At 47.5% G+C, this 288,358-nt stretch overlaps 1 protein-coding gene across 2 annotated transcripts; it reads right to left on the reverse strand.

Annotated features, from left to right (window-relative positions):
* Positions 1-41,529: 41,529 nt before the first annotated feature.
* LOC138246677 (carcinoembryonic antigen-related cell adhesion molecule 4-like) lies at positions 41,530-226,037 on the reverse strand. Of its 2 annotated transcripts, XM_069201437.1 has the most exons (4): positions 225,761-226,037; positions 124,983-125,333; positions 81,625-81,704; positions 41,530-43,263 (listed from the first exon to the last, which is right to left on the reverse strand). In XM_069201437.1, the coding sequence occupies exons 1-3, from the start codon at positions 225,822-225,824 to the stop codon at positions 81,631-81,633; spliced, it is 489 nt and encodes a 162-aa protein (XP_069057538.1). In that variant the 5' UTR covers positions 225,825-226,037; the 3' UTR covers positions 41,530-43,263; positions 81,625-81,630. The 2 variants fall into 2 exon arrangements, with proteins under 2 accessions (XP_069057538.1, XP_069057537.1); XM_069201436.1 differs by lacking the exon at positions 81,625-81,704 and having other exon boundaries at positions 225,761-225,899.
* Positions 226,038-288,358: the final 62,321 nt, after the last annotated feature.

The following is a 288,358-nucleotide window of genomic DNA, read 5'->3' on the forward strand; positions in this document are numbered from 1 at the left end:
ATTTTTGTTAAGTTTCCCAATAACCGTTAATCTAGCTGGTGACCAATATACCCTATGTAATGTAAACAGATGGTTCTTCTTTAATTCCGCCGATTTAATAGTAAATCACAGCTTAGAACATGACTTTTGCCATAGGGAAGTAATATCTAAAGTAGGAAAAATCTTCCCCCATTTCAACACTGAGAGAGACAAAACATCTTCTGCTACATCCAACTGCGCATGATACCAAAAAGCAATCTCCTTCTTAATAAATGTCTGATTTAGTTTTCCCTCCCAAGAACTCCTCCCTATTTCTCCTACTTGGGGAGACTTGACCCAGCTAGATAATTGGAGATACTTAAACTTAGAAATTGTCTCACCTGTACACTCCTGGAATGCAGACCAAGATATTAATTCAGAATCTTCCATAATCTGTCCCCATCTTACCACACCATTAACTCTCAGTGGAATTGATAACTTATCCATAAGACAATCAGGAGTACCTGGTGAATCCCAAATGGGAGCAGAGCTACAATAATAAGCTATCCCTAACACCTTTCGAAATTGCATCCAGACCTTACAGGCATGTCTGGGGATCTTCAAGCGAACCTTCTTAAAGAACTTTGGATGCCCAAATTTATATAGAAAATTATCAGCTCCTTCCACAAGATGCGCCGTCAAGGCTCTCCAGACCGGCGAATAATCTGACTTCTTATTCAATAGAACTCTAATATTCTTTAGTTGGAAAGCCAGATAGTACCTATAAAAATCTGGAGATGCTATGCCCCCCCACTCCTTCTTTCTACATAGCTTCTTCCATGATATCCTTACTCCCTTAGAAGCCCAAACAAATGTAGATAGGTCCCCCTGTAGTTTTTGAAACCAGCACGACTTAAACTCCAAAGGGATAGTATTAAATAAGAAAGTAAACTTTGGAAGAATACACATCTTTAAAATTTTAGATCTACCAATTATAGAAAGAGGAAGAACGGCCCATACCTTTAGAAGTTTTTTAGTTTCCATATAAGCTCTTTCAAAATTAACCCTGGCCACATCACTAAGATCAGCCGTAAACATGATTCCCAAGTATTTAATCTCCTGTTTAACTAACGGAGAAACATAGACCATGTTCCAACACAAGATTTCCGTTTTCTCTGTATTTATACTGTAACCTGACATTCCTCCAAACTGCTCCATCAATGTATCAATAATAGGTAGGGAGCCCGCCACATCCCTAGTATAAAGCATCAGATCGTCCGCGTATAATGCTACTTTCTTTTCCCAACCCCCACTCAAAAAAGGCGGGATATCCCTGCAGGCCCGTAACAAAATCGCCAAAGGCTCAATATATAAATTAAAAAGCAAAGTTGACAAAGGACAACCCTGTCGAGTACCCCGACCAATCCTAAATTCTTGAGACAACAAACGGTTAACCAAGATTCTCGCAGTTGGGTACCTATACAGTTCCCTGATAGCCCTGATAAAAGAAATTCCCAGTCCACCTGATTCCATCACAACCTGCAAAAAGAGCCAATTAACACGATAAAATGCTTTAGCTGCATCGAAGGTCAAAACCGCCAAGGGAGCCTTTTCCTGTGACGCCAAATCTACTGCGGCAAGTAAATCATGAGTTAACTCATAGAGCTGTCTACCTTTCATAAAACCCTTCTGATCTGGATGAACCAAATTGCCTATAACTTTCCCTAATCTTCTGGAAAGGATCCCTGTATACAGCTTGTAATCTGAATTTAGCAATGAGATAGGTCTATACGATGAATATAACATTGGATCCTTGCCTGGTTTTAACAATAAACAAATTATAGCTTTGTTCCATGATTTAGGTACTTGCGCCCCCTCTAAAAGCATATAATTAAATAATTCCAGTAAAATTGGTATAAGTTCCTCCCCCAGTACCTTATATAACTCATTTGGTCAACTATCAGGCCCAACTGCCTTCCCTTTCTTCAACGCTTTTATAACTTTAACAAGCTCTCCCCCGCTTATCTCACTACCAAGCAACCGCCTTGCAGAGTCATCCAAAACAGGGAGATGGGCTTCTTTAAAAAATGCTCTGATCTGCTCCTCTGAGTTTTCAAGATTCTCCGTATATATTTCTTGAAAGAACGACACAAAGGCTTTCTCTATTTCTGACTGCTCCACACAAGGCTGACTTGCAGTGTCCAATTTGATCGATGAAATGTACCTATTTGAGTAGTCTGACTTGACCTTCCAAGCTAACAATTTGCTGCACCCTTCCCCATATTAATAATGCGCGTACCGGCTGCTTTCCCACTTTAATCTATTACGGTTCTCCAGAAAGAGATCTAACTCCAGCCGTGCTTTTTCCTCTTGACGCACCAATTCCTCTAATTGACCTTCCTTCCCTTCTCTTCGTGCATTATGCATTAATACCTGTAAAGCATTTATAGATGTTTCAATACTTCTCAACTTCTCTTTCTCTTCTCGTCGCCTATAGGCCGGCAAACTAATAAGTCTCCCTCTAATATATGACTTATAAGCATCCCATACACACGATAAACTTGCTGATCCACAATTCAAATCAAAATACTCTCTCGTATCTTTCTTTAACACCTCCTCTATTGAATCATCTAAAAATAAAGAACGATTTATCGTACACCTAGGACCAGGACTCTCTACCTTAATACTCAGATGTAGCCTTAAAGCTGAATGATCCGAAAGGTGTGCTGGGATATGAGCTACTTTCATCACATCTCTACACAAGCTCTTGTGTATTAAGAAGATATCTATTCTAGATTTATGGCCATATTTTGTATTATAGAATGTATATCTAGTTCCTTCACCCCCTTTCTAATGCCAGATATCTACCAATCCTAAATCTAGCATAGCCTGCTTCACCTGTGACCGGGTTTTAGGTGAGTTAACAGTAACCCAAGAGGTGGATTTATCTAGAACAGGATCCAACAGTATATTGAAATCACCTCCTAACACCTCCGGATACCTAGCTAAGAGTAGAATATTATATAATTCTTGAAATGGTGTCAGATCATCTAAACTTGGGCCATAATAACCCGCCACTGTGACCCAGTATCCATATAGACACACTTTCACCACTACCCATCTACCCCTAGAATCTACATGCACATTACCCACCTTAAACCTTATAGACTTTTTAAACCGAATTGCCACACCTTTGACTACACAAGATTGAGTAGAGCACGCACTATATAACACCCATTTCATTCGTTTAAGCCAATTCTCCCACTCTTCCCGTTGTAAATGCGTTTCCTGCAGTATAATTATCTCTTCCTCAGCCAATCTTAGATACTCAAAAATCTTCCTCCTTCTTTGCATCACCCTTAAACCATTAAAATTCCATGAGAGAATCTTCAACTGTGATCTTCCGTACTTAACCATCTCCAAAAAAAGAAATCTGAAACACTACCCTCCTCCCTCCTATCTAAACAAATTATGAGGACCCTCTTATTTTTATCCTTTTGTACCCACATGCCCCCACACCCGGTGCAAAGCCACCCCTTCACCCACCAAACAACCGCCCAGCCAAAACCCCACCCCAGGGGAACCCTCCTTACTTCTTTTACGATAACCATCATGTTACCCTTATTTGAGCTCTCCGTCGGGCATAATTTCCCATTTCCTACTGAGACACCTTAATCTGCTCTATAAAAGCCATAACCTCCCCCAGATCTCTCATATTATGCATTTTATTTCTCCACATGATACGTAAAGCAGCCGGAAGGCTTAACTGTACAGTGGCCCCAAGAGATCGAAGCTCTTGCATAAAGTTCCCCAGTTCCCACTGCCTATCCAACGTTGCTCTAGACACATCCGATCTCGCACGAAGAGACCAATCTCCTTTAGAGAAAATTCTGACTTTAAGGGCTTCAGACAGGATGTTCTCCTTAATTGTATATGTAGCAAAGTTTATCAAAATCCTCCTGGGGTTTTTCCTTCCTGGGTTCTTCCTAAATGGATCGCGATGAACTCTTTGGCTATCCTCCTTCAAATTCAAAAAAGCTAAGCTCGGAATAGCTTCCCTGATCAGTGAAATCACATTCCCTTTTATATCTTCCCCTTCCAAGCCCTCAGGAACTCCCAGCAGCCTAATATTGTTCTTTCTCATATTGTTCTCCAACGACTCCAGCTTATCCTTCAACATTTTTTCTCCGAGTTTTAGCTGTGAGATATCCTTAGTATGCACCAATAACCACTCTTCCTGAGCCTCCACCACAGCTTCCAGCTTACCCAGCCTATCAGTTAACAAATTAATTTTACTCTCCAACACTTCACAGGCTTCCCGAATTTTGGCTTGATTGTTTTCTGAGATCTCGAACTTCTCCCTAATCTCTTTAGTGAGAGAAATTAGCAATTCCTGCACGTCTAAGCTATTAGTCGCAGAAACAACTGAAGGGGTAAACTCTACTTCCGCCAAAGTTGATGTGGCAGAAGAGGCCTCCATTTGTCCTACTGAGTCCTCAACTGCCTGGTCTAGCATATTACTATCAGGGCCCGCAAGTTGTTGTGTTAACCCCAGACCACCTAAAGAAGATCGAATGTCAGCCGTGCCCTGCGGGGGAAGGGTTGTATTCTGAAAATATCTAGTAATCGGAAGCTCGCTAATGCTTTTCCCCGCCGGACCAGCCCGACCCTCCTTTGAGAGAAATTGAGAACCCTCCAGGGGTAGTTCTTCAGATTCAGCCCTCCTCCTCTCACCACCTTTGCTGCAAATCTCAAATACACTTTCACCCCTGTTCTTGTTTGTAGCCGTTACTAGTAAAAGGGGTGCAATGTTCGCTCCCAGGGGGCCAGGCTTGCCTTTCTTTACGCTCTCTATCTCACTGACCTCTGCCCGGGATCCCCTGGGGTGACGCTTAAGCGGTGACATGCACTGTGAAGCTCTTGTGCAGTCATCAACTCCTCTCCTCCAACTTCCGCTAAGGTTCTTCCTCAGAGAAAGCCCAGGACTTTCTGGTAATGCTCCACGAAGAGAGCAGCGAGAGGTATAGCGTCTCCCACGGCGCACACCCCTCGCAGCCTCTGCCCATATGGTGGACTCTGACGCGTGCTTCCAGCACTGCTCCACGGCTACCTTCGCCGGAGCGCACGTCTTCCCCGGCGCGTCTTTCTCACCCGCCGTTATTTATAAACGACCCGTCCAGGACCGAAAAATGCGCGGCTTGGAAACTCCTTGTGACTCCTTGCTCCGACACTCCGATGCTCCGATCCGGACTCTGTCTCCGACGCCGGCGCCGCAGCATCACAACGCCTCACCTCGCGCCCAACGGAGAGCTCGCGGAGCAGCTCTCTAACTGGCCGCCATGTTCCCCCGCTCTTTTGTTTCTTGTTGTGAGTCAATGCATGATAACCAGTTACGGTCAGTGGACGGCGGACGCAGTGGACACACGAGAGAGACGAGAGAGAGACGAGAGAGACGAGAGAGACGAGAGAGGAGCTCAGACGCACGGCGCTGGTGCCGGGTGGCTCGCGTCGCGGTTTGCTCACTGCGAGTGCAAGTGTGAGCGCGAGGTGCGCGGCGTCCGGCGTCCGGCGCACGGCACACGGTCTGGGGGCTGCCGCTGCTAGCCGCTCCCCTTGCTAGCAGGAGAAACAGCCGCGGGAAGCCGGGAAGCCGAGTGAGCACGGTCCGGGGGGCAGAAGCTGCTGGCAGGGGGGAGCAGCTTCTGCGAGCAGGCGGGTGCGACCAGGGCTGCTGCCTGTTTTCTCACCAGCGCCGTCACGCTGTCACGGTGCGGACTACGGCGTGGTCTGGACACTAAGTAAGCCAGTAAGCCAGAAGGAGCACCAGAGGAGTACCGGAGTCCCAGAGCACGAGAGGAGCACTAGAGGGGTACCAGAGGAGCTTGGAGTTGCTGCCCTGCCCTGCCCTGCCCTGCCCTGCCATCACATGGACTAGGTGAAGCCAAGGAGGTGAGCCAAGGAGGGTATTCGCTGTTTTTCAGCCACCACAGCGGTACCTAGCCATATCTAGTTTTCTCTGACCTGACCCAACCTAAGGATATTACCCCGACCTACGTAACTTAAGTGACTTAAGTGACTTGGGTGACTTAAGTGACCTAAGTGGTTCCTGTGGCTTGGCCGTGAGCGGATCAAGAGTGGGCCATACAAAGTAGCGCATCAAGTAATGCATAAGCAGTGCATAAACAACGCATAAGTAACGCAAGTAGGCGTAAGTAGCCTTCACAAACAGAGACAGAGACAGAGAGGATCTGAAGGGGCCAGATAGAGAGAACCAGAGAACCAGAGAACCAGAGGAGGCCATTAATCAACAAAGTAAACTGCGCTAGAGGGACAGATATCATTCGAACATCGCGCTTTTGTACGGCGTATTGTGCATATTGTGCATACATTGCGCGTCACCACACAGCAAGGCAAGCAAAGCCAAGCTCTATATATTCTAGAGAAGCATCCTACAGATCCTACAGATCCCGGAAATTGTTGAAGTTGCTGATCCCGATCTTCTCAAACAATAAAAAAAAAAAATGGTTGGAACAAGAGGGAAAACAAAGAAAGCCAGACAGGCCAACGAGGCACTCGGTAATCCAGTGAAACCCCAAAGATCAGAGCAGGAACCTAACAGCTTACAAGATCTGGGGTCAGACCAAGACCAAGACCTGGACCCTAGAGCCACTAAGTCATCCCGAGGGGGATTTATAAACCAAGGAGTGGTCGCAGCAGCTGAGGAAGCCCATAATGGGATTCCCAACGATGAAAGCAAACCAGGAGAAGAACCGGGTGGGACACCCGAAGCGGCACCAGGGCCTATGCTGTCTATGCTGCTAGTCCATACTGACTCTGACGACATGGGGCATGTATCACTGAATGCAGGTGAAATGGCGGGGGGCCCTGCAAGTCCTCCACTTAGGAGACAACAGTATATACCAACGCACCTGGACCCAAGGAAAATTAAATCAAAGATAAATACTATTACCAACTATTACAATCATATAAATCTAAATACTGATTGGCTGCAGATGCAAAGCTCTAAAGCTAGCAACCTCCCATCACAGCCATCCGGGGAAAAAGGTGACAATAATGTGGAGGGCGAGCTGGAGCTCTTAGAGACCGGGCATCAGGATTCCTGTCCATCCCAGCAGCGACCTGCCCGACCATCACGACTACCCTGTGGAACAAACAACTCCTTTGTGGGTAGTGAAGTGGGGTCAATTAGTTCCCCAGAATGGGGCAGTTTCTCAGAAGAACAAAGACAAAGAAAAAGAAAAAGAAAAAGAAAAGGTAATGAATCACCTCATTCGGAAGCCCTAATGGGACCACTACATTCTGGGAGCTCTCCACTGACATTCCCTTTACCTCATCTAAAAGTAGAACCTACAATCCTCCAAAACGTAAAGGGGCCTGAAATAGAACAATCACCACAGAAATGCTCACACAAGCTCTCTACGCCACAGCTTCATCATGGAAGCCAAATTGTAAAAACGAACCTAACGTTGAGTAGATTTGATCATAGTTCTTGTAGTCTGGAGCTCTCCTCGCCTGACATCTCCGTAATTGGTAGTATAGAGCCCCAATTAAACAGTATAACATCGGAAGACTTAAACCTCTTGGAAGGTAGTATAATGTTAGGTCATAGAGGAGAGGATGATAAGAACCTAGAAGGCCAGACAAATAATGAGCAAAGTGAGCAAACCTGGGGAAATAGAGACGATCCCCCATTAGATCAACCAATTCTAAGCATCATGAAAGTTATATGCACAACATTGGACTCAATTGCAACAACGATCATGGTCCAGTCTAAAAAATTTGATGATCAACTTGAGCTAACTAAACAATTTACTAACTCATTACAGACCATAGACCATAGGATGGCCTTAGTAGAGGGTGTAATAAGGGAAAATCTGTTACATCAGGCAGTGGCTGAAAAAATGGACAAGATGGACAGGCAAGCTTGTGGCCCACTGCTGGAAAAATTACTGGAAGTTCCGAAAGTAATTAAAGACATAATCGAAGATTGCAAATCTAGTCTCAAAAACACACAGGCGTGCAATCACGAGTCAGCAAAAATAGAACCGAGATTAACTGAAAGACCAATAGATAGCGAAGATAAAGAAGGGCCCTCTGGCACGGGACGAGACGAGCACCCAGACGTAAAAACCCACATAGACAAGACGGAGAGAATCAACAAAAGTCCTGTATCAGCAATCGAAATCACAAATATAGTAAAAAAAAAAGACTCTGAGTAAAGGGCATCAACAAACAGGTAGATGGAAATACACATGGAAAAAACCTAGAGGAAACAACAAAGTACCAGCAAAAAAGGCTCAAAATATGCTGAAACAGGCAAGCCCAACAGGGCAGACCAGGAACACAGGCGATGAGTCTACTCAACAGCAGCCTAAAGATCAGTGCATCAAGCCCGAGAGTCTCGAGAAACCAACTGACAAAGATATTAGTTTTATAAATAAAAATCCTGGATTATTGTGCGACAAAAGCTGCACCCACCATTCTCATATAAACCGAATTCCCATTGGTCCTAGGGGCTACCAAGTATCTGGGCACGACTTAGACAAAGGAAAGAGGCCAGAAAAAGACCCCGGTACAAATCACGGGATCAATGAGGCAAACGATCCCCTAGCCAATGGACAATACAAATGGAGCCCAGAGACAACAAATTCAAGCACCGGCATTGATAAGCACCTCCCAGCCATAAAAATAGAACACTCAATTCAGGCGCATTATCCAAATACAGTAGGAGTCCATAATGGAAAACGTCAGCAGCCTCTGAACTTTATTACCGAGGGGGTAGAACAAGAAAACAGCAAAAGTGAAAACGGAAGGGCAGAGAGCCCAGAATGCACAAGAAGCGAACAAAGCACAAGAAAAACCTTGTGCGTGGATAACACAATAGCCCCGGTTCCCGCACCTCGGTCAAAAGTAAAACACTGCTCTCAGGCAAGTCCGGGAAACCACAACTTTAGTAGCCAGCCAGGGTGGGTGACTGATCTACCTGCCCCACCGCGTCCGGTGCTTGACTTGGAAACTAAAGGAAAAAAGGATAATTGGCCTCCAAAAAGACAACCTCATGAGGAACATAGGAACAAGGAGTTGCAATTCGGGAGGGAAAAATGCCAGGTAGAACGAACATTGACTAGTCGGGCAGCTACTATTTACAATAAAGCAAAGGAAGATAATCAATCTCAAGGAAGATGGTCACAGGGAGGTAAAGGGCATACCGAGATTCGCACTGCAATAATTAAAGAGCCTGATGCCACAATCACGTTTATTCCTGAGTACTCCTCAAGAGGAAGTCATGACATTCTAAATAGGACTAACATCCTACATTTGGTCAATTCTCTGCCAGCTCTGCAGAATGTAACAACTAAAGACCTCCTCTCAGTAAGATTTATGCAAAGGAAAGAATTGGAGAACGGGGAATCAACAGAAACAGTCTGGGCTTCACCCTGGATAGTAGAACAGATTTTAAAATGTTCTAACATGATGAAGACATGGGGAATATCTACTGCTACTCCGCAAAAGGAACCGTATCCAATAATATTTCTTGAAAAAGCTCCAAAGCAAAATGTTTCGGGCAGGCAAGAGGTAGAAGGCAATTCTGGTTCGATACTACAGGGAGCAATTAGTTCCAAACAACAACTCCCTGAACGAATAAACCTGAGCAATATGAGGTTCTGCCTGCTTGTTAACTCCCCTAGAAACAGCAGGGGCCATCCCCCACAGTTGCAGAATGATGAAGACCAACCATCTAGAAATTTGTAGCAACAAATGGGCAGCTCAAACATAAAAAATAGTACTAGTCCTACATTAAAAATCTTAAGCTGGAATATTGCAGGCCTAAAAAGCAAAATGGAAGATAAGGATTGGGTTGAATTTATTAAACAGCAAGATATCAGCTGCTTCCAAGAAACTTGGTCTACCAACGCCATTGACCTAGACGGGTTTTCCACTTTTTACATACCTGCTATCAAACAAAAAAAAGGAAGACCATCGGGAGGTCTGATCATTTGGATCAGAACTTCGCTATTGGGAAATTCTGCTGTAACCCATGCCATACTAAGCAAGGAAATCCAGACGCTTGCAGTAAAACATGAGGAGTGGTCACTTGAAATAGTAAACGTGTACTTCCCTCCCATTAGCCGGACCCAAGTCACGCCTGGTGTGCGGCTCCTCGAAGAACATATTTTAAATAAAAGATCTAAGGGTTGGAGGAACCCAATACTAGGTTACGCGAACAACCGTCCCCCACAGTTTTGTAAAACCCTTCTACTAATATGGGGTGATTTTAACACTAAACCCCATTCTATCCTTTGGGATGAACAAGTAGTAGAGGAAGATCACGCTTGGAATATACCAACGCCCCTCATCCAACGTTGTCAAGATTCTAAAAAAGGGGAACTAATCTTTGAAGTACTAATAGAAGGCGGAATTCGCACAGTAAACGGAAGAACCAACTCAGATAGAACTTTTAAATCTACCTTTCGAACTGGAAAAAGACATAGTATAATTGACTATATGGCAATAAACATCGAAGCCTGGCATTATGTTATCGATATGGAAATAAGGGACAGGATCGAGAGTGACCACGACCCATTGCTAATGGAGATAATCCATCCGGACGCAAGCCTGGGGAAGGTTGAGTTTCCATTTAACGGAAATTGCTTAGCTATAACCATGAGACCAAATAGGAAAAACATACTAAGGTCAAACGTAGATGAACCCTATTTGAGCGTACCTAGTCAAACCTGGTTTCTATCACTTAGTACGTTTTTAAACCTACCAGTTAATGAAGCTTTACCCCTCCTGGATAATTTTAACAACTTGCTATTACAAACAACAAAGGAAAGAATTAAGCATCCCCAAACTAACCCTAATACGATGGAAGGCTGGTTCGATGAAGAGTGTTTGAAACTAAAAAATACCTTATCGCAAGCACTAAAGAATCGGCATTTGAATAACCATAATGAGCAATACTTTTATGAATGCAGGCAACAGTACAAAAAATTACTAAGATATAAAAGGAAGACATTTCCACATAAGCTCTGGAAATCCCTCCTGCAGGCAATATCGGCAGGAAACTGCAAAAAGTTTTGGGAGATAGTCAGATGGGGATGCGAAGGCCCCTCAAAAAACCTAGAACTGAATATCAACCCACAACTCTGGGTAGAGCATTTTACTGCCTTGTATCAGGATGAGGTCAAGACGGCATCCCGGAGTACAAATAACTCAACCAGCCTCATCCAAGGACTGGAAGGTAGTAATCAAAGATCAAACAAGGCAGTTCCACTTCAAACGACCTATGTAGCATTATCAAAAAGGTTTGTTAGATCGACAAATGGAACCCAGAATGAACTAGTCCCAAACGAACTCCCCGGTACAAATGCCATGCAAGTAACCCATGCCATCCCTTGCGCAATGGAGCTGATACCGGAATTCAGCGAGAAAGAGATTAAACAAGTTATTCTCCTTCAAAAGCCGTACAAGGCTGCAGGCCCAGATGGTATCCCTTCAGACGTCTATCGTAATCAGTTAACGCTATGGCTGCCTGCTCTAACACGCATATTCAACAGTATTTGGCACCACGAGGTAATTCCTACCTCCTGGAAGAAATCAATAATTGTCCCAATTCACAAAAAAGGACCTCGGGACATGGTGTGCAATTATAGGCCTAGCTCACTGCTTGACAGCGTTGGAAAAATCTTCGCCAAATTGATCCAGCTGCGTTTAGATCAATGGCTGGAGGATGGAGATTTAATATCGATACACCAAGCTGGTTTTAGGAGAGGCCAAAGTACAATAGACCAACTTTTTAAGCTAAATATGATCTGCGCGAAATACGCCACCCTAAAAGATTGTGCATTATATCTGGTCTTTGTGGATCTCCAAACAGCTTTTGATAGCGTCAACCGCCAAACATTATAGCAGTTATTGTCGGAAATGGGCATACAGGGAAAAATTCTAAGGCTGTTAATTCTACTGCATACAGGGAATACTGCTAGGGTTAGATATTCTATGAGAAATGATTATACAGCAGAAATTCCAATCCAGCGTGGTGTAAAACAAGGATGTGTTTTGGCCCCAACCTTGTTTAACTGTTATATAAATAAGGTAAGCCAAGATCTGAGGAAATTAAATCTGGATGTGCCAAAACCAGCCAACGAAAGTATACCTATCCTGCTTTTTGCTGACGACGCTGTACTACTGGCAAGAACAGAGATAGCAATGCATCGTCTACTTAGGGGTTTCGAATCATTTTGCACTTCAAGGAGCATGGTAATTAATGAGGGGAAAACAAAGTTTATGATTCTTAACCCAAAACAAACGATGCATTCGACTTTTAGGGTAAACAACAAGCCCTTGGCCCGAGTGACTACCTATGACTACCTGGGTTGCAGACTGGATGAAAAACAGACATGGAAATCACAAATCTACAAAAGTAACATCTCCTTGGCCCAGCACGCTGCAGCGGTACTTAGATTTGCTAAAGCCACAGGCAATCATTCTGTGAGCTCTGCACTGCTTGCTTATAAAACCAAAGCAAGGACTGCAGCACTTTACAGCGCAGAGATCTGGGGATTTAGAAAGACCCCATTAATACAAGTAACCGAGAATAATTTTCTACGCCGATTACTTTGCTTAGGCACTGCCGTACCAATGATTGCGTTGAGAACTGATCTACAAATGAGAAAGGTCGAGGATTACATTGCATTGGCCCCAATAAGATATTGGATCCGTATCTGGGCAAAAGAGGAACTCAAACCATACAGAGATACACTCATGGACATCATGAAGCTACAAAATCATCGAAAATTGCCTTGGTTTAAACACATCTCAACTACCCTGGCTGCTATTGGCCAAGAAGACCTCTGGTTTCATCCAGGGAAAATCAGAAGGCCAAGTTTATCTGTCATTAAAAAGGCATACTGGGACCAAAAGACCCAGAGTATGTGTGAGATACTTAGCCCTCTACTCAAGCGGTACATTTTGTTCAATCAAGAGCTTAAACCAGCATTTTTCATTGACTGCATTTATCTGGAAGAAAAAAGGGCTCTCTATTTTAAATTTCGTATAGGTACATTACCAGTGATGGCGGTGACTAACAGATGGCAAGCCGTCTCACAGTGCGGTTCAGACTGCTGTTCTTGCCTTCATGGTGGTCAAGAAACATTATCCCACTTCCTTTTATTATGTAATTTTACGCTTAAACTCCGCAAATTGTACTTACGTCCGCTTTTTAGATCATACGGAATCAGGAAATGTAATGAGGCGGAAGTGCTTTGTATGCGATCAGATGAGAAACATATTGTGGCGAAGGTTTCAACTTACATATTGGAAGCATGGAAGCTACGTTCATTAATGTACTCACAGTTGGCCTAAGTATAATTACCTGTGCTATCCTAGCTATCATTTATATGGGAAACCGTTGAAGGTTGCTGATCAAACCGGGCTAGGTCCTGGGTTATTATTATATTGCTGGCAGGTATCGTAAGAACCCAAATGATTAGTGCAAGAATAGGATATTTAAATTTTAGATCTATAATGCTTTTAGAATAATTAAAGAGTCTTATGCCAATCATGGCTAATTATCAAGTTTTATGATATTGCAGGGTATATTGGATTCACCTAGGGCCATGTAAAATCAAAAACTCAAGTATAGTCTTTCTTTTATTACAATGTTTTATTTAATGTAATTTTATTGCGTGTGATGGATTGATACTTATTGTGTACTATTGTTAAGGCCGGATAGGCTGACAACAATTAAATAAATGGTAAAATGGAGTCAATGCATGTGCATAAGTTGGTATTCATCATTTTTCTTTTGTACTTTATCCTGTTTTAGGTGGTCACAGCCATCTATACCTTATTCAAAAAATGTTGTGTGTGAATAAGTTGTTAATGATGGCATCCATTTGTTGTAAAGAGGGAGGTGTGTGGTATCCAGGTACCTACGAATACCTGGAATGTGAGGTAATGGAATTACGGTGCCTGAGGTTTTGAGAGCAGTGGTTGGGAGTTGCAGAATGGGGCTTGATGGTGGATGAGATATTGTCATCATATACTTCAATAAACACAATTTGATATATAAAGAGATCAAGTGACTTCTTTGCAGCTTATAGCATACATTTTTTTTAAAATGCATGACAATATCCATTAAGTTAATCAATGCGTAACAACATAAAACATGTTGGGCAATTTCAGCTGCATAGACCCACAATGTTAAAATCATTCAGAAAATTCCTGGAATTAATTTGAAAATAATATAAAATGTCTTATCCCTCTTCAGTGCATCAACTTTATTCCTTTGTGTTTGCATTCTCCTTAGTTGTATTATCATGTAATTTAAGTCTTCTGTAAGATATATCCAGATATCAGGTAAATTTCCTTATAAAAGCATTTAATTACAAATGAAAATAAGCTGTGCTGGCCTCCCCTAGAGTGCTCAGCAATTGCTTCCTGGAGCAGGTCAATAGATATATGACTTTGAATATCTCTCAACCTAGGGCAAACACAGATGTTGTATTCTAGAGTTTTGTTTTGATAATTACAGAGCCTACAGCCAGGAGAAATAGATGTGGATTTCTAGAAGCTTCTAATTATTTCAACCAAATACAAAGCAAGTGGAATGTCAAACACTTTTTGTTTTATTGATACCTTAGATTGTCTAGCTGGGCTAAAATTATGATTCCATGAATTGCTGTGTATGTTAGTAACATGATATTTTGAGTAGATCTCTTAGATGAAGAGACTCCTGCAAATTTATCCTGACATCTCTTTTGCGAGTAAACTGTTGCATCATCAAAAGATCTGTGATTTGAGGTAAATTATGATCTTGTAGAATAGAATTAATTTGATCAGGAGAGAGAGGCAAGCTGATCACAGTGTTCTTTGTCAGTTCATGTTATTTCAAACTTCTCAGGGAGGCAGGTTTTGTAGAGACACAATCAAAGAAATGATTGATTTCCTGCTCAAGCGGGCTACCTCAATTGATGGAAGACTTAATGTGAGTCTGATCATCGAATGAGGAGTGGATCTTCTTAAATTAATTAGAAGGCAAGCATTTTGAATAAAAAACAGTTCTAATTTTCTTTTTTGTTTTTTCATTTAATACTGTTGATCCATAGGACTGGAATACGTTTTGCCCTAAAAGCAGTTATGGCAAGCGGTAAACATAATTTACAACGTAGTCTGCTAACGCAAGCCTGTTTTAACGAAGCCAAAACAATGCAGTGCCTTTACAACGAAAGGCATAGAAAACACAGGTATGTTTTATCACGTTATAATAGCACGCACGCTTTTGCAACTTATTCTTTACCCCGCATCTCGTTTAAACAACATGCTTTTACAACGCGTGTTTTGATAACGCATCCAGTTACAATGGAAGTCTTTACAACGATTTACGAGTTTGAAAAAGAAGGTAGGTTGGTTATTTATCAATATGTGTTTTATGTATGTGTGTGTGTATATGTTTATATATATATGTATATATATATATATATATATTTGTATGTTTACTATGTGTATACATATATATATATATATATATATATATATATATATATGTGTGTGGGTGTATATATATGTAAAAAAGTATATATGAGTAAATTAATATTTATTTAAGAAAAAAAAATATGATTTTGGGTCTTGATGTAGAGGATTTGGTGGTTATATTTGGGGAGGCTTGTAAATGCTCTAGTATTTTTGATTTGTATCTTAATACCTGGGTATTTTAAATGTTATATACATACATTTTTATATGTATATTTTATTTATCGTTTATGTGAGTATGATAATACTCTAGTCTAAAAAATTATTACTGGAGTATTATGTTGCAGGGTACTATTTCTTATTTATTTATTAAGCTAAATAAAAAAATAAACTAGTTATTAAATGTTGCACATACCTTTTAGGGTTGGGATGTAAGGGTATTAGGGGTAAGGTTGGGGAAGTGTATGAGTACTCAGGTATTAAACTTTGATACCTAAGTAATAATATTTTCGTTAAAATGTGTACATATATATATATATATGTATATATATAGAGAGAGAGAGAGAGAGAGAGAGAGAGAGAGAGAAAGCGTGAGAGCGAGAGAGAGAATTTGAGAGATATATTCGGGGAGTTTACCTAATGCTATAGTACTGTAAAATTTTATTTTAATACTGAGTATTTACATTTTAAATTTTACCTGCTTTTATTTGTATCTATATATATATATATATATATATATATATATATATATATATATATATATATATATATATCACTTGAAGCAATTTCTCAATCCAGAAAAGGAATTCTCACAATTGTGAGAAAGGCTTCGGCCGAAACATGTCAATAAATGTAAAATTGCATGGCCATGGTGTCCGGTTTTCCTTTTCTGGATTGAGAAATTTCTTCAAGTGAGATTTTTGGGCTCCTGGAACCCGCACCGGACCGCTTAAGAATCCGCCTCGTCACTTTACCAGGACAGTGTTTGTACGTTTGAATATAAATATTTTTATATATATATATATATATATATATATAAAGTTAAATATACTTTCGTGGGATGGGTTGTCAATGAATTAGGGGTAACGGATGTGTAAGTATAATAATACTTTCTTTTTAAAAAATGTTACTAGAGTATTGATCTGTAGGATATTATTTTTATTTATTTATTGGGTTAAAAGCATATTAAAGTAATTATTATATATTGCACATACCTTTTAGGGTTGGGATGTAAGGGATTTAGGGATAATTGGTGGGAGAGTGTATAAGTACTCAGGTATTAAACTTTCAATTATCAACTTTCATACCTGAGTAATAATATTTATGTTAACATTTGTACATATTTGTATATATGTTTATATATTTTTTTGAGTATTTATCTATTATTTTAAATTTTATTTTAGATCAATAGTGATATATATATATAATTGTTAAATGTAATGCTTAATTTTAGGGGTGGGTTCCAAGGGATTTAGGGGTTTTGGGTGGGTAGTGTATTAATACTCAAGTATTAAAATGTAATACCTGGGTATTATTTTTTTATTTTCTTTAAATATTTAAATATATATAAAAGATATGCATGTGTAAATAATTGTCAGACGATATTTAAAATATCGTACATAGATAGTGGCATTATGGTGTGCAGCATAATTTTCATTAAATATGTTAGCAAGATTAGTGGTTGGCAGAATGCATTCATTTATTTTTTTAAATACTAATGTTTTGTTTTTACATACCTTATGTTTAATTATTAATTCATAAAGTATGGATATTGTTTTTAAAAAATATAGTTAAATCATTCAAAAAATATTTACATTTTTAATTTTAAAAAATCAACTACAGTTTCATATTTTTTTCATTTTTTTATTTTTTTCCAAAGCAAGATATTGAAAAAAATAAATAACACATTTTAATTAAATTGAAAAAACTTATTTAGCATTTCATTAAAATATATGTACAATATGTTAAAAAAATAAGTGTATTTTTTTAAACATTTCTATTTAATTTTAAATCTATTAGAACTATTTTAAACACATTTTAAAAGTATTTTGTATTCACTTCCTTTTAAAACAATGGATAAAATATGTTGTTTTTTGTTTCTACTATTTCCTTTGTAGTACATCGCTCTGCGTCTGTTTCCAAAGTTGATGGAGGTTCCGGTTGGGCTAGGCAGTGAAACCGAGCTCCGATCAGGTAAGCAACCTTTAAACATTGTTTTCTATTATATAGTGCATATATTTATTGCAACGAAAGGTGGAAGGGGGGTTAAATAATGTCTTATCATTTTTTCATGTAATTATTTTATCTGTACTCTCATTTTAATCCCTAAGCACGTTCCTCTTCATAACGCTACACGGGAGGGCCTTGCTAGTATAAAAACATATACAGTAAAAGGTATTTTTCTTTTTCAAAATAAAATGTTTCTATGTAGTGAACTGTTATTTTTGCTTTTTTTTTATGAAAAAAAATGTGTTTTATTTAGTTAAGCTAATGATTTACAATTTGAGATGGAGTTTTTATTCTAAATATTTATATATTTGGGAAACATATATTTTGAAACAGCATTTTCTTTATTGGTAGTGTTACAATGTGCCCATTAGTGGAAATTGTTGTAGTTTTGTCAATAGCTCTTCACTCATTTTTTTTTTTTTTTTTTGTTTAAACACGTGGGTTCAGAGCACCATTTCTTGGAAACTTTGTTCTTTTCTCAAAATTTCCAAAAAGTGATAGAAGTTAAGGTGACTTCTAACTATAGATTTATTAAAAGAGTTATGCCATCCCTCAACAGCAATATTTGTTTTTGTGCCCCCTTCTAAGCAAGTGGAGTAGCAGTTCCACCACTCTTTAGGAAACCTTGGCTTCCTCCTGCGACCCGACCGGCTTAGATTCCTAATCCAGGTTTTCTCAAAGTAATTTAAAATAGGTGCCAATCTTTCTACATTTTCGACAAAATAATTTGATTGTATAATTGATGTGTAGAATTCATCTACACATTCAAGGGAAACAAAACACAAAGCAGTAAGTTTTTTAAATTCATATTGAAGTTTACTATCTGACACACAATCCTCTGCTAAGGTTTTTCTTTTTTTTTTTTCTCCAATATGCCTTGGAAAAGTGAAAAAAAAACAACCTTGAATTTGGGTTTCTGGCTAAAGCTTTGTTATGGTGCTTATCGTTTGTATTTCAAAATCAATTATGACTTTCCGAGGACTCTTATTGTTAGTTTTAGATTTTATAATTGACAAAAAGTCAGTAAGAGGATTGTCTATCAGGTAACAAACCATATACTAATGGCACAGTGGATTTATTAATATTTCCATGAATGGTATAAATGTGAATGAATGGGAGGGGTGTAGATTTGAAGGTCCCACCCATCATCCAAATTTCTGTATTTTCAAGGGTGGCCAAATTATGAATTGAAGAGAATAGTAGTATACGTTTTAGAGGGTCTTGATACAAAGTAAAGGTTTGTTAGTATAAGTAATAGTAAGTTTAGCAGGAATGTTTATATCAGAGAATGTTTTTGGTGTTATTGCATGAGGATTACTTGCCTGTTTTGTTTGTTGTATCATGCGCCTTAGGTTAGGGATTGAAGGCATTTTAGTTGCAACATGCATCGAGATAGTTTGTGCAGTTTCACGTAGGACTGAGCCGCAGGGTTCATTGGAGGTGGATGCCAAATACTTTATTTGTTCTAAATTTTCCCTAACTTGTATATCCATTGCAGAGGCAGAGTCGTTGTGCTCTGTTGCCCTCTCTATCATGTCACCCAGAGTAACTGCGCTTCCTTTGCAATGAGTAGAATAGTATTCAACACACTTCCAATGACTCCTGGGCTCAGTCAACCTTTCTTTGCAGTAAATATATCCTCTATATTTCAGCAGTCTATTACCACATCTTCATCTTATATAATTAGCACAACGACTGCAGTCACTTACATTTGCAGCTGTGTAGAAGTAAAAAGAAATATACAAAAAATATATTAAAGTTTAATCAACTTTTTTTCATTTTCTTCTGCTTTTATTTACCACTGTTTCGGTGAAAAAATAATAACATGAATTCATTTTCCAGTTAACCTTTTTCTTTAATGTGCACTGTTTACTTTCATTTAAAAATTAAACATTTCAATATTATGATTACATTTTTATTTCTACCACTTAATATTTCCTATATGTTTTTATTTCATTTTTATCCCAATTAATTATGGGGCAAATTAGATGTTTGATGAAACAAAGGAAATCACATCCATTAGACTGATCACACGTGGCCACCATATTTGTTCAGAACACTTGTCAGCTCTTATTAATGTTTCCTGTCAGGCTGGCAAGCAGAAACGTTGCTTTCTGACTACTACCTTACTGGGAAACAGGTGGTAGCATTGTCTCTAACTTATAATTGAGACAGTGACAGTGTTATCACCAGAAGGGGGCATCAGTTCTTTAACTGTGTTCATTGTCTATACAATAGATAATGGACATCAAAATGGTGCTGGATAGCCTGACCATTCCACTGCCCATGTCCAGTGCATGGATAGTTCAAGGGTTGCCTCATGGTCCTCTGTACCTGTAGTCCAACAGCCTCTTCATAGTACTGAAAATGTTCGAAAACGCTTTGCTCTAAACAAAGTCATAATCCATTAGTTCGCACTTCATGCAATGTTGTTCTAGTGGATTATGATCTATACCACTATCAGTCCATTGGGTTTAGCAATCCCAGCTGAGATATTGAAACACTGACAGTATGACTACCATGGCCTTTATGTGACTGTCAAACTTTCAAAGCAGCAGCAGTCCTGTCCACAACCAGTAAGCCAGTGGTCTTTAGACACACATGTTTGAAATGGTCTATGTTCTCTTTGGCTGAACAAGGCAGGTTTTCCTTATTAAATTAAAAAAAATCCTTCAACAGTTTTATTCCTTTCACCTGTAAGGTAAATATTTAAAAGGTATAGTTTTTTTACCTGTAGGTTCCATACTTGATATGTTTCAACTTATTGCAGCTTGATTTAGTTGTTTTTATTCTTCTTTGTTATTTATACTTCAACAGTACAAGAGAAGAAATAGTTTCAAATACGTATCTGACATATGTGCTACTAAACAGTAAAGATGTTCTTTATCACTTCTTAATCTTCTACACCTGTGTTTCCCAAGCTGTAGTCCAGGGAACCCTAGGGGTCTGCGAAGCATCCTCGGGGGCTCCAAGACTTCTTAAAAAATTAAATAATGTTAACATGTTAGGTCCCCAGTTTTTAGTAATGACTTAGTGGGGTCCCCAGATTCCAATAATGATTCAATGATTGTTCTTTTGTTCATGTAACAATAAAGTGGGGGCCCATAGAAATCCAAAGGTTGGAAACCACTGTTCTACAGTATATGTTAATGATAAATAGCTAACTGGGCAGTTTCCTCGTTTTGATAGGAGAAATTTTGGGACAGATTTAAGAAGGCCCTAGTGCCACCTTATGCCACATTAGTGTCATTTGTTACGCTAATGTGGCGTTAGGTTGGCAAAAACGTTACACAATAGTTACTAAGTGGTGAAATGCATGCATTGCGCCACTTTGTAAACCCTTGTGTCACATTATATCTGCGCCACGCATGATGTATGCAAGGGGGGCATTCCGGCATTAGGAGAGCTATAAAAATGGTGCAGTGGAATCTATGAGATTCCAGTGCACAATTTTAGTGTCATTTTTAACACCTGCCCTATGCAGGCGTTAAAATGATACTTGTTTTCAGAGGGCCTACGGTCACTTTTCAGTATTTGCGTCAGTTTATGTGGCAAAGCGCCAAACTAGCATCAAAATTTATAACACTAGTTCCCTAACATGAGCCATGGTGCGCAGCATCATAAATAAGGCGCACATTTGGTGGCGTTAGGAGTGCGCAATGGGGTGCAAGAAAAGTGGCACATCATGACATGATGCGTCACTTTTCATAAATTTGCCCCTCAGTTTTTTTGTATGTAATTGCCTATGTCTGAGGTCTATAATGAAAAGAGAAGAGGAGATGAAACTCAGCCTTGCTTAATGCCATTAACAATGGTATTTTTGGAAGAGTGCCCTAGCCTATTTCAGGGCATTGGGTGTCTCAAAGTCAAACAGCTGTAGCTTCACATTGACCCCACTGGCTAACCAATGGCCCTGCTGCACAGGCGTGCCACCTCTACTCAAAAGTGGGAAAGCAATTAAGAAGATGATGACATCATACCAACTGTGGAAGGACCCAGCGCTTGGGTGTCCCCAATAGTAGCGACGCGTAAGCCCAAACAATTTGGGGAGGTAAGACTGTGTGTAGATATGCCCTACTGAAACATAGCCTTCAAGAACAAGCTTCATATTACACTAATAGTTGGTAACCTTATCGGGGAGCTCAGCAGCACCTGTTTGTTCCCAAAGATTGACCACCATTTCATGCTGTCCCTCCTAGTCTCTATATATCACCACCTTTTCCACCCAACTGGGGCTCTGCTACTACCAGCAGCTGAATTTTGTAATATCGAGTGCTGCTGATGTTTTCAAATATGTGGTATGGAAGGTGTTATTCCAGCTACAAGGTATTTCAAACATAAGCAATGACATCCTGATTCACACTTTAACCCTGGATGAGCACTACAAGCAATTAAGAAACGTTTTACAAAGTCCGTGAGACAGTAGGTTAACTCTCCACCAAGGTTGTAATCAGGCCCTTGGACTTTTGGAGGGGATTACTCTGTTCCAAATGTGACGAAGATCCCGCCCACCGTATTACAAGTTCCATTATATCCTATGTAACATGTAACACGGCGGACTGGATATCGGTCACATTTGGGACAGACTTATCACCTCCGCCAAGTTGTAATTAAGCCGTATGTGTGAATTCCTCAAAGAATCCATTAGTTTTTGGGGTACCGTTTCTCCTAAGGTGAAGTCACCCCAAACCCAGAAAAAATGAGAAACATCAAGATGCCAGCACTTCTACCTCCATCACTGAGGTGCAGAGTTTTTTGGGGGATAGTAAACTGCTGCAGATTGTTTATCCAAAACCTGACCTCCCTCAATGCTCTTTTGAAAGAATTTGTGAAGTCATCGACTCTGTGGTCATGGCAAGAGGTCCAAGAAGAAGGCTTTAAGAAGAAATAAAAATCATTGTTGGCAGACTCCACCTGGATGTATTTTTACCTAACAAAAATGACTAAAATTTCAGTATGCACTAGCTCCATGAGGCTAGGATCCATGTTTCCCAGAGGCAGGGATGTGAGGAATGAGCCTCATAGTGTATGCTTGTCCCGTCCTCATCCAGACAAAGCAATGCCTACTAACTCTGCAGGACTGTAAGTTCAATTTTTTGTGTTTGGTTAAAGGAACTGCGACCTCCGCTGGCTGACAACAGACACAACTGCCAACCTCAGGAATTCTCAGCCCCCCAACTTTCTGCATTACATCATAAATATACACATTCCTACACATCTTTCCCCCATTCAAAATTATAACATTTTGATTAGCAATTTACACACCACATATTAATTACTGAACATTAAATAATCTACATAACATTCAATATTTTAAATACCTAGAAATATATTTCTTTCCTATTCAGTAGGTCTCCCCACCTTGCTCAATCATTCAAAACTCCATTCCTTCCCATCTTCCAATACAAGATTTTTCTATACTTCTATTATTTTGCGAGGTTGATAGTATTTACTCTCTCCTTTCTTTATAGGAACAAACTTCCTCGTCACCACCCAGTCTCCCCATTGCCAATGTGCATCCTTCAAACCCTTTTTCTATCATACTCCAGTTCACTCATTTTCTGGTTCTCTTCCACCTCACTCTGCATGGCTTTCCTATCAACCCACACTTATTTCTTGTCCTGAAACCACATTGGTGATTCCTTGGTGGCTGGTTCCCTCCCTTTGAGAGCAATAAATGGTGATACTCCTGTTGTGGAATGTGGAGTAATTCTATGGCCCCAAATAATTTTATCCAACTGATTCTTCCACGACAATGCATTAGCTATTGAAAGCTGCATGTTCTCTATTATAATATGGTTCACTCTATCAACTAAACCATTAACCTGTGGCCTAAATACTGCTACCTTCTCATATTTGATGGATATTCCTTTTAAGAATTCCACCTTCATGGCAGAAATAAATTGCCCTCCATTGTCAGTAGTAATCACCCTAGGAATCCCTTCCTCCATAAACACTTCTTTAGAAACTTTGCCAAGTTTTCCATGTTTACATGCTCTATAACCAACAGAAACCACTTAATATGGTAATCAACAATGACAACCAAAAATCAATTCTGTCTCCCTAGCTTCTCCACTGGACCAATTAAATCCATTGCTAACTGTTCCCAAGGTTTCTCCGGTAATTTTCTATAACTCAAAGGTGGTTCTCTCCACAACTTACTATTATCACTGTTACCGCATGCTACACAGTCTTTCACTTTCTCTTCTACCTCTTTATCCACACCTGGCCATGATTGCCTTAACCTTCTTTTAATCCTGCTTCTTCCCAGATGTCCTTCATGACTGATTTCTGTTAATGTTGCCCTCCAATTTCCTGGTGGAACAATGTGATTACATCTCATCACTTTAGACCCATAAATGCTTAATTCATCCTTGATCACGCAATATGGTTGCATTATTTCACTCTCTCCAGTCTTTTGATTCCAACCCCACCTTATAAAACACTTTAATTCTGCATGAATTTCATCCTCTGGCACAGCTTGTTGCCAATCATTCTCTGTTAGTGTGGATTGACCCAAATCACACATACTCATTACTTCCAACTCTTCTTCTTTCTCAATATACAGATTCTCATCTAACGGCATATGGGATCAAGTCTGCCACAACATTTTTGTTACCTTAAGCTTAGTCTACTACAAAATTGCCACATTTAAATATGTGGAGCAGTAGTTTATGATAAGTTCAAACAGTAAAGGGTAACCCCCATAAGTATTATTTGAAATGATTTATTGCCCAGCAAACAGCTAAGACCTCCTTCTCAATAGCAGAATAAAATAATTAATCTTGTTGCAATCTCCTGGGCTCAAACCCCACTATTCTTTCCTGTCTGTCCAACCTTTGCGATAGAACCGCTCCTTCAATAATAATCACATAGGTTCCACCTTTTCAGTAAAATTACATATAAACTTAGAACAAGTCCCAAAAAAGTTTCAACTGTTCCTTATTTTGAGGTCTAGAAACTTTAGATATAGCTTTGATGGCACTTTTCTTTGGTTTAATCCCTGCTTGTGAAATTTCATGGCCTAACTAATCTACCTGGCATTTCTCCCTTTTTATAGTTAAACCTTGCATTTCGATTCCTGGCAAAACTTTCCCCAAGATCTCGTCATGCTCATTTTATGATTTTCCTACTACCAAGATGTCATCCTGGAAATATAGAACTGAAAAATACTCTGCATCATCCTCTGAAAAACAGCTGAGGCAGAGGCAAGGCCAAATGGCATCCTACGACTGAATGCCCCCAAGGGTGTTACAAATGATTTTAATGATCTTGAGTCTTTATATAAATTTACTTGGTGGTACACTGATAACATATCAAGCACAGTGAAGCATTTTCCTCCTCCCATCATACTTAACACTTCAGATATATTTGGTAAAGGTTATCTATCTGCCCACATATTCTTGTTCAGTTCTCATAAATCTATACATAGACAATTATTTCCTCCATCCTTCAGGGCCACCACCACTGGAGATAACCACTCAGATGCCTCTATAGGTTCTATGACTCCTTCTGCCATTAATTCATCCATTTCTTTTCTTAATGGCTCCCTCACCAAATACGGTACTGGCCTTACGAGCGCCACAGAACTGCTTTTTCTTTCAGAATTATTTTATGGGTAAAACCATTCAGTAATCCTATCTTTTCTGGGAAAACTTGAGGGAAATTCAGTATTATTTCTTCACCTTCATTACACTCCCTCTCCTCTTCATTCACAGAAACTATTGCCATAACCAGTACCTTCACATTAGGCTCCAGTGCAATGTTCATATTCTTCTGGTGCCACCACCCAAGAAGATCTGATCCCTCCTTTGTTCTGTACACCCTTCCTCTATCTTCACTAGTTTTTAATACATCCATTTAGGGGGTCATTCTGACCCTGGCGGTCGGTGACCGTCAGGGTCACCGACCACGGGAGCACCGCCAACAGGCTGGCGGTGCTCCGTCGAGCATTCTGACCGTGGCGTTTCAGCCGCAGTCAGAAATGGAAAGTCGGCGGTCTCCCGCCGACTTTCCGCTGCTCGGGAGAATCCTCCATGGCGGCGGAGCGCGCTCCGCCGCCATGGGGATTCTGACACCCCCTACCGCCATCCTGTTCCTGGCGGGTCTCCCGCCAGGAACAGGATGGCGGTAGGGGGTGCCGCAGGGGCCCCCGTAAGAGGGCCCCACAAAGTATTTCAGTGTCTGCAAAGCAGACACTGAAATACGCGACGGGTGCAACTGCACCCGTCGCACCTTCCCACTACGCCAGCTCCATTCGGAGCCGGCGTCCTCGTGGGAAGGTAGATTTGCCCTGGGCTGGCGGGCGGCCTTTTGGCGGCCGCCCGCCAGCCCAGGGCAAATCTCAAAATACCCTCAGCGGTCTTGCGACCGCGGAGCGGTATTTTGTCGGGGGAAGACTGGCGGGCGGCCTCCGCCGCCCGCCAGTCTCAGAATCACCCTCTTAATTCTCACAATCTCTATTCTCTTGCCACTATATCCAACCGCCTTAATGTCAGCTACTTCTACATTTCTTTAAACTGCTCCTCATAAGTATTCATTCCAATGAGTGTGCATAAACTACCTGAATGTACCAAAACAAAAATCTTCCTTCCATCAAGTCACGGCATAGTGTGGTTTCTCCAATTTACAATTACTCTTCATCTTAACTTTACCATCTCGTTTCCCAGCTTGCCGACCTACATTTTCATTTTGAATATATTCATCAACTTGGTCTCATGATAGTATCATTTCTTTTACATTTTCACGTCATCTACTGTCCTGGCTCCCTGTTTCTCCCTTCATCCTACATACTCTGGTTAAATGCCCTCTTTTGCCACAACTCCTGCAAATAACATCCTAGCTCCACTCTTGGTGCTAGAGCTAATATGCACCTGTAAATAACAATGTTTCTTCTTTCATTTCCTAATGCTTTGTTTGCTATGTACCCTTCTCCACTAGCCATTCCATTTTTTGTGTCTGTTAGAAATGGGGTCTTTGGTTCGTAGTCAGTTTGCACTCTGTCTGTAGGGACCCTCACTCTAGTCAGAGAAAGGGAGTTCCTAGGACAACTCCTGCTCAACCCCTTGGTAGGTTGGTACAAGCAGTCAGGCTTATCTCAAAGGCAATATGTATAGTATTTGTACCAAAACAGGCAGTAATGCACTGAAAGCACTGCAAAATGGACACCACACTGGTTTAGAAAAATAGCCAATATTTATTTCTGGACAGACACCGCTGGTCCATTCAGGTTCACATCAATTTCAACGCCCATTGTTGTTGCTTGTGAAATCCGGTTACACAAGGACGAGAATCCGCATTGCATTTCAGCAGCCACAACCGGATGTTGCGTTGTTTCTCCAGCAGCGATGCAGGTGATGCTTCAATTTCCCAGCTGCGATGCAGGTGGTGCGTTGATTTCAGCCATGATGCAGGTGGCGCATCGTTTTTACAACAGCATTGCAGGTGGTGCATCAAACATTTCCCGCACGCCTCCTGCGCATGGATTTGCACCTTGGTTCCACCAGCTTCACCTTTCAAGGGCCCAGGGACTGGATATGGCACCACTAGGCAGGGTAGGAGTTTCAGCAGAGAGTCCAGGTGCTAGCAAAGGAAGTCTTTGATGGCCCTGAGACTTCAGAACAGGAGGCAAGCTCAGTCCAAGCCCTTGAAGACACTTCAGAAGCAGACATATACCACAAAGTCGAGCCTTTGTCCTCTTTCGGGTAGAAGCAGCAACTGCAGGCCAACCCAGCAAAGCACAGTCACAGGCAAAGGGGCAGTACTCCTCCTCCAGCTCTTCTTCTTGGCAGAAGGTCCTCTTGGTTCCAGAAGTAATCTAAAAATCTGCGGTTTGGGTCTACTACTTATACTCGTTCTGCCTTTGAAGTAGGCAAACTTCAAAGGAAAGTGCCTGTTGTTCACAAGATTCTGCCTTGCCCAGGCCTGGATCCAGACACACACAAGTGGGTTGGAGACTCCTTTGCGTGAGGGAAGGCACAGCCATTTCAGGTGTGAGTGACCACTCCTCCCTCTTGCCTAGCCCAGCTGGCCTGTAGGAGGCTGGCCTGGCTTGTAGTGGGTACCAAGGGGTACTTACACTCTGTACCAGGTCCAGTTATCCCTTATTAGTGTAGAAGAGGTGTTTCTAGAAGCTTAGGCTGATAGAAGTTAGCTATAGCAGAGCAGCTTAGGCTGAACTAGGAGACATGCAAAGCTCCTACTATACCACTGGTGTCATATGCACAATATTATAAGAAAACACAATACACAGATATACTAAAAATAAAGGTATTTTTATGACAATATGCCAAAAGTATCTCAGTGAGTACCCTCAGTATGAGGATGCCACATATACACATGATATATGTACACAATACCAAAAATATGCAGTAATAGCAAAAGGAAGTAATGCAAGCAATGTCAAGTTACAGTAGATTGCAATAGGAGCACATAGGTATAGGGGCAACACAAACCATATACTCCAAAAGTGGAATGCGAACCACGAATGGACCCCAAACCTATGTGAGCTTGTAGAGGGTTGCTGGGACTGTAAGAAAACAGTGAGGGTTAGAAAAGTAGCCCACCCCAAGACCCTGAAAAGTAGGTGTAAAGTGCACCTATATTCCCCAGAGAGCACAGAAGTCGTGATAGGGGAATTCTGCAAGGAAGACCAACAATAGCAATGCAACCAAAGTGGGTTTCTGGACCTGAGTACCTGTGGAAAAAGGGGACCAAGTCCAAGAGTCGCTACAATGTCGAGAGTGGGCAGATGCCCAGGAAATGCCAGCTGAGGGTGCAAATAAGCTGCCACTGGATGGTAGAAGCTCTGGATTCTGCAAGAATAAAAAGGACTAGAAGCTTTCCCTTTGGAGGATGGGTGTCCTACGTCGTGCAGAAGCTTGCAGAGGTGTTCCCATGCAGAAAGACCGCAAACAAGCCTTGCCAGCTGCAAGGGTCGCGGTTAGGGTTTTTGGATGCTGCTGTGGCCCAGGAGGGACCAGGATGTCGCCACTTGGATGAGGAGACAGAGGGAGCGCCCAGCAAGTCAGGGAGCCCTCACAGAAGCAGGCAGTACCCGCAGAAGTACCGGAACAGGCACTTGGAAGAGGAGTGAACCGGAGTCCACCCAAAGACACAAAAGGGAGTCCCACGACGCCGGAGGGCAACTCAGAAGGTTGTGCACTGCAGGTTAGAGTGTCGGGGACCCAGGCTTGGCTGTGCACAAAGGAAATCCTGGAAGAGTGCACAGGAGTAGCTGCAAATAACGCGGTACCCAGCAATGCAGTCTAGCGTGGGGAGGCAAGGACTTACCTCCACCAAACTTGGACTGAAGAGTCACTGAACTGTGGGAGTCACTTGGACAGAGTTGCTGAGTTCCAGGGACTACGCTCGTCATGCTGAGAGGGGACCCAGAGGACCGATGATGCAGTCTTTTTGTTGCCTGCGGTTGCAGGGAGAGGATTCCGTCGTCCCACGGGAGATTTCTTCAGAGCTCCTGGTGCAGAGAGGAGGCAGGCTACCCCCAGAGCATGCACCACCAGGAAACAGGCGAGAAAGCGGCAGGATCAGCGATACAAGGTTGCAGTAGTCGTCTTTGCTACTTTGTTGCAGTTTTGCAGGCGTCCTGAGCAGTCAGCGGTCGATCCTTTGGCAGAAGGTGAAGAGAGAGATGCAGAGGAACTCGGATGAGCACTTGCATTCGTTATCTAAAGAATTCCCCAAAGCAGAGACCCTAAATAGGCAGAAAAGGAGGTTTGGCTACCTAGGAAGGAGGATAGGCTAGTAACACAGGTAAGAGCCTATCAGAAAGAGTCTCTGACGTCACCTGCTGGCACTGGCCACTCAGAGCAGTCCAGTGTGCCAGCAACACCTCTGTTTCCAAGATGGCAGAGGTCTGGAGCACACTGGAGGAGCTCTGGGCACCTCCCCTGGGAGGTGCAGGTCAGGGGAGTGGTCACTCCCCTTTCCTTTGTCCAGTTTCGTGCCAAAGCAGGGCTGGGAAATCCCTGAACCGGTGTTGACTGGCTTATGCAGAGATGGGCACCATCTGTGCCCATCAAAGCATTTCCAGAGGCTGGAGGAGGCTACTCCTCCACAGCTCTGACACCTTTTTCCAAAGGGAGAGGGTGTAACACCCTCTCTCTGAGGAAGTCCTTTGGTCTGCCTTCCTGGGCCAGGCCTGGCTGGACACCAGGAGGGCAGAAACCTGTCTGAGGGGTTGGCAGTGGCAGCAGCTGCAGTGAAACCCCAGGAAAGGCAGTTTGGCAGTACCCGGGTCTGTGCTAGAGACTCGGGGGATCATGGAATTGTCTCCCCAATGCCAGAATGGCATTGGGATGACAGTTCCATGATCTTAGACATGTTACATGGCCATGTTCGGAGTTACCATTGTGACACTATACATAGATAGTGACCTATGTATAGTGCACGTGTGAAATGGTGTCCCCGCACTCACAAAGTCCGGGGAATTTGCCCTGAATGATGTGGGGACACCTTGGCTAGTGCCAGGGTGCCCACACTCTAAGTAACTTAGCACCCAACCTTCACCAGGTGAAGGTTAGACATATAGGTGACTTATAAGTTACTTTAGTGCAGTGGTAAATGGCTGTGAAATAACATGGACGTTATTTCACTCAGGCTGCAGTGGCAGGCCTGTGTAAGAATTGTCAGAGCTCCCAATGGGTGGCAAAAGAAATGCTGCAGCCCATAGGGATCTCCTGGAACCCCAATACCCTGGGTACCTCAGTACCATATACTAGGGAATTATAAGGGTGTTCCAGTATGCCAATGTGAATTGGTGAAATTGGTCACTAGCCTGTTAGTGATAATTTAGAAAGCAGAGAGAGCATAACCACTGAGGTTCTGGTTATCAGAGCCTCAGTGAGACAGTCATCACACAGGGCACACATACAGGGCACACTTATGAGCACTGGGGCCCTGGCTGGCAGAGTCCCAGTGACACATAGACTAAAACAACATATATACAGTGAAATACGGAGGTAACATGCCAGTCAAGATGGTACTTTCCTACACAACCCCCCCAAACGAAGGACAATAGGACTAGCCATGACCTGATGAGTCTTCATTGTCTAAGTGGAAATATCTGGAGAGTCCATCTGCATTGGAGTGGGTACTCCCAGGTCTATGTTCCACTGTATAGTCCATTCCCTGTAGAGATATGGACCACCTAAACAATTTAGGGTTTTTACCTTTCAATTGTTTTAGCCAAAGTAGAGGTTTGTGGTCTTTCTGAACAATGAAGTGAGTGCCAAACAGGTATGGTCTCAACTTCTTCAGTGCCCAGACCACAGCAAAGGCCTCCCTCTCTATGGCAGACCAACGCTTTTTTCTAGGGGTCAACCTCCTGCTGATAAAAGCAACAGGTTGATCCTGGCCCTCAGAATTGAGTTGTGATAAGACTGCCCCTACCCCTAATTCAGATGCATCACTTTGAACAATGAATTTCTTGGAGTAACATGGGCTTTTTAGGACAGGTGCAGTGCACATGGCCTGTTTCAGCTCCTCAAAATCTTTCTGACAGCTAGCTGTCCACAATACCTTTTTAAGCATTTTCTTGGAGGTGAGGTCATTAAGTGGGGCTGCAATGGAGCCATAGTTCTTAATGAACCTCCTGTAATACCCAGTGAGGCCTAAGAAGGCTCTCACCTGGGTCTGAGTTGTAGGGGGAACCCAATCTATGATAGTTTGGATTTTCCCCTGAAGAGGTGCAATATGTTCTCCACCTACCAGGTGTCCCAGATAAACCACTTTCCCCTGCCCTATCTGGCACTTTGAAGCCTTGATAGTGAGGCCTGCCTTCTGCAGGGCCTCCAAAACTTCCTACAGGTGGACCAGGTGATCATCCCAGGTGGAGCTAAATACAGCTATATCGTCCAGATATGCTGCACTTAAAGCCTCCAACCCTTGCAGGACTGTTTTCACCAACCTCTGAAAAGTGTCAGTTGCATTTTTCAAACCAAAGGGCATTACTGTGAATTGGTAGTGCCCTCCAATAGTCGAAAATGCAGTTTTTGCTTTAGCATCCTCTGATAACTTGATGTGCCAATACCCTGCAGTCAAATCAAAGGTGCTTAGATACTTGGCAGATGCCAGTGTATCTATGAGCTCATCTGCCCTGGGTATAGGGTGAGCATCAGTTTTAGTTACCTGGTTGAGACTTCTGGAATCTACACAAAACCTAATTTCTCTTTTTCCATCCTTGGAGTGAGGCTTTGGTACAAGCACCACAGGAGAGGCCCATGGGCTTTCAGAATGTTCAACCACTCCCAGTTCAAGCATTTTCTGAACTTCTTGTTTTATGCAGTCTCTGACATGGTCAGGCTGCCTATAGATCTTACTTTTGACAGGCATGTTGTCTCAGTATCTATAGTGTGCTCACACCAAGAAGTGGTGCCTGGCACAGTAGAAAAGAGTTCAGAAAACTGACCCAGGAGATTTATGCAGTGGTCTTTCTGCTCAGCAGTAAGACAGTCTGCCAAAACTAAACCTTCCACTAGAGCATCTTGTTCTGTGGAAGAGAAGAGGAGATCAGGGAGAGGGTCACTCTCTTCCTCCTGTCCTTCATCTGTTGCCATGAGCAGGGTGAGATCAGCCCTGTCATAGTAGGGTTTTAGGCGATTGACATGGAGCACCCTAAGGGAACTCCTGGCAGTGCCCAAGTCACCCAAGTAGGTGACTTCTCCCTTCTTTTCAACAATGATGTGGGGTTCACCCCATTTGTCTTGGAGTGCTTTTGGGGCCACAGGCTCCAAGACCCACACCTTCTGTCCTGGTTGGTACTGAATCAGAACAGCCTTCTGGTCATGCCATTGCTTTTGGAGCTCTTGGCTGGCCTGAAGGTTTTTACTGCCCTTTTTCAGGCATTCAGTCATTCTGGATCTTAGGCTGAGTACATAGTCCACAATGTCTTGCTTAGGAGCTTTTAGAGGTTGTTCCCAACCCTCCTTTACAAGTGTTAGAGGACCTCTTACAGGGTGTCCAAATAGGAGTTCAAAGGGGCTGAAGCCCACTCCTTTTTGGGGTACCTCCCTGTAAGCAAAAAGGAGGCAAGGTAACAGGACATCCCATCCCCTCCTGAATTTTTCAGGGAGTCCCATTATCATTCCTTTGAGAGTTTTATTAAACCTCTCTACCAGTCCATTTGTTTGTGGATGATAAGGTGTGGTGAATTTGTATGTTACACCACATTCCTTCCACATGGCCTTTAAGTGTGCAGACATAAAGTTGCTACCCCTGTCTGATACCACCTCTTTTGGGAAACCCACCCTGGAAAAGATTCTCAGGAGGGCTTTTGCCACTGCAGGTGCTATAGTGGTCCTTAGAGGAATTGCTTCAGGATATCTTGTGGCATGGTCCACTACCACCAAGATAAACCTATTGCCTGAAGCAGGAGGGTCAAGGGGGCCAACTATGTCAACCCCTACCCTTTCAAAGGGAACCCCACCACAGGCAGTGAAATAAGGGGAGCCTTTGGGGTGCCACCAGTCTTGCCACTGGCTTGGCAGGTCACGCAGGACTTACAGAAAACCTTTGTGTCCTCTGAAATCCTAGGCCACTGAAACAGGGGGACAAGCCTTTCCCATGTTTTAATCTGACCCACATGTCCAGGCAAGGGAATGTTGTGTGCCAGAGTTAGGAGGAACTCTCTATATTGCAGGGGAATGCCAATCTCCTGGCTGCTCCAGGTTTTGGGTCCCTATCCTCTGTATACAAGAGGTTGTCCTCCCAGTAAACTCTGAGTCACTGACATCCCCATTTTGCTGTTTGACAGCTTGCTGTCTTAGACCCTCTAATGTGGGACAGGATTGCTGTGCCACACTCCGCTCCTCCCTGGCAGGCCCCCCTCCACCCAAAAGCTCAGCAGTGTCTGCTGCCAGCTCCTCTGGTGAAGGTTCTGCACAGGGGGGAAATTCTTCTTCCTCAGAAGTAGAATCATCTGTAGAGGGAGGGATAGTGGGTAGGGATTTACCCTTACTAACCCTAGCTTTAGGGAGTACTTGGTCCATTGTTCCAGGATCCAAGTCACCCTGTCCTTTTTGCTTTTTGGCCTGAGTCCTTGTCAAAGAAAATATATGCCCTGGAATGCCCAGCATTGCTGCATGAGCCTCCAACTCCACTTCTACACAAGCTGATGTCTCTAAATCATTTCCTAGTAGACAGTCTACAGGTAAATTTGAAGCAACCACAATTTTCTTTGGACCAGTAACCCCCCCCCCCTCCCAGTTGAGATTCACAACAGCCATGGGGTGGCTAAGAGTGTTGTTATGAGCGTCTGTCACTTGGTACTGGTGACCAAGTAGGTGTTGTTCAGGGTGTATAAGTTTCTCTATTACCATGGTAACACTGGCACCTGTGTCAGAGTGTGAGCTATCTCCTAACTTCTCAATTGAAGTGCCAGCTAAGACCTTATCATTTTCAATAAGCATGTTAGACAATAATTCTCTAGAGGGGTTCTTTCCTATCACTAAACCTCTATCAATGCAGAGACTCTTTAGGCCCTTAAAGTTAATGTGGTCATAAGCTGTGCTGACCAAATTAAGAGGAGTTCCTACATCAGACATGATAGAAAAGGTTTAGGGACAGATAAAAGAGAGAAAAAGTTTTAGGACTTTTTAAAGCACAGGAAAAAAAACTTTTTTCAACTTTTTGAAACTTTAAGAGTACGTTTCAGCACTTAGCAGATAGTGTAAGAGAAGAAAAGCAAAACGTTTTGGTTAGGTGTACATACACTGAACTTGTTTTGTATATTATTCTCTTATGAAAAGTACACCATGACAAAGTGGTAAGTAGTTGCAAGTACTTATCCCACCGCTGCACACCAATGTAGGAGGCTGGCCTGGCTTGTAGTGGGTACCAAGGGGTACTTACACTCTGTACCAGATCCAGTTATCCCTTATTAGTGTAGAAGAGGTGTTTCTAGCAGCTTAGGCTGATAGAAGGTAGCTATAGCAGAGCAGCTTAGGTTGAACTAGGAGACATGCAAAGCTCCTACTATACCACTGGTGTCATATGCACAATATCATAAGAAAACACAATACACAGATATACTAAAAATAAAGGTACTTTATTTTTATGACAATATGCCAAAGGTATCTCAGTGAATACCCTCAGTATGAGGATGCCAAATATACACAAGATATATGTACACAATACCAAAAATATGCAGTAATAGCAAAAGGAAGTAATGCAAGCAATGTAAAGTTACAGTAGATTGCAATAGGAGCACATATGTATAGGGGCAACACAAACCATATACTCCAAAAGTGGAATGCGAACCACGAATGGACCCCAAACCTATGTGAGCTTGTAGAGGGTCGCTGGGACTGTAAGAAAACAGTGAGGGTTAGAAAAGTAGCCCACCCCAAGACCCTGAAAAGTAGGTGTAAAGTGTACCTATATTCCCCAGAGAGCACAGAAGTCGTGATAGGGGAATTCTGCAAGGAAGACCAACACCAGCAATGCAACCAAAGTGGATTTCCGGACCGGAGTACCTGTGGAACAAGGGGACCAAGTCCAAGAGTCGCGACAATGTCGAGAGTGGGCAGATGCCCAGGAAATGCCATCTGAGGGTGCAAAGAAGCTGCCACCAGATGGTAGAAGCTCTGGATTCTGCAAGAACGAAGAGGGCTAGAAACTTCCCCTTTGGAGGATGGATGTCCCACGTCATGAAGAAGCTTGCAGAGGTGTTCCCACGCAGTAAGACAGCAAACAAGCCTTGCTAGCTGCAAGGGTCGCGGTTAGGGTTTTTGGATGCTGCTGTGGCCCAGGAGGGACCAGGATGTCGCCACTTAGATGAGGAGACAGAGGGGGCGCCCAGCAAGTCAGGGATCCCTCACAGAAGCAGGCAGCACCCACAGAAGTACCGAAACAGGCACTTGGAAGAGGAGTGAACCGGAGTCCACCCAAAGACACAAAAGGGAGTCCCACGACGCCGGAGGGCAACTCAGAAGGTTGTGCACTGCAGGTTAGAGTGTCGGGGACCCAGGCTTGGCTGCGCATGAAGGAAATCCTGGAAGAGTGCACAGGAGCCGGAGCATCTGCAAATCACGCGGTACCCAGCAATGCAGTCTAGCGTGGGGAGGCAAGGACTTACCTCCACCAAACTTGGACTGAAGAGTCACTGAACTGTGGGAGTCACTTGGACAGAGTTGCTGAATTCCAGGGACCACGCTCGCTGTGCTGAGAGGGGACCCAGAGGACTGGTGATGCAGTCTTTTTGTTGCCTGCGGTTGCAGGGGGAGGATTCCGTCGTCCCACAGGAGATTTCTTCAGAGCTCATGGTGCAGAGAGGAGGCATGCTACCCCCAGAGCATGCACCACCAGGAAACAGGCGAGAAAGCGTCAGGATCAGCGATACAAGGTTGCAGTAGTCGTCTTTGCTACTTTTTTTGCGTTTTTGCAGGCGTCCTGAGCAGTCAGCGGTCGATCCTTTGGCAGAAGGTGAAGAGAGAGATGCAGAGGAACTCGGATGAGCACTTGCATTCGTTATCTAAAGAATTCCCCAAAGCAGAGACCCTAAATAGCCAGAAAAGGAGGTTTGGCTACCTAGGAAGGAGGATAGGCTAGTAACACAGGTAAGAGCCTATCAGAAAGAGTCTCTGACGTCACCTGCTGGCACTGGCCACTCAGAGCAGTCCAGTGTGCCAGCAACACCTCTGTTTCCAAGATGGCAGAGGTCTGGAGCACACTGAAGGAGCTCTGGGCACCTCCCCTGGAAGGTGCAGGTCAGGGGAGTGGTCACTCCCCTTTCCTTTGTCCAGTTTCGCGCCAAAGCAGGGCTGGGGGATCCCTGAACCGGTGTAGACTGGCTTATGCAGAGATGGGCACCATCTGTGCCCATCAAAGCATTTCCAGAGGCTGGGGGAGGCTACTCCTCCCCAGCCCTGACACCTTTTTCCAAAGGGAGAGGGTGTAACACCCTCTCTCTGAGGAAGTCCGCTGTTTTGCCTTCCTTGGCCAGGCCTGGTTGGACCCCAGGAGGGCAGAAACCTGTCTGAGGGGTTGGCAGCAGCAGCAGCGAAACACCGGGAAAGGCAGTTTGGCAGTACCCGGGTCTGTGCTAGAGACTCGAGGGATCATGGAATTGTCTCCCCAATGCCAGGATGGCATTGAGGTGACAATTCCATGATCTTAGACATGTTACATGGCCATGTTCAGAGTTACCATTGTGACGCTATACATAGGTAGTGACCTATGTATAGTTCACACGTGAAATGGTGTCCCCGCACTCACAAAGTCCGGGGAATTTGCCCTGAACGATGTGGGGGCACCTTGGCTAGTGCCAGGGTGCCCACACACTAAGTAACTTAGCACCCAACCTTCACCAGGTGAAGGTTAGACATATAGGTGACTTATAAGTTACTTAAGTGCAGTGGTAAATGGCTGTGAAATAACGTGGACGTTATTTCACTCAGGCTGCTGTGGCAGGCCTGTGTAAGAATTGTCAGAGCTCCCAATGGGTGGCAAAAGAAATGCTGCAGCCCATAGGGATCTCCTGGAACCCCAATGCCCTGGGTACCTCAGTACCATATACTAGGGAATTATAAGGGTGTTCCAGTATGCCAATGTGAATTGGTGAAATTGGTCACTAGCCTGTTAGTGATAATTTAGTAAGCAGAGAGAGCATAACCTCTGAGGTTCTGGTTAGCAGAGCCTCAGTGAGACAGTTAGTCATCACACAGGGAACACATACAGGGCACATACTTATGAGCACTGGTGCCCTGGCTGGCAGGGTCCCAGTGACACATACACCAAAACAACATATATACAGTGAAATATGGGGGTAACATGCCAGGCAAGATGGTACTTTCCTACATGGCCCATCAGGATATGCAGGTTACAGCCCAGCACCCTTTGTTTCACTGTCTAGTGGAGATGCACAAACGGCCCAACTGTCAGTCCGACCCAGACAAGGAATGCACAAACAAGCAGTCACAGAATGGTTTAAGCAGGAAAATGACCACTTTCGAAAAGTGGCATTTTCAAAATAACCACCTTCACTAAAAGATTTATTTTTAAATCGTGAGTTCAGAGACCCAAATCTCTGATACTTCTATCCACTCTCAAAGAGAAACTGTACTTTAAGGATATTTAAAGGCAGCCCCCATGTTAATCTATGAGAGAAATAGGCCTTGCAACAGTGAAAACTGAATTTGGCAGTATTTCACAGCAGGACATTAAAAAACTCACCAGTACATGTCCTACCTCTAACATACACTGCACCCTGCCCAGGGGGCTACCTAGGGTCTACCTTAGGAGAGCCTTACATGTATAAAAAGTGAAGGTTTAGGCTTGGCAAGTGGGTACACTTGCCAAGTCGAATTGGCAGTTTAAAAACTGCACCTACAAACACTGCAGTGGCAAGTCTGAGACATGTTTTCAGGTTTGATCATGTGACTGCCACAATCAGTGCTGCAGGCCCAATAGTACCATTTGATGTACTGGCCCAAGGCACCTCCAGTGCTCTTTCATAGGGATTTACTAGTAAATCAAATATGCCAATCATGGAAAAGCAGATTACACATTTCATTTCACAAAGGGTAAAACGCAGAACAACCTGGGAAGCAGAGGCAAACAGTCAGGGGAAACCACGCCAAGGATACTAGGTTTAACATGTGTCTCCCCCAGATGAAAGTGGGGAAAACTACCCACTCTCCTGGGAGTTCTCTTCACTAAGGTGGAAGAATCTGGACAGATCATCAGCATTGGTCTGTTCTGTGCCAGGGCAGTGTTCCACTGTAAGATCCATTCCTTGTAGGGAGATGTACCACCTCAATAGTTTTGGATTGTTACCCCTCCTCTGCATTAACCATCTGAGGGGCCTGGGGTCAGTCTGAACCCGGAAGTGAGTCCCAAACAAGTAGGGTCTTGGCTTCTCCAGTGCTCAGACCACAGCAAAAGCTTCACACTTAATTGCACTCCACCTATGTACCTGGGGAAGTAATCTCCTACTGATGAAGGCTACAAGTTAATCTAAGCCCTCTTCATTTAGCTGTGACAGAACCGCTCCCACACCATGCTCTGAAGCATCAGTCTGTACGACAAATTCTTGAGAGAAGTCAGGTGCCTTCAGCATGGGTGCCATGCACATGGCTGCCTTCAGGGCATCAAAAGCTGTCTGGCAAGTTTCAGTCGAAATCACTTTCTTGGGTTGCTTTTTGGAAGTGAACTTAGTCAAGGGAGCAAATATGGTGCCATGTCCCTTGAAAAACCTCCCAGAGTAACCTGTGAGACCTAAAAAGGCTCTCACCTAAGTCTGGGTCTTGGGGGCTCCCAAGCCAGAATAGTGTCAATTTTGGGCTGCAGGGGTGCCGCCTGGCCCCTACCAGTGATGACTCAGCACACGGTGGTGAAGAGCTGTGCTGCATGGATGATACGTCAATTTTGGAAGGGTGGCGGGTGTAGCGTTGATTTTCCAGCCACAATGCAGGAAGTGCATTGATTTTTTAACTGCGGGGCAGGTGCTACCTCGGTTTTTCTCCCACACAGCTCCTTTTTCCTTGCAAGATAATATGTGTCAGTGTTAATCTGAATATGTCTAAATTCTTGGAGCATAACTCGTTCTTGACAGTGCTCTAGAAGAGTTCCGAAGAATGTACAGCACATAATCATTCCCACTCTCAGATGGCACTTGGCCAAGGTGGCAGGACAGCCTAAACTTTATTGGGCCTAGCTCCTGCTTCTGATTTGGTATGCCACACCATGCTGTTCCATTGTCTGAAGTCCGTGAGGTTCTAGGAGTCAATTTTGGCCTTGTTTGGCTTATTTCTCCAAATTGTCTTTCTCCATAATTTACAATCTATGACCTTATCATTCAGTGATGGCATCAATTATTCATTAAGTCCCAACCTGGCTAACGTTTATGGCTCATTGGCAGAGATGATTTGATCCTTTGGTTCCTATAAATATGTGAATGGCACCATCCTGGAGGAACGCTAATATTGCAAGTTTATTATCAAGAAAGTCGGCCAGCAATAGACACATTTACTAATCAGACTGCACTTAAATTGGACAAAGATTCTGATTGTTGCACACTTCACAGATAGGTGGTCTAGCGACTGATGGCTTTCACTATGGGTTCTCCCTTTAGCTTGGTCTTCTCTGCTGATAACTTCATCTCTGATAAGTCTTTAATCCTCAAATCCCGAATATCCAAAGTTACTTCCAGCTGCTTTTAATGCCTCAGATCGTTGATGAATGTTCTCTGCATTTTTCTGTTTGAACACTTGAAGAGTCATGAAGGCAGTTCTTAGTCCATTTCAACACCCTGCATCTGGGAGCACCTGAGGACACCTCTATCACAAGGCATCTTATTTAGAAGTGAGCCAGTGAGTTACATAATCAGGAGATATTCAGGGACCTGATGGTCTCAGGTTTGAATCATGGGAAAGGCCAATCGGTCTCCATCCTTACAGGCTGATGAATTGGGTAATAGTAACATATGTGATCCATTTTGCTTTGAAATAGTGGTAAGAAGCCTTATGTCTACAAAGATCTTATTGTTAATCCAGTGATCATTTAAGGGACTACAAATAACGGAGGCAGCCATATTGGATCAGTATTTCATCAAGTGTTATGAAAACTGAACACTACACCTGAAAATGAAAGCCCCTAAGAGAAAATAATGCTTTTTACTGTGATAGTTTTTATTTTCATTATTGGGGGTCCCCCGCCCCCCATCAGTAACACAGAGAAAAACAAACATATTACCTAATACTGACCTCCTTAAATCTTCCATAATCAGGGACGCCATGACGGAGGGAAGTCACATACAAAAAAAACCTAGGGAGGAATCTGTAATTGCTCCCACCCCATGCTCTTAAGGAAGGATCTGGGGTCATTACATGTATTGCTTGTCAAACATTACCTTATAGGGTTCCAATTGCGAGCATGTGACTCTCATCACAGCAGAGATTAGGGAATGATCCCTGTACCCCACTCACACACACACACACATATATCCAGACAAAGAGGACTGGATGTGGGGTCTGCCAAGGAGGTTAGAAAGTGAAGGACTGCTGATGGGAGTTCCAATGGCCCTCATCACTGTACAACAGACTTCATCGCTGACATTTTTGCGCACAGACAAAAACCTTCATCTCCTCCGATTCTGGTCCTCTAAAATCATACCGGGTAATGCAATCATGAGGAAAACTGGTTAGAGCACCACAGACTGTGATTGGTTGTACAATGTTAGGTTTTCGGCACATGTAGGACTTGCCCACGCAGTAGATATCACACCTAGATGGCTAAAAAGCATGTACATCAGGCTTCTCAAGAAGACACATAGTACCACTCGCAGAAGCTGGAGTCCATGTTTTGGCTCCCTACGACAATAAGTTCCCTTTAGGTCACTGTACGACTAACTCTTGGCCCACAGATACAGGTGTAACCTGAACTAACATCACAAACCCACTCGTAATCTCATATCAAGTGAGGGCAAAAATCACACAGGTGTCCTACCAGATGCCTTTCAACAGGACTGTCATGGAGGCAGCAACCTTGTCTAACTCAAAACAGAGGCTTGAAATAAACTATTCCTGGTATCAAGACAACATTTCCATGAAGGAATGAAAAGCTAGGATATTCTGACATGCATTAATGGACCAGGATCTAGGGCACTGCCAGTGATGGGGTTTTACTAGTGTTTTCATTCTTTCAGTAGCCTGGACTCCCTTATTTCTTGTACCCGACACTAACAGTTCTTAATCTTTTGACTTCTGTGAACTCCCACAAAATCACCTCAAAACAAAATGACAGAAACAAGTATGCATCATAGCAACACACAAATTATGAAAAAAATATATATGTAATTTAGAAAAAAAAAAAATTGTAATGGGCAGGTTGGATCTTTCCAAAATGTGATTTTATTTCTACAAGTGAAAGCTATATACCAGACTTGAGCCTGGCATTTTGCCTTTTTAGCTACTAATGTATGCTCTCTTTTTGTTGCTACACACCAGCACCTCAACTGAGACCACTGATCCTCCCTACTAGATTCTGTTTGCTGTACTTGCGCGGCTCCCACAAATCAGGCTACGGTTAGCAACTTAATTTTTAACATCCAATTTTAAATTCCACCAAATTAACAGAGCGTGTTAAAACTTGACATTTTACATTTTTATAAATACACACTTCATCAATCTGTTGATTTTGTTTAACAGTTGCAGATCCCCTGAGTAGTTGTGGTGGATCTCCAGGTGTCCATATGAAGAGCCACAGCTTTACGTCATATCCCCGATATTTATCGATCTGTATCCCTCTCGATGTGACATCCATCTTTCTGCAGGGAAGCTGGCTGCTTGCAGAATGTAGCGCCTAAATACATGAATAAAAAATGACGCAAACATAGTTTTACATGCATTTCTATAACATGGTGGGAATGAATTAATAAAAAATGAGGCCATTGGCTGCCTTTTGAAAGTTAAGAGGAAATACTGGTGAAATTTCCAGAAGTTTACGCTTTTTGTGAGGTTTATGTAGCTTGGTATACCACTGATGTGACTAACAAGGTGGTCACACAGGTAACATCACCTGGTTTTGTGCCGCTAGTGCTTTAGAATATAAAAGATGAACCAGTCTGGGCACTGATGGTACCTTCTGCGTCTCAGGCTGTACCACCTGTCCGGGCAGTACTTCAGAGACAGAAGAGGTACAGAAGACCTGGCTGCTGCCCTGAGGTGTGACCTGAGAGGACACTCACTCCAAGGGATTGGGGAGAGACACTGCTCCCTATAGCAGTGCTTAATTTGTATTAAAAAGTAAGGGCCAGGGCCTTCATCAGGAGGCCACCGCAGCTTGCACCACATATTGTCACTGTCAAGGCTGCCGATGGCAGCACCTACACAACTCCTTTCCATCACACTGTTACAAGTGGGACAATTCACACTGTTCAGGGATCCCAAAGCTATAAGAAAGGCTTGGGTGGCAGGTATTAGTTGTTTACAATGTATATTGTATTAGTAAACAATTGTTGCTCTACTCATCTTTAAATTATAAAGAACAGCACCACCATGTGGCAGCTGTCAAGTGCCGGTGTTGGCAACTTACTACTGGTGCCAAGCAGAGGAAACCAACAGCTCAAATTAAGCACTGCACACAAAACACTTGTTAGAAGACGTCTGCAGGAACCCAATCCCATAAAATGTGGTCTTGTGTGTTTAATAAATAGGTCTAAAAGTTCAATGCTTACAGCTCGGTCTGGGTTTGGGGGAGGGAAGTAGGGCAGGCACCTCGAATCACACACTGAAGTAATCTTTGTCAGTGCGAGTGAGCGCAACCTTACTCAACCTTAAAGGTAACAGTGAATAAAATGATAATTAATGTCAAAGCATCTCTTCAACAAGCAAATCAAATCTAACACATTGTGGGGATCATGCAGTCAATGGTACCCGATGATGACGTGCCATGGACAACATCTTTAAGCGTTTGTCTTCACCACAAGTAGCAGATACAGAACGAAGCACGGTCACAGGCCGCAGCTCAGAAACTAATGAGTAAAATTGAGATATGTTGGTAATTTAGGTCCATTGAAAGCACTTAGTGAGGCTCCAGGATATTTCACCACTTGCTTCAAACCTGGAAATCAGGAAACAGTAAAAGATCAAAAATCAGCAAAACATTTATTGGGAAGTGAATATTTCATCATTGAGCAGATTATATGAATTTGTAAAGTTTTTTTACACAATCACAGAGACCACCAGGGCGATCCCCTGGTTAACTTGCTTCCAACAAGTGTGTTTTCACTCTGTTTTCATAAAATATTCATGCTGAAGCACCCTCCTGGGCCAACCATTAGACTTTGATCTGCATTTTCATCCAGTGTTCTGCACAACCTGCACATCCTTCATCACCTGTGCCCCCATCCCTCAACCACCTTGTTTCACAAACCAAAATGCATATCCTACTCTTCTGCACTGCTCCAGCCTTACCTTCCCTTATCAACCTTTTAGAAGCCTTCCACCTCTTTCTCTCACAAAATCCAAATATCTCAGCTTCTCACCAACACTTACCACCATTTGGCCACTGCTTGTACTTTCAGGCCCTTCAGGGTCACCTTATATCTCCCCCATGTCTTAAACCCTTTCCAGCTCCCCTCATCTACATGTAACTTCTCTGTAAAGCTATATTATCTAATTGAAGAAAGTGCTTCATGTATGTTTGCTGGCAAACAAACTCTCCACAATGTACCGCTGGCAAACTCCACTTGAATCTTTCTGTGGTAGAAGGTCCAACTCTACATTACTACCACAGGGGATGTCATGGACAGAAGAGTGGATTAATGTTTCTGTTTTAGACACCTGAAGAGAAGTAGAATTGAAGGTAGATGCCAGGAAGCAAAATTAAGATGTGTACAAATGTGTAAAAGGTCTAAGTGTAAAGGTAATTCCTTTTGTTAAAATGTGGGCACCATTTCAAAGGAAAGAGTGGTCCAAGTTCACCGAACCTAGAGAGACTGTAAACATGTACAATAAAGACAAGTGTCTGTATTAGAAGAGGAGCAGAGCCTGGGTGGCTTGCAAGCTCTGTGATCTACAGAGAAATGAGAAAACTGGTGAAAGGTCTCAAGGGTCTTCTAAGCACAACCACATGTTTGTTGAAACTCAACAAAATAGTGGGAACTCTGGCACTGCTTCAGTTGACAAAACTCAAAATCAGGGTGACGGTTCTACTGTCGCTAGAGTTGGAAGAGACCCTGCTCCCTGAAAGACTATGTTGTATAACTTATGCCTTTATCATGATAGGCGTTGTTTAGTTTTAACTTATGTTGTGATTTCTTTTGGTGAAAAATAGGATTTCTCTTGGTTTTGTGTTTTTATTGGTTTGTTTGTGTGAAAAAGGGAAGAAGTATGATGTCTTGACCCTACATTCTATATTTAGTTACGGCTGTCCAGCAAGTGATGCATTCCAAGCCCCAACACCACAATACACAAGTTAATCACAAAACAATTGCCCAGTTTTGTTACATAACTAGCTATATACCAGGCTTCAGACAGCCACCAACAATGAACACCATGTTGCAGTGGTGGCTGGCACCAGTGTATAATAATAGTAATAACTTTAAAAAAAAAACAAAACAAAAAAAAAACAAAAAAAAAAAAAAACCTAACCTGCCTCTTCTGGTCACATTCAGTACTCCTCTCCTTCCAGCAGGTCACTGTGGCACAAAGCACAGCCTCACCTACCATTCCAGATGCTGTTCTCATGCTAAATAAAGCATGAGTGAAGCACCGCTCATGCACAGGGATCGTGTGCCATTTCTCTACTCAGTCCTGCAATACAGCTGGGTTGGAAAAATGTAAGTGTGCATGCCAGTTTGGCAGTGCTACTACGACCGGTCAAACCAACATGCGCACTGACTGTGCCCACCACTCCTCCCTGCCACGGCCCAGCTCGCCCTAGATTCCATGGCTTAATCAGTCAGCAGAAAACAAAATGATAATAAAATTGTTTTATCATAATCTTATTGTTCACTGTCTGACTAAAAGCAACGGGGGCAATGCTCCTCCAATGACAGAAGAGCCACACCAGCCACGTTGTCCTCCTAGGGCCACACAAGGGGTTCTCTATTGCTCTCAACATCAACATCTTCATGAAGCCATTCCCGCTTGCAGTAAACAAAACAAGGGGATACCGATGCAGGACAAAGAATATGTAGCCTCCCCAGGTAGACCTTCCTCGTCTATCAGACCCCTTTCGATGTGGCCTCACAGCCTGGGAAATGACAGGAGCACCAGGGCCCAGACATAGACTAGATCACAGCGATGGGTCAGTAGCGCAACTGTCCCAGTCCAGCCAGAGAACCTACCAGGGTAGATGGTCTATGTGGAGGTACACGCCTGTTTCACAATACATCTGACAAGGATACATTTACAAACCTTTAATATTCAGAAAGAAATTATAATAACGGTAAGCAAATCATAAGTACAGTAGACTGTTTGGAACGTAAACAAAAAGAATATTCCTAACATGTTACTGAGGAGCAATTGAGTTATGTATTATATTGTTTTTGAATTTGTAGTTATACGCTCAACGTCCATATTGGGATGGAAACGGCTCTAGAGAGTGCACCCCTGACTTTTGCTCCTCAGAGCGGGACTCTAGTGATGTTTGAGGCTCTGGCCTCATTATGCACGGCACCCATATATGTCCACCGAGGGTCCTCTATGGCATGGACTGCTACCCTGAGCCATGCTCTGTGTTACAGTCTGTGTCATTCCATTCCACAGAACTGGGGTCTGTGGACTGGAATGATACAAACTGCAACCCTGAGCTGGGGTCTGTAGACTGGAATGACACTAAGTGCAACCTTGAGCTGGGGTCTGTAGACTGGAATGACACAGACTGCAACCCTGAGCCAGGCTCTGTTGACTGGAGGGACACTGACTGCAACCCTGAGCTGGGGTCTGTAGACTGGAATGACACAGACTGCAACCTTGAGCCAGGGTCTGTAGACTGGAATGACACCGACTGCAACCCAGAACCAGGCACTGTGGAATGGAATAACACAAACTGCAAACCTGAGCTGGTATCTGTGGTCTGGAACGACAAAGACCTCAACCCTGAGCCAGGCTCTGTTGACTAGAGTGACACAGACTGCAACCCTGAGCGGGGCTCTGTAAACTGGAATGACACAGACTGCAACCCTGAGCTGGTGTCTGTAGACTGGAATGACACAGCCGGCAACCCTCAGCCGGGCGCTGTGGTTTAGAGTGACACAGACTGCAACCCTGAGCCGGGCTCTGTGGAATGGAATAACACAGACTGCAAACCTTAGCTGGTATCTGTGGTCTGGAATGACACAGACCTCAACCCTGAGCCAGGCTCTGTTGACTGGAGTGACACAGACTGCAACCCTGAGCCGGGCTCTGTAAACTTGAATGACACAGACTGCAACCCTGAGCCGGGCTCTGTGGTTTAGAGTGACGCAGACTGCAACCCTGAGCCGGGCTCTGTAAACTGGAACAACACAGAACTCAACCCTGAGCCAGGCACTGTAGACTGGAATGACACAGCCTGCAACCCCCAGCCGGGCGCTGTTGAATGGAGTGACACAGACTGCAACCCTGAGCCGGGCTCTGTAAACTGGAACAACACAGACCTCAACCCTGAGCCAGGCACTGTAGACTGGAATGACACAGCCTGCAACCCTCAGCCGGGCACTGTAGACTGGAATGACACAGACTTCAACCCTGAGCCGGGCTCTGTAAACTGGAATGACACAGACTGCAACCCTGAGCCGGGCTCTGTGGTTTAGAGTGACACAGACTGTAACCCAGAGCCGGGCACTGTGGAATGGAATAACACAGACTGCAAACCTAAGCCGGTATCTGTGGTCTGGAATGACACAGACCTCAACCCCGAGCCAGGCTCTGTGGAATGGAATGACAGACCTCAACCCTGAGCCAGGCTCTGTGGAATGGAATGACACAGACTGCAACCCTGAGCCGGGCACTGTAGACTGGAATGACACAGACTGCAACCCTGAGCCGGGCTCTGTAAACTGGAACGACACAGACCTCAACCCTGAGCTGGTGTCTGTAGACTGGAATGACACAGCCCGCAACCCTCAGCCGGGTGCTGTGGTTTAGAGTGACACAGACTGCAACCCTGAGCAGGGCTCTGTGGAATGGAATAACACAGACTGCAAACCTTAGCTGGTATCTGTGGTCTGGAATGACACAGACCTCAACCCTGAGCCAGGCTCTGTTGACTGGAGTGACACAGACTGCAACCCTGAGCGGGGCTCTATGGACTGGAGAGACAGACTGCAACCCTGAGCCGGGCTCTGTAAACTGGAATGACACAGACTGCAACCCTGAGCCAGGTTCTGTGGTTTAGAGTGACACAGACTGTAACCCTGAGCCAGGCTCTGTAAACTGGAATGACACAGACCGCAACCCTGAGCCGGGCTCTGTGGTTTAGAGTGACACAGACTGCAACCCTGAGCCGGGCTCTGTAAACTGGAACGACACAGACCTCAACCCTGAGCCAGACACTGTAGACTGGAATGACACAGCCCGCAACCCTCAGCCGGGCGCTGTTGACTGGAATGACACAGACTGCAACCCTGAGCCGGGCACTGTAGACTGGAATGACACAGCCCGCAACCCTCAGCCGGGTGCTGTTGAATGGAATGACACAGACTGCAACCCTGAGCCGGGCTCTGTAAACTGGAACGACACAGACCTCAACCCTGAGCCAGGCACTGTAGACTGGAATGACACAGCCCGCAACCCTCATCCGGGCGCTGTTGACTGGAATGACACAGACTGCAACCCTGAGCCGGGCACTGTAGACTGGAATGACACAGACTGCAACCCTGAGCCAGGCTCTGTAAACTGGAACGACACAGACCTCAACCCTGAGCCAGACACTGTAGACTGGAATGACACAGCCCGCACCCCTCAGCCGGGCACTGTAGACTGGAATGACACAGACTGCAACCCTGAGCCGGGCTCTGTAAACTGGAACGACACAGACCTCAACCCTGAGCCAGGCACTGTAGGCTGGAATGACACAGCCCGCAACCCTCAGCCGGGCGCTGTTGACTGGAATGACACAGACTGCAACCCTGAGCCGGGCTCTGTGGTTTAGAGTGACACAGACTGTAACCCTGATCTGGGCTCTGTGGAATGGAATAACACAGACTGCAAACCTAAGCTGGTATCTGTGGTCTGGAATGACACAGACCTCAACCCTGAGCCAGGCTCTGTGGAATGGAATGACACAGACCTCAACCTTGAGACAGGCTCTGTTGACTGGAATGACACAGACTGCAACCCTGAGCCGGGCACTGTAGAATGGAATGACACAGACTGCAACCCTGAGCCGGGCTCTGTAAACTGGAACAACACAGACCTCAACCCTGAGCTGGTGTCTGTAGACTGGAATGACACAGCCTGCAACCCTCAACCGGGTGCTGTGGTTTAGAGTGACACAGACTGCAACCCTGAGCCGGGCTCTGTGGAATGGAATAACACAGACTGCAAACCTTAGCTGGTATCTGTGGTCTGGAATGACACAGACCTCAACCCTTAGCCAGGCTCTGTTGACTGGAGTGACACAGACTGCAACCCTGAGCGGGGCTCTATGGACTGGAGAGACAGACTGCAACCCTGAGCCGGGCTCTGTAAATTGGAATGACACAGCCCGCAACCCTCAGCCGGGCGCTGTGGTTTAGAGTGACACAGACTGTAACCCTGAGCCAGGCTCTGTAAACTGGAATGACACAGACCACAACCCTGAGCCGGGCTCTGTGGTTTAGAGTGACACAGCCCGCAACCCTCAGCCGGGCTCTGTGGTTTAAAGTGACACAGACTGTAACCCAGAGCCGGGCTCTGTGGAATGGAATGACAGTCTGCAACACAGAGCTGGGCTCTGTCGACTGGGATGGGACAACACGTGCACTGCCATGAGCTCACTAGGCTGTGGAGGACTGACACAGTACCCGGCCCTGCCGAGGGGGGAAATGTCACAGTCTACCACACGCAGGGGCATATTTCAGGGGCTGCTTCCCGCTAAGGCGGAGGAGGGTTGCCCCACTGGATTGTGGGGAAAGGAAAGATAAAATGATAATTTTATGGTTCCTGGGAGTAATGGGCGGGTCTGGGCTGGGGGGGGGGCTTTTGCTGCACAAAGTGTGCATGTCTGTTTGGCCAGCTGTTTTGGGCCGGCAAGACATGCACACTTTGCATGTTCTCTACTCAGCTGTATTGCACAGCAGAGTGGAGAACGTGCTTAGGCTCCCACTCCCAATCTGATGGGCGAAGCAGGCCATTCAGACCAATCACAACGCTGCTGTCATGCTGGTGAGCCAGGAAGAGAAAGGGTATGAGGTTGGAGAGGAGACAAACATGTCGCCCCGCCGAAGATACGCTTTTTTGAAACATTTTTTTATTCCTCCTTCCCCCTTCCCACCCCGCCACCCCTACTGAGTGGCAGGCGCCACTGGCATATTTACAATGAATTGGCATAGGTCAGTGCCACAAGTCGTTTTGCTGGGCCACCCTATGCCAACTCAAAAGGGCACAAATGCACCGTATTTATGAAATACATTGCAATCCTGTCTTTTAAGGCAGCCTCTGGGCACAATCTGGGGCCAAGCGCCAACGCAGGCACATTGCACCCTGGTGCAAGGGTGTGAGCATTCTTGGCAGGATTGTTTTGGTGCAGGAAGTGACACCTTCCTGCAGAAAAACAATCCATGAATCCATGAATTTCTCTTAATATGTGTGCTTCAGAATACAGCACACAAAGATAGAGGAAAAAAATGAGGAGAAATGAAGATATTTCTCCTTGTTGGGCCTCCCCTGGGGAGGCGCAAGGTTTTGATGTATTCCCTGGTTTACAGATCCTTCTAAATCTGTAAATGCGTCAAAATCAATGGGTGTTGTGTGGGAAAACTCACCGCAATTCCCATGGAACGCACCCCTGACGCAGTGTAAGGCAATGCAGCGACTTGCCCTGCATTGCCTTACACCAAATCTACGAGCCCATGAAAAGCCACGCAGAGGGGCTTTGCATGGCCTTGTAGATATGGGTCTGCTCTATGCATCCCCTGTACATCATAAAAAGTGAACCACCGTCTGAGCAAGGGGTTTGTAAATAAACCCCACAGTACGTAATGGGACCTCGGAGTAACCTATTTAAATAGAACATGCACACCAATTGCAACACAGTCTGAATTTATACGATCAGCTGCCCATCTTCTTCTTGATATATAGGGAAGCCATTATGTCAAGTCAAAACACAAATGATCAAACACAGGAAAAACATTCACCTAGGGAAATGTACAACTAAATTGACCAGACACTACACAGAAGAAGAAAATTCATAACAGCAATCAATGGTTTGCATTCTACATGAAACAGAAGTGCCGGTGAGGTCTTAGCACCAAACGAAATGCAACAGCACCCAGCGGTGCTTCACCTTAGCAAGAGGACTGCTACAAATTGGGGTGGGCTTTTCATTTTATTGGCAGGTGTGCTTGAGCTTAGGACTGAGGAAGGTCCTACAGGAAAGATTTTCTTCCCTTCAGCTGGTGCAAGTGAGTGTGGGAGCCAGTAACCGGCATCCGCGACGCTCCTCATCTGATTCAGAGGCACACAAGTACACACCACTAAAGGGCAACACAGGAGACCAACACGTGTGGGCAGAGGAAAGCACTGTTGCTCCCAGGAAGAACTTGTGCTAGTGCATAGAGGAAAGGAGAAATGGCCAGCCCCAGCCGAGTATGCGTGGCAAGAAGTGCCGGCGTAGCAACAGACCGGTTAGAGTGCACAACCAGACCTGTGAGCTATCCATGTTAATACAGACACCAGGGGAGCTGAACTAGTGCAGCTTAAGGTGCTTTACTTTGACCACTTTTAATCTATGGCTACTGTCCACAGAGAAGTAAAAGGAATTTACACCCCCTGAGCCCTATTCCCCCGTAAGGTGTGTCTCCCTCTCGTCCTGTTGCGTTACATGGGCGTAATCTCAGAGCAGCATTAATTTTCCCGGAATTACAATGAAAATCATTTTTGTATTAAACTTCATGTTTAGCATTTAGGTAGGAGCCATGATAAAGCATTTTTCTAGTAAAAGTAGTTTCTGGGCTGTGATTTAATACCAGGTGTTATATAGCAGTTGTTATATGCCTCGTTGAGTTCTGAGTTTCACTCCGCCTCCCCGAGTAAGCTTATGTCCACAGTGAGGTCAAGAGTACAATAGGGCTTAGGACATCAGTGGTAAAAGGCTCTCATTGTTACAGTTTGAGTCCAATAACTCCAGATAATGCAGGGGCTCCTGAAGAAGTCCTCACAGCCTGTACACCTTTTTTTGGACATCTGGAGTACGAAAAGCAAATTTTATAATCACAGATCCAGTGCCATGAGACAAATTAGGCTCACACCATCCAGGAAGAGCAGACTATATCTGTGTGATTTAAAAGCTTTTCACTCATCGCAACAGAAGAGCGAAACATGTAAATCTTCGAGGAGCTTTTCATTTGTACTTGGTTGGCAGCAGTCAAGGTTTCATCCAACAGCACACGTCTCACTGCTACTTCTCTTGTATGAACGTGGCAGCTTCCTGCAGACTCCTTATAAGTTCATCTTTATCTTCTAAGAACTGCTGCCTGAGTATCTCAATATTGTGTTCTTCCCTCGCGACTCTAAAAAGCAACTGTCTGATAGCGTCAAAACCTCAAGGGTGCCTGATTGGTTTCCGCAGGGGCGATTGGCACGCTTTCTGGCCCAGAGCCATTATCTTCTCACGCAGGGTGGAAGTGGTTAATGACACTCTCTCTGTCTTCACAGTATCAGTCTTACCACTTCACAGATGCTTCACTTCTTCAGACTTAAACCAGACCACCCTCCGGCTAGGTGATGGTTTAAAGATTTGTAGAGTAGAGTCTGAGATGAGGGGAAGGATTTTTGTGATGGTGTTACTTTTGAGCTCCTCAAGCAGCAAGGATCACACTACTCATTGCCGTACATTTTTTATGTAAATTTCCTAGTATATGGGTTTGAGCATTAAGGTAAGAGTAGCAAATGTTTCATAATCAAGCGAATGCTTTTCCACCAGACATGTTATAGTTATACCCTACCTTTTGAGTAAAGATCCAAGATGTTCTGTTGCTTCTAGGGCATTGCATTCAATCCATAAATGTCTGGCTCATCCCTTACTCCAGGACTAATATTTTTAGTTCAGGTCACTCGGGCCTGGATGCTCTTCACCCCCCTCCAAGCGATGGTGACGCAAACTAGCTGATGACGTTTACCGGCTTGGACCAGGTCAGATAGGCTTACCTCATCACTAATAGTTCCACTAGAGCTAGCACATACCATACAATGGTATTGTCCCTTAATACTGGAGATGTATTATAGTCATTTATCTTTTTAAATTTGGAAATACATGAGAAAACTGAATAGTATGAAACTGGTCATCTACACTTTACCTGTGCTGAGAGCCCCCAGTGTTGAGAGCCACCATGAAGAAATTTACCAGCTGGCACCCATTTGCCTTACTTCAAAGAGCACACTTTCAGGACCATGTTTTCAGGACCATGTTTTCAGTGTATCCACGAGCACAGAAGGCCCACTGTGAAGATATCACTTTCTTCTCAGCGCTACAAAATGCTTCTGGCCACTTATAGCAGTCAGCGGTGGCACAAAGAGTAGGGCACGGTGCTAGTGAGTATTCTTTTCACAAAGTATCTTTCAGTCTCTGACTTTTATATCCACACGGCTGAAGTGGGCAATGTGATGGCATGACGGCAGTAGGAGTGGAACAATTTTAAATTTCTTCTCCAGGGGTAAAGATGGGACCGCATATATTGACAAAGGAGCTGGAACAAAGGAGCTTGGAAGGAGCTTAAATTAAGGAAGAACATTTGAGAACATAGGAATTACTAAAACTTAAGATAAACCATGATATTCAGTTTACAGCTGCTACTGCATCAAAGGGCTACATATTTGAATATTTTCAGAAATGGAAGGTTCACCTTTGGTCCCAGATTACAATGAATCTTTGCTCCTTAGTGATTTGGAGGATAGTAGTAAAATGAAAGAGGCCACAATAGGTCACTTCTACGTGGCATGGAATCAGTCTGAGCTCATGTGTTTCATGGCTCAGAATGAAAGAGCATTCTATCCAGGGAAGCCTACTGAAAGCACTGAGACTCCAAAACTACTGGCGTGTTAGGACGCTCTTTTCCTGGAAGCCTGGTCAAAACCAGCCGACCAAGGAGATGTGGAGAAGTCTGATGTGATTTGCTGGGTGGCGGGGGCAGCAGTGTTCTCCCCCTTACAAGGCTGATGTTTTCTTCTGTGCTGATCCAATCACTCCACTCTTCATGTCCTATTGCAGCTTGGATTTGAGGAGGTAGTAATGAAAGGGATTGCCTTATTTCTACATGTGAAGCCCTGCAAAGTTCATAACTTTTATGTACTTTGTCCAATTGGATACATTTCTTAGAAGCTACAAGTTCTAGATTTTCTTGACACAGCCTTTTTAGGTCTGGCCTCTTAGACTTCTTTTGCTGTTTTGTCAGACTTTTGTTTTAAAAACCAAACAAAAACCCCCAAAAATCATACATGAGCTTTGCAAGTCGTATGTAGAGAGGCATTTGGCCAGTGGGGTTCATGCACTTGCTTCCTCTGACCTCAGCATACGCTAAGGGGTCACTGGGTCACCTCGCTTTATCAATTGGTTCCATTCCGTCTGAAAATAGTTCCTTTGCCTTCAGTGACAAAGCTTACTTTTAATTTTATTTTTTGCAGTAACTTAAATACTGACTAAACGGGTGGAATTTTATTTGTCTTTTATTGCAACCATATACCACAAAAAAGTGCCACCACATTCTTGTAATCCAATTTAAACTTCAAAACATTCAACAAGCCTACGTACTGGCTTTGCAAATGCTTGTTATGCACTGATGCCTCAAGCAATGCAACTGTTCTCACCTTGAAGTCCTGTCTGTGAATGTGCTTTGATTTGTGCTGGAACTTGTAAAACATCTAGGAGCCAGGAAGGCTACCTTGTACATCCTTGACTATTCTACCCACTTGGGCATGCGACATCTGGTACCACTGTGTGAGGCACTTAAAACAACACTGTTCACTTCATCACAGATGCCAATTGCTGCCCACCAATCTTGTCCATTCTTGAACAGAGACACTGGCCCCTGTGGAATTGGGATAAACTTCAAGGCACACTCCATTCATCTATCAATGGCTTTCCAAATACATGTAGAAATGGAGCCCCTAGTTGGAAGTCAGTTTACACTCTGCCCATGTAGAGTCCTTCACTTCAGTCAGGGTAAGGGTGCCACACATTTAAGATGATCCCTGCTCACCCTCTTGGTAGCTTGGCACAAGCAGTCAGGCTTATCTCAGAGGCAATGTGCAAAGTATTTGTACCAACAAATATAGTGCCATAGTGAAAGCACCACAAAAGGACTCCACACCAGTTAAGAAACATAGCCAATATTTATCTAAGTTAAACAAGACCAAAACAACAAGAATCCAACACACACAAGAAGAGATATCACTTTTTAAAGGTTTAAAGAGTCTTAATCCTGAAGAATCAGTGATTGTATCCTTATCACACACATTGCCTTGGAGGCATCTAAACAAAGATGATGCTGGCCTCAAAGGAGGTGCTGCATCAGAAAAGCAAGTGATGGGTCTAGTACTTCACGCCGGATGGATGATGCATGGACTATTTTCCTGCAGGACTGGCGATGTGTTGATTCCTTCCCACGGTGTAGCATTGATGAGGAAAATGACATCCAGGGATGATGCATGGAAAGTCCAGACTCACAGCAATGATGGATCCATGCTGAAGCAGGCAATGTGTGAATTTCGCAGCCCCGAGACAGGCCCTGCATTAATTTTTCTGTTGCAACGGCTGCGGTGGATGGATTTTACTTTAGGTCTCCAGCTTCCACTTCCTATGGCCCAGGGACTGAATTTGGCAAGTCAGCACTCTCAGCAGAAGAGCCCAGGCACTGGCAGATTAAGTCTTTGATGTCCCTGGGACTTCACGACAGGAGGCAAGCTCAGGTCAAGCCCTTAGAGAACCTTGGAAAGCAGGATGTAGTAAGTCCAGTCCTTTCACTTCTAGGGCAGAAGTAGCAGCAGCAGACCAGCATAGCAAAGCAACAGGCAGAGTGGCAGGTCCTCCTCCGGCATTCAGCTCTTCTTCCTGGCAGAATGCCCTCAGTCCAGAAATGTTCTGAAGTTGTGGGGTCAGAACTCCAATACTTATACTGAATTCTGCCTTTGAAGTAGGAAACTTCAAAGGTAAGTCTTTGCAGTGTACAAGACCCTGCCCTGGGCCCAGACAAACTCCAGGGGTTTGGAGACTGCTTTGTGTAAGGATGGGCACAGCCCTATTCAAGTTTAAGTGTCAGCTCTTCCCACCACTCTAGCCCAGGAAGACCCATCAGGATATGCAAGTCACACCTTCACACCTTAGCACCCACTGAGTGACTGTCTAGAGTGCATTCACAAACAGCCCAACTGTCATCCTGACCCGACATGTATTCCACAGCCGGGTAGAGTCACAGAGTGGTTATGCAAGAAAATGCCCACTTTCTAAAAGTGGCATTTTCAATCTTACAATCTAAGAGCCAACTTCACCAATAGATGTATTTTTAAATTGTGAGTTCAGAGACCCCAAACTCCATTTCTCTTTCTGCACTCAATGGGAAATTATACTTAAAAGATATTTCAAGGCAATCCCCATGTTAACATATGAGAGAGGTAGTCTTTACAACAGTGAAACCAGCATTTAGCAGTATTTCACTATCTGGACATGTAAAACACATAAGCACATGTCCTACCTTTTAAATACACTGCACCCTGCCTGGGGGGCTTCCTTAGGCCTGGCGTAGGGGTGACTTACATGTAGTAAAAGGAACGTTTTGGCCACACTTGCCAGGTCAAACTGGCACTTTAAAACTCCCACACAAACATTGCAGTGGGAGGTCTGAGACATGTTTACAGGGCTACTCATGTGGGTGGCAACATCAGTGCTCTAGACCCACTAGTAACATTTTATTTACAGGCCCTGAGCACACATAGGGACTTATTAGTAAATTAAGTATGCAAATATTAGATAAACCAATCATCACCAATACAATTTAGACAGAGAGCCCTTGCACTTTAGCACTGGCCCATAGTGGCAAAGTGCCCAGATTCTTAAAACCAGCAAAAATGAAATTCAGCACAGGATGAAACACAGGAGGTTGGAAGCAAAAAGTACAGGGGGGGCCATGCCAAGAGCAGACAGGTCTAACACATGCCCTTCCCAGCTGAAAGTGAGGAGAACTACCCAACTTCATGGGAGTTTGCATCACTAAGGCAGAAGAACCTGGACAGACCATCAGCATTGTTCTGTGCCAGGGTGACGTTCCACTGTAAAGTCCATTCTCTGTAGGGAGATGGACCACCTCAACAGTTTAGGATTCTCACCCCTCATATACATTAGCCATCGGAGGGACCTGTGGTCTGTCTGAACCCGGAAATGAGTCCCACACAAGTAGGATCTTAGCTTCTTCAGTGCCCAGACAACATCAAAAGCCCCTTTTCAATTGCACTCTACCTCAGTTCTTGGGAAAGTAACCTCCTACTGATGAAGTCTATTAGTTGATCTAGGCCCTCTTTGTTCAGCTGTGAGAGCACGGCTCCTATGCCATGCTCTGAAGCATCTGTCTGCACCACAAATTCTTTAGAAAAGTCAGGAGCCTTGAGCACAGGTGCAGTACACATGGCCTCCTTCAGGGTGTCAAAAGCAGTCTCGCACACCTTTCTCCAGATAATCTGATGCGACTGCTTCTTGGAAGTCAGCTCTGTCAAGAGAGCAACAATGGTGCCATACCCCTTTACAAATATCTTGTGATTCCTGAAAAAAAGGCCCTCACATCAGTCTGGGTCTTTGGAGGTCCCAAGCCAGAATGGTGTCAATTTTATCTTGTAGGGGCCCCACCAGGCCACTCCCCACCTGGTGCCCCATGTACACCCCAGGCCCCTGCCCTAGCTGGCACTTACTGGCCTTGACAGTGAGGCCTGCACCCTGTAGGGCATTCAGCACTTCCTGGGGGTGGTGCAAGTGGTCATCCAAGCTAGAGCTGAAGACAGCAATGTCATCCAAATAGGCGGCACTGAAGCCCTTCAACCCCACAAGGATCTGGTTGACCAGTCTCTGGAAGGTGGCGGGGTGTTCTTCAACCCAAAGGGTATAACCTGGAACTGGTAGTGCTGCTCCGGTGTTAAGGCAGCAGCTCTCTCTCTGGCCCACTCAGTTAAGGCAATCTGCCAGTACCCAAACGTCAGATCAAACGTGCTGAGGAATTGGCACCTCCCAACCGGTCAATGTGCTCATCAGCTCGGGGGATAGGGTGTGCATCAGTCTTGGTGATGGCATTGAGCCCTGCTAGTCAATACAGAACCTCAGTTCAGGTGTGACACCAGGTGGAGCAGCCTTGTGGACCAGAACCACAGGACTGGACCAGGACTGTTGGAGTGCTCAATCACCCCTAACTCCAGCATCTTAGAGACCTCCTCCTTGATGCTGGTGTGGAAACTGGGTAATGAATCCTTTGTTTTAATCCTCCAGGCCTGACTTCATCCTGTGATACTCCATCATGAACAGGCCTGAAAAATATATGCAAAAGGTTTTATGACCTTTATTAAATTAACCCTGACAGCTTATAATGCAAGTCTTGCTTCAAAGAGACACCTCACACAACATACATTGCTTAGTTCACCCAGCAACAGACAGACATCTGAATGTCCACATAGGTCTGAGGAAAGGTTATGAAGAAACTGGTTTGGTGACGCTTGAAAAGTCCAAACCGTCTGAGAAATGTGCAGGCCACGCTTGCGATCATCTTATATCACGCTGCCATCATGAAATGTTGTTCTACTATGATAGCATAGATGCCTAATATATGTGTAACACCATGCATCATCTGATCAACATCACACCATGTACTTGATGAAGAAACTACCTCTCTGTTGTTCTGATTGGATGATTTATTTTCACATTTGTGTGGTCTTCATGCATAAAAGATTGTATTGGAGTTCCACAATTCGGACTGCTTGGACTTGGCCTCTCAAGCCATCAGTTCCCGTGCACGTATCAAATTGTCTTTCTTAATACTCTAAGGGCTGGCTGGTCTCTGGTGTTGTTCCTGCTCTGAAGGAGGCTTCAACACTGGTTCTCACTCTGTCAGTCACCTTGTAACACTTGTGCTTGATATGTAGGCTGTCCCCAGTATCAATGCCATTGGTGCACCAATGGGTGACCCCAGGAATTAGTGAAAACAGGGAGACAAATTGTTCAAACAACTGGCAACAGTCCCTCTGCTGTTCTAGGCTCAGAGTAGGGGAGAGGGTTACACCCTCCACTGACCCATCCTGCTCTTTGGCAGGCAGGATATCGGGGAGAGTTTCACTCTCTTCATTCATCCCATCATCCGTGACCAGAAGCATGGGCAACTCGGACCTCTCAAAGTGCAACTTGAGGTGGTTCACGTGCAGGACTCTCAAAGGGTTCCTAGGAGTCTGCATGTCCACCAGGTAGGAGACATCACTCTTGCACTCCTTCAACTCAACTGACCCAGACCGCTGGTCTTGGAGAGCATGGGGCTCTCCCTGGGCTACCATCCACACCTTCTGGCCAGGATGAAACTCAACCAGAGTGGTATTCTGGTTGTAAGAATGTTTCATGTCCTCCTGGCTAGCTTCCAGAGTGAGTTTCCGTAAGAGGGCTGTCTGGTTCTTGAAGGCCAGAATGTAACTGAAAACATCCTGGGGTGGACTCATGGGAGCTTGTTCTCAGCCCTCCTTCACCAAACTGAGAGGCTCTCTCACAGGGTGTCCATACAGAAGTTCAAAAGGAGTGAAGCCAACCCCCTTCGGCAGTACCTCCCTATACGCAAACAACACGCGTGGTAACAAGACATCCCACTTATGCCTCATAGGTTTAGAGAGACTCATTATCACATCCTTCAGGATACGGTTTGATCTCTCAACCAACTCATTGCTTTGAGAGTGTGGTGAAAGCCACGCGCCTTCCACATGCCCCACATATATAGTGACATGAAATTGGTACCCCAGTGAGATACCAGCTCCTTAGGGAAACGGGTAAGGATCCCCATCAGCACCCTGGCCACAGTGGCCACAGTCACCATCCTCAGAGGGATATCTTCTGGGTACCAGGTGGCACGGTCCACCAAGACCAGGATAAACCTGTTTCCCATGGCTGTCTTGGGATCCAGAGGCCCCACAATGTCAATGTCCTTCCGCTCGAAAGGGGTGTTTATGACACGGAATGGTTGAAGAGAAGTCTTGCACCTCTTCCCCCAGATTTGCCACTTGCCTGGCAGATTCGACAGGTCCTGCAGTACGCACCAGAGTTTTTCTTCATTTGGGGCCAATAAAAGTGGGTGACAAGCCTGTCAAAGGTTTTGTCCTGTCCCAAATGACCTGCCAGAGGCACATCATGAGCCGTACCCAGTAGGAAGGCTCTGAAACTCTGGGGTACCACCAGGACAAAGGCTACTTCAGGATCAGTAACCTTAGGCTCACAATACAGGTGATCATTCTCCCAGTAAATCAGGTGAGATCAGAGCTGTCACCAGCTGCTTGGGCCTTGGCCTGTTTCTGGAGACCCTCAAAGATGGGGCATGCTTTCTGTGCTGCACTGAACTCCTCTCTGGTGGCACCTCCTTCCCGCTGCCACTGGATCAGCTCAGGTAGGTCGCCCAGTTTGGCCACTTCTTTCCCAGTAGGTTCCAGGGCATCCCCCACAGGTTCAGCCTCCTCCCAGACCCAGGGAATCTCAGGAGTTAGATTCCCATGCTCCTTGCTCCTCCTCCTCCTGGCAGGCACCTGGGTCACTGTTTCAGGCTTCAGGTCCTTCGGATCACCCTCTCCGGAGGCCATGGTCATACACACCCACTCTGGCAATCCTAACATTTCCAAGTGTGACCTGAGCTCTACCTCATCCAGGCAGTATGCTCCAGGTCATTCGCAAGCAGAAAGTCAACAGGTATAGACAGACTCGCAGCTACCCTCAGGGAATCTGAAACCCCCCCTCATTCAAACGAAATGCGAGTTACCAATCATTGGCGCTCACTGTTGTCTATTGCTACAACTTGGTGCACCACATTAGGGATTACCTGCTCCTGAGACACCAGATGACAGCGGACTGTTTCCATATTAGCTCTTGTGTCTCCAAAGGCAACCACCAGCCTCCCATTGATGGTAACCCACTGCCTGTACTTTTTAGTGTTATCAGGCATGAGGCACTTTGGACATCCTCACACGGGGAAACTATGGTACCTCAGCTAGTTTGTCATCACTAACTGGGGCCAACTCCTCCCCAAGTGCTACACTGGCCATGTCAACTGACTTACCACCAGTGGGGGGCTGTGTCTGCTTAGGACACTTGGGACTCCCCCTGAAGTGCCCTTTCTGATTACAGGCAAAGCACTTGATGGGTTCCTTTCCTGCAGGCTTTCCTGAAGGGAACCAACTCTTTTTCTCAACAGGGGGATGGGAACCCTGTCAATCAAGTGTTGGCACAGCTCTGGAACACACAGACTAGACAAGTGTGACCATAAAAACAAATTGTACAGCCCCTGATAATATGTTACCTCACTGCCCTTCACCCATCCCAACCATCCAGTGCTCTGCATAAGAAATCCACACACTCATGCCAGGTCTGAGAATTAGGTTTCCTACTCTCCCTGGACTTCCTTCTGTAAATTGCTGGTGTCTGTGCATCCTTCATCTTGTTTAAGTAAGCTCAGTGGCTGACCCTAGTGCCAGTGTGAAGTAGTTCCACAGACCCACCCCTATTCTCTCTCAGGGATCCCGTGCAAGTGGAGTGCTGCCTCATAGCCCTGAAAACACCTGTGGATTTATCCACCTTAGTGTACTGTTAGACCGGACAGCCTTAGGGTGGTCACCCCTAATGTTTTGCCTGCCTCCCTCCACTTTTTGGACACGGTTTTTGCTGGCTTTTAGACTCTGCACACTTTACCACTGCTAACCAGTACTAAAGTGCATATGCTCTCTCCCTTTAAACATAGTAACCTTGTATCACACCAAATTGGACTATTTGATTTACTTGTAAACCCCTAGTAGAGTGCACTATATGTGCCCAGGGCCTGTAGATTAAATGCTACTAGTGGGCCTGCAGCACTGGTTGTGCCACCCACTTTAGTAGCCCCTTTACCTTGTCTCAGGCCTGCCATTGCAAGGCCTGTGTGTGCAGTTTCACGGTCACCTCGACTTGGCATTTAAAAGTACTTGCCAAGCCTAAACCTCCCCTTTCTCTACATATAAGTCACCTCTAATGTGTGCTCTAGGTAACCCCTAGAGCAGGGTGCTGTGTGGGTAAAAGGCAGGACATGTACCTGTGTAGTTTACATGCCCTGGTAGTGTAAAACTCCTAAAATCTGTTTTTACACTACTGTGAGGCCTGCTCCCTTCGTAGGCTAACACTGGGGCTGCCCTCATACATTGTTGAAGTGGTAGCTGCTGATCTGAAAGGAGTAAGAAGGTCATATTTAGTATGGTCAGAATGGTAATACAAAATCCTGCTGACTGGTGAAGTTGGATTTCATATTACTATTTTAGAAATGCCACTTTTAGAAAGTGAGCATATCTCTGCACTTAAATCTTTATGTGCCTTACAATCCACGTCTGGCTGGGTTTAGTTGACAGCTTCTTGTGCATTCACTCAGACACACCCCAAACACAGGGTACTCAGCCTCACTTGCATACATCTGCATTTTGAATGGGTCTTCCTGGGCTGGGAGGGTGGAGGACCTGCTCTCACACAAAGGACTGCCACACCCCCTACTGGGACCCTGGCAGACAGGATTGAACTGAAAGGGGGCCTGGTGCACTTCTAAGCCACTCTTTGAAGTCTCCCCCACTTCAAAGGCACATTTGGGTATAAAACAGGGCCTCTGCCCTACCTCATCAGACACTTGCTGGAGAAGAAACCTGAACCAGACCCTGCATCCTGCCAAGAAAAACTGCCTGGCTGCCTAAAGGACTCACCTGACTGCTTTCTACAAAGGACTGCTGCCTTGCTGTTGCCCTGCTGCCTTGTTGAACTCTTGCCTTGCTGCTGAAGTGCTCTCCAAGAGCTTGGATAGAGCTTGCCTCCTGTTCCCTGAAGTCTCAGGACCAAAAAGATTTCTCTCTTGCAACTGGACTCCTTGTGCGGCGAAAAATTCGACGCACAGCTTGTTCCACGGTGAAAAATTCACTGCATGCCGAACCAGAAAGACGCTGCTCGACTTTGCGAAGAAAAGATCGATGCGGCGCCTGCGGTGCGACCAGAACTTCGCCGCACGGGCTGCCTGGACAACGCCGTCTGACTTCCAGAGGGGAAATCGCCGCAGCGCCTGCCGTGAGGGAGAAAATTCCACGCATCGCCCACCGGAACGACGCGCAGCTGGACAACACACCCAGGATTCCACGCACAGACCCCGGGGCATCTGAAAACCCCGCAACCCGAAGAGGAGAACCGTCAGCGCGCCGGTAATCGATGCAACGTCTTCCCCGCGTGGAAAATAACGACGCAAGTCTGTGTGTGAAGGGGCGAAACCGACGCACACACCATTTTTCCACACATCTCCTCCTCTGCGGCCCTTTGCGGAGATTTTTCACTCCAACCAGGTACTCTGTGCTTGAGAGAGACTTTGTTTGCTTTCTAAAGACTTAAGACACTTTATATCACTTTCCAGTGATATCTTTGCATTTTCTTATTGCATCTCTTATCATTTTTGACCTGCAAATATCCAGATAAATATTGTATATTTTTCTGAACACTGTGTGGTGTATTTCTGTGGTGCTATGTTGTGTTAATGTATGATTTATTGCACAAATACTTTACACATTGCCTTCTATGTTAAGCCTGACTGCTCAGTGCCAAGCTACCAGAGGGTGGGCACAGGATAATTTGGATTGTGTGTGACTTACCCTGACTGGAGTGAGGGTCCTTGCTTGGACAGGGGGTAACTTGACTGCCAACCAAAGACCCCATTTTTAACATGTACGCTTTCCCTAGATTTTTGAGAAGATGCACTCTCCTCTCAGACTGCACTGATGAGACAGTGCCACCGACTGTGCTGGCCTTACTCTTCAAGTACAGCTCCTTTAAGCTCAGCTCCTGAGCTAAAAGCAATTTCCTTTCCACTATGGCAAGTTTCTCTTGTCTGCCTCCCTTTTGATCTTTGCCAGCTCCAGCTGAACTTCCCTCTCATGCTGCAGCTTAAGTTTCTCCATCTCCATCTGATGCCTCGGGGTCTCTATCTGTCCTCCAGCACCTCTGGGGCCAGAACTCTGGAGGAAACACTGCTACCTGCCCTGTAGAGCACCCCCTCCTAGCAGATCTCGGGTAACCACCTCATCCTGTAGGTTTTCCTCCTCTCCCTCCACAACACCTTTCTGCTCCTCCTTTGCTGCCAACCAGGCCCTCAGAGCCTTTTGCAGCTCCTCCTTTTTGTTGAGGCCTTAAATTGGACACTGGAGCTCTTTAGTAACGTTTTTGAACAGAGACACTGGGTATGTCTGCAACTTCTCCTCACACATCACATTTGCAGCAACTGATGATGGCTCCCCAGAGTGAGACATGCTTGTAGATAAGGCTCAAAAGTGGCAAAGTAAAAAAAAAAACAAGAGGAATCCAAAAAGGAAAAAAAAAATATTTGGTAGTGTAATGGTCTTGTATAAAACAGTAGCGTACACCAATCATTGTATGTAAAGTACAAATACAAGTCCTTTCCTCACCGCTGATCACCAGTGTGAGAAATGGGAATCACACACCTGAAATAACCCCTGCTCACCCCCTTGGTAGCTTGGCACAGCAGTGAGGCTTATCTCAGAGGCAATGTGTAAAGTAGTTGTATACACACACAGTAACACAGTGAAAACACCACAAAAGGGCTCCACACTCTGGTGCCCAGAGTCCTAAAACCAGCAAAACGAAATTTAGCACGGGTTAAAAACAGAAGATCAGAAGCAAAAAGCACAGAGGAAGTCACGCCAAGAGCTGACGGGTGTAACAGTTCAACATTTCCAACAAGTCTGAAGAGGGGGGTCAGGCGTTTGTGAGTGTTGATGCAGATAATGAAAAATGTGCGTACACAGGATCAAGGTTGGTGTTAAACTCAAGAAGATATGAGGCAATGTGTCCTTTGTGCACCCAAACATGAACAAAATAATTAGCATTTCAAGTAAATAAGGCCTCTAGAGTCAACAGAAAACCATGAAGGTTTATTAAAATATTGAAGAAATCTTAGAAGGTACAAATAGAGATCAGTCAATAATAAGAAATCAATATGGGGAATTTGCATAATGCTCAATAATATGCTGCAAAAAGTCAATTTTTAAAGTAAAATATTCTAATTCCTAGGCGAGAGACATACTAACAAGGGTATGCACTCGAGTCAGGTCAACCAGATATGGCTCACCTCCAAATGCAGGGGTTTTAAGGAAGATATAGGATACAAATAACAGCATAAAAATGGATTCCACCAATCATAGTATGGCAGTGTGCAACAATATTGAACCCTTATTTGATCTAATGTCAATGGATGTGACAATACAAATCTAGTGACACAGAAACAGTGACAAGTTTATTCATTAACTGTCCTACAGTGGCACAAGCTGGAAAAGTCTTAGGTTTATTACAAACGTTTCCTACTGAGTTATTCAAGATCAGCAAGTCACCAGAGAAATAACCATATAACCAAGAGTCCTACTTATAATGTCGAAATATCTCCAACACGGGACAAGCAGCCCCCTTCGGAACACTACTCCATCAGTAAAAGCAGAAGTTCTGGGTCTTACTCAGGCACATCTGGGTTACAGGATCCATTTACCATCTTTTTATGGAAGATTTAATTGAGAATGTCAATAGACTAATTCAGCACATTTGCATCAAGGGCCCCTTGGCTGCTGTGATGCATTAACATGTTCCCTGTACACCACTGGACGTTTGTTCTCCTTTTCTTTTAACAGAACAAAGAGGAACTCGACTGATCGAGACGAGTGACTAGTTTCCTGATAATAAGTATATCTGTCCCTTCTGGTATTACACACAGTCACGGAGGAAGGAACTATGTCGGACTGGCCGTCCTGGGCATTGGGTGTTTTCCCGGGAGGCTGGAAGGGTGGGAGCTGCTTTTGTTACTGGGGGCCTGTTTTGTAGCAGAGCAGCAGTTTTTAAAGCACTGCAGAGTTCCTTGTGTATCCAACAGTTTTCAGGCAATGTTAGAAGTGCCAAGATAACTCTGGTGGATCATGTAACTGCTGGAGAGAGGCCGGAGTTCTGCCTAGTGGAAGTTGTGACTCATCTAAGGTGGCGCAGAGGGCTAATGTGCCTGCTGCAAACAACGTGTACTATACAGGTCACAGAACATTATGTTATGTGCATAGCTCATTGGGAATCCACTTTCTCACGGAGCTGCTTTTGTTACTGTGCAGTTTATAAGTTACATTCATAATCTGACTCAGTGAGCTATGAACTGCCATTAAAGAGCTGCACGCAAACTGCACGGTACAGGTTAGAAAGTTATGGTTTTTCCCAGTCTTTGATTATCCTAATTTTGCTTAAAAGGGTTTATTGGGGGTAGAAACAAAATTGTTTTTAATAAATTCTCTCTGTATGTGTGTGATATAAAGTGCTCCAATACCCTGCACTGGTAAAACAGGCACAATAAAACAAACTAAATGCATGTGAGAGAGTGGCTATGGAGAGATTAGAGGCATTGTTAGGGGGTGATGGTGAGGGAATCACTGACAAGCCCCTATAAAATGTGCTGTGTCCTGGTGCAATGTAAGGTCATCATTTACTGTGCTTTACAAACTAATACAATTGAATATATAATGGACAATGTGCTGTAGAATGCACCATTTCACCATTGTTCCAAAGTTTTCTTGTGGGGGGAGAACCTCTCAAGGTCACTCATTATGCACCCTAAGGGGGCTGGTCTGAGACAATTTGGCAGGGCTGCTTTGGGTACCCAGTCTGGCCCTGGAAGGGAGGGAGAGCGCTGCAAAGATGCAAGCTTGTCATTAAGAGACAAGCTTAGGAGGCTGGCCATCCAGGTAGTGCAGGGGGCCAGGCAACCACGTTTGTTTACAGAGGCAAAAACTAGATCACCTAATGCTCTAATTTTTAAGGTAGCTTGGTCGAACAGTTAGGCCAGTCTTGGAGAAGTGCACAGCATTTGTTGTACTCACAGTATCAATCATGCATCTCACACATTTGAAGGAATAACTCAAGACAAATTCATAAAAATACTTCAGATTTTTATGTAATTTTTAAAGACCAAGATTATCAAAATTGGTTAAGTACTTTTTGAGATATGGGTTTTAGAATTTTAATTAAAAAATTCTTTTGTGCGTAATTACGCACCATAAGAATCAATGTAAAGTCACCTTTAAAAATACATATAAAATCATACAGTTGACTTACCAAGTTCTTAATTTGCATGTTGGTCTAGGTTGTGGGTGGGCACACTGTGCCAGCTTGAGACATTTGGGCAGCTCCCAGTTACGACAGGAGCAGCGATGAAAAAGTCTCTGGAGCTGGTGCAGGGCCACTGTGAGGGACCACCTGGAAAAGCACTGCACAGGTATGTTTAGAGGTGGTTTCTTGAAGTCCCCTTGGAGTGTTGAGGTTGCAAGGGGTGGGGGACCCTTCAGGCACAGCAGTTTCTTCATTACAAGAAACAGGGCGGCCAGGCACAGAGCAAATTAATGAGCCAGGAGCAGTATGCAAGGATGCCCCTTGAAGCTGGAGGTAGGTTGGTTCAAGTGTCATTTGCAGGATAACCGGGCACTCTGGAGGGAGGTCCAGGGCGTTCCTGAAGTCCCTCCACTAGGGCTTCCTCCTTGTCTTTTTTCAGCCCTGGGGGGGGGCTGGTTTTCCTGGTGTCCGACGTCAGCTGACCAGTACCCATTGTATTGGTACGGTTCGACCACTGGAGGGCACAGTGCAACCAAACTTGCCACACTTGCAGGGTTTTCCTGGTGGTCGTTGGTGTGTTGTCGGGTCTGGCTGCAGCTTCCAGGTCGGGAGTTAGCGGCAGTCAGTGAAGAGGACCTCTCTGGGCTGCAGGTTTCTTCTTTGTTGCAGTGTGGTACCTCCACTGTGGATGGAATTATTGTATGATTGGTGAAGTCTTGAGGTCCTCTGGGTTTCTTGAGGCCAGTCCAGTTGTCCAGCAGCTCCTCAGCGGCGATTGCCAGGCCCTGGGTGCAGCAGGAAGGGTTTGACGCCTTTTCTTGATGCAGCAGGTCCACAGTTCTCTTGCCTTGGATCTTCTTTGTGCTGGCCTTTGTGTCCTTCGAATCTGATTATCTGGTCTAGGGGTTCACACTAAATAATGAATTTAGTGGGTGTTTTAGGGGGAACCTGGTAGTTTCCAAATGGGACACTTACCTTTGGGTGGCCTCACCCACTATAATGACCACTTCCTGTGGGAAGGGTCACTTCCCTAAACCCCGTTTAGTTATTTTCCTTCCAACTAAGATGGAGGGAAATGAAATGTAGTGTCCATCTTGCAAGCAACACCTTAGGGGTGGTGCATGTCAGGCGGGGCCACTCCTACCTTTGTATGGTTTCCTGCCTTTGCTCCCACCGAAAGTGCGGGTTTGCAAAGGGGCTGACCAGCTGCTGATAGTAGCAGGCCTGGGGTCGAATTTCAAAGGCAGTAAGCTCTTTGAAGTTTACTGCCAGGGCAGTCACATTCCTGAGGGGGGGTGTTAGCTCCTCCACCCAGGAAGGGCATTGTTTCACAAACCAGAGAGACAGGGCTCTCCTTCAAGGTTTGTAGGTTGGGTGTCTGAAGGAGGCCGGCTGGATAGAACCAGTCAGCAACCATGCATTGTGGGCATATTGGTCATGCAGCTATGCCCTCACATATATTATGGTGCACCTTGCCTTAGGGTTGTAAGGCCTGCCAGAGGGGTAACTTACCCATAGTAAATGCAGTGTAAAGTGGCCAGGCACACAGGCAGTGTGCCATGTGGAGTTTGTGTTTTAGGTTTGCACCAGGACACTAAGCCTGTAATTACAGTGCTGGATGCATCTGGATGCAGGGTCCTAGAGGGTGGCACAACCAGTGCTGCTGCCCTTAGGGGCGTACCCATAGTACCCCATGCCCTGGGTACCTAAGTACCCACGTACTAGGGACTCATAGTGGTAGTTAAGGGTGTATCCAATTGTGCCAATGCACCACAACAGTTTTAGGGAAAGCGCTCTGGCCCAGGGAACCTGGTTAGCAGGGGCCCTGGCCAATACAACTTCTAGGCTACATCAACCATCAGACAAACCATGTCAAAAGAGGTCTTTCTCACAACGAGGAGTTTTCTTCAGGGGGTTTCCCTGTTTGACTCCCTGGTTATTGAGACGAGTGGCCACTGAAGTGAGGGTATGAGACCTGCTGTGTTTTCAGATGGTAGACGAGGGGATAAATGAGTGTTCAAGGGGTCATGATAGTGTCCTAGAGATATAGAGGTCACTGGCACCTTTAACCCTTGACCGAGCTATGGCTAGCTTCCCGGTAGTGCCAATGCAGGAAATTTTAAAAAATACTTTGGGATCACAACAGAAAGGGGGTGCAGTCTCAAGGGGCGGAGTTATTATTACTAAGAACTGCAGCAACAAGCTCAGAATCAACTGCAGATATAACAGTAAAACTCTTCTAGCTCACCTAATTGGTCACAAAGAGATTGCATTTTATAATATCTTATGGGGATAATGTGCCTGCCGCAGAGATTTTTGTGTGCGTAACAATTTTCAGGGAATAAAATTACTGTAAGATAGCTCCGGTGGTTAATGCACTTGCTGGTGAGATGTAGTTTGTCTAGTCATAGTTTTGACTCTTCATATATAGATCCCCTACTGCAAAGCACAACATGTCATGCAGATCTGTATTTTATGTAGATAGCTCAGTGGGTTACTACTTTTATTACTTACAGAGAATGAGCTGCAGCCCGTCTAATATAGCACAGTGAGCTAGGAACTGAAATCAAGCAGCTGCATGCAAAAAGTAAGGCATAACTTTAGTACCTTATTGTTAATTTCCTCAATCTTTTGTTATTCTAAGGAGGCAACAAAGGCTTCCCTTGGTAGTATTAAAGTGTCATTAGTACAGACAAGCAGAAACATAGTTATGTTTTAAATCCCGACTGTGTTTCTTTTGTATAAACACTCTATAATCATGTAAAGTACTCGGACACCTTACATCAGGATGAGCAGAATTATAAAAGAAATTCAATAAAAAATAGTGAGTAAGTGCTGCTTAAATCAATATTAGTGTAATTACTCACGCAGACACACCTTTCATGCCTACAGTGCATGCAGAGGTTGGACAAAGTCAAAACCCTGACTCAAAATCCCAGTTTTATTACAGACTTTTAAAGTGATAACTGCTGATGTCTTGGGAAATAATTTGGCAAATTTTAGCGTGGATCCTGCTGTTGGATTCAAAAATCTGGATGGGTCCCCTTGTGCCCCAACGATGCAGAGGAAGATTTTCGAATGCGTCCCAATTAGCACCCAGAAAACTCACGCACACCCGGGTCACAAGCACCCTTTCTGTCAGGATCAACAAAACAACTCTCCAGAAGGAACCATACTACAGAGAACTTGGCAGCCAAAATCACTCTCAATCTCACACAATGCACTCACATCACCCAGACTTGAAGGATCTCCCCTCGCTTCCCCTATAAAAACGAGGGGGAATTCAAGCTTCTCACCGACACTTTCAAGACACTCGATAACACTGGCCCAGCATACTTCAACAATTGCATCTGCTTTCATAAACCTTCCAGACGCCTCCGCTCACCCAGACTCCAGATCCGGCAGTCGAGCCCTGCATAACTCCTAGAGCGTGGAGCGTGGACCTGCCGCTCACATCTGAGCCTCCGGCAGCGAGCCCTACATCACTCCTAGAGCGTGGAGCGTGGACCTGCCGCTCACATCCGAGCCTCCGGCAGCGAGCCCTGCATCACTCCTAGAGCGTGGAGCGACCTGCCGCTCACATCTGAGCCTCCGGCAGCGAGCCCTGCATCACTCCTAGAGCGTGGAGCGTGGACCTGCCGCTCACATCCGAGCCTCCGGCAGCGAGCCCTACATCACTCCTAGAGCGTGGAGCGTGGACCTGCCGCTCACATCTGAGCCTCCGGCAGCGAGCCCTACATCACTCCTAGAGCTTGGACCTGCCGCTCACATCCGAGCCTCCGGCAGTCGAGCCCTACATCACTCCTAGAGCGTGGAGTGACCTGCCGCTCACATCCGAGCCTCCGGCAGCGAGCCCTGCATCACTCCTAGAGCGTGGAGCGTGGACCTGCCGCTCACATCGGAGCCTCCGCCTCACTTCTTGAGTTCTGTGAGAAGCTGAAGAGCTCTTTTATCTAGTGGCCCCCCTAGGCCCTAGGCGTGCGTAGACTCACACCTGCGCTCATGGGTGACAGTGCGCTCTACAAATCTGCATAACATAACACACACATGCTTACTGTACTGGCTGCAGGATAAAGCTCAGATCCCTAAAACAGACGAGCAGGTTTCACCTCTCACACCTTCTGCTCAATGAGAAGGTAAAAGCCCGCACCAAGGTGTAGAGAAGCAGCGGTGCTTGGTGACCCATTGAAGGTGGCGCTGCACCAAAGCCACGTCTAGCATCCCGCACCAGGAACAATGTGTGAGCCGTGTGTAAGTCACAATACTCTGGTTTTCGCGGATATTCCTGGTGCATTCCTTTACCTCTGCTTCCCTCTTGTGGCCACTACTGTGAATGTCCACTTTAAAATTCAAGCGGAGGAGCTGGTCAGGGCCTGGTAAGCCAGCCTGGTTGGTGTGTGGGACATCTCCTAGGTAGTGCATAGCTGCCAAGTTCAGCAGGTCCATGGGTCATGTGCTGATCCACCCCAGGTTTTTTCTTTGAAATCTGGGAGCTGTAGTCCTGTTTTATAATGAAAAAAACATGGCTACAAGTCCCAGAATTCAAAGAAAAGACCTGCAATGGATCCGAACATCACATGGACGCGTGGAAGTTGGCAGGGTTGGGTATATGGTGGGGTGAAGGAGCCCAGACTCTAAGTCTTGTCATCACCTGTTTTTTTCTGCAGCATCTTCTCTGAAAGGAGGTGGCTCTGGCGGAGATCTGCTAGTGGTCATGAGCAGTGTCTGCTGCGGGCTCAACTCAGCAAGTAACTGACGGAAACAAGTCAGGCTGCAATTTACCAAAAGTGGTGAATGTTATTTTACAATACCAGTCACTGTTACAGTAAGATGCAGATGGAAGATGATTAAAGTCGCAAACGACACTATGATCAGCTCGGGGTTGCTCTTTAAACCAAAGACGCGACAACTAGAGTCTGCAAGGTCACAGGTTATTTGTGTATCCACACCTGGGTGTCACAGGGGAGACATTCTGACCTAAGTGCCCGGCTCCGACCTTTGAAATGTAACCGCGGCGCACCAGTCAAAGTGCAGTAAATAAAAGTATGGGAACTGTGATCCTGAGTGCATTGTGGGCGGGGCCAGCGAGTGTGGGGTGTGGTTACAGACGTGGCTAAAAAGAACAAAATATTCTGTCCCTGATGTATCATGCCATCATACTGTCCATAAGGCTCTGGTTCGCACAATGAAAACGGCATTTTTAAATTCACCAAACCTAATTATTCTAGTCGTGAGTTACAGAATATTACTGAATCACTAATTAGGTTTGGGAATAGAAACCAAATCGGTATTTGAAGGGGCGTTTTAAGGTCGTCCTTTCCAAATACCAATCCCTTTCCCTGTGTATTAATATTTTGCACCTGAAATCCAGTTGCAAAACATTTCACCACCTCCTCAAAGGAGGTGGAAAGTCATTCCCAAACAGGAAGGACTCCTCAACGGACCCCTTCCCCTTTGTGAATGTTAACAAAAAGAAGATGTAATGAGAAGGCAGTGGTCCACGAGACCACTTCCTGCTCATAAAAAAGGCGTGTAATTTATTTTCAAGGCATCCCATTTTGTTTTAAGGAAAACGGGGTGCATTAAAAAAAAACGAAAAAAAAAAACATTGCTTTAGTTAAAATTAATTAGAAACATGGTGGTCTGCTGACCCCCGTAGGCCAACATGCCTGTCGGTGTGTCGTTGCAGACAATCCTAGTGGGCCTCAGTGTATGACGTACATCATGCATATTAATAAGGTAGGTGGACTTGAGTCCCACTACGGATTGGTATTTCGAGAACCAACCTAGTAATACATAGGTCGCTTCTGAAAAACCTATGGATTTGAAATCGAGAAAATTGCGGCGCCTTTCAACAAATCCGTTTCGTACATTCCGTTTAAGGAATCGCACATTAGGACTCTTTATTTGTAGGAAATAACAATTTGTTCAATGGAATCTTTGTTAGCGAGGGCCGCTGTATTTTGTTAGACTTTCACTTTCAGGTGACTGCATATAAAATAACCCACACACTTCAAATGAAGAGTAAATGCAGGTGACCCTAATCATTGGGAATGCACCATTACACCCAGTTTAAGCTAGGCTACTGCGAATTGAGGAAAAAGATTTTGGTTTAGGGTAAAACGTGTTTGTAAAATATACATTTTAGTAATACACACTCGAGCTGTACCTATTGCAACCATTTTAATATTTTTCTCATAAGTGTCCATTTAAAGGACGCACTTCAGAACTCACCTGGTGCCACCCTCACATGTGCCATCAGGAAGCTTAAAGTGGCTCCGCTCACTAAAGCCAATGCCACCTCCTAAGCAGCCTTTGCATTTGCTGATTAACCCTTTGTGTACATTTACATTTCTTTCAGGTAACACACACCCTGGCGAGGAGCCTCGGTTCTTCCTTAGCGGTCTCCCTCTCTCCTGGACCCACACCGCAGGAGACCCGCTCCCTTTCAGCGGAGGCATCTCGACTGTCAGCATTCATGGTCCGGGGCCTAGTAGGGGCGTGTCCTTCCCCAAACACCTGCCCACTGTGACCTCTGATGTTGGGTCTAGAGTTAAGTTTATAGGTTTTATCCTAGGTGCCAGGAGTGTAGTGTATTACTTTAAACAATGGACCACTCAGCTACAAAAAGAGAGCTTGTACTGCAAGGTATGGGTGGGCGTGGCTCATATGGTGTGAAAGAGGTGCGTTGAAACTATTAGGACTGGATTTTGAAAGCGCAGCTACCAGACTGACCTACTGCTAACAGTATGTGTACAGTTGGCTTTGGGTTAGCTTCTTTAAAGCACAGGCCTTCCTTGAGTACTCTAACACAGCCATTGGCTAGAGGGGCTGTCAATCACCTCTTGTTTCAACCCTGTGGCGTATTCATCTATGACCTAATGCTATTGACTATTTGGTTGTATCCTTCCTCCATGCTACTGCTTATACTCAACTGCATGAAGAACTACTTTATAAATTAGGATCCTTAGTCACTTCCTGCTAGCTCTCTCCATAGTGTCTCACTGCATATGGTAGCTCATTGTGCCATTATCTTTGCCTGTGATTGCTCTTCATTGGGAGTCTGAGCATCATGTGACAGGAAGTGTGGGAAGACACCCATGCAGCTCCAGTATATGTCACCATGTAAGGATTCTAGCCTTGCTACCTGCTGTGAATAAGCAGGTGTTAGAAACGGGCCCCTGGTTGGCAGTCAGTCTGCACTCTGCCCAAGCAGGGACCCTCACTCTAGTCAGGGCAGTGGAGATACACACTTCGATAACCCCTGCTCACCCTTTGGTACCTTGGCACAAACAGTCAGGCTTATCTCAAAGGCAATGTGTAAAGTATTTGTACCAACACACACAGTAGTACAGTGAAAACACTACAAAAAGGACACCACACCAGTTTAGAAAAATAGCCAATGTTTATCTAAATCAAATAAGAGCAAAAATACAAAAATCCAATGGCCACAAGTAAAGTTATGAATTTTTAAAATAATAGTCTTACTCCATAGAAAACAATGTCCTCTATGCCCTTGCTGCTCGCCAACCATGTACTGTGTCACTCACTCCTCACCCCATGTCAATGTCCCAGGTGCAACGAGGAGGAATATCTTGATTTCTTCTTATTGTTATCTCTTTCCATGTTAGCTGCATTCTGCAGCACACATAGAAAGAGGAAAAGCCTTGATGGATTGTTTTTGTGCAGGAAAGAGTCCCTTCCTGTTTGCGACGTAGGCGAGGGTGCCAGGGTCGGAACTAGGCAGCCCATTGTGCGCCAGCGCGGCGGGAGAGTACAGAAACGCAAAGTATCTTGTAGATGTGGTGCATATCTGCCCTTTCCCTGCGGCACAGGACAGGTCAGCAAGGCCACTTGCTAAGCTGCCCTGCACCACAGGCCTTGTACATAAGGCCAATAGTGTGCATATCAACAGGGACAAAAACAGCACAAGATATACTTGTGTATCTTGGAATCCATGAATTCATCGAGAGAGGACGGAAGGCAGTGAGGAATTTGTGGGAAGAGTATGTATGCAATAGAAATATCATTACCTTTCGACTAGGTTTGTGCTCCATAAACTCCAAATCCATACATACCTAAGTAATATTTTTTTGGGAATATGAAGAAAGATGTATCTAACATAATGAATGAGTCTTAACCCAATACCACCAAAAGGGGGACTGAGTAGTGCTGATTAATCACTAAATTCAAGCAGCACAGCCTCAGGTGAGCCGGGCCCCAACAGGAAAAGCGCCCCCTATCAGGAACATTGCCCTGCCCTCAGCGCATTCTTCCTTATAGGGGACAGCACATTCAAGAGAAATACATTTAAGAGCGGCTTGGTGTTTGTCACGCACCGCACGTGCAGAAGAGGCGGGGCTTTCTCGCACATCAGTCCTGGAGTGTGGCCCGACCCTCACCCACATTACAGCCGCCACATCCCTTCTTGAATCCGGCAAGAAGCAGACCAGCCTCTCGGAGCCCTCGAGGCCAGCACCACGCACCTGCTAAGCGCCAGGATACCCTCATAGGTGATTAGGCGCTATAACAACCTGCATGGCATATTTCCTGTGCTGGTAAACGGATAAAACTCGGATCTCTGGAACAGACCAGACACCTTCACCTCATTACGCGAGTAGAAGCCTGTGCCGAGGTGTGGACAAAGCAGCGCTGCTCGGAGTCTCCTGGAAGGAGGCGCTACACGGAAGCCACAGCATCCTCTACAGGAAGGATGCAGACCCGTGTGTGAGTCACAGTACTCTGGTACTCGCTGATCTCCCTGCAGCATTACTTCACCTCTGCTGCCCTCTAGCGGCCACCACGGTGAACATCAACTTTAGCAATATAAGGAATAGACGAGAGAGGCCGGTGCCAGAGGGGCTGGTCGGGGCCCCTCCCGATGAGCCACGCTCGGTGGTGAAGAACCTCCGGGGTTCGTGGTGGGTTGATTAGCTGCTACGGAAATCAATGTAACATAACTAAACAAAACATAACTAAACAAAACGTAAGTAGACAAACATAACAAAAAAAACTCGATGTAAGCATATCTAAACATAAACATACCTAAACATAAGTAAACATAACTAAACAAAACGTAAGTATACAAACATAACTAAACATAACAAACCAAACATAACTCAGCATAAGCATAACTAATCATAAACATAACTAAACAAAACATAAGTAGACAAACTTAACTAAACAAACATAAAAAAACTCGACGTAAGCATATGTAAACATACATAAACATAAGTAAACGTATCTAAACATACCTAAACATAACTAAACATAAACATACCTAAACATACGTAAACATAACTAAACATAACAAATCAAACATAACTCAGCATAAGCATAACTAAACATAAACATAACTAAACCTAACTAAACATAACTAACCATAAATGTAAGTAAATTTAACATAAACTAATCAAACTTAACAGCATACACATAACTAAACAAACCTAACTAAATATAACTAATCTTAACAAACCCTAAACATAACTAAACATAAACATAACTAAACATTAACATAACTAAATATACCATAACTAAACGAACATAACAGCATAAGCATAACATAAACATAAAATTCAGGAAACTATTAAAACTAGGCTGTTTGTTTGATCTGTAGCTAGATAGGGACCTGCGGCCCCTTTTGGGTAGCCGTGTGATTTAGAAGACCCAGAGAACCTAACAGAACAGAGTAGAATAAACAGAACTAATCAAACAACTCAACATGAGCATATAGCTAAGAAACATAAGGTAACATAACCATAACACAAAAGACCACCTTCAGCTCCTACTTCTCTGGCAGGAGCCACAGGCCCCAGGGGGCCCAGCCTCCAAGGAGGGCTGAAGGGAGGTCCTACCAGAGGCTGGAGTGGGGCATGTACCACTACATACATGGAGGAGTCCCTCCAAGGTCTGCAACGGAGCCGAGAGACTCCCTTGTTGAGGGAGACACCTTCTCATGCACCACTGAAGGGAGTCATCAGCCACCTGGCAGACGCAAGGATGCAGGAGACCAGGAGTCCCAGCAGGGCTGGAGTCAGGATAACATCCTCATCCTCTCACATGTACAATCCTCTGGGGAGGAAAGGCCTTCAGCTAGGCCACAGTCAGTACCACTCCTATGAAGTTTAGCCTCTACCTGGGAGTAGGGTGAGACCTTTGGACACTGATTGTAAGAAACCAGTTGTGTCGGAGAGACGCCGAGCAGAAGACGGTGTTTCACCGGCACCGTCGAGTCTGAATCACATGCTAGCCATGAAAGCATGAACAGACGTGGACTCGTGGCCTTCTCAGTGAAGCTCCCACAGCTGAGAGCACTTCAGTGGACAAGCCTGGTGCAGTCTCAGAATGGCAGGACCACCAACTGAATGTGCTGGGAACGCACCATGAACCTCAGGTAATGTCTGTGGGCGGGGGGCCCGCACATAGAAACAGGAATCCCGGGGATCCAGTGACAGCAGATCATGGCCACGGGATCACATGTTTAACTTCTCCGGCCGAATGAAGGAGATCAAGGGGTCCAGGCCCAGGGTAGACCCCCATAACCCTCTCTGCCACGGGTGCAACAGCCTCAATGGACCCTTTGTTCACTCGGGCAAGAACTTCCGCCTCTGAAATGGAGTTCTTTTCCAAAGAGTGCTTTCTAGTGAAGGGAGGGCTGCCCAATGGGGAGAGCAAGATTCATGCCCTACAGATTTGTTGATTGACCCATCACTCCATTGGGACTGTCTTCCAATTGGTGGAAATGTGGGAGATCCGCCCACCATCATGGGGCTCACGTGGTGAGTCAGAGAGGCTTTGAAGGAGCAGATCTAGAAGAGGGAAGGAGACCTGGTTCTATGTCACCTGGCTATGGGTCTGCGGACCACTGGGCCCAAACAGTTCAAGGAGTCGCTGTAGTAATGTCTCAGCGAAAGAGCGAGAAAGAAGGGAGCTGTCTCACAGAACCTAAGATTTCAGGCAAAATATTGGATTGCACCTCCTCCGAGGTCAACTCTAACGATTCTGCTGCTCTCAGTAGCTCGTGGTAAACAAAGACACTTCATCTGAAGGAGGGCCGAGAGCAGCCCGGAGACCTGAATCTTGGAGGGTCAAGTTAAACGCCTCAAGGGCGGAGGTTCTTAGCCACTGAATTATCATTTACTTTAGGGGGATAATCCTCATCAGGCATGACCAGGGCTCTGACTCACAGCCATACATCTTTTCCAACCAGACCGACCTATGGGCCATCAGAAAAGGCTGCACCAGGAGCTCATCGCCAAAACATGCTCTGAATTTCTCTTTTGGATTATTTCAGTTGACTTCACAGGTTTTGAGAATGGTGCTGATGTGGCTTCACTGTGGTGTTAATGGAGGAACATGACTTGTAAGGGAAGGCGCTATCAGCTGAGATTTATTTTTAGGTGCAGAGAACAGAATCTGAGGGGCACAAAGGCATGGGGGTTGGAGCCACCTGAGTTGGGAAACGTCTTTGATTGGGTCTACCTTTGGGGGTGGCTACAGGCCGCCACTCTGTATTTCAGTGAATGCACTGCTCCTAGGCCAGCAGACATTCACTGCTGCCCTGAGCACAGTACATTACTTGCAACAGGGTGCACTAACTCCGCCTGTGCCCGACGCACCACACCTGTGCATTGGAGGAAACCGGGACAGTGAACCCCGTCTATAATGCGGGGCCTGGAAGGATATTCATGAGATGAGCAATCTGTAGGATTCCGCTGTCCATCCAAAAGGTGAGGTTAGAATACCTAACCGCCCCAGGATTCCTTATATTAGGAGATGAGTTAGGAAGTGGACACACACTCCTTTACCCAGAGGGTAGATGCTACGTCAGTGGCTAGTTTAGGTCTCACTTTGATTTGGGTGATTGTTTTGTGTATTGATCAAGAGCTCAGAGGCACTGGACCCAGAAGACCCACCTCCCACCTTTCCCTTCCAAACTCAAGGAGATCACCTGCGGTGTTCCCCAGGGACCATCCCTCAGCCCCATGCTCTTCAGTGCATATATGCCCCCGCTAGCAAACATCGTCCGATCAAAGGGTCTCCACATAATGTCCTACCTAGACAACACCCAACTCATCCTCTACCTCACCGATGACTCTACCACCACCAAAACTAATTCCCACAGATGCATGACAAGCATCGCCGACTGGATAAAGAACAACTGCCTACAGCTGAACACAGACAAGATGGAAGTACTGCCCTTGGGCAACTGCAGTGACACATAGAATGAAAGAGGCAGGAATCAAATGAAGGAGAATGCCTTGAACTCTATTAAGGTCCCTTAAGCGGTGTACAGTAATGGTAATGTCAAGGTACGGAAAAGTTTCAATACCATAAATGCTGCCAATTCTGTTAAATCCATCACAGTATTTTAAGAAGGGATGTCATGCAAAGAGCTTTGAGTTTATTTGGCAACAGATCAGAGTCCAGGGAGTGAGTGATGTGGCCCTTGCCCTGTTGGCTGCTGAGAGATTCCAGAAGTTTAGGATTTCCATGAATATGCTTGCTGGATACTGGTCTACTGGTATTCCTGATGCATCACAGGTCTGGTGAGGTTGGTGATGTCTTCTGCAGAAGGAGTTGAAGGTGAATCACCTCTGTCATAGGATGGGTTGTGAGATCATAGAAAGGTCTGAGTTGAGTTGTATTTCCTCCTTCATTTTTCCAGATCGCCGGATTTCGAAATGATGTGGTCATCCAAGGAGGGAGATGGGTCTTGAGAGTGGGTGAGTTATGAAGCAGAATATTTTACATTCTGAAATACTGAAATTGTGCAGTTCCTCGGATCGACATGTTGTTTCAAAGGAGCAGCATGAATAAGGAAGTAATTCATCATCACCCAAACCATTGCGTGAGTACGAGTCTACGATCATTCCTTCACCATGGACTTGTGAGTAGATATTCATGGTCTTCTCTTCATAATGCCTTTGAGTGCACATTCACTATCACCTGTCAAGAATGCCTTTAGGTGAGTCGATATTCTCTTCATCATGCCTTCTTGTGAGTATCCATTCAGCATCCTCTCTTCACCATGCCTTCGTGTGAGTATCATTCAGCATCTTCTCTTCACCATGCCTTTCTGTGAGTATCCGGTCAGCATCTTCTCTTCGTCATGCCTTCATGTGAGTATCCATTCAGCATCTTCTCTCCGCCATGCCTTCGTGTGAGTATCATTCAGCATCTTCTCTTCGCTATGCCTTTCTGTGAGTATCCTTTCAGCATCTTCTCTTCGTCATGCCTTCATGTGAGTATCCATTCAGCATCTTCTCTTCACCATGTCTTTGTGTGAGTATCCATTCAGCATCTTCTCTTCGCCATGCCTTCATGTGAGTATCCGGTCAGCATCTTCTCTCCGCCATGCCTTCGTGTGAGTATCATTCAGCATCTTATCTTCACCATACCTTTGTGTGAGTATCCGTTCAGCATCTTCTCTTCGCCATGCCTTTGTGTGAGTATCATTCAGCACCTTCTATTCACCAGGCCTTCGTGTGATAGCCATTCAGCATCTTCTGTTCGCCATGCCTTCGTGTGAGTATCCATTCAGCATCTTCTCTTCACCATGCCTTCGTGTGAGTATCCATTCAGCATCTTCTCTTCACCATGCCTTCGTGTGAGTATCCATTCAGCATCTTCTGTTCGCCATGCCTCCATGTGAGTATCATTCAGCATCTTCTCTTCGCCATGCCTTCGTGTGAGTATCCCATCAGCATCTTCTCTTCGCCATGCCTTCGTGTGAGTATCCATTCAGCATCTTCTCTTCGCCATGCCTTCGTGCGAGTATCATTCAGCATCTTCTCTTCGCAATGCCTTCGTGTGAGTATCCATTCAGCATCTTCTGTTCGCCTTGCCTTCGTGCGAGTATCCATTCAGCATCTTCTCTTCGCCATGCCTTCGTGCGAGTATCATTCAGCATCTTCTCTTCGCCATGCCTTCGTGTGAGTATCCATTCAGCATCTTCTCTTCACCATGCCTTCGTGTGAGTATCATTCAGCACCATCTATTCACCAGGCCTTCGTGTGAGTATCATTCAGCACCTTCTATTGACCAGGCCTTCGTGTGAGTATAATTCAGCACCTTCTATTGACCAGGCCTTTATAAGAGTATAAATTTACTATTCAGTGTTCATCAAGAACCTGACTATAAGTTCACCATCCTCAGTCGCCCATCCTTCATGTGAGTATAAATTCACCCTCCACGATCACCCGGCCTTCATGTGAGTATACATTCACCATCCTCAGTCCACCACGTCTGCTTGTGAGTACGCATTATTGCTCCACGCTGCTCAGTTAAGTCTGCAGTTACTGGACTGCGTGCCTCGAGTCCCAGATTTTAAGCTCCTCTTCTGTTAGTGATGCAGATCTTCTAGTGGTGGTGCAGTACCACATGACCTGTTTGATAAGAATGCAGTGCTACAGTTTCTGTTGTGGTAAACTTCTGCACTATAGGCTTCTCAGCAGTGTCCGTGTTAATACCTACAGATTATTCCATGGAATCACTAACCTTTGACTATTTAGTCAATGTCTCTTCAGCCATGGGGTCTCAGCACATTGTTTTGTAAATAGAATCTAGATGTACTCTGATGGGATCCCCCCATCCAGTCACCCCCCACCACCCCTTGTACTAAGACTTTGTTCAGATACATTAAGCACCTAATTTCCCTAAGTCACATACAGCTCCCAGAGCCCACCGTGCACCACTTTCACCACTCATGTTACAAGTCACATACAGCTCCCAGAGCCAGCTGTGCACTACTTTCATCACAAGTCTTATACAGCTCCCCTAGAGCCCACTGTGCACCACTTTCACCACTCATGTTACCACAAGTCACATACAGCTCCCAGAGCCCACTGTGTACCTCTTTTACCACAAATCTCATATAGCCCAATATGCACCACTTTCACCACCCTCACATTGCTCACCACAAGTCACCTTTCAACAGCAACTCACCTCTCACTACAGAAAGATGCTGATTGGAATCAGGATTACTCCAAGTAGCAGCACCAGGGGAGGGTGTAGTGAAGCTCCACCTGGAAGCAGAAAGATATTCTGTTACAATGTGGAATGTTTGCAAACATTTGTCTACTTTACATTACAACACATCACATGCATCACAAGTAAAAAGGCATGGCACCTGTTTCTTGACAACATCTGGAACATTTACTTCATAGAAAAGTGAACATATACTTCACAAATTTTAAGTTCTTGTCCGGTCTGAGGAGAGACACCTGGTTTCGAGGGTCTGCGGATCAGCCCTTGATGGCTGCACTCCAGTCGACGCATCTCTTACTGTTAGTTACTGGATGGTCATTGAGCTGGTGCAGTGGTCCTGATAAGCTGTACTTGCATGGATCATACGGTGATTATCTGAACCATAATTAGTGTAACAGACGTAATTAGAATTCTGCACTCAAACTGCTAGTTAATATGTCTAGAAGGAAAAGGTAGCCACTTAAAGGATTAGTGAAAAGGCAGAGCCCGATGAGACCCCACTTCTAAGTAAGCAGTCTGAGCTGAAGGGTGCCTGGTTCCCACGTACCAGTGCACCCAGAAAAGAAGTCATGTTATTGAGGGCACTTGTTTAGATATCACATTTTAGAGAGAAGGGAGTCTGCTGCATCTGAGTATATTCAGGACAGCCAAGGACTGAGATCAGTCCATGATAGTCACTGAAAGGTTCAACCCCTCTGGATTGGTGAACACCTACAGCAGAAAGGTCCAGAGTGGCATGTCATATAAAGGGTTCAATTTGAGCCCCCAAAGCATGTTTTGGAAGTTTAGAAGCGTAGTGCAGATCAGAGAAGGGGTGAAAGTTGGCTTAACGGTTGACTAGCAGTTTTTTAGATCTCGGCTAGACAATGCTTGAACCGTCTCTTAGAGACATGTATATACTTTGTGGGCTTGAGCCCACTTATAGGCTTTCCATTTACTTGCTCCATTGTCGTTCTCCTATTCTTGCTCTCCATTTGTCCATGGCATGCATTTGTCATGCCTCTTGTTGTGTTTAGTTCTCCCTGGGAGCACAGACTAAGTACGATATCAATCCACTGGTCACCATTTTATCATCTGTTTCAAGAGCTACTTTTTTCATTCTTTTAAAAGAATGTACACAATCGGTCCTGTTTTCATTCGCTCTGAGTTCCACTCTGTTTCTGTAAACAGGCCTGAAAATCGTGTTCTTATCTCCTTGGATTGCTGTGCATTCAAAGAGAGAGGTCAAATGTCAGACACTAATTGCTGAGGGCATCTGTTTCTTTCTCGGACTTCAGTGAGAGGATCTGCAGCTCATGGACATTGTTTTTTGTTTTTGCCTCCCTTACTTTTTGCCTTTCCGAGGCTTGTTATTTTATCATTTAAATGACCTAACCTGGCGAAATGACAGAGAGCCCTGTACGGTTTAAAGTTGGTACAACAAGAGTTAAAAGAGTAACTTTATGACAGCACCCGGTGTAAACATCAGCGCTTTATGTTAAGAGAAGCTACGTGTGCAAAACAAATGAATAAAATGGTGCAGAGCAGCTGCTAATGACTCCCAGATAGATACTACATTGTTAATCATATTAGCATAAGAACCTCCCAGCCTGGAATAATGTAACCTTGATGTTAACGCTACTTGTAAATGCACTGGGTATTTTCCTTGCAGAATGATGGCCTGCCACTCTGCCCTGTCCTCGGCCATGCTCGAGTCTGCAGTGACCTCTCCTGACCTGAGGGGGGCGGTGGAGTCTGCTCTTGTACCACGGCTGACAACTGTGAACTGCCATCGAGATAAGCAGAGGGTGCAACATATGAAATGGCCACTAGATGGAGGCACAGTATAGGCCATACACCGAGATCAGCAACCAGCGTGATAATCATTATTCATTGTTTCTCAGAAAGCAATTAAGTTGTTCTAGGAAGAAATATATTAAACATGAATGTTGAAATACTAGTGGAACAATAAATAGAAGCAGAGTACGAGTGTTAACATGCCAAACTCTTTTAAATATTCATTTTACAGGAATGTTCTCAGACCAGAAATGCAGATGCTGTGGTTTTTATTGAGCCCAGGGGCTACCCCTCACATCCACCACAGGTTAGTGGGCACCTCGGAGCCTGGGGCAGTGGCAACCCTTTATGTAAAGAAGGGAATTAGGATCTCAGTCAAAACGTCTTGTTATACTTTGCTGACAAATGTTTTTAAAACGTTTAAACCCGGTGTTATTAGCAACAGGTTCCCAACACGTACGGGAGGCGTTGTTCTGTGTGATGCCCCCACCCGAATGTTAACAACTTTTATTTTTAATATATATATATATACAATTGTGTAATTTAAAATTGTTTTATAAATGTACATTTTTCTTTTATGGGTAAGGGTTTTCTTTCTTCCCTTGACGACCTGCAGTAAATAAACCCTAGGTCATGCACAATACTGATGCCGTCGGTGCCAAAAACCAGAATTGGCCGAAGTGGATTCTTTCTTAAATAATCAGGGTCAGGCTGGCCCCCGATGGGTGTTTTTGCAGACTACCTCCAGCAGTATCTGTTGCCATGGTAACTCAGGATCGATGAAATCAGAAGCCACGGGAGGCTTCACAGGACTACCCTAGTCCTCCATCTTTCCAGAACTTTCCTTTCAGTGGTCGGACTGCAGCAGCATGTGGGCTCTGTCCGAGGCCTCCACTGATCTCCTACTAGGAAAGACAGGTGGTAGGGCCCCCCACTGCATGGCTCCTGAAGGAGATGGGGGCTGCTCGTCATTTGGTTTTAGGTAAACGCCCGTGTGCTGCTGAGATAAAACCCCACAGGCTGCAGGTTTCATTTTCAGCAGACGAGGCGTCCCTAGCAGCGCTGCACACAGCAGTAGTCAAGCCAGAGCTGGGCTGTGAAAGAAGGCGCTGTACACGTCAATGCCCAGAACTTTAGCACAGGTGAGTACTGATGACTGACTTCCACGAGCACATAAAATACTCAAACTGGGCTTTTAGCGGAGCACATTGTAGATGTGACCATGTGGTCACACAGGCAGCCTATGTGCTGTTGCTGCCCCTTGGACACCCCCACAATCCCGCCAGTGCTTTAAATGAGCCGGTACTGTCTGGTGCCGAATACCGGCACTTTTTAACTTTGAGAGGGAGAGTACTGTAGTGTTGGGGGCCCTAGCCCCTCATGCTACTAAAATGAGGTGATACAGACACAGTGGCATGGTTCTGGTAACTGGCCACAGGCACGTGCGCCAGGCCCTTTTTATTGGCAGGGTCACCTGACCAGTGACGCCTCTGTTGGATGGGTGTGGGGTGTGAGTGTAAAGCCAGCCCTCAGCCGAGTGGCTGGTGGAACACTAGAACATGTTCAGCAGGACACTACATTCCTCCCAAACTTTATTGAGGAACAAAATAAAGTCCAACCTGTAAAAGAAAACACAATAACTAAAACACCACCATCAGTCTCTCAGCCTCGAAAAGGCAGGCCGCTGTATCGCAGTGGACAGGTGCATCAGGGAGCACCCAGACACCTCTGCACGAGTCCATAATTTAACCAGGTCCAGCTGGGCACGGACACTGTGTGGATGGAGTCCGGACTCTGTGACAGTCAGATGGTTGGTTAAGTGTCCATTCATGCACTGAGGGTCAGTCCTGCGGCATTTGTGACGAGGCTGTTAGTGTATACAGTTCACTTTATTCGAATTGGGTGCATCAGGAGCGTTGGTGGAGTTTTCACGAGGGCCAATCCCTCAAAGATTGACGACATCTGTGATTGTGTGAAGTCCTCCTCTGAAGCCTTGGCACATCCTGATACTTGTCGGTGGAGCAGCTTCCAGACCACCTCTCGTTTGTGGATTCTTCACTCTGGAATTTCCTAGAGGCCCTTTCAATGGGTTTGCCACAAGACCAGTGTGGACTGTGCTTGGCTGCATGTGGGCCATCTGCGGGCCACTTCAGGCTCTCCGACAGGAGCCACGGTCAAGTCATAGGTGCAACCGCAAGGAAGGATGTTTCGTAGTCAGTGCGCTTGCTAACATGGACCAGGTGTAGGTGGGCTCTCAAACGGTTGCAGGGCAATTGTCTCTCACGTTGCCAGGAGGGTGTCTAGTTGGTATCGTATGAACTCACTGAAGACAGTCTTGGTGTGATGTGACCTGTTGGGAGTATCCATTGCACACCCTTTCTCTCTCCTCGACTTCATCGTGGGGCAATGTCGAGTCCCTCTATTGCACTTGGGGAGGCCCCTTGTTTAGGTTACCACGGAACTGCTTGTGGTCTACTCTTGGGTTGCTTGTGTTCTGTGAGAGGAGTCCTCTTTTTGGATGGATATCCTCCACTTTCTGCCTGATGTAGGTGTGTTCTAGAAGTTGGTAGTCCCCAGGACCCCTGCTAAACAACTTCCCTGGGCCAGATCTCTTTCCCTAAAACTGATGTGATGCTTTGCACAATTGATTACACTCTTAAATACCCCTGTAAGTCCCTAGTAAATGGGTACCCCTGTACCCAGGGCAAGAGATATTTAGGGTAGGTGCCTGGGGGCAGCAGCACTGATTGTGTCACCCCCAAGGGCCCTGCACCCAGCACTGCCACTGCAGGCTGAGTGTACTGGGGCAAACCTAAAAAGATAACCTGGACAAGGCACACCCTGTGTGCCCTGCCCTCCATACACTGCATATGTTATGGATAAGTCACCTCTCTAGCAGGCCTTCCAGCCCTCAGGCAGGGTGCACCATACTGTATGCAAGGGCACAGCTGCATGAGCAACACGCCCCCACTTGTGACCTTGACAAACCCAAGGCATAGTGAGTGAACAGAGCAGCCATTTTAATGTATGTACTTGGCACTGGTCAAAAACGAGTTCCCCGGCTACATAATGGCCACTCTGCACCCTGGGTTGTTTGGTATCAAACAACTCAGAATACTAGCCCTAAACTGATACCAGTATTGGATTTAACCTGAAATGTACCCAGGTGCCACCTTAGAAGTGCCCCCTGCAAAAGCTAACCGTAACTGGCAGAGTTGCTGGCTGGTTCCATCCAGCTGCTACTCCAGGCAGCCAATATACAAACCTGGCGGAGAGCCCTGGCCCTCTGGTTTGTAAGACAATGCCCTTCCTGGGTGGAGGGGCTAACCCCCCCTCCCTCAGGAATGTGCAACACTCTGGCGGTGTGCTTCAAAGGGCTACTGCCCTGACACTCGAGCCTCCAGGCCTGCTGCTAGCAGCAGATGGCTTCCCCCTTTGAAAACCCCCACTCTTGGAGGGAGCAAAGGTGGGAAACCAGACAAAGATAGGAGGAGTAGTGCACCAAAAGAGGCACCAAGACCCCTGCTTGCTGCACCAGAGTCCCGACAATCGCGACAGCGGAGGAGCTGAACACTGGACTGACTCAGAGAAACCAAGGGGACCTCCAAGCTTCAAGGATCATCCCGGATCTCCCTCCTGAGTGGAGGCACCACTGAAGAAAAAACAGTGAAGGACACTTCACCGAATCTCCGATATCTCTGCGACCGGAAGTCACAGCTGGACCCGACGACACACCAGAGACTGCCCGGAAGTGCCCCCCCCCCACCCCCCCCCAACTGTACCAAGATTGGTGGCGCTGCGACCTCTAGTGGCCAAGATAGAGAAATACCCTGGGTCCTGGTCAGCTGACATAGGACCAGAAGAAAACCAGCTCCCCCGAGCTGAAACGAGATCAGGAGAAAGCTTCAGTCAAGGGACTTCAGGAACACCCCGGACCTCTGACCAGAGTGCCCCCGTTGTCCTGTGAGCAGCCCTCAAAGAGACTTACCGCCAGCTCCAGTGGACTCCGTTGTGCACAGCATCCAAGACCTCCAAAACGCCCTGCATCTGGCCACCCTGGGCCTTGCATAGCGAGATCTGCTGTGTGCCCCGGGTCCCCAACCCCTTGTGACCTTGACAGCCAAAGGGGACCCCCATGCACCACTGAGTTTACACACAAGCACTTTTTCCAAGTGGCCCATCTAGGTTGCCCTGTGCCTGTGCCAAGAACTTTTCCAAAGCTGCTTCCACCGAAACCGGGAGCTGCCTGAAGCTCCCCAGCTGGCACAAGGTGCCCACCGACTCCTGTGACCACCTGCAAAAGAAAAGACTAGTAACTCAAATGTGCGATTTTTAATGCATTTTTAAAAGTGACTGCAGGCGTGGTCTGGCCACGGAGGGTGATGGGCACCTTGACTGTGTGCTCCGCGAGGTGGCCGGGCCTGGGCCGGGAACGGGGGCACAGATCCTCTTCCTGTGGGCGCAGAGCTGCACGGAAGGCACCGTGGTGGCAAGGACGCTTCCGACGAACACCATGGGCTTGTGACCCCGGAGCGTTCGGCGCCGCTCTGGAGCAGCCTGGAGAGAGCCCAGAGCCGTGGCCTCCAGTACTCTCGGAGCCCGGCGCTTTGGAGGATGGTGGCCCAGGAGCAGAGCGGGCGCTCCTGGGCGCCTAAATTTCGTGAGTTTCATCGACTCCCTCCCACCGCCGCTGTGACCAGTGCGACCAGCTCCCCACTTTGCTGCTGATGCAGTCTGCGGTGGGTGCTCGAAACCTTGACCCCTTGTGGCCTGATTTTTACGCAGGGCCTGCCGCCGTCCTTCCAGCTGTAGAGGGATGCCGGGCGTCGCAGAGAGACTCTTGCTGTGTTGGGGGTCCTGTGCCCTGTGGGACCTTGCCCCCCCCCCCCACTGGGAGTTCATCTGCTCATTCCCCGCCTGCCTGTCCCCCATCCTGCTGCCAAGGTACGGGGCTGTGGACCACTGTAGACCGTGCCGGAGGACGGACGGACAGGCCGGTCACCTCTAAGTGCTGGGTGCCCTGCCATGCCTGCTGACCTTGGTACACCCCCCTTCGTTGCCTGCGACAACTGGGAACCCAGGAAAAGTCCTCCACAGCGCCGGGCGTAGTGCCGGGAGACGCAAGATGAAGCCTACTATCGCGGCTTTAATAGCACCCTCGCTTGGATGCTTTCTGGACTTTGTCTTTGCCCTGCTATCTTGGACCCGGCCTGGTAGATCCACTACAGTGACGGAGGGGCTGCGTAGGATGTAGGTATCACGGCTGCCCTCTTGGGAGTTTGCCGGGACCCTTGGGGATCTACCACCGAGTGACTGAGATGAAGAATAAAACCTGTGCTCATTGCTTCATTCCCCCCTCCCCCTTTCATCTTTGTGAAGGCCAGGTGTGGAGGGATGCACCGCCTGCCGCAGGGCCCTCCGGGAGATGACTAACGACACGACGCATATGGAACCAGTACTCCCTGCCTAGTGGAGTGCCCTTGCTCCTTCAAGCTGAGACTGAGGACCTCGCTCTGTTGTCACATTGATATCATGATGGACAGTTGCCTTCTCTCCCTGGGCTGCGACCCTCTTCCTTTACTAGAGCACGAACCGCACCGCAGACCCCACTGGGACTGAACCACACATCGGCCATGCTACTGTGGGATCCGGGGCCCTACAACCTATCCCCCCTCCCACCCATCTGCCTGGCCAGGCAGAGTGAGGCCAACTACAGCTTCAAGAGAGGACCTCCGGTACCCCCGATCCCCCACACCACCGCTACTAGGCTCTGCGACTGGCCGGAGATGCCAGAAGGCTGGTCGTCCCACAAGAACTCGGGCAAGCCGATGGGACAGTTCCTCTTTTCTGAGTCCTTACTCCACACGAAAGGCCCTCCTCCCACGCCGGTGACACAGCCACCTGCCACACACCACGATATGACAGACTCAGCCCAGAAATCCACTATGGATCGTATCATCCAGGAAATTTTGTCAGTTGGCCGCAGATTGGAGGGGATGGATAGTGCAATGGTCTCATTGACTGCGGAAATGAAATCCATCCGTATGGAAATTGCAAGCTTTCAGATCTGTGTCCTGGGGTTGGAACAACGGGTGTCAACACTGGAGGCCCGCGCCTCTTCCCTCCAGGATAGGGACCAGGAACTCCTCTTTCTTCGCAATAAGCTGACAGACCTGGGGGACAGGAGCCGGAGGGACAACGTCCGCTTCCTAGGATTTACTGAAAATATTGAGGGATGGGATCTTCATGGATTTCTGCAAGATACGCTGCCTAGGATGACTAGTACGACCTTTGATCCACCTTTGGAGTTCCAACAAGCTCACAGACTGGGCCCCAAGAGACCAGGCACGGACATACAAGCCCACCAACTTATACAGAAAGCATGCACACAGAGTCCCTGCCAGCTGGATGGACACACGATCCGAATATAGGCAGACTTCTCCAAGGAAACCAGTGAACGCCAAAGGGCATTCCTGGCGCTACGCCAGATGGAGATGAAATACGGCCTGTTCGACCTCGCGCGGATGTGGATAACAATAACTGGCACATCCAAAGACTTCTATGACCCAGAAGACCTACGCTCCTTCTTGGATGGCCTCTCGCTCATGGACTCTTCCACCCCAACTCCACACCGAGATGCAACGGTTACAGATCAGAATACTCTCTCTCCGGACCTTGCCCCAGGAGGGTCAGGGTCTGCCCACCATCCTCCCCTCTCCTACCCCAGGGGATGGGACTTGGAGACAACAGCCACGATGACAGAGGGCAGGTACTGCACGCAGTGGCACTTCATATGCAGGCGACGGACAGAGACAAATCCCGCTCCCTTTTGAAGCCCCCAGCAGAGTCCACTTGAATCCGCCATACTTTATTGGACTGCAGGAATCTAGCATCTGGCAATCACAGCCTCCCTCCGCCCTGGGGACGGTGGACCCTTCATTGACCCACCGGCAGGCTGAGTACAGTTTTTTTATTACTGCACAATGTTGGGTGTTTTGCTATTCCTTTGTTATCCTCCTCAAGCAAAGTTTTTTTATAGACATAGTGCGGGAGCCGAGTTGATCCATGAGGACTGTCCAGACCCCGCTGGGACTCAGGGTATGTGGGACAATACATGCTCCTTAGGCCTATTAGCCCCACGGTTGCCCTAATGTTATAGCTGTTAATATGATGACGATTGTTTGATTGTTCACCACTGTTGTATTCCCTTTTTGGGGTTCACGTGTTGCTCTTCGCATCCTCTCTTCTTCTACTATTTGCATTCTGCTCCGCCTCCAGCCCCCCCTTGATGTGCGTGCAGCATCACTGACACAATCGGGGCCTTCACTGCCCACCCTCCCCCTTCCCCTCCCCTCCCCATCTCCCACTCGTCCTCCCCTGGGGGTGTCTTGCGGACTCCACTATGGCATACCTCAGCCTCCCTTTCGACAGGCATGTTCTCCAGCTGTGTAATGCTGCACTGTTTTACCCCCGCTAAGGGATACCAGACCAAATTACATCTCACTGCGCCATACCCTCCTGGGGGAACCCGGCTCTGAGACCCTGGGAAGTTAGTACCAATGGACAATGGTGGGCCTGGCTGCGACCCCGTTCCTGGCCGTGGCCCCGCCAGCCTTGCGCTGGGACTAGTAAGGTCCAGGTATAGACCCTCAGATTAAAGTTTAGGTTCTCTGGGGCTTTAGTTTGCTCCATTTTTTTTCTTATTTCCCTTTTTCCGTCTCTCCCCTGCCTTGCCCCTTTCCTTTTCCCTTTCTCGACTCTTCTCTTCTTTGGTCCTCCTTCTTCTCTTTTTGCTCTTTGCTACCCTCCCTACCCTGATCGGGACTGGTTCTGCTCTGTTGTATCTGTCTCTATGCCTGTCCTTGCCAAGCTCCCCCCATACCCCTTCCTTATACCCTCTCTTTCTCCCTCCCCCCTCCTCCCTTTTCTTCTGCACTCCCTACCACATTTTATCCTTTATATTCTTGTCCTCTGCCTTTTGCTCCTCTCTCTTCTCCCCTCCCCTTGGTGTCTCTTTCTATTTCACCCTCCCCTCCTCCTATCTCCCATCACACCCCTTTCCCCCACTCACAGTTCTCTCGGTCTTATATTATGCAGTGCTCCATACCCCTTACCCTCTCTTCCCTACCTCCTAATCTCACCCCTCTGCATCTCTTGCCCTCGCCGCTCCTTCTAGCTTTTCCCCATGACTGCGCGTCTGTATGCCCCGCCTGCCCCGTTACAGGATGTCTCTTGGAACGTCAATGGCCTCACCCATTTCATTAAACGGAAGAAAATACTCTTGTACCTCAATACCAAGCGGGTGGATGTAGCTCTTTTTCAGGAAACCCACTTGACGAGGCTCGAATCTGATAAGCTACAAAGGGGCTGGGTGGGGACTGCGCTGTCCAGCTGTAGCACCCCCTCGTCGGACAACCAGAGTGGTGCTCTGCGGAAATGCAGGGTTACGATATTGCTGCGACAGAGCCTACCCTTTACAGTTACCAAATCATGGGCTGATCCGGAGGGGCGGTATATATTTGCCAAACTGAAGCTGGGAGGCACCTCGCTGTGTGTGGGATCTGTCTACGCCCCAATAGGCCCCAAAAGACCATTTTTTTCTGTGCATTAACCGCCTCTTGGAGCTTCCCAGTATATTATCGGAGGAGACTGGAATCTGGCCTGTGATGCCATATTAGACAGGACTGGGCCTCTGGACACCATCAATAATGCAGACTGAGCCCTTCAGTCTTCGGCCTGGTGGACTTCTGGAGACTACACACCCGGGTGATAGGGAATATACCTTCTTATCCCCAGTCCATGGTACCCAATCCCGACTGGATTACTTTCTCATCTCACACAACCTTGTGGCACACGCGCAGGACTCTCATATACTGAGTGGGGGCTTCCGGACCATTCCCCGATTCTTTTCGTCATTCAGGTAGGCATGGTGTCCCCTGGCCGTAAGCCATGGCGATTCGTTGTCCACAGCTAACAAACTCCTCAGGGGAAGGCACAGCTACAGGCACACACATCCAGATACGTCTGGGACAATCTTGGGTCAGTGGCGTCCAGGAGGATCACCTGGGCTGCGGCTAAGGCAACGATACGGGGCCATATGATGCGTGACGCTGCACTGGCAAACAAGGACAGAGCGGTGTGGCAATCGACTTTAGAAACTGACATCGAATGCCTGACGCTGTACTACACAGCCCACCCCTCCCTCTCCACCCGCAGGGACTTGGAGAGAGCCCACATGGCTTTGAATGAACTCTTTACCTCTGAGCCTGAGTGTGTGCTGCAACACCTGCAGGGACGGCATTACGAACAAGGGGAGAAGGCTGGTCGCTTACTGGCTGCACAACTTCGCCAGAGAGTGGCGACCCTAGCTATACCGGCCATCAAGGCTCAATCGGGGGAGATTCTCACACATCCGCAGGATATAGTGGGTGAATTTGCGACTTTTTACCACCGCCTTTATACCTCAGAGTCACAGTCCTTTCCTGCCCAGATAGAGGCTTTTCTCAGCACTGTCACCTTGCCCTCACTTTCTGATGAGGGCTGCGAGCTGCTGGGGGGGGGGGGGGGGGGGGTGGGATAGACATCACCCATCAGGAGGAAATTCTGCAGGTCGTCTCTGGTCTCCCGTATCACAAGTCACCTGGAGAAGATGGATTCCCAGCAGAATTCTACAAGTGGGCAGAGGAGGAAACGCTTGATGTTCTGCATGGGGCGTTGGACGAAGCTTGTCAGACTAGCTCGCTGGGTGGGATATCTAATGCCGCCGTAATCACTGTAATACAGAAGCCTGGCAGAGACCCTCTGCTTTGCGGCAGTTACTGGCCCATATCTCTCTTGAACGGCGATATTAAGATATTGGCCAGTGTTTTGGCGAACCGTCTCCGCAAGGTCATACCGTCCCTTATACACCAGTCGCAGGTCGGTTTCGTGCTAGGTCGCAGCTCACGGAATCATCTTCGTACCCTATGCCACGCCCTTTTGAGGGTTCGGGCCATCCCTGAGGCCACCTTAGCATTGTCCCTTGACGCTGAAAAATCATTTGACCGTATAGAATGGCCATACCTCTTCGCAACGCTAACAAAATTCGGCCTGGGAGACCAATTTATTTCCGCACTACAACTGCTATACGACCATCCTACGTGGGTTAATTGTGGGGGCTTCCTCTCAGATCCTTTTCCTAGTTGCAGGGGAACAAGGCAGGGCTGCCCTCTCTCCCTTCTTTTGTTTTTGCTGGCGTTGGAACTGCTGGTGGCCGCGATCCACGCATCCGCAGACATTCCCCTTCCGGGTGGTGTCACCTCTAAACTTTACTTGTATGCTGACGACATCCTACCCACCCTAAATGACCCGGACCGCTCATTGCCTGCCCATATGGAGATTATAGATGGATTTACCCCTCTCTCTGGATATCGGGTAAACTGGGACAAGAGTGAAGCTCTTCCTTTGTCAAAAGGGACGACGAAATCATTGATCCTGGGCTTCCCATTCCGTTGGACCCCGAAGCGCCTTAAATACTTGGGGGTCCTTATTAACCATGGCCTGGAACGAATGATGGAGGACAACCTGGATCCTCTCATTGCACGCATGAAGTTAGACTTTGACAAATGGGCCCAACTAGGCCTCTCCATGTGGGGCAGGTTGCAGGCGGTGCAAATGGTCACGGTACCGCGCTTCACATATGTACTAGGTCTTCTCCCCCTCCAGATACCCCTCTCCACGTTGAGGTCAGTTGATGCTGCAATCAGGGCCGTTGTGTGGGGATCTACGCGCCCCAGTCTAGCATCGGCCAAGCTAATAGCACGCAGGTCACACTGAGGAATGGGACTCCCCTCGGTGGAACATTACGCTCTAGCCCTCCATCTATCGCTGCTGGCTGCCACATTGTCTAGCCCTGCAGAGTCACCACAGTGGGTATCAGTGGAGAGAGAGTTGCTCTCCCACAGAGGACGCCTTAACGGGCTTTACCGCATGACCTCTGTCCCACCTGGCGACCCGAATCTGATTCTGAAGGCGTCGGGCATGGCTTGGCAGAGGGCCCACCGTCTCCTGGCGGTTCACCCCTTTCTCCATACCCAGGCTCCCTTCTGGCACGAAGACAGTATACGCATAGGGGGAATAGCCCTCAATTGGCGGCAATAGAGGGACGCCGGTATAGCTCGTCTAGATCAGGTGCTGGAGACCGATAGGCTCAAACCCTTCCCCAGTCTGAGGGAGGAATTCTGTCTCCATTCTACACAGAAGTGGAAGTACCTACAGCTCCAGCATTGTATGCGTCAAAACCCTCATACTGTATGTCGGGGACTACAACCCTCACCTATAATAGCTTACCTGACGACATGGGGGAATAATAAGGGAGTTACGGCTGGCCTGTATGAAGTACTTATTAGTCAACTATTCTCCCGACCGGTCCTGGATAAGTTGCGTCTGCAGTGGCAAACCCGCCTTCAGCAGACCTTTGAAGAGGAGGACTGGGCAGACACGGTGGAAGCGTTAGACAGAGGAACACGCGAGGCTTGCTTTAAGTTCTGCCTCTTCAAGATCCTCCACGACTGGTACTGGACCCCGGTGAAATTACATAAGGCTGGCCTTCTCCTGCATGCGTCATGTTGGCGCTGCACAGACCCACACTGTGATTTACTTCACGTACTCAGTAGCTGTCCGTCGGTACAACCTCTATGGAAGGCGGTGGAGCATGTCCTGGTGGTCCCCATGTTGCTTCCAACCCCCTTACCTTCTTCACTTCTCATGCTGCACGACACTGCCTCCCGCCCGGATCTATCACAACCGCAAAAAATACTCTTGCACACAGCCTTGGCAACTGCGAAAATATGTATTTTACAACACTGGAGATCTGTGACTCCCCCTACGCCCGAGGAATGGATTGTGCCTGTTACTAGCATCGCCGCACATGAGTCATTTACAACCTTCAGGATCAGACTGCCATTTTTGCTCAGGTATGGGCTCCTTTCCTTACTGACTTCTTGTCACTGCTACTGCTCCCAAGCTCACCTCATGCACCTCCTATTTCCCTTTTCTTTTTCCTTTCTTTCTTTCTTCTCCTTCCCCCCTTTTTCTCACCCATCCCCCTCCTCCCCCTACCCTCTCCCTTTCCATGCCTTCCCCCCTTTGTTCTCCTAGGCCTGGGCTCACTGTACTTGACCGTTCTCACCCCTCCCCCGCCACCCTCCCTTCCCGCCCATCAATTTCTAATTTGATGTTCCCCCCCTTTTTCTCCTTTCTTTTTCTTTGACACCAGACCCGCTCTCCTTCCTTTTTACCCTGCCCTCCTCTTCTCTCCTCTATCTCCATCTCCCGATTAACCCTGCAGGACCTGGGACATCCCACCTTTCTACCACTCCTGCCTCCGCAACCCTTGCTCTCGAACTGCTCAGCTATCATGAACAGCTTCCCCTGTCCCCCTACATACCCTGTCCGATAGCCTCTGCTGAGAGACGGACCCTGCTTGCGACAAATACATGCTTATTTGCTCACGTCAATGAGGGAGAAGATGATATACAGAGACGTGGAAACATGTGCGACGGATACCCTTCGGAACGCTGCCTACATCGGATAGCCCATCTACCCCCCTCTTTTGTCAGCAGATTTCTGAAAGGTTTGCATCCCCCGTCCACCTCCCTCTTCCTCTTGTTTCCTCCTCCCTCCCTTTCCTTGGTATTGGCCGATTAGTTCCCTGGTCACCCCATTATTATTATTTACTACTATTGTTTCCGTTTGATCTTCTTTCATTTCTCTCTCCCCAACACTGTTTGGTTCTATAGACGCTGATATACATGCCTTGTTCTCACAGCCGTACCGCAGGAAATATTTTTATGTTTCTTTTTTTGGACCATATTGTGCATGGATTGATGTATAGTAGCCTTACGCAAATGACTTATTTACTTGCCCTGTGAGGCTGTGTTATACTGTACTTTATAATGTATGTTACCTGCTGATATACGTAATAAAAAATTACAACACAAAAGAAAAAAAAAGAAAAGCGACGGCCTATTGATTCCTATGGTGTGTAATTACGCACAGAAAGACTAACTTTGGTAAAACTTTAAAAAGTCATAACAAGAAAAGAACTTAACGTATGCTAAAGCTTTTGCTCTTAAAAATGATATAGAAGTCTGAAGTATTTTTATAAATTCTGGTCTTGAGTTACTCTTTGAGTGTGTGTGGTGCATGATTGGATTTGTGAGTACAGCAAATACCTAGCACTTCTCCTGGATTAGCCTAACTGCTCGACCAGCTACCTTAAAAATCAGAGCATTAGGTGGTCTGATTTTTACCCCTGAAAAGTAACATGTAGTTGTTTGGACCCTGTGCATAGCGTACTTGGTTTTGTACACTACATAGATGGCCAGCCTCCAAAATGTTCCACATCAGGGCAGCCACAAGACCTCGGAGGAGCCACTGCCTAGTCGCTTGTGCAATCACAGGGGTAGATGTGTCCAGGTCACAACTTGCTCTTGCCACCAAGAGAACAGGATACAGGCAGGGTGAGCAGGTGGTCATTGGTTGACTGGTTCCTCAGAGCATCAGAGCAATGGTGTAGGACACCAGTCTGGTTGTTTAACTGCTTCTTTGATGGATACCATGATGCACATGGCAATGATGGTGCTTGCCATTCGGAGACCTAGACGACAAGTGATTGATGCTAGAGTGAGTGTGACTGAAGGGACTTAGCCGTAGCTAGTGCAGTATTTCTTTTCCTCATGTGCAGATGCAAGCAGTGATGCTATCTGCTTCACGCAGCCAGTGACAGGTGTCTTGGACGGTCGCACTGTGCAGCGAGGGGCAAGTACGCGATTCAGGCTGCAGACAGCTTACATTTGGTACTCGAGCTGAGCCGTCGCCAGTGGCGTCGCTGCACCCCGGTGGTTGTCTTGTTTGTGGGTGCATTCTTCCTTTGTGGCATGAGTCATCCATCTCTCCACCCTTTTGTCTTGTGCTTCTGTGGTCATCTGGTGTTGCCGTGTGACAGTTGTTGTCACACAATCTCCTCTCTTCTTTTTCCTTCCTTACTCCGTGGTGTCGCACCACGCTCTCTTCTCTGTCGCTATGGCATCTGGCCACCTATCTCCCTTTTGTATGGGTCTTTCGAAGGTCCTGTCCTGTCGAAGGACTAAGGGTCTTCTCAGTGTTGCGTGGTGGCGTCGTGCGACTCGGGGTGTGCTACTCGGCTCTTGCCTGTTAAGTCACTGCCGACTCTGTCTTGAGGCAGTGTGAGGGAGGACACTCCTTTATCGGTCTCTGGCCCGTTGCAGGGCAGTGGGTCACTTCCTTTCCTGCCTCTTCTTCACTTGAGGGCAGTGTTTGTGCCTCAAGGCAGCGCTGTCGCAGCACTAGGTCCTGCTTGAACCTCTACGTGCTTTGCAGGGTTGGTCGCTTCTCTCGACCTACTGTATGATGGGCAACGGTGGCCATCTTGTGTCGCGGTAACGACTGGCACGGCCTCATCTCCCGGGCATTCCGTCATCCTCACAGGAGCTCTGTGTATCTTCTCGGGCTCCTGCCCGTGTTGTCAGCTTCGGTGGCGCAGCTCTCTGTGCACCTCTGACATTGTCTTTTTTCCTTCTGAGTGTCCTTTGTTGACGCCTTGCATCTCCCTCTCTTATCTTGCGGTGATGTCCATCACTGCTGGGGCATGTGGTACTTTGGCCGTGGTAGCGGATGGCCGCCAGGTGCTGGGCAGGCTATGTGTGCTCTCCTAGTGCATCACGTGGCACTTGTGTCCATTTCTTACTGTTGCAGGCTGGCTGGGACAGCTGCAGTCTTCTCCGCTGTGCAGTGGTTGCACACGTCGCTCTCTGCCCTCTGCGCTGTTTCTGTCTGTGGACACACTGCTGGTCTTGCACAGTCACTGTCTGGGAGTGTTGGTGTCAACTTGCCTTTGCCAGTGCTTGTTTCCTGTTAAAACAGAAACTAGGGTCCAGTACCTTTCCTTGGCCACTAGATGCCACTGTGGCGCTTCTTTTCAGCTTGAGAAACAGTCTTTCCTGCTACAGGGCCTCATTTGTCCAAACAGATGCCAGTGAGGAGCTTGTCGGGCTGGTGTGGGTCCCGTAGCTACAGGTAAGTACCATTTGTTTTCCTTTCTTCTCTCTTGCGCAAAGCCTTGTGGGGTGGAGGCAGGAGATTTAATGGTCGGGATGGCTCTGGGGGGGCTCCCGGCCCTGGGCATTGCTTTAAAATATTTTCTCGGTGCGCGACAGCAGCATCGCGGATCCCTTGTAGCGGCCGCAGCAGACTTCTCTTGGCAGTGCTGTGGGCCGCCTTGCTCCATGCTGTGGTGGGGTTCGCCAGTCTTGAGGCAGTTTGGGAGCCCTTAATATTTTTGCCATGCGCCGGTGGGGCTGCGTCACACCTTCCTCCTCCCGGCCATTTATGTGGATGGGGGTGCAGAACGCTGGAGGGTGCTTTCCTTATACCCCCGGGCTCACCTCATGCTCAGAGGGGTATTGCACCGTGCTCCTGTTCCCCTGCGACCTTTCAGAGGTGGAGGCTGGCTGCTGCTGTGGGCGCTGAACTCCGGACCGGGTGACTGCCCTGGTGCACCGGTGATCCCCCTGCTTGCCGTGGGTGCCTTTCTGCACAGGCATCACTTTCCCCTCACACATGGGGTTGTACCCACTCATTGCCAATGTAGTGTTGGAGGCGCCAGGCCCTCATGCTATTAAAATGAGGTGGCGCAGACTCAGTGGTATGGTTCTGGTGACTGCCACGGGCACGTGCGCCTGGACCTTTTTATTTGCAGGGTCACCTGATCGGTGGCGCCTGTGGTGGGTGGGTGTGGGGTGTGTGTGGAATGCCAATCCTCAGCTGAGTGGCTGGTGGAACACTAGAACGTGTCCAGCAGGACACCACATGTACCTGCACGGTTTGGGTAAACCCTAAAGTAATACTCTGAACTGGAAAGCACCAGCACTTCTCAGAAACCTGCAGGTACTCTGGTACAGAGCACGGCCCGCACCAAATGCCTTCTCAGCTGCAGTGAAGAAACCAGCATTAAGATGGGTTAAATATCAGGTCAATGGGCCTGTGTAGTGCATGGAAACATGAGAGGCTGGCGTCAGTGAGCTGTATCACTAACTTACTGAACACACTGTATATTTAATGGCGGACAGCGGGTCTCCTCTCGTGGTCCGGGGACCCCTGGGGCCCACGACGCCCATTCAGAGGACTGAAGTATATACAAAGAAGGACTGAAGAGGCAAAATTGAAAACTTTAAAACCTGAAAGTGGAGGAATTTGAAATTAGAGGTTAGAAACGGGGCTGATGCGCTCAGATTGATTGGCGCAGCAGTGCGGGGTGGGTGACTCCACTGAAACAGGAAAGGCTCCGATCTTCCAATTCAAACTCAAAGTCAGATGTGTTTTATTTGTTTGTGAAGTACAGAAAACGCGTCGTCATTGCTGTGCGTGTTTGGTTCATGGCTGTGTCTGTATCTCAGTGCTGTGGATCCCCCTTGGCCAGTGATGACTCGGTGGGGTCCCGGACTCAGAAGGTGGGGGGCTGCACTAGTGATTAAACCCCAGGGATCGGAATGTAGGGGTCCGCGGTCCTGGGGCCCCACAGTGGAAGGCGCACCCCCGGCTGTGGTGTTTTTATCGGGGTGGCGCGGGTTTGGTGAAACGGCTCCTCTGGGGTTCGGGGGGCGGCGGCCTCAGGGGGGGGGGGAGTGACAGGAAGCATCAGTCGGCAGAGCCTGGGTGGGGCCCGGACCGAGGCCTGTGAGGCGTTTCCACTCATTCCTCATCAGGAAGGAATAACCTCCCCCACAGGGGTCAGGGGGGTCGGCGGGGTGCAGCGCTGCGGGGCCTGGGAAGCGCCCCTCTCTTTGCGTCTCCCACCCCTTCCCTCGCTCCCTTTGCTTCGTCCTCCCCCTCTCCATCTCACTCCCTCCCTTTCCTTCTGCAGACCCCCCGTTCTCTCTCCCCTCCATTTCTCTTCCTGCCTCATCCCACGTGCTCGTGCCTCTCTCCCCCGTCTCCTGTCTCATCCTTTCTGTGTCTCCATCTCTGTCTCACCTCCCTCTTGCTCTGTCCTCCATTCTCTACCCCTCCTGTTCTTCTCACGTGACCTTCTTCCTCCCGGCTTCACTCTCTCTCATGTACACACACGCGCGGACATACAGACACACATATACACATACAGAGACGCTCAGACACATACAAACAAATACACATTTACACACACACACAGTTTCACAAAGAACTCCTCGCAGCCATGTATTATGTGTCCCTTGTGTTAGTCCAAATTATATTTAAAGTATCTGAGTTTAGCTACATCTCACCCCATCCTGAATGTTGTGCAGCGTGGCCAAAAAAATCTACTGACAAAGCCAATAGGTCAGAAAAGCGAGACCTTATTGGTTTTTCCAATGCTTGTCTTTCAATGAAAGTTGGGTTACAAAGACCAGTGATGCCTGATCATGACCTCGAGCAGAGAAACATGACTGATGCTTACCAACCTATTGCAAATACTCGTAGAAAGGCTGCTGTAAGGTGGTGGATCCAGGTACAGAGGGCGTGGCGGAGCCCACGAGGTGAGTACGAGCCCCTCAGCTGTGGAGAGAGCAGATGGTGGGCAGGAGGGGTGGGATCTACACCAGAGGGACGGGCAGACCCACTCCCTCCAGATCTTGGAGGATGTGGGAATGTAAAGCATGAACCATCACAGAAATAGCCCTGCCAGAGAGCAAGACCCTCGGCCTATCACTGCGAAGACCACCCGACCACCAAAAGCCGCAGACCCACTGCGCAGAGTGAATGCGCCATGGGGAAGACCAGAGGGGAGATGCTGGATCACTCACTGACCCTGATGGGGCTAGAACCGCCCAGTCCAGGAGGTCGGAGGACCCGCGTGTACGGCTCATTACAGCATTAAGGCTGGTCTTGGGCAGGCTGCATTGTGTGCACACGCTGCATTTTGTAGTATGTAAAGGAGACGCATATCCTACTAAACATGCAATACACACACCTGGGTGCGGAGATCTCCCCCCCCCGATCTGCTCTAGGTGGACATCGCCGTGAGCGGCATGATCTCTAAGTTTACTGCAGACCCCCCAGCATCGGTTCACCATCCGTCTGACCAGTCCCATGCAAGCGAGGACGAAATAGCGTTTCAACCACTCTAGGTTTCCCATCCCACGACAGTAAAGATGGATTGTACTCATAAACAGTGCTATCCATGGAAACGCAGCCTGGCCCACACCAGCTTTAATTATTCGCTGTAAGATTTAAAAACGTGATCCGCATTTGTATATATCAAGCACTTTGTGGCTTACACAGCACACGTAAGGGGTCACTTAGGAAATACATAAAAATACATTTTCCTAAAAGGGCAAAGGCACTTTCCTTGCTATGGGTTGTTGCAGTGCTTGTAATCCGCAGCCCAGCTTCACCACTACGGGGCTCTCTGGAGCCCCACGATTTTGTCTTACACGTGGCTGGAATAAATTCTGCATCCTACATTTATAACATTCAACTTCCACGCCGTTGGTGCATTTTCTACAGCATCAAGCTGGTGTCACATTTTGCACTTCAGTCTCTATAGTTCGCACTTCAAGGTTTTACTATTTTTTTTGTACACAAAGTGCAGTGGAAGGGGAGGTTAGGTCAGTCAATCAATCAATCAATCAAAAAATGTATGAAGAGCGCTACTCACCCGTAAGGGTCTCAAGGCGCTGTGGGGGAGGGGAGGATGCCGTTTTACTGCTCAAAAAGCCATGTTTTGAGGTGCTTTCTCAAAGTCGGGAGGTCCTGGGTTTTGTGTAGGTTGTTGGGGAGGGAGTTCCAAGTCTTGGGGGCGAGGTAGGAGTAGGATCTGCCTCTGGAGGTGGTGCGTTGGATGCGGGGTACTGTGCCGAGGTGAGCAGAGCGGAGGCGTCGAGTCGGTGCATGGAAGTTCACTCGTTCGTTGAGGTATGCTGGTCCAGTGTTGTGGAGGGATTTGTGGGCGTGGATGAAGATTTTGAAGACGATCCTTTTTCTGATGGGCAGCCAGTGAAGGGATCTGAGGTGAGCAGAGATGTGTTCATGCCTGGGAGGTTGAGGATGAGGCGTGCGGCTGCGTTCTGGATACGCTGGAGTTTCTGCTGAAGCTTGGCTGTGGTACCAGCACAGAGGGCGTTTCCGTAGTCTAATCTGCTGCTGATGAGTGCCTGGATGACGTTTTTTTTGGTTTCTATGGGAATCCATTTGAAGGTCTTCCGTAGCATGCAAAGGGTGTTGAAACAGGAGGATGATATGGTGTTGATTTGCTGGGCCCTGGAGAGGGATGAGTCTAAGATGATGCCGAGGTTGCGTGCATGGGTGGAGGGTGTTGGGGGTCGTCCGAGGGCAATGGGCCACTAGGAGTCGTCCCATACTGTTTTGTTGGGGCCGAAGATGATGATGATTTCCGTTTTGCTGGAGTTGAGTTTGAGGTGGCTTGCAGTCGTCCATTTGGCGGTGTCGAGGAGTCCGGCGTGGAGGTTTGTCTTGGCGGTGGAAGGGTTCCTGGTGAAGGAGATGACGAGCTGGGTGTTATCTGCGTACGAGATGATGGTGAATTCGTGGGGGTGGAGGATGTTGGCAAGCGGGCCATGTAAATGTTGAACAGGGTAGGGCTGAGGGAGGACCCTTGGGGGACCCCACAGATGATCTTGGTTGCTGGGGATTGGATCAGGGACAGTACCAAGCTGGACAGGATAGTTCTACCATGGTAGAGTTGTCCTAGTTTCTTCAACCCCAGAATGCAACTAACAAGTGTGTGGGTTTGAACAGCTGTGGTGGAGTCACAACAAAAACAGCCAGAGGAAATCAGTAAAACCTAAAGACGCAGCAGCTATAAAAGGACCTGTGCTATCAAAGGCCACCGTGAGAGAGTCTGGGGACCTTATTAAAAGTGGCCCAGAATCCTGGGAGGTAATTACTGCATCACTGAACATCTCAGTTTGTGGCAATAGAGGAATTTAAGAGGCAGATGTTATTATGTGTGAGAGGGATTACCAGGTGATTTATGGTAACGCGTACCATGACCTGAGGATCGAAGAGGATGGTGGCAGAACCTCGCAGTCACAGAGTTCTTTAGTGTAAGATACAAGACAGGCTCTCAGCAACAGGCACAGTAAAGGGATCTGCACTTTGAACCGGATGAGCACCCCAACATCTAGATGGTACAGAGGAGAGGCTCAGAGCACCATCAAAAGACACCACACATCAGTGCTGAATGCATAATATCCTCTCTCGGCACAAGGCTCAAAAAAGTAGATTACGTTAAAATATTTCACATACTTCTGCAGCCACATGCTCCTAAGGTAAAGAAGATGCAGCCATGGGAGGGCAGGTCCAGGCTCCTACAGGCACATGCTGCTGAGGTAAAGGAAGCAGCAGCCATGGGAGGGCAGGGCCAGGCTCCTACAGCCACATGCTGCTATGGTACAGGAAGAAGCAGCCGCCACGGTAGGGCAGGAGGGCAGGTCCAGGCTCCTACAAGCAGAAGCTGCTGAGGTAAGGTAAGCAGTAGCCACAGGAGGGCAGGAGCGAGGTCTAGGCTCCTGCAGCCACATGTTGCTAAGGTAAAGGAAGCACCAGCCACGGGAAGGAGGGAGGGTCAGGCTCCTACAGCCACATGCTGCTAAGGTAAAGGAAGCAGCAGCCATGGCCCTGGCATGGGGGCAGGTCCAAGCTCCTAAAGCCACATGCTGCTAAGGTAAAGGAAGCAGCAACCACGGGAGGGCAGGTCCAGGCTCCTACAGGCAGAAGCTGCTGAGGTAAGGTAAGCAGCAGCCACAGGAGGGCAGGACCAGGCTCCTACAGCCACATGCGGCTAAGGTAAAGTAGCAGCAGCAATGGGGGGGGGGCAGGTCCAGGCTCCTATGGTACATGCTGCTAGGGTACAAGAAGCAGCAGCCACAGGAGGGCAGAACCAGGCTCCTGCAGCCACATGTTTCTAAGGTAAAGGAAGGAGCAGCCATGGCCTCAGCAGAGGGGCAGATCCAGGATCCTACAGCCACATGCTGCTAAGGCAAAGGAAGCAGCAGTCATGGGAGGGAGGGTCCAGGCTCCTACAGCCACATGCTGCTAAGGTGAAGGAAGCAGCAGCTACAGGAGGGCAGGTAGGCAGGTCCATGCACCAATAACCACATATTGTAGAGGTAAAGGAAGCAGCAGCCACAGGACAGACGGGAGGGCAGGTCCAGGCCCCTGAAGCCACATGCTGCTGAGGTAAAGAAACAGCCACGGGATGGCAAGTCCAGGCTCCTACAGCCACATGCTGCTGAGGTAAAGGAAGCAGCGGACATGGGAGGGCTGGAGGGCAGGCCCAGGTCCTACACCCACATGCTGCTGAGGTACAGGAAGCAGCAGTCACAGGAGGGCAGGCCCCTGTCCTACACCCACATACTGCTACAGTAGAAGAAGCAGCAGCCACGGCCTAGACAGGAGGGCAGGTCCAGGCTCCTACAACCACATGCGGCTAAGGTAAAGAAGTAGCAGCCATGGGGTGGGCAGGTCCAGGCTCCTATGGAACATGCTGCTAGGGTACAAGAAGCAGCAGCCACAAGAGGGCAGGTCTGGGTTTAGCAGCCACATGCTGCTGAGGTACAAGTAGCAGCAGCCACGGGAGGGCACGTACAGGTTCCTACAGCGGACACATGCTGCTAGGGTAAAGGAAGCAGCAGCCATGGCCCTGTCATGGGGGAAGGTCCAGGCTCCTAAAGCCACATGCTGCTAAGGTACAGGAAGCTGCTGCCACAGGGGGAAGGTCCAGGCTCCTACGGCAACATGCTGCCAGGGTACAGGAAATAGCCACAGAAAAGCAGGTCCAGGGTCAACAGTCACATGCTGCTAAGGTACAAGAAGCAGCAGCCATGGACTAGATGGGAGGGCAGGTCCAGGCTCCTGCAAACACATGCTGCTAGGGTACAGGAACCAGCAGTCAGGGGAGGGCATGTCTAGGCTCCTACAGCGGACACATGCTGTTATGGTACAGGAAGCGGCAGTCACAGAAGGGCAGGTCCTGGCTTAACAGCCACATGCTGCTAAGGTACAGGAAGCAGCAGACATGGCCCTGGCATGGGGGCAGGTCCAGGCTCCTACAGCCAAATGCTGCTAAGGAAAAGGAAGCAGCAGTCCTTATTCTACAAAGAATGTATCAATCTATGCGACTGTGATAAAATGAGTTTAAACCTATGCATTTTAACGTCTTTTTGTAGGAGGCTGGACTGGCTTGTAGTGAGTACCAAGGGGTACTTACACCTTGCACCAGGCCCAGGTATCCCTTATTAGTGTATAGGGTGTCTAGCAGCTTAGGCTGATAGATAATGGTAGCTTAGCAGAGCAGCTTAGGCTGAACTAGGAGACGAGTGAAGCTCCTACAGTACCACTAGTGTCACTTGCACAATATCATAAGAAAACACAATACACAGATATACTAAAAATAAATGTACTTTATTTTTATGACAATATGCCAAAGTATCTCAGAGTGTACCCTCAGTATGAGGATAGCAAATATGCACAAGATATATGTACACAATACCAAAAATATGCAGTATAGTCTTAGAAAACAGTGCAAACAATGTATAGTTACAATAGGATGCAATGGGGACACATAGGGATAGGGGCAACACAAACCATATACTCCAAAAGTGGAATGCGAACCACGAATGGACCCCAAACCTATGTGACCTTGTAGAGGGTCGCTGGGACTATTAGAAAATAGTGAGGGTTAGAAAAATAGCCCACCCCAAGACCCTGAAAAGTGAGTTCAAAGTGCACTAAAGTTCCCCAAAGGACATAGAAGTCGTCATAGGGGAATTCTGCAGGAAACACACAAACCAGCAATGCAACAACAATGGATTTCCAGTCGAGGGTACCTGTGGAACAAGGGGACCAAGTCCAAAAGTCACCAGCAAGTCGGAGATGGGCAGATGCCCAGGAAATGCCAGCTGTGGGTGCAAAGAAGCTGCTACTGGACAGTAGAAGCTGAGGATTCTGCAGGAACGACAAGGGCTAGAGACTTCCCCTTTGGAGGATGGATCCACCACGCCATGGAGAGTCGTGCAGAAGTACTTTCCAGCCGAAAGACCGCCATCAAGCCTTTCTAGCTGCAAATCATGCGGTTAGGGTTTTTGTTTTCTGCTGTGGCCCAGGAGGGACCAGGATGTCGCCAATTGCGTCTGGGGACAGAGGGGGCCTCGAGCAAGACAAGGAGCCCTCTCAGAAGCAGGCAGCACTCGCATAAGTGCCAGAACAGGCACTACGAAGAAGAGTGAAACAGTGCTCACCCGAAGTTGCACAAAGGAGTCCCACTTCGCCGGAGACCAACTTAGAAAGTCGTGCAATGCAGGTTAGAGTGCCGTGGACCCAGGCTTGGCTGTGCACAAAGGATTTCCACCGGAAGTGCACGGAGGCCGGAGTAGCTGCAAAAGTTGCGGTTCCCAGCAATGCAGTCTGGCGTGGGGAGGCAAGGACTTACCTCCACCAAACTTGGACTGAAGAGTCACTGGACTATGGGAGTCACTTGGAGACAGTTGCTGGATTCAAGGGACCTCGCTCGTCGTGCTGAGAGGAGACCCAGGGGACCGGTGATGCAGTTCTTTGGTGCCTGCGGTTGCAGGGGGAAGATTCCGTCGACCCACTGGAGATTTCTTCGGAGCTTCTAGTGCAGAGAGGAGGCAGACTACCCCCACAGCATGCACCACCAGGAAAACAGTCGAGAAGGCGGCAGGATCAGCGTTACAGAGTTGCAGTAGTCGTCTTTGCTACTTTGTTGCAGTTTGCAGGCTTCCAGCACGGTCAGCAGTCGATTCCTTGGCAGAAGGTGAAGAGAGAGATGCAGAGGAACTCTGATGAGCTCTTGCATTCGTTATCTAAGGAATCCCCAAAGACAGAGACTCTAAATAGCCAGAAAAGAGGGTTTGGCTACCTAGGAGAGAGGATAGGCTAGCAACTCCTGAAGGAGCCTATCAGAAGGAGTCTCTGACGTCAACTGCTGGCACTGGCCACTCAGAGCAGTCCAGTGTGCCAGCAGCACCTCTGTTTCCAAGATGGCAGAGGTCTGGAGCACACTGGAGGAGCTCTGGGCACCTCCCAGGGGAGGTGCAGGTCAGGGGAGTGGTCACTCCCCTTTCCTTTGTCCAGTTTTGCGCCAGAGCAGGGCTGAAGGGTCCCTGAACCGGTGTAGACTGGCTTATGCAGAAATGGGCACCTTCTGTGCCCATGAAAGCATTTCCAGAGGCTGGGTGAGGCTACTCCTCCCCTGCCTTCACACCATTTTCCAAAGGGAGAGGATGTAACACACTCTCTCAGAGGATGTCCTTTGTTCTGCCATCCTGGGACAAGCCTGGCTGGACCCCAGGAGGGCAGAAACCTGTCTGAGGGGTTGGCAGCAGCAGCAGCTGCAGTGAAACCCCTGAAAAGGCAGTTTGGCAGTACCAGGGTCTGTGCTACAGACCACTGGGATCATGGGATTGTGCCAACTATGCCAGGATGGCATAGAGGGGGCAATTCCATGATCATAGACATGTTACATGGCCATATTCAGAGTTACCATTGTGAAGCTACACATAGGTAGTGACCTATGTGTAGTGCACGCGTGTAATGGTGTCCCCGCACTCACAAAGTCCGGGGAATTTGCCCTGAACAATGTGGGGGCACCTTGGCTAGTGCAAGGGTGCCCTCACACTAAGTAACTTTGCACCTAACCTTTACCAGGTAAAGGTTAGACATATAGGTGACTTATAAGTTACTTAAGTGCAGTGGTTAATGGCTGTGAAATAACGTGGACGTTATTTCACTCAGGCTGCAGTGGCAGGCCTGTGTAAGAATTGTCAGAGCTCCCTATGGGTGGCAAAAGCGATGCTGCAGCCCATAGGGATCTCCTGGAACCCCAATACCGTGGGTACCTCAGTACCATATACTAGGGAATTATAAGGGTGTTCCAGTAAGCCAATGTAAATTGGTAAAATTGGTCACTAGCCTGTTAGTGACAATTTTGAAAGAAATGAGAGAGCATAACCACTGAGGTTCTGGATAGCAGAGCCTCAGTGAGACAGTTAGTCATAACACAGGTAACACAGTCAGGCACACTTATGAGCACTGGGGCCCTGGCTGGCAGGGTCCCAGTGACACATACAACTAAAACAACATATATACAGTGAAAAATGGGGGTAACATGCCAGGCAAGATGGTACTTTCCTACACTTCTGCCTTTTTGATGCTTCACGCAGATCCCCCAATTGAGTAGGAGGACTGGATTGAACTGTTCGAAAACTACTTGCAGATTCTTGAGGGAATGGATTTTGCCCGTCAGGAAAAGAGCTCTCCTTCTTCTATCTTTGGAAAATGAGAGACAACGTGTTCAAATACTTAACACCTGTGTGCGAGGACCATGGAACCCATACTGAGGATGTTTATAACAAAGCCCAATTCACTGTTGCAGACTAGATTTGCAAAGACAGAACATATTGTAATGCTCCGCCATAGGCTTTATGCCCAACCTCAAAAACTTACAAAATCAGAATATGAGTTTGTGGCTACATTATATAAACCAGTGCCCAAGTGTCAATTGGGCAAAAGGTGGCCAAATTAATAAGAGATTCTTCAGTGTTGCAGCAAACAAATACATGAAAGATTACAGGTGGCCAGCAATCCATCACCTAAAGATAGGATAAACAAGGCCAAGGGGTGGAGGAATCTGAAAAATAAGTGAACGAGATGCAGCTTATGGAATCAAGAAATATTTCAGGGGTGGCTGAAATCAATGATGGATCACACCTAGTCATGCAGTAAAGAAAAAACTTGCTATGGCTAACTGCAGTAATGCAAAAGGTTGGGGCTCAAACATTATGGGAGCATTGAGTGGTGCAGTGATGTCAATGGTTAAATCGTGTCACAGGTGTGGGAGCAATTTTCACATGCATGATTCAAAGGACTGTTTTGCCATAGGGAAAAAATGTCATAACTGCGGCAAGAAGAGACATTTTTGTGAGTGTGCAAAACTTCAAACAAACGTGTATTAGCTGTTGCAAAGGCAATGAGGATGTGGAACACAACATTCTGAGAGTGGATGCTGATGCTACAAGTGCAACGGACAATGACATAAAAAGGAAAGTTTTGTCCTGAGCTATGAACAAAGTGAATGGGTAAAGTATTTCATTAGTGGTGGATTCTGGGTCATTGTTTTACTATAATTCACAAACAACTGTTTGATACCACATAGTCAGGAGAAACACTGAAATCAGCCAATGTAGTCTTAAAAGGATATCAAGAGGCAGACATAGGAGTGATGGGCTATATTCCCTCCAAAATCCAATTTGAAGGTCAGGAGAGGTGGCAAAGTCCATGCGTCAGAATATGCTCCACCTATTTTGGGATGGTCTCAACAATTTGACGTCCATATTATTGTGAATCCAACAGCTGAAAACCAAGTGATGGTGGTGGAAGATGTACAACTAGATGCAGTGTTGAAGCTATATGAAATTTTATTTAATAGTAGGTTGGGAGAGGTGAGAAAAACATATTCATAAGAATCACATTGAAGAAGGATGCAGTGCCAGTCAGACATGTAGTCAGGAAAATTATTTGATTATTACAGCAGAAATCAAACCAATTTTGGAACAAATGATCAAGGACAAGATCATAGAGCCAGTGGAACCCATGGAGTGTTTGTTGCCCATTGTCATTACAAAAAAACCTTATGGGTCATTGAGGTTCTGTGTTGACTTGCACAGCCTCAATTCTAACATCGTCAAAGATGGTTTCCTGCTGCCTAATATTATTGAATTGATTCTGTTATTGGCTGGTGGAAAACAAAACTTGATGTGCGAAGTGCTTATCATCAGAAAAGCTTCATCCGGATTCCAGGCATTTGGCTGTTTTTACCACCAGTGACAGAATGTTTCAATTCAAACAACAGTCATTTGAGTTATCATCTGTCTGATCATTTTCCTAAGACTAATATCAAATGTGTTATCTGGGGTAAATATGTGGTATTTTTCAGGATAATGTATTCGTCTTTAGAAAAAGCATTGCTGTACATAATGAAACACTGTATGCATTGCTATTGCAGGGTTAACTTTTAAGAAAGGAAAATGTACATTTCTGGTGCAGAAGGTGAAATATTTCATTTTAGGGGAAGGAGTCAAACCCAAACTCCATTTGGTGAATGGGACAGTTAATGCAGAAGTTCCTGATAAGGGCAAGCTCTGATCCTTCATGGGATTAGTCGAATACTATTCCAAATTATTTCAAGATTTTACTCACAAATCTGACAAAACAGAAGGATGGATGTTGTTGAGGAAGGGAAAGAAATTTGTCTGGGGTAAAGCTCAACAATCGGCTTTTATGAAGGGTAAGGATAACCTTGCCAATGCAGGCATCTTGGTGCCATTTCAGGTGGGATTGAAAGCCATACTCACTGGTGATGAAAACACCATTAGTATTGGTGGAGTACTTTCACAAATCCACAGTAAGGTGAAGAGAACTGTTGCTTTTGCTTCTTGTTTGTTGTCCGGGGCTTATTGGGACTTTTCTGTCATCAGATTGGAGGTATTAGGCATAGGCAACAGAATACTACTACTACCGCCGTACATTTACTTGGGGTAGCAAGGTGGTATTGAGGACAGATCACAAACCATTGCTTAAAGTTTTGTGACCTTCAGGCACCAAGAATTGCTTGGGAGTTTGGTAACATTAGCTGCGAAGATGCAGGATTAAGACTGTGATGTGGAATATGTTCCAGTATGGAAGAACAAGATTACAGAATATTTGTTAAGGCAGTGGTTGTGAGCTGGATACTAAGGAGGTGGTTGAGTGTGTGGTGGACTCAATGGAAGGTTTAGATGGTTGTGTCTCAAAGGAGGATTCGATGGGAGCTCTGGAAAAAGATATCATAACAAAGGAAATGGTAGTCATGATTAAAGGATGTGTGAGGAGAAAGAGTATTTCTGGATGTGGTTAGACTATTCTTTAATGTTACTGATAAGTTGACTCTGTGTGGTGACAAGCTAATAATTAAAGGTGATAAGTGTGTGCCCTCGAGCACAGTGAGGCCTCGGTTGATACACATAGTACTTGAGTTCCATTTAAGTCAAACAATGACACTTAAGGGAGACATTTTGGTGGCCTAGCGTGGACATTCATGTAAGGGCCTGGGTCAAGGAGTGTGAGGTGTGTTTCAAAGCCAAGCGAATGATGCATATCCAACAAATTGATGTGGATATGGGTCTCCACCTGACACCAGAGTCCTCTGATCTCCACCTTCCCTAGAAGGTCTATCCCCCCCAACACATCAGTGAGGACAACACTCTCAGCTCTGGGAGGAGCAGTGCTGGAAAATGGCCTCTCCGTAGGGTTATCCCAAACCTTTTGCCATCCTCCTTTGTTTCTGACCTAATTGTTGCTGGCTTTAGGACTCTGGACACTTTACCACTGCTAACCAGTGCTAAAGTGTGTGTGCTCTCTCCCTAAAAACATGGTAACATAGGCTTATACCCAATTTGCATATTTAATGTACTTTTAAGTCCCTAGTAAAGTGCACTACATGTGCCCAGGGCCTGTAAATTAAATGCTACTAGTGGGCCTGCAGCACTGGTTGTGCTACTCACATAAGTAGCCCCCTAACCATGCCCCAGGCCTGCCATTGCAAGGCCTCTGTGTGCAGTGTCACTGCCATTGCCATTGCGACTTGGCATTTAAAAGTACTTGCTAAGCCTTAAACTCCCCTCTTTCTACATATAAGTCACCCCTAAGGTAGGCTATAGGTACTCCATAGGGCAGGGTGCTATGTAGCTAAAAGGCAGGACATATACATATGTGTTTTATATGTCCTGGTAGTGGAAAACTCCTAAATTAGTTTTCCACTACTGTGAGGGCTGCTCCGTTCATAGACTAGCATCAGGACTGCCCTCATATACTGTTTGAGTGGTAGATTCTCATCAGAAAGGGGTAACCAGATCATATTTAGTATGGCCAGAATGGTAATAGAAAATCCTGCTTATTGGTGAGGTTGGATTTCATATTACTATTTTCGAAATGCCACTTTCAGAAACTGAGCATTTCTCTGCATTTAAAACCATCTGTGCCTTACAGCCTGTCTCCAATCAATGTCTGGTATGTGCTGGTTGACAGCTCCCTTGTGCATTTCACCTAGACAACCACAAAAACAGGACACTCAGTCACATCTTCATTCATCTGCATAATGAATGGGTCTTCCTGGGCTGGAAGGGTGGAGGGCCTGACACTTACATTTCAAAGGCCAGTGGCCTGCCCTCACACAAAGCAAAGGACTGATAACCCCCCCCCCCCCCACAGGGACCCTGGCAGACAAGACTGGACCGAAAGGGGAACTTGTGCACTTCCAAAAACACTTTTTGAGGTCTCCCCTACTTCAAAGGCATTTTTGGGTATATAAACTGGGTTTCTGACCCCACCAACTCAGACACTTCTAGACCTACTCCTGCACTCGCAAAGACCACAGCCTTCAACGCAACTCCGACGTTGCAGGAACTCTGCTGATGTCACACAGGGTCATCACAACACTGAAAAGTCGACACATTATGACAGACCAGAACCGCGACCCCGCTGGCTCACAAGGAATCGACGCATCGTAAAAGACACTGCAAAAGCTCCCCCTACATCCGGATGGAACCAAAGCCTCACATCCACCTGCCTCGCAGTGCAGAACTGATGCTTCATCTCCTCAGAAGCCGTAAGGGATTGACACAGCACTGACTCCAGCAACGCCTTAGTTGAATTTAATCTTTAAAAATTCATAACTTTGCTTATGTACATTGGATTTTCATTGTTTCAGCCTTATTTTATTCAGATAAATATTATCTATTGTTGGTGTATTTTTGTGTTGTTTTCACTGTGTTACGGTGTGATTTATTGCACAAATACCTTACACATTGCCTTCTAAGTTAAGCCTGACTGCTCAGTGCCAAGCTACCAGAGGGTGGGAACAGGATAATTTACGATTGTGTTGTGACTAGGATTGTGGACCCTACTTGTACAAGGGTGGATACCTCTGCCAACTAGAGACCCCATTTCTAACAAGCAGGAAGTGAGGTCTACCACTGGGACAACTGTGGTCAAGCAGCCACCACTACAGATCTAATGCAGTTTCCCGGATGCCAGGCCAAATGAGACTTCAGATCCAACTGCAACACTTAAATATGCCATCAGTCAAGATCGACCAGAAGGATGCAGGAGGCCAATAGCCCCAGAAACATTAGAGCCATAGTCCTTGAGGCTGAAACATCAGATTCATAGCCCAAATGTCCTGGGCTCGATCTGGAGAGAAGGCCGATAGCATCCAGTATACAGGATGGCTCTGATGAAAGGAAGGCCCTACATAGGAGTAAGCTGTGAATTTTGCATGTTAATAGTGAACCCTAATGCTATCAGGAGGTTTGCTGTCGACTGGAGGTGGTCTACGACTGTGGTGAGCCCATCTTCAACTGACATTCGTCGAGGTAGGGGTATACTCTACTTCCAAAAGTATGCTGCAACCACAACCATTAACTTTGTGTACACCTGAGGAACACTGGTGAGGTGAAAAGGAACATGTCAAACTGAAAATGCTCCCGACCCACGTTGAACCACAAGTAGAGCCTGTGGGCCTGCAAGACAGGGACATGTAAATAGGTGTCCTGGAGGTCCTACTATACCATACAGTGTCCCGGATCCAGGGAAGATAGAACCTACACCAGCCCGAGCATTTTCAATATTTTGTCTGAATCAGAGTGAAAAGGGGCAAGTTGTTTTGGGAGGTTTTTAAGGATGTGACCTCTGTCAAGGTTGAGATGGATTTGGTTCTGATTGAGACAGAACAACAGAATCAGTGTCGTCATCCGGCATCGGCGACACGGGGGCTGGCGCCGATGCATCAGGAACTGGCATGGATCTGGTCTGTTTCAAGGCTGAATCTAGTGGTGGTAATTCAGCTGGAGGTTTCAGAGATCTGTGGGGTCTGAAGGTGCACCAGAGAGAGTCGGCGATGTGCCAAAGATTTGTAAGATGAATTATTTGAAAGCCTCCATCGGTTACAACATTGACCCCGGAAAATTCAGGATTCATCAGGCTCAATTGTGGAATAAGCTGCTTGGCAAGGGTTCAGTAGTGAGATCGAGGGGACATCCTCACAACTTCTCAGAGGGAGAGCAGCATTAGAAGTCCTACTTGCTCTTCTTAGGCTTCTTATTGGAGTTTGACTTAACCACGGACTTGGCCACGATGAAGAGCTGTCACAGGAGCAGCCCAATAGGAGCAGGAATAGCTCAGTGCCTCAAGTTTGAGCAGGAATGGGGCTTTAATGACCTGTGTTGTTCAACAGCTTGGCAATCCTGAATCACCTGAAGATGTATACAGCACACTCCTTTCTGGGGATCTGTCACAAACATCTGCTTGTGACAGTCCCACCAAAGGTCTAAACTGTGTAGTATTAGGAGGGGACATGATCCCTAGCACACTGGGAAATAATGTAGTGGAAAAAAAAACACTTGTCAACTGATGAGAAAACATTAGGAGCTAGCATATGAAGGTGCAGAAAGAAAGAAACTGACGTCAGCACTCTTGGGTGGAGCTTACAGTCTGCTCCAGCTATCACTTCCATGGTGGGACAAGGTCGATGCAGAGCCGTACGACGCCAGCTACCGGCACGCACGAGCTGTGCTGAAAAATCTTTTAGATCCAGTCTGCACACAAAAGCAGACCACTGTATTTCTGAATCGAAGGGACATATGTGCGAAATTCTGTTTTTGCATTACCTAAATAGGTTATTGTAAGAAAGTGCTATTTAGCGAATGCAAAATGGAATGTACAAAAATAGAGGTTTCCTAATAGCATTTCCTACAGAGTAAAAATCACTTTAAGAAATTGCTATTTATGGAATGCCTAGGGGACCATAGGTACTAATGGCGTATTTCCACATTAGGAAATACAAAAATCAAGGGTACGACCCCTTTCTCGATTTGTGATTCCCTATCTGCTTTTGTACATATGGAAAGAGAATTTAGCATTTCTTAACGGACCGAAATTGTGATTTGGTCCGTGTAGGAAGTTGGCTCTGTATGTAATATTTCAAAGTAAGAAATAGCATGCACAGAGTCCAAGGGTTCCCCTTAGAGGTAAGATAGTGGCAAAAAGAGATAATTCTAAAGCTCTATTTTGTGGTAGTGTGGTCGAGCAGTAGGCTTATCAGAGGGTAGTGTTAAGCGTTTGTTGTACACACACACAGGCAATAAATGAGGAACACACACTCTGAGACAATTCCAGGCCAATAGGTTTTTGTATAGAAAAATATATTTTCTTAGTTTATTTTAAGAACCACAGGTTTAAGATTTACAAGTAATACTTCAAATGAAAGGTATGTCATGTAGGAACTTTAGGAACTTTGAATTAGCAAAATAGCATATACAGTTTTCACATAAATGACAAATAGCTATTATAAAACTAGACAGTGCAATTTCCAACAGTTCCTGGGGGAGGTAAGTGTTTGTTAGTTTTTGCAGGTAAGTAAACCACCTACGGGGTTCAAGTTTGGGTCCAAGGTAGCCCACCGCTGGGGGTTTAGAGCAACCCCAAATTTACCACACCAGCAGCTCAGGGCCGGTCAGGTGCAGAGGTCAAAGTGGTGCCCAAAACACATAGGCTTCAATGGAGAAGGGGTGCCCCGGTTCCAGTTTGCCAGCAGGTAAGTACCCGCGTCTTCGGAGGGCAGACCAGGGGGGTTTTGTAGGGCACCGGGGGGGGACACAAGTCCACACAAAAAGTACACCCTCAGCAGCACGGGGGCGGCCGGGTGCAGTGTGCAAACAGTCGTCGGGTTCGCAATAGAAATCAATGGGAGACCAAGGGGTCTCTTCAGCGATGCAAGCAGGCAAGGGGGGGGGGGCTCCTCAGGATAGCCACCACCTGGGCAAGGGAGAGGGCCACCTGGGGGTCGCTCCTGCACTGGAGGTCGGATCCTTCAGGGCCTGGGGGCTGCGGTTGCAGTGTCTTTACCAGGCATCGGGTCTTTGAAGCAGGCAGTCGCGGTCAGGGGGAGCCTTGGGATTCTCTCTGCAGGCGTCGCTGTGGGGGTTCAGGGGGGGTCAACTTTGGCTACTCACGGTCTCGTAGTCACTGGGGAGTCCTCCCTGTGGTGTTTGTTCTCCACAAGTCGAGCCGGGGGTGTTGGGTGCAGAGTGCAAAGTCTCACGCTTCCGGCGGGAAACGTATGTTGTTTCAAAGTTGCTTCTTTGTTGCAGTCTTTGGGAAACAGAGCCGCTGTCCTCTGGAGTTCTTGGTCCTTCTAGATGCAGGGTAGTCCTCTGAGGCTTCAGAGGTTGCTGAACCCTGTGGAACGCGTCGCTGGAGCAGTGTCTTTAGAAGTGGGGAGACAGGCCGGTAGAGCTGGGGCCAAAGCAGTTGGTGTCTCCGTCTTCTCTGCAGGGTTTCAGCTCAGCAGTCCTTCTTCTTCTTAGGTTGCAGGAATCTGAGTTCCTAGGTTCTGGGGAGCCCCTAAATACTGAATTTAGGGGTGTGTTTAGGTCTGGGGGGTTAGTAGCCAATGGCTACTAGCCCTGAGGGTGGCTACACCCTCTTTGTGCCTCCTCCCTGAGGGGAGGGGGGCTCATCCCTAATCCTATTGGCGGAATCCTCCATCTGAAAGATGGAGGACTTCTAAAAGTTAGAGTCACCTCAGCTCAGGACACCTTAGGGGCTGTCCTGACTGGCCAGTGGCTCCTCCTTGCTTTTCTCATTATCTCCTCCGGCCTTGCCGCCAAAAGTGGGGCCGTGGCTGGAGGGGGCGGGCAACTCCACTAGCTGGAGTGCCCTGGGGTGCTGTAACAAAGGGGGTGAGCCAGGTGTTACAGTTCCTGCAGGGGGAGGTGAGAAGCACCTCCACCCAGTACAGGCTTTGTTACTAGCCACAGAGTGACAAAGGCACTCTCCCCATGTGGCCAGCAACATGTCTGGTGTGTGGCAGGCTGCTAAAACTAGTCAGCCTACACGGGTAGTCGGTTAAGCTTTCAGGAGGCACCACTAAGGTACCCTCTGGGGTGTATGTTACAATAAAATGTACACTGGCATCAGTGTGCATTTATTGTGCTGAGAAGTTTGATACCAAACTTCACAGTTTTCAGTGTAGCCATTATGGTGCTGTGGAGTTCGTGCATGACAGACTCCCAGACCATATACTCTTATGGCTACCCTGCACTTACAATGTCTAAGGTTTTACTTAGACACTGTAGGGGCATAGTGCTCATGCACCTATACCCTCACCTAGGGTATAGTGCACCCTGCCTTAGGGCTGTAAGGCCTGCTAGAGGGGTGACTTACCTATACCTGTAGGCAGTGTGAGGTTGGCATGGCACCCTGAGGGGAGTGCCATGTCGACTTAGTCGATTTATCCCCACTAGCACACACAAGCTGGCAAGCTGAGTGAGGGGTCCCCAGGGTGGCATAAGACATGCTGCAGCCCTTAGAGACCTTCCCTGGCATCAGTGCCCTTGGTACCAGGGGTAACAATTACAAGGGACTTACCTGGATGCCAGGGTGTGCCAATTGTGGAAACAAAAGTACAGGTTAGCGAAAGAACACTGGTGCTGGGGCCTGATTAGCAGGCCTCAGCACACTTTCAAATCATAACTTAGCATCAGCAAAGGCAAAAAGTCAGGGGGTAACCATGCCAAGGAGGCCTTTCCTTACAGTCCGTTAAAAAAATGCCAAACCCTTAATACATACGCCCCATAGAGTGTTTGAGGCCTACAGCACTTCGACTTCACCACAGAGTAGTAGCAGCGAGTCTGTTGCATCTACAAGAGCATTTTTAGATTCCATGAAGAATCAGATTTAAAATAGTGTGCGGTCTCTAAAGCCTCAAAGGCCCGCAACGGCACTAGGATACATCCTAGCCAGTGGCATAACAAAGGTCCCCACAGCCCCTGCAGTGCGGATCTGGCCCTGAGCTCCAGGGGGGCTCCCTCAGCACAGAACACTGCATGGGCAGCAGGACCCTGACTTGGTCCAGGGGGCCCTCTCCAGGTACTTCGCATGGGGGCCACCATCAAGTTCTGTTACATCATAGCCACCTAGTGGAGGACAGGAAGCCTTTCAGCGCCAAGTGAATAGACCTGCGTATCCTGCAGGCTGAGGTGGAAATGGGTCTCCGCCTTGGTTGGAGGACCGAGGCTGGCGATGTGAGAGCAGCACACAACTCATGCTGGGCAAAGACCAGGATTAACTGCACCCATAATTACTTAGCCCACTCCCTGATGGTCCACAGCAGGCGTCTCGTGGGCGAGCATTACAATTTGTGATGTTGAAATCAGTAGAGCCAAATCTAAACCTTGTGGGGGTCGGGGGGGGAGAGCAGCAGTACACGTCGTCACACCACAAAAAGACAAAGGCTGTCTACTGGTAGCCCGGCCCTAACTGTACACAAGCACTAGATTCCAGTAAACTTTGTTAGATTAACCTACAATCTCTGAACAGGCTCGGGGATAAAAATAATGTGCACACAAAAAAAGTGAAAACCGTTACAAAATGTAGAACATTTGTAGTCAGCGCTACATTTAAAACTTTGCGCCGCCTCGTGGTGACCCCAGCAACCTTAGCTGAATGATGCTCTGTCCACCTCCACCCTCTGCTCTTTTCCTAGTAGGTGCATCTTCCACATCGATGTGGCTCGTGGTCTCCTCACTTTCTGAAAGTTATTCCAAGCAGCTCCTTAATTGCCATCAGAATTATGAACTCTGCAGGAACACCGTGCATGTCTCTAAACTACAGCCACAATCTCCAAGTGAAAGTGGAGGGGGAAGTGAGGAATAACAGGGAGACTCAGACCCAGAATTAGAAAACCTTCAAGAAGATCAGGAGAATGAGGCCAGAGTCCTTCTCAGGATCACTGGTGAGGAGAATGTGGGCGTATGAATAAAGAACTGGAATTTAGGCATACCGACTCAAAGAGGGCAATGTACAACACCCGGCATCGTGCCAGGGATCTGAAGACAACCAGCTTGGTGCAGAGGAACATGTCATAAGGATCCATGATTAGCTCGCTGGGAATACAGACTATCAATGCTGAAAACATTCCCAACAAACTTCAAAAACACAGGGTGACAAGGATGGCAAACTAACCACCAAACCACTCCAAACTAACCAAATACCAAACAATCAACCAAGGAGGTACCAGCGCTCTAAAATAAACAACCGCTGCATCAACAAGTGTGTGCCACACTACACACATCAACAGTCCTCAGAGAAGAAGTCCCAGCCCAACATCCATTCACAACTTCTTGAGAAAACCCATCAAAATGGATCCCACCCCCAACAAAACACTAAAACATTGTGGCCTGAAGTCCTTCAAAATCATCAACCCAACAAAACTGTCAAAATTTGCAGCGAAGATTATGTAGTACAGACTACTCCCAGAAACAGTCACTGCAGGCCTCTTCAATAGTGCCGACACAGGCGTACCAAAAGTGGACCATATGTTCCACAGGCAAAAGCCTATGAAATACAAAGACCTCTTATAAGCAGGCTATATGTGTCTAAATCAATTAAAGTCCGATGTGGCATTAAGCTTACTATCTCACCCTCTAAGAACTTCATATCCATCCACAAAAAGGGCAATATCCTGATAGGAGCACCCAAACAGAACCTACACATCTTCGACCTCCACGTCACTATACTTGACGAGCCCCTAACTAAAGCCAATCAGACCTATAACCCACACACGTCCCACCCAGACCCACAGAAGTATCGCAACCATGACACACCCTTCTGCACACAAACAGATACCCCTCTTTATACCTGCAGCCCCTCACCATCACTCACCAGCACTATCACACAATCCGTAACGGACCCTAGTGAACCACATCCTACGAGTAACTCACCCACAAGAACCCAGCATTCCATACACCATGGTACCCCTTTTCACACATTCCATCCTTGAACAACGATGTTACTCGCTCCTTCACACAACGCGCACCAGACCCGGAGGAACTGTACCATATGTCTAATCATGGGATTTACTCAACAGTCTAAAGTGACCCTCATTTTGCAACTGAAGGCCTGATTTAGGTCTTGACGGAGAATACTCCATCACAAATGTGACGGGCATCCCGTCCCCCGTATTATAATCTCATTACATTCTATGGAGATCGTAATATGGTGGACGGGATATCCGTCATGTTTGTGACAGAGTATTCCATCCTCTGAGATCTAAATCCAGCCCAGAGGCTCTTGACCCTGATGAAACTCACCATACAGCCAACTCACCAATGAGAAACAATTGAACCCCAAATGATCTCACCCTCCCTGCCACCAGATAGAACCATGACTCTCACCCTCTCTACAAGACACATTCATGCCCATATCATCACCCCAACACCTCCATTTACAACCCACCCCAGCTCTAACACATTAAGCCCCCTACAACAGAGGCAGGGACCTACAATTATAGCACAAGGGCGTCCCTACTCGACACCATGCAAGACCTACCTAAACTATGCTTGGCACTCATTACCACAGGTGACACAACACAGCCATCCCCACGTCGAACAGCCCACACCATGCACAACAGCCTCAAGTCCCTTGTACTCCCCATGAATCATTACACTCACAACAAAAATGAGGAAAAGGGAATGTTCACACCTTGCAGGGACACACGGCTCAATGCATGCCACCCAGTCACGTTCCTACCAATACACACGGTCGCATCCTTAAGTGACTCTTACATGACTCTCCCAACAACCTCGGGGGCTCCTCCATTCCAAACCCACAGAATCCCAATTAAACTTATGACTACCACAAGTTACCTTACCTTCCACATCTGTACACCACCCAACCTCTACCCTAATCTAGACAGCCACTGACTCATTGCACTCCTTCTTGTGGAGGCCACCACAACAAGCAATACTGAATAACTAGTGAAGAAAATAAATGTCATGATGAACACCTTAGCCTCTAATGCCAACCTGACCTCCATTACACGGACTGCCAACAAGCTGAACTCTTCCCAATAGCCTAAACAGCCAAAGACTCTAGACCTAGCCACCACTGGTAACAGCTGAATACTGCCCCAGGCAACCGTCTCCCTACATGGCAACTTAAACAGAAATCAAAAAGCCCCTAAGAAGATAGGTTCAAGACACCCGTGTACATGGTCAACTGAAGACACAAACATACGCAATCAAGCACGGAAGAGAAATAGCTGAGATGATTCTAGCAAAACTGACATGACTTTCCTAACAGAAACATGGATAAACTACTTCACTTCACTCATTTCCTCACACTTCTCAATAAAAGGCATTGACCAGGAGTGACTTAAGGGAAGTGGAGTAACGCTCATACACAGAAACACCCTACAAATTAACACAGAACCTCTCTTCTTTTGAAGACCTGGAAGTCACACTCTCCTCAAAAGACTCTAAAACAACTAAATGATATATTGTCTATCAACGCCCGGGAGACCAACACAAGTTCTATGAACAACTGATAAACTATCTAACACACCGGTCCCTCCTTGACACCAACAACATACTTCAAGGGGGCATCAATATACACTGAAACAACACCAGCAACACTGTAATAGCCACCCTCAAAGCTGTTGTAGAAAACAATGAACTAAGACAACACTGCAGCAACAATCCGTGTCAAGACCATCCTAGGCCAACTTATACCTTAGGCTGACTGTTTAACATTGGAGTTTACGCTAGCAGTAGACTGGTCAAAACACCACATCATCCTTTTCCATCTAATCTCAACTCTGCAAAGAACCAAAGGGCAGTCCCACAGACAAACCCTGGGCATGGGGCATCAGACAAATAGACACTAACGGACTAGCAGACAAAATAAATGCAAACTTACTTAGAGCATCCATCTATCTCCAACAAACCTCAAGATGACCTCAAGACTAAATTACTCTAACTTCTCACAGCGAAAAACCACCCAAAAACCTACCACCTAATGGACAGGCTGTTATCCTCCAAACTTGGTGGAATGCATTTTGTTCTATTCACAGAATGCAATCTAATTTGGCAATTTCAGATCCTGACCTACCTATCCAAGTAACTTGCGATTAATTCCAAATCTCCTAGTTAATTTATGTATTTCACTGTCAAATAACCTCTCATATTTTCTGTTTTACGTTTCAGAATATTAATTTACAGATGTGCTGATTGTTATCGTAATTTATTTGATGAATAACAATAAAAATACTTAACCTAAAAAAATATATATATAACATGACCTGCTTGACATCCTCCCGTCAGGCTTTAGGGCGCGATGCAGCACCCAATGGTGAATACTTGACATAAGAGACAACATTTTGGAGATAATGGAAACAGAACTCGTGCTGGTTTAAGCTGCTTGAGCTATCATCAAGTCTTGACACAGTCAACCACGAAACTCTATTAAACACCCTACAAGTACACATGGGCATAGGTACAGTTCTCAATTGGTTCACCTACTACCTTACCAACTAGTGGAACTGAAGGAAGAACTATCTGAAACATCTCCTATACCCCTGGGAGCCCTCCAAGGCTCCATCACCCATTCTCTTCAATCTTTGCGTGGAGCCCGTGATTGCGATTCTACAACAAGGCAAATGTGCTTACTACCTATACACCGACGACCCTCAACTCCATCTGCTAATCTACCCACTTGGTGAATCCTCCATCTAAATGAAGCATTAAAGGAAGCTCAAAACTGGCTAGCAAAAATAAAAAACACCTTAAACTCAACACGTGCTCTTTCTCTGGCAATGCACCAGGAACTTCGAACTCCCTGCAGCCAGAGATATGTACCAACCCATCACCAGCTATCCCCAAGAAAAGGGAGAAATCAATACTGCTAGGAAGACACCTAAGCACAAAAGGACATTGAGTACTCCTCCTATAATACACAGAACCCCACCCCAACACAAGTACTCTCCATCCTATATAAATTATAGCACAGATTTTAGCACTGAAACAAACAATACAGATGCGCTTCCTGGCCCAACATCATACAGGTTGCAGAAACACTGCCCCTACCTCCCACTAGAGAATTATCAGTAACTACCAAGGGCTACTTTGAGAAATTGGGTTGTTGGTTGAGTGGTGTGAGAGACCTTCAAGCAAGAGGCACAATTCCTGTCAGGGTGAGCCACAAAACTCACCAAATTAACCTGTGCTTAACCCTGTGGTATATTCGCACAAAAGCAGTCAGGTTTAACTTCGAGGCAATGAGTAAAGAATTTATGCAGCACTGAAACAGCAATAAAGTAAAAGCATAATACAATAAACATCTCAAACCAATTTAGAAAAGTAGATTACATTTTAATAAATTATTTCACAACAAACACCCAAAAATACAACTGGAATTACGAATTTGTAAACTTTAAAGTGAAAATTAGAGCCTAAAAGATCAATACATCAAGCGCAGACATTTAGTCACGCAAGACTGGAGCGAAGTAGAAAGATATTGCTGAGTACAATGGAGCGTGGGTCGAATACACAAAGTGGATTGGGCCTGTCTCCGCTGACCCTCGGACTTGTAAGAAATCTCAAGGAAAACTATCAGAGAAGTAAAGTTCAGTATGTCATGGCAGCTTGTGGTGTATGAGGAGGAGGGATCATCTTCAGGGAGATGCTGGACGAAGTCACAGTGAAGATTCCTTCATTCTGACTTCCAGCGGGACAAAGCTACAGGCTGTAGCTGGTGAAGTCCCGCTAGGTTGTCCTGCACAGCAGCAAATCTTGGTTAGGGTAAAAATTTGACTTTGCCATTAAAGTGGTTTTAAAATTACAATTTCCTCAGATACTAAACATGCCTTTTCCACCTGCTTCCAATCACAATCTAGCACTTATCAAATGTAATAAGGTAACCCAATGTTATCTTAATAGAGAGGTAGGCCTCGCAGTAATAAAAGAGAAATTTGTGAGTGAGTTTCTCACTACCAGGAATTGTAAAACTTAAAAGTACATGTCCAACTTATTAAATACTCTTCGCCCTGTCTTGTGGTCTGTTTAGGGACTTCTGTAATGGCAATGCAATGGCAGACCTGAAACATGTCTTAAAGTGGGTGGCATAATATGTGCCTCATGCCCACCAACAGCATTTAAATTACAGGCCTTGGGTATATGGCGTACCACTTTACTATGGAACTATAAGCAAATTAAATATACAATTTGGGTGTAGGTCAATTTTACCATGTTTTAAGGAGTGAGCACAAGCACTTTAGTGCTGGCCAGCAGTAGTAAAGTGTAAAGAGTCGTAAAGCCAACAAAAAGGAAGAAACTAAAATAGGAGGATCAAGGCAAAAAGACTGGGGAAAGACCACCCTAAAGCTGACAGGTCTAAGAACTACCGACTGGGAATATCAGATTTATAGCAACAATGTAATTTATACAGAGAGTGGACCAGGTATACCTCAGAACATGTGCTTAACTTGCTACATAAACTCGGAATCAATGCAACCACTCTTAAAGGCGGAAATGTGTCCTGTACTGTACAGAGCTCCGATGCCTCAGGTCATGTACACAACAAAACATTCAAATACATGAAAGAACCCTTACCTTGGACCTGTAGCTGCACAGTGCCCTGCTGGATGGATTGGGCCTCCAGCTGCATCTGGATTGTGTAGCTTCCAGTGTAATTTTTCATCACATTTGCTATCCGCAGCACTCCTTCTGGAAGCCCAGTTTCCCTTCCAGTGTATTTAGGGCCATTGCTGATGGCACCAGAGAGATATCCAAGAATCAGATTGGAGGCTGATGTGTCGCTCCCTCGAAACCAGTTGTAATACTGGATTTTCGCAGTGATCTGGGAAGGGATGAGCTGTGCGGTGGATCCTACTTTGACTTGGACCGTTGATGGGTTGAAAACAATCTGAGCTGCGGTTTCTGATATCCAAAAAGTCAAAAGGGCTGCAAATCAATAAAGAAAGAAAGTTATTTTAACAGAGCTATTACAATTTAAACCAACTTATCAGTGCTTATTGTGAGCCAGTGGTTTCTGGTGCTCGTCACCGACACTTAATTCTCAACGCCAGCATTAACGACAGACCCCACAAGGTGTCCTTGTGAGCCTAATTTTGATATGAGCACACCAACAGTTTAATGCTTTAAGATTTATTAAAAAAATAATAATATCTGCCACCCACACCATTCTTCTGTAGTTGGGTGGCCTGGGATAGTCGGATTTGTCGCAGTAGTAGGAGGGCGTCTGCTAGTACCCGTGTTTGCACTGGCATTGGTAGCACTTGCGGGGGCAATGGGTGGTCTGAGCTGCAGTGGTCTCCTGAGAAGGGCCCAGGTACTTACATGTTTACAAATTGAGCACAAACCCTCCCAACATCTGAATAAGAAGTGCACAGCCATGGAGAGCTGTCGGTACTCTGCTGTTGGACCCATGTGATACTCCCTGCTCTTTGCTGATATCTACCACTGGTGTGACCTCTTGTCGCAGGAGGCCTGCCAGTCAGTACTGGTTTGTACTTGCACTGGCCTGTCTAGAATGTGTGTTACCTTAAGTATCTCTGATTGTGCACTGGTAACCAGCTCAACCGCTGGGGCAGAGTCCCGGATGTGTGTAGTGCAGTTTGATAATGCATTGTTGTCACCTAGCTCTGTGCTGCTTAATTAAAGTGTGGTGTTAAGGAGTGTCTTTTGGTGAATCTGGAATATTGTCTTAAAGAACAACACCTCACCTTGTGTAGGACCCTTGGTGCTGTGCTGTGTACGGGTGTCCGTGTGTTGTGTGCATATAAGGGTGTCTGCATGTTGTGAGAAAGCATGGGTGTCTGTGGGTTGTATGCACATGTGGAAGTTTGTCTATTGTGTGCATGTGTGCGTGTCTGCGAACATGCGTATGTGTGTTGTGTGCATGCAAGGGTGTCTGTGTGTTGTGTCCATGTGTGGGTATCTGTGTTGTGTACATGTGAGGGTGTGTTGTGATCATGCAAGGGTGGCAGTGGGCTGTTGTGTATAAATGGGTGACTGTGTGTTGTGTGCATGCCTGGGTGTCTGTGGGTTGTGTGTATGCGTGGGCATCTGTGGGTTGTGTGCATGTGTAGGTTTCTGTGTTGGGTAGGTGTCTGTTGTGTAGGTGCGTGTTGTGAGCATGCATGGACGTCTGTGGGGTGTATATATGCATGAGTGGATGTCTGAGTGTTGTGAGCATGCATGGGTGTCTGTGGGTTGTGTGTATGCGTGGGTATCTGTGGGTTGTGTGCATGTGTAGGTTTCTGTGTTGGGTAGGTGTCTGTTGTGTAGGTGCGTGTTGTGAGCATGCATGGACGCCTGTGGGGTGTATATATGCATGAGTGGATGTCTGAGTGTTGTGAGCATGCATGGGTGTCTGTGTTGTGTACATGAATGGGTAGTCTTGGTGACATGATGCAGTTTTGGTGCATCATCTGCTTCAAGTGCAGCCATGCTGGAGTGCTGCATTAAGTTACCTTTGCTTATGCTGGTGCACTACATGCCTTCGAGTTGTCTTTCCAGGTTCTGAAGTGTTATGGATGTGACTAATTCTGAGGGTGACTTTGGGACACTCAAGGTGCTCTGAAGGTGTTCTATTTCCTGTTCAAGAGTGACAACCTGACACATGTGGCCACTGGAGCTCCTTGGGTGCAGATGTTAATGGTTTCTGCTGTACTGGTGCTCTTGAGTTGTGTGGTTGGTGCAGTCAAGTTGAAGCATGGCACTGACCTTTAGAGAGAAGTTTACTGAAATGAGCTGCCTTAACTGTTAACCTGTAAACAACCCCTAGTGACCAGGACTGTGGAACCTGGCCCAGCCACTCTTTGTGAAAGAAGATGCCACGGTTGAGTGGCAGCCACACTGTTCGGGATCGGGGCAGAGGAATACTGTGAAGCAATAGACAAGCACAGACACTGGCAAAGCCAATAGGTCTGGCTTTTCAGGTCTCGCCTGGGACAGCCCATGCACTGCACGCGCTGTCACATGCGAGAGACATTGTATAGAACAAGGGGCTTGCAGCCCACCCATTGCTTAACATCTATTGACTTTATTGCTGCGCTTATTTGGTGGCTTCTAAGTGGCCCCACATGTTGGCTTCACTTCCTCTTCTTTAGGCCTGAGCATGGACCAAGTACTCTTTGCTTTGTCTCAGTTCCTGTCCTTCTGCTGATCACACTGATTGTCTACTACTTTCAGTTTTTCTTCTTCCCTGTAGTCGATGCCATCTGCAGCTGTGTTTCACTTGCCACACACTGCAAAGAAGACCTCCTTTGAAATTACTGTTTATTGTGACAACAGATGTTATCTGCTTTCAAACGAATTTTCACTAAGGCATGGAAATTGGTGCAATTGCTTTCTTTACATGATAGGATTTTTTTGCCAAATGTCATTTTCTTTTTCATGCATGGGGAGATAAACTAATTTGTTCAGAATCACAGGGGTGATGTGCGGAGACATAACACTCATTGGCAAAGCCAAATGGTCTCTCCTTTGTGCTTGGAGTCTGACATTTCCTTTTGTTCATGCTGTACAGCATGAGCATTGCTGACTCGCAGTGGAAAGCCATTCGAGTGGACAATGCTTGCTGTGCGAAGAGATAAACTTGCAGCACCTCACACTAGATTATCAGGCGTGCGTCGAGGTTCCAGAGAGAGAGTTGAGTCCAAAAGCTTGACTTTAAGAGCTGAGAACCACTTCCAAGGGCCCAGGACCTAAGACGCATCTCATGGGGGAGTCAGGAACTCAATGAAGATGGGTTCAGCAGGGAGGGAGAGAGCAGGAGGATAAAAGCGCACACAGAGACCCTCAGCCATCCCAGAGACGGGGAGAGTAAGATGCAAGCGCACACAGAAGCCATCAGTCATCTCCGGGATGGAGAGGGGAGGATACAAGCGCACACAGAAGTCCTCCGTCATCTTAAGGACTGGGAGAGGAGGATACAAGCGCACACAGAAGCCCTCAGTCATCTTAAGGACGGGGAGAGGAGGATACAAGCGCACACAGAAGCCCTCAGTCATCTTAAGGACGGGGAGAGTAGGATACAAGCACACACAGAAGCCCTCAGTCATCTTAAGGACGGGGAGAGGAGGATACAAGAGCACACAGAAGCCCTCAGTCATCTCAGGGACGGAGAGAGGAGGATACAAGCGCACACAGAAGCCCTCAGCCATCTCAGGGTTGGGGAGAGGAGGATACAAGCGCACACAGAAGCCCTCAGTCATCTTAAGGATGGGGAGAGGAGGATACAAGCGCACACAGAAGCCCTCAGTCATCTCAGGGACGGGGAGAGGAGGATACAAGCGCACACAGAAGCCCTCAGTCATCTCAGGAACGGGGAGAGGAGGATACAAGAGCACACAGAAGCCCTCAGCCATCTCAGGGTTGGGGAGAGGAGGATACAAGCGCACACAGAAGCCCTCAGTCATCTCGGGGATGGGGAGAGGAGGATACAAGCACACACAGAAGCCCTCAGTCATCTCAGGGAAGGGGAGAGGAGGATACAAGCACACACAGAAGCCCTCAGTCATCTTAAGGATGGGGAGAGGAGGATACAAGCACACACAGAAGCCCTCAGTCATCTTAAGGATGGGGAGAGGAGGATACAAGCGCACACAGAAGCCCTCAGTCATCTCAGGGACGGGGAGAGGAGGATACAAGCGCACACAGAAGCCCTCAGTCATCTCAGGGACGGGGAGAGGAGGATACAAGAGCACACAGAAGCCCTCAGTCATCTCAGGGACGGAGAGAGGAGGATACAAGCGCACACAGAAGCCCTCAGCCATATCAGGGTTGGGGAGAGGAGGATACAAGCGCACACAGATGCCCTCAGTCATCTTAAGGACGGGGAGCGGAGGATACAAGCGCACACAGAATCCCCCAGCCATCTCAGGGCTGGGGAGAGGAGGATACAAGTGCACACAGAAGCCCTCGGTCATCTCAGGGATGGGGAGAGGAGGATACAAGTGCACACAGAAGCCCTCAGTCATCTTAAGGATGGGGAGAGGAAGATACAAGCGCACACAGATGCCCTCAGTCATCTTAAGGACGGGGAGCGGAGGATAGGAGCGCACACAGAATCCCCCAGCCATCTCAGGGCTGGAGAGAGGAGGATACAAGCGCACACAGAAGCCCTCAGTCATCTCAGGGACGGAAGAGGAGGATACAAGTGCACACAGAAGCCCTCAGTCATCTCAGGGACGAGAAGAGGAGGATACAAGCGCACACAGAAGCCCTCGGTCATCTCAGGGATGGAGAGAGCAGGATGCAAGCACACAGAGAAGCCCTCAGCCATCTCAGGGTTGGGGAGATGAGGATACGAGTGCACACAGAAGCCCTCAGCCATCTCAGGTATGGGGAGAGGAGGATACAAGCGCACACAGAAGCCCTCAGTCATCTCAGGGACGGGGAGAGGAGGATACAAGCTGTAGGAGGCTGGCCTGGCTTATAGTGGGTACCTTGTGGTACTTACACGTTGTGCCAGGTCCAGTTATCCCTTATAAGTAGATTAGAGGTGTTCTAGCAGCTTAGGCTGATAGAGGTAGCTATAGCAGAGCAGCTTAGGCTGAACTAGGAGACATGCAAAGCTCAGACCATACTACTTATATCATATAGCACTATATCATTAAAAAAACAATACTCAAGCGTTACTAAAAATAAAGGTACTTTATTTTAGTGACAATATGCCAAAAGTATCTCAGAGTATATATTCCCTTAGGAGGTAAGTAAAATACACAAAATATTCACACAAACCAAAATCAGGTAAGTAAACAGTTAGAAAAAAAGTGCAAAAACTGTAGAATGCAATAGGAGACAATAGGCCTAGGGGCAACACAAACCATATACTCCAAAAGTGGAATGAAAACCACAAATGCACCCCAGGCCTAGTGTAGTGTGTAGAGAGTCCCTGGGAGTGTAAGAAAACACTAAGGGTGTCCAAGATACCCCACCCCAAGACCCTGAAAAGTAGGAGTAAAGTTACCCTACTACCCCAGAAAGACAGTAAAGTCGAGATAGGGGATTCTGCAAGGACAACAACTGACTGCAAAGCACTGAAGACGGATTCCTGGACCTGAGGACCTGTAATGGAGGGGGACAAAGTCCAAGAGTCACGCAAGTGTCCAGGGGGGGCAGGAGCTCACTAAACCCCGGTTGAAGGTGCAAAAGGGCTGCCTCTAAGTGGAAGAAGCCGAAGATTCTGCAACAACAGAAGGTGCCAGGAACTTCTCCTTTGGTCAGATGTCCCACGGCGTGCTGGAGGATGTAGTGCTGTTTCCAAGCAGAAAGATCGCAAACAAACCTTGCTAGCTGCAAGAGTCACAGTTGAAGGTTTTGGGTGCTGCCAGGGCCCAGGAAGGACCAGGAGGTCGCCCCTTGGAGGAGGAGACAGAGGGGGCGCTCAGCAACAGAGAGAACCCATGCAGAAGCAGGCAGCACCCGCAGAAGCACCTGAACAGGCGTTCAGAATATCTGAGCACGACGGTCGTCTCGGCACAACAGTCGTCTTGGCACAACAGTCGTCTCGGCACAACAAAAGATGGTCCCACGAAGTCTGAGTCCAACTCAGCGAGTTTGGCAATACAGGACGGAGTGCTGGGGATCTGGGCTGTGCACGAAGGAAGTCTTACAAAAGTGCACAGAAGCCCTAGCAGCTGCAGTTCACGCAGTACACAGGATTACTGTCTGGCGTGGGGAGGCAAGAACTTACCTCCACCAAATTTGGACAGAAGGGCCACTGGACTGTCGGGGACACTTGGAAACAGTCGAGAAAGCCGGCAGGATGAGGTGCTATAATGTTGCTGGTAGTCTTCTTGTTACTTTGTTGCGGTTTTGCAGCCGTCCTGGAGCAGTCATCGGTCGATCCTTGGCAGAAGTCGAGGAGGAAAGTGCAGAGGAACTCTGGTGAGCTCTTGCATTCGTTATCTGGTGAGAAACCCACAGGAGAGACCCTAAATAGCCCTCAGAGGAGGATTGGCTACAGAGAAAGGTAAGCACCTATCAGGAGGGGTCTCTGAAGTCACCTGGTGGCACTGGCCACTCAGAGGTGTCCATTGTGCCCTCACACCTCTGCATCCAAGATGGCAGAGGTCTGGGACACACTGGAGGAGCTCTGGGCACCTCCCCTTGGGAGGTTCTGGTCAGGCGAGTGGTCACTCCCCTTTCCTTTGTCCAGATTCGCGCCAGAGCAGGGCTGGGGGGATTCCTGAACCGGTGTAGACTGGCGTGTGCAAGGAGGGCACCATCTGTGCCCTTCAAAGCATTTCCAGAGGGTAGGAGAGGCTACTCATCTCAGGCCCTTAACACCTATTTCCAAACGGAGGGGGTGTAACACCCTCTCTCAGAGGAAATCCTTGGTTCTGCCTTCCTGGGACTGGGCTGCCCAGGCCGCAGGGGGTCAGAAACCTGTCTGAGGGTTGACAGCAGCGGTAGCTGCAGAGAAAACCCCGGAGAGTTAGTTTGGCAGTACCCGGGCTCTATGCTGGAGCCCCAAGGGTGCATGGAATTGTCCCCTCAATACCAGAATGGTATTGGGGTGACAATTCCATGATCCTAGACATGTTACATGCCCATGTTTGGAGTTACCATTGTGACGCTACATATAGGTATTGACCTATATGTAGTGCACGCGTGTAATGGTGTCCCCGCACTCACAAAGTCCGGGGAAATTGCCCTGAACAATGTGGGGGCACCTTGGCTAGTGCCAGAGTGCCCTCACACTAAGTAACTGTGCACCTAACCTTCACTAAGTGAGGGTTAGACATATAGGTGACTTATAAGTTACTTAAGTGCAGTGTAAAATGGCTGTGAAATAACATGGACGTTATTTCACTCAGGCTGCAGTGGCAGTCCTGTGTAAGAATTGTTTGAGTTCCCTATGGGTGGCAAAAGAAATGCTGCAGCCCATAGGGATCTCCTGGAACCCCAATACCCTGGGTACCTGGGTACCATATACTAAGGGATTATATGGGTGTTCCAGTATGCCAATCAGAAGTGGTAAAATTTGTCACTAGCCTGCAGTGACAATTTTAAAAGCAGAGAGAGCATAAACACTGAGGTTCTGGTTAGCAGAGCCTCAGTGATACAGTTAGGCACCACACAGGGAACACATACGGGGCACACTTTATGAGCATTAGGGTCCTGGCTAGCAGGATCCCAGTGACACAGGCAAAAACAAACATACATACAAGTAAAAATGGGGTAACATGCCAGGCAAGAGGGTACTTTCCTACACAAGCGCACACAGAAGCCCTCAGCAGTCTCAGAGATGGGGAGAGTAGGATGTAAGCGCACACAGAAGCCCTCAGTCATCTCAAGGATGGAGAGAGGAGGATAAAAGTGCCCACAGAAACCCTCAGCCATCTCAGAGATGGGGAGAGTAGGATGCAAGCGCACACAGACGCCCTCAGCCATCTTAGGGATGGGGAGAGGAGGATACAAGCGCACACAGAAGCCCTCAGTCATCTCAGGGACGGAGAGAGGAGGATACAAGCGCACACAGAAGCCCTCGGTCATCTCAGGGACGGGGAGAGGAGGATACAAGTGCACACAGAAGCCCTCAGCCATCTCAGGGTCAGGGAGAGGAGGATACAAGCGCACACAGAAGCCCTCAGTCATCTCAGGGACGGGGAGAGGAGGATACAAGCGCACACAGAAGCCCTCAGTCATCTCAGGGACGGGGAGAGGAGGATACAAGCGCACAAAGGAGCACTCAGCCGTCTCAGGGTTGGGGCGAGGAGGATACAAGCGCACACAGAGGCCCTCAGCCATCTCAGGGTTGGGGAGAGGAGGATACAAGAGCACACAGAAGCCCTCAGTCATCTCAGGGACGGGAAGAGTAGGATACAAGCGCACACAGAAGCCCTCAGTCATCTCAGGGACGGGGAGAGGAGGATACAAGCGCACACAGAAGCCCTCGGTCATCTCAGGGATGGGGAGAGGAGGATACAAGCGCACACAGAAGCCCTCAGTCATCTCAGGGACGGAAGAGGAGGATACAAGCACACACAGAAGCTGTCAGTCATCTCAGGGACGGGGAGAGGAGGATGCAAGCGCACACAGAAGCCCTCAGCCATCTCAGGGATAGGAAGAGGAGGATACAAGCGCACACAGAAGCACTCAGCCATTTCAGGGATAGGAAGAGGAGGATGCAAGCTCACACAGAAGCCCTCAGTCATCTCAGGGATAGGAGGATACAAGCACACACAGAAGCCCTCAGTCACCTCAGCGTTGGGGAGAGGAGGATACAAGCGCACACAGAAGCCCTCAGCCATCTCAGGGATGGGGCGAGGAGGATGCAAGCGCACACAGAAGCCCTCAGTCATCTCAGGGATAGGAGGATACAAGCACACACAGAAGCCCTCAGTCACCTCAGCGTTGGGGAGAGGAGGATACAAGCGCACACAGAAGCCCTCAGTCATCTTAAGGACGGGGAGAGGAGGATACGAGCGCACACAGAAGCCATCTCAGGGATGGGGCGAGGAGGATGCAAGCACACACAGAAGCACTCAGCCATCTCAGGGATGGGGAGAGGAGGATGCAAGCGCACACAGAAGCCCTCATCTATCTCAAGGATTGGGGATAAAGAAAGGCATACTGTAAAACATATTGAATGTGGCTGTTAAACGTGCCTTGGGCATCCATGAATTATTAAGGGAGGGTGTGGTGTTGCTGCGTCCTCGCGACTCCCGTCTTACGTCCCGAGCTCGTGACAGAGAGCTCGAGACACTGGGAGTCGAGAGGACGGTTGAGGCGGTAGCTGCGACATCACAGCGGTCTATATTTCAATAAAACTAACTTATCTTTATCTACACTTGTAGTCTTGCTCACGACAAGTATTTCTGGCGACGAGTAGACCGCTGCATCGGACCCATTTTCCTCATCGAAACCAAGCAGGAAGTACAGCTAATATTGGTAACGTAAATCTAAGCTCATGATTGGTTACCTATTTTTGTTTTCAAGAAGAAGCTGAAGCAGTTACTTTGGATTTTTTGTTCAACACTGCCATCTCATGGAACTAAGAGGTACTGCACCGTGATTTTAAGAGGAAAAATAATTTTGACAGTTTATTTTAACTTCTTAGCTGCTTATATTATAAGGAACCATCAGCGCTTTTTGTTTGTGATCTGCTGTGGCTCTTATATTGATACAGATGTAAAAGTAAAGAAGGTTAAGTAAAAATTGTTGCTGGGTTTTATCAGCCTTCATTTTCTTCTGTGTCACACACCCTGTGATATTACTTACCTTCTGCACTTGAACTGCTTTAAGAATGAAAGTCTGTGAATCCACCTCCATTTTTTGGGGAAACACTGGGTAACCCTCCAATTCCATGGAAAAATTGGTTTGATGCATTTGAAATGTACTTTGGAGCAATTGGTGCAGCACGCTTCCGCCCTGAAAGAAAAAAAAATCTTTTACTGCATTCCCTAGGATTTGAAGGGAGATCCGTTTTTAAATATCTTCCTGCCTTGGTATTGGAAGAAGGAGAAGAGATTGATGAGTATGCTGAAACAGTAAGAAAATTGGAACGGAGGTTTGACATACAACCCGGTTTATTTGTTATTAGACACAAGTTTTTCAAAAGAGAACAAATCCTGGTGAAGACGTGGGTACCTTTGTGTCAGCACTGAGAAAACTTGCCGCTGATTGTCAATTTCAGGCGTTTAGTGACCAGCTGGTCAGGGACCAATTTATTGCTAAATGCACAGACAAGACTATCCAACAAAAACTTCTTTCCTTGAGCAATCCGTCACTGGATGAGACATTACGACTGGCAAAGAGCATTGAGACGTTTAAAGTGTCTGTGAAGGAACTGGAGTCCAGAACGACAGAAAATATAGGATTGGTGAATTCTCAGGATGGAAAAATGTTAAAATCAACTAAGACTTTTTCCAAACCATTTTTTAAGCAAAGCAACATTTGTTTTCGGTGTGGTAATCTGAACCATATTAAGAGAGGCAGAGGATGTCCTGCTAAGAATGCCACATGCAGGAAGTGCAACAAAGTTGGGCACTTTGCCAAAGTGTGTCAGAGTGGCACAATAAGTGTTGGTTATCAACAGGGTTCAGGGAAGCTTCCAAATGGTTCAGGGGTAGCGTATGTTACAGAAGTAGATGATAGTGATGTAGATAGAATCCAAGAAGAATTCAGAGACATGGTGATGACTGTCACAGAGGATCAGATAGTGACTGGAGATCCTACTAGGTGTGTGGATCCTTACGTTGAAATTGGTGTTGGTGACAAAGTGATCAAACGTTTGGTGGATTCTGGAGCTCGGATCACAATGATTACTCAAGAACTGTGCAAGGAGGTTTGGGGAGAGAGAACTCTCTGTGCACCTGACAGAGCACCTTTCTCCTATGAAGGGAGAAAGATTGAATTGGCTGGTTATTTCGAAGATGTACTTGAATTTAAGGGAAGGAGAATTTTTGGCAAGGTTTATATGGCAATAAAGGGACTAAACATATTAGGTTGGTTCCATCAAGGTTTATTCCAAATGGTTTTGAGGCCAGGCACTAAGGAACAGGTATCTGTTGTAGAATCAGGTGATTATGCAGCCAATCTGATAAAGGATTTTCCTTTGGTATTTTCAGAAACGTTGGGCACCATTGAAGGATTTACTCATGTGATAAAAGTAAAGGAAGGAACCATTCCAGTGAAACACAAATTTAGGAGTGTACCATTCAGTGTGAGGGACAAATTGGAAAGGGAGTTGAAGGATTTGTGTATGAAAGGTATCATTGAACCTATAGATTCCTCTTTGTGGTTGTCTCCCTTGGTTATTGCAAGGAAGAAAAATGGCGATTTGAGAGTCTATGTGGATCTGCGCAGTTTGAATAAACATATTTGGGTAGACTCGCATCCTTTACCTAATATTACGGAAATGCTGGCCACTATTGGTGAATCAAGGTGGTTTTCCAAGTTGGATCTAGCTGCGGCATATCATCAGATTGTTCTAGATACAGCCTCAAGGCATCTTACTGCTTTTGTTTCACCTTTGGGCACATTTCAGTATTGCAGGATGCCTTTTGGGTTAGCCTCAGCAGCAGCTGTTTTTCAGCGAGTAATGTCTCAGATGTTATAGGACATAAAAGGGGTAGCTGTATTTCAAGATGATGTTTTGATCCATGCAGCATCCAAAGAGGAACATGGTCACATTGTGAGGAAAGTGTTAAGAATCATGCAGGAAAAAGGAGTGGTTCTCAAAAGTGAGAAATGCCAATTTTTTTGTAATAGAGTTGAATATTTAGGACATGTTGTTTCCGAACAAGGGATTGAACCCAAACCAGGGTTAGTCAAAGTGATTATGAATGCTTCTCCACCGTCAGACAAAACAGGATTGAAGTCTTTTATTGGTTTGTGCGAATTTTATTCACGGTTCATGAGTGATTACGCTGCTAAAACTAAACCTTTGACAAATTTTTTAAAGAAAAATGTTTTTGTTTGGAGTAAGGATTGTCAGGAAGCATTTGAGTGGATCAAGTCGCAACTAGTTGGGCCTAAAATTTTGAAACCTTTTGATCCAGACGTGCAGTGTATTATAACTATTGATGCAAGCAGTTTCGGTGTGGGTGCTGTGTTGACTCAGGCGAAAGAAGGTACGGAAAAAACTTTGGGATATGCATCAAGAGTTTTGAGAGCATCTGAATTAAACTTTTCTGTTATGGAAAAAGAGTTGTTGGCATATTGGTGGGCTATAAGGAAGTTTCATCCGTATGTCTGGGGAAACAAGTTTGTGTTGTGCACAGAGGATAGTCCTCTTATTCCTATTTTGACTGGAGACAAAATCAGAGAATCAACACCTCGCATTTCTAGATTAGTCACAAAATTATTGCAATATGATTTTGAAGTCCGTTATGTTCCAGGTAACAAGAATGTTAGAGCAAATTTTCTATCTAGATTTCCACTGGTTGAGGATGCGGGTGTTGGTGAGGATGAAGATGAAGACGATGTTGATAACTGTTTTATAGCAGCTGTTGATCTGGACGATATGTGTGCAATAAGTGAATGTGAGTGGAAGAGGGAATTGGCGAAAGACTTGGTATTGGCTCAGATTGTAACGTTTATAAAAGAAGGGTGGCCCAGAGAAAGAAATGTGCCTATTCAATTCCAAACTTTTGTCAAGGTGTCAGGTGAAATGTCAGTTGAGGATGACATTGTGATGAGGGGTGAGAGATTTGTTCCCCCGGAGAGCCTGAGGAAAAGAATAGTTGCTGCGGCGCATGAAGGACACTTTGGCAGGACACTTACTAAGCGCAGATTACGTGAAACGTTTTGGTGGCCTGGAGTGGACCAATGTGTTGATGTCTGTGTGGATGAATGTGTGATTTGCAACAGTTGTGAAAAGGGGTTCAAGGTGAGGACTCTACCGTTACAACCTATTGAACTACCCGCTAGGCCTTGGGAAAAGCTGGGAATTGATCTTATTGGTCCCTTCTATGCTTTGCCAAATCCATGTAGATTTTCTGTAGTCTTAATTGATTACTATTCTAAGTGGCCTGAAATCAAATTTATAAGTGAGCCTTCATCAAAAAATTTAATTGAATTCCTGAGATGTACTTCTACGGGAGGGGTTCCCCTCGGCCATTGTTTCTGACAATGGTGTGCAATTTGTTAGTCAGGAATTTAAAGAATTTTTACTAGAAGGTGATGTCAAACACATAAAGAGCTCACTATATCATCCTCAAACCAATGGCCTTGTAGAGCGCATGAATCGAGTATTGGGGAATTGTGTACAATGGGCTATTGCTAACAAGTCAAATGTTCACATTTCTGTACGGACTATGCTTTGGTTTTATCGCACAACCCCCCATTCTTCTACAGGTGTTTCTCCGTTTGAACTGTTGCGTGGAAGGAAACCATCTTCAAGGATCTGTCCTGGTTGGATGTCTAAGTGGGTGAAACGAAGTGATTTGAGTGTAATTGATGATGCTGTCAGAAATAATGTCCGGAGGGCACAAATGAGGCAGAAGGAATACTTTGATTCATCAAAGAGGGTCTACCCCATCAATTTGAAGTAGGGGACAAGATTAGAATCAAACTTCCTGTTCACAGGAAGAAAGGAGAAAAGAGATTTTCAGAACCCATGATTATTGACAAAGTATTTGGTAATGCTGTTAGGGTTAATTTGCGGAATTGGTGGAATGCTGACACAGTAGTTAAAGTCAAGGAAATTCCTAACAAAATGTGTAAGTCTGATCATTCTATGGAATGTCTGAACAAACCATCTCACAGTGAACCGGTTACTGATGAAACAAATCCAAGGGATGTTGATAAAGTTGTTTTTGAACGTTATGTACGCAGGAGTGGCAGACAAAGGGTGAAACCTTCGAGATACCATTAATTCTGTGACATGTATTTGAGTAATGATTTTGTGTTTCATCATTCTTCATGATTTGTATCTTTAATTTTATTTTTATTTATTTTATTGTTTCTTCTGTAGACTGTTATCTTGATGAGTAATGGTAATGATAAAATTGTTAAATTGTTATTTGCTCGTTTGTAAGGGAAGAGGATAAAGTGGTGTTGCCGCGTCCTCGCGACTCCCGACTTAAGTCCCGAGCTCGTGACAGAGAGCTCGAGACACTGGGAGTCGAGTGGACGGTTGAGGCGGTAGTTGCGACATCGCAGCGGTCTATATTTCAATAAAAGAACTTATCTTTATCTACACTTGTAGTCTTGCTCACTACAGAGGGGTATTTTGATACAATATCTACCACGGAAACCTGACTGACTGATATGTGTGGTACAGATCTTGGTGCAGTGTCCACCTGGTTTTAATATCATGCATTATGCTTGCCCCGGAGACCGGGAAGATGATCATCTTTTGTGATATGTTTACCCTGAAGGAGCTTCAAACTTCAGGGTTGGCCTCAGTGGAAATCTTAGGTTTCATGTTATTTTCCCAGAAAACTGCCAGACTAAATGGGCTAATTTTGTACCACCCACCGGCGACTTCAGAAGACTTCTATAATCCCTTCTTAGACCTGGTACTCCCACTCTCCCTATAATACATCAACCCTATAATACCCTAACTAATTGGCAACTTTAATATATGGCGGCTGGTGACCTTTAAAAGTGGTGGGGCGTAATCCTTGGCTCGAATTCCAAAGAGCTTTTTGTTGAAGGGTTCTCTCACATACTTTGGCCCTCTCTGTCTCACTCAGTCTCAATCACTCAGAATTACTCGGTCTTCCTGTGTCTCACACAGAGTAACACTAGGTTTCACTCACGGTCATTCTGTCTCACTCACATTCATTCTCATACATACTGGTCTTTACTGTCACTCTTTCTCACTCACTGACTCATTCCTTCACGGACTCTCTTTCACTTTATCTCACACACATAGTCACACAGAGATGCTCACAGTGCTGGGATTTCACCAGCTCTGAACAGTATCTCCTACGGCTGGCACAGGCACCATCATGTACCTGTGTTAGCATCAAACAATGCCACTAGCTGCCTCAGTTTGTTGCTGGACCCACAGTGGGTCTGTATTTTATTTTTATTATATCAAGAGTGAATAATGATTCACTCTTGATACAATGTAAATGGACCATAAAACAAGGAGTGTTTAATGGAGCTGTGGAACCCATAAGAGAGAGCCGCCACTGGTCCAGGGACACCTATCAATCAAACCAATCCATCCACTAAATCATCCATTCTTTCACATATCCATGCCCCCTTCCATCCATCCATCTGTTCATTCGCCCATTCAATCATCCATCTATTCATCCTTCCGCTAATCCATCCACCCTATTGCTCCATCTATCAATCCTTTCACTCCATCTATTCATCTAACGTCCTCCCTTTGGCTCATCCATATTTCCACCCTTTCACTCAATCATCCATCTATTCATCCATCAATTCACCCTTTCACTCATCCATCCATCCATCCTTTCATCCAAACATACATGTATTCTGCCTTTCGCACTCATCCATAGTTTTACTCATCCATCTTTACATACACCCTTTCACTCATCCATCCTTTTGCTCACCCATCCATCCATTTACCCTTCTACCCATCATTTCACTCTGTCATCCGTCCACCCATCCTTTTTCTCACCATCCATCCACCCATCCTTTCACTCCATCCATCCATCGCCTCATACACCCTCCCTGTCTTTTACTCTTCCATTCTTAATCCTTTCACTCATTCATCCATGAATCTATACATCTACCATCCATCTATCCTTTCACTCACTCATTTGCCCAAGTTAATTATGAGCCTTTGTCTGCATCTGCAGCCAGAAGAGGCCATCAGGAGCCCCACCCACTGTAGCTGCAGACGGTGGGAGTATGGGGGGGGGTCCCTGCTACAGGAAGAACCCCACGGCACACTCACCTCTTCGTCCACTAGTGCGATTGTGGTCTGCAGCTGGTTACTTTCCTCTCTTTGGCCTCTATGCTCAAAATAAGGAGCACGAGGCCCTCCGCTCCATAATGTGTTTCTCAAAGCAAAACCAAATGCAGTATGAAAGACTTGTTACTACCAGAAGAGCAGCCCCATCCCCCCCTACACCCTGCTCTTCTGTGATGATCAATAAATTATTGCCACCCACTCCCTCCATGTCCTCATCAACCTGCCCCATCCCCAGCCAGTGAGGTGGATGGAGTTTTGTAACTCCTTCCAGCGCCACTATTTACGCGCCCCAGAAGCAATGGGATCCCTTGTTTTCTGATTCAGCAGTCCCTCCTGTGATGTCACTGTCGCTTGGGCCTCACCCGGCTGGCACGTGCGCAGTAGGACATCTACAAAGTTCTCTAGAGTTCACCCAGGAGTCTCAGAGCAGCTGCTCTGTGCTTATTCCTTCATCTTGCCTCTCTTCCCCGGAGGGTGGCAGAGCAATGCCCCTTTTGCCAGGAACACCAGTCGGCCCTGCCTTTCAGGCTCTAAGTGCATACTTGTCCACCACAACAGCATCAGAAGTTTCGTCTGTGGGCCAAACTATCTATCACAGACCTAATACAACAGCTTAAACAGGACATGCCTATTGTGAGATTGGGGTCAGCATATGACCTGGGTCGCGGATTTTCTTGAGATACTCTGTTGCCCCTGGCACTAGTCTTCCCTGAGGGAGGCTAAACTAAGCTGCAAGAAACTGGAGAGAGTGCGGAGGGTGGACTACTGCAACATCGAGAGGCACAGACTTAAAAAGGCATTGAGGGAATATAAAAGCAGGTATCTGCCACTTTATTGTCAAAGTTCTGGACGTGCAAAACTCCTGCAGGGAAATGTTTTCTCTCGTTCATCAATCCTCCACTCCAAAGTTTACTGGGCGTAAAATGGCTAACACTCAGGAGCTTGCAGATAGGCTGCAGGACTTCTTTCATGATAACATTACTAACATCTTGAAAACGCTAACACTGGTGGACACCTCGGAGGAGACAGTTGTTGGTCCTCCACTCACTAGCAGCTACTTCGCTATGGCGGAGGAGCGTCACCCCCAATCCCCTTCCCCCACCAGCAGCAACTGCTGTAAAACCTTTAACAAGGAAAAGATAATAAACCATATTTATTATCCTTTGCTTGTTAATGGGGCGGGGCACTTGGGATGACGAGCACTGAGGGAGTGCACCCCTCTCACTGCGCATGTATGTTTGGCGTGCTGTCTCAGGCCGGCCAAACACACATGCGCAGTAGTCTCTATCCAGGCACTGTGCTGCCGGGCTGGAAAGAGCAGGCACGGGCTCCCAATCTGCCTGGGAGTGCCCTGGCTGGGTGCTCCCAGCCAATCCTAATGCTGCTTTGAGCAGCGTCAGGATTGGCTGCAGGGCAGGCTGGGAGCCTATGCCTGCCTGTCCTGGTGTGGAGACGACCGGATTGGCAGGGCGGTGCAGCACGGACGTAAGTCTTTTTTTCAATGTTATTAATGCCCCCCCCCACGCCATCCCACCCCCTGTAATCCCCACAACCCCGACGGCCTCCACTGGCATATTTGGGTGTGAAGGATCTGAGAAGGACTCCACAGCGGGATAAGCCACGTTTTAGAAATTATCTTGAAAAATGGGCACTTAACATCTGCCGATTTTATGCCTCGATCACTAGCTTAGAAGTCTGGATCCCCATTAGATCCTCTGCCCCTGCCTGTAAAAAGCTTCCATAGAGGTGCTTAGTGCACAACTGTTGGACATCTGTAATATCCCACTTAATAGTGGGATTGTTCCTGTGAAGTGGAAAACAGCCTTGGTGGTGGAGCTTGTTATAATAAAAAAAATAAAAATAAAAGCTACCATGGACCCGAAAGTATTCTGAAACTACTGTCCTATTTCCCTTTTGCTGGAAAACTCATGTCAACCTTTTCTTATCTGACCAGTCACTTAAAAACAAACTACCCGAGACATCTCAATTTGGACGTTACCATTTCACAGCACAGAGAGGGTCCTTGTAACAGTGGTAGATGACCTACGAATGACGGCCGACCATGCAGAGTGAGCAAGCTTCATTGCTGTTAGATCTGTCTGCAGCATTTGATAGGGTGTCTCTTGGCATCTTACCCACTAGCAGTCGCGGCTTGCGCTGATTCCGGGGGCGGCGTGGCGCAGGGGGTAAATAAATAAAATAATAAAAAAATGTACCTTTGCTTCCGCGCCGTGCGCCGCGCCTCTGTCCCTCGATGCTCTCGCTGCAGGCACAGGATCCCAGCCTGCCCTGTGCCAACCCCGACGCTGCTCAAAGCAGCATCAGGATTGGCTGGGAGAGCCCAGCCAGGGCGCTCCCAGGCAGACTTGGAGGCTGTGCATGCGTGTTGCCGGGCTGGAGAGAGCCCTGTGCGCATGTGTGTTTGGCCGGCCTGAGACGGATGGGCAAAAACACATGTGCTTTGAAGGGAGTGCAGAGCGCACTCCCCTCTGTCCGTTACCCCCAATGCCCCGCCCCCTTCACAAGGAAGGGATAATAAACAGCTTACTGTCCCTTCCTTGTGAAGGGATTTGCAGCGGTTGCTGCTGGCGGGGGCGATGCTCCTCCGCCCCCATGGAGGGTCCGCCTCTGTCCACTCGGCTGGAGCAGACTGGGGTAACTGGAGGGCACTTACGTATATCTGTCCACTGGTGAAATTAATACAATCTTTTGGTCTCAGTGTGATGAATTATGCAGATGGCACCCAGCCGATCATCTCACTAGATGAAAGGATGACTACCCACCTGGACAAGTTCACCAGTGAGTGGATGCATTATCAGACTGGTTAATTCAACTCGTACAAACCGGAAGTGCTGTGGGTGAGACATCCCTGCAGCCCCAATCCTCATCCACCGGACCTTTGGCCAATTCCTGGACATCATCGCCATGAGCTGCAAAAATGGTAAAAAAATAAAATAAAAAAAACAGTGATGCAACTGGACTCGCAGCTCTCTTCCAAGCGTCCGATCAGTCCCCTACATCCACGAGCTTCCCCCTTTCAAAACCCGAGGCAGATCCGGTCTCCTGCCCGGCCGAGTCCCGGGTGGTGATCCAGGCCACAGGCCTGAGTCACCTGGGCCAGCGTCCCTCCCTCTCCTCAGGCCCTGACGGGGCCTTTGTTGACACTACAAAGATACAGAATGAGTCTGCCAAGTTAGCACCAGTGGCCTAACCAAACTGGAGCCCCCCCTGCACAGCACATAGAGGGGGGCCCTCCGGACTCAGGCCAGGTGCTGTACTGTGGGGGCCCCCCTGGAGCTCGGGTGCACCCCGCACGCAGGGGCTGAGGGGGCCTTTGTTGACACTACAAAGATACAGAAGGCGTCTGCCAAGTTAGCACCAGTGGCCTAACCAAACTGGAGTCCCCCCTGCACAGCACATAGAGGGGGGCCCTCCGGACTCAGGCCAGGTGCTGTACTGTGGGGGGGGGGGGGGCCTGGAGCTCGGGTGCACCCCGCACGCAGGGGCTGAGGGGGCCTTTGTTGACACTACAAAGATACAGAAGGCTTCTGCCAAGTTAGCACCAGTGGCCTAACCAAACTGGAGCCCCCCCTGCACAGCACATAGAGGGGGGGCCCTCCGGACTCAGGCCAGGTGCTGTACTGTGGGGGGGCCCCTGGAGCTCGGGTGCACCCCGCACGCAGGGGCTGAGGGGGCCTTTGTTGACACTACAAAGATACAGAATGAGTCTGCCAAGTTAGCACCAGTGGCCTAACCAAACTGGAGCCCCCCCTGCACAGCACATAGAGGGGGGCCCTCCGGACTCAGGCCAGGTGCTGTACTGTGGGGGGGGGGGGGGGAGGCCTGGAGCTCGGGTGCACCCTGCACGCAGGGGCTGAGGGGGCCTTTGTTGACACTACAAAGATACAGAAGGCTTCTGCCAAGTTAGCACCAGTGGCCTAACCAAACTGGAGCCCCCCCTGCACAGCACATAGAGGGGGGGCCCTCCGGACTCAGGCCAGGTGCTGTACTGTGGGGGGGCCCCTGGAGCTCGGGTGCACCCCGCACGCAGGGGCTGAGGGGGCCTTTGTTGACACTACAAAGATACAGAAGGCGTCTGCCAAGTTAGCACCAGTGGCCTAACCAAACTGGAGCCCCCCCCCTGCACAGCACATAGAGGGGGGGCCCTCCGGACTCAGGCCAGGTGCTGTACTGTGGGGGGGCCCCTGGAGCTCGGGTGCACCCCGCACACAGGGGCTGAGGGGGCCTTTGTTGACACTACAAAGATACAGAAGGCGTCTGCCAAGTTAGCACCAGTGGCCTAACCAAACTGGAGCCCCCCCCTGCACAGCACATAGAGGGGGGCCCTCCGGACTCAGGCCAGGTGCTGTACTGTGGGGGCCCCCCTGGAGCTCGGGTGCACCCCGCACGCAGGGGCTGAGGGGGCCTTTGTTGACACTACAAAGATACAGAAGGCGTCTGCCAAGTTAGCACCAGTGGCCTAACCAAACTGGAGTCCCCCCTGCACAGCACATAGAGGGGGGGCCCTCCGGACTCAGGCCAGGTGCTGTACTGTGGGGGGGCCCCTGGAGCTCGGGTGCACCCCGCACGCAGGGGCTGAGGGGGCCTTTGTTGACACTACAAAGATACAGAAGGCGTCTGCCAAGTTAGCACCAGTGGCCTAACCAAACTGGAGTCCCCCCTGCACAGCACATAGAGGGGGGGCCCTCCGGACTCAGGCCAGGTGCTGTACTGTGGGGGCCCCCCTGGAGCTCGGGTGCACCCCGCACGCAGGGGCTGAAGGGGCCTTTGTTACGCCACGTGGGTGGCCACGTTCTTCTCCTTCCACCGGAGCACTGGAAGCTCTTCATTGGCTGCCAGTCGACAAAAGGTGATGTTTTAAAAGCTCGGTCTCGTCGACAAGGCCATCCACCTCAGTGGCCTCGAGTATATGGTGGAGAAGTCCCATCATTACATCCAGCTCCCAGTTTAGGATCAGATGGAGGTAATCTGCTAGAGGTTCTTCGGCACCGACCTGTGCGCACAGGGTGCAAGTCCTTCGCAGTGACTGCCTCGAAAGCTTTGGAATAACCTCCCGGAGGCCTTAGGGCTCGCGCTCACTCCTTAAATTCAGAAAGGTCTTAAAAACCTGGCTTTTCAAAAGTGACTTGGGGCTATATTATCATTTAGGAGTCCCTAATATTAGCCCACCCTAGTCTAGATCCAGTTTCCCCTTTCTGTCACTCTCTGCTCTGCTAGCGTTCTCAGCGCCTGGACACCCTGTGGATCAGAGTCAGCGCTTTACGGAAGTGCTAACATAACAAAGACATGTCTCCTGTTTTTACTTGAGCGTACAACAACAAGCAACTAATTTGATAAAACAGGGGAAAAAAAACGTATAAAGTGTGAACTGGGAAGTTTGTGAAGGAGGGACTTTCACAGAGGGTTGTGTCAACAGGAGACGCTGTGTTCTTCACAATGTGTCAGGCACAGTGGATAATGTGAATTCAGACTGCAAACTATGAACCAGTTGTACCAGTTGAAGGTGTGAACTCACAGACCACAAACTATGAACCAGCCCCAGCAGGTGAAGGTGTAAACTCAGACTGCAAATTATGAACCAGTTCCTGCAGGTGAAGGTGTGAATTCAAAGACTGCAAACTTTCAACCAGTTATCACAGGTGAAGGTGTGAGCTCACTGACCACAAACTATGAACCAGTCCCAGCAGGTGAAGGTGTGAACTCACAGACCGCAAACTATGGACCAGCTCTAGGAGGTGAAGGTGTGAACCTACACAATGAAAGCTTTTAATCAGTCCCAGCAGGTGAAGGTATGAACTCAGACACTGTAAACTACGAACCAGTTCATGCTGGTAAAGGTGTGATCTCACAGATCACAAAGTATGAAGCTAGCAGGTGAAGGTGTGAACTCATAGACCTCGAACTATGAACTGGTCCCAGCAGGTGTAGGAGGCTGGCCTGGTTTGTAGCGAGTACCAAGGGTACTTACACCTTATACCAGGTCCAGGTGTCCCTTATTAGTGAAATGTAGTCAGTGTCTAGAAGCTAGGCTGTCTAGGAGTAGCAGTATCTGAGCAGCCAAGGCCTAACTAGGGTACGTGCAAAGCTCATGCAATACCACTGTAGTCACACAGTACTCACACACATTAAAGAAAATACTCAGTGTTACAAAAATAAAGATACTTTATTTTAGTGACACAATGCCAAAAATACCTTAGAGACTATACTCCCTTAGGAGGTAAGTAATATGCAAAATATTTACACTACAATGCAGAAATATCTATAAAAACAGTTATAAAGTAGTGCAAATAGTGAAAAATCACAATATGTTCCAATGGGCCTAGGGCAGTGGTCTCCAATTTTTTTTAATGCGTACCCCCCAGTTGAAAATTAAAAGTCATTTGGCCCCCCTCAGAAATTTTCACAATTACTTTGTAAAGATGGCAATGTTTAAATAGGCCTAGACCTATTTAAAACATTGCAGCTAAGTACTGTTGCCTTTTTAAAAGGTACATGTTTCAGCTTAAAACAAACCACTGCTGTCTGTGTAATGCTTCTTTTGGCCAGAGCCTGGCGCCCCCCCTGGGATCACTTCAGGTCCCCCAGTTTGAAGACCCCTGGCCTAGGGGGACCACAAACCATATACTAAGATAGTGGAATACGAAAGTCGTTTTCCCACCTAGGCAAGTGTAGTGTGGCATTGAGAGCGAAAGAAAACACCAAAGGTAAGTAATAGAATCCACCCTAGAGCCCAGGAAAACAGGAGTAAATCACAGTAAGTTTCCTAGAACACACAAGAAGTCATGATAGAAGATTATGCAAGAACAAGAAGAGACTGCAAGACACCAACAATGGATTCCTGTACCTGAAGACCTGTGGAAGAAGGGGATCAAGTCCAAGAAGCACTGAAGAGTCCAAGGAGAACAGGAGCCCCTGCTAGCCCGGATGAAGGTGCAAAAGAAGAACTGCCGGTGAGAAGACAAAGTCAGTTATAAACCCAAGAAGACAGATGTGGGTTCCTGGTTGGTGCAGAAGATTTCCCACGCCAGATTGATGATCGCAGTCTGGTTTGCGTCACTGGATTCCACCAACAAGCCTTGGCACACGCAAAGGTCACAATTAGCAGAAAATGTCGCTGCCTGGGACCAGGAGGTACCTGGTGGCCTCTACCTAGGAGGGGGAGGCAGAGGGGGCTCTCAGCAACTTAGAGAGCCCTCAGAAGACCAGGCAGCGCACACAGGAGTCTCAAAGCATGGGGACAAAGAAGGTGCAAATGGAGGCCAACACAGCATGACACAAAGGGATTCCACGCCGCCGAAGAACCACTCAGGAAGCTGTGTGTCGCAGGAAGGAGTGCTAGGGGCTGGAGCTGTGCTGTGCACAAAGAACTTCGTGGAAGGTCGCACACAAGCCTTGGCAACTGCAAATCACACAGAGCACGGGGGTACTGTCTTGAGTGCGGGTGGCAAGCTCTTACCTCCACCAAAGTTGGACAGCTGGACAATAGGACCATCTTGACAACTTCAGTCCACCACCCGTGTTGCTGGATCCATGCACTTCATCAGGAGAGGGGACCCACGCCACCGGTTGTTGCTGCAGAGAGGTGCCTGCTGAAGCCGGGAAGGGACTCTTTCACTTCAAGGGAGATTCTTTCTTTCTTCTGGTGCAGGCTGAAGACAGGCAGCCCTCGGAGGAAGCACGACCTGGAAACAGTTGCAGTTGCTGGCAGGAGCTGAAGATACAATTTTGCAGAAGTCATCTTTGCTTCTTTGTTGCAATTTGTAGAGTTCCAGGAGGTTCCAGATGCAGTTTCACCAGTAGAAGGTGAAGTACGGGATGCAGAGGATTCCTCCTGGAGTCTTGCAATCCGAATCTGAGGAAACACACAGAGGAGAGACCCTAAATAGCCCTGAAAGGGGGATTGGTCAGCTACACAGGTAAGCACCTATCAGGTGAGGGGTCTGTTGTCACCTGCTAGCACTGGCCACACTCAGATGCTCTCAGAGTGCCCCACCACCTTGGAATCCAAGATGGCAAAACCCAGGGACACTCTGGGGGAGCTCTGGGCACCAACCCTGGGGGGTGATGGACAGGGGAGTGCTCACTTCCTTTCCTTTGTCCAGTTTCACGCCAGAGCAGGGACTCGGGGTCACTGAACCGGTGTTGAATGGTTTATGCAAGGAGGGCACCATCTGTGCCCTTCAAAGCATTTCCAGAGGCTGGGGGAGGCTACCCCTGCCATGCCTGTGACGCCTATTTCCAAAGGGAGAGGGTGTAACACCCCTCTCCCAAAGTAAATGCTTTGTTCTTCCTTCCTGAGGTCGAGCTGCTTGAGCAACAGGAGGGCAGAAACCTGTCTGAGGTGGTAGGAGCTGAGGCTGCTCACAGACCTCTGCACCTGGGTGGAGGCTTCAGTCAGGTAGCCTGGCCTCAGGGCGCTGCTAAGAGTGAAGGTGTGGGCCATGTCTCCAGTCCTGCATTACATTCTTGTCAGATGGAAGCATCATTCAATAGGTAAAGTCATATTCTCCCTTCTAAATGATTGCCTTGGAGAGGTTGCCACCTGAATGAGACATGCATTCTGAAAGGATTGCACCCCTTAAGATTTGGGGTGAACTTTACACTTGATTGGGCATTTGGAACTGCTACATGTCTTTATGACTGGAAATAAGTGTGTCCCTGTTAGATATCCAGGGTTCACCTTTGGACATTTATAGAATGGCACGTATTAGAGAAGGAGTCTGTGTCTGTCTAGTGTTAATGGGTCAGGCCACATCCCTAGGACTGCAGAGAATATCTGTGCGGTACAGCTCTGCTGAAAAGAGGCCAAGGTGCCCTGGAGGCCTAGAACCTGTCTTGCATCACTGAGGATGGAGAGTCTCTGTGAGGACACTGCTGTGAGATACTCAAGTGGCTGCTGCAGACGGAGGCCGGAGGGAACGCTCAACCACCCAGTCATAACTAGAAGTGATCATTCAAGCATGGAGCGCAATGAAGAACTGCAGGCATGAGGCCTATTTATGGCCCTGCAGGAGACACCCCATAAAGCAGTCCATCATCCTTGTGAACTCTGTGATTGCGACACAAAAGTGTGACCCTGTCAGAGGCTTCACATGGAAGGCTCCTTCACCAGGAGCCATGGTCATGAAGATCTCCTCCACCCTCTAAACGTGAGGCATGTGGGTAAGTCTGCAAGTGGCACCGCATGTGAAGGCCAATCACTGCTGTGAGCCAGTGCAACCCCAAACAAGCTGTACCCAAGACCTGGCATCCCTGAAGCAATGGCCTCAAGCCACATAGAAGAAGCCATCTCACACATGGCCATAATTGCGATCAGTGCAAATCCCGTCCACTGCATCCTGCCAGCAACACCGCAGGGCTGGCACTCAGGTCCGTTGAAGGCTGCAAAGGCATCCCCTTCCCTGCGACCATAACTGAAGGACGGTTCACTACTGAATACTGTCCCCAACTCAGCGGGTGCAAAGATGTGAAGAGCTTGAGTTCCACAGAGGTCACCAACACTCCAGACATTAGTAGATGTACACGTCGGTGTCCAGGATCCAGCAGACCTTTCCTTTGGCTAAACCCACAGTTCATCCCGGTGCTGACATCCTATACTTTGGGGCAATACAAGGTGAAATATGCGCTGGAAATCTTCACCCAGTTACTGCGTGTGATTCATCTCTAGAGGAAGCGCGACAATGCTTGGGCAATCTGTGTACTGTGGGTGACGTGCGGCAGGTCCCCGGCCAGTGCTCCCTGGCTGCTGCATCGCTATCTCCTGCTTGCTGCCTCGTTCTCACCACCTTCTCCTCCTCCGCCCATCTTTTCCCGAATGCTTTCTCCCGCCTTGTGCCTCGTTTTCACTGCTTTCTCCCTCCTTCCCCTCCATTCCTCGGAGTGCTATCTCTCTCCTTTCCCTCCATTCCTCGGAGTGCCTTCTCCTGCTTTCTCCCTCCTTCCCTTCCATTTTTATAAGTTCTTTTTCCCTGCTCTCTGCTGTAGGAAAGTACCATCTTTCCTGGCATGTTACCCCCATTTTCACTGTATGTATGTTTGTTTTAGCCCCTGTGTCACTGGGATCCTCCTAGTCAGGACCCCAGTGCTCATAGTATGTGCCCTATATGTGTTCCCTGTGTGGTGCCTAACTCTATCACTGAGGCTCCGCTAATCATAACCTCAGTGTTTATGCTCTCTCTGCTTTCTAAAATTGTCACTAACAGGCTAGTGACTAATTTTACCAATTCTCATTGGCACACTGGAACACCCTTATGATTCCCTAGTATATGGTACTTAGGTACCCAGGGTATTGGGGATCCAGGAGATCCCTATGGGCTGCAGAATTTCTTTTGCCACCCATAGGGAGCTCAGACAATTCTTACACAGGCCTGCCACTGCAGCCTGAGTGAAATAACGTCCACGTTATGTCACAGCCATTTTTCACTGCACATAAGTAACTTATAAGTCACCTCTATATCTAACCCTCACTTGGTGAAGGTTAGGTGCCAAGTTACTTAGTGTGTGGGCACCCCGGCACTAGCCAAGGTGCCCCCACATAGTTCAGGGCAAATTCCCCGAACTTTGTGAGTGCAGGGACACCATTACACGCGTGCACTGCACATAGGTCACTACCTATGTGTAGCGTCACCATGGTAACTTCGAACATGGCCATGTAACATGTCTAAGATAATGGAATTGTCATCCCAATACCATTCTGGTATTGGGGGGGACAATTCCATGATCCCCCGGGTCTCTAGCACAGAACCTGGGTACTGCCAAACTGCCTTTCCGGGGTTTCCAATGCAGCTGCTGCCAACCCCTCAGACAGGTTTCTGCCCCCCTGGGGTCTGGGCAGCCTAGACCCAGGAAGGCAGAACAAAGAATTTCCTCTGAGAGAGGGTGTTACACCCTCTCCCTTTGGAAATAGATGTGAAGGGCTGGGGAGGAGTAGCCTCCCCCAGCCTCTAGGACTGCTTTGATGGGCACAGATGGTGCCCATCTCTGCATAATCCAGTCTACACCAGTTCAGGGATCCCCCAGCCATGCTCAGGCGCGAAACTGTACAAAGGAAAGGGGAGTGACCACTCCCCTGACCAGTACCTCCCAGGGGAGGTGCCCAGAGCCCCTCCAGTGTGTCCCACACCTCTGCGATCTTGGATTTAGAGGTGTTGGGGTACAATGGACAGCTCTGAGTGGCCAGTGCCAGCAGATGATGTCAGAGACCCCTCCTGATAGGTGCTTACCTCTTTCAGTAGTCAAGCCTCCTTTCTAAGTAGCCACACCTCCTTTGAGGGCTATTTAGGGTCTCTCCTCTGGGCTATTCCTCAGTTAACGAATGCAAGAGCTCACCAGAGTTCCTCTGCACTTCCCTCGTCGACTTCTGCCAAGGATCGACCGCTGACTGCTCCAGGACGCCTGCAAAACCACAACGAAGTAGCAAGACGACTACCAGCAGCATTGTAGCGCCTCACCCTGCCGGCTTTCTCAATTGTTTCCTGGTGGTGCATGCTCTGAGGGTGGTCTGCCTTCACCCTGCACTGGAAGCCAAGAAGAAATCTCCCGTGGGTCAAAGGAATCTTCCCCCTGCCAACGCAGGAACTAAACTTCTGCATCACCAGTCCTCTGGGTCCCCTCTCATCCTGACGAGCGTGGTCCCTGTAACACAGAAGCTGGGTCCAAGTGTCTCCCACAGTCCAGTGGCCCTTCTGTCCAAATTTGGTGGAGGTAAGTCCTTGCCTCCCCACGGCAGACAGAAAACCTGTGTACTGCGTGATTTGCAGCTGCTCCGGCTTCTGTGCACTTTTCCAAGGATTCCTTTGTGCACAGCCTAGCCAGGGTCCCCAGCACTCCGCCCTGCACTGCCCAACTCGCGGAGTTGGCCTCCGACATCGTGGGACCCTCCTTTTGTGACTCTGAGTTCACAGATCTTCTAAGTGCCTGCTCTGGTACTTCAGTGGATGCTGCTTGCTTCTGTGGGGGCTCTCTGAGTTGCTGAATCCTGGTCCTTCCTGGTCCCCAGCAACACCCAAAATCCTCAACTGCAACTCTTGCAGCTAGCAAGGCTTGTTTGCGGTATTTCTGCCAGGAAACACGTCTGCAACTTCCAGCACGCCGTGGGACATCTTCCATCCAAAGGAGAAGTTCCTAGCCCTTTTTGTTGTTGCAGAATCTTCGGCTTCTTCCACCCGAAGGCAGCCCTTTTGCACCTTCATCTGGGGTTTCCTGGACTCCTGCCCCCCTGGACACTATCGCGACTCTTGGAGTTGGTCCCCTTCCTTTACAGGTCCTCAGGTCCAGGAATCCGTCTTCAGTGTTTTGCTGGTGCTTGTGGTTCTTGCAGAATCCCCATAATGACTATTCTGTCTTTCTGGGGTAGTAGGGTAACTTTACTCCTACTTTTCAGGGTCTTGCGGTGGGGTATCTTGGACACCCTGACAGGTTTCTTACAGTCCCAGCGACCCTCCACAACCTCCCATAGGTCTGGGGTCCATTCGTGATTCGCATTCCACTTTTGGAGTATATGGTTTGTGTTGCCCCTAGACCTATGTATACCTATTGCATCCCATTGTGATTCTACATTGTTTGCACTACTTTTCTTACTGTTATTTACCTGTTTTGGGTTTGTGTACATATAACTTGTGTATATTACTTACCTCCTAAGGGAGTATATCCTCTGAGATACTTTTGGCATATTGTCATAAAAATAAAGCACCTTTATTTTTAGTAACTCTGAGTATTGTGTTTTCTTATGATATTGTGCTATATGATATAAGTGGTATAGTAGGAGCTTTGCTTGTCTACTAGTTCAGCCTAAGCTGCTAGAAACACCTCTATTCTACTAATAAGGCATAACTGGACCTGGCACAGGGTATAAGTACCCCAAGATACCCACTATAAGCCAGGCCAGCCTCCTACAACTGCCTCCTTTTTTCTTCATTTAAAATGAGCATTGGCAGAACTAGTTGAATAATTTGAATTTGTGCATGTTCCCGTTTGCAGCTTATAGTAACGTGTGAGGTTAATACTCGCCATGCGACCCACATCGCAGTTCAAGATCTCAAAAAACATTAACATAAAACAGAAATTATGAAACCTAAAACATATTAAATAACATAAAACACAAAACATAACAGGGGACAGCCCAGGAGGCGCATTGTAGTGCCTAAGCGTAGATCGTCATTCCCAGGTGTCAACCAGACTCCTGTGTCCCTTCTCGGTTTACTCAGCAGCTTGTTTACTCGGCTGTCATGATAATAACATGCAAAGCAGCACCTGCGCTAGGTGCAGGAAGCAAGGTGAGCGTCCCGGATACAGAATCCAGGCAGAGCTGATGATGCTGCCAGAGAGAAGTACACACCTGTACAGTGAGGCCTGGAGCATTCCACCTCTCAGATGGATCCCAGTCACGTGATGTGAGGGGCACCACACCTGTGCAAGGACAAAGAAATAACTACTGGAGAGGGAAAGGAAATGATGGCCTGAAAGGAGGGAGCCAGTACGTAAGAGAAGTCAAAGACTGAGGAAAAAATGCATCAGAGGGAGACTATGAGATGGAGATCGAATGAGAACAGTAGGCACACGAGAGGGAGAGAAGGCTAGAGGTATTTTGAGCAAAGTGAATACATAGTGAGAGAAGACATATGTAATGCCATGAATGGAGAAGGCTAGAGGTATTCTGTGTAACATGAATACAAAGGTGAGAGAAGACATATGTAATGTGATGAATGGAGAAGGCTTGAGGTATTCTGTGTAAGATGAATACATAGTGAGAGAAGACATATGTAATGTAATAAATGGAGAAGGCTTGAGGTATTCTGTGTAAGATGAATACAGAGTGAGAGAAGACATATGTAATGTGATGAATGGAGAAGGCTAGAGGTATTCTGTGTAACATGAATACAAAGGTGAGAGAAGACATATGTAATGTGATGAATGGAGAAGGCTAGAGGTATTCTGTGTAACATGAATACAAAGGTGAGAGAAGACATATGTAATGTGATGAATGGAGAAGGCTAGAGGTATTCTGTGTAACATGAATACATAGTGAGAGAAGACATATGTAATGTGATGAATGGAGAAGGCTAGAGGTATTCTGTGTAACATGAATACATAGTGAGAGAAGACATATGTAATGTGATGAATGGAGAAGGCTAGAGGTATTCTGTGTAATATGAATACATAGTGAGAGAAGACATATGTAATGTGATGAATGGAGAAGGCTAGAGGTATTCTGTGTAATATGAATACATAGTGAGAGAAGACATATGTAATGCCATGAATGGAGAAGGCCTGAGGTATTCTGTGTAAGATGAATACAGAGTGAGAGAAGACATATGTAATGCCATGAATGGAGAAGGCCTGAGGTACTCTGTGTAAGGTGAATATAAAGGAAAAAGAAGACAACAGGGGCCAGATGTATCAAGGTCCCGGTTTGTATTTCCAAAATAGCAATTTCTTAAAAATCGCTATCTTTAGAAGTGCAAAATGGGGTGTATGAGAATTGTGATTCGGTAATAGCGATTTCTTAAAAATCACAATTGCTATTACCGAATCACAATTAGGGAATGGAACTCCATTCACCCCTATGGGCCTGTAGGCATAGAGGTGTGAATGGTTTTGCTTTACTTAATTTGTGAATTTCTGTTAGGAATTCACAAATTAGGGAATGCAAATCCCAGGGTGCTGGGGGCCTAAGGCCCCCTTTGATGCATCTCAAAAAAATATTTGTGGCCATGTGAAGCGCAGACATGGCCTAGGGGCAAGTGTGCACTACATGTTATTTTTTAAATGCATTTTTAAAAATTGCACATGTTTACCACCGAATTGGATTTGGTGGTAATTGCATTTCCTAAATGCCCAATTCGCATCTAGGAAATGCTTGATACATGCGCTTTGGAAAACGTAAATAGGAATTCCCTCTTTGTGATTTCCTATCTAGAGAATCGCAATTTGCGATCTCTAAATGGAGTCGCAGTTTCAGGGAATCGCTATTTTAGCGATTCCTTGAAATTCCACTGTGAATGACTTTCATTAATCTTGAAAGACATTTTTGCATTCGCAAACGGTCGAATTTTGCGTTGATCTGGCCCGTAAGGCGATAAATGGAGAAGGCTTGGGGTATTCTGTGTAAGATGAATATAAAGGTGAGAGAAGACATATGTAATGTGATAAATAGAGATAAGGGATAGGAAAAAGACAAGAGCGGATGGTGGGGGACAGGTATAGAACATGGAAATTAAAAGGAAGAGAAGTGAAGCAATAAACAGGAACTTACTCTAATAAGCTGACAAGAAAATTGGGTAAGTTATATGTTAGAGGAAAGGGAGGTGTACAAGTGTCTGTGGGTACATGAGTGCATGGGCAGGTAGAGGTGGCAAAACTGAAGAAACTGCTGTAGGAGAGTGAGAGGGGCAGAGGTGAAGGAAAACAGAGTGACGGGGTCAATCTTTGGTGCAAGCCCTTCAGTGGCCATGGCGTGACTTCTTGTGGACTTGAATGCGGTGACTTGTCGTAGGTTTGTGGTACCTACCAGTCTGCACTGCCCTACAGTACTGCCCAGCCAATCTGATCCCACTGTGTGCCTGCAGGCTGCTGCTGTCCTCCCGCATGAAGCATCGGTCATCTGGGAAGTATCTTGTTTTAAGTGAACAGTCAGGCTTGGAAAGTCAGGGTAGAGGGACTAGTCTGTATCACAGTCCAAAGGACTGCACAGGCCCAGTGTATGTCAGAGGAGCTGGTCTAACCTTTCATCAGCAGATCACTGGCATCAGCAACTGAAAACTTAAAATGAAACCTAACGATCTAAACCTGAACATCTATCATTTTCTTATGAGCTGAGTGAGTGAGGTTTCGGTCTCTGGGCTCTCGCCCAGAGCCAGACAAGCCTAAGTGGTAGTGACCTCCTAGGTCCTCTGATGGTCCCATCCTCTAGTTCTAGCCAACAGGGGGAGGAGTGAAGCCCGGCAAATGGGAAGCAAAGCTATATCCCAGGGAACTTAGACTTGTTTAGTGAAATTGGGATTTTCCAAAAAAGAGGAGCTACAAATAAAGAATATTGAATCAGAGGCATTGGAGACACCTGCCAATTCTCGAAAAGACTTATCTTATCACTAGTCCCTCAAGAGTCTTGCAGGCTCTCCTGAACCCAAATATGGAAAACTCTGGCAGAAGCTCTCGCTGGTCTTTTATTCCTCACTCAAAGAGCAAGTAAAAGTGAATTGATGGCAAGTCTGCAGATGCCCTCAACACACAATCAAGGATACTACAGGGGAATCCTGAAAGACATGATTACCTCTTCAATACCTGAAATTACAAGCTGTGGTGGATTCACCAAGGGAGGACACCTTCTAACTCCAGGGACAGCTGCAGAGATGCTCTGCCGACCGTACTCAAGTTGTGATGAAACAGCTGATCACTCAACTGCAAGAAACAGGTCACCCAGACCACACAGACACTGGTCACCAAGAAACCTCGGAGATCCAGGACACAGAAATCACCGTCCTGTTCAACGGCCACAGAATGAAAACTGAGAAGCGCAATCACACTTCTAACTCCCAAGATAAACTAACTCTCCCCTCGCGTTCTCCCTTCCTGGCGGTGAGCACCATATTCCACAGAGGTCCTTACAGCAAGCAGTGGGGCTTCAATAAAAAAAAAAAGGGGCTGAGCATGGTGACTGCAGAGTTTGACCTCAATTCAAGTGAAATTTAAGTGAAAGCTAAACTAGACCTGGGAATTACAGTGGGCTTAGTAAGGAAAATGTCAAAGGTCTCAGCTAACAATATCACTGTCCTAATGGAAGACAAATGTTCTTGCAAATGTTCCCAAAATCTTGCATTATGAGCCGTGGAAAGCAACATGAAATGAGGACTTTTTTGGCTCAGTGAAAGAATGTTTGAGGAGTGATTCAAACAAATGACATAAAAATGAAGAGTGGATGGTGTGAAGTCAGACACCTTAACTCAATGGGCCTCCTTATGAGTTTGACCGACCGGAAAGCCTGTCCACCAACCTCCTGACAGGGGGGGGGCTGCCTTCATGGTGACCAACCCTTCAGACTTATTAGGAGTTTCCCACTAGGTTGATGGGCGGAAACTACAGCATTGTTCGGACCCGCAATCGAGCCGGTGGCAATGCTGTACGCTGCGGGGAGCACCAGTACCATCGCAATGTTCGGTATCTGTCTTGCAAGTGTGCTGGGCAGCGGGACCCCTGCACTGCCCATGACAAGTGTATGGGCAGTGCGGGGCCCCCCCTCAGCCCCCTGCACCTGTTCTCCACCAGCCTTTTCATGGCAGTGAAACCGCCACGAGAAGGCTGGCGGATTACGAGGTCGTAAGCCGCAGGGCAGTGCTGCATGCAGCGCTTCGCGGGTGGATTGCGATCTCAGCCACCGCCACGCCGTTGGGATTATGGATCCTGGAGGTGCTGGCAGAACCATGGCGGTCGGACCACCAGAGTCTTTTTGTGGCGGTCGGACCATCACAGCAGCAGCAGTCGTGACCGCCACCGTGAGGCTGCCGATCTGAAGACCGCCAGCCTCCTATCGAGGGCCAATTTGTGGGCACTAAAAGACTCCCCCCGCACACCCACCCCAGCATTACATTTTGTGATTTTTTCACCTTTTAGAAAAAGAAATGCCTTTGTATCGTTTTTATTTTTTTGAACTTCCAAAAACAAAATGTTGAAAAATGCAATTTTCTGACCTGCTCTTATAGACTAAAACAATGCGTATCTTCCCTTGTTTTTGATTTTTATGATCTGCCAAGTACTGGTTTGTTTGTTTTTCTCTCATTTCTCCATATCCCCCTGGCCTTCACCATTTGCCTTCTGCACCGCTCTCTCTCCCCTTCCTCTGAAGCCCACTCCACCACGGCTCGTGTCCCAGCCGAGGCCTCCACCACTCGTTTATCTGCACAGAAACAGTGCAGGTTATTAGCGGGTAACATACAATTCAATGTTATTTTATTTCTTGGAAAACACATTTTTATGGGGCAAGGACTGGCAGTGAATAAGTCCAGGCAGGAGGTGCCACATATTGCTTCTCGGTGGCACAATTATCTGTCTTTTGTGCACCAAGTGTCCCGGATGTACAGACACGATGCCCTTACGTTAAGAACTTAGGACCTTATGTACGAACAAACTTTCCCATAGACACAGAATGGTTAAAACACTTTGATACATCTGGTCCTCAATACCGGAGGCATCGAAACACAAAACTGGACTGAAGTCTGCTGCACTTGCATTTCAGAATCGCTCTAAAATGCATAAATTATTAGCGAATTTAGGTAGAAAACGGTGTTATAAAATCAGTTTAACCCAGCTTCTCCAAGTTTTCCTCAAGCAGGATCCACCACGCTGTCAAGGTATTTGCAAAATGGGGGCGGTATTTATACCTTAAAGCAGCTCTAGTGCACGCAGAACCACCTCTAGGCGCTTCATGTTTGAATAGACGCAGGAGCCAAGGTGCCAGAGTTAGCGATTTTGTGTTTTTGAGTTATGACAACAAAGTGCAGAACATGTATTACCCTTCTTTACATCTATATGCTCCGATTTAATGCAGCTGATTTTAAACAACTTCCCTGGGGGCCACAGCCGTATATGTTGCTGGCCCTTGGTAAGAAGGTCACCATCAGGGCCTAGCAGTCACATTGTCCACACTGGAGGTCTGGCCTGTCCCTCGCACGGTTCACGGTTTGCTATTTCTGCAGCACACAGAATCAGGTTTGTTTAATGGCATTGTCGATGCTGCTCAATGAATGTTTGTCCCTGCCCAGTCAGGATCCTGTATCCTTCATTCATGGTCCTTCCCCCAGCTCACTGTGCCCTATTCATTCATTCACAATATCTTGCTCTTGTTCATGTATCGCGTTTGTTCCACCATCTCCCGATGACACTAGAGGGGGCAGACTCACTATTCATATTGTGGGATTAAGTGCTAAGGCAATTTGACTTTTAATAGAATTGTGCTCTGATGACCTATGAATGTAACATATTTGATCACGCCACCATGAGTCTGTAATATTACTAATTGCTAGAAATGCTGTCCGCTTCTCTTGATTTTGCTGCCCACCTGGGACGTAGAATCATTTTGAGTTTCCATTTGTCTGTAATTATTTGCTAAGAGCCTTCCTGACATTGACTGTGGATTGGTCTATTTTTAGGGTCGAGCGCCTGAGCTCTCTGGTCCCTGTTGTAATCTCCTTGTGGGCTTTTAAACACGGCCATCAGTTTGGTTGGTTCGTGGGCGTGCCTTTTAAAACTCGCTTGATTTCATTAGTGAAAGGCACGCATACGTCATGCCTTTTATGGTGTTTAGTCCTCCTCGAGAGCACCGGTAAACTACTGAAAACATAGGAGGCTCTGCATTTTCCGTACGGTTTCTGGGTTACTTTTTTTATTTTTATTTCCTATGCAGCGTGATGTCGGTGGGCAGTAGTCAAGCATGACTACCAGTTTAATTCTATTGTTTATTCTAGCGCTCCTTCGCGAATTCCAGGTTTTACACAGCGCGTACTATTACTCCCCCCCCTTGTTTAAAGGTACTAAGGGCTGCAGGGAGGGGGCCTTGGAAGTTTACAACGCTAATAGCTCTAACCCGTTTAAGTCCATGTGAGTGAAGCCTAGCTGCATTAGATATTACTGCCACAGACTGAAACGCTAACAAAGGCCGAACGCGGTGAATAGTTTTCGCCTTTTTACGACCCATGTTTCACACTCGGCCTGCGGAGCCCCATGGAGGGAGAGCAGGCTGAAGTCCTATCATTTCCCAGCATCCCTCTGGTTTGATGGATATGGCGTCAGCTGTTGGTGTTCTAGTATTTCGTTTTATTTAGGAGAAGGGGCCCACTGGGGGAACTCCCGAACACTCAGTGAAAGGCTTGATGGGAAGGCTGTGCAGATGCCAACACTCATCCCTGGGTATTAAAGGTGATGGTGTCTTTGAATCTGCCCCTTCCTCTCTGCGGCTGCTGCCTCGCCTGAACTTACTTCATCAGTGTTTGATGTTATCAGGGCTGCTTCTATGGGTTTGTGCTCACTTTAGTGCTGTGTGCGGTTTCATGAAGAATTTGCTGCATAATATTGATGACTTGCATCTCGAACTTCAAATGTTCTTTATTTGTTATCGACTCTGATGATCCTTTGCAGTGGCCTGGATTAAAGGAGTATCACGCTGCGTGAGCATATCTACGCATCTGCCTCGATTGCAGAAAATCAATCTAGTTCACACTTACACAGCTATTGTACCCACTTCCCACAATCACAGGGGCGCTTATGAAATGAAAGCAGGAGGACAGGTTGCAGCCCTCTGGGTTGTTGAACCAGGGAGCCACAAGCCAGTATATGTGCCTGGTTTCTTTGGCATGTGGGTGCTCGTCTGTGTGTACGTGATAGGCAACAGCAGACAGTGAGAACACTTTCATGTCCAGCAGAGCTGCTTTCCTGGGTGAGCGGGAGTGGTCTATGCCAACGTCTCACACCAAAGTGTTGGCGAAGTAGCCATCCATCTATACCTTCCAAACCGCAGGTGACCACCTCACTGAGGCGAACACCCCTTCCATACGGACGGAGTGAGTGGTGGCACTTTCCATAAAACTGAACCTGCCTACTTCAAGAAAACCCAACATCACCTGGACGAACACAGAAGAGTCAACGTGCAGGGATACAACAGCCCAATCCTGCCCATCGGTCTCCACCAAGGGCTTGGCCATGGGTGGAATGAGAAGACAGTAACCTGGCCACCCAGGCTCTCTCAGCCCGTCTCAGATTACCGCGTCACTTGACTGAGCTCCATGGAAGCCATAGGTGCACTTCACCCACTCATTGCCAACACACCAGCACAAGATTACCCATCGTGGACCTCTTCACCTAAGGTGGTTTCATTCTGGACTTTGATTTTATATGAATCCCACACAACTGCACACCTGCTTACATGTAGACTGAGTGATCAACAGCTTCTGCACAACAAAGTCCAAATGCATACCCAAGCCTTACGTGAGTCTCAGACAAGTTACATGAATGAATAGCTTTGCTGATGTCACGCATCACTACGTGTTCAACATCAGTCTGGGGAGCAGCAGAACTGATAACAGAGGTCCTTGTGTGGCTGCGGACCGAGTCACCTAAAACATTCAATCAATCAGTTATCACCCTGGGATCTCAAGGCGCTGAAGGGGAGTACCTCACCATAGAAAACAGCAGAAGGACCACAGCCCTTACAAGAGTGTCAGGAACCCATTTAGAGTTTGACTGACTGGTATTCAATCACAAAAATGCCTTATGCCACGTGGCATGGCATAGGATGCACTTCCAATAAAGCAGACAGGCTATCCATCACATTTGTGATGGAAGAACCCATCCGTCAAACTCTAAATCCAGTCCCATACATGATCTGGTGAACATTTGTCATGGAACAGAGACTCAGCCATTGGTACATGCGTCAGGAACGAGAACAGAAAACACGCTTTAGTACCTTTCTTGGATTTGCTGTACTAGAGGGTGTGCTTAGGTCACCAATTAGGAATAACTTCAATTGGACTCTCCTTATTACTCCTGCCCCATCAAACTTCTTCCCAGTTGATCTGCATGTATCTTTGACTCCTTTTTAGGAAAAGCTCGCAAGCGCTTTGACCTGTCGTAAGTATTTGGACTTTTAACCATCTCCATCACTTTCACTGGTTCCTGGGTTTGCCTTTCAAAAATCCTTGGTTATCATTGGTAAATGCTTTACGTTTGCCCCGCCTTGGGGAGGTTTTGTTACCACCTTGCAGACTGGCCCTGTGATATATATATATATATATAGTTGCACGGTTGCCAATACATTTGACTGCAAGCGAACATCTTTTCCCTTTTGTGTGTCTCCTTCGCTCTCACACTCATGGCAGCCGTGGCGCTTTGAATCGGCTCGCTTATGTCAAATAATGTTTTACTTTTCATTTTCAATTTATGTGGCAAGAAATGTCCAGTCAGGAACTTACAACGCCAATAACTCTAAGTGGGGCAAATCTGAGACCCATTGCATTGCAAATGCTTCTTTAGTTTTGAAATAAAACTCTAACTTTTCCACTAATCTAGAAATCAGTTATTGAGTGGGCCATATGCTTAATTGAGCGAAATGCTGATTTGTGGTGTGTTGGAGGGCGCATTATCCCATGATAATGAGGTTTAACAAATTCTTTCAATTCATCAGTGTGTGGGTGTTAATTGTTAAGGTGTAAACATTGTCGGGTCTCCCACGCCTTCACAAGGAGGGACAGTGACATTCCCAGTATCACACAACAAGGTAATGGAGTAGCTGGGACTTGAACACAGGCCACTTAGGTACTAGTGTAAGTCAGTAAGAGCGTCTTCACTAGTGCCTTATGGGTAGAAAAAACAGGTGGACTATTCTTCTATAAAATGTAAAATACGGAACTAGGAATTTAACACGTGAAGGAAAGAAACGCCGTTTTTAATCAAGTGATGAAGGTGAAATATATAAGGAATGGTTCTATTTCTTTAAGGTGTTTTACAAATTTTCCAGACAACCAATTGTAGTGATTTTAATTAATTATACAATAAAAGACTTCATTTCAAGTGATGAAGGTAGTGATGATGATAGCGCCAACAGACGTTTAAAGAGTGGTGGGCGCTATATTCATTCAATTTAGTGTTCACTTGAATGAATTCAGCTTATCTCACATCCTTTGCAAAGTAAACCCCTAAAGATCTTCTGCCTAAGAAGTGTTTTGATTTAAGTCTCTTTGAGTCCACGGACACATCCCCCCCACCCCAATTTTATGTACTTATGACCCACAAAGCAGTGGTTGGCATGCTCCGCAGGTTTATATCTTTGAGGGCCTCCAGCTGATGTGGCAGGTGGTGGTTGCAGTGACAAGGTATATGACAACTGGGTGTCAGAATGAGGGTGCGGGGGCCCTCACAATACTTTGCAAGGAGACCCCCCTATAGTTACGCTACTACACTTCACCCGGCATAAGCTGGGCCTGTAACTCCAGGATGAACAGGAGTAAAGGAGAATCTTCTCCTGCCAGAGCAGCTGAATAAGAGCCTGGAAGCCCCTGAACTAGACATGAGCAGCAGAAGAGAACCCTTTTGATGCCCTCGTGCACAGGTTAGGCCCTGAACCGGCTTGCGCAGAGACCCATCCGCCCTATCATGTCCAACCGTTGAGCGCGGAGTGCACCTTCGTAACCAGATGGAGACCACAGCCAATGGTAATAGAAAGTCTGGATCATCCACCGGACACATCCACACTGAAGAGTGTGCAAGAGGAGGCGTGGAGAGGTTCCATGTGGAGGCGCCTTGGCTGAGCCTGGAGTGCTGGAGGGCCCTCCAGAGCTTGTATCCAGCCTAGATGTCCTCCAGAATCCCCTAACATATTGCAGAGGAGTGGGTAAGTGATCTGGCACCTGCGAATGCTGCCGGGTGAAGATCTAGTCCACAAGAGGACCATAAAACGGACTTGTGAAGCAACCTCCCCTGCCCGCATAGATCCTGACAAAATGGCCGCCTCTATCTTTTGAGATGACATCAGAGGCTAAAAGAAGCAGCCCGCCTCTGCAATTTATCTGATAAATGTGTCTCGTGGATCCGGAGAGTGGTCCTCAGGGACAGGGATGACCCTTCGATCCTGCTCAAGCCTGCCTCAGGGGGTGTCGTCACCGATGATGGAGCAGCCTTTAGGAGGGGCACAAGTGCCCCAGCTGTGACAGAGGGGCACGGCCTCCCTGCAACCCGCAACTCCTCATGCACAACAAAGGAGAACCACTCGAGATCTGAGGGGGAAATTCATCGCTGCACAGGTGGGCTCCAAGTGGGGAGAACGACTATGGGGTGGAGAGGTCAGTACGAACCAGGGGCCTCCACACTATGCACCAGGCTGTGCCACTTGGAACCTTCCCAACCTGGTGGGCACCCGGGAGCCTTCATGGCGATGACCCTAACTTTGGCACAAAGGGGCTGCTCCATACGTGATCGCCTAATTGAAGCAAAAGCGCAAAATACCTTGTGACACCCACAATTTCCGAAGGGAGCCAACCCAGAGCATTGACAAAAGCAGATTGCGGACACCGACTCCCCTGCTACCAGCAGGGGAACTTCAGGGCACTATTACTGCATTTAAAACTGAAATGATCCAGCTACGACAGGACTTTGTTAAATTGCTGGCAGATTTAGAAGAAGCGATACCACCACTGGACATAAGAGTGGATCACCTCGTGGTCTCCGCAGTGGAAGGGGCTGATCAGGGGGATGAGCTGGGTGTGCAGATGGATGAACTGGAGAAGCCGCGTCAGTGGCTTGCGGACAAGTTTGAAGATGGAGAAAACTGATCATGCCACAGTAATATCCGAATCAAAGGAAGTCTTGGAGTTGAATGGATTCTGGGATTCAAAGGAATCCAAGAATCCATTCAACTCCAAGACTTGCCTCAGTAAATCCTGGGCCTGTTGAGATCTCTCCTTGGGGCCTCAGAAGACCTACAAATGGAACTGGACCGCAAGCACAGAGTACTCCACCCATAGCAAACCCAGTGTAAACTCACCCCGACATCCGTGGCTCCACCCTGGTTTTATTCCAAGGTATTTCAGGCCCGATACTTACCAAAAGAAAATCCATAAAAACTGTGACAGACTATTTGCAAATGCATAGATTCCCATTTCACTGGAGATTGCCTGTGATCCTTTTGTTTCAAACTAAGGGGAAACAAGCCACAGTCTGTACTAGGCACGAGGCTATATCCCTCTTCCAGTTAGAAGACGGCCAAGACTCTGGCGAGAAGCAGCTGGATCATCAGAGACCAGCATGGACCCAACAGCAATCCAAAAAAATCCAAATAATGAGAACCCCGCGGAGCCCAGCAGGAGAAGCACTGAAGACGCTTGATGTTAGAATCATCAGCTCCTGAGCGACAGTCCGGCCACTCCTTATTGAAGCCCGAAAGAACTCTGAGAAACTCCAGATTATACAACCTGCTGTTCCTCAACATGAGAGTTCAGTGATAGGGGCCCCAGTGAGAAGCCTCATGAGATCCCCACAACCTCTGCGCAGGAGCCAAGGTCCCTTATTCATCACTCTTCGGATGGCCAACACCCTTCCTTCTTCATTCCACAAATGGGTATGGCAATGGGGGGGCAATAACAGTCCCCCTGGCCCACGGGAGCTGACCCCCCTAACCCCCAAAGGGAGGAGGGAGCGCACACATATCTACTCTGGACAATGGGGAGATGGTCACAAAGGGGGTGCATTAGTTAAGTGGAGCTTTAGATTAAGTGTACCCCCCTCCCCAACAGTGGACTCTTTTGTTGTTTAATTGTGTTAAGTGTTTAAAATTAGTTCATAACCATGGTCAGGAAGGTTTCCCCGTCGTTGTTGCCTCAGACAGATTATTGACCAGGGCCTCTGAGACAGGTGGCTATGGCCAAGCTTGTAGACTCACTCCCAATGCAGGTCAGGGGTCCATACCTGAATGTTGCATCTCTAAACATGCAGGGTCTTAATTCCCCGGATAAGAGGAAATCAGTACTACATTGGCAACACTCAAAGAGGGCTCATGTAGCAATGCTCCAAGAGACGCACCTTCTGACCAGGGATATGCAGGGAAGCCAAGTGAGCGCTTATCCACAGAAACTCCACTCAAACGTGGCAACTAACACTAAGGAGGTAGCAATCTTGATAGGATCAGAAACTCCATTTCCGGTTGCCTTTATCGACAGAGATAGAGACGGATGAATGATACTGCTTGATGGGTCGCTGGTCGGCATGGAGGTGCCTAGAATGTTAGTTTTGGGCCGAAAGACCAGAAGCAATAATTTGATACCTGTGTGTCCCCTACATAGCTCAGCATTCCTCAGATAACTGGATTCCAGGGTGGAGACTTCGATGTACCCTGAAGTCGATGGATGCCGCTCGTCATGGCAACCACTGCACCCCCACCATCCACGACCCAAGGTCTTGAAGACCTTAGGGTGAGCTCACCACCTGGGGGAGATTGACTGCAGAAGTTCTTCTAATGTCCACAGATCACATTCACAGATTGATTATCACTTTGTTTCTCTTCTAGCATTGGCACCCAATTCACTCTACGACGGAGGGGTCGGAGAGCTCGGCACTGCCCTGATGTTTACAGGCCGTCTCGAGACAGATGACTAATAGGCTGCAGCTGACTGGACAAAAGACAGAATGAAAATGTCACTTACCCAGTGTACATCTGTTCGTGGCATCAGTCGCAGTAGATTCGCATGTTCTGCAATAGCTCGCCATCTGGTGTTGGGCCGGAGTGTTACAAGTTGTTTTTCTTCGAAGAAGTCTTTCGAGTCACGGGACCGAGTGACTCCTCCTTTTGTCTCCATTGCGCATGGGCGTCGACTCCATCTTCGATTGTTTTTCCCCGCAGAGGGTGAGGTAGGAGTTGAATTGTAGTAATAGTGCCCATGCAATGGAGTGACTAAGTATGCACCTATTTAAGGTTGAGATGATACATATATAAATAATTGAAGGTAACTTCCAAACTGCTACAGGCTCCCGGGGAGGCGGGTGGGCACATGCGAATCTACTGCGACTGATGCCACGAACAGATGTACACTGGGTAAGTGAAATTTTCAGTTCGATGGCATCTGTCGCTGTAGATACGCATGTTCTGCATAGACTAGTAAGCAGTTATCTCCCCAAAAGCGGTGGATCAGCCTGTAGGAGTGGAAGTAGTCTGAAATAATGTCCTTAATACGGCTTGACCTACTGTGGCTTGTTGTGCGGATAACACGTCTACACAGTAGTGCTTGGTGAATGTGTGAGGCGTAGACCATGTGGCTGCCTTACATATTTCTTGCATTGGGATGTTTCCTAGAAAGGCCATGGTAGCACCTTTCTTTCTGGTTGAGTGTGCCCTGGGTGTAATGGGCAGCTGTCGTTTAGCTTTAAGGTAGCAGATTTGGATGCATTTAACTATCCATCTGGCTATACCTTGTTTTGAAATTGGGTTTCCTGCATGAGGTTTTTGAAATGCAATAAAGAGTTGTTTAGTCTTTCTGATGTTTTTTGTTCTGTCAATGTAATACATCAATGCTCTTTTGACATCTAATGTATGTAGTGCCCTTTCAGCTACGGTATCTGGCTGTGGAAAGAACACTGGAAGTTCCACTGTTTGATTTAGATGGAACGGTGAAATAACCTTTGGCAAAAATTTAGGATTGGTCCTTAGGACGACTTTATTTTTGTGTAGTTGTATAAAAGGTTCCTGTATTGTAAACGCCTGAATCTCGCTTACTCTTCTTAGGGAAGTAATGGCGATGAGAAATGCCACCTTCCAGGTTAGGAACTGTATGTCGCAGGAGTGCATGGGTTCAAAAGGTGGACCCATTAGTCTAGTTAGGACAACATTTAGGTTCCATGAAGGAACAGGTAGTGTTCTTGGTGGTATAATTCTCCTAAGGCCCTCCATGAATGCTTTAATGACTGGTATCTTATATAGGGAAGTTGAATAGGTAGTCTGCAGGTATGCAGATATTGCTGCAAGGTGAATTTTAATGGAAGAGAAAGCTAGGTTAGATTTTTGTAAGTGAAGCAAGTAACCCACTACATGTTCTGGAGTTGTGTGTAATGGTTGTATTTGATTAATATGGCAGTAGCAAACAAACCTCTTCCATTTACTTGCATAGCAGTGCCTGGTGGATGGCCTTCTGGCTTGTTTTATGACTTCCATACATTCTTGGGTAAGTTGTAAGTGCCCGAATTCTAGGATTTCAGGAGCCAGATTGCTAGATTCAGCGATGCTGGATCTGGGTGTCTGATCTTTTGGTTGTGCTGTGTCAACAGATCTGGCCTGTTGGGCAATTTGATGCAGGGTACCACTGATAGGTCTAGCAGCGTTGTGTACCAGGGTTGCCTTGCCCAAGTTGGTGCTATCAATATGAGTTTGAGTTTGCTTTGACTGAGTTTGTTTACCAGGTAAGGAAGGAGAGGGAGAGGAGGAAAAGCGTAAGCAAATATCCCTGACCAGTTCATCCATAGGGCATTGCCTTGGGATTGTTTGTGTGGGTATCTGGATGCGAAGTTTTGGCATTTTGCGTTCTCCCTTGTCGCAAACAAGTCTATCTGAGGTGTTCCCCAGAGTTTGAAATAAGTGTTCAGAATTTGGGTGTGAATTTCCCATTCGTGGACCTGTTGGTGATCTCGAGAGAGATTGTCTGCGAGTTGATTTTGGATCCCTGGTATAAACTGTGCAATTAGGCGAATTTGGTTGTGAATTGCCCAATGCCAAATTTTTTGTGCTAGCAGGCTTAACTGCGTGGAGTGCGTCCCCCCCTGCTTGTTTAGATAATACATTGTTGTCATGTTGTCTGTTTTGACGAGAATGTATTTGTGAACTATTATTGGTTGGAAAGCTTTTAGTGCTTGAAAAACTGCTAGAAGTTCTAGGTGATTGATATGCAGTTTTGTTTGATGTACGTTCCATTGTCCTTGTATGCTGTGTTGATCGAGGTGTGCTCCCCACCCTGTCATGGAAGCATCTGTTGTTATTACGTATTGTGGCACTGGGTCTTGGAAAGGCCGCCCCTTGTTTAAATTTATGTTGTTCCACCACAGAAGCGAGAGGTAAGTTTGGCGGTCTATTAACACCAGATCTAGAAGGTGACCCTGTGCTTGAGACCACTGTGATGCTAGGCATTGTTGTAAGGGCCTCATGTGCAGTCTTGCGTTTGGGACAATGGCTATGCATGATGACATCATGCCTAGGAGTTGTAATACCATCTTTGCCTGTATCTTTTGTGTTGGATACATGCGTTGTATGATGGTGTTGAAATTTAGAATTCTTTGTGGACTTGGAGTGGCTACTCCTTTTGATGTGTCTATTATGGCTCCTAGGTATTGTTGTACCTTGCGCGGCAGAATGTTGGATTTTGTAAAGTTGACGGTGAACCAGAGTTTGAAGAGGGTTTGTATGATCTGATTTGTGTGATTTGAGCACTGTATGAACGAATGGGCCTTGATTAGCCAGTCGTCCAAATATGGGAACACATGTATTTGCTGCCTTCTTATGTGTGCAGCGACTACCGCTAGACATTTGGTAAAGACTCTTGGTGCGGTTGTTAATCCGAAAGGCAGTACCTTGAATTGGTAATGTATTCCTTTGAATACAAACCTTAGGTATTTCCTGTGCGATGGGTGTATTGGTATATGGAAATAAGCATCCTTGAGGTCTAAAGTTGCCATGTAGTCGTGTAGTTTTAGCAATGGCAATACTTCTTGTAGTGTGACCATGTGGAAGTGGTCTGATTTGATGAAAGTGTTCACTACTCTGAGGTCTAGGATTGGTCTCAGTGTTTTGTCCTTCTTTGGTATCAGAAAGTACAGTGAGTAAACTCCTGTGTTTATTTCTGTGTTTGGCACTAATTCGATTGCATTCTTTTGCAATAGTGCCTGCACTTCTATCTCCAGGAGATTGGAATGGTGTGTTGTTAAATTTTGTGCTTTTGGTGGTATGTTTGGAGGGAATTGTAGAAATTCTATGCAATAACCATGTTGGATAATTGCTAGAACCCAAGTGTCTGTAGTGATTTCCTCCCATGCTTTGTAATAATGACCTATTCTTCCCCCCACTGGTGTTGTGTGGAGGGGGTGAGTGACCTGTGAGTCACTGTTTAGTAGTAGGGGCTTTGGGGCTTTGAAATCTTCCTCTATTTCTAGGGAATTGCCCTCCTCTATATTGTCCCCGAAAACCTCCTCTATACTGTCCCTGGTAACTGGACGGTGTGGCTTGTGAGGTGCTGGCTTGTGTGCTTTGACCCCGAAACCCCCCTCGAAAGGGCGTTTTACGGAATGTGCTGTAATTCCCTCTGCTCTGCGGGGAGTAGAGTGCGCCCATGGCTTTGGCAGTGTCCGTATCTTTTTTGAGTTTCTCAATCGCTGTGTCCACTTCTGGACCGAACAGTTCTTTTTCGTTAAAAGGCATATTGAGAACTGCTTGTTGAATCTCTGGTTTAAATCCAGACGTTCGGAGCCATGCATGCCTTCTGATAGTTACAGATGTATTAATTGTCCGTGCAGCTGTATCTGCAGCGTCCATGGAGGAGCGGATCTGGTTGTTGGAAATGGCCTGTCCCTCCTCAACCACTTGTTTTGCCCTATTTTGTAAGTCCTTGGGCAGATGTTCAATGAGATGTTGCATCTCGTCCCAGTGGGCTCTGTCATAGCGCGCAAGTAGTGCCTGGGAGTTCGCGATGCGCCACTGGTTTGCAGCTTGTGCTGCGACTCTTTTACCAGCTGCATCGAACTTGCGGCTTTCTTTATCTGGGGGTGGTGCATCTCCAGATGTGTGAGAGTTGGCCCTTTTCCTAGCTGCTCCTACAACGACAGAGTCTGGTGGCAGCTGTGTAGTGATGAAAGCCGGGTCTGTAGGAGGCGCCTTATACTTTTTTTCCACCCTTGGTGTGATTGCCCTACTTTTGACCGGCTCCTTAAAGATGTCTTTTGCGTGCCGGAGCATACCAGGGAGCATAGGCAGGCTTTGGTATGAGCTGTGGGTGGAGGAGAGTGTGTTGAATAAGAAATCATCCTCGACCTGTTCTGAGTGGAGGCTTACGTTGTGAAATTGTGCTGCTCTAGCCACCACTTGAGAATACGCGGTGCTGTCTTCTGGTGGAGATGGCTTTGTAGGGTATGCCTCCGGACTGTTATCTGACACTGGGGCGTCGTATAGGTCCCATGCGTCCTGATCTTGGTCACCCTGGCTCATGGTGGTGTGAGCTGGGGAGTGTGATGGAGTTTGTGCTGGTGAGACGTTAATCACGGGCGGAGGAGAGGGTGGTGGGGTAACTCTTTTCACCACTTTTGGTTGTGGTGTCTGTTCCGTCTGGAACTCCAACCTTCTCTTTCTCCTAATGGGGGGGAAGGGTGCTTATTTTTCCTGTCCCCTGCTGTATGAAGATACGCTTTTGCGTATGGTCCACATCAGTTGCTTGTAGCTCTTCCTCAAACCTATGCTTCTGCATTTGGGAGGTTAGCGAGTGCTCTTCTGTATAAGAGCCTGAAGCTGGGTCGCTTGCAGTTTGTTTCGGCATCGAAACCCTGTCTGTGTGTTTTTTCGGCTCCGAGGTGACTTTTTTCTTTTTCGGGGCCGAAACCTCTCGGTGTCGATCTGTTTCGGTGCCGCTGTCTCGGCGTCGAGCCGTGTCCACACCGGCATCTCGGTGTCGAGGCTGGTCTTCAGCACTTTCTCGGTCCCGAGAAGGCTGCGTGCCGGTGTCTCGACCGGAGTCGGACGATCTCGGCACTGTTTGGGCCTTTTCCGGTGCCGACGGTCGGTCACCGAATTTATGGGTCGAGCCATGGCCTGGTGGCAGTGGCGTCCCCTGGGCCTTGTAAATGTTCTTCTGAGTGGATTTCGACGTCTTACTCACGGTTTGTGTATCGTCGAATCCTTCGGAGTCTGAGTCTTGGATCGAGAAGGTACCTTCCTCTTCCTGTTCCTCGAACTCCCGTTGGGCTGTCGGTGCGGACGCCATCCGAAGTCGTCTGGCTCGACGGTCTCGGAGTGTTTTTCGGGACCGGAACGCACGACAGGCCTCGCAGGTGTCTTCGCTGTGCTCAGGTGACAGGCACAGGTTGCAGACCAAGTGTTGGTCTGTGTAGGGGTATTTATTGTGGCATTTGGGGCAGAAACGGAACGGGGTCCGTTCCATCGGCGTTCTTCAGCACGCGGTCGGGCCGACCAGGCCCCGACGGAGGATCGAAAAACTACCCCGAAGGGCACCGGAGCTCTTCGATCTTCGATGCGGTGTGGAATCTAAGTACGCCGATCCCGAACGCAACAATACCGACGAAAATCTTCCGAAATTAGCTAATTTTCCGTTCCGAAACTCGGAGCGACAGGAACACGTCCGAACCCGATGGCGGAAAAAAAACAATCGAAGATGGAGTCGACGCCCATGCGCAATGGAGACAAAAGGAGGAGTCACTCGGTCCCGTGACTCGAAAGACTTCTTCGAAGAAAAACAACTTGTAACACTCCGGCCCAACACCAGATGGCGAGCTATTGCAGAACATGCGTATCTACAGCGACAGATGCCATCGAACATAATGATTCTGGGAAACCAATCCAATCTTGTTAATACATTTCTGCCTGTGCTCCCCGTGGAGTCTCTGCCACCACCGAGGGACTATATTAAGAGCCTAGGAATTTGGTTAGATACTAGCCTGAATCTAGAGCACCAGGCCAGGAGGGTCTCGGCAACCTGTTTTGGTTTTACTAAGACTCCTAGGACAGTTACTTGGTCTACTTCCGCCTTTGGCAAGAAGGCTGACGGTACAAGCACTCATTTTGGGCAGACTCGACTATGGCAATAGTCTATTCTTAGGTTCACCCAAATACGTTGTCAATAAACTACAGACAGTACAGAACGCGGCCGCTCGCCTTCTGCTTAATATTCCTAGTACACATCTGCCAAGCGAGCGCTGGTTACTCTGCACTGGCTCCCGGCAAAACAGCGAGTGACGTTCAAATCTCTACGTATCATTCACCGAGCCTTACATAACAGGGGCCCACACCAGCTGAGAACGCTGGCATCTTTCTATGAGCCGCCTCAAGCGCTTGGATTAGCTTCCAAAGCCTTAGTGGCTCACCCCAGAGTTAAAGCGAGAGGCAGCGGCAACATGTTGAGGTATCAGGGAGCTAAACTTTGGAATTCCCTTCCACACTATATTCGGTCTATCCGTCAGGAGTGCAAATTTCAGAAAAGCTATTAAAAGCTGGCTTTTCTAATACCTTATGATTCGGCTCTGGCTTGTTTGTCTCTGGGTGGTATGTCTCTGTCAGCGCTACGAGGCCTCTGGGTAGTTGGCGCTCTATAAAACCAGATAACATAACATAACATGTCCTACCATGTACCAGTGGTGACAACCCTGCAGATCAACCCCGCCCCCGGCCCCGGCCCATAATGCCCTCCCCAGAGAGGCTGGAAAACAAGTGACTTTGCCTTTAGAGACTCTGTCCTTTGAGAAAGCAAAAGGGAAGTCGTTCAGAACTATTTAAAAGAGAATGAGACTGAGGTTACTGCATGGGCAAGGATATTGGTGGCAGCCAGAGCCTGCGGCCACCACGGTGGGGCGACGATGCGCAAAGTTATGGACTATCCGTGCCATGGAACGACTTATGGTGCCTTTAAGAGACACACTGCTACGATTTGTTGAAATATGGGCCCCCTTCCACACCAGAACAAGACATGAGAATACCATGGCCACCAAAACTGTGAGGTGGGAGGAACTGTAAAAAAGACAGGGCTGGGAGCAGGAGGCTCATCTGAGCTACAGGACACCCAAAGCCCCCACAAATAGACTCCCACGTGCATCCACTGACCAGCAGGAAGCGCACGGAGGCCACGTTGACTGACACATGAACCCTCTGACCTGCAGGAGGCCCACGGAGGCCACGTGGACTCACACATGCCCAGCAATAGACGCACTTCTGGGAGGTGGAATGATTCACCAGCCCGCAGCAGAATGATGGTGAGGGAGCGGCCACAGGTCAGTCCTTGTATCCAGATACAGTACACGAGGAGACCGCTGCACTGTCCACGCAGGCCTGAAGACCGCACTCCCTGCAGACTGGGGCTGCAGCACATGGTCAGGGGCCCCCTGCAGAAACACGTCCTGCAAGTCAGGATAAGGGGGGAGACACCCCTGTGCCGGGGCTGCCTAGCTGCCCCTCCCTGGGTCTAATCTACCAGACCGCCTGTGCCTCCCCCTCACCCTCCCCTAACGGAGCTCCTCCGCTGCCAGCTATGAGGGCCTCAATCAACCCCACCCGTGCAGCACAGCGCTTTATAGCGCCAACCCTCCGGCCGCCACCGCCAGGCGCAGCACGACATTGGCAGACCCTCTCTCTCCTGTGGCGGTCCTGCAGCTCAACCCCTGCCACTGCCCTTCCCAGAGCAGGCCCGGCCGGTGCGACCGGTGCAGCCGCACCAGGCGCTGAGCTGGAACAGGGGGATGTGCTTAGAAGTAACATGGGTTGAAAAGCACTGCAGAGTTCCTCGTGCGTGGGGCAGTTTTCCGGCAACAAAAACGTCGCGATAATTGTGGTGATTAATGTGCCTGCTGGGAAGAGCGGGGGTTTTCTTTAGTGGAAGTTCTGACTCATGATAAAGCACCGCAGAGGGTTCATGTGCCTGCTGCAAAGACGACAGGTCTGTACTCTATGTGCACAGCTCAGTGGCTTGCTGCCTTTGTCACAGAGATCCTCCGTTACTTGCAGTTCTTAAGTTACTATCGTGATATAGCACAGCGAGCTGTGACGTGTCACAGGATCCCATGCACACCCCATGGTATACGTGGGAACGCTTTGTTTTTAACCCAATCTCTCATGATGGTAACATTGCCATAAAGGGTTAGTTTGGGAAGAAAAACACTCTTATTAGTAAAACCAACCACTGTGCTACGCTTGAAATGCGGAGTTCCTGCTTCTCCAGACCAAACCCTCTTAAAGTCTACCGCCCACCAGTGCGGGTGAGATCTGACTCCTGCACCTAGAAGTCCTCGTTAGCTTATGTAAGATTCCCTATAGACTGATGTACACATATCAGTCATTGTGTCTGTATAAAGTGTGAGTGATGTGAAGTGCCCTGACATCCTACACTGCTCTGAGTAGCGCTAGAAAACAAATACAATGCATGAGAGAGGGGCTGTGGGGAGAGGTTGGCACTGGTGGGGGGGGGGGGGGTCCATGGAGGGGTGGTCGGATGGGGGGGGAGGGGGGAGCGGGGGCGACTTGTCCAGGGAATACCGATGAGAAGAGGCCCGACCTTCAGTGCACTCAAAAGTCCTCACCTTTGACCTCCGACACCATCGGGCCCTCTCACTGAACCCCAAGGCTAGTGACCCCCACAGTGCAATCCCCAGCCGGCCGCGATCTGACAGCTGGGCTGGGGCGCCCAGGGTCGGGCCTCATCCCCCCCTCCCTTCGAGTCATCTAGTCTGATGTCGCTCATGGTCACGGGTGAGTCTGGCTCACTGGGCCCAGAGCTTTAGGCTTCACGGTTGCGCACCTTTCATGTGCTGTGCACTCATACTGCGGCGTCCTCCTCAAGCACACCTGCGCCCCCTCACCCCCGCCCTGGCTCTCGGAGCCCCGGGCCCTCCCAGTCCAGACCCCCAACCCTCGCACCCCCCCCCCCCACACACACACATTCTGCAGGGCAGCGGCCACCCTGCAGAGCCCCCCACAGAACGCTGTGGCCCTGCTCTGGAGACCCCCTGCCGCTGCACCGCCCCCCGGAGTCCAATGAGGGCCCCTCAGACGGGGTGAGGGAGCCCTGCCTGCCCCTGCACTGTCCCCCCTTTCCACCCTCTACGACTCTACCCAGCCCCACAGCGGAAGGTGGGGCACCATTCAGGGCCTCCTGTGGGGCCCCTGGAGCCGAGGGTTCCCTGAAGAGGCTTCAATGCTGTGTGTTGGGGGAGGCGCTGTTGAAGGGTTTCAGTGGGCGCTATAAAGAGAAGGTGCGCTGCAGGGTCCTTAGGGGAGGGGTGAACTGTTATATCAGTTTATCCTATTCTCATGTGCAGTGTCTCAGATGCATTTTCTATGCACGTGCTGTGTTGGGGATGGGGCTCTATTTTCATTGAGGATGTTATGACTGAAATGCAGGAGGCCTCCCCTGTAACCTCCCTCTCTGCCCCTCCCTCGCTCTGTGTACAGCAGCTATCCCCCCGTTTCTGCACAGCAGCCCCTACCTCTGTTCACAGCTGCCCCTCCCGGTCTCTGTAGAGCAGCTCCTACCTCTCCTTGCGCAGCAGCCTGTCTCTGCACAGCAGCCCCTCCCGGTCTCTGTAGAGCAGCTCCTACCTCTCCTTGCGCAGCAGCCTGTCTCTGCACAGCAGCCCCTACCTCTGTTCATAGCTGCCCCTCCCGGTCTTTGCGGAGCAGCCACTCTGTCTCTGTACAGCAGCCCCTTCCTGGCTGTGCAATGCAGCCCATCCTTGTCTGTGCACAGCAGCCCCTCACCGCCTGTGCACAGCAGCCCCTAACTGCGTGTGCACAGCACCCCCTGTCTCTGAACCCTCTCTCTATGCACAGCAGACCCTCTCCATTCGCAGCAGCTAATCCATCTCCAATGGGGGCCGAAAAGGCCGAAAATATAATAATTAAAAATATATATATCCCTGGCATCTAGAGGTTTCTGCCCCTCATGGAGGCAGATGCGCCTAGTAAAAATAGGCCAATCTGAAATGGCCAAAATAAAAAGAATGCCCCCCTTCGGGAGCGACCCTTGCCCAAGGGGCTGCTACCCTTATTTGTTTACCAAAAACAAAAAAAAACAAAAAATCCCTGCCAGCGCTTCCCCTGCCATCCCTGACTGGCGTTGAGGATGAGTAACCCATGGGGGTAGCCCTAGCGCTCCCCGTGGTCTGGGTGCAGGACGAGCTCTGCATCCAAGGGGTTAAAATTAAAAAAAAAAAAAAAAAAAAAAAAAGGCTTTAGAGGTCAATCCTCCTTCCTTCATTGAAGGCCATGATCTGTCAGGAGGAAGTAATTTAATTTACCCAAAGTTTGCTAATAACATTCCTGTGTAATCTCAGTAATCCCGGCAGAAGAGTCACTAATTATCCTAACTTCTTATTGTGGTGTCCTCTACAACCATAACCACAGCCTGCGTTCCATCGATCAAATGTTCCACACGGTCATCACTCCCACCACGCCCTCCTGCAACTGAAGTCTGTTTATGTTTCATACCTTGTTCAATGCAGGTCATTTCGCAAAGAGTATGCCATTTTTTGCTGGATAAGCTTTCCCTCCTTTTTGATGGAGTGGGTTCCCACATCTGAAACATGTTGGTTTGAAGAAAAAAAAAAAAAGAAAATCACTTTGAGGAAGCGTTTTGTGCATTCCAGTTGTGAGAACTCGTTTGGTTGGTTCTCCCTTTACCTCAGTGCAGTAACTGGATTGGTCACTTGGCCTTCCAACTCTTTGGCTGATTTCATTGCCGACTCGTGCTTCTGGCAACCCTCATGGTGTCCACGGAGCTTCTGCGTGACGGCCTTATCAGTGCAGTGGCACAAAAACTAATCTTGTATCAATGGATCAGCAAACGCCTCAACCCGGCATTCTGACGCAGGTTTCTGTAGTACACACACCTATGTGCTCCCATCCGCACTACTTTCTTGTTCCCTTTAAAAAGCGCGTCTTGCTACCACAAGGCTTGGCGGAGCATCACATCTTGTTACTAGGTTTTGTACTGCTTCCTCATATCCATCAAGGTCTTCTCCAACTCCGAACTGAACATCAGGGAGGTGTTTAAATGTCGACCTTCCTTCGAATCCTAATGAATGCAACGTAACTACTTCCTTCAGGTCTAAATCTCGATGCACCGATTGCTCCCAGATAAGTTTCAAGAGCATCGTACCACTGCATCGCTGGTTCCCCTGGTGTCTCTGAAAAGGGTGGTGGTGTACTTACTGATTGCATATTAATGAGGGTTTAAAAACAGCCAATATTCTAAATACTCTGTAAAGTTGAATTATTATCTTTCACATGCACCAAACTTGTGATCAAACATGTAAGTGTAAACACTCACTGATAAAAACATGTTTTTGCCACTTGTTTCAACAGTAACTAGAGCTTGTGCTGTGAGGACTTCTCTTTGATTAGTCTCAGCGTGGACTTTGAGGTGTCTCTGGCTGTATATGGTTGAGGCTTCACGTTGACAACTCTCAAACCCTCATTGAGATCCACAGGGCACGAGGAGCCCCTGGGTACCATTGAGGTGTTTGAGGCCTTTTACTCCTGATGTCCTAGGGCCTGACCCACTGTGGATTCCACTCAACTGGGCTGCATTGCCCCTTGTGCACCCGACTCTCAGTAACTCAACGTATAAGCAGCGCAAACAACAAATCAATGTCCAGTCAAAGCCTTGTTTTTTTATGAAAGGAAGTAGTTTAATCCTAACTCTACACAGGCAAAGGTAAATAACATTCAAAAGTAATAACACAATCCCTTCAAGTTCAGGGCTCCAGCAGTTGCCAGGCCACTCCCTGTCCTACCACGTCTAGTGCAACAGGTTCAGTGTTGTTCTCCATTCATTGATGACTGCATCCAGGGAATGTAAAATATTAGGTTGCAATCAAGACTTCTCCCCTTGGACTCCATTTGTAAGTTCAGCACTATTGTCTATGGAGCCGGAGCACCAATGGGGGTGTGTCCCTCGAGGCCCAAAGCCCAGTTCCTGGCTTACCCGCTCCAGCGGTATGAAACCCTCCAGCGGGGTATGAAACCCTCCAGCGGGGTATGGAACCCTCCAGCGGGGTATGGAACCCTCCAGCGGGGTATGGAACCCTCCAGCGGGGTATGGAACCCTTCAGCGGGGTATGGAACCCTTCAGCGGTGCTGCGCGGTCCTCCTGTGGATTGCCAAATTCAGCTTGCGAGAGGCACATGCAGAGGTATCTGGTAGATGTAGACTCTCTCCCTCAAGCCACTGTACCAGCTAGATCAGAAAATCAGGATTGCTCCTGCTCTGGCAGTCACACGGTAGGTCTCCTTTTCCTCCGCAGGGTTGGTGTTACTCTCCTTGCTCTGACCGGGCTCTGGCGGGGTCCTGTTGATCCTCGGGCCTCATTTGGTGCAGTCTACAGAATGCAGACTGGTCCCATCGCGGTCACAGAAGCACTTTCACAGTCTTGGATGGTGGCCAAGACCCTTGACCACAGTGCCTCAGGTGCACCCCCCCCTCCCTTATATATGGGTGTCGCTGCCCCAGTACTCACATGCCCGGTCACGCTGACCTGAAGTTGGTGTCAACAGTGGCATATGAGGCCACAGAAGCATTTTGGTACTTGGGCAACAGCCCTATCGGTGTGAGAGAGGGTTTCTTCCACTGGGCTGGACTATGAGAAAGTAGCCTCTTTCTAGCCTTGTTACCACCCCCCCACCCACTTTTGGCCTGTTTGTGAGTATGTCAGGGTGTTTTCACTGTCTCACTGGGATCCTGCTAGCCAGGGACTAGTGCTCATAGTGAAAGCCCTATGTTATAAGTGTGGTTATTATGGGTCACTGGGATCCTGCTAGCCAGGACCCCAGTGCTCATAAGTTTGTGGCCTATATGTATGTGTTCCCTGTGTGATGCCTAACTGTCTCACTGAGGCTCTGCTAACCAGAACCTCAGTGGTTATGCTCTCTCTGCTTTCCAAATTTGTCACTAACAGGCTAGTGACTAAATTTACCAATTTACATTGGCATACTGGTACACCCATATAATTCCCTAGTATATGGTACTGAGGTACCCAGGGTATTGGGGTTCAAGGAGATCCCTATGGGCTGCAGCATTTCTTTTCCCACCCATAGGGAGATCGGACAATTCTTACACAGGCCTGCCAGTGCAGCCTGCGTGAAATAACGTCCACGTTATTTCACAGCCATTTACCACTGCACTTGAGTAACTTATAAGTCACCTATATCTCTAACCTCCACCTGGTGAAGGTTGGGTGCAAAGTTACTTAGTGTGGGGGCACCCTGGCACTAGCCAACGTGCCCCCACATTGTTCAGGGCAAATTCCCTGAACTTTGTGAGTGTGGGGACACCATTACACGCGTGCACTGTATATAGGTCATCACCTATGTACAGCGTCACAATGGTAACTCCGAATATGGCCATGTAACATGTCTAAGATCATGGAATTGTCACCCCAATGCCATTCTGGCATTGGGGGGACAATTTCATGATCCCCCGGGTCTCTAGCACAGAACCCGGGTACTGCCAAACTGCCTTTCCGAGGTCTCCACTGCAGCTGCCGCTGCTGCCAACCCCTCAGACAGGTTTCTGCCCTCCTGGGGTCCAGGCAGCCCTGGCCCAGGAAGGAAAAACAAAGGATTTCCTCTGAGAGAGGGTGTAACACCCTCTCCCTTTGAAATAGGTGTCAGGGCTGGGGAGGAGTAGGGTCCACCAGCCTCTGGAAATGCTTTGATGGGCACAGATGGTGCCCATCTTTGCATAAGCCAGTCTACACCGGTTTAGGGATCCCCCACCCCTGCTCTGGCGCGAAACTGGACTAAGGAAAGGGGAGTGACCACTCCCCTGACCTGCACCTCCAAGGGGAGGTGCCCAGATCTCCTCCAGTGTGTCCCAGACCTCTGCCATCTTGGAAAACAGAGGTGTTTGTGACACACTGGACTGCTCTGAGTGGCCAGCGCCAGCAGGTGACGTCAGAGGCTCCTTCTGATAGGCTCTTACCTCTCTTGGTAGCCAATCCTCCTTCCTAGGTAGCCAAACCTCCTTTTCTGGCTATTTAGGGTCTCTGCTTTGGAGAATTCTTCAGATAACGAATGCAAGAGCTCACCAGAGTTCCTCTGCATCTCCCTCTTCACCTCCTGCCAAAGGATCGACCGCTGACTGCTCGGGACGCTTGCAAAACTGCAACAAAGTAGCAAGACGACTACTAGCAACCTTGTATCGCCTCATCCTGCCGGCTTTCTCAACTGTTTCCAGGTGGTGCACGCTCTGGGGGTAGCCTGCCTCCTTTCTGCACCAGGAGCTCTGAAGAAATCTCCCGTGGGTTGACGGAATCTTCCCCCTGCAACCACAGGCACCAAAAGACTGCATCACTGGTCCTCTGGGTCCCCTCTCAGTCTGACGAGCGTGGTCCCTGGAACTCAGCAACTCTGTCCAAGAGACTCCCACAGTCCAGTGACTCTTCAGTCCAAGTTTGGTGGAGGTAAGTCCTTGCCTCCCCACACTAGACTGCATTGCTGGGTACTGCGTGATTTGCAGCTGCTCCGGCTCCGGTGCACTCTTCCAGGATTTCCTTCGTGCACAGCCAAGCCTGGGTCCCCGACACTCCTTCCTGCAGTGCACAACCTTCTGAGTTATCCTCCGGCGTTGTGGGACTCCCTTTTGTGTCTTCGGGTGGACTCCGGTTCACTTTTCTTCCAAGTGCCTGTTCAGGTACTTCTGCGGATGCTGCCGGCTTCTGTGAGGGCTCCCTGAGTTGCTGGACGCCCCCTCTCTCTCCTACTCCAAGTAGCGACATCCTGGGCCACAGCAGCACCCAAAAACCTCTACCGCGACCCTTGCAGCTAGCAAGGCTTGTTTGCTGTCTTTCTGCGTGGGAACACCTCTGCAAGCTTCATCGCTACGTGGGACATCAGTCTTTCAAAGGAAAAGTCCCTAGCTCTCTTTTTTCTTGCAGAACTCCAAGCTTCTTCCAACCGGTGGCAGCTTCCTTGCACCCTGAGCTGGCATTTCCTGGGCTCCTGCCCACTCTCGACACTGTCGCGGCTATTGGACTTAGTCCCATTGTCTTACAGGTACTCAGGTCCGGAAACCCACTGTTGTTGCATTGCTGGTGTTTGTTCTTCCTGCAGAAACCCCCTATCACGACTTCTGTGCTCTCTGGGGGTAGTAGGTGCACTTTACACCTACTTTTCAGGGTCTTGGGGTGGGCTATTTTTCTAACCCTTACTGTTTTCTTACAGTCCCAGGAACCCTCGACAAGCTCATATAGGTCTGGGGTCCATTCATGGTTCGCATTCCACTTTTGGAGTGTATGGGTTGTGTTGCCCCTATACCTATATGCTCCTATTGCAATCTACTGTAATTCTACACTGCTTGCATTACTTTTCTTGCTATTACTTACCTAATTTTGGTTTGTGTACTCACTGAGATACTTTTGGCATATTGTCATAAAAATAAAGTACCTTTATTTTTAGTAACTCTATGTATTGTGTGTTCTTATGATATTGTGCATATGATATAAGTGGTATAGTAGGAGCTTTACATGTCTCCTAGTTCAGCCTAAGCTGCTTTGCCATAGCTACCTTCTATCAGCCTAAGCTGCTAGAAACACCTCTTCTACACTAATAAGGGATAACTGGACCTGGCACAAGGTGTAAGTACCTCTGGTACCCACTACAAGCCAGGCCAGCTTCCTACATTGACGCAGTCTATGGAGACTTCTCCTGGAATTTTGGCAGGGGGGGGGGGGGTAGGGTTGCCGAATCAGTCTGACACACGGCTACGGAGTGGATTCCTCGCACCCTGCACAGGTAGTCTTCATGTCAGAGCTCCATCCAACACTCTCCTTTTTCTCACTGGCATACCAGTCTTGATGAGCAGGCAGGTGCTGGTACCCCAGGGCAGGTGGTCTTGATTTCCCCGGGATGTCCCCTCACCCAGAAGGGAGACTAGCAAGCAGGGGCCCTAGTCCTGGTCACAGGAAGAAGTCTGGCAGAGCTTCCCCTCCTTCCACAGCCCATCTGGCAGTTCGGCAGATGACAACGTTTTGGAGTCTCAAACTCCCCTACTTATAGTTCTTTTCCAGATTTCCAGACACAAACTGTTAACGTTTTATGTAGGGGTTCTGCTTCTTTGAAATGTCATCTTTCCCCTTTCTTCTTGCTCCTGAAGGATGTGCGTCACAGCAGCCAGGACTTTGAAGCTGATTAACCGACAATAAGATTCATGGGAGGAACCAGATTTCAGGCCTGGATGTCAACCACGGGTGATATGTGCATCAAAAGGTTAATCCGGGGCCCTCAGCCCTAACCTTCATGATTCCCTGATCAGCCCCATCTCCCTCATCCAGAGATGCGTCCAAACCCCTACCTTGTGATCTGCCACTGATTGAAAGAACCCTTTGTGATGCACATTAAGAGCCTGCCTCTCCCAGCCGCCAGTGTATGTCCCACCCAGCTTACAGGAATGCAGCAATACGCACATCTGTCTGGGGGAATTCCTCTGCTCCTCATGTTTTCACCAGACTGGTCTGGGCTTCACAAAAGGATCCTCCATGCAATGTACCAGTGGAGGCACGCCTGCACTCAGTGTACACTCAGCGCGCACACACACATGCTGCCCAGCACTGGTATCTTCATGTATTATGCCACCACCAGTAATACCACATGCAGCGCACTCAGGCTGGACAGACTGTTCAGTATTTCTGTCTTCCAGAGCATGTTATTTTAAAAAGAGATGATGCCAGCACACAGACATTTGCCATGCGTGCACTGTACCACGCTTCACCTTCTGTGTAGTGTATTTCTTGCGAGTGCACATGCATTCAGGACGTTTGCGCCACGCACCCACTTCCACATGAATGTTATGTAGGCCGGGGGAAGATAAGCGTACTCGAGCGGAACTTTTAAAACGGTGAGTGAGTCTGTAGGCCTCACTCCAGTGCCACGTGGTGGAAAGGACCCGTTTACTAGCACTGATAACCAGATGGCACGCTGCCACCGCGCCTGTGTTCAACGCCCGCTGAAGGAGGTAGCCTTCCACCACTGAGGACAGCGCTTTGGGCACTTCTCATCTCCCGGGTCGACAAGAACAAGACATGAGACAGGCCTATGTCACGGCGCACACACATGAACCGTGCTCGCCTATGACAAAACAAGCATTGGCATAGCCTACAGGTCTCCCCTTTGGGTAGTTTAAGTGTTTGGCTAGAGCTGTTGGTTTTCCCAATGTTGTGAGCTGTTTTATAGTACTGTGTCTGCTGTGCAGCAGGTTGATAAGTTGTAATAAAGAGCTGTCACACAGCTCAGTGACAGAAGTCAGCTAGGCACTGCAATCCACCTTCGGTGCGTTTCACAGGTGAGGCCGGTGTTGGCTCTGACACTGCACCCCAGGGACCCCAGGGTCCCCCCCCAGTGTGCAGTGTGCATGAACTTCACTAAATAAAAGGAGGCCAGGAACTGGAACTTTTGCTTAGCACAATGAGTCACAAATCGTGTGCAGCTGGGAAAAAGAAATCACTTTAACCCCATGATGTGGAGGAAAACCGACGCCACTTAACTAATATCCATACCGAAGACAAGCGTCGAGTGGATACCCCAAATTCAAAGCTGGATTGACAGTTTGTTGATATTGAATTTTATGGCTGTGAACTGAGGAAGACATTTTGCTGAAGAAGTGAATACAAATTCTAGGAAGTCTGAACAGTGACGCTGCATTCATAACAGAAACATTATTTATGGATCAGGGAGTGTTTTTGACACCTGGCAGTGCAAGAGACAAAAATCTAATTAAATGCAAATTGCAAAGAGTGTGTTTTGATTGTTCCTCATTGCAGCATAATGTAGAGGTGGAACTCGACGAGTGAGTGAAAGAGTCCGACAAACCGAGATTATTGGGGAAATACAGCACAATTATTTTAAATTCTATTTTGTGGCACTGCACTTTTCCTCACGAGAGAGATGGCGGGGTGCAGAGAGAGACGGCAGGGTGTAGAGAGAGAGAGAGACGGCGGGGTGTAGAGAGAGAGAGAGACGGCGGGGTGTAGAGAGAGAGAGAGACGGCAGGGTGTAGAGAGAGAGAGAGAGACGGCAGGGTGTAGAGAGAGAGAGAGAGACGGCAGGGTGTAGAGAGAGAGCGCGGCGGGGTGTAGAGAGAGTGCTGGAAGTGGAGGAGCTGCACACTCGCACAAAGCACGGGTCACAGTGCAAGTGGAGGAACTGCAGACTGGCACCAAGCACGGGTTCCAGTGCAAGTGGAGGAGCTGCAGACTGGCACCAAGCACGGGTTCCAGTGCAAGTGGAGGAGCTGCAGACTCGCACCAAGCACGGGTTCCAGTGAAAGTGGAGGAGCTGCAGACTCGCACCAAGCACAGGTCACAGTGCAAGTGGAGGAGCTGCAGACTCGCACCAAGCACGGGTTCCAGTGCAAGTGGAGGAGCTGCACACTCGCACCAAGCATGGGTCACAGTGCAAGTGGAGGAGCTGCATACTCGCACCAAGCACGGGTTCCAGTGCAAGTGGAGGAGCTGCACACTCGCACCAAGCATGGGTCACAGTGCAAGTGGAGGAGCTGCATACTCGCACAAAGCATAGGTTCCAGTGCAAGTGAGGGAACTGCACACTCGCACCAAGCACGGGTCACAGTGCAAGTGGAGGAACTGCAGACTGGCACCAAGCACGGGTTCCAGTGCAAGTGGAGGAGCTGCAGACTTGCACCAAGCACAGGTCACAGTGCAAGTGGAGGAGCTGCATACTCGCACCAAGCACGGGTTCCAGTGCAAGTGGAGGAGCTGCAGACTCGCACCAAGCACAGGTCACAGTGCAAGTGGAGGAGCTGCAGACTCGCACCAAGCACGGGTTCCAGTGCAAGTGGAGGAGCTGCAGACTCGCACCAAGCACGGGTTCCAGTGCAAATGAGGGAACTGCACACTCACACCAAGCACGGGTTCCAGTGCAAATGAGGGAACTGCACACTCACACCAAGCACGGGTGCCAGTGCAAGTGAGGGAACTGCACACTCACACCAAGCACGGGTTCCAGTGCAAGTGGAGGAGCTGCACACTCGCACCAAGCATGGGTCACAGTGCAAGTGGAGGAGCTGCATACTCGCACCAAGCACGGGTTCCAGTGCAAGTGAGGGAACTGCACACTCACACCAAGCACGGGTGCCAGTGCAAGTGAGGGAACTGCACACTCACACCAAGCATGGGTTCCAGTGCAAGTGAGGGAACTGCACACTCACACCAAGCACAGGTGCCAGTGCAAGTCAGGGAACTGCACACTCACACCAAGCACAGGTGCCAGTGCAAGTCAGGGAACTGCACACTCACACCAAGCACAGGTGCCAGTGCAAGTCAGGGAACTGCACACTCACACCAAGCACAGGTGCCAGTGCAAGGGAGGGAACTGCACACTCACACCAAGCACGGGTCACAGTGCAAGTGGAGGAGCAGCATACTCGTACCAAGCACGGGTCACTGCAAGTGGAGGAGCTGCATACTCGCACCAAGCACGGGTTCCAGTGCAAGTGGAGGAGCTACAAACTCGCACCAAGCACGGGTTCCAGTGAAAGTGGAGGAGCTACAAACTCGCACCAAGCACGGGTTCCAGTGAAAGTGAGGGAACTGCACACTCACACCAAGCACGGGTTCCAGTGAAAGTGAGGGAACTGCACACTCGCACCAAGCATGGGTCCCAGTGCACTCCCCGTCAAGGATGGTAGTGAAACCGAAACGAGCAGAGAAGTGTCTGAGAACCACAAGAGACGTCTTAATGTCAAGAGCATTCAAAAGGGACTGACCCAGAACCCAGAGTCACGCACCGGGGGAAGGGGAGCTTCAGTGCCATGATCAGTTCCAAAGACCAGCATGCCTTGAGCTTGGGGATCAGTTCTGCTGGAAACACTAAAGGAGGCACTTTTATTGCACACATTTGAAACTGAGCTGCTCCTGTCCATGTGTATTTAGTAATTTTCGATTCTGTTATTCAATGTCTACTTACTGTAAACTTACAAAATGTACCAAATGCAACATATTGATTTTCATTTTCAAACCTTCAGACTGTTTGCATTACAATGGCAAAAGTCGTGACTCCTGCGTCTTTTCCTGTAGCTTTATTGATTGGGGCTGCAATCTTTGGTCTCTTTTTCCATCAGTCCAATCTCAGCCAATCGAGAAGCACAAACGAAAGGGGCGGGCGAAGGGCGGGTGACGATCCCTCCAATGAGGGCACGCACAGCTCTGTGCATACAGCCTTTTGGAAATGTATTAACAGCTAAAAACAACTGACATTTTGAAACTATTTATAGTTAAACTATCTTTTAAATTGTACATTACTTTTTGCTTTTCTGTAACGTGAGCCATGCATAGTGATCAGATGACCGTTTACTTCTAACCATAATATTTTTACTTTTCTCATTATGAATGTTATATACAGAGTTGGTCTCCTTATTGGGATGTGAGGGTGATCAGGCTGGGACATCTTTGACAGCAAATGTGATAAGTTATATTCAACATTACCAGCACTCTCACCAGAAACAGCACAATTTAGCGCAAGGAGCAGCTGCAATAATCAACAAGCCGAAAGCAGGGGGTGGAGCCAAGCGCCGTGGAAGATGGCGGCTCTTCTTTATGGGGGAACGAGCCAAAAGACGTTTCCCCGACATCAATACTTCAAGAAAACAAGAGAACACATATCGGAAACCTACAGGATGCTGTAAGAATTAAGACTTGTGATCCAATCGCTCTGCATTTCATTAAAATGCTGTATATTAAATCGATCGGCGAAGTCAAAATGGCGGTGCACACATTGTCTCATACTACGATTGATACGGAACATATCCTTACACGTCTCGATTTAAAATGTGTACGCTTCTCAGCTAGTTATACTGCACAACCTGGAAAAGTCATATGAAGCGGTTGAACAATTTCCAACGTACCTGATCATTGATGCAATATAACGCGATGCAGAATTCGTCAAAAGACCAGGTGTGCGGCCTAGCGATATAATATAAATGTGTGCACATCTCGCCTTAATATATCAAATATTGAATTTGTCTGGCAGAGTCCATAAAAGCGGCGTATACTTTAATTCAAGCTCTGACTTACACAGAACGTTTTCATAGATATTTCAAAACTTAGAATTGAGTGACCTTCACACTTTGAGTGATTATATTCTGATGTAGCAAGTTGTTCATGAAGTCAAGATAACAAACGCTTAGCCCGGAGAAAAGATGGGGAAACGCATTTATTCTCTACATCAGTGGTTCCCAACCTTTTGACTTCTGTGGACCCCCATTTTATCAATACTGGAGCCCGGGGACCCCCACTGAATCATTATTGGAACACGGGGACCCTGAGGAGTCATTACTGATAGCTGGGACCTAATATTATTAAAATGTTTTAAGCACCCGTGGACCCCCTGAGGAGGCTTCACGGACCCCCAGGGGTTCCCGGCCCACAGGTTGGGAACCACTGCTCTACATCAATGCGCTGAACAACACGGAGCCTAATTTACGATACATTGAACATTGCTTGATCTAAATGATTCTACCATTATGTCACAAAACCTGGATGATGCAAGGTTAACACGAACATGACCTAAGAAAACTGAACATCACTCAGGCAAGAAATTGATTATAAAATATATGATGGCTGTCACAACCGTACAGGAAGACTGAATTCAAAACATTTTATCTCTCTCTCTCCATATTTTAATGTCATTCTATACCTATATGACAAATTTCTTGCGATGGAAAGTGTATTGAAATAGAGTTAGAATGTACACTGTAATGTAGGTATTGTAAGGGTGAATAAAATCAAGTAATCACTACAAATAGAATTCTGGAAGATAACGGATACTTCCTATGTCAGATCCTAAAGCTGTAAGTCCGCTGTCATATAGTGCAGCCTTAATATCCAAACCGGATATCATTAGCTCCAAACAAAATGGCTGACTCTATTAAACCACCTTCAACAGCTATGGATACTATCTTGAAAGAATTACTAGACATAAAATCTTCTATTGCATCTCTAGACAATGCAGTTTCTACCAATACTGTGGAAGTTCATGGCTTAAGGAATGATGTTATTAAGTTTCAATCCTGCATACAGTCAATGGACAATCGAATTACAGATATTGAATCCCGCCTTGACAAGACACCTGATACTGGTCAAGATATTTGGCATCTAGAGCAAAACATTATTGATTTAGAGGACCAGAGTAGGAGGAATAATCTTAGAATTATAGGTCTTCCAGAACAAATAGAGAAAGATAATATTTTATATTTTTTGACCACTTTAATCCCAACCCTGACGAGCCTCACTTTTACAATGCCTTTAGATTTTCAGAGAGTTCATCGTGTTCGATCACCTGGAACGGACTACTCCATTAGACCTAGACATATCATAGCCTGCTGTCTACAACATCAACAAGCCCATCAAATTATCATGGCAGCTAAAAAAACATGGACCATATGAATATGAAAAATCCCAAGTAATTATCACAGCAGACTTTTCAGAACCTACTAATCTCAAAAGGAAACAATTTTTAAATCTACGCACTAGACTAAAGAAAAGAGGTATAAAATATGGCCTTCTGGAACCGGCCACTATGATTGTGACTTTTCAAGGGAAAACCAAAGAATACTTAGATCCTCATGACTTTGAATCTTTTTTAAATGACTTAGATGAAAAGGATTCTGAGATGGAACATAAGACTTCTTCTTCACCAACAAAATAATTTTCTCCTTCAAACACACAAGAGGATATAAATCAAGGTGAATGGGAGACTGTTCAACGTCATTGGACACATGGTGGTAAATTTAAAGCATGGAAAAAATATCAACCAAGAGATACATCTAGATCTCCCTTGAAATCCTGAACAAAGTTGAAATATTGATCATAGTTAATTAGGTTTTACCTATTTCCCCTCTAATATATATCTCTTTACAGGATAATATCGGTTTATGATGTCGGATATTTTATATTTGAAATGGCATTTTCATCCTTTTTCTCAGTTCACCTCTCTGACACTTTGGTTGATCTCACCAGATAAAAGTTTTAGTTGTTAAGTGTACATAATTGTCTTATCACTAGTGTTGGACAAAATTTTGTATTTGATAATTATTTCTTATTTTGATTTACTATAAAAGGTTAACTGATCTGAAAATTAATTCTTAACATTATTATACACTGACATACTTGAAATTTTATAATCTTTCCTTTTTATTCTTATTCCTCCTTATCTTTTTCTTCGTTTTACTTTCAATTGATATCTCTCTTATTAGAATCTGGATTAATATTGTTTTATTAATTTAAATATGTCAGTTTATAAGTGGAAACCTTTGAATGTTGTATCTTTGAATGTTAATAGTATGACACATTTTATTAAGAGAAAGAAGATAGTTAATTTTCTTGGACAACAAAAACCAGATATCGCTTTATTACAAGAAACACATCTTAATGAATCAAAGTGAAAAATGTAAAAGAGATTGGAATGGTCAAGTTATACATGCTAGCATAATCCAAAACAGTTCTAATACTGATGGCATACCTATTCGGAAATGTGGAGTAGCTATTCTGTTTCATAAAAATTTACCATATAAAATTATTCAAACATGGTTAGATGATGAAGGCAGATTTGCATTTGTTAAAATCCGTGTTAGAAATTCTTTTATGATCATAGGCACTATATATGCACCCAATGATTCCAAAATGATATTGATCTACAAGATTAGTAGATTACTGTCTTCCTTTGGATCTACAAGAGTAATAATTGGGGGAGATTGGAATGTTACTATAGACCCACTCATTGACAGATCGGGCAAGCCAGATATTTATCATGCAAGTGACAGACATATTAAAAGATCTTATAGAAGATTTTGCATTACAGGAGCCATGGATTTTGCATTACAGGAGCCATGGATTTTGTTACATCCAGATAATAGAGATTATACGTTCACATCTTGCCCACATTTAATCCGTTCTAATATAGATTATTTTTTTAACTTCATCCGCAATGTTACAATCAATGACACATGCAGGAATTATTTCTTGTAGCCTTTCAGATCATGATTTAATAGATATACATATTAATATTGGACTAACACAAACTCCTAAACCTAATTGGGGATTCAATATTTCTCTACATAAAACACCTCAAGCCAAATTGAATTTATGTCAGCATGTTGATCAATTCCTTGAAGAGAATAAGGACTCAGTCACAGATGCTGGTATATTATGGGGTGCTGGCAAAGCAGTCATTAGAGGAATGATTATGAGAGACTCATGTATTCTTAAAAAACAACTGAACAGTGAAAGGATATTATTGGAAAAAGAGGTTGTATCACTCTCGAAAGACTACAGTAAATCTGAATCTCCGGAGATTTTAAAAAATCTACTTTCAGCCAAATTCAGACTCAATAACGTGTATACTTCTCATGCTGAAAAATGTCTATTTCTAATTCATCAACGTATCTATGAGTGAAGGGAGGAAGCTGGACGTCTTTTAGCATATCAGCTAGCCAACAGGAATCATCCAGAACGATACCCGTTATTAATAATTCTTCATATACGTTACCTACACTACCAACAGATATCATGGCTCAATTTCAGACCTATTATGAAACACTTTATACATCACTGAACTGTGAAGATACCAAGGAGGAAGATGACTTTTTCACTAATTTAAAGATCCCAAAATTAACCAAGAACAGAAATTAAGATTAGAGGGACACATAACACGGAAGAGATTGCAAAAGCTATTGATCATCTAGCTACAAATAAAGCCCCCGGAGAAGACGGTTTCCCCACTGAATTTTATAAAATTAACTAAAGCTCAAATTATCCCATTGTTACAATCCTTTAACGAAGATTTAAAAAAAAAAAAAAAATAAAGAAAAAGTCATTTACCCCCAGAAATTTTACGGGTACGTATTACTGTAATTCTTAAACCTGACAAAGATCCATTAGAATGCTCTAGTTATAGGCCTATTTCTCAAATAAATTCGGACATTAAAATTTTAGCTAAAATACTCGCAATACGATTACATTCAGTCATTACATCACTTATCCATTCTTCTCAAGTAGGTTTTGTTCCATCTCGATCCTCCTCAAATCATCTTCGAACCATTTTACATTTACTTTGGCAACAGCGTAATAAGTCAGAAGAAAATATCATACTGTCCTTGGATGCAGAAAAAGTATTTGATAGAGTAGAATGGGGATACCTATTTCGAACCATGAATAGAATGGGTATTGGTACTGATTTTATTACTTTAACTAAGGGCATGTATCAATCCCCAACTGCTGCTATTACTTGTAATGGTTTCACATCTTATTTCAAAATACTCCGTGGTACCCGACAAGGTTGCCCACTTTCTCCATTATTTCTTATTGCTTTAGAACCTCTAGCTATTGCGATTAGACAAAATATTAAAATACAAGTTATTGCTACCTCATCGGGAGAGGTAAAAGCCTTTTATTATGCAGACGATATTTTACTAACATTATCTAACCCAAAATCTGAATCCTATCATAGATAAACTTAAGAGATTTTACAAGATGGTCTCAATTAAATGTATCATTGTGGGGTAGAGTACAGATTATTAAAATGAATACAATTCCAAAATGTAATTATGTGTTCAGTATGCTATCACTCCCAATTACATCTATTTATTTTTCAAAAGTACTACTTCCTTGATAACTTGCTTTATTTGGGGAGAAAAAATATCCTCGTACAAGTGGCTCAAAATTGCATTCATCTTCTAAGGAGGTCTAAGGCTCCCACATTTAGAAAATTATTGGACAGCACAACAACTATAGCACTCAACATATAGGAGATCCCCAAATGATAATACACCCCTATGGGTGAAATTGGAACAATTTTTAATGAAAACTACTATTCCCATGGCTATTTATTACACCAAATGTCCAAAATGTTCACAATCCTGAACCCCAATCATTTATTCCTCTCAAATTGCCTGGCAAAAAGCACATAAAATTATAAAATGTAATATCTATATTCACTTAAATGTTCCATTATGGAATAATTCTGCAATTATTTATAAGGGTAAGTAACTTAATTGGTTTGTCTGGAGAAATCATAAAATTAATACTTAATCAGATTTGTACACACTGAATAATTCCTTAAAATCATTCTCACAACTGCAAGAGACGTGTAACCTTCCGAAATCACAATTTAGCAATTATGTTCTACTACTGTCTTTTCTAAACTCCATAACAAACTTGAATATAGACCCCTATAATGCATTTATCCATTGCTCGTTATATCTTTATATGGAAAATTTTCAAAGGCACAGTATCCGGTTTATATTCTCTATTAATCAATAAATCTTTTTCAGACAACACATCTGAAATTTTAAAAACATGGTGGTCTATAAACTTAATATTACTTATTCAGATAAAGAATGGACTAAGGTTCTGGAGAATTATAATTTAATGATTTCAAAATTCTACATCGTTGGCATTGGTCACCTACCAAACTTTATTCTGCCAAACTCAGTCCAAATTCTGATCGCTGGAGATGCCATCAACCCAATTGTGATATTGTACATATTTTATGGGACTGTCCTGAGATCCAACAGTTTTGGACACAAATAACAAATTGTTTAGGAAAAATTGTTCCGAAATATCTTGTTTCAATCACCCCCATTATTTTTGTTACATGGCATCCATGGAATGAGTAGAATTTCTCCACAGTTGTTCAGATGGTTATCTACGGCAATTAGTATAGCTAAAGTTAATATATATCGTTTTTGGAAATCTAATGTTTTACCAACGGTCCAATCCTGGTTGAAGGATATGTTTAAAATTGCACAGTTTGAAAGACTGATATATGAATTGAACGATAATCTAAAACAATTTGATAGTATATGGGGCTCCTTCTTAGAATAATTGTGATTTTTTTTCTTCATATTTTTACCTCCTATGATGGTCAAGGAGAATTATCTTATTTTTTTTGTTATCTCATTTATCCGTTCATAATATAGATGTCTTGTAGTTTAAACTATTGTTAATTTTTTTTTCACATTATTATGGGAAAGTATATTGATATAGAAAGTTGTTTATATATTCTTAAAAGGTTTGTTGTGTATTTCTTGTTTTCTTTTCTTTATTGTTTTTCATTGTTAATATTTAATACGGAATGATTATGGAAGTTTTTTTTCCTTTTTGTACACTTGGTGTTTCTAAATATTCATTATATATTTTAAAATCACCAATGAACTATTTTATGTTTATTTTTGTTATAATATTAATAAAGAATTGAAATACAAAAAAACAAGCCGAAAGCAAAAACAAGCATTTGCAATGCAAGGAGTCTTGTGTTTGCTTGAGCTAATTCCTAACTGGACTTTTCTTGCCACATAAATTGAAAGTGAAATGCAAGACATTCGTTGATAATAGCAAGCAAATTCAATGCGCCACGGCTGCCATGAGCATGAGCACGAAGGAGAGAAACAAAAGGAAAAAGAAGTTCACTCAGTCAAACATTTCGGCAAAAGTGCAATTATTCATGTAACAGGGGCGATGGCCAAGGCGGGAACAAAACTACCCCAAGGAGGGACAAATGTAAAGCATTTACCAATGATGACAAAGGATTTTTGAAAGACAAGCCCAGGAACCAGTGATAGTGATGGGCGTGCAGTAGGCGTGGTTAAAAGCCCACAGATAGATCACAACACGTCAGATCACTTGCACGCTCGACCTAAAAATAGTGCATTAGACAAATGATACATAAACAAAATTAGTAAGCCCACATGTAACGGGGAAGTCTCCATGGAGGGCCCCAAACACCAAAAGGTGGGACAAAGACAATGAAGAGACCACAGAAAAACAAGATTGTTTGAGGGGCACTACAGGGAACCAATAAGAAATGACGGGCGTGCATAAAGTCCACAGAGAGACATACATTGTGTCTCCCAAGACAGCGCATGCGTGCTGCCTAGGCTCAACCTAAACATTAGCATTAGGGATCCATACAACACAGTTTGCCACTCAGATCAGGGGTGCACGTCTCATCATTCAGAGGGCTTTTCCATCCACCTAACAATCATGCCTCAAATTGACCTACTTGTGTGTAAATGTACATTTTTCTGTTTCAGTTGCAAACAAAACTTAGGAGTAGTTATGGTTATAGATTTTGGTAGATTGCACCCTTGCTTGATGAATAATTGCATATGTTTCGTGCAGCAGCCTTCGCTGCAGAGCACAGACACCCTTGACCGCTGCCCACAGAGGAAATGAAAAATACAGGGAACATAGCCTACAGCACAAACTTCACAGAGCCCGGCAGCAGGGACCCACTGCACAGCCTTAAAGCACACCCTAGCCACAGAGGCCCAGAGCAGGGACTCACAGCACCGCCTGTCTGCAGAACCCCCCAGCAGAGTCTCACAGCACAGCATGCCAGCAGACCCTCCGGCAGAGTCTCACGGCACAGCATGCCCGCAGACCCCCCCCGGCAGAGTCTCACGGCACAGTCTTACTGCACAGTCTGCCAGTAGATCCCCTCTGCAGGGACTCACTGCACAGCCTTACTGCATTGCCTACATCTAGATCCCCTCTGCAGGGACTCACGGCACAGCCTTACTGCACTGCCTTCCTCTAGATCCCCTCTGCAGGGACTCACTGCACAGCCTTATTGCACACCCTAGCCACAGAGGCCCAGAGCAGGGACTCACAGTACAGCCTGTCTGCAGAACCCCCCAGCAGAGTCTCACGGCACAGCATGCCAGCAGACGCTCCAGCAGAGTCTCACGGCACAGCATGCCCGCAGACCCCCTGGCAGGGTCTCACGGCACAGTCTTACTGCACAGTCTGCCAGTAGATCCCCCTCTGCAGGGACTCACTGCACAGCCTTAAAGCACACCCTAGCCACAGAGGCCCAGAGCAGGGACTCACAGCACCGCCTGTCTGCAGAACCCCCCAGGAGAGTCTCACGGCACAGCATGCCAGCAGACCCTCCGGCAGAGTCTCACGGCACAGCATGCCCGCAGACCCCCCCGCAGGGTCTCACTGCACAGTCTGCCAGTAGATCCCCTCTGCAGGGACTCACTGCACAGCATTACTGCATTGCCTACATCTAGATCCCCTCTGCAGGGACTCACGGCACAGCCTTACTGCACTGCCTTCCTCTAGATCCCCTCTGAAGGGACTCACTGTACAGCCTTATTGCACACCCTAGCCACAGAGGCCCAGAGCAGGGACTCACAGCACAGCCTGTCTGCAGAACCCCCCAGCAGAGTCTCACGGCACAGCATGCCGCAGACCCCCCGGCAGAGTCTCACGGCACAGCATGCCCGCAGACCCCCCGGCAGGGTCTCATTGCACAGTCTTACTGCACAGTCTGCCAGTAGATCCCCTCTGCAGGGACTCACTGCACAGCCTTATTGCACACCCTAGCCACAGAGGCCCAGAGCAGGGACTCACGGCACAGCCTGTCTGCAGAACCCCCCAGCAGAGTCTCACAGCACAGCATGCCAGCAGACCCTCTGGCAGAGTCTCACGGCACAGCATGCCCGCAGACCCCCCTGCAGGGTCTCACTGCACAGTCTTACTGCACAGTCTGCCAGTAGATCCCCTCTGCAGGGACTCACGGCACAGCCTGTCTACAGAACCCCGCAGCAGAGTCTCGCAGCACAGCATGCCCGCAGACCCCCCAGCAGAGTCTCACTGAACAGCATTCCCGCAGACCCCCCTGCAGAGTCTCACTGAACAGCCTTACTGCATTGCCCTCATCTAGATCCCCTCTGCAGGGACTCACAGCACAGCCTGTCTGCAGAACCCCGCAGCAGAGTCTCACAGCACAGCATGCCTGCAGACCCCCCCAGCAGAGTCTCACTGCACAGCTTGACTGCAGACCCCCCCAGCAGAGTCTCACTGCACAGCTTGACTGCAGACCCCCCCCAGCAGAGTCTCACTGCACAGCTTGACTGCAGACCCCCCCAGCAGAGTCTCACTGCACAGCTTGACTGCAGACCCCCCCAGCAGAGTCTCATTGCACAGCAGGCACTCACTTCATGGTCCTACAGTAAATCCCACAGAACCCCTATGAAAGGACTAACTGCAGTCTTACTGCACTGCCTGCCTCTAGATCACAAGGGACTAGCTTCACAGCCTTACTGCACTGCCTTCCTCTGGATCCCCCTCTGCTGGGACTCACTGCACAGCCTTACTGCACTGCCTGCCTCAAGGTCCCCTTTGAAGGGACTAACTGCACAGCCTTACTGCACTGCCGGCCTCTAGATCCCCTCTGAAGGGACTCACTGCTCAGGCTTACTGCACTGCCTGCCTCTAGATCCCGTCTGCAGTGACTCACTGCACAGCCTTACTGCACTGCCTGCCTCTAGATCCCCTTTGAAGGGACTCCCTGCACAGCCTTACTGCACTGCCTGCCTGCCTCTAGACCCCTTCTGCAGGGACTCACTGCACAGCTTTACTGCATTGCCTGTCTCTAGATCCCGTCTGCAGGGACTCACTACTCAGCCTTACTGCACTGCCTGCCTCTAGATCCCCCTGCAGGTTCTCACTGCACAGTGTCTGCGTAACCCCCATGCAGGCCCTCACTTCATAGTCCTACAGTATATCCCACAGAACCCCTATGAAGGGACTAACTGCAGTCTTACTGCACTGTCTGCCTCTAGATCCCAAGGCACTAGCTTCACAGCCTTACTGCACTACCTTCTTCTGGATCCCCTATGTGGGGCTCACTGTGCAGCCTTACTGCACTGCCTGCCTCTAGATCCCGTCTGAAGGGACTCACTGCAATCTTACTACACTGCCTGGCTCTAGATCCCAAGGGACTCACTGCACAGCCTTACTGCACTGCCTGCCTCTAGATCCCAAGGGACTCACTGCACAGCCTTACTGCACTGCCTGCCTCTAAATCCCCTACGCAAGGACTCACTGCACAGCCTTACTGCACTGTCTGCCTCTAGATCCCATCTGCAGGGACTCACTGCCCAGCCTTACGGCACTGCCTGCCTCTAGATCACCTCTGCAGGGACTCACTGCACAGCCTTACTGCACAGCCTGCCTCTAGATCCCCTCTGCAGGGAGTAACTGTACAGCCTTACTGCACTGCCTGCCTCTAGATCCCAAGGGACTAGCTTCACAGCCTTACTCCACTGCCTGCCTCTAGATCCCGTCTGCAGGGACTCACTGCACAGCCTTACTGCACTGTGCCTCTAGATCCCCTTTGAAGGGACTAACTGCACAGCCTTACTGCACTGCCTGCCTCTAGATCCCCTATGAAGGGACTAACTGTACAGCCTTACTGCACTGCCTGCCTCTAGATCCCGTCTGCAGGGATTCACAGCTCAGGCTTACTGCACTGCCTGCCTCTAGATCCACTACGCAAGGACTCGCTGCACAGCCTTACTGCACTGCCTGCCTCTAGATCCCGTCTGCAGGGACTCACTGCACAGCCTTATGGCACAGCCTGCCTCTAGATCCGCTCTGCAGAGACTTACTGCACAGCCTTACACACTGCCTGCCTCTAGATCCCCTCTGAAGGGACTCACTGCAATTTTACTGCACTGCCTGCCTCTAGATCCCAAGGGACTAGCTTCACAGCCTTACTGCACTGTCTGCCTCTAGATCCCCTTTGAAGGGATTAACTGCACAGCCTTACTGCACTGTCTGCCTCTAGATCCCCCTCTGAAGGGACTCACTGCACAGCCTTACTACACTGCCTGCCTCTGGATCCCCTTCTGCAGGGACTCGCTGCACAGCCTTACTGCACTGCCTTCCTCTACATTCCCTCTGCAGGGACTCACTGCACTGTGCCTCTAGATCCCCTTTGAAGGTACTAACTGTACAGCCTTACTGCACTGCCTGCCTCTAGATCCCCTCTGAAGGGACTCATTGCACAGCCTTACTGCACTGCCTGCCTCTAGATCCCCTCTGAAGGGACTCACTGCAGTTTTACTGCACTGCCTGCCTCTAGATCCCAAGGGACTAGCTTCACAGCCTTACTCCACTGCCTGCCTCTAGCTCCCGTCTGCGGGGACTCACTGCACAGCCTTACTGCACTCCCTGCCTCAAGATCCCCTTTGAAGGGACTAACTGTACAGCCTTACTGCACTGCCTGCCTCTAGATCCCCTCTGAAGGGACTCACTGCTCAGGCTTACTGCACTGCCTGCCTCTAGATCCTGTCTGCAGTGACTCACTGCACAGCCTTTCTGCACTGCCTGCCTCTAGATCCCCTTTGAAGGGACTCACTGCACAGCCTTACTGCACTGCCTGTCTCTAGATCCCGTCTGCAGGGACTCACTGCACAGCCTTACTGCACTGCCTGTCTCTAGATCCAGTCTGCAGGGACTCACTGCTCAGCCTTTCTGCACTCCCTGCAGATCCCCTCTGCAGGGACTCACTGCACAGCCTTACTGCACTGCCTGTCTCTAGATCCCGTCTGCAGGGACTCACTGCTCAGCCTTACTGCACTGTCTGCCTCTAGATCCCCTACGCAAGGAGTCACTGTACAGCCTTACTGCACTGCCTGCCTCTAGATCCCATCTTCAGGGACTCACTGCTCAGCCTTACTGCACAGCCTGCCTCTAGATCCCCTCTGCAGGGACTCACTGCACAGCCTTATTGCACTGCCTGCCTCTAGATCCCCTCTCCAGGGACTCACTGCTCAGGCTTACTGCACTGTCTTCCACTAGACCCCCTCTGCAGGGACTCACTGCACAGCCTGCCTCTAGATCCCCTGTGAAGGGACTCCCTGCACAGCCTTACTGCACTGCCTGCCTCTAGATCCCGTCTGCAGGGACTCACTGCACAGCCTTACTGCACTGCCTGCCTCTAGATCTCGTCTGCAGGGACTCACTGCACAGACTTACTGCACTGTCTGCCTCTAGATCCCCCCTCTGAAGGGACTCACTGCACAGCCTTACTACACTGCCTGCCTCTGGATCCCCTTCTGCAGGGACTCGCTGCACAGCCTTACTGCACTGCCTTCATCTACATTCCCTCTGCAGGGACTCACTGCACTGTGCCTCTAGATCCCCTCTGAAGGGATTAACTGCACAGCCTTACTGCACTGTCTGCCGCTAGATCCCCTCTGCAGGGACTCACTGCACAGCCTGCCTCTAGATCCCCTCTGAAGGGAGTCACTGCTCAGCCTTACTGCAATGCCTGCCTCTAGATCCCTTCTGCAGGGACTCACTGCACAGCCTTACTGCACTGCCTGCCACAAGATCCCTTCTGCAGAGACTCACTGCTCAGCCTTACTGCACTGCCTGCCTCTAGATCCCTTCTGCAGGGACTCACTGCACAGCCTTACTGCACTGCCTGCCACAAGATCCCTTCTGCAGAGACTCACTGCACAGCCTTACTGCACTGCCTGCTTCTAGATCCCCTCTGCATAGACTAACTGCACAGCCTGCCTCTAGATCCGCTCTGAAGGGAGTCACTGCTCAGCCTTACTGCACAGCCTGCCTCTAGATCCCGTCTGCAGGGACTCACTGCACAGCCTTCCTGCACTGCCTGCCTCTAGATCTCGTCTGCAGGGTCTCACTGCACAGCCTTACTGCACTGTCTGCCTCTAGATCCTCCTCTGAAGGGACTCACTGCACAGCCTTACTACACTGCCTGCCTCTGGATCCCCTTCTGCAGGGACTCGCTGCACAGCCTTAATGCACTGCCTTCCTCTACATTCCCTCTGCAGGGACTCACTGTGCCTCTAGATCCCCTCTGAAGGGATTAACTGCACAGCCTTACTGCACTGTCTGCCGCTAGATCCCCTCTGCAAGGACTCACTGCACAGCCTGCCTCTAGATCCCCTCTGAAGGGAGTCACTGCTCAGCCTAACTGCAATGCCTGCCACAAGATCCCTTCTGCAGAGACTCACTGCTCAGCCTTACTGGACTGCCTGCCTCTAGATCCCTTCTGCAGGGACTCACTGCACAGCCTTACTGCACTGCCTGCAGATCCCCTCTACAGGGACTCACTGCACAGCCTTACTGCACTGCCTGCCTCTAGATCCCCTACACAAGGACTCACTGCACAGTCTTACTGCTCTGTCTGCCTCTAGATCCCATCTGCAGGGGCTCACTGCTCAGCCTTACTGCACTGCCTGCCACAAGATCTCTTCTGCAGAGACTAACTGCTCAGCCTTACTGCACTGCCTGCCTCTAGATCCCTTCTGCAGGGACTCACTGCACAGCCTTACTGCACTGCCTGCCACAAGATCCCTTCTGCAGGGACTCACTGCACAGCCTTACTGCACTGCCTGCCTCTAGATCCCTTCTGCAGGGACTCACTGCACAGCCTTACTGCACTGCCTGCCTCTAGATCCCTTCTGCAGGGACTCACTGCACAGCCTTACTGCACTGCCTGCTTCTAGATCCCCTCTGCATAGACTAACTGCACAGCCTTACTGCACTGCCTGCTTCTAGATCCCCTCTGCATAGACTAACTGCACAGCCTGCCTCTAGATCCTGTCTGCAGGGACTCACTGCACAGCCTGCCTCTAGATCCCCTCTGAAGGGAGTCACTGCTCAGCCTTACTGCACAGCCTGCCTCTAGATCCCCTCTGCAGGGACTCACTGCACAGCCTTACTGCACTGCCTGCCTCTAGATCCAGTCTGCAGGGACTCACTACACAACCTTACTGCACTGCCTGCCTCTAGATCTCGTCTGCAGGGTCTCACTGCACAGCCTTACTGCACTGTATGCCTCTAGATCCTCCTCTGAAGGGACTCACTGCACAGCCTTACTACACTGCCTGCCTCTGGATCCCCTTCTGCAGGGACTCGCTGCACAGCCTTAATGCACTGCCTTCCTCTACATTCCCTCTGCAGGGACTCACTGTGCCTCTAGATCCCCTCTGAAGGGATTAACTGCACAGCCTTACTGCACTGTCTGCCGCTAGATCCCCTCTGCAGGGACTCACTGCACAGCCTGCCTCTAGATCCCCTCTGAAGGGAGTCACTGCTCAGCCTTACTGCAATGCCTGCCACAAGATCCCTTCTGCAGAGACTCACTGCTCAGCCTTACTGCACTGCCTGCCTCTAGATCCCTTCTGCAGGGACTCACTGCACAGCCTTACTGCACTGCCTGCAGATCCCCTCTACAGGGACTCACTGCACAGCCTTACTGCACTGCCTGCCTCTAGATCCCCTACACAAGGACTCACTGCACAGTCTTACTGCTCTGTCTGCCTCTAGATCCCATCTGCAGGGGCTCACTGCTCAGCCTTACTGCACTGCCTGCCACAAGATCTCTTCTGCAGAGACTAACTGCTCAGCCTTACTGTACTGCCTGCCTCTAGATCCCTTCTGCAGGGACTCACTGCACAGCCTTACTGCACTGCCTGCCACAAGATCCCTTCTGCAGAGACTCACTGCACAGCCTTACTGCACTGCCTGCCTCTAGATCCCTTCTGCAGGGACTCACTGCACAGCCTTACTGCACTGCCTGCTTCTAGATCCCCTCTGCATAGACTAACTGCACAGCCTTAATGCACTGCCTGCTTCTAGATCCCCTCTGCATGGACTAACTGCACAGCCTGCCTCTAGATCCTGTCTGCAGGGACTCACTGCACAGCCTGCCTCTAGATCCCCTCTGAAGGGAGTCACTGCTCAGCCTTACTGCACAGCCTGCCTCTAGATCCCCTCTGCAGGGACTCACTGCACAGCCTTACTGCACTGCCTGCCTCTAGATCCAGTCTGCAGGGACTCACTGCACAACCTTACTGCACTGCCTGCCTCTAGATCTCGTCTGCAGGGTCTCACTGCACAGCCTTACTGCACTGTATGCCTCTAGATCCTCCTCTGAAGGGACTCACTGCACAGCCTTACTACACTGCCTGCCTCTGGATCCCCTTCTGCAGGGACTCGCTGCACAGCCTTAATGCACTGCCTTCCTCTACATTCCCTCTGCAGGGACTCACTGTGCCTCTAGATCCCCTCTGAAGGGATTAACTGCACAGCCTTACTGCACTGTCTGCCGCTAGATCCCCTCTGCAGGGACTCACTGCACAGCCTGCCTCTAGATCCCCTCTGAAGGGAGTCACTGCTCAGCCTTACTGCAATGCCTGCCACAAGATCCCTTCTGCAGAGACTCACTGCTCAGCCTTACTGCACGCCTCTAGATCCCTTCTGCAGGGACTCACTGCACAGCCTTACTGCACTGCCTGCCTCTAGATCCCTTCTGCAGGGACTCACTGCTCAGCCTTACTGCACTGCCTGCCACAAGATCCCTTCTGCAGAGACTCACTGCACAGCCTTACTGCACTGCCTGCCTCTAGATCCAGTCTGCAGGGACTCACTGCACAACCTTACTGCACTGCCTGCCTCTAGATCTCGTCTGCAGGGTCTCACTGCACAGCCTTACTGCACTGCCTGCCTCTAGATCCTCCTCTGAAGGGACTCACTGCACAGCCTTACTACACTGCCTGCCTCTGGATCCCCTTCTGCAGGGACTCGCTGCACAGCCTTAATGCACTGCCTTCCTCTACATTCCCTCTGCAGGGACTCACTGTGCCTCTAGATCCCCTCTGAAGGGATTAACTGCACAGCCTTACTGCACTGTCTGCCGCTAGATCCCCTCTGCAGGGACTCACTGCACTGCCTGCCTCTAGATCCCTTCTGCAGGGACTCACTGCTCAGCCTTACTGCACTGCCTGCCTCTAGATCCCTTCTGCAGGGACTCACTGCACAGCCTTACTGCACTGCCTGCCTCTAGATCCCTTCTGCAGGGACTCACTGCACAGCCTTACTGCACTGCCTGCCACAAGATCCCGTCTGCAAAAACTAACTGAATAACCTTCATTATAGCAAAGGGATGAGAACAGATTATTTCATGAAACCTTTATCATAACAAAGGGATGGGAGCAGATCACTTCATAAAGACCCCGTGACAGGAGGAGCCGACACCCATGGCCGCCGGCATGGGCTGACCGTGGGAATCTCTGGATTTGGAGGATTCTGCTGGTCAGCCCAGTGGGAACCTTGTAGTAGGGCCGGGAGGAGTCCTTTAGCTCCGCAGCGGTCCCATCCCCACGAGTCTGGCACGTGGTTGGCCCACCATCCTCATAAATAGTCCCCAAGTACTTAGAGAGACAATGAAGAGGGTAAGACTCAGTCAGTAGGGTAGGGACAGGAAGAGCGCAGCTTTGATGGAGTGCAGAGAGCAGGCGTGTGTGGAGAATGAGGCCCCTCAGGGTGAGGAGATGGAAAGCTGATGAAATAGTTTACATTGGTTGTGTACAGTGAAGAACTGATGGAGAGGATGGATAGGGAGGGAGGGCAGTGGATGTACAATGGAGCCTGCATTGCAGGGTGAAAGCACACGTGGAGGTTAAAGTTCCCAGCACAGGGGATGAAGTGTGACGACAGAGTGGTGGGCAGATTTGCAGAGGTACTTGTTGGAGAGTGGATGCTTCAAGGCAAGCAAATGTACAACAGGGTGTGGAATTTGGAAATCAGATAGTGGATGTGGAGCACATATGGAGAGAGATGTGGCGTGTGGAGTGAAGATGCACATGTGGAGAGAGATGTGGCGTGTGGAGTGAAGATGCACATGTGGAGAGAGATGGGGTGTGGATGGAAGATGCAGAGATGGAGAGAGATGGGGTGTGGATGGAAGATGCGCAGATGGAGAGAGATGGGGGTGTGGAGGGAAGATGCACATGTGGAGAGAGATGTGGCGTGTGGAGTGAAGATGCACATGTGGAGAGAGATGGGGTGTGGATGGAAGATGCAGAGATGGAGAGAGATGGGGTGTGGATGGAAGATGCGCAGATGGAGAGAGATGGGGGTGTGGAGGGAAGATGCACATGTGGAGAGAGATGTGGCGTGAAGATGCACATGTGGAGAGAGATGGGGTGTGGAGTGTAAATGCACATGGAGAGAGCATGTGGCGTGTGGAGTGAAGATGCACATATGGAGAGAGCATGTGGCGTGTGGAGTGAAGATGCACATATGGAGAGAGCGTGTGGAGTGAAGATGCACATGTGGAGAGAGATATGGGGTGTGGAGGGAAGATGCACATGTGGAGAGAGATGTGGCGTGTGGAGGGAAGATGCACATGTGGAGAGAGATGTGGCGTGTGGAGGGAAGATGCACATGTGGAGAGAGATGTGGCGTGTGGAGGGAAGATGAACATATGGAGAGAGCATGTGGCATGTGGAGGGAAGATGAACATATGGAGAGAGCATGTGGAGGGAAGATGCACATATGGAGAGAGCATGTGGCGTGTGGAGGGAAGATGCACATATGGAGAGAGCATGTGGCGTGTGGAGGGAAGATGCACATATGGAGAGAGATATGGGGTGTGGAGGGAAGATGCACATATGGAGAGAGCATGTGGAGGGAAGATGCACATATGGAGAGAGCATGTGGTGTGTGGAGTGTAGATGTACATGTGGAGAGTGAATCTAGAGCCTGCTCCAATGTGGTCAGCTGGTGTGGAGGAAGGATGAAGAGAAGGGTTTAGACCCGAATGGATGTGGGGAGTGAAAACAGCTTGTGGAGGGTGGCAAGTGTGTATTTAGGGTGGTGAAGACGTGGAGGTGGAGAGTCCATGTATAGGTTGAATGGCTAATGTGAAGAGGGATTTGCAGAATGGGGGCACAGGGGGGAAGTGGGGAGCAGATGTGACGTGTGAAAGTACAGGTTAAGGAGTAGATGTGAAGGGTGCCTCTTTAGTGTGAGGCGCATCTGGACACGATGGAGAGAGCATGTCCAGGGCAGAGCAGATGTAGACAGTGGAGTGTGGAGGGGAGGAGGAGTGTGGAAAGTAGGTCGGGCGGATGGAGACCGGTAAGCAGTGTGGTCAGGATACATAGTGCTGGAGTACTGAGAGGAAGCAGAGGTGTACTGCGGTGAGGAGGTGTGGCCAGAGAGGGGGGGGGTACAGGAAGAAGATGGAGAGCAGGTGGATGTGGTGGAGTTGAGGCTTGGAGAGTGTACGCGAAGGGCGATGATCGGGTGTACTGCGGTGAGAAAGGAGGTGTGGGCAGAGAGGAGGGTGGGGGGGGGAGGAGTACAGAAAGAAGATGGAGCAGGTGGATGTGGTGGAGCTGAGGCTTGGAGAGTGGGTGCGGAGGGCTCGGATTGGATGTGAGGGGAGGACAGACAATGGATACAGAGGGGGGTGCCCATGGAGTGTGCCCGCTGGATGCTGAAGCTGCCACGTGGAGGGTGGCGGTGGAGTACTGAGAGCACATTTAGAGGGTGGAACAGATGACCAGTGTGGTCTGGGGGTTTGGGGAGTGGATGTGGAGTGCAGTGAGGATGGAGACCATGAAGTGCAGATGCACACAGTGGCAGGGTGGAGCCTACTTTGCAGATGTGGTGAAGGGGTGCGAAGAATGGATGGTCAGTGGCTGGTGATCATGGACAGAGGATGGACAGGGTCTCCTGGGATTGGAGAGCTGATGTACGGAGTCTAAGCCCCATGTGGAGGTTGGAGAGGGCTTGTACAGTTAAGATAGTGGTTGTGAGGGGCAGAGGGTGGATGTGCAATGTGAAAAGCAAATGTGGAGGGCAGTGAAGCAGATGTGAAGGGTGGGCAGTAGACGTGAAGGGTAGGGGGCACATGTGAAGGGTACGGGGCAGATGTGAACAGATGGGATGGGTGGGGGCTGATCTGAAGGGTGGGGAGGAGAGGTGAAGGGTAGGGAACATGTGAAGGGTGGGGACAGATATGAAAAGTAGGGGCCAGATGTGAAGGGTGGGGACAGATGTGAACAGATGAGAAGGGTGGGGAGGCACATGTGAAGGGTGGCGAGCAGAGTACTGGGTGGCAAGTACATTTGCAGGACAAACCTATCAGATGCAGAGCACATATGGAGGATGGGGCACAGGACGGTGGAGAAGGTGTCAAAAGCCGAGGAAGAGGCAGATGTAGATGCCAGGAAGCAGCTGTCACTGGCAGGATGTGCGTCACGAGGAGAGGGAATAGAGCGGATGTAAAGGGTGGCTGTGGCGGGCAGACGTAAAAAGGTGGAAAGAGGCGGTGCGGCTTGGAGTATGGATGCAGATGAGCGAGTAGGAGTCTATGGTGTAACACAGAAGTAAAGGCTGAATGCAAACCCTAGACTTGTCATGTCAGAGAGCATGGGCGGACCCGGCACATAGCCGGAGTGGTGTAATGTATACAATGAAAAGACAATGGAGAGGAGGAAGGGAAATGTGCGCTTGCGAACATATATGGAGAGCGGAACAGAGCACAGTGCAGCCGGTGGAAGTGGCCCTAGTGTCGCACCTATGCTTAAAGACTTTGCTGTACAAATGGCAAAAGACTGTCCCCATCTAGCTCGGCGTGGATAGCAGTGTGCTGATCCGATGCTTAAAAACTTTGCTAGATAAGCAGACATTCGAGGTGAGCAAATCTAGAGTGTCGCCGGTGTTGCAGGGTGCTCCCTACTGGAGCTGCTCTCCACCTAAACTTGGGAACTACCCAGAGTTCTCTATTCTATTTTGCATAATTTATGCATCACTCTAACCCTGAAAGGGATTGGTTTTGACATATACACATATATATATATATATATGGCTTTGAAGACGACTTTTCAAAAGGCTTACAACTTTAAATGGATAATTTAATTAGGATTTCTGTTTGATAGGAAGCCATAACTTGTATATATGCACACTGCTAGTTTATCTGCCTTAGATGGATTAGGGCTGGGACAGGTTATTTCTGGAATTTAAATTTAAATATACATATAAATATTATCAGCTCCAGAAGGATTAAGGGCTGGGTCTGTTTTCTGGATTTCACATATATTTTTAAATTCTGGAAAAACGATTGAGCCCTTAATTTTTCGGAGGTAAGTGTGTACCTATAAAAGGTGTGGTGCCTGTGAAACAAACGAGAATTACACATTGTGTTCAAAGTTGTTAACCTTTTGAAAAGTGTAAGTAACAAAACGTGACTTTTAATTAGTGTTGTTCTACCAGTGAGGCGTCACAACCAACCCCTTACTTTGTGCGGTTGTGCACAGCGCAAGGTCGAGCCCGGGTGATGGAGGCGCCTCGGGGAGCCGGGGTGGGGGGGGGGGGGGGGGAGGGAAACTTTCCACCTTTCAAAGTGAACCCCCTCTGGCGAAGCACTCACGGGGGCGCGGCTTAGTCTCGACTTTTGTCCATGAACATGTTTTCGAAAAGGAAGCCCGAGGGACCGAGGACGCAACAAGACGTTCCTTTAAGTAACTCCACGTTACTTCCCCCCCATGGATTACAAACAGAAAGTTACAGGCGCGGCCTGCGGAGCGCACACGGGGCGCTAGAGCTTCACATCAGCGCTAGGTTACACCATGCAGAGTCATGTTATAGGTTTTAATCCACAGGGATATAAACGTATTGAAGAATTAGGAACAATATGTCACGTGCTCAGCCCTTGCACTGTCTGCCTTTAATGAAATGTGTGTGTAGAGCCCTCAGGGGGCCCTCACCCCACAAAGCATCCCCCTCCCTCCTCAGACCCTCCTCCCCTCTCCAGTAGCGGCCTGTATCCCGCAGGCACCTCTCACCCTCCTGGGGGGGGGGGGGGTTCTCTTAGGGCCCATCCTCCTAACAAGGGAACCACCTTCCCTCCACCTCACTAGGAGGTCCCGCCTTCAGAACGTTCCTGATCATCCACTGACGGACTCACCCTCCAAAACCTCTCCACTGCACCCTCATGCGGGGCACTAAGTGGGGCGGGTCCCTCTGGGTCAGAGGCCTGGTAGTAATTAAAACCTGACCTTGAAACAGGTGCCTCTTGATCCTTGTACACAAGTCATGAGCTTTACAGGAAAAACACTAATGATTTCTCAAAGGTGCCTGTAAAAAAAGTGTTTATGTAATTCATGTCAGAAATATAGCGCCTGGGAGCAATTCTCGTGTTTTTTCCATGTAGCATGTTACTCTCCTGCAGCGAGATAGATGGTCGCTTGTGGGTGGGTGTTTGCAAAGGGGCTCGATTGAGAGCTCAGGAGAGGAGGCTGTAGGTTGTGCAAGTTTCTCAAAGTGCCTGAACAGATGCCCATCTAATCACTGGCCTCTCTGCTGAGAGCAGACGGCAAGTGGCAATTACAATCCTGCTTCTATGCAGCGGTGTGTGAAGGAGGAACCGAGCTGTGGAAATATGGACAGTGAGCAGGGCCACTGGACAGATCCAGCACGAGAGGGCCGAATTCAGAGACAGGGCTGAGTAAATTATGTGGCAAAAAAGGTAATTTATGCGGCATAATGCAGCACATTTTGTAAATGTAGTACTTCATCAATTTGTCATTTTTAGGTCGCGCTTGGCAGTGCAGTGCTGTTTGCAACATGTTGTATCCAATATGACTTTTAACCACACCTTCTCTTGCCATTGGTTGTTTGTTGTGCTCCTCTTAAATGCTTCATTGTTTTTATTGGTGCATTTTGCTAAATGTCCCTCCTTTGTGTGCTAAGTTCCCGCCTGGCGGATTTCACTGAGAGAACATTTTTGTTGGCCATCAGGCTACGTTCACGCTTTGGTGACCCCTCCTCCCAGAGGCCTTCACTAATTGGTCCTTTTTGTTGGCCATCAGTTGCCTCCTCCTTCCTGCGCAGCTGCTTGGTGCTGAAAGTGCACGTTTCCTCTGTGGCTCAGGGGAGCTGCACTTGGAGTTGTTTTTCCAGCCTCTCTCCCCTGCAGTTGGCAGCTGCACATTAACACGTGTTTCTGGCTCCGCGAAGAGATGGAGCTTCCTAGAGATGGTCGTGGGCCGCGCTTTTGCTCACAGCATTTAATGCTTGTATTTTCCACCCTGCGCACCACGCAGCTCAGTCCGGGGATGGTTCACAGTCCTTGCTCCAAAGCCCCTCTAGCCCGCTGAGAAGGGGCTGCTGGTGAGGGGCGCCTTTCTAGGGATTAACCCTTCCTGTGCGGTTTCCCTTTGGTCTTAACCAGCTTCTCTGGTTACGTTAAACTTCCAATTCTTTGTGGCGACTTGAGAATTAAACAGGATCTGCCATTCAAACAAACCGGGCACCTGCTCGTCAGATGAGGAACCTCGCGGCCCGGAGCTCTGCAGTCATTGATTGATACAGAATAGTTCCAGTATTACCAAGAATTATGATCCTCGTATCCCAGTATTAAAGAATGACGATCATTATATCCCAGTATTAGCAAGAATGATGATCATTATATCCCAGTATTAAAGAATGACGATCATTATATCCCAGTATTAAAGAATGATGATCATTATATCCCAGTATTAGCAAGAATGAGGATCCTCGTATCCCAGTATTAAAGAATGATGATCCTCGTATCCCAGTATTAAAGAATGATGATCCTCGTGTCCTAGTATTAAAGAATGATGATCCTCGTGTCCTAGTATTAAACAATGATGATCCTCGTATCCCAGTATTAAAGAATGATGATCCTCGTATCCCAGTATTAGAGAATAATCATCCTTATATCCCAGTATTAAAGAATGATGATCCGCGTATCCAGTATTAAAGAATGACGATCCTTCTATCCCAGTATTAAAGAATGATGATCCTTATGTCCCAGTATTAAAGAATGATGATCCTTACGTCCCAGTATTAAAGAATGATGATCCTCGTGTCCCAGTATTAAAGAATGATGATCCTCGTGTCCCAGTATTAAACAATGATGATCCTCGTATCCCAGTATTAAAGAATGATGATCCTCGTATCCCAGTATTAGAGAATAATCATCCTTATATCCCAGTATTAAAGAATGATGATCCGCGTATCCAGTATTAAAGAATGACGATCCTTCTATCCCAGTATTAAAGAATGATGATCCTTATGTCCCAGTATTAAAGAATGATGATCCTTATGGCCCAGTATTAAAGAATGATGATCCTCGTGTCCTAGTATTAAACAATGATGATCCTTATATCCCCAGTATTAAAGAAAGATGATCCTTATATCCCAGTATTAAAGAAAGATGATCTTATATCTCAGTATTAAAGAATGATGATCCTCGTATCCCAGTATTAAAGAATGATGATCCTCGTGTCCCAGTATTGAAGAATGACGATCCTCGTATCCCAGTATTAAAGAACGATGGTCCTCATGTCCCAGTATTAGCAAGAATGATGATCCTTAAAGTGTCCGTGTACTCAGGGCACAAATGACAATTATTTGAGTACAAGTTGCCTCTCAGGGTCTTTCCAGCCTAACCTCTCATGGAGGTCAGAGGCTCTGCTTTCGGTCTGAATGATCGACTCATGTTTTTCGGGCGATGATTTACTTCTCTGGTTTGTGCCAGCGCTGCCAATAACTGCGTTGTGTGTGGCACGGAGTGAGGTCACCCTCTGATGCCAAGTGTGGAACAGGTTACAATGTGACCGCAGTTGTATGGGCGACATATGGACATGTAGACTCACATACATGTTACACATGTGACAGTGCCCCTGGGTGGCCATATGCCCCGGCCTGGGCTTTCTCCCGTTTCTGCAGGAGTCCCGGCACATGACCCCGTGGCGCTCGGCTTTGGGTAACATCGGCCACTGAGTCCATTTGTGTACAGAGCCTGTGGAAATACCCGCTTCTAAATCAGTTTCATTTTCTGCCCTCACATTTACATTGTTAATTGTCCATTCTGCCCATCACTTGTCAAGGAGCAGTTATTCATCGCGCACTCTGTTTTGTATCTTTCATCAAGATCCAGTCGGTCAGACGGTGCGTGTTGGGGTTTTAAAGTTGCTTATGCACTGGTCATAAGTGTAGGTTTCAAATTGGGAGGTGGGGGGGGGGGGTTAAGCATTAATCCTGCTTCACTCTCCATCTAGTTATTGGTTACGTTACCGCACTAAGCGTGCATTTGCCACAGAAATATATTCATATTATTCAAGTCCCTTCACCAGAGGCCTTCCAGCTCTACACAGAAGTCAAGGGATTTCAAGCTTTCCTTAAGGAGATGTCACCCATCATGTCTACTGTATGAACTCGGTCTTGTAGAAACTCCCTGGACATGGCCCATTTATTTAGAATAGGTTTGAATCATTTTGTTCTAAACTTGCTTTCCTTGGATACCTCTGAAGGAGCATGTTCTCTGCTCGTAGTAAATATCACAACAGCTTTCTGGGGCTCAAGTCCTTCAGGGTGCGGCCAGGTCACCCCAAAGATCCAGGGTCTCCCCATCAGGGCCATATTGAAGCGGTTTCACTTCTCACTCTTGAGATGTTCCTCAAAGTAACAGTATTTACGGAAGTGAGGCCGTCAGGTTAACCTCGGAGTCTGTGGCCATGTGGGAGGCCTTCCCGTGTATCCTCTGTCTGCAGCGTCCATGTCAGGAGGGGAGTAATTAATGCCTGCACCCTTGAGGATAAGACTTTACCCGTCACTGATAAACAATTACTTCCAAGTTTCTACAAGACAAAGGTGATGGTATACCACACCGAGTACAAAACAAAAAAGTGACCACCACCTCTTTAGATTTTGCCTTCACACGCGCTTGTGCACATGCTTGCAAAATCGTTTTGGTTTTTTTTACTTAAAAAAAAAAAACACATAAAAGGGCCCGGAACCCTCCCCTTACTTACATGAACTCAAACCATTGGCTTACTCCAATGTCGCTCTGATTTACCTGCTGTGGATTGGCCAGTACGTCGTCTTCATGTCACTTCCTGTTGTCATCTTCTTTGTAGATCTTGCCGTTGAGTTGCCGGCGGACCCAGCACTCCTTCCGGTCACTTTCTATTGGACACTGACTAGTGTCCTTCCCGCTGGCTGAGACACTGAAGGTACTTCTTTTTTCTTCTCACATGATGTCTTCTTTCTTCTCTGACGTCTTCTTTCTTCTCAGCCATCTTTTCTGTCATCTTTCTACGTTGCTGTCTCTTTTCTTCCGGCACGGCGTCTTCTTACTTCACTAAAGTCTTTTTTCTTCATGCCTTCTTCTCGCTCTTCTTTCTTTGTTGTCATCCGTCTTTTTTCTTCCTGCACACCTTCTTCTGTCTTCACTGTCTTCTTTACTGCATGCCGTCGTCTCTCTTCTCACATCTTCTATCATCTCCCGCCTTCTGTCATCTTCTCTCTTCTTCCATCTTCTCACGCCTAACTCTTCTCCCGCTTTCTGTCCCCTTCTGTCTTATCTCATGTTCATTTTTAATATATCTACAGCCACACTTAACCCCCTTAGCTTGCAATGCTTAATTTGTAAACAGCCACATGGTGGTGCCTAAAAATTTTCTTTGCAACGCGCGGCTCAATGTGAATACGGAGGCACCATTATTCCAAAGCAATCATGGGCATTTGTTAGGGTCGAGCCTGTGACAGCGCATGAACATGCGCTCTCGCTGGCGAGACTCTATTGTACACAATAAAAGGCTTGTAATCTGCCCGCTGCTTTCCATTGGTGAAGAGTCTATGTCACTCTGCTTTGCTGCATCCTTAATGGCCAGCGCAGGCCATGTGTCACTTCCGTTCTTTTCTCCGGCGCAGGGACCGAGCACAGTTTGATCACATTTAACTGGTGTCCGTTCGCTGATCGTGCCTTGATTGAAGTGTTATTTTCTTTTACCCATTTTGCTGCTTTCCCTTTCCACCACTTCCCCATGTAGCTGTCCCCTTCGTCCCCACCCTTCTTTTCTTGCTTACATATACCAGCCCCTCCCCAGTCCATCCATGCTTGCCCTTCCTGCTCTTTCACCCGCAAATAAAAAGCGCTATGACGTGACGCCAGCGCTGGCCGTGTCATAGCGCTTTTTTGATAACTTTAATGTGGCACAAAACACTCTGCGAGATCCACCAGCCACACCTCATCATGGCCTTGGGATTCATTTGTTCCCACGGTAAGGTAAACTGCCAGTCCCAGTACACTGCAGGCCAAACAGCATACGTCACTGTCCGGGTCAAAGGGCACTCTCTTCTTGTCACAGAAATGGGGCTGAAAAATACAAGGGCCCAGAAAAAAAACTGAGTGCTGTTCAAGAGTTCATCGTTACCCCCCTCGACCCGCTTATTTACTCTCAGCTGCTGTTCGCTCTTGAACCTTCGTGCGGGGGGGAAGATAGATGAGCCGGCTGGAGGGCAGGACACGGCCAGAGCCTGCTCCCTGTCAGAGCCCAGAGGAACATGACGAAGATCACATGGTTATCTGATGGGGCCGAGATCGTTGTATACATTCCTATGACTGTGCGAGAAAGACGCGCTGACTTCCACGTTGCTTCTCAGTGAACAACACCGGGTCTCAGTGAATAAAATCAATGAGCACCAAGTGCATAACCTGTTATTTGGGGCCGTGCATCATAAACATGCTAGTGCAACAGGATTTTTTTTTATTAAAGTGTGTTGGACTCAAGAATTTAATCAGTTACACCAGTGGCGTAATCAGGGTTCCTATCCGGGACATCTTGTTTGGGGTCAAGGGCAACAAGTTTTTATGTTTACTTTGTCCTTGGGACAAGTAGGCCCAACCCTCTGAGCACAAACCCTTTGGCTGCCTGTTTACAGAGAGTGGAACTCTCTACAGTTGAAGTAATGTGTTTCCAAAAGACAATGCTGTTCAAACTTGTATTTATGGTTCATTATTTGAAAACCTTCATTATTAGGGTGAGTGCTGTAAATAAATGTTTTAAGGTCACACTTCACTACTGACGTTGGTTCCCGTACAAATAAAAAAAACGCGTATACACATGTTTGAAAAGTTTAGGCTATGAGGCTAAGTATAATGCTCCCAGAATGCTCTCTGATTAGATGCAAATGAGGTGTCATTTAGTAAAATGTTTTGATGCATGCTAGTATTTCCCAAAAATATTTCTAATGGAAAATCAGTGTAACCATTTTCAACACGATTATGGGAAGCATGAAAATAAACAAACACTGACAAAGCCAACTGATCCGACATATTTTTATAAGTCTTTTAGTTTCATCAATGCGTGTCTTGTTTTGACATGGCTTTTGTACCACTATATTGTTGTGGGAGCTACCAGGCCCTCAACATTGTAACAAACACTGGCCAAAAAAAACCAAAATGTTTTTGAACTCTAAAAGCACACGTTGCCACCAGTGGCATAACAAAGGCCCGCAGCCGCCCTCCAGGGGGCCCCTTCAGCACAGCACCTGCCCTGAGTGAGTCTGGAGAGGGGGCTCCTTCATGTTCTTTGCAAAAGGGGCACCCTCCAGTTTCGTTATGTCACTGATTGCCACTGTAGTTCCTGACACTGAACAAAACTACTTTGTGTGCCAATATGCTCCTTCTGGAAGAGAAGAATGCAATCACTCACAGTAAAGCCAGCCGAAAGAGAGAGAAATAGAAGTTTAATAAAAACAAAATGTCTTTAACACCAGACCTAATTAGGGACCAAGACCCACATGTAGGTAGCTTTTTGCATGTCGCAAACAGCGACTTTCGCTGTTTGCGACATGCAAAAAGCACATTGCAATGCACAAACCCAGTTTTGCGATTCGGTAACCTGGTTACCGAATCGCAAAACGGGTTTGCGTCTCGCAATTAGGAAGGGGTGTTCCCTTCCTAATTGCGACTCGCAGTGCAATGTAGGATTGTTCTGCGGGCGCAAACCAATCGCAGTTTGCACCCATTTCAAATGGGTGCTAACACTTTCACAAAAGGGAAGGGGTCCCCCTGGGACCCCTTCCCCATTGTGAATGTCACTGTAAACATTTTTCAGAGCAGGCAGTGGTCCGCAGGACCACTGCCTGCTCTGAAAAAATGAAACGAAAACGTTTCATTTTTCGTTTTTGTAATGCAACTCGTTTTCCTTTAAGGAAGCAGTCACAGACATGGTGGTCTGCTGTCTCCAGCAGGCCACGATCCCTGAGAGGCCGCCATTCGCAAGGGGGTCGCCAATTGCGACCCACCCCATGATTATTCATGAGGTGTGCATTTGCGAAGCCCTTGCGAATCACAGATTGTGTCAGGGACACCATCCTACATTCGGATTTGCGACTCGCACTTTGCGGATCGCAAATCTGAACCTACCTACATGTGGCCCCACATTCTTAAAGAAAGTCACAAAAGTGCACCCATGGTATATGTCGTACCCCTATAAAATATTTGTGAACTGTATTTGCTGAGCATTTGCAAGTTCATTTTCCCTCCAGCCACTTGCTTCCCAACCCTGGAAGAAGTTCTAATTCTGCCATTGTCAGGAGTAAATGTCCAACCTTTCTTATTATGGGAAAATATTAGAGAGAAGCTGGTGAAGATCTTTAAAACATGCAGGTTAGTAGGTTTGCAGACTCAAAGGCATTCCAGCCCTGGAACTATTGCTTACTGCTTCCTCCAGCCCCAGTATGCAGATCTGCAGAAAGGTGGAAAAATAAGGAAATTGCTACAGTAGGGATTGAAACTGCAAGTATTCAAGCCCTACTATGGTAGTAGCCCTGGCATAATCAGAGAACCTATTATCAGAGCTCTTAGATAATGAGATTGCTGCCATAATTTGGCGCCACACTACATGGCACCAAAGGGACAAGTAGATCTTTTTACAGGACAAGTAGATTTGAGAAGCAACCTGTCCCGTGGACAAGTAGATATTTTAATAAATTCCACACCCCTGCGTAATGAAACTTAAGGGCTCCTCTGCAAAGTACCTGTGGGGGCCTCTCCCCCTGGGACCCAGTCAGGGGCCTGTTGCCTGTGCACAATGTAGTGTGCTGAGGGGGCCCCCTGGAGCTCGGTAGCCCCCTCTCCGGCACCACATAGGCTGCTAGGGCCTTTGTTATGCCACTGGATTACACTGAAAATCTGTTTCCTCACTTAAAATAAATTGGGGACGGGTCATGTATGGGCCCCCGAGGACTATCCCATGGCCACAGAAGCTAGATTATGAGAGGTTAGCATTACTGGGGACTCACCTGAACTCCTGGGTGTTGAGAAATTGGAGTGGGCCAGCTACCGTCTTCTTCACTTTCTACTTACTTACTGGTATACACATTCAACCCAGTACTTTCGGAGCCAGGGATGCAATCAGTAGGCGCGGCTGAACCACTCTGATGGGAGCATGTTCACAAGTCCTTTTAAGGTTGAGTGCGCCAGCGTTCTGACCCCTGTTGTAATCCCTCTGTGGGATTTTAACCACGCCCATCACTTTAGTTGGTTCGTTGGCTTGCCTTTTAAAATGTGCTTGATTTCATTAGTGAAAGGCATACATATGTAATGCCTTTTTTTCGGTGTTTAGCCCTCCGCGAGTGCACCGGCCAACTACTGAAAACATACAAGGTTCCATGTTTTCCATATGGTTTCTGGACTACTTTTTCTTTTGTAGGCAGCGCGATCTCACTGGGCAGTAATCGAGCCAGAAATGGCGAAACTGGACCGGTCTTTTCGTTCTGATTAGTTTGCTTCATGCTGATGGCGTGGCACTTTGATTCGGCTCCATTACGTGAAATTGTATTACTTTCCATTTTCAGTTTATGTGACAAAAAAAGTCCAGTTTGGAGTTTACAATGCTAATAGCGCTAACTCAAGCAAATGCGAATCCCATTGCATTGCAAATGCTTGTTAATATATGCACAGACACTTAACCCCTTTAGCTCACTCTTGCAGTGCTTAATATGCAAATAATCGTGTGCCAGCACCTAAAGCTTATTTTGCCAACACGCAGCTGTTGCAGTTCAATGTGAATACTGAGGGCCTCATTACGACCTTGGCGGATGGGATGTTCCATCACAAATGAGACAAATATCCCGCCCGCCGTTTGCAAGTTCCGTAGGATATAATGGAACTTTTAATACAGCAGGTGGGATATCCCTCACATTTGTGGCGGAGTAGCCCATCCGCCAAGGTCATAATCAGGCCCGGAGTGTTAGAAACGGGGTGTGTGGTTGGCAGTCAGATTGCACTCTGTCCAAGCAGGGACTCTCACTCTAGTCAGGGTGAGGGTGTTACACTCCTAAAACAACTTCTGCTCACCCCCTTGGTAGCTTGGCACAAATGCAACGTGTAAAGTATTGGTACCAACTTGCACAGTAACACAGTGAAAACACCACAAATGTAACACCAGTTTAGAAAAATAGCAAATATTTATCCAAATCAAACAAGACTAAATCAACAAAGATCCAACATACACAAGAAAAGTTAGGACTTTTTAAATTAGAGTCTTAATCCATAGAAATCAATGGCTGCATTGTTTTTACACAAAGTACCTGGTTTGCGTAAAAAATAAAGCTGCACAGGCGATCGTGCATCAGAAAAGTCAGTGATGAGTCAATTCCTTACTCCCAAGTGAGGCAGTCCGTCGTTTCTTTTCTGGTCGGGTAGGCGATGCATAGTTTTTCTATCCCGCAGAAGAGCGATACGTTGATTCCAGACAGGCACCCTCAGGTCCACGCAGGTTCACTGTGGTTTTGACACCCAGCGACGATGCGTGCATAATTCTAGCACAAGGTGGTGAAGAGCAGCTTTGTGTGGGTGATGCGTTGATTTTGGCAGCCACCAGTGGGTGCGGTGTAGATTTTCCAGCTGCAATGCGGGCGATGTGTCAATTTTTCAGCCGTGAAGCAGGTGCTGTGTCGAGTTTTCTCCCACACAGCTCCTGGATATGGATTTCAGTCTTGGTTCCATTGGCTTCTCCTTTCAAGGGCCCAGAGACTAGATAGGGCATCACTTGGCAGGGTAGTTGTCTCAGCAAGAGTGTCCAGATACAGGCAGAGAAAGTATTTGATGACCCTGAAGACTTCAGAACAGGATGCAAGCTTAGTCCAAGCCCTTGGAGACGCTTCACAAGCAGGAAAACATAGCAAAGTCCAGTCTTTGTCCTCTCTCAGGCAGAAGTAGTAACTGCAGGCCAACCCAGCAAAGCACAGTCACAGGCAAAGGGGCAGGACTCCACCTCCAGCGCTTCTCCTTGGCAGAGGTTCCTTTTGGTTCCAGAAGTAATCTAAAAATAGAGGGTTTTGGGTCCACTACTTATACCCCGTTCTGCCTTTGAAGTAGGCAATCTTCAAAGGAAAATTTCTGTTGATAAGATACTGCATTGCCCAAGCCTGGACCCAGACACATACCAGGGGATGGGAGACTGCATTGTGTGAGAGCAGGCACTGCCCATATCAGGTGTAAGTAAACACTCCTCCCTCCACTCTAACTCAGGTGACCCATCAGGATATGCAGGCTACACCCCAGCTCCCTTTGTATCACTGTCTAGAGGGAATTCACAAACAACCCAACTGTCCATCTGACCCAGACATGGATTCCACAGGGGCCAGAAGCACAGAATGCTTAAGCAAGAAAATACCCACTTTCTAAAAGTGGCATTTTCAAACTGACAATCTAAAAACCAACTTTACCAAAAAGTGTATTTTTTAATTGTGAGTTCCGAAACCCCAAACTCCATATCTCCATTTGCTCCCAATGGGAAACTGCACTTAAGATATTTAAAATATAGTCTCATGTTAACCTATGAGAGAGATAAGCCTTACAACAGTGAAAAACGAATTTGGCAGTATTTCACTGTCTGGCATCTAAAACACATTAGTACATATCATACCTTTGACATGCACTGCACCCTGCCCATGCCTACCTTAGGGGTAACCTACATGTACAAAAAAGGAGGGTTTCCGTCTGGCAAGTGAGTACATTTGCCAGGTTGAACTGGCAGTTTAAAACTGCACACGCAGACACTGCAATGACAGGTCTGAACCATGTTTGCAGGGCTACTAATGTGGGCGGCACAACCAGTGCTGCAGGCCCACAAGTAGCTTCTGATTTACAGGCCCTGGGCACCTCTAGTGCACTCTACTAGGGACTTACTAGTAAATTAAATAAATATGCCAATCATGGAAAAGCCAATTACAGATGCAATTTACATAAGGGCACTTGCACTTTAGCAATGGTCAGCAGTGGTAAAATGCCCAAAGTATTAAGAACCAGCAAAAACAGAGTCCCGCACACAATCACAACATAGGAAGCAGAGGCAAAAAGACAGGGGAGACTATGCCAAGGAAGCCAGGTCTGACACTGAGGCACCATTATTCTAAAGCCATCTCGGGCATTTAAAATATATGCACAGCCACTTTTAACCCCTTTAGCGCAGTGCTTAATTTGCAATTACAGTCTAATGCCAAACGTTTATTTCGAAAAAGTTTTTTATTGGGTTTATATGATAATTTTGTACATTTTAATAATCTCTTCTTATTGCAATTTTGACCATGATTAAGGCCAACTTAGCATCTTTATTGCACAACTGTTTCAACTTTTGATATGTTTGGGTGACCCTTCTAGTTTTTCTCTCGTTACTTCTCCGTGGCTGTGTCTTTTTTGGGGATTGGGTTAGCAGCCAGCAGGTCTGATGGTGGGGTGGTGACAGGTATTCTACTGCAATAAGCACAGCAGAGTTTCTTTGTTGTAGATAGGGGAAGAAGGTAAATGGAAGTGCTTTCCTTAAATGCGGGCCACAGGAATTAAGTGGAAGGGAAAGACTAAAATATGAGGCAGGGTGGACCAATTTATGTGGCAAGTAAAGTCCAGTTATGTATTTCCAATGCCAATAGCTCAAATTCACGCAAAGGCGAGACCCATTGCATTGCAAATGCTTGTTAAACTTGGTAACACTCTCCGGGTATTGGTTGCACCTCATTCGTACCGGTTTACCACCTGTATATAGCAATAAACAACAGAAAGGGAACCAGTCAACCTTTGCAAAATGGCCTTCCACTGTGCTCTAACACCTGTTGTTGCATTTTTAGTAACTTTTGAACCATTTTTGCTATAAAAACAATTGTTGATTAATTATGTGAAAATCACGGCAGCCGCACAATCGCATAATTCCAGTGGCCTTAACAGTAAGCTAGGAAGGGCTGGCCTAGGGCTTGCCCGAGTGCTATGCAGTAAATCTACCCATATAACCCTTCTGGCCCACCTTAATACTAATACCATAACACTCAGCGTCAGCAGCCAACTGCAGTTTAATCCTCTTAGACTCAAAGAAATCTGCTACGGGTCACCCAGGGCTGCGCCAGCCGGCACTAACCGAGCAGGCGTAGAGCTCTGTCACACACTACTAGCCAATCAGAGGGATTTAGTCCACATCACCACTACAGGTCGCAAGAGCTAGGCGCTATGACTGCTTCTTTACATCTCAGAGTGAAAGTCAGGCCAGGGCTGACAATAACAAAGCCCATCCCAGCAGCTCTCAGCACCGCTTTTCTCTCCAACCCTGCCTGCTCGGACCATAAACACTAAAGACACAGAAACACTTCCCACATAGGCTAAAAAAACAGAGAAACCTCCCTTCTGACCAAACACCCTGCCTGGCACAGCAAACTGCTCACGTAGATGAGTTCTTCAGTGCCCCACATAGGGGTAGTAGGCGCTATATAAATGCTGCAATACTATATGAGGCAGATGTAAATGAAACCAGTTCTTGCAGGTGAGTGTGTGCCTTGTGGGTGATGTGCTGAAGTGCAGGGGGTGATGAAGTGCAGGGGGAACCTTGTCTGTGGGGTGTGACGTGCAGGGGGTACCTTGTGGGTGGGGTGGTGACATGCAGGGGGTGACTTGTGTATGGGTGGTGATGTGTATGGGTGGTGATGTGCAGAGGGTGTCGACGTGCAGGAGGTGGTTCAGGGAGTGCTTTTTGCGTGGGATGGTGACTTGCAGGGGGAGCCTTGTGTGTGGGGTGGTGATGTGCAGGGGGTGGTGAAGTGCAAGGGGTGACTGTGTGGGGGGTGGTTATGTGCATGGGGTGGTTATGTGCATGGGGTGGTGATGGGCAGGAGGCAGTGCAGGGGGTCCCTTGTGTGTGGGGTGGTGACGTGCAGGGGTGCCTTGTGTGCGGGGTGGTGGCATGCAGAGGGTGGTGACAAGCAGGAGGCAGTGCGGGTGTGCCTTGTGTGTGGGGTGTTGACGTGCAGGGGGTGCTGACGTGCAGGGGGTGCCTTGTGTGTGGGGTGGTGACATGCAGGGGATGCTTGTGTGTGGGGTGGTGAAACGGAGGGGGTGACGATGTGCAGGGGGTGGTGCAGAGGGTGCCTAGTGTGTGGGTGGTGACACACCCTGCCTGGCACAGCAAACTGCTCATGTAGATGAGTTCTTCAGTGCCCCACATAGGGGTAGTAGGCGCTATATAAATGCTGCAATACTAGACGAGGCAGATGTAAATGAAACCAGTGCTTGCAGGTGAGTGGGTGCCTTGTGGGTGGTGTGGTGAAGTTCAGGAGGTGATGAAGTGCAGGAGGTGGTGATGTGCAGGGGGAGCCTTGTCTGTGGGGTGACGAGCAGGGGGTGGTGATGTGCAGGGGGTACCTTGTGGTTGGGGTGGTAACATGCAGGGGGTGCCTTGTGTATAGGGGGGTGATGTGCAGAGGGGGTCTTGTTTGTGGGGTGGTGACATGCAGGAGGTGGTTCAGGGAGTGCTTTTTGCGTGGGATGCGGACTTGCAGGGGGAGTCTTGTGTGTGGGGTGGTGATGTGCAGGGGGTGGTGAAGTGCAAGGGGTGCCTTGTGTGTGGGGTGGTGATGTGCAGGGGGTTCCTTGTGTGTGGGGTGGTGACGTGCAAGGGGTGCCTTGTGTGTGGGGTGGTGACGTGCAAGGGGTGCCTTGTGTGTGGGGTGGTGACGTGCAGGGGATGATGCAGGGGGTGCCTTGTGTGTGGGGTGGTGACATGCAGGGGGTGGTGAAGTGCAGGCAGTGCCTTGTGTGTGGGGTGGTGACGTGCAGGGGATGTTGAAGTGCAGGCGGTGCCTTGTGTGGGGGTGGTGACATGCAGGGGATGGTGACGTGCAGGGGGTGCCTCGAGTGTGGGGTGGTGGCATGCAGGAGGTGCATTGTGTGTGGGGTGGTGGCGTACAGGGGATGGTGACGTGCAGGGGGTGCCTTGTGTGCTGGGTGGTGATGTGCAGGGGATGGTGAAGTGCAGGGAGAGCCTTGTGTGTGGGGTGGTGGTGTGCAGGGGTGGTGACGTGCAGGCGGTGCCTTGTGTGGGGGGTGGTGACGTGCAGGGGATGGTGAAGTGCATGGGGTGGTGATGTGCAGGGGTGACGTGTGTGGGGTGGTGGCATGCAGAGGGTGGTGACATGCAGGAGGCAGTGCAGGGGGGTAGCTGGTGTGTGGGGTGGTGGTGTGCAGGGGGTGGTGCAGGGGGTGCCTTTTGTGTGGGGTGGTGAAATGCAGGGGGTGGTGACGTGCAGGAGATGAAAGGAGGTGCCTGCTGGAGAGGGAACAGAGGCTGCTGAACAGGAAAGAGATGAGGGTGCGATAGGCAGGTGGAGGACTTCAGAAACCTGTGGGGAGAGGAGTATTTACAGGGTGAGGAGACAGCACAGGAAGTGGTGTGGAAGGAGAGTGGAAGTAACTAAGGGCCAGATGTAGCAAAAATCAATTTAGCGAATCGGAAATTGCGAGTGGTGCAACTCACAATTTCTGATTCACTAAATCGTATGCAGAATGGTGTCTTAGACACCTTCTGCGAATCTCAAAGGGGTCGCAAACAGCCACCTCACCAATATTCATGAGGTGGGTCGCATTCTGCGACCCCTTAGCGAGTCCCTGCACTCACAGGGATGGTGGCCTGCTGGAGACAGCAGACCTCCATGTCGGTGACTGCTTTTTAAATAAAGCAGGTTTTTTTTCTGTATTGCAGCCCGTTTTCCTTAAAGGAAAACGAGTTGCAATACAAAAGGAGCATTTGCAATGCAACAAGTCTTACATTTGCTCGAGTTAGAGCTGTTAGTAGCATTGTAAACTCCTAACCGGCCTTTTCTTGTCACCTAAATTGAAAGGAAAAAAACTGAGCGCGATTACGCTATGTAAAACCCAGCCCGATCACGCTGCAATTGAAAATCAAAAGACCCAGCGTGATCGCGCTATGTAAAACTCAGCACGATCACTCTACGTGGAAAATAAAAAGATAAAGTAGTGCAGAATCCGGGCTGAAAACATGGAGCCTCCTATGTTTTCAGTAGTTGGCCTGTGCGCTTAAGGAGGGCTAAACACTAGGAAAGGCATGATGTATGCATGCCTTTCACTAATAAAATGAAGCGGATTTTAAAAGGCAAGCCCACGAACCAATGAAAGTGACAGGCGTAACATGGGCGGTGGTTAAAAGTCTAAAGAGAGATTACAACAGGGATGGAACGCTTGTGCGCTCGACCCTGAAAAACAGGGCTGTGCAATAACGTCTTATGAATGGAGCCTTAGGCTAAGTAGTGCTGCAAAACTCTGAAGGGCTTAGGTTGCATTCCAAGCAGCCCAAACTGACAGAAGAAAAGTAACTATTCGATCACACGCGTGAATAAAAGTCAAAGAACCAGTCAAAACAATCTAGAGCTCTGACATCCTACAATCAGCAGGAAGGACGAACTAAATACAGCTTCCCCTCCAGATATGCCGTCCTTGCTTTATAAGCGCACCTGAAGCACTAGAAGCTCTGCCTCCTTAAAACCAGCAGTTGTTTCCCTACTGGGGGCAGAGGGTCACCCGCAGATGATGCCGAGGCGTGTTGTGTGGTCTGCGGTCCGAGTGCACCATGTGGGTTTAAGGGGTGGGGCCGCCGATTAGATGCTGCGAGGGATGCATGTGCCAAAGGCGGCATCTCCAGTTCGGGACAGCGCAGTGCACCCTGCAATCACATCCCTTCTTGGGCTTCGGCGGCACATGGCATTTTTTTTCGTCTAAATTCCTGAGATTTTTTTAAGCTTTCACGCTTTCGTGACCATTGCTTTCGTTCCTAGATTCACAGGAATGTGGCGCAACAAAGTTGTCTCGTCTCGATTTTTTAAAAATAAAAGCCGGAGATCGAAAGACAAAAGAGGCATTTTTTATTTTCTAATCATCATGTGGGTTCGACATCCGGTTGGTGCCTTGTTCACAGACAGAGCTTACACTAAGGACACCTCACTGTTCCCTCTTCGGGTTCTACCAACCAAAACAAAGGTGCCCGCAGAGGGCTATCAGCCATCGAGCTGTGAATGAGTCCAGGGATCCCTAACTGGAACGCGGACACGTCTTCTCTCTTTCTTGGCATGCTGGCGGCTGCGTGGAGCCTCCTGGCCTCGGTTGCTGGTGTTGGCAGCGAGTCCCGGGCTGTTGTACTCTTGCTCTGGTGGCATCAAAGTTGGGTACTCCGGCCTTTCTTGGAGGTTCCTGGGGCGGTCGTAGCTCAGACGGTAAACCGCAGTTAATGCGAGGATGTGGGGGTCCACATGGGTGGATGGGCATCTGTGCCACCGACGTGAACACTGGTGAGCCTCAGACTCTTCAGTTGTCTTTGCAAACACAGCTGAATGCCCCGGCCCAATCCACTGACATCACCCTAAGCAGGCGCGGTGACACCCCTTTGGTGCACTCACTCCAACGCCCCACACGCGCCCAACAAGAGCTGTGCCAGGTGTATCCTTAACAAGGAGCACTGAGAGCCTATCCCCCGTACACAAATATTACAATGTTTCACCGACCTCAGGGTCACAACAGAGCTCCCGGAGCAGCGACAGTGCGCTGTCGCTGGGGGCATCATTATGGGGGGGGCTGGCAGTGTTAGCAGCAGCGCTCCTTGCATCTCCGCTGTTGCAAATAGGGGGGGGGGGGCTCCTGGGGTCTTGCACTGCGCCTTCCTGCACTGCTCCTTGCACGGCCGCCGTTGCACCTACCGCGGGGGGGGGGGTTTCTGGGGGGGGGCTCCTGGGGTGTCTGGGGTCTTGCACTGCGCCTTCCTGCACTGCTCCTTGCACGGCCGCTGTTGCACCTACCGCGGGGGGGGGGGGGGGCAGTGAAGGGGGTTTCTGGGGGGGGCTCCTGGGGTGTCTGGGGTCTTGCACTGCGCCTTCCTGCACTGCTCCTTGCACGGCCGCTGTGGCACCTACAGCTGGGGCGCGGCGCCCCGGGCGGGGGCACAGGGCGGGGGCGCGCCCGGTTCCTTCCTGCCCCCCCGGAGAGGCCTCACCTGTGAGCAGCAGCACGGAGGGTCCCCCCCGCTCCCCGCGGGGGCCCCGGCTCAGGACATCCATAGCGAGCGATCTAAATGTGCCTTTTTTTCTAAAGCCACGCCCAGCGCATAGAAGCCCTCCCCAGGATGACGCGAAGCTGCAGACCTCATAACGGGACCGAGAGGACTACAAGCCCCAGGATGCAAACACGCGCCCTGGACCAACGGCGCCGCTAAGGCACGGACCGAAGACGTCTCATAGCTCCTAGAAACTGCACCTCGCCACGGGACGCACGGCGCTTTCTGTGCGGGGCTGTTCGCCTTCTCGTCATTCTTTAGGCACGTGGAGGTTGTTCCGTAGGGAATGTACAACCCTAAGGTCTACGGCCGCAACGCGCGCCTAGAAACGCAAAGCACAGCATGAATGAAATAACACAGGACTCGCAGTTAGTTTACTCGGCTGCGAAATGTTGGCGCCTTGCCAACCCAGCCCCTTTATTAACTCCCCCTACGTCAGGGGCGGAACCATTCGTCCCCCAGTTATGACACATGCTGTATAAAAGATACCCCTACCCCCCCTTAGCTTAGGGAGGCCCAAACATAACATTCCTCCTCAACTATGAAATCAATTAAACTAACAGTGAAGTATGACACACAAAACACATCGTTCAATTATGTTCAGGGAAAAGAAAAACAGCCTTTCGAACTACCTGAACAATGCCCTTCTACTCCAACACTTTTGCGGACCTTCCCCCACTGCAGTTAATGGATATTGAGTGCCCAGCTACTCACATACATAGTCCTTCAGTCTCTCTGGGGGTGACAGGCGGGATCGCAAATTGTACCTGCCCATCCCTCTTCTTCGAATCACCTCACGGCTGTCTTCCTCGGCTGTCACTTCTACCGGCTGGCTCTCCTCGATCTGTCCCGGGGGCCCCGGAGATGTAACTTCTCTTTCTCCCAGTTCCTCCCGGGTTCGCGAGGGCCTACTCATCAGCCAGTTCTCAGCAGAGGGACCTGGTCTCCTGAATTCTTCGTCTTCACTCTCTTGGCTCCTCTCATTTTCGCTCCCTTGACGATCCGTTGGGTCTCCGTGATATGTCTTGAAGCATGAGATGTTCCTTGTCACCACCTCATTCTCTCTTGTGAGAGTCACTAGGGTTCCTTTTACTCAGGTGACTGTCCACAGACCTGATGTGAATGGTGTTTTGAACTTGCCCCCCGGATGTCGATTCTTCATCAGTACCACATCCCCTCTACTCGGATGTCTTGTACAAGCTCTCCTTTTTCTTGACATCCGCTCATTGTGGATACGTCTTTGTTGCAGTCTTGTTTCCACTTGTTTTTGCCTGTCTTTCAACTGTCCCGGCGTATCTGTCATAGTCCCCACTTGGGGGATGGTGTCCCTTACTTGTCATTGCATGCAAATATGGCTCGGGGCTACACCTGTTGTGCTATGTGGGGTCAGGCGATATTCTCTCAAGAATTCAAAAATGGCACAGTCTAGATTCTTCTCTCACTACCGCAATCCTCAGTACTTTGTTTAGGGTCCTCATAAATCGTTCAACCTCTCCATTGGCTTGAGGCCATCGCAGAGTAATTTTCCGGTGTTGGATTGCATGTGATGTCAGATATGCTGCAAAGTCATGGCTGGAAAATGGGGGACCATTGTCGGTTCTTAGTTCTTGTATGATCCCATGTGTGGCCATTATTTTCTCTAGACAAGGTATTACTCTCTCCGTGACCGTAGATTCCAAGAGCTCGACCTCCGGATATTTTGAGAAATCATCAATCACTACTAGCATGTGTCTTCCATCCAGTAAGCTCCCCAGATCTGCACTGGCTCTCTGCCAGGGCGTTGACGGGATGGATTCTGTGATGATGGGGGGTGGCGGATCCGTCGGCCCCACCAATTGACATACGTGACACCTCTGTATGGTCCTCTCCACCCGGGTGTCTAGGTCTGGGAACCACACTTTGCTTCTTAGCCTGGCCTTGGTTTTTACCATGCCCTGGTGGGCGGCATGGGCCAGGTCCACCATCCTTTGCCTCATACTGTCCGGGATGACCAGTCGAATTCCTCGCAACAGACAGTTTTCAGGCGACACCGCCAGCTCGTGCCTGACTCGGAATAAGGCTTGTAGATTGTGGTTGGCCTCCTCAGTCCTTAGAGCCAGATTCTGCTTCAGCAGGTGCCATCTCCCATCACTGACGCAGGACATTGGCAATTGCAATACCTCATTGTTAGACCTGACATGCCTTAGGGTGGTCACCCCTAACTTTTTGCCTGCCTCCCTCCACTTTTTGGACCCTGTTTTGCTGGCTGTTAGACTCTGCGCACTTTACCACTGCTAACCAGTGCTAAAGTGCATATGCTCTCTTCCTTTTTAAACATGGTAACTTTGGATCATACCTGATTGGACTATTTAATCTACTTATAAGTCCCTAGTAATGTGCACTACATGTGCCTAGGGCCTGTAGATTAAATGCTACTAGTGGACCTGCAGCACTGGTTGTGCCACCCACTTAAGTAGCCCCCTTAACCTTGTCTCAGGCTTGCCATTGCAAGGCCTGTGTGTGCAGTTTCACTGCCACCTCGACTTGGCATTTAAAAGTACTTGCCAAGCCTAGAACTCCCCTTTTTCTACATATAAATCACCCTTAATGTGTGCCCTAGGTAACCCCTAGAGCAGGGTGCTGTGTAGGTAAAAGGCAGGACATGTACCTGTGTAGTTATATGTCCTGGTAGTGTAAAACTCCTAAATTCGTTTTTACACTACTGTGAGGCCTGCTCCCTTCATAGGCTAACATTGGGGCTGCCCTCATACACTGTTGAAGTGGCAGCTGCTGATCTGAAAGAAGCAGGAAGGTCATATTTAGTATGGCCAGAATGGTAATACAAAATCCTGCTGACTGGTGAAGTCGGATTTAATATTACTATTCTAGAAATGGCACTTTTAGAAAGTGAGCATTTCTTTGCACTTAAATCTTTCTGTGCCTTACAATCCACGTCTGGCTGGGCTTGGTTGACAGCTCCTTGTGCATTCACTCAGACACACCCCAAACACAGGGTACTCAGCCTCACTTGCATACATCTGCATTTTGAATGGGTCTTCCTGGGCTGGGAGGGTGGAGGGCCTGCCCTCACACAAAGGACTGCCACACCCCCTACTGGGACTCTGGCAGACAGGATTGAACTGAAAGGGGACCTGGTGCACTTCTTAGCCACTCTTTGAAGTCTCCCCCACTTCAAAGGCACATTTGGGTATAAAACAGGGCCTCTGCCCTACCTCATCAGACACTTGCTGGAGAAGAAACCTGAACCAGAAATTACATCCTGCCAAGAAGAACAGCCTGGCTGCTCAAAGGACTCACCTGTCTGCTTTCTCCAAAGGACTGCTGCCTTGCTGTTGGCCTGTTGCCTTGCTGAACTCTTGTCTGGCTATGAAAGTGCTCTCCAAGGGCTTGGATAGAGCTTGCCTCCTGTTCCCTGAAGTCTCAGGACCAAAAAGACTTCTCTTTTTCACTTGGACGCTCCGTGCGCCGAAAATTTCAACGCACAGCTTGTGCCGCGGCAAGAAAAACGCTGCACACCGACGCTGATCGACGCAACGCTCTCGGGACGACCGGAAATCCGACGCACAGCTTCGCAAGGACAACGCCGCCCGAACTCTAGAGGAGAAATCGACGCGACGCCTGCCGTGAGATCGTAATTTCAACGCGCAGCCCCGCAGACCGACGCGCAGCCGGAAAACAAGCAGGAAAATCCACGCACAGACCCGGGTCATCTGGTAATCCCCGCGATCCACAGAAAGAGACTGTCCGCGCGCCGGAAAACGATGCCCGACTTCCCCGCGTGGAAAATAACGACGCAAGTCCGTGTGTGCTGGGGAGAAATCGACGCACACACCCTTTTTCCACGCACCTCTTCCTTTGTGGCCCTCTGAGGAGATTTTTCCACTCCAAACCAGGTACTTGTGCTTGAAAGAGACTTTGTTCATATTTTAAAGACTTAAGACACTTTATATCACTTTTCAGTGATATCTCTACAATTTCACATTGCAACTTTATTCTTTTTGACCTACAATTATCCTGATAAATATTATATATTTTTCTAAACACTGTTTGGTGTATTTTTGTGGTTCTATATGGTGGTATTGTATGATTTATTGCACAAATACTTTACACATTGCCTTCTTAGTTAAGCCTGACTGCTCGTGCCAAGCTACCAGAGGGTGGGCACAGGATAATCTTGGATTGTGTGTGACTTACCCTGACTAGAGTGAGGGCTTTTGCTTGGACAGGGGGTAACCTGACTGCCAACCAAAAACCCAATTTCTAACACTCATCTTCTCTTGTAGCGTCCTGTATTTCCTTCAGGGACATTGGCAGTGGCCGAGATCTCTTTACCATCAACCTCACGTACTCCTCCGTATTCTCAGTCTCCTCTTCCTCTAGCACGGTAATCGGTCTTGCATGTCGGGACTAATAGTCTGCTGGGTTCTGTGCCTCGGGGCGGTATACCACAGAGAATTGATACCCTTGTAGCTGAAGAATCCATTTTTCAATCCTCGGGGGAGGCTGTGAGGCTGTTTTGTTGAACAACGGTATCAGTGGCTTGTGATCAGTGTATACAACAAATGGGTGACCATAGATGTACAGATGATAGTGGCGACAGGCCCAGTTGACTGCTAGCGCCTCCTTCTCTATGTGTGAATATCTTTGTTCCGTTATTGTCAAAGCTCGACTGGCATACGCCACAGGTGCCCACTCGCCATCATTTTCTCTTTGAGACAGCACGGCTCCGAGACCTATTAGGCTAGCATCCACTGATAGCTCTGTTTCTTTTGCTGGGTCGAAGAATACTAGAGTTGTCTCGGCGGATAGTGCCTGCTTCGTGTCTTGAAACGCCCTTTCCTGCATCGCATTCCACTCCCACTGAGTGTGAGCCTTTGTTAGCTCCCATAGTGGGGCCGTGAGGGAGGTTAGATTGGGAATGAATCTCCCGCAATATGTCACCATTCCCAGGAAATTTCGAACACCGGTGACTGAGGTACGAGGGGGCGCTGACTTTATATCTACCACTTTCTCTGGATCAGGTCGGACTCCTTTTTCTGAGAAATGGTATCCGAAAAATGCAATGTCCCTTCTCAGAAATTCACACTTCTCCCGATGTAATGTTAGTGCGTTTGTGTGCAGTCGTTGGAATACTGCTCGTAGCCTCTGTAGGTGTGCCTCAACTGTGGGCGCATGTACCAGGATATCATCACTCACATTGATGAATCCTTCCAGGCCAGCCAAAACGCCTCTTATTGTGTCCTGGAAGACTTCAGCTGTGCTGGCGATCCCAAAACTCAGGCGTCAGTATCGTCTTAGTCCCACGTGAGTGGAGAAGGTGGTGATGGCTCGAGACTCCGGAGCCAACATTATTTGGTGATATCCAGCTCTTAGATCCATTTTTGAGAACCATTTGGACCCGCTGACCTCTGCCACTATGTCATCCACTTAGGGGTGAGGTGACTCTCCCTCCGGATGGCCACGTTTGGGAGGCGCATATCTACACATATGCGTACCTCCCCTGGTTGCTTGGGTTTCCTGGTGACCACAATGGGCGACACCCATGGGGTTGGTCCTTCTACCTTCTGGATGATATCCGCTTCTTCCAGTTTCCTTAGTTCTGCCTCCACCTGTGGGCGGAGATGAAACGCGATGCGCCGGTGTTTTAACGCGACTGGTTCTATGGACTTGTCAATGTGTAGTTTTATTTGACCGTCCTTCAGGCAGCCAATGCCTCGGAACAGATCAGCGTAGTCTTCCTGTAGACTTTCTAGCTCCCCCACGTGTATGCTGAATGCAAAAGTCACCAGTTTCAGTTCTTCTGCAGTGCGGCAGCTGAGCAGCATCCCCGTTCCTATCTTGGTGACATACACCTTGGATTGTACAGTTACATCATCATGATTGATGTCCGTCACAAAAACTCCCGCCAATGGGAGAGGTCTTGTTGATCGGAACGCAAATACTTGTACTGTTGTGCGCCGTAGAGGGGGATGATGCGGCATTTGGTCATAATCAGAATGCACCAGTATATTAATTGAAGCTCCCGTGTCAATTAGGGCTGTTACTTGGTGTCCCGCTACTTTGACTTTGCATTTTGGAATTTTCTTTCGGCTTTGGCAGCCTGGTTCAGTTGCATGGATTATGTACACGGTTCCTTCTGGCTCATCATCGTCATCCATGTCGGGGATTAGATCTGGTGGTTGTACTGCTTTTGCTCCTTGAGTTGTCTTTTGGCTGTCCCCTTTTGCTCTGGTATTTGAACGGCAGACTTTTGCGAAATTATTTAGTTTTTGGCAGTTGGTGCACTGTTTTCCCAATGCCGGGCATTTACCTTGATGTGGGAATGTTCCTCCACACATGTAGCATGAACGGTGCGCCCCTGTCGATCTTGTCTTGTCCTTCTTTTTTGTCGCGCTGCTTGATGCTGTGGCATTTATCAGTTCTGTTTTGATGGTCTGTGCGAGCGCCGATTCCATGTGTGCTGCTCTTACCCTGGACAACTCCTTTGACCTGCCCATCGTCAGCATGTCAGCCATAGTCATGCCTGGGATGTGGAGGATGTGTTCTCTTAATTTGGTCGAGTGGCATCCTTGGATAAATTGCGCCCTTATTTCGTCATCCGGGTCAGGCAATGTGCATGTGCTTGCTAGTTCCTTTAGTCTTGCATAGTATGTGTCTACTGATTCATCTGAGTGCTGTCTGGCTTGTCGCAGGAGGAAACGTTCGTAGTCAGGATTTGCCATGGGTTCAAAATATGCAGTTATTGCCCTTTTTAGAGTTCGGTATGTGAATCGGGGTCCTTCTTCGGCCACTGTTTTGCTGATTCTGTGCAGAATCGCTCCTCCCATGTGAAGAAGCATCGGTCTCTGTCTATCCGGGTCTAGTGTGACAGCTGCAAAATAGTTTTCTAAACGTTCCACCCAGGATTTCCATTTTGCGGCCTGTGCTGATGGGGGCCCTTCCATGACAAAAGGCTCTATGACCGGAAAGGTGGCCATTTTTAATTGTTATCCACTCTTTATGTACTTGACCTCTGTCTGATCTGTGTGTGTTTTATTGTCCCCTTGTGCTCTGGCTTTTGATTATGTCCTTCTTTGTTTATTTATATATATATATATATTTTTTTTTTTTTTGATCCTGTGTCCCCTTTCTCCTCTCTGTGTGGGCGCTGGGGCCCGATTATCTGTGCCCAATAATGTCCAAGCCTCGCTCTCCCGGGAAGTAGGCTATTCTCTTCCTCACCTTTTTTTTTTTTCTCGGTGCGTAGTTGCCGGCCGGTCTCCCAGGGCCACTGGGGGCAGGGCGAGGTGTTCCTTCGGGGCGCGCGTCACCTGTGTTTTGTGGTGTTCCTCGCGCGGAGCTTCCGTGCTCACCCCGGTCTTTCCGACGCGAGTCTTCTCTACTTTTTTTTTTTCCGCTTCGGGTGTTTTTGGTCTCGGCGTGCGTTTTTGAAGTGCCGGGGCTGCAACGCCGCTTTTCCACCACCTGGGTTTTTTTTTTCCGTCGTTGCCAATTTGTTCCGTAGGGAATTTACAACCCTAAGGTCTACGGCCGCAACGCGCACGTAGAAACGCAAAGCACAGCATAAATGAAATAACACAGGACTCGCAGTTAGTTTACTCGTCTGCGAACTGTTGGCGCCTTGCCAACCCAGCCCCTTTATTAACTTCCCCTACATCAGGGGCGGAACCATTCGTCCCCCAGTTAACAGCGGGAGATAACATTCAAAGCATGTTATGACACATGCTGTATAAAAGATACCCCTACCCGCCGGGGTATCACATAACAGAGGTGAAGTGGTTTGCCCAGAATCACAGGAGGCGACGCCGGGAATCAAAACTATTTCCCCATTTCTGTTACCCACATCTCCTACATCTGCTGGTAAACATCGCCTCTAAGGGTCGGACTTCTAGGCGCACTCCACATTAACTACGCCCTGGCTGGCTCCACAGATGAGCATATCCTGCCCTTAAGGACATCAGACTTTGGAGTACTGTCCACTCCAGGGTCGTACGAATGCTGCATGTTGGTAAGGATGCTGCAGGTTGGTAAGGATGCTACAGTATGGTAGGGTGCAGGATGGTAAGGATGCTACAGGTTAGTAAGGATGCTGCAGGTTGGTAAGGATGCTGCAGGTTGGTAAGGATGCTACAGTATGGTAGGGTGCAGGATGGTAAGGATGCTAAAGGTTGGTAAGGTTGCTACAGGATGGTAGGGTACAGGATGGTAAGGATGCTGCATGTTGGTAAGGATGCTGCAGGTTGGTAAGGATGCTGCAGGTTTGTAAGGATGCTACAGTATTTTAGGGTGCATGATGGTAAGGATGCTACAGGTTGGTAAGGATGCTACAGGGTGGTAGGGTACAGGATGGTAAGGATGCTGCATGTTGGTAAGGATGCTGCAGGTTGGTAAGGATGCTACAGTATGGTAGGGTGCAGGATGGTAAGGATGCTGCAGGTTGGTAAGGATGTTGCAGGTTGGTAAGGATGCTACAGGATGGTAGGGTGCAGGATGGTAAGGATGCTACAGGTTGGTAAGGATGCTACAGGATGGTAGGGTACAGGATGGTAAGGATGCTGCAGGTTGGTAAGGATGCTACAGTATGGTAGGGTGCAGGATGGTAAGGATGCTACAGGTTGGTAAGGATGCTACAGGATGGTAGGGTACAGGATGGTAAGGATGCTACAGGATGCTACAGGTTGGTAAGGATGCTGCAGGTTGGTAAGGATGCTACAGGATGGTAGGGTACAGGATGGTAAGGATGCTACAGGTAGGTAAGGATGCTGCAGGTTGGTAAGGTTGCTAGGGCATGGTAGGGTACAAGATGGTAAGGATGCTACAGGTTGGTAAGGATGCTGTAGGTTGGTAAGGATGCTACAGGTTGGTAAATATGCTGCAGGTTGGTAAGGATGCTACAGGATTCTACAGGTTGGTAAGGATGCTGCAGGTTGGTAAGGATGCTACAGGATGGTAGGGTGCAGAATGGTAAGGGTGCTACAGGTTCGTAAGGATGCTGCAGGTTGGTAAGGTTGCTACAGGATGGTAGGGTACGGGATGGTAAGGATGCTACATGTTGGTAAGGATGCTACAGGTTGGTAAGGATGCTACAGGTTGGTAAAGATGCTGCTGGTTGGTAAGGTCGCTACAGGATGGTAGGGTACAGGATGGTAAGGATGCTACAGGATGCTACAGGTTGGTAAGGATGCTACAGGTTGGTAAAGATGCTGCTGGTTGGTAAGGTTGCTACAGGATGGTAGGGTACAGGATGGTAAGGATGCTACAGGATGCTACAGGTTGGTAAGGATGCTGCAGGTTGGTAAGGATGCTACAGGTTGGTAAAGATGCTGCTGGTTGGTAAGGATGCTACAGGATTGTAGGGTACAGGATGGTAACAATGCTACAGGATGGTAAGTATGCTGCAGGTTGGTAAGGATGCTGCAGGTTAGTAAGGATGCTACAGGATTGTAGGGTACAGGGTGGTAAGGATGCTACAGGTTGGTAATTATGCTGCAGGTTGGTAAGGATGCTACAGGTTGGTAAAGATGCTGCAGGTTGGTAAAGATGCTACAGGATGGTAAGGATGCTACAGGTTGGTAAAGAATCTGCAGGTTGGTAAGGATGCTACAGGTTGGTAAAGATGCTGCTGGTTGGAAAGGATGCCACAGGATTGTAGGGTACAGGATGATAAGGATGCTACAGGTTGGTAAGGATGCTACAGGTTGGTAAAGATGCTGCTGGTTGGTAAGGATGCTACAGGATTGTAGGGTACAGGATGGTAAGGATACTTCAGGTTGGTAAGGATGCTACAGGTTGGTAAGGATGCTACAGGTTGGTAAAGATGCTGCTGGTTGGTAAAGATGCTGCTGGTTGGTAAGGATGCTACAGGATTGTAGGGTACAGGATGGTAAGGATACTACAGGTTGGTAAGGATGCTACAGGTTGGTAAGGATGCTACAGGTTGGCAAAGATGCTGCAGGTTGGTAAGGATGCTACAGATTGTAGGGTACAGGATGGTAAGCTACCTGGTTCCGCCTGCTTTTCACATCCTCAGCGGACATCATGCGCAGTGACACTCACCTGCACCATGTTCGAAGCGCTTCTCATTCTAAACCTCCTCAACCAGGCGCTCCAACTAGGCACTGAGAACGTGATGCAAACAAGAGCACCTCATGGCCTCATCGGGTAAATGAAACGCTACATAAATGCTACAATGTGTTATGTTAGTTACACCAAGATGTTTCTTGGCGCTAGTTGAGTAAAGTATGTGGGATTCCCGGCTAGTTAGTTAAAAACGTGGGTCTTGAGCGAAGGTCTGAAGATTCAAAGGGAGTCCTTGAGCAAAGGTTGCTGATGAATATTGCGCCCACCAAGCATCTTTTTATAAGTTAAGGGTCACCAGGAGGTCAGCTGTGGAATATCCTCAGGTCCTCAAAGGGTTGTCTCTTTCACCCAGGGAGCCTGACCCTATCAGGCCCTGTGAGAGATGGACAGGGCTTCAAACCAAACACCCTTCTGAAGTTCAGCAAAATGCGCGGACAGCCATATTGGGTATATCCAAGTTTAGTACCTCATCCACCTTCATGTCCCCAAGCAACTCACCATGTCAAAGAATATGCATTCCACCCTGAGACCACCCTGCTGTATAGATTCCTACATCACCCCTTAGATACAGAACACCACATCACCTCCCGCGCCCAGTATCAGGAGAACAGATCAACTTAAACCCAAACCAAGTAAGTATAGGCAGTATACATGGCAAACGTTTGTCCAACAAAAAATGCATATGGATGAATGTGTAGAGATAAAACCTATCACTCTACACAGTCTCACACATCGAGGCCTACAAATACTTCAAGTACATTTTGAGAGTTTTCAAGTGTTGTTGCATCTTTCAATCCTGGTATATTTCCTGAAGTCCCAAGAGTTCTCATATCATCTGAAATCGGGAATAACATTGCTACTCTGTTCAAGTTCCATATTCTGTGGTCGCTTTTTTTAAAAGCATTTTTTAACACTTTCATCTACTTGAAGGGTTGACTGTATTTTCAGGCACCACCACCCTCTCTAGGAGATTTTGTCTTCACCCAATCACCTACACACACCACAGTGTTCTTAACAGCCTTTCTCATATCATACCATCTTTTCCTCTTCACCACTTTCTCTTTCTGTTTCTCTCCATTCTCTTGCTTTCCCACTTTGATTATCCACCCTTTTCGTTTCACCGAAACCCACAAGGGAACACATTCCGTTTTGTCCTCTCTACCCTTGAATAGTGGAAATGGGGAGACGCCTGTAGAACAAAGCGGCATGAAGCTGGAAGCTGTACTCTCACACCTTTTTCTCTGTAGATGCTTCCCAATTCATTCCTCACACTAATGCTTGTTTCTTTCCACACTCTAACGAATCTCTCCACCACTCCATTGCTTTCCGGGTGAGAAAGTGGTGCCCCCTTATGTTTCACTCCCCTCGCTCTTAAAAAATCCTCTACTACATTAGATGTAAATTGAACTCCATTATCGGAAAGTAGTGACAAGGGAAAACCTTCTCTTTCAAATGGATCTTCTAAAAACTGAATCATCACTTTGGACTCTACAGAACTTACAATCTTGATATCTGGCCACCTTGAAAACATATCCACACAGACCAATACATATCTGTCATAAGACTTCATCTTCACGGGACCCATAATGTCAATTGCAATGTCAGACCAGGAACCTCTCACTTGTTCCCTTAAAACCATGGGCTGAGTCCTACACTTTAACACTTTATCGCCGCGTGAACAGTCAACACAGTTTCTTACCATTCTCTCATTACCTACATCCATTGCAGGCCACCAATATGCTTGTTTGATTCCTCTTTAGTTATGGCAATCCCCATGTGGCTAGCATGAGCACTGATAAGTAGTTTTTCCCGTACATCAACCGGGGGGACCAATTTACTCTCTATCATAAGCAAACCATTAACCACCGCTAACTCATGTTTGACCTGCTAACAACCCTTCAGATCTTCATCACACTCTTTTGTTTTTCACACCACCCAGATAAAACCATTTTCACAACTTTTTGCAAAACACCATCACACTTCAAACCATCTCTCCAAGTTTCCTCTGACACATTCCCTTCTGATGTCAGACATACACTGACTTCCTCATCTAACTCTTCAGCCCAAACCAGTCTCCTTCTTCTGATTCTCACTCACCCCAACGCCCAATCTTGACACATAGTCCACCATAATGTTATCAGCACCTGGCAAATATGAGACATCAGCCTCAGACTCTTGCAAGGCCACTACCCATTTGCTTATTCTATGAGAGACAAAGTCTATTCCCTTTCTTGCGAACACTTCTCTGAGCGGTCTATGATGTTATCTCTGCAACCCGTTTTCCACAGAGAAACCTTCTAAACTTGCACACCACCCAGAAGACAGCAAGTGCCTCTTTCCCCACAACCGAGTAATTGAATTCAGCACCCCTCAAAGACCTGGAGATAAACAAAATAGTCCTTTCTTAACCTTCATTCTTTTGCATATGAACTGCTCTTAACACTTTGGAGCTCGCATCCGTCATTATACTCGACTAATCAGCCAGACCAAAGTTCCCAAGGTTAGGTGCTGCTTTCGGGCACTGTTTCAAATTCATCATAACAATTTGACACCACACAAGTTCTTTCCCTTTCTTTAACAAGTAGGTTTTCTCAGCAAAATTAGAAACAAGCTTATTGTAAAATTCAGACATCCCTAAGAACTTCACTAGTTCTTCTTAACTCTGTGGCACACAGAGGTTACTGATGGTATTTACTAGATCTGATTTAGGTTTGATACCACATCCAGTTACAACATGACCTAAAACTCAATCTCATGAGGATCAAACCTACACTTTTCTGCTCTCAGAGTCAGACCAGTTTCGGTTAATCTTGTCAGAACTCTCCTCACCCTATCCTCATGTTGTTTACCATTGACACCAAATATCCGGACATCATAATCTGATATATTTTGATACCTTCATTTCTCTCGCTCCATCGTTCTCTGCAAAAACAGATGTAGCAGAAATTAAACCAAGGGACATTCTCAAGACTTTGAAAGTACCAAAGTTTATAATAAAAGCTATTCATTCTTCAGAATGAGGATGTAAATTTATCTGATGGTAGGCAGAGATTAGATACAGAGAGGAGAAGTGTTTTGCACCATTAGGAGAACTCAGGATTTCACATATGTTTGGAAGAGGATAGTGATCCACTACCACTGCTTTGTTAAGTTCTCTCAAGTCTACACATAATCTGGCCTCACTGTTGGATTTGCAGGCCATTACTACTGGGGATAACCAATCTGTAGCCTCCACCTCCCGTATGACACCATTATCAATTAGTTTGTTCAGTTTGAACCTCATACATTCTTTCACCACTAGTGGTACACTCCTGACTTTTGCCACCTTTGGTGAGATATCTGATCTCACCCCTGCTTGTTAGCAAAGACATTAGGAAACTCCTTAGTACATCTTTCACTTCCATTTGACACAGGGCAGACTACAGGTATATCCCTCACACACACTGATGGATACTCATTCAGCTCTAAATACACATGTAGATCCCTTTGATGAAACCAACTAATAAGGGAATCAACTTTCATAGAAATGTACACTTTTCCTGGTGTGATCCTGTTGCCAAATTCAGTTGTGCCCCCAAAATAACCCGATAGATCAATGGGTTCACCTCCATAACCCTTCAGTTTCATATCTGGTTTAAGAAGTTTCACTTCTCGTGTAAACATTGTTCATAAAAAAAACTTTAGGAATGAGTGTCATTTTGACCCCAGAGTCAAATAGCATTTTAAACGGCTCATCATTGACAATTTCAAATGGATCATCACAAGAAGATCCCTTGACCTGAAACATGTTATCTTCTTCTACATCTCCTTCACTGTCATCAACACATTCAACTTCACACACCTTCTTTGAATCTCTTTTAGATCTATAGCATTTGGAAAAGTGTGCTTTGCGTCTACAGGTTTTACACGTGACTTTCCAACCTGGACAGTCATTATTATTAGTGACATGTCCAGTATTGCCATACCTAAAACATTTTCCTTGAAAGAATTTTGAAGTGGATTTAACTTCTGTAGACTCTTTGCTTTTAGGTACTGTTCCTTTATCGGTTTTCACAGTGTTTCATTCACCTTTCTCTTTAATGTCTTCCCCAGCATCTGTATGTACTACATCCACACACGCCTGTGAATGTTCATGTGTCTTAGCAGTTGTGAGAACCTCCTGCAGAGAGGGATTACCTTTCTGTCACATACTCTCCCATACTTTATCAGACACACACAAAGCATAAATTGATCTCTCAATCCTTCTTCAAGAGAATCTCCAAAATTACAAGTAGAAGCCAGTTTTGTACATGAGTAATGTATTGGTCTACTGTCTCTCCCAGGTGCTGCATTCTCCTCCTAAAATTATACCTTTCAAGAACAGTACTGACTTTGGGAAGGAAATGAAAATCCAATATTTTTAGACATACTTCATATTCATTCAGATTGGTAGCTTTTACATCTGAAAGTTCAGAAAGATTTAAAAAAACCTCCTGTACCTTCCAACCCAAGACAGTTCATTAAAAGTGTTGTTTTCCTCTCAGCACTGAGAGAAGTCGCACTAACTTGAGCATAGTGATTAAATATCTTCTTCCACTTTTGCCATGGTATAGATGGTTCTCCAGGAGTTGTCAGGAAGAACGAAGGTGCTGGAACATTCTGCATTTTGTTTTTAACCTCTCATCTACTCAATGCAGTGGATGTTACTTAGTAACTCTAAAGTAAAAACAACTACAAAATGTTGTGCTAAAGGTTCATGTCCACAGTAGCCACAAATCAAAGCACTATTAAGTTTGTCTTGATTAGACAGCCTGTTAACATTCAAATTATACCTGCCCACAAATAAATATATAATGTTTCACAAGTTTCTCAATGTCAAGATTTAAAAATGCTGACACACTCACAGTACGCGGTGAGCGTGTCACCATAGATGCTTGTAGCACTGTCAAGCCTGAAGAGAATGAAAAAGTGAGCATATCACCGTTGGCACACTGTTAACTTACATGTAAGCATGTCACAGCAGCCACATTTCTTCACTGCCAGGGAGTACAAACGCTGACACGCAATCAATATCAGTAATCATGAATGCTGACAGACTCTTGGTCACGTGGTGAGCGTGTCACAGTATGTGCCTAAATATTCTCAGAATTGAAGACGCATGAAGCAGGCTTCCCTATCACTCTTGACACGTAGTTACAGCAAGACACCATAAGCCTCTTTGTAGCGCAGTGTCCGAATCCGTAGATGTCACACATGTTGATGCTTTGACATGTCAGGTTGGCTGTGTAGTTATTCAGGATGGCGTCGCTCAGTTGATCTGCACGTCATGTCATACATTGCTGGCAGGGCAGAAGTCGTAAAAAGGAAGTGGGGGGACTAACTAAGGTAGGCACTGTGAAAGTGACATAATGGCGCATGACATCACGGGGCATGACATTGCACGTGACATCACAGGTAGTGACATCATAGTAAGTAGCATCACAACTCAAGACCTCAGAGGAAGTGACATCACAAGAGATGAAATCAGGTAACACCTCAAACGTATTTAGCAGTTCTATCACAAGTACATTTTAGTGCATTACAAGATTTAACAAGTGAGATTTTGTGGCAAAAAAGTGAAGCAACCCCGACACAAAATCTGGGCCTCAACTTATACATTTATTTATTTTTAAACCTGCCACAAAGACATTGGCAGCAAGGAGAAATGTGGCAGTAAATTTGTTCTGTTGAATTGGTTAAGTCTACACTTTAATATATTTTATTGGGTTAAAGCACCCACAAGATAGTTCCTATGGTAAGTCACAATTCATAAATATCCACTGAAACGTCATTTCCACACAATTTAATTCATGTGCAGTATAGTTTTACCAGTAAAATTGTATGTCTGTGCACATTTAGTGACCATTTCAGTGGAAAATGTGTGGTCTGTAAATGACAGTTCTCTACTACACAATGCTTTAGGTGCATCAAAAAGTCGGCCACCCATTAAAGCGAGTGGGTTGAGAAAGCTTGTTATACTAAAAAGTGGGTCGTGGTTGCAAAAAGTTTGGGAAGCAGCGACCCAGAGTTTTCAAGTCCTGGAGAATGAGGAGGCAGAGCCCATCTTTAAAAGGAGGAAAGTTCACTACACTGGTCTCTGTTCCTTCTCTGGCATCCATTACCCCCCCCCCATCACTGGAACTGCTCTCTATACACACCCCAGCTGGGCCCATGTCCATGGTAGCAGATGAGGGACAGGCTGGGACCAATCAAAGCCGAGGATCGGTAGGAGCAAAGTTATGAGTTATGGATAGAAAATAAAATTAGGTCTAATGTGGATGAAGAGAACTGGAGAGCACACTGTGTTGTTGAGTTTGTACATAAATCCCTCAGATGCCCTTTAGGCTAGATTCATGTTGTGTAAATACTGCATGTAAATAAAGTAAATAAGCTGCTTACAGCGGGACAGACGCAGAGTGGAGAAATATGGGTCCATGTTGCATCCGTCCTGTGGAATTATTTGTTCTCTAGCACAAGTTTGGTCATCAAGGGCCTGATTTAGAATTTGGCGGATGGGTTACTCTGTCACAAACGTGACAGATACCCCGTTCGTTGCATTAGGATTTCCATCGGATATAATGGGATGGAAATACGTGCATGGGATATGCGTCATGTTTGTGATGGAGGAGCCCCCTCCGCCAAACTGTAAGTCAGACCCTTAATCCGCAGCCATGGCAGAAGCTTTGTCAGTGTCACGTAAGTTATGCTTTTGTTGATATAATTTCATGCCTGCTACAGTCTATAAAACATCTGCTCAAGCCTTGCTATAACAATAAGTTGGAAATCCCGCATTTTTCACCTTTTGCTGGGCCCTGGATTATTGCTGGCATTAGAACTCTGTGCACTTTAACCAGTGGTAGCCTGCCCCTTTAAATATGGTCAAACAGGCATATTTCTAATTGGTATATTTAATAAGACCCTAGTGTAGGAATGAGGCTCTGTATGCACTATTTCAAAGTAAGAAATAGTATGCACAGAGTCCAAGGGTTCCCCTTAGAGGTAAGATAGTGTCAAAAAAGAGATAATTCTAATGCTCTATTTTGTGGTAGTGTGGTCGAGCAGTAGGCTTATCAGAGGGTAGTGTTAAGCATTTGTTGTACACACACAGGCAATAAATGAGGAACACACACTCAGAGACAATTCCAGGCCAATAGGTTTTTGTATAGAAAAATATCTTTTCTTAGTTTATTTTAAGAACCACAGGTTCAAGATTCACAAGTAATACTTCAAATGAAAGGTATTTCATGTAGGAACTTTAGGAACTTTGAATTAGCAAAATAGCAGATACAGTTTTCACATAAATGACATATAGCTATTTTAAAACTAGACACTGCAATTTTCAACAGTTCCTGGGGGAGGTAAGTGTTTGTTAGTTTTTGCAGGTAAGTAAACCACCTACGGGGATCAAGTTTGGGTCCAAGGTAGCCCACCGTTGGGGGTTCAGAGCAACCCCAAAGTTACCACACCAGCAGCTCAGGGCCAGTCAGGTGCAGAGGTCAAAGTGGTGCCCAAAACGCTTAGGCTTCAATGGAGAAGTGGGTGCCCCGGTTCCAGTCTGCCAGCAGGTAAGTACCTGCGAGTTCGGAGGGCAGACCAGGGGAGTTTTGTAGGGCACCGGGGGACACACAAGTCCACACAGAAAGTACACCCTCAGCGGCACGGGGGCAGGCGGGTGCAGTGTGCAAACAAGCGTCGGGTTCGCAATAGGATTCAATGGGAGACCAAGGGGTCTCTTCAGCGATGCAGGTAGGAAGGGGGGGGGGCTCCTCGGGGTAGCCACTACCTGGGCAAGGGAGAGGGCCACCTGGGGGTTGCTCCTGCACTGTAGTTCGGATCCTTCAGGTCCTGGGGGCTGCGGGTGCATAGTCTTTACTAGGCGTCGGGTCTTTGAAGCAGGCAGTCGCGGTCAGGGGGTGCCTCGGGATTCCCTCTGCAGGTGTCGCTGTGGGGGCTCAGGGGGGTCAACTCTGGCTACTCACGGTCTCGTAGTCGCCGGGGACTCCTCCCTGTGGTGTTTGTTCTCCACAAGTCAAGCCGGGGGCGTCGGGTGCAGAGTGCAAAGTCTCACGCTTCCGGCGGGAAATGTGTGTTGTTCAAATTGCTTCTTTGTTCCAAAGTTGCAGTCTTTGGTGAACAGAGCCGCTGTCCTCGGGAGTTCTTGGTCCTTATAGATGCAGGGTAGTCCTCTGAAGCTTCAGAGGTTGCTGGACCCTGGGAACGCGTCGCTGGAGCAATGTCTTTAGAAGTGGGGAGACAGGCCGGTAGAGCTGGGGCCAAAGCAGTTGGTGTCTCCGTCTTCTCTGCAGGTTTTCAGTTCAGCACTCCTCTTCTTCTTAGGTTGCAGGAATCTAGTTTCCTAGGTTCTGGAGAGCCCTTAAATACTGAATTTAGGGGTGTGTTTAGGTCTGGCAGGGCAGTAGCCAATGGCTACTGTCCTTGAGGGTGGCTGTAGGAGGCTGGACTGGCTTGTAGTGGGTACCAAGAGGTACTTACACCTTGCACCAGGCCCAGGTATCCCTTATTAGTGTAGAGGGGTGTCTAGCAGCTTAGGCTGATAGAAAAGGTAGCTTAGCAGAGCAGCTTAGGCTGAACTAGGAGACGAGTGAAGCTCCTACAGTACCACTAGTGTTACTTGCACAATATCATAAGAAAACACAATACACAGATATACTAAAAATAAAGGTACTTCGTTTTTATGACAATATGCCAAAGTATCTCAGTGAGTACCCTCAGTATGAGGATAGCAAATATACACAAGATATATGTACACAATACCAAAATATGCAGTAATAGCAATAGAAAACAGTGCAAATAATGTATAGTCACAATAGAATGCAATGGGGGCATATAGGGATAGGGGCAACACAAACCATATACTCTAGAAGTGGAATGCGAACCACGAATGGACCCCAAACCTATGTGACCTTGTTGAGGGTCGCTGGGACTATAAGAAAACAGTGAGGGTTAGAAAAATACCCCCCCCCCAAGATCCTGAAAAGTGGCTGCAAAGTGCCCCTAAGTTCCCCAAAGAGCACAGAAGTAGTGATAGGGGAATTCTGCAGGGAAGACCAACACCAGCAATGCAACAACGATAGATTTCCTGACGAGGGTACCTGTGGAACAAGGGGACCAAGTCCAAAAGTCGCGATCAAGTCGGGAGTGGGCAGATGCCCAGGAAATGCCAGCTGTGGGTGCAAAGAAGCTGCACCGGATGGTAGAAGCTGTGGATTCTGCAAGAACGACAAGGGCTAGAAACTTCGCCTTTGGAGGATGGATGTGCCACGTCGTGAAGAGTCGTGCAGATGTGTTTCCGTGCTGAAAGACGGCAAACAAGCCTTGCTAGCTGCAAGGGTCACGGTTAGGGTTTTTGGATGCTGCTATGGCCCAGGAGGGACCAGGATGTCGCCAATTGCGTGAGGAGACAGAGGGGGCGTCCAGCAAGACAAAGAGCCCACTCAGAAGCAAGCAGCACCCGGAGAAGTGCTGGAACAGGCACTACGAAGTGGAGTGAATCGGTGCTCACCCAAAGTTGCACAAGAGGGTCCCACGAAGCCGGAGGACAACTCAGGAGGTCGTGCAATGCAGGCTAGAGTGCCGGGGACCCAGGCTTGGCTGTGCACAAAGGAAATCCTGGAAGAGTGCACAGGAGCCGGAGTAGCTGCAAAACATGTGGTTCCCAGCAATGCAGTCTAGCGTGGGGAGGCAAGGACTTACCTCCACCAAACTTGGACTGAGGAGTCACTGGACTGTGGGAGTCACTTGGACAGAATTGCTGAGTTCAAGGGACCTCGCTCGTCGTGCTGAGAGGAGACCCACAGGACCGGTGATGCAGTTCTTTGGTGCCTGCGGTTGCAGGGGGAAGATTCCATTGATCCACGGGAGATTTCTTCGGAGCTTCTAGTGCAGAAAGGAGGCAGACTACCCCCACAGCATGCACCACCAGGAAAACAGTTGAGAAGGCGGCAGGATCAGCGTTACAAGGTCGCAGTAGTCGTCTTTGTTACTTTGTTGCAGTTTTGCAGGCTTCCAGCGCGGTCAGCAGTCGATTCCTTAGCAGAAGGTGAAGAGAGAGATGCAGAGGAACTCTGATGAGCTCTTGCATTCGTTATCTAAGGAATTCCCAAAAGCAGAGACCCTAAATAGCCAGAAAAGGAGGTTTGGCTAGCTAGGAGAGAGGATAGGCTAGCAACACCTGGAAGAGCCTATCAGAAGGAGTCTCTGATGTCACCTGCTGGCACTGGCCACTCAGAGCAGTCCAGTGTGCCAGCAGCACCTCTGTTTCCAAGATGGCAGAGGTCTGGATCACACTGGAGGAGCTCTGGGCAACTCCCAGGGGAGGTGCAGGTCAGGGGAGTGGTCACTCCCCTTTCCTTTGTCCAGTTTCGCGCCAGAGCAGGGCTTGGGGATCCCTGAACCGGTGTAGACTGGCTTATGCAGAAATGGGCACCATCTGTGCCCATGAAAGCATTTCCAGAGGCTTGGGGAGGCTACTCCTCCCATGCCCTAACACCTTTTTCCAAAGGGAGAGGGTGTAAGACCCTCTCTCTGAGGAAGTCCTTTGTTCTGCCTTCCTGGGCCAAGCCTGGCTGGACCCCAGGAGGGCAGAAACCTGTCTGAGGGGTTAGCAGCAGCTGCAGTGAAGCCCCGGGAAAGGCAGGTTGGCAGTACCCGGGTCTGTGCTAGAGACTCGGGGGATCATGGAATTGTCTCCCCAATGCCAGGATGGCATTGGGGTGACAATTCCATGATCTTAGACATGTTACATGCCCATGTTCGGAGGTACCATTGTGACGCTATACATATGTCGTGACATATATATAGCGCACACGTGTAATGGTGTCCCCGCACTCACAAAGTCCGGGGAATTTGCCCTCAACAATGTGGGGGCACCTTGGCTAGTGCCAGGGTGCCCACACACTAAGTAACTTAGCACCCAACCTTTACCAGGTAAAGGTTAGACATATAGGTGACTTATAAGTTACTTAAGTGCAGTGGTAAATGGCTGTGAAATAACGTGGACGATATTTCACTCAGGCTGCACTGGCAGGCCTGTGTAAGAATTGTCAGAGCTCCCTATGGTTGGCAAAAGAAATGCTGCAGCCCATAGGGATCTCCTGGAACCCCATTACCCTGGGTACCTCAGTACCATATACTAGGGAATTATAAGGGTGTTCCAGTATGCCAATGTAAATTGGTGAAATTGGTCACTAGCCTGTTAGTGACAATTTGTTCAGAGAGAGCATAACCACTGAGGTTCTGGTTAGCAGAGCCTCAGTGAGACAGTTAGGCATCACACAGGGAACACATACATATAGGTCACAAACTTATGAGCACTGGGGTCCTGGCTAGCAGGGTCCCAGTGACACATAACAAACATACTGAAACATAGGGCTTTCACTATGAGCACTGGGCCCTGGCTAGCAGGATCCCAGTGAGACAGTGAAAACACCTGACATATACTCACAAACAGGCCAAAAGTGGGGGTAACAAGGCTAGAAAGAGGCTACTTTCTCACAGTGGCTGTAGGAGGCTGGACAGGCTTGTAGTGAGTACCAAGGGGTACTTACACCTTGCACCAGGCCCAGGTATCCCTTATTAGTGTATAGGGGTGTCTAGCAGCTTATGCTGATAGATAATGGTAGCTTAGCAGAGCAGCTTAGGCTGAACTAGGAGACGAGGGAAGCTCCTACAGTACCACTAGTGTCACTTGCACAATATCATAAGAAAACACAATACACAGATATACTAAAAATAAAGGTACTTTATTTTTCTGACAATATGCCAAAGTATCTCAGTGAGTACCCTCAGTATGAGGATAGCAAATATACACAAGATATATGTACACAAGACCAAAAATATGCAGTATAGCAATAGAAAACAGTGCAAACAATGTGTAGTTACAATAGGATGCAATGGGGGCACATAGGGATAGGGACAACACAAACCATATACTCCAAAAGTGGAATGCGAACCACGAATGGACCCCAAACCTATGTGACCTTGTAGAGGGTCGCTGGGACTGTAAGAAAACAGTGAGGGTTAGAAAAATAGTCCACCCCAAGACCCTGAAAAGTGAGTGCAAAGTGCACTAATGTTCCCCAAAGAGCACAAAAGTCGTGATAGGGGAATTCTGCAGGAAAGACCAACACCAGCAATGCAACAACGATGGATTTCCAGACGAGAGTACCTGTGGAACAAGGGGACCAAGTCCAAAAGTCACAATCAAGTCGAGAGTGGGCAGATGCCCAGGAAATGCCAGCTGTGGGTGCAAAGAAGCTGCTACTGGACAGTAGAAGCTGAGGATTCTGCAAGAACGACAAGGGCTAGAAACTTCCCCTTTGGAGGATAGATGTCACACGTCGTGAAGAGTCGTGCAGACGTGTTTTCCTGAAGAAAGACCGCAAACAAGCTATGCTAACTGCAAAGCTCGCGGTTAGGGTTTTTGGATGCTGCTGTGGCGCAGGAGGGACCAGGATGTCGCCAATTGCGTTAGGGGACAGAAGGGGCGCCCAGCAAGACAAGAAGCCCTCTCAGAAGCAAGCAGCACCCGCAGAAGTGCCGGAACAGGCACTACGAAGTGGAGTGAATCGGTGCTCACCCGAAGTTGCACAAGAGGGTCCCACGAAGTCGGAGGACAACTACGGAGCTCGTGCAATGCAGGTTAGAGTGCCGGGACCCAGGCTTGGCTGTGCACAAAGGAAATCCTGGAAGAGTGCACAGGAGCCGGAGTAGCTGCAAAACATGCGGTTCCCAGCAATGCAGTCTAGCGTGGGGAGGCAAGGACTTACCTCCACCAAACTTGGACTGAGGAGTCACTGGACTGTGGGAGTCACTTGGACAGAGTTGCTGAGTTCAAGGGACCTCGCTCGTCGTGCTGAGAGGAGACCCGCAGGACCAGTGATGCAGTTCTCTGGTGCCTGCGGTTGCAGGGGGAAGATTCCATTGACCCACAGGAGATTTCTTCTGAGCTTCTAGTGCAGAGAGGAGGCAGACTACCCCCACAGCATGCACCACCAGGAAAACAGTCGAGAAGGCGGCAGGATCAGCGTTACAGAGTTGCAGTAGTCATCTTTGCTACTATGTTGCAGTTTTGCAGGCTTCCAGCGCGGTCAGCAGTCGATTCCTTGGCAGAAGTTGAAGAGAGAGATGCAGAGGAACTCTGATGAGCTCTTGCATTCGTTATCTAAGGAATTCCCAAAAGCAGAGACCCTAAATAGCCAGAAAAGGAGGTTTGGCTACCTAGGAGAGAGGACAGGCTAGCAACACCTGGAGGAGCCTATCAGAAGGAGTCTCTGACGTCACCTGCTGGCACTGGCCACTCAGAGCAGTCCAGTGTGCCAGCAGCACCTCTGTTTCCAAGATGGCAGAGGTCTGGAGCACACTGGAGGAGCTCTGGGCACCTCCCAGGGGAGGTGCAGGTCAGGGGAGTGGTCACTCCCCTTTCCTTTGTCCAGTTTCGCGCCAGAGTAGGGCTGGGGGATCCCTGAACCGGTGTAGACTGGCTTATGCAGAAATGGGCACCATCTGTGCCCATGAAAGCATTTCCAGACGCTGGGGGAGGCTGCTCCTCCCAAGCCCTAACACCTTTTTCCAAAGGGAGAGGGTGTAACACCCTCTCTCTGAGGAAGTCCTTTGTTCTGCCTTCCTGGGCCAAGCCTGGCTGGACCCCAGGAGGGAAGAAACCTGTCTGAGGGGTTGGCAGCAGCATCAGCTGCAGTGAAGCCCCGGGAAAGGCAGGTTGGCAGTACCCGGGTCTGTGCTAGAGACTCGGGGGATCATGGAATTGTCTCCCCAATGCCAGGATGGCATTGGGGTGACAATTCCATGATCTTAGACATGTTACATGGCCATGTTCGGAGTTACCATTGTGACGCTATACATATGTTGTGACATATATATAGTGCACGCGTGTAATGGTGTCTCCGCACCCACAAAGTCCGGGGAATTTGCCCTCAACAATGTGGGGGCACCTTGGCTAGTGCCAGGGGGCCCACACACTAAGTAACTTAGCACCCAACCTTTACCAGGTAAAGGTTAGACATATAGGTGACCTATAAGTTACTTAAGTGCAGTGGTAAATGGCTGTGAAATAACGTGGATGTTATTTCACTCAGGCTGCACTGGCAGGCCTGTGTAAGAATTGTCAGAGCTCCCTATGGGTGGCACAAGAAATGCTGCAGCCCATAGGGATTTCCTGGAACCCCATTACCCTGGGTACCTCAGTACCATATACTAGGGAATTATAAGGGTGTTCCAGTATGCCAATGTAAATTGGTGAAATTGGTCACTAGCCTGTTAGTGACAATTTGTACAGAGAGAGAGAGCATAACCACTGAGGTTTTGGTTAGCAGAGCCTCAGTGAGACAGTTAGGCATCACACAGGGAACACATACATATAGGTCACAAACTTATGAGCATTGGGGTCCTGGCTAGCAGGGTCCCAGTGACACATAACAAACATACTGAAACATAGGGCTTTCACTATGAGCACTGGGCCCTGGCTAGCAGGATCCCAGTGAGACAGTGAAAACACCTGACATATACTCACAAACAGGCCAAAAGTGGGGGTAACAAGGCTAGAAAGAGGCTACTTTCTCACAGTGGCTGTAGGAGGCTGGACTGGCTTGTAGTGAGTACCAAGGGGTACTTACACCTTGCACCAGGCCCAGGTATCCCTTATTAGTGTATAGGGGTGTCTAGCAGCTTATGCTGACAGATAATGGTAGCTTAGCAGAGCAGCTTAGGCTGAACTAGGAGACGAGGGAAGCTCCTACAGTACCACTAGTGTCACTTGCACAATATCATAAGAAAACACAATACACAGATATACTAAAAATAAAGGTACTTTATTTTTCTGACAATATGCCAAAGTATCTCAGTGAGTACCCTCAGTATGAGGATAGCAAATATACACAAGATATATGTACACAAGACCAAAAATATGCAGTATAGCAATAGATAACAGTGCAAACAATGTATAGTTACAATAGGATGCAATGGGGGCACATAGGGATATGGGCAACACAAACCATATACTCCAAAAGTGGAATGCGAACCACGAATGGACCCCAAACCTATGTGACCTTGTAGAGGGTCGCTGGGACTGTAAGAAAACAGTGAGGGTTAGAAAAATAGCCCACCCCAAGAGCCTGAAAAGTGAGTGCAAAGTGCACTAAAGTTCCCCAAAGAGCACAGAAGTCGTGATAGGGGAATTCTGCAGGAAAGACCAACACCAGCAATGCAACAACGATGGATTTCCAGACGAGAGTACCTGTGGAACAAGGGGACCAAGTCCAAAAGTCACAATCAAGTCGAGAGTGGACAGATGCCCAGGAAATGCCAGCTGTGGGTGCAAAGAAGCTGCTACTGGACAGTAGAAGCTGAGGATTCTGCAAGAACGACAAGGGCTAGAAACTTCCCCTTTGGAGGATGGATGTCCCACGTCGTGAAGAGTCGTGCAGACGTGTTATCCTGAAGAAAGACCGCAAACAAGCCTTGCTAACTGCAAAGCTCGCGGTTAGGGTTTTTGGATGCTGCTGTGGCGCAGGAGGGACCAGGATGTCGCCAATTACGTGAGGAGACAGAAGGGGCGCCTGTAGGAGGCTGGACTGGCTTGTAGTGAGTACCAAGGGGTACTTGCACCTTGCACCAGGCCCAGTTATCCCTTATTAGTGTATAGGGTGTCTAGCAGCTTAGGCTGATAGATAATGGTAGCTTAGCAGAGCAGCTTAGGCTGAACTAGGAGACGTGTGAAGCTACTACAGTACCACTTAGTGTCATATGCACAATATCATAAGAAAACACAATACACAGTTATACTAAAAATAAAGGTACTTTATTTTTATGACAATATGCCAAAGTATCTTAGAGTGTACCCTCAGTGAGAGGATAGGAAATATACACAAGATATATATACACAATAGCAAAAATATGCAGTATAGTCTTAGAAAACAGTGCAAACAATGTATAGTTACAATAGGATGCAATGGGGAAACATAGGGATAGGGGCAACACAAACCATATACTCCAAAAGTGGAATGCGAACCACGAATGGACCCCCAACCCTATGTGACCTTGTAGAGGGTCGCTGGGACTATTAGAAAATAGTGAGAGTTAGAAAAATAACCCTCCCCAAGACCCTGAAAAGTGAGTGCAAAGTGCACTAAAGTTCCCCTAAGGACAAAATAGTCGTGTTAGAGGAATAATGCAGGAAAGACACAAACCAGCAATGCCACAACTGTGGATGTCCAATCTAGGGTACCTGTGGAACAAGGGGACCAAGTCCAAAAGTCACAAGCAAGTCGGAGATGGGCAGATGCCCAGGAAATGCCAGCTGCGGGTGCAAAGAAGCTTCGACTGGACAGAAGAAGCTGAGGTTTCTGCAGGAACGAAAAGGGCTAGAGACTTCCCCTTTGGTGGACGGATCCCACTCGCCTTGGAGAGTTGTGCAGAAGTGTTTTCCCGCCGGAGGACGCCAACAAGCCTTGCTACACGCAAATCGTGCGTTTGGCGTTTTTGGACGCTGCTGGGGCCCAGGAGGGCCCAGGAGGTCGCAAATTGGACCTGAAGAGAGAGGGGACGTCGTGCAAGACAAAGAGCCTTCACTGAAGCAGGTAGCACCCGGACAAGTGCCAGAAACAGGCACTACGAGGATGTGTGAAACAGTGCTTGCCGAAGTTGCACAAAGGAGTCCCACGTCGCCGGAGACCAACTTAGAAAGTCGTGCAATGCAGGTTAGAGTGCTGTGGACCCAGGCTTGGCTGTGCACAAAGGATTTCCGCCGGAAGTGCACAGGGGCTGGAGTAGCTGCAAAGTCGCGGTTCCCAGCAATGCAGCCCAGCGAGGTGAGGCAAGGACTTACCTCCACCAAACTTGGGCTGAAGAGTCACTGGACTTTGGGGGTCACTTGGACAGCATCGCTGGATTCGAGGGACCTCGCTCGTCGTGCTGAGAGGAGACCCAAGGGACCGGTAATGCAGCTTTTTGGTGCCTGCGGTTGCAGGGGGAAGATTCCGTCGACCCACGGGAGATTTCTTCGGAGCTTCTGGTGCAGAGAGGAGGCAGGCTACCCCCACAGCATGCACAAGCAGGAAAACAGTCGAGAAGGCGGCAGGATCAGCGTTACAGAGTTGCAGTAGTCGTCTTTGCTACTATGTTGCAGGTTTGCAGGCTTCCAGCGCGGTCAGCGGTCGTTTCCTTATCAGAAGGTGAAGAGGGAGATGCAGAGGAACTCGGCTGAGCTCATGCATTCGTTATCTGAAGTTTCCCCAGAGACAGAGACCCTAAATAGCCAGAAAAGAGGGTTTGGCTACCTAGGAGAGAGGAAAGGCTACTAACACCTGAAGGAGCCTATCAGCAGGAGTCTCTGACGTCACCTGGTGGCACTGGCCACTCAGAGCAGTCCAGTGTGCCAGCAGCACCTCTGTTTCCAAGATGGCAGAGGTCTGGAGCACACTGGAGGAGCTCTGGACACCTCCCAGGGGAGGTGCAGGTCAGGGGAGTGGTCACTCCCCTTTCCTTTGTCCAGTTTCGCGCCAGAGCAGGGGCTAAGGGGTCCCTGAACCGGTGTAGACTGGCTTATGCAGAATTGGGCACATCTGTGCCCAACAAAGCATTTCCAGAGGCTGGGGGAGGCTACTCCTCCCCTGCCTTCACACCATTTTCCAAAGGGAGAGGGTGTCACACCCTCTCTCAGAGGAAGTTCTTTGTTCTGCCATCCTGGGCCAGGCCTGGCTGGACCCCAGGAGGGCAGCTGCCTGTCTGAGGGGTTGGCAGCAGCTGCAGTGAAACCCCAGGAAGGGCAGTTTGGCAGTACCAGGGTCTGTGCTACAGACCACTGGGATCATGGGATTGTGCCAACTATGCCAGGATGGTATAGAGGGGGCAATTCCATGATCATAGACATGTTACATGGCCATATTGGGAGTTACCATGGTGAAGCTACATATAGGTAGTGACCTATATGTAGGGCACGCGTGTAATGGTGTCCCCGCACTCACAAAGTTCAGGGAATTGGCTCTGAACAATGTGGGGGCACCTTGGCTAGTGCCAGGGTGCCCTCACACTAAGTAACTTTGCACCTAACCTTTACCAGGTAAAGGTTAGACATATAGGTTACTTATAAGTTACTTAAGTGCAGTGTAAAATGGCTGTGAAATAACGTGGACGTTATTTCACTCAGGCTGCAGTGGCAGGCCTGTGTAAGAATTGTCAGAGCTCCCTATGGGTGGCAAAAGAAATGCTGCAGCCCATAGGGATCTCCTGGAACCCCAATACCCTGGGTACCTCAGTACCATATACTAGGGAATTATAAGGGTGTTCCAGTAAGCCAATGTAAATTGGTAAAAATGGTCACTAGCCTGTTAGTGACAATTTGGAAAGAAATGAGAGAGCATAACCACTGAGGTTCTGATAAGCAGAGCCTCAGTGAGACAGTTAGTCACTACACAGGTAACACATTCAGGCACACTTATGAGCACTGGGGCCCTGGGTTACCAGGGTCCCAGTGACACATACAACTAAAACAACATATATACAGTGAAAAATGGGGGTAACATGCCAGGCAAGATGGTACTTTCCTACACAACCCCCCCCCAAATGAAGGACAATAAGACTAGCCATGACCTGATGAGTCTTCATTGTCTAAGTGGAAATATCTGGAGAGTCCATCTGCATTGGAGTGGCTACTCCCAGGTCTATGTTCCACTGTATAATCCATCCCCTGTAGGGATATGGACCACCTCAACAATTTAGGATTTTCACCTTTCATTTGTTTTAGCCAAAGTAGAGGTTTGTGGTCTGTCTGAACAATGAAGTGAGTGCCAAACAGGTATGGCCTCAACTTCTTCAGAGCCCAGACCACAGCAAAGGCCTCCCTCTCAATGGCAGACCAACGCTTTTCTCTAGGGGTCAACCTCCTACTAATAAAAGCAACAGGTTGATCCTGGCCCTCAGAATTAAGTTGTGATAGGACTGCCCCTACTCCTAATTCAGATGCATCAATTTGGACATAGAATGTTTTAGAGTAACAAGGGCTTTTCAGGACAGGTGCAGAGCACATGGCCTGCTTCAGCTCCTCAAAAGCTTTCTGACAGCTTGCTGTCCATAATACCTTTTTAGGCATTTTCTTGGATGTGAGGTCATTAAGAGGGGCTGCAATGGAGCCATAGTTCTTAATGAACCTCCTGTAATACCCAGTGAGGCCTAGGAAGGCTCTCACCTGAGTCTGAGTGGTAGGGGGAACCCAATCAATAATTGTTTGGATTTTCCCCTGAAGTGGTGCAATCTGTTCCCCCCCAACAAGGTGTCCCAGATAAACCACCTTACCCTGCCCTATCTGGCACTTTGAAGCCTTGATAGTGAGGCCTGCCTTTTGCAGGGCCTCCAAAACTTTCCATAGGTGGACCAGGTGATCATCCCAGCTGGAGCTAAAGACAGCTATATCGTCCAAATATGCTGCACTGAAAGCTTCCAGACCTTGCAGGACTGTGTTCACCAACCTCTGAAAAGTGGCAGGTGCATTTTTCAAACCAAAAGGCATTACAGTAAACTGGTAATGTCCTCCAATGGTAGAAAATGCAGTCTTAGGTTTAGCATCTTCTGACAATTTGATCTGCCAATACCCTGCAGTCAAATCAAAAGTGCTTAGATACTTGGCAGATGCCAGTGTATCTATGAGCTCATCTGCCCTGGGTATAGGGTGAGCATCAGTTTTGGTTACCAAGTTGAGACCTCTATAGTCTACACAAAACCGCATTTCCTTCTTTCCATCTTTAGAATTGGGTTTTGGTACCAGTACCACAGGAGAAGCCCATGGACTGTCAGAGTGCTCAACCACTCCTAGTTCCAACATTTTCTTAACTTCTTGCTTTATGCAGTCCCTGACATGGTCAGGCTGCCTATAGATCTTACTTTTGACAGGTAAACTGTCTCCAGTATCTATAGTGTGCTCACACCAAGAAGTGGTGCCTGGCACAGTAGAGAAGAGTTCTGAAAATTGTCCTAGGAGATTTATGCAATTGTCTTTCTGCTCAGCAGTAAGACAATCAGCCAAAACTACACCTTCCACAAGAGCATCTTGATCTGTGGAAGAGAAGAGATCAGGTAGAGGATCACTGTCTTCTTCCTGTCCCTCATCTGTTGCCATGAGCAGGGTGAGATCAGCCCTGTCATAGTAGGGTTTCAGGCGGTTGACATGGAGCACCCTAAGGGGACTCCTGGCAGTGCCTAAGTCAACCAAGTAGGTGACTTCACCCTTCTTTTCAACAATTGTGTGGAGTCCACTCCATTTATCTTGGAGTGCTCTTGGGGCCACAGGCTCCAAGACCCACACTTTCTGCCCTGGTTGGTACTGAACCAAAACAGCCTTCTGATCATGCCATTGCTTCTGGAGCTCTTGGCTGGCCTGAAGGTTTTTACTGGCCTTTTTCATGTACTCAGCCATCCTTGATCTGAGGCCAAGTACATAATCCACAATATCCTGCTTAGGAGCTTTTAAAGGTTGTTCCCAACCCTCCTTTACAAGTGTGAGTGGACCCCTAACAGGGTGTCCAAAAAGAAGTTCAAAGGGGCTGAAGCCCACTCCTTTCTGGGGTACCTCCCTGTAGGCAAAAAGGAGGCATGGTAGAAGGATATCCCATCTCCTGCGGAGTTTTTCAGGGAGTCCCATAATCATGCCTTTGAGAGTTTTATTAAATCTCTCCACCAGTCCATTTGTTTGTGGATGATAGGGTGTTGTGAACTTGTACGTTACACCACACTCCTTCCACATGGCCTTTAAGTATGCAGACATGAAATTGCTTCCTCTGTCTGATACTACTTCCTTTGGGAAGCCCACCCTGGAAAATATTCCCAGGAGGGCCTTTGCCACTGCAGGTGCTGTAGTGGTCCTTAAAGGAATAGCTTCAGGACATCTTGTGGCATGGTCCACTACCACTAAGATAAACCTATTGCCTGAAGCAGTAGGAGGGTCAAGGGGGCCAACTATGTCAACCCCTACCCTTTCAAAGGGAACCCCAACCACAGGCAGTGGGATAAGGGGTGCCTTTGGAGTGCCACCTGTCTTGCCACTGGCTTGACAGGTTTCACAGGACTTACAAAATTCCTTTGTGTCCTCAGACATCCTAGGCCAATGAAACAATGGAACCAATCTGTCCCAAGTTTTCATTTGACCCAGGTGCCCAGCTAGGGGAATGTCATGTGCCAGTGTTAGGAGGAACTTTCTGTACTCCTGAGGAATCACTAATCTCCTGGCAGCTCCAGGTTTAGGATCCCTATGCTCAGTGTACAAGAGGTTGTCCTCCCAGTAAACTCTGTGAGAGTCACTGACATCCCCATTAGCCTGTTTGACAGCTTGCTGTCTGAGACCCTCTAATGTGGGACAGGTTTGCTGTGCCACACTCAGCTCCTCTCTGGCAGGCCCCCCTTCACCCAAAAGCTCAGCAGTGTCTGCTTCCAGCTCCTCTGGTGTAGGTTCTGCACAGGGAGGGAATTCTTCTTCCTCAGAAGTAGAATCCACTGTAGAGGGAGGGATAGTAGGAAGTGGTTTGCTTCTACTAGCCCTAGCTTTAGGGAGCACTTGGTCCATTCTTCCAGGATCCAAGCTTCCCTGTCCTTTTTGCTTTTTGGCCTGAGCCCTTGTCAAAGCAAAAATGTGCCCTGGGATGCCCAGCATTGCTGCATGGGCCTCCAACTCCACATCTGACCAAGCTGATGTCTCCAAATCATTCCCTAATAGACAGTCTACAGGTAAATCGGAAGCTACCACAACTTTCTTTGGACCAGTTACCCCCCCCCAGTTGAGATTTACAACAGCCATGGGGTGGCTTTGTGTTATGTTGTGAGCATCGGTTACTTGGTACTGGTGTCCAAGTATGTGTTGTTCAGGGTGCACCAGTTTCTCAATCACCATTGTGACACTGGCACCTGTGTCCCTGTAGGCCTGGACCTCAACACCATTTATTAGGGTTAGTTGCTTGTACTTCTCCAAGTTATGGGGGCAAGCAACCAAAGTGGCTAAATCAATAGCCCCTTCAGAGACTAAAGTAGCCTCTGTGGTCTCCCTAATTAGACCAACCCCAACTAAATTACCAAAAGTGAGCCCAGCTACTCCCTTGGATTGGCTATTAGTAGGTTTGCTCCCACCACCACTGCTATTAGTAGGGACACTAGGTGTAGCAGTAGGGGTTGTAGTGGTAGGAGCTGTGGTGCCTTTCTTTGGACAACTGGGATCTGTTGTCCAATGGCCTTTTATTTTACATAAATAGCACCATGGTTTCTTTTCCTTGTTCTGATTAAAGGAGGATTTGGACCCACCACCCCCACCAGAGTGTTTTTGTGGGCCTGATGAAGACTCATTTTTAGATTTGTCCCCACCCTTGTCAGAAGACTTACCATCCTTCATTTTGTTGCCATCTTTGTCACCCCCTGTATGAACTTTTCTGTTCACTCTTGTTCTGACCCATTTGTCTGCCTTCTTTCCCAATTCTTGGGGAGAGGTCAGATCAGAGTCCACCAAGTATTGGTGCAACAAATCAGACACACAATTATTAAGAATATGCTCTCTCAGGATCAAGTTATACAGGCTGTCATAATCAGTAACTTTACTGCCATGTAACCACCCCTCCAAGGCCTTCACTGCCTGGTCAATGAAATCAACCCAGTCTTGTGAAGACTCCTTTTTGGTCTCTCTGAACTTTATCCTGTACTGTTCAGTGGTTAAGCCATAACCATCCAGGAGTGCATTCTTAAGAACTTGGAAATTTATAGCATCATTTTCTTTTACAGTAAGGAGCCTATCCATACCTTTTCCACTAAATGATAGCCATAGGATAGCAGCCCACTGCCTTTGAGGGACATCCTGTACAACACAGGCCCTCTCAAGTGCAGCAAACCCCTTGTTAATGTCATCCCCCTCCTTATAAGGGGGAACTATCTTGTGCAGATTCCTGGAATCATGCTCTTTTGCAGGATGACTATGGGGAATACTGCTGCTGCCACCATGGGTATCTAAACCCAATTTCTGTCTTTCCTTCTCTAATTCAAAAGACTGTCTATCCAAATCCAGCTGTTGCTTTTTAAGCTTCAGTCTGGTTTGTTCCACCCTCAACTTATTGAGTTCCCTCTCTAACATTCTGTCATCAGGGTTGGTGGGAGGGACATTTCTAGAAACAGAGCTATGATGGGAATGAACAGAAGGAGACCTGTCCCTTACAGAAGCCAACTTAACAGCTTGGTTTACAGAAACATTACTACCAGTATGGTGAGAATAAATGCTTTTGCTATGATGTGAGACAACACTATTTCTTTGGCATGGCTCATCATCATTACCATCAATGCTAGATTGTCTAGTAATGGGCAGGTTAGGAAGTTTCTTTCCTGAATCTTTTCCTGGGGGGGTCCCTGAATCAGATTGGGAACTATTAGGTACTTTTTCAACAGATGGGCCACCTCTGGCCTTATCCTGTTCTCTAAGCATGTTAATTAACAGTTCCAAGGCAGGATTCTTCCCTACACTCAAACCTCTCTCTATACAGAGACTCCTTGCTCTTTTCCAGCTAAGGTTGTCATATGCAAGTTTGGACAGATCAACACCTTGGCCTGTGCCAGACCTTTTTTAGAGAGAGTTAAAGTGATAGAGAAAGAGACAAAAGTTTTCAGAACTTTTTGGAAAGACAGAAAAAAACTTTTTAAACTTTTAAGAACTTTTTGAAAGTTTAGGAGTACTTTTCAGCACTTAGAAAAGAGTGAAAAGAGGAAATGCAAAACTTTTTGGCTATGTGTATATACACTGACCTTGTTTTGTATATTTTTCTCTTATGAAAAGTACAATGACAAGAGTGGTAAGTAGTCTCAAGCACTTATCCCACCACTGCACAACCAATGTAGGTGGCTGGACTGGCTTGTAGTGAGTACCAAGGGGTACTTGCACCTTGCACCAGGCCCAGTTATCCGTTATTAGTGTATAGGGTGTCTAGCAGCTTAGGCTGATAGATAATGGTAGCTTAGCAGAGCAGCTTAGGCTGAACTAGGAGACGTGTGAAGCTACTACAGTACCACTTAGTGTCATATGCACAATATCATAAGAAAACACAATACACAGTTATACTAAAAATAAAGGTACTTTATTTTTATGACAATATGCCAAAGTATCTTAGAGTGTACCCTCAGTGAGAGGATAGGAAATATACACAAGATATATATACACAATAGCAAAAATATGCAGTATAGTCTTAGAAAACAGTGCAAACAATGTATAGTTACAATAGGATGTAATGGGGAAACATAGGGATAGGGCCACACAAACCATATACTCCAAAAGTGGAATGCGAACCACGAATGGACCCCAACCCTATGTGACCTTGTAGAGGGTCGCTGGGACTATTAGAAAATAGTGAGAGTTAGAAAAATAACCCTCCCCAAGACCCTGAAAAGTGAGTGCAAAGTGCACTATAGTTCCCCTAAGGACAAAATAGTCGTGTTAGAGGAATAATGCAGGAAAGACACAAACCAGCAATGCAACAACTGTGGATGTCCAATCTAGGGTACCTGTGGAACAAGGGGACCAAGTCCAAAAGTCACAAGCAAGTCGGAGATGGGCAGATGCCCAGGAAATGCCAGCTGCGGGTGCAAAGAAGCTTCGACTGGACAGAAGAAGCTGAGGTTTCTGCAGGAACGAAAAGGGCTAGAGACTTCCCCTTTGGTGGACGGATCCCGCTCGCCTAGGAGAGTCGTGCAGAAGTGTTTTCCCGCCGGAAGGACGCCAACAAGCCTTGCTACACGCAAATCGTGCGTTTGGCGTTTTTGGTCGCTGCTGGGGCCCAGGAGGGACCAGGAGGTCGCAAATTGGACCTGAAGAGAGAGGGGACGTCGAGCAAGACAAAGAGCCCTCACTGAAGCAGGTAGAACCCAAACAAGTGCCAGAAACAGGCACTACGAGGATGTGTGAAACGGTGCTCGCCGAAGTTGCACAAAGGAGTCCCACGTCGCCGGAGACCAACTTAGAAAGTCGTGCAATGAAAGTTAGAGTGCCGTGGACCCAGGCTTGGCTGTGCACAAAGGATTTCCGCCAGAAGTGCACAGGGGCCGGAGTAGCTGCAAAGTCGCAGTTCCCAGCAATGCAGCCCAGCGAGGTGAGGCAAGGACTTACCTCCACCAAACTTGGGCTGAAGAGTCACTGGACTTTGGGGGTCACTTGGACAGCATCGCTGGATTCGAGGGACCTCGCTCTTCGTGCTGAGAGGAGACCCAAGGGACCGGTAATGCAGCTTTTTGGTGCCTGCGGTTGCAGGGGGAAGATTCCGTCGACCCACGGGAGATTTCTTCGGAGCTTCTGGTGCAGAGAGGAGGCAGGCTACCCCCACAGCATGCACAAGCAGGAAAACAGTCGAGAAGGCGGCAGGATCAGCGTTACAGAGTTGCAGTAGTCGTCTTTGCTACTATGTTGCAGGTTTGCAGGCTTCCAGCGCGGTCAGCGGTCGTTTCCTTATCAGAAGGTGAAGAGGGAGATGCAGAGGAACTCGGCTGAGCTCATGCATTCGTTATCTGAAGTTTCCCCAGAGACAGAGACCCTAAATAGCCAGAAAAGAGGGTTTGGCTACCTAGGAGAGAGGAAAGGCTACTAACACCTGAAGGAGCCTATCAGCAGGAGTCTCTGACGTCACCTGGTGGCACTGGCCACTCAGAGCAGTCCAGTGTGCCAGCAGCACCTCTGTTTCCAAGATGGCAGAGGTCTGGAGCACACTGGAGGAGCTCTGGACACCTCCCAGGGGAGGTGCAGGTCAGGGGAGTGGTCACTCCCTTTCCTTTGTCCAGTTTCGCGCCAGAGCAGGGGCTAAGGGGTCCCTGAACCGGTGTAGACTGGCTTATGCAGAATTGGGCACATCTGTGCCCAACAAAGCATTTCCAGAGGCTGGGGGAGGCTACTCCTCCCCTGCCTTCACACCATTTTCCAAAGGGAGAGGGTGTCACACCCTCTCTCAGAGGAAGTTCTTTGTTCTGCCATCCTGGGCCAGGCCTGGCTGGACCCCAGGAGGGCAGCTGCCTGTCTGAGGGGTTGGCAGCAGCAGCAGCTGCAGTGAAACCCCAGGAAGGGCAGTTTGGCAGTACCAGGGTCTGTGCTACAGACCACTGGGATCATGGGATTGTGCCAACTATGCCAGGATGGTATAGAGGGGGCAATTCCATGATCATAGACATGTTACATGGCCATATTGGGAGTTACCATGGTGAAGCTACATATAGGTAGTGACCTATATGTAGGGCACGCGTGTAATGGTGTCCCCGCACTCACAAAGTTCAGGGAATTGGCTCTGAACAATGTGGGGGCACCTTGGCTAGTGCCAGGGTGCCCTCACACTAAGTAACTTTGCACCTAACCTTTACCAGGTAAAGGTTAGACATATAGGTGACTTATAAGTTACTTAAGTGCAGTGTAAAATGGCTGTGAAATAACGTGGACGTTATTTCACTCAGGCTGCAGTGGTAGGCCTCTGTAAGAATTGTCAGAGCTCCCTATGGGTGGCAAAAGAAATGCTGCAGCCCATAGGGATCTCCTGGAACCCCAATACCCTGGGTACCTCAGTAGCATATACTAGGGAATTATAAGGGTGTTCCAGTAAGCCAATGTAAATTGGTAAAAATGGTCACTAGCCTGTTAGTGACAATTTGGAAAGAAATGAGAGAGCATAAAAACTGAGGTTCTGATTAGCAGAGCCTCAGTGAGACAGTTAGTCACTACACAGGTAACACATTCAGGCACACTTATGAGCACTGGGGCCCTGGGTTACCAGGGTCCCAGTGACACATACAACTAAAACTACATATATACAGTGAAAAATGGGGGTAACATGCCAGGCAAGATGGTACTTCCCTACAGCGCCGGCAAGACAAGAAGCCCTCTCAGAAGCAAGCAGCACCTGCAGAAGTGCCGGAACAGGCACTACGAAGTGGAGTGAATCGGTGCTCACCCGAAGTTGCACAAGAGGGTCCCACGAAGTCGGAGGACAACTCAGGAGGTCGTGCAAAGCAGGTTAGAGTGCCGGGGACCCAGGCTTGGCTGTGCACAAAGGAAATCCTGGAAGAGTGCACAGGAGCCGGAGTAGCTGCAAAACATGCGGTTCCCAGCAATGCAGTCTAGCGTGGGGAGGCAAGGACTTACCTCCACCAAACTTGGACTGAGGAGTTACTGGACTGTGGGAGTCACTAGGACAGAGTTGCTGAGTTCAAGGGACCTCGCTCGTCGTGCTGAGAGGAGACCCACAGGACCAGTGATGCAGTTCTTTGGTGCCTGGGGTTGCAGGGGGAAGATTCCATTGACCCACAGGAGATTTCTTCGGAGCTTCTAGTGCAGAGAGGAGGCAGACTACCCCCACAGCATGCACCACCAGGAAAACAGTCGAGAAGGCGGCAGGATCAGCGTTACAAGGTCGCAGTAGTCGTCTTTGCTACTTTGTTGCAGTTTTGCAGGCTTCCAGCGCGGTCAGCAGTCGATTCCTTGGCAGAAGGTGAAGAGAGAGATGCAGAGGAACTCTGATGAGCTCTTGCATTCGTTATCTAAGGAATTCCCAAAAGCAGAGACCCTAAATAGCCAGAAAAGGAGGTTTGGCTACCTAGGAGAGAGGATAGGCTAGCAACACCTGGAGGAGCCTATCAGAAGGAGTCTCTGACGTTACCTGCTGGCACTGGCCACTCAGAGCAGTCCAGTGTGCCAGCAGCACCTCTGTTTCCAAGATGGCAGAGGTCTGGAGCACACTGGAGGAGCTCTGGGCACCTCCCAGGGGAGGTGCAGGTCAGGGGAGTGGTCACTCCCCTTTCCTTTGTCCAGTTTCGCGCCAGAGCAGGGCTGGGGGATCCCTGAACCGGTGTAGACTGGCTTATGCAGAAATGGGCACCATCTGTGCCCATGAAAGCATTTCCAGAGGCTGGGGGAGGCTACTCCTCCCAAGCCCTAACACCTTTTTCCAAAGGGAGAGGGTGTAACACCCTCTCTCTGAGGAAGTCCTTTGTTCTGCCTTCCTGGGCCAAGCCTGGCTGGACCCCAGGAGGGCAGAAACCTGTCTGAGGGGTTGGAAGCAGCATCAGCTGCAGTGAAGCCCCGGGAAAGGCAGGTTGGCAGTACCCGGGTCTGTGCTAGAGACTCGGGGGATCATGGAATTGTCTCCCCAATGCCAGGATGGCATTGGGGTGACAATTCCATGATCTTAGACATGTTACATGGCCATGTTCGGAGTTACCATTGTGACGCTATACATATGTCGTGACATATATATAGTGAACACGTGTAATGGTGTCCCTGCACTCACAAAGTCCGGGGAATTTGCCCTCAACAATGTGGGGGCACCTTGGCTAGTGCCAGGGGGCCCACACACTAAGTAAATTAGCACCCAACCTTTACCAGGTAAAGGTTAGACATATAGGTGACTTATAAGTTACTTAAGTGCAGTGGTAAATGGCTGTGAAATAACGTGGACGTTATTTCACTCAGGCTGCACTGGCAGGCCTGTGTAAGAATTGTCAGAGCTCCCTATGGGTGGCACAAGAAATGAATGCTGCAGCCCATAGTGATCTCCTGGAACCCCAATACCCTGGGTACCTCAGTACCATATACTAGGGAATTATAAGGGTGTTCCAGTATGCCAATGTAAATTGGTGAAATTGGTCACTAGCCTGTTAGTGACAATTTGTACAGAGAGAGCATAACCACTGAGGTTCTGGTTAGCAGAGCCTCAGTGCGACAGTTAGGCATCACACAGGGGACACATACATATAGGTCACAGACTTATGAGCACTGGGGTCCTGGCTAGCAGGGTCCCAGTGACACATAACAAACATACTGAAACATAGGGTTTTCACTATGAGCACTGGGCCCTGGCTAGCAGGATCCCAGTGAGACAGTGAAAACACCTGACATATACTCACAAACAGGCCAAAAGTGGGGGTAACAAGGCTAGAAAGAGGCTACTTTCTCACAGTGGCTGTAGGAGGCTGGACTAGCTTGTAGAGAGTACCAAGGGGTACTTACACCTTGCACCAGGCCCAGGTATCCCTTATTAGTGTATAGGGTGTCTAGCAGCATAGGCTGATAGAAAATGATAGCTTAGCAGAGCAGCTTAGGCTGAACTAGGAGACGAGTGAAGCTCCTGCAGTACCACTAGTGTCACTTGCACAATATCATAAGAAAACACAATACACAGATATACTAAAAATAAAGGTACTTTATTTGTCTGACAATATGCCAAAGTATCTCAGTGAGTACCCTCAGTATGAGGATCGCAAATATACACAAGATATATGTACACAAGACCAAAAATATGCAGTATAGCAATAGAAAACAGTGCAAACAATATATAGTTACAATAGGATGCAATGGGGGCACATAGGGATAGGGGCAACACAAACCATATACTCCAAAAGTGGAATGCGAACCACGAATGGACCCCAACCCTATGTGACCTTGTAGAGGGTCGCTGGGACTGTAAGAAAACAGTGAGGGTTAGAAAAATAGCCCACCCCAAGACCCTGAAAAGTGAGTGCAAAGTGCACTAAAGTTCCCCAAAGAGCACAGAAGTCGTGATAGGGGAATTCTGCAGGAAAGACCAACACCAGCAATGCAACAACGATGGATTTCCAGTCGAGGGTACCTGTGGAACAAGGGGACCAAGTCCAAAAGTCACGATCAAGTCGAGAGTGGGCAGATGCCCAGGAAATGCCAGCTGTGGGTGCAAAGAAGCTGCTACTGGACAGTAGAAGCTGTGGATTCTGCAAGAACGACAAGGGCTAGGGATGGATGTCCCACGTTGTGAAGAGTCGTGCAAATGTGTTTTCCTGAAGAAAGACTGCAAACAAGCCTTGCTAAATGCAAAGCTCGCCGTTAGGGTTTCTGGATGCTGCTGTGGCCCAGGAGGGACCAGGATGGCGCCAATTGCGTGAGGGGACAGAAGGGGCACCCAGCAAGACAAGAAGCCCTCTCAGAAGCAAGCAGCACCCGCAGAAGTGCCGGAACAGGCACTACAAAGTGGCGTGAAACAGTGCTCACCCGAAGTTGCACAAGAGAGTCCCACGCCGCCGGAGGACAACTCAGGAGGTCGTGCAATGCAGGTTAGAGTGCCGTGGACCCAGGCTTGGCTGTGCACAAAGGAAATTCTTGAAAAGTGCACAGGAGCTGGAGTAGCTGCAAAAGTCGTGGTTCCCAGCAATGCAGTCTGGCGTGGGGAGGCAAGGACTTACCTCCACCAAACTTGGACTGAAGAGTCACTGGATTGTGGTAGTCACTTGGACAGAGTTGCTGAGTTCAAGGGACCTCGCTCGTCGTGCTGAGAGGAGACCCAGAGGACCGGTAATGCAGTTCTTTGGTGCCTGCGGTTGCAGAGGGAAGATTCCGTCGACCCACGGGAGATTTCTTCGGAGCTTCTAGTGCAGAGAGGAGGCAGACTACCCCCACAGCATGCACCACCAGGAAAACAGTCGAGAAGGCGGCAGGATCAGCGCTACAGTGTCGCAGTAGTCGTCTTTGCTACTTTGTTGCAGTTTTGCAGGCTTCCAGCGCGGTCAGCAGTCGATTCCTTGGCAGAAGGTGTGGAGCACACTGGAGGAGCTCTGGGCACCTCCCAGGGGATGCCTAGGTAGCCAGTGCCAATAAATGAGCTGCACCTTGCAGTGTGTTTTCATTCTACGCCGGGTATACAGCAATTAAAGAGTGAAAAATAGGTATCAAGAAAAACTTTATATTTCCGAAATGGGCACAAGATAAGGTGTTGAGGAGCAGTGGTTATTTGCACATCTCTGAAATCCGGGGTTCCATACTAGCATGTGAATTACAGGCCATTTCTCAAATAGATGTCTTTTTAACACACTGTCTTACATTTGGAAGGATAACATGTAGAGAAAGACAAGGGGCAATAACACTTGTTTTGCTATTCTGTTTTCCCCCAAGTTTCCCAATAAAAATGGTACCTCCCTTACGTGGCTAGGCCTAATGCTCACGACAGGAAACACAACATGGACACATCACATTTTTACATTGAAATCTGACGTATTTTTTGCAAAGTACCTAGCTGTAAATTTTGGCCTCTAGCTCAACCGGAACCTAGGGAAAACTACCAAACCTGTGCATTTTCAAAACTAGACCCCTAGGGGAATCCAAGATGGGGTGGCTTGTGGGGCTCGCACCAGGTTCTGTTACCCAGAATCCTTTGCACACCTCAAAATCTGGCCAAAAATACACTTTTCCTCACATTTCGGTGACAGAAAGTTCTGGAATCTGAGAAGAGCCACAAATTTCCTTCCACCCAGCGTTTCCCCAAGTCTCCCGATAAAAATAGTACCCAACTTTTATGGGTAGGCCTAGCACCCGCAACAGGAAATGCCCCAAAACACAACGTGGACACATCACATTTTTCCACAGAAAACAGAGGTGTTTTTTGCAGAGTGTCTACCTGTGGATTTTGGCCTCTAGCTCAGCCGGCACCTAGGGAAACCTACCAAACCTGTGCATTTTTTTAAACTAGACACCTAGGGGAATCTAAGATGGGGTGACTTGTGGGGCTCTCACAAGGTTCTGTTACCCAGAATCCTTTGCAAACCTCAATATGTGGGCAAAAAAAACACTTTTTCCTCACATTTCAGTGACAGAAAGTTCTGAAACCTGAGAGGAGCCATAAATTTCCTTCCACCCACTGTTCTCCCAAGTCTCCCGATAAAAATGGTACCTCACTTGTGTTGGTAGGCCTAGTGCCCGCGACAGGAAATGCCCCAAAACACAACGTGGACACATCATATTTTCCCAAAGAAAACAGACCTGTTTTTGCGAAGTGCCTAGCTGTGGGTTTTGGCCTCTAGCTCAGCCAGCACCTAGGGAAATCTACTAAACCTGTGCATTTTTGAAAACTAGACACCTAGGGGAATCCAAGATGGGATGACTTGTGGGGCTCTCACCAGGCTCTGTTACCCAGAATCCTTTGCAAACTTCAAAATTTGGCCAAAAGACACTTTTTCCTTACATTTCGGTGACAGAAAGTTCTGGAATCTGAGAGAAGCCACAAATTTCCATCCACCCAGCGTTCACCTCAAGTCTCCCAATAAAAATGGTACCTCACTTGTGTGGATAGGCCTAGTGCTCGCGACAGGAAATGCCCCAAAACACTATGTGGACACAATAAAATTATCAAATACAAAACTACCTGTTTTTGCAGGGGGCAACTGCGTTTTTGGTCCTGGGGGCAGCAGCCATTTAGGGAAACCTACCAAACCCAGACATTTCTGAAAACTAGACACCCGAGGGAGTCCAGGAAGGGTGTGACTTGCGTGGATCCCAAAACTTTTTCTTACCTAAAATCCTCAGCAAACCTCAAATTTAGCTATAAAATTAAATTTTCCCCACATTTCTGTGTGGGATCATGCACTGGGACAAATTTCCTACCACCCAATGTTCCCCTTAGTCGCCTGGTAAAAATGATACCTCACTTGAGTAGGTGGGCCAAGTGCCTGTGACAGGGAAGAGCCAAGAACATGGTGAAATTGAGGGAGAACCAAAGCGAGTCCAAAAGAGCCGTTTAAAAAAAAACATATTTAGGTTCACAAGTGCAGCAGAATTTTTATCAGTTTAGATGAGACAATGCTGGGTGGTAGGAATTTTGTAAATTCCTGCAGATTCCGGAAGGTTCCATCACAAAAATGTGGGAAACGTGTGATTTCCATCAAAGTTAGAGGTTTGCAGGGCATTGTGGGTAAGAAAATGGTGTGGGGTGCATGTGAAGCACACCACCCTGGACTCAACCAGATGTTTATTTTTTTAGATGTTTCTAGGTCTTGTGGATTTGTCAACATGGCAGCGTCCCAAAGTCCAAAAAGTGCAGCCCTCACCATTCCAAGTGGGACGATTTTGATAGTTAGCCAAGCTCTCATGGCCAAAATGTGAAACCAAAACCCAAAATAATCAAATGTCCTCTTGCTTGCAGTGGGATAAGATGTTTTAGTGTGTGGGGGAGAGCTGAAAGACTGTTACCCTATTCAGTTGGGGTGGGGACATAACCAGGCCCATACTGGTTGGTAACCACCACCCCACTAATTTTTGTGTTTTTTAATTCCCTGGCATCTAGTAGACTTTATGCCCCCCTGGGATGTGGATCAGGGGTAATTGCCCCATCTGCCCACTGGTGGGCAGAACAACTTTGGCCCCATTTATTTGTGGTAGGGGTATGGCCATACCCCTACCCTCTTATTTTGAACCAAAACAAATCCCTGGTCTCTGGTGGGCTTTCTGACCCCCTTGGGGTCAAATGGGCCTTCCCAAAATAGGCCGATCTGCCCCCAAGGGGGGCAGATATGGCCAACAGTAAGGTGCACTCATGGGGAGTGACCCTTGCCCAAGCGGCTGCTCCCCCAAACAAAACACACACATACACCAATCCCGGGTGCCTAAGTGGTTTCTCCCCCCCGGGGTAGATCGGCCTAATAGAAATAGGGGGGCAGAAATGGCCCTAAAATAAATTTGCCCCCCGGGGGAACGACCCTTGCCTAAGGGGCCTCTCCGCTTGCGTGAAATTGATGCAAAAAAATAAACGTCCTTGGTGTCTAGTGGTTTCTGCCCTCCTTGGGGCTGATCAGCCTAACAGAAATAGGCCGATCTGCCCTCGAGGGGGGCAGAAATTACCAAAATAAAATTTGCCCCCCAGGGGAGCGACCCTTGCCTAAGTGGTCGCTCCCTATATATAAAAAACAAAAGTAAATATAAACAAAAACATATCCCTGGTGTCTAGGGGGTTCTGTCTCCCCTGGGGGCAGATTGGACTAATTATAATAGTCCTAAGAATATTCCCCCGTCCCGGGGAGCAGCCGTTGCCCAAGGGGCTGCTCCCCTCATTGAAAAATATATTTTTTTAAAACAAATTCCCTGGTGTTTAGTGGTTTCTGCCTCCCTTGGGGGCAGATTGGCCTAATAAAAATAGGCCGATCTGCCCCCAAAGGGGGCAGAAATGGCTTACAAGTAATTTTGCCCCCCGGGGAGCAACCCTTGCCTAAAGGGTCGCTCCCCAAGGGGCCACTCCCATCATGGAAATTGCAAAAAAATAAATAAAAAAAGATTCCCTAGTGTCTAGTGGTTTCTGCCCCCACTTGGGGTCACTCCCCACATATAAAAAATAGGCCGATCTGCCCCAGGGCAGAAATGGCTTACAAGTAATTTTGCCCCCCCCCGGGGAGCAACCCTTGCCTAAAGGGTCGCTCCCCAAGGGGCCACTCCCATCATGTCAATTGCAAAAAAAAAAAAAAAAAAAAGATTCCCTGGTGTCTAGTGGTTTCTGCCCCCCCTTGTGGTCACTCCCCACATATAAAAAATAAAAAATAAAATTAAGAAAAAAAAAATCTCTGGTGTCTAGTGGGCATTTGCGATCGGGCATCACAGATGCTGAGAGAGACATGAAAGGAGAGGAAAGGTCTTTCCTCTCCTTTCATGCCTTTCTCGGGCCCTCCAGTGATCGGAGTAGAAATGCAAAAGCATTTCTCTTCCTATCGCAGAGGGGCAGCCTCAGATGAGGTCAGCGTGGGATCGCGCGCTGACGTCATCAGACGCCACGGGGGCAGGAGGGGTGGGGTGGAAGGGGAAGCGATTCCCCTTCCATCCTGCAGTGGGGACACTGATTCGAGGCACTCCCCCGTGAGCTGGTATCAGGACATAACAATTACGTCCTTGGCTGTTAAAGGATTAAGTATTGATAATCCACTTTATGTAGGCCTTGTCACCCACGGGGTAGCTTGCATGATATTTGAAAGTATAACAGGTATAACTAGAATGCTAACGTGTCTTTACTGTGACAAGCTCTCAATAGCTACTTTCACTGTCATGCCTAGCTGTCTTTTGTAGAGAACTAGAGTACAGATTGAAATCCTTTCACTGTGTCTCAGGGAGAGGACTAGCTAGAAAAATAATATCTATTTTAATAGGTAATAAAACCCCAATTCAATGACAAAGTCAGATTTTTATTAAATATTAAGAAAAAGTACCCTTTTGAAAGCTAACTGGGGCTGTTTCACATTTGCTCTCAACCTTTTCATAGGCAGGGATTAATATTTCAAAAGGTGTGACATGTCGCCCTGCAGCAATTAATAGGAGACCTGAATGGGCAGATGTGACTCCTCTGAACCTCACATAATATGAAGTTTGGGGGCTGTGTCCATCCTTTGTCATATTGCAGGGCCAAATCCTGCTGGACATGTCAGGTGCACTTACATATAACCCTGGGGGTACACTTGAAAGGAAGGGAAACAGGGTGCCAAAACAGGTCTTGTGTATTCACTGTCTGGTCCCTGGAAAACCCTCCATTTGACCTACTAGACTTCTGCCTCTGTGTTTATTGTGGGTGCAGTGGCTGCCCCAAACTGTGCACGTGTTCACATGTATAGCACCTTCTCTTTGTTATCACATGTAGCGCCCACCCCTCTCTGTGTTCTCATGTATAGCACCTTCTCTTTGTTATCACATGTAGCACCCACCCCTGTGTTCACATGCACAGGGCCTGCTGTGTGTTATCACACATAGTGCCCACCCCTCTCTGTGTTCACATGTAGAGCACCTCCTGTGTGATATCACATGTAGCGCCCACCCCTCTCTGTGTTCAAATGTACAGCGCCTCCTGTGTTTTATCACATGTAGCGCCCACCCCTCTCTGTGTTCATATGTACAACACCTCCTGTGTGTTATCTTTTGTAGCGCTCCCTTTCTCCATGTGATCACATGTACAGCACAGATCGCTCTGTCTCTGTGTGATAAGCAGTGCCCACCCCTCTGTGTTCACATGTACAACACTTCCTGTGTATCACATGTGGCACCCACCCCTCTCCGTTCACATGCGCAGCACCTCCTATGTGTTATCACATAAAGCGCTTCCTTTCACCATGTGATCATAGGTATAGCGCAGACAATGCTGTCACTCTCGCATGTGATGTACATTGTCCCTTGTCTCTCGCTCTCCCTCTCTTTCTCTCCTCTCTCTCTCTCTCTGTGCTCTTTGTCGCTCACTCTCTTTGCTCCCCCCCCCTCTCCCTGCTACTCGCTCTCTCTCTGCCTCCCCCTCAGTGCTGGCCACTCCCTCTGTTATCAGCCCACGGGGCGAGGCACAAGGGGACAGTAGCAGACAGAGACACCCTTTGATGTCTCACATGACATCCCCTGAACCAGATTCCTTGGTGAACAAAGCATAGCAGTGTTTGCAGAGTTGCACACAGCATGGGACCATGAGGTACAAGAGCAGCATTCAAGGACTGGGACTCTCATTTTAATGAAAACTACATACACAAACACTTTCTCAATTGTCACTGATGCAACAGTCAGACCCACCCATTCAGGCCTTGATTTGATTTGGCCAAGATTTATGAAGCGCAACAAAGGCCCATGGACGTCTAGGCGCTGTAGTCTTGCTTGCTGCATAATGAACTGTTAAAAACGTTTAACTGTCCTGTGCCAACCTAGAGGGTGAAGAACCTCTAGGTGCATCTTCAAGGTTGTAAGATGGTGGGGAGAGTATTCCAGAGTCTTGCAGCTACGGCTGAGAAAGCTCTGCCTCCCCATTTCTGCTTCCAGACCCTGGGGACCGTTACCCAGTTTTGGTGTGCTGAAGGGAGATTTCTAGCAGAGATATACCTTTGGAACATAGCTTTGATGTCAACTGGGCTAGCCTTGTAAAGAGCTTTATGTACAGTACATAGGCCCTCATTAAGATCTAGGCGGTACATGCTACCTACCGCCACAGCGATGGCCTCCAAAAGACCGGCCGACGGTGGTAAGGTGGCGCTGCTGACGGCGGTAAGGTGTCGCTGCTGCCAGCAGCAGCGCCACACCAGTAGACCACAAACGACCTGGCAGTGTTCACTGGCAGATGCTGCTGCTGGCAGCAGCACCGCGTCCCATCTCCTGCCGGAGGACCCCTGCAAGCAGGTAAGTTGGGTGCTCCGACAGGGGAGGGGATAGGGGTGTTGTGTGTGTGTGGGGGTGTGTGTGACTGTTTCTGTGTGTGTGCATTTGGGTGTAAGGTGTATTGAATGCGTGTGTGCATGAATGGGTGTGAGTGTGTGTATGTTGTGTTGTGTGAATGCGTGTGTGCTAGGATGTATGTCAGTGTGTGTTGATGTGTGTGTATGAATGTATGCATATGTGGGTATGCGTATGTGTATGCGTGTGTATGTCTGTGGGTGTAGGTGTGTGTATGTTGGGGGTCGGGAGGAGGAGGGTGGGGAGGGTTCTGGGGAGGGGGAGACCCCTATCAGTGCCAGGGAAGGAGTTCCCTGGCACTCATAGTGCCTACCGCCATGGTTTTTGTGGCGGTAAGATTGCCACGAAAACCATGGTGGTAGGTGGGGTCATAATCCAGAGGGTGGGACTGTGACGGCCTCCTGGCTGAAGACCGAAGTCCCCAGCCCGGCGGCTGTTACCGCCCTGCCGGACGGAGTGGTGCATTGGTGGTTTGGCTTAAGCCAAACCGCCAATGTCATATTTTTGGGAAAAGTACTGCCAGCCTGTTGGCAGTACGTTTCTCCAAAATACCGCCGTCCGCCAGGGACGTAATGAGGGCCATAATGCCTTAAACCGGATATGCTTCTCTACTGGAAGCCATGGCAGTCCTTGTAAACCCTTCGACACCGAATGCCACAAAGACTATCCAAAGGAAGCTTTGCCATTGCATTCTGCTCGAGTTGCAGTGTTGTTCGGGTCGGCTTGTTGATCTCAGTCTAGAGCGCATTGCTAGCCTTGAGGAGACAAAAGCAAGAGCAATATGTTTACAAGCTGGAAGGGCCATAAACGGAAATATCTTTGTTGTAAAGATTTGGTCACACCCCACCTTTTGCTGCTTGATGCTGTTGTTCTTGACCTGTTAGCGTACTGAGGACTGCCAACCAGATCTCAGTACATATGCTCCTTCCCTTAAACTCCATGTCCAATTGCATAGGCCAATTGGCAAGAACTTTACAACACCTGTAAGTCTCTAGTAATTGGTTCCAGTGGTACCCAGAATGTAGGTGGTAAAGGGGTCACCAGGGCTATAGCACTGTTTGTGCCACCCTGTGTGACCCGAGTAAAAGTGAGACTGCAGAGCTGCCATGTCAGCCTGCATGAGCAGTCTGCAGCTCGAGTGCGACTCTGGCCACACCAGAGCAGGTCAGTCACCCCTAATGCAGAACTCCTATAGCCCAGGAGACAGGATGCACTGTACTATGAATGAGGACATATATACATGAGCATATATAACCCTTTGATAACATTTAAAACACAATGCTACCACGAGTAACCAGCAGTTCATATGATAAAATGGATTGGCATCTGGGCAGTTCCCGGATGTCCAGCTCTGTGATGGCCCATACTGTTCTCCCCAGCTTTGGTATCAAACATCTTGCTTTTTAACCCTGAGCGTGATGCCCATGCTCAGAATTAACTAGTGTGTGTCCTGGTGGCACCCTTAGAGGGTGCCCACCAAATTACCAAGCTCTCTGCTGTTTTGGAGGGCTCCCTCTTGAGCCTCTGCCACCACAGATAAGAGTCTGCCCTCCTGCAGGCAATTCCACGGAACAGAGACAAAGGGCCTGGGCTGGCAAGGGTCACAGCTCCTCCCTCCCAGGCTGGCTAGTGTGAAAGATTATCAGGACAGTGAGCTTCAAAGGATTTACTCTCTCTTGAACTTTAATTACTTTTCTCAAACTCGAGTACAGTACAAATCCCTTCCCATTCTGTCCAGCCCAACAGGTGGGAAATTAGCTATGCAGGAGGCATATACCTCCAAAAGGCAAGCCACACATTTAGGGTCTGCAAGGAGGTCTGTACAGCTGAGAAAGGGTTCTGCCATCTTGACAACCCTTGGGGTAAGTGCATTCTGGGTAGGAAAGTGGCTCACTCCCACAGGAAGTGGTCACTACAGGGGCGGGATAGCCTTTGCTTACCTGCAAAGGAGAAGTGGCACAAAAAAGATGTTGTCACCAACAACAGGACCTGGACTCCAGCCGCAGCTGAAGTCGAAGAACTGCAACCCCACAGGCTCTGTGTGAGTGAGCCACAAGAAACTTGGTGTCCAGCATCCAAAGACTGGGAGTGAGGTCTCTGCCAAGTTTCAAGCCTCTACTCCCTGCTGGACCACCTCCAGCCACTGAAGTACCAGTAGACCACCATTGCAGATACCAAGGCTTGTTTGTTGCCAATCCAGAAACTGATGGCCATGCGGACATCACTGACTCCAGCATAGACCCCCAGCATAGAGACCAATGTCAGAAACAATCCCTTGTGACGCCGTGAGGACCTCCGGCGCCCCACTTGCAGACCGCGGTCAGATCGCGGACTGTGTCCTGGACGGCCGTTTCTGCCGCGGGTCGCGTTTTGAGCCACGTTTCGGGACGCTGCCTATTTTTTTTCCACAGCGCGACCAGTACATCTTTCTTTGGGAGCTGCTTCGTGATGCGCCTGCCTTTTGCCCTTATAATCTCTCTTACCTATTTTTCTTGTTTTCTCTTTCTTTGTGGTCTTTCTCTTAACCATCTTTTCTTCTTCCCCTGAGTCTGTTTCCTTCCCTGCATTCTTTGCTTCCTTCTTTACACCATGGCTATTTTTTCATTCACTCTAATGTGGCTTTTGCCAATTCAAGATGGTGTCTTCGGAACTTCCTGCGTGTCACTTCCTGTTTGTCAGTATATAAGCTCTGTTGGTTTTCTGTTCCTTGCGTTGCAGATACTTCCATTCTGGTGTTGCTCCTCGCTCCTGTATCCGGCGATTTTTTGGACTTCTCCTGTTTTTCTTGTCTGTAGTGTTTGCTGTTTCCAGTTCATATTACGCTTCTCTTTTTACTTACCTCTTTTTCAGGAGTTCCTTGCTTCTGAGGTTTTTCCCAGGATTGGGTTTTTCCCTCTGGGACTCTTTCTGGAGGTTACGGTCTGCCTGATGTTACTCTATCAGCAGCACTGCGGCTACTGGAAAGGGTCGCCCTTACCTTGGTCATTCCAGGATCAGCAAGATACCAGGTGGTGCCTCAAGATTGACAGATAACCGTGGTAAGAAGCATTCAGATTGTGACACCCCTCTCCTGTGGTACTGCATTCTGAAGAGAGTGAGCTTGAGAGGAACAGCAAAGCATCTTTTGTACAACACGCTCCCGTGATTGACAGCTAGAAGCCCCCTCTGCAACCAGGGCCACAAGATGTGGTGGCAATATTCCAACTATTGATTTCTGGTCCTGGATCCCCTAATGACCTCTGCATCCAAAGGGTAAGCGTCTCTCCACCTCAAAGTACCTGTCTGCCAAGTGGTGCAAACACACCAGCAGCCACGGACCCATCAGCAGCAAGGACAGGCAAAGCACCTCTGCACCCGGACTCCCTGAGCAAAGTAATAGAAAACTGACTGCTGACTCCTGGTCTAGGGCCCGTAGAACCTTAAGTCCAAGTGGGTTCCCCAGAGCTCACCCTGCAAGTGCACACTTTGATTTTTTCCATTAACTTCATAGGGAGCCATTTAAAGTGTGAATCTGAAGTTTCTAAAATTCATAACTCTGGTTGTGTGTAACTTGAAAAGTTCATGTTGGTGTCTAAATTTATATACAAATCTGCTTTATTTTTCTAAATTGGTGTCACATTTCTTTAGAATTGTGTCATTTACTTTTATCTATGCTGGTATTGTGAAATGGCTTACACATGTTCCTCTAAGTAGCCTGACTGCTCTTTGCAACAGTACCAGGACTGAGCTAAGGTTTACTAGTGTGGACCCGAGGTCCACTTCTGGGCAGTGTGCTAGCATTAGATGGGAAGGCTCCCTAGTCATACAACATAATACTGCTACAACATTCCTCAACATTCTGATTGGCCAGAAGCAGGCTGACACTATACGATTGACCTGATGGGCCAGTGACAGGTCGTTGTCCAGGAGAACACCTAGGCTGACCTTCAAAGAGCAATAGCCTCAGTCTTACCTCTGTTTAACTCTAAATACTTCTTGCTATCCAAGTTGCTATAGCAGTTTCTCTTGGGCTGCCATGACAGAATGAATGCCCTCCAGCTATCCATTTGTTCGTTGCAAATGCCTCTCAACACCCTGGATGGCATTCAGAATGGTTGACTACCCAACAGTGAGGGATCTCAGGAGGTCAATAGCCTCCTCACTGAGGGCAGCAGGGCTGACTGGGGCAGGGCCTCAGGTGCCTGGGGCGAAGGAGATGCCCACCCTCCTGGGTGAGCGGGAATGGGAAACACGCATGGAAAAGAATTAACGCATCATCTGTGCACATCGGTAATCTGACGCACACCTTCCTTTTTCCACACATCTCGTCATCTGCGGTCTTCGTGCATGTCATTTTGTTGCATACCAGGAGGTTGTGCACACAGGAGACATTTGTTAATTTTTAAAGACTTAAGACTCTTCTTATCATTGCAAAAGAGATATTTCAACTTGTGATTATCAAATCTTGATTGCTTTAACCTTAATTTAAACAGATAAATATCTTATATTTTTCTAAACCTGTGTGGTGTATTTTTGTGGTGTTTTCACTGTGTTATTGCATGATTTATTGTACAAATACTTTACACACTGCTTTCTAAGTTAAGCCTGACTGCCCAGTGCCAAGCTACCAGAGGGTGGCAAAGGATAATTTGGATTGTGTGGGACTTACCCTGACTAGGATTGTGGTCCCTACATGGACAAGGGTGGATACCTCTGCCAACTAGATACCCCATTTCTAACATTGGTGATTAGCGGTGAGGATAGGACCTGTATTTGGGCAATAACATACAATAGCTACGTATATACTACCTACCCACAGTTAAAGGTCAACTTGTTTTTATTTCTCTTTTTGCTGCAATTCTTTTTCCTGCTTGATATTTTAACCTAATCCTCAAACAACATGTCTCTGGCTGGGTCTCAAGTAGGAGCTGGAGAGTTTGACCTAGCCAAGTTGGAGACATACACTGTCAGCCAGCTGAGAGGGTTCTGCAAGGGGATGGGAGTACCTACCCGGGGTGCCTCCAGGAAGGAGTACCAAAAGGCGCAGAGAAACTGGGCAGAAGCCCGTTCACAAGAGGATGTTGAGGTGGAAGAGAAAGAGGATGGCCCCTCAGAGGATTTGCCACCAGCGGTGGGGGAGGTTACCCCCGGAATTGTGCCCCCTGCTAAACCAGAGAGAAGTGTCTCTAGCCATGGTCTGACCGCAGAGGAAAGAAGGGAGGAGAGAGAATTTCGACTGCTATTGGCAAGGTTAAACATAGAGGGGGAGGAGAGGAAGGAAGAGAGAAGAGACAAACAAGCTGAGGCTGCAGCTGAGAGAGCCTTAGCTGAAAAGAAACTTCTTCTGGCTCTGAACTGAGTATCAAAGAGCTGGAACTCAAGTCTAGGCAGTCTGAGTCCAGCAGTGATTGTGGCAGCATAGAGGCAGGACCTGCTGGAGAAAGGAAGGTTTGAATGCCCAAAGAAGTAGTGCCAGGTTATGTGGTGGGAGTTGACATTGATAAATGGTTTGCTGCATATGAAGTTGCACTAAGAGCCCATTAGCTTTCTGAAGATCAGTGGGGGCGGGTCTGTGGAAACATGTTCCAGTTGTTGGGAGGGACACACTCCTTACATTAGACTCAAAGGATCAGAACACATACTCGCCCATGAAAGCCATTTTGATTGCCAAGCTTGGACTGACCCCTGAGAAGTACCGTCAGAGGTTCAGGGACAGCACCAAGCTTTCCTCACAAAGTTGGCTAGACTTTTTTGATTTTTCCAGTAAGGCACTGTATGGATGGGTGTGGGGCAGTACAGTAGATGACTATGTGGGGTTGAATAATTTGATCCTGAGAGAGCATATGCTCAGTGTATGCTTTACACAGTTGCACCAGCACTTGATTGGTACTAAGCTGACTGATCCTAGGAAGCTTGCTGAGGAGGCGGACCTCAGGGCTAGCACCAGAGTGTCCAAAAAGGTATTTGGGGGGACACCCACAAGGGTGGTCAGAGTTCCCATCAGAAGAAAGAGGGGGGATAAAAACTTAAAAATAAGGAGTTCTCAAAAGGCCCCCAAAATAATTACCGGGGGGTGTTGGTAGCCAGTCCCAACCTGATTCTGAGAAGAAACCAGGGTTCTTTGATAAAAAGAAAGGAAAGTTTGTACCCCAATGCTTAGAGTGCACCAAGTATGGTCACTACAAGGGTGACTCCAAATGTCCAATGTGGGCACAGCCCCCACTAGAAGGCAGACAGGTTGGCTAGTGTAGCTTCCAGGGAGGAGGTAGTCCCAGATAGTTTTAGAGAACAGATAGAGGTAACCCTAGTATCCCTGGGAGTTGAGGAAATGGTGCCAAAAGCCCACATGCCTGCAAATACTTCCAAGCGTAGACAGTGGGTCACCATTAATGGGCAAAGGGTGAAGGCTCTGCGTGACGCAGGAGTCAGGATGACTACTGTCGGTGATCAGCTGGTATCAGCAGAGCAGATCATCCCCAATACATTCCACCAGGTCATAGTCGCTGACAATCACGAGAGTCACCTACCGGTGGCTCTCGTTCCTTTTGAGTGGTGGGGATTGCTGGTACTCTGAAAGTAGCTGTGAGTCCTGTCATGCCTGTAGACTGTCTGTAAGGCAATGACCTTGAGCATACTACCTGGAAGGAGGTGGAGCTCACGTCTCACCTGGAGATGTTAGGTTTGCCTGAGTGGGTCTTCATTATCACAAGGTTCATGGCTGCCCGGGAAGGGAGTCAATGGTGTCTGGAGCCTGGAAAAATGGCCCACACAGCTGCTAAAGGGAGGGGCAAAGGGCGTGGGAAACCACTCCCAGAAGTTCCCGGAGTGGTTGACGGGGTCCCAGAAAGGGAGGTCCCTGAGCCAACTGAGGAGGACATTGCCACCCGGGGTAATCTTCCTGAGCTTGCTGGCTGGCAAGTTGAGGGTGGGCCAACCAGGGAGGAATTCTGCAGAGTGCAGAAAGAGTGTTCCACTCTTGAGGGTTTGAGGGAACAGGCCAGAGCCTAAGCAGCAGGGGAAGAAGACTCTGGCGATCACCATACCTATTGGGAGAATTTGCTCCTTTACAGTGAGCCTAAGGTGCCAGAAGCTGGGGCAGCACATGTGCTAGTGGTCCCCCAGTGCTACCAGGCCTTCCTACTGGGTCTGGCTCATGACATCCCCTGGTGGGACATTTGGGGCAAGACAAGACCGTCGCCAAGCTTGTCACCCACTTTTATTGGCCCTGAATGCGGGTGGCCTCAGATGCTTTTTGTAGGTCCTGCCCAACCTGCCAGGCTAGTGGGAAGACAGAAAAAAGACTCAAGGCCCCCCTGGTCTCACTCACCATCATTGGCACCTCCTTTGAAAGGGTAGGCATCAACGTCATTGGTCCCTTGGACCCCAAAACTGACCTATGCAGCAGTTTTTTCCTGGTTTTGGTGGACCATGCCACCCGCTATCCGGGGGCAATCTCTCTAAAGACAGTGACTGCACCGGTGGTGACCAGAGCTCTGTAGGCAATATTTACCCGTATGGGATTCCCAAAGGAGATTGTTTCTGACAGAGGCACAAACCTCATGTCTGAGTACATGTGAGATGTGTGTGGGGTGACCTACCAGTTCATCACCCCTTACCATTCTTAATCCAATGGCCTTGTGGAAAGGTTCAACAAGACCTAAAAGGCATGATCACAGGCCTGTCTGAGGCCATGAGGCAGAAGTGGGATGTCCTCTTGCCATGCCTTCTTTTTGCTTATAGAGAGGTGCCCCAGAAAGGGATGGGGTTCAGCCCCTTTGAACTTCTAGATGGGTACCCTGTCAGAGGACCGCTAGGCACAGTAAAAGAGGGGTGGGAGAAAGCACCAAGGAAACCCCCCAGGATGTGGTCAGTTACATGCTGGCCCTCCGCAACCAGATGCAACTCAAATTCTATACACATTACCTTCTAAGTTAAGCCTTACTTCTCAGTGACAAGCTACCAAAGGGTGGGCACAGGATAATTTGTATTGTGTGTGACTTACCCTGACTAGGATTGTGGTCCCTACTTGGACAATGGTCTATACATCTGCCAGCTAGAGACCCCATTTCTAAGATTGTGGAATTGTCGTGCCTGAGTTTCGGAGTACAGAAAGGATCTAATCAGTCAGGTATTAATCTTGATCTTCACTTTCCCCCCTTTAATAATTTAAAAGGAGTGATTCCTGTATTTGAATTAGGAGTTGAGTGAGACGCTGTGATTTTAATCATCTGAATTTTTCAACTGCAATGCCTGAGGAAAGCGCAGTCTGAATTGCCTCTTTAATAAAGTGATTTGCTCTTTCTACCAAGCCATTAGCAGAGGGACAATATAAAGCGACTTTTATGTGTCGGACGTTATGGTTGATGAGAACATTTTTCCGCAGGTTAGAGACAAAATGGGTGCCATTGTTCATTACTATTTCTCTCGGAGTTCCTATAGAAAAAACATCTTCAAGGAATGACAAAACTGAAACCATGGAAGCCAACTGTACAAAAGAGTAATAGATCTGTTTAGAATAATAATCAACTAAGACTATTATAAATCTTTTGGCTACAGGAAGTAGATTGAATGGGCCTGCGAAATCTAAGGCTTCCTTAGACCATGGCTGATTTGGTAAAGGAACATTTTAAAGAGGTTTCCGTACAGTTTTCCAATGTTTGTTGGAGACTAAACATTGAGGACATAAATTAATAAACGTTTTAACTTGATCATTCATGGATGGCAACAGTGTTCCCTCAGTTTTTTACATGTGACAGTAATACCTAAATGACCTTCATCTGCTAGACTTATAATCTTATTTCCCAAGTTTAAAGAAGGAATAAAACACCAATTTCTAATGCATATCCCATTATTACAGGATAGTTCTGAAGAAATCTGGGCAAATGTCTTCAAATAATCTGGAAGATTACGAATGGGTGGCCAACCCTTCTTAAGATAAGACAAGACTTTCATTAAAGTTTTATCTTGTGCAGTGGCATCGGTCCAATCTGTTTTGGAAATAGATCCATTAAGGACAGAAACAGCATCAATAACAGCAACAACACACTCATATTCTTCTACCATGGCTTCAGAAGCAGGTAAAGCCATATGTGAAAGACAATCAGCTTAAAATGTATTTCCTTCTTGTATGTATTTGATAGTGAAGTTATGTTCTTGCAACTTTGAAAGCAAGCAAACAAGGCGAGCTGAAGCTATATGAAGACCATCACCATTCAACAAAAACATTAGGGGCTTGTGGTCGGCATGTATTTCGAAAGACAAGTTTCAAATTTTTGAACAGCCCAAACTCATGCTAATGCTTCCCTTTCTATGTTACTATGGTTTGTCTTTGCATCAAGTAGAGCTCTAGAAGAAGAGGCTATAGTGATGTGTTTACCGTTCACAGATTGATTGAATACTGCTCCAATGCCTTTTAAGCTAGCATCCATGGTAATAATGCATTTACCTCCAAAAATGAAGGGACTTAGAGCAGGAGCACCAAAAACAAGATTTGTAACTTTAGTGAATGCTGTATCAACATCTGAAGTCCAATTACATTTTACTCCTTTTTTTAAGAATCTTCTTAAGAGTTGCACCACGATGGCAGAGTCAGGTACAAAGCAGGCAAAATATTCACACAAACCCGAAAAGGATCTGAGTGTATCTTTTTCTTCAGGTGCTAGCACTTTAAATATTGCTTCCAAATTACAGAATTTCGGTTTTATTCCATCAGCAGAGATGGTATGTTCTAAGGAATCCAATTGTTGGACCAAAAATTTAAATTTTTCTGGCCTAGCAGTTATTCCTATATCTTCTAGAGTCTTTTAAATGTTTTCTAAAAGATTAAAATGCAGCTCTTTGATATCTGTAAAAAATAAAATGTCATCTTGAAATGCCTGTATGTTGGTTATGTTTGCAAACAAGACATTCATTGCTTTTAGAAAAACACTCGCTGTGGACGCAAGATCCAAAGGAAAGTCTAATATACTTGTAGTCACCAAAAAGTGTTAGAAATATGGTGAGTTCTTGAGACTCAGCATTCAAGGCTATTTGCTGGTAGGCAGAGTGCAAACCAATGGCTGAAAAATAGTTAGACTTATCTATGCTAGTTAACATTTCTTGAATGCAAGGTAAAGGATAACAACACGATATAATGTTGTTCAAGGATTTTAAATCAACACACAAGCGTAGATCTCCTGATTTCTTTTTAGCTAAAAAAATAGGAGATACCCATTCAGATGAAAACGTGGGAGTAATAATTCCTTCCATAGTCAAAGTATCTAAATGTGTTTCTAAATCTTTACATACAGTAATTGGTACAAGTCTAATTTTATACTTGACTGGAATAGCATTATTCCTTAATCTAATTCTATGCTTGAATCCTTTCATGCTACCTATTTCATTTTTAAAAAGGTTAGGGAATTTAGAAATCAAAACTGGTGATATTTCACAGTCAAAATCAATGGAGGAGAAGGGCATTTCACCCAATACAATGGGATTGTTATCCCCAGGTTTTAATTGTACACCAAGTCTAGGTAAATGCAGCCAACCAACTAAATCCTTACCATTAACAGCAACATAGGCTTTAGTCTAAATACAATTACCAAGAATATTAAGTTGAGAATGGAAATAACCCAGATCCCTTCACTGGCTGCCCATCAGAAAAAGGATCATCTTCAAAGTCCTTATCCACGCTCACAAATCCCTCCACAACACTGGAACAGCCTGCCTCAACGAATGAGTAAACTTCCACGCATCTACTCGACTTCTCTGCTCCGCTGACCTCGCACTCGCCACAGTCCCCTGCATCCAACGCACCACCTCCGGAGGCAGATCCTTCTCCCACCTCTCCTCCAAGACCTGGAACTCCCTCCCCACCAACCTATGCAAGACCCAGGACCTCCTAACTTTCAGAAAGCACCTCAATACATGGCTTTTTGAGCAGTAATCGGCTACCCTTCCCCCCTCCACCCCACAGCACTTTGAGACCCTAACCGGTGAGTAGTGCGCTTAATAAACGTTTTGTTTGATTGATTGATTGACTAACCAAGCAAGTCAGTTTCCTTGTCCCCACATGCTTTGGAATTTATATCAGGATTTTGATTGAAGTGGGCCAGAATGAAAATAATGTTTTATCTGCTAAAACAGTAATGGGTGCTCCTGAATCTGCCACGACATTAACAGATTTGCCATATATCATGGCTTGGCAAATGGGGCCTTTGACTTTTTTTGACTATCTTGTATGGTAAGAGGAACATTAGAAAATCTGTTATTGCATTCTTGGAACTCATTTATAACAGCATTTTAAGGAACATCGACATTATGTATTCTGACAGATGATCCAGCAGATTGAGATCTACATACAGCTTGGAAATGTCCACGTTTACTACATTTTGTGCACCTTTTCCTGATAGCAGGACAGGCTGGGTTGTTGCTTAAATGATTTTTAGATCCACAGCGATAACATATGAATTGTTTTTTCCTGCTCTTTACAGTCTTCCTCTTTATAGCAGATACAGTGTCACTCCAAGCAATGTAGGAAGCAGGTGAATGCCCTTGTTGACTGTTCAAAGCTTGAGTATAAATTATAGACCTCTCTATACTTTTTGCGACATCAATGACTTTGGAAAGTGGAGGATTCCTACAGGTGAGTAATCTTTCCTGCACTTCTTGGAAAAGCAATTAAAAACAGATTGATCTCTGATGTAGGTGTCTACAGAATTCTCAGATTCACATGAAGAAGCCAGAATGCGTAAAGCTGCTGTACATTCCTCCACAGATTGGTCAGAGAGCTGCTTCCGTTTGAAAAACCGGTGTCTTTCTCAAGGTACAATGGCTTCATCAGAATATTGTTTTTTTAACCACTCTTTGGCTTCTGAATAAATGTTCCAATCACTATCTCCTCCTGGATTAAGTATTAAAGGAAGGTTGTCAAATACTTTGTCCCCTCTAAATGACCAAATAATAAAGCCAATGTTCTCACAGGATTGTATTGACGAGCATCAATAGCCAACAAATAATACTCAAAAATGGGTATTCACTGTTTCCATTTGATTTCTGGTTTACCAGGTTTTTGTAAAAAAGTAGGCAGATGTATTAAATTTTCATTAGTAGCCATAATAACTAGATTGTGAAATAAAAATGAGAAGAATAATACAAGTTTTCAGGAATGACTACAATGTTAAAGTATGCATAAGCAGTATGATGAGAATACAAGCCTCAAATTACAAATGGAGAAATCACCTGGCTGAAATTAGATATCACTTCTATAATAAAGAAATCTGGCTTTGATATGCGGGCCAGTGTAGCTTGTGCCTCTCCACCACAAGTCCTCCTTAATGTCTTTGAGGCTTTGAGACATCCTACCCTGAATACTCCTGATCTCATTTGCTCTCAGGAGTTAAGCAGGGTCAGCATCATTTGTACTGGGATGGGAGACCGCCAGGGATTCCCAGATGCTGTAGGCTTCCCAGTTATTTTGCTGTCTTCTGGTCCTGAGGGACCCTGTCCCATGTGGGAGTTTGGTGGTATTGGCACTGTCTTAGCTGGTGTTTTGTTTTAATACCTTTGTGGGTTTTTTCCTCCTGGGCAGGGGATGATGTGGCCAGGCATGTGTACCTATGACCTGCCCAGGTGTTGTTGCTCCATGATTTACAGTTTAGGGACATCAGGTGATAGAGATTGCTGTGGTTGCTTTTCTGTTTGTCTGATATCCCACCATCAACTTTAACATCCAGATTTTCAGGTGGTGTTGTTGTGAGAAAGTAGCCTCTTTCTAGCATGGTTACCCCTACTTTGGGCCTGTTTGTGAGTATATGTCAGTGTGTTTTTATTGTGTCACTGGGATCCTGCTAGCCAGGACCCCAGTGCTCATAGTTTGTGGCCTGATGTGTGTGTTGTCAGTAGTGCTTAACTGTGTCACTGAGGCTCTTCTAACCAGAACCTCAGTGCTTATGCTCTCTCTGCTTTTAAATTTGTCACTATAGGCTAGTGACTACATTTACCAATTTCAATTGGCATACTGGACCCCTCCTTATAAGTCCCTAGTATATGCTACCTAGGTACCCAGGGCATTAAGGTTCCAGGAGATCCTTATGAGCTGCAGCATTTCTTTTGCCTCCGATAAGGAGCTCAGACAAACCCCTTCACAGGCTTGCCACTGCAGCCTGAGTGAAATAGTGCACACACTATTTCACTGCCATTTTCACTGCTCCTAAGTAACATGTAAGTCACCTATATGTCTAACCTTCATTTACTGAAGGCTAGGTGCAAAGTTACTAAGTCCGAGAGCACCCTTGCACTAGCAAAGGAGCCCCCACGCAGTCCGGGCCAATTTCCCAGACTTTGTGAGTGCGGGGACGCCATTACACACATGCACTACATATAGGTCAATACCTATATGTAGCTTCACAATGGTAACCTCGAATATGGCCATGTAAGGTGTCTAAGATCATGGAATTGTCCCCCCTATTCCAAATTTGGTATTAGGGAGCAAATTCCATGCATCCTGGGGGCTCCACCATGGACCCCCAGAACTGCCAAACCAGCTCTCTGAGGCTTGCACTGCAGCTAGAGCTCTTGCCACCTCACAGGCAGGGTTCTGCCCTCCTGGGGTCTGAGCAGCTCAGTCCCAGGAAGGCAGAACAAAGCATTTCCTTTGGGAGGAGGGTGTTACACCATCTCCCTTTGGAAATAGCTGCTACAGGCTGGGGAGGGGTAGCCCCCCCAGGCTCTGGAAATGCTTTGAAGGGCACAGATGGTGCCCTCCTCGCATAAGCCAATCTACACCGGTTCAGGGACCGCCAGTCCCTACTCTGGCACGAAACTGGAGAAAGGAAAGGGGAGTGACCACTTCCCTGTCCATCACCACCCCAAGGGTGGTGCCCAGAGCTCCTCCAGTGTGTCCAAGACTTCAGCCATCTTGTTTTCCAAGGTGTGGGGACACACTGGAGGCCTCAGGGTGGCCAGTGCCAGCAGGTGACATCAGAGACCCCTGCTGATAGGTCCATACCTGATAAGGCAGCCAATCCCCCTCTCAGGGCTATTTATAGTCTCTCCCGTGGGTTTCTCTTCAGATACTACTTGCAAGTATCCATCAGGAATCCTCTGCAACTACTACTTCATCCTCTGATCTTGGATCAACCGCAGACTGCTCCAGGAACCACTGTAACAGCAACAAAGTATCCACAAGGGCTACTTTTCCTCTGCAACTTCAGCTCCAGCAAGCAACTGCAACAGTGTCCATGGTGTGCATGCTCTGGGGACTCCGTGTCTTCACCCTGCACCAGAAGGACCAAAGAAATATCCTGTGGAGTGACATAGTCACTTCCCTGCTTTTGCAGCACCTTCTAAGTCGACGACCGGTTCTCTTGAACTCCTCTCCTGGCAACAAGTGTGCTCCTTGGAACAAGGTGGTGGACCCCTTGCACACAGATTTTCCTAAGGTCCTGCTGTCCAAATGTGGAGGAGGGAAGAGCTTGCCTTTCCCATTAGCGACAGTACCCCTGTGCACAGCGTCATCTTCACCTCCTGAGGCCTCTGTGCACTATTTGCAAAAATCCTTCGTGCACAGCCTGTCCCAGGTCCCCAGCACTCTACCCTGTGATGCTCAAATTGCTGAGCATCACAGCTGCTCTGCTATAGCTACCTCTATCAGCCTAAGCTGCTAGAACACTACTAATCTAGTAATAAGGGATAACTGGACCTGGCACAAGGTGTAAGTACCACAAAGTACCCACTATAAGCCAGGCCAGCCTCCTACAGTGCACCTACTTTGTTCTTTGCAGTTGTTCTTTGCAGACTTGGTTGGCTGCTGCAAAATCCCAATCACGAGGTGTAGTGTGTCCTAAAGAAACCTGCAGTACTTTACTCCTGCTTTTCTGGGCTCTGGGGTTTGGTAATTTACTTACGTTTACTGTATTCTTACTCTCCCAGCGATTCTGAACACACTACACTTGTCTATGAGGGAATTCATGATTCACATTCCACTTTCTTAGTGTATGGTTTGTGTGGCCCCTAGACCTATGTTCTCGCATTGCATTCTATAGGATTTCCTACTGTTTGCATTGTTCTATGACTATTTACTTGTCTAATTTTGGTGTCTAGTGTATATATTGTGTATAATACTTACCTCCAGAAGGAGTATTGTCTCTAAGATATTTTTGGTACTGTGTCATCCAAATAAATACCTTTGTTTTTGGTAACACTGAGTATTGTCTTTACTTGTGTATAAGTACTGTGTAACTATAAGTGGTATTGCAAGAGCTTTGCATGTCTCCTAGTTCAGCCTAAGCTGCTCTGCTATAGCTACCTCTATCAGCCTAAGCTGCTAGAGCACTACTACACTTACTAATAAGGGATAACTGGACCTGGTGTAAAGTGTAAGTTCCCAAGGTACCCTCTACAATTCAGACCTGCCTCCTACCGTTGTCCTCTTCACATCCCTTTTGTTGCGGGCTTATGGACTGGGAGCCACATTCTCCGTGGGATCCCTGGATCAA

This window comes from Pleurodeles waltl, chromosome 7, assembly GCF_031143425.1.
Source record: "Pleurodeles waltl isolate 20211129_DDA chromosome 7, aPleWal1.hap1.20221129, whole genome shotgun sequence".
In the NCBI taxonomy this organism is placed as follows: domain Eukaryota; kingdom Metazoa; phylum Chordata; class Amphibia; order Caudata; family Salamandridae; genus Pleurodeles; species Pleurodeles waltl.

Bases quoted from the DNA above. Each gene is read 5' to 3' on its own strand.
- LOC138246677 (XM_069201436.1), bottom strand. From the start codon at position 225,824: ATGGATGTCCTGAGCCGGGGCCCCCGCGGGGAGCGGGGGGGACCCTCC. The intron at 125,334-225,760 runs GTGAGGCCTCTC...ATTGATTTGCAG, and splicing joins CTCCGTGCTGCTGCTCACAG to CCCTTTTGACTTTTTGGATA. The intron at 43,264-124,982 runs GTAAGGGTTCTT...CCTGATTTCCAG, and splicing joins TGTGCAGCTACAGGTCCAAG to GTTTGAAGCAAGTGGTGAAA.